Source organism: Carcharodon carcharias, chromosome 9 (genome assembly GCF_017639515.1).
Source record: "Carcharodon carcharias isolate sCarCar2 chromosome 9, sCarCar2.pri, whole genome shotgun sequence".
NCBI classification, from domain to species: Eukaryota; Metazoa; Chordata; class Chondrichthyes; order Lamniformes; family Lamnidae; genus Carcharodon; species Carcharodon carcharias.
In genome coordinates, this window is record NC_054475.1 from 14,336,933 (window position 1) to 14,590,673 (window position 253,741).

General features: G+C 42.8%; 2 protein-coding genes across 7 annotated transcripts; one reads left to right on the forward strand and one right to left on the reverse strand.

The window, feature by feature from the left end:
• Positions 1 to 3,616: 3,616 nt before the first annotated feature.
• Positions 3,617 to 156,479, reverse strand: LOC121282152 (suppressor of tumorigenicity 7 protein homolog). 5 transcript variants are annotated; one of them, XM_041195670.1, is made up of 15 exons: positions 156,320 to 156,479; positions 99,907 to 99,989; positions 87,622 to 87,784; positions 85,212 to 85,266; positions 83,042 to 83,157; positions 76,839 to 76,917; positions 74,163 to 74,317; positions 72,199 to 72,296; positions 69,384 to 69,498; positions 67,717 to 67,789; positions 56,866 to 56,968; positions 25,526 to 25,676; positions 19,967 to 20,059; positions 14,176 to 14,315; positions 3,617 to 4,008 (listed from the first exon to the last, which is right to left on the reverse strand). In XM_041195670.1, exons 1-15 carry the CDS (start codon positions 156,471 to 156,473, stop codon positions 3,913 to 3,915), a joined length of 1,674 nt encoding a protein of 557 aa, XP_041051604.1. In that variant the 5' UTR covers positions 156,474 to 156,479; the 3' UTR covers positions 3,617 to 3,912. The 5 variants fall into 5 exon arrangements, 4 of the variants coding, with proteins under 4 accessions (XP_041051604.1, XP_041051606.1, XP_041051605.1 ...); XM_041195672.1 differs by lacking the exon at positions 156,320 to 156,479 and adding an exon at positions 126,003 to 126,395; XM_041195671.1 differs by lacking the exon at positions 19,967 to 20,059.
• Positions 156,319 to 229,831, forward strand: capza1b (capping actin protein of muscle Z-line subunit alpha 1b). 2 transcript variants are annotated; one of them, XM_041195675.1, is made up of 10 exons: positions 156,319 to 156,404; positions 205,774 to 205,837; positions 212,514 to 212,565; positions 213,380 to 213,443; positions 217,270 to 217,476; positions 219,180 to 219,259; positions 222,016 to 222,094; positions 222,185 to 222,256; positions 224,864 to 224,926; positions 227,637 to 229,831. In XM_041195675.1, the coding sequence occupies exons 2-10, from the start codon at positions 205,798 to 205,800 to the stop codon at positions 227,775 to 227,777; spliced, it is 798 nt and encodes a 265-aa protein (XP_041051609.1). In that variant the 5' UTR covers positions 156,319 to 156,404; positions 205,774 to 205,797; the 3' UTR covers positions 227,778 to 229,831. The 2 variants fall into 2 exon arrangements, with proteins under 2 accessions (XP_041051609.1, XP_041051608.1); XM_041195674.1 differs by lacking the exon at positions 156,319 to 156,404 and adding an exon at positions 181,957 to 182,053.
• The last annotated feature ends 23,910 nt before the right edge of the window (positions 229,832 to 253,741 follow it).

The following is a 253,741-nucleotide window of genomic DNA, read 5'->3' on the forward strand; positions in this document are numbered from 1 at the left end:
TGGCTCAAGCCTGGCATCTGTAATACTTGGGACCTCCAGAGGAGGCCGAGATGGATCATCCACTCAACATTTCTGGCTGAAGATTGTAGCAAATACTTCAGTCTCATGTTTTGCACTGATGTGCTGGGCTACTCCATCATTGAGGATGTGGATATTTGTGGAACTGCCTCCTCCAGTGAGTTGTTTAATTGTCCACCACATTCGCGACTGAATGTGGCAGGACTGTAGAGCTTAGACCTGATCTGTTGGTTGTGGGATCTCTTAGGTCTTTCTATCACTTGCTGCTTATGCTGTTTGGCACACAAGTAGTCCTGTGTTATAGCTTCACCAGGTTGACACCTCATTTTTAGGTATGCTTAGTGCTGCTCCTGGCATGCCCTCCTGCACTCTTCATTCAACCAGGGTTAATCCCCTGGCTTCATGATAATAAGGGTGGGGGATATGCCATGCCATGAGGTTACAGATTGTGTTCGAGTACAATAATACTTCCTCTAATGACCCACAGTGCCTCATGGATGTCCAGTCTTGAATTGCTCGATCTGCTGGAAATGTATCCCATTTAGCACGATGGTAGTGCTGCACAACACAATGGAGGGTATCCTCAATGTGGAGGTGGGACTTCATCTCCTACTGGTCACTCCTACCAATACTGTCATAGATGGATCTGCGCCAGGCAGGTTGGTGAGGATGAGGTCAAGTATGTTTTTCCCTCTTGTTGGTTCCCTTACCGCCTGCCGCAGACCCAGTCTAGTAGCCACATTCCAAAGGGCTCGGCCAGCTCGGTCAGTAGTGGTGCTACCGAGCCACTCTTGGTGATGACATTGAAGTCCCCCACCAAAGTACATTCTGCACCCTTGCCATTCTCAGTGTTTCCTCCAAGTGGGTGTTCAACATGGATGAGCATTAATTCATCAGCTGAGGGAGGGTGGTACGTGATAATCAGCAGGAGGTTACCTTGGCCACATTTGACCTGATGCCTTGAGACTTCATGGGGGCTGGAGTCACTGTTGAGGGCTCCCAGGGCAACTCCCTCCCGACTGCATAACACTGTGCCGCCACCTGCAATGGGTCTGTCCTGCTGGTGGAACAGGACATACCCAGGGATGTTGATGCTGGTGTCTGGGACATTATCTGTAAGGCATGATTCCCTGAGGATGACTATTTCAGGCTGTTGCTTGACTAGACTGTGAGACAGCTCTCCCAATTTTTGCCCTAGCCCCCAGATGTTAGTAAGGAGGGCTTTGCAAGGTCGACAGGGCTGAGTTTGCTGTCGTCATTTCCGGTGCCTAGGTCAATATATGAATACGTTAATAGGATGAGCCTTAACACCACTGTCAGGCAATGTTGGACGTGAGCAGAACTTGGGGCAGCGCAAACTGTCTATTTTACAGAATACTGCATAAATTTCAACAGTCTCTACTAACTACAACAACCAGTCTATTTGAAGTCTCGTGATAAAAGCAGGATTAATTCTCCAGCAAAATCTGAGTTGTATAATACAAATTGTCGGTGCAAAGTCAATCCCAGTCACTTACAGCATCAGTTTAAACACAAATATTACTGACGAGAGAGACATGTTGATGAAGCTTTTCATTTTGTGCTCATCGGGACAAGTGCAAAGATGCCAAATTTCAAACGATCACATCAATTTATAATAAAGGAGAAAAGGACGTTGATTGGTTAGCAAATTCACTCTGATCGGCCAAGGCATTCCCCAAATGCCCAAGTAATTCAAAAAATGTGCCAAGCTTGAACATATCCCTTTTGTTTGCAGAGAATGTCTCTCTGTGTATGAATGTATGTTGTTTCCAGCAAGTGTAAATGAGCCACATTACAAGTTCCATTACATTAAATTGTTAGTGTAGCTATTAGTGCACTCAGAATTGTTCAGTGCTGCCCAGTCATGGAATCACATCTAAGAGTAGCTATTTCGTTTTGAAAACCTCTAGTAAACCTCCTCTTAATCATCTCCAATCTAAGGCCAACAATTCCAGCCTCTCCAGTCCCTTCAGATAACTGAAGACACTCCTTCCCTGGTACCATGTTTGCAACAAACACAAGGAAGGTAATTTTAATTGCCTCCACCACCCACCCCAAGACAGGTTGGGATGGGAGTTAAAATTAAAATATAGAAACACAACTACTTCCAGTTATAAAAGAAGCAGGTCAAGGGCGGGGAAATACCCACTCTCAGGTCAGTCACTGGGATCTTTTAATGAAACTGCATGCTTCCATTTTAACTCATGTTTTATTTTTAGTACCTGTAGTTGAAAGGTGACGAGATGGATCCATGAGCCAAGTGCCTTTATTACAACGCTTGTGGGGCAGGTGGAGCAGGAGTGCTTCCACCAACCCACAAAGCTTAAACACCCTATGACGTTCTGCCTCTCTCCACCACATACCATTCTCCCAACCCCCAATGTTGGGCTTAGCTGCTATTTGTATGCTGGCTGCTTTCCAGCCTGAAGGACAGCCAGCCAATCGCCCTGTCATCGGCCAGGAAATCAGCTGACAAAGTTTTCAACAACCCCTTATTACCGGAAAACCCCTTAATACCGGGTTTCCACGTCTGAAAATTCTCAACCCTCAATCTTTTCCTGAGTTATTTTTCAAGCCCCAGGAATCTTAAACTTAAGAAGACAAAACCCTGTTAACACAACGAATGCTGATCAGCCTCAAAGTGAGGGCTGGGTTATTTCCAATGTTTTCTAGGGATGTTCGAGTACTGTAGTATGCAACTCACAGGATGCCTTTGTTCAAATCATAGCCAGATAGTAACTGTCACAGGGTTCAACATTCATCACGGGCAACTGCAAATCTTTATCAGCAGAAAGAGTCAGGCTGATCCTTGTAAAATCTGGAAAAGCTTGGATTTTGAACAGTTGGTGTTTGAAAAGTGGTCTTATCATTAGAATCCAACAGCACAGGAGGACGATATTCAGCTATCTAAATTAGTCCCACTCCCCTCCTTTCTCCATAGCACTGCAATTTTTTTTCCCTTCAAGTATGTCTCCAATCTCCTTTTGGAAGTTACAATTGAATCAGCTTCCACTGTTAGAGAGGTATGTAATACTGTTAAAGGCATAGAGAACATTAAAAGAACAAGGGAAGGGTAACTTTAGGACTGGTGTCAGGAAATTCTTTGCACAATCAACGACTAAAATACAGAATAAGTTTCCAGATACAGTAGCGGAGCTGAAAATATTGAAATAATTTAAGAAACAATTGAGCAACAATAATGGTGGGACAGTTGGAATTTTCTGGATAGATAAATTAAGATGAGTCGCGTGGCCTTCTGCATTCCGTGATCCTCTGAGTGAGTGCAGTACAAGTTAGTGAACAGAAATAAAATGGGATTACCTGGAAAAACTCAGCAGGTCTGGCAGCATCGACGGAGAAGAAAAGAGTTGATGTTTCGAGTCCTCATGACCCTTCGACCGAACTTCGAGTTCGGTCGAAGGGTCATGAGGACTCGAAACGTCAACTCTTTTCTTCTCCGCCGATGCTGCCAGACCTGCTGAGTTTTTCCAGGTAATTCTGTTTTTGTTTTGGATTTCCAGCATCCGCAGTTTTTTTGCTTTTATCTTAGAAATAAAATGGGGTTCATCTACTCAAATAATGCACAAAATTTAACTTTATTTTTTCCCTTTTTGATTTTTTTGTCTGTTTCTCCATTTGGCCAAGAGAAACTGAAATAAACTCTCTTCAGTTCTTTGTTACAAAGTTAAAGCATCCAGACTTGGCAGAAGTGACAGTGTCTCCGACTTGCAGTAGTAGTGTTCTCCTCAGCCTTTCCCTCCTTCATCTCAATAGCCTGGGCAGTGTTTTGTTGTACACTGACAGATCCAGGAAAGGGGTGGGGGGTAGGGAAGGAAAAAGAGTGTTGGGTCTGTTTTCTGTGAACCATTTGTGTCAGATTCGGGTCAGCAGGTGCCAGAAGCTGGAGGGTAAGACACTCTCAATCTTCTCCATCACAAAGTTGAAGGGTGCAAAGAGCGTGCTGAAGAACTGCAAGACATTAAACAGTAAGGAAGTGAGAGTCAGAGACATGTCTTTTGATTGAGTGACATACAGGAGCAGCATTACCAATCCAAAGACACACCCACCAAACCATTAAGGGAAATGCATTGCTGTATTTGTAAAACTATTTGACTCCTGTTTTGTCAACTGACACTGCCTGTGCTGCTCTGGAATGAATTGATGAGAGACTTAGAATGTTATAAAAAAAAACCTGCAGCCTAGAAGTAATCATTTGTGCTACCAGCAGATAAATGTTAATAAAGCATTATTGTTCTGTTTATTTGCACAATAGTAAACAAAATCATTTAAAATATCATCCTGGGTTTTCTTCCAGATTATGAAAATCATGTTGCTCAAGAGCTGATAGCTACTCTGCTCAATATCACATTCTTTCTGTGGATGTTTTTGTGCAAAGGAGGAGGTTTAAATGATTCCAAGGTTGCTTAAGACAATTGGATTCTACAATAGGAGTAGGTGGAACTGTACATTTCTAAATGAATGTATTTACTGTATCTTGCGAGCTACAGATGAAAATAAAGTCAACCAACCTTTCTTAATGGCCCCCACTTTAGATTAGATGAGGCATGCAGCTTGGATTGGGCAGAGGGTCTTTTTCAGAACCCAGCTGTTTCGACATGAGGGAATTTATCTTCTTTGAAATACTTAAACATACTGCCCAGTTTACAGAATCATGCAAAAATACCCAAGATTAACAGATAATTCAAGGTTAGCTGTTGTCCATGGTGTCAGCAGTGGTTCAGTTGGTAGAAATTTCGTCCGAATCAGAAAGCCATGGATTCTAATCCTGTTCCTGCTCCAAAGACCTCAGGCACATAATCTACGCTGACGTTCCCTGTGCAGTGCTGAGGGAGTGCTAGAAGCACTGAATATTTACCTGGCAAAATAAATGTCCCCAAACTTTTACTCCAAGAAATAGTTCAGAATATTCCACTGCTCAAGGCTAACAACTAACAGCAACAAAGGCCACTCCTGATTCGAGTGCAGGATTCCAAGACATTAAACAGTAAGGAAGTGAGAGTCAGAGACATGTCTTTTGATTGAGTGACATACAGGAGCAGCATTACCAATCCAAAGACACATCCCCAAACCATCAAGGGAAATGCATTGCTGTATTTGTAAAACTATTTGACTCCTGTTTTGTCAACTGACTGCCTGTGCTGCTCTGGAATGAATTGATGAGAGACTTAGCATGTTAAATAAAAAAAACCTGCAGCCTAGAAGCAATCATTTGTTCTACCAGCAGATAAATGTTAATAAAGCATTATTGTTCTTTCCAATTTCCATGTGTTGACAGCTTCAGTGTCTTAACATTTAATGAAGATTCCTACATCCTTTATTATTTCAAACTGTCACTCATAACCTCGACTTTTAAAAAAAAATCTTGAGCAGGCTGATTGCATGCAATGTATAGCACAGAAGCAGGCTTTTCGATCCAACTCATCTGTGCTGGTGTTAATACTTCGCGTGAATCTCCTCCTATGCCATCTGCCTCATCTCAGCCTTTCAGTATATCTTTCTATTCCCTTTTCTCTCATATACTCGCCTAGTTTCCTTTTGAAAGCATCTAAGCTATTTCCTTCAACCATTTTCTGTGATAGCATGTTCTACGTCCTAAACATTCTCCGAGTAAAGACATTTCTTCCCATTTTCCTACTGCATTTATTAGCAACTATCTTTTATTGATAGAACACATCACTTGTAAACGTTGGCTGCGAAAGGATTCCATTCAAAATTGTCCAGGATCAGAATGCAGAACTAGGAAATTGTACAAAATGGTTTCACTGACAAAGACAAATACTAAAATAATTTACCAAAATAGTATAGAACTCCAACGGACACACATTGGAATTCACAAAACTTCAGTTAAAGGACTTAATTACTTGACCGGTTTTTTTAAACAAACATATCTGGCTCAAATGGGGAGGAAACTCCTGGCCCAGATATCTAGATGATCTGGACTTTGGCATAGGGAGCATGATCTTGAAATTTGTTTTCTTAAACAGCAAGCAGGCTGTTAAAGATTTCAGGAAGAGACATGACAGATTGGCAGAATGGGTGGACAGATGATAGGTACAATTTAATGTGACTACACAAGAAATAGGAGCGGGAGTAAACTACATGGCCCATTGTGTCTGCTCCACCATTCAGTACGATCATGGCTGATCTTGGGCTTCAACTCCATTTTCCTGCCCACTCCCCATATCTCTCAATTCCATGGGACCCCAAAAATATGTCTATCCCAGCTCTAAATGTATTCAACAGTTGAGCAGACACAACACTCTGGGGTAGAGAATTCCAAAGATTTACCACCCTGAAGTAATTTCTCCTCATCTCAGTCCTAAATGATCGGTCCCTTATCCTGAGACTGCATCCCTGTGTTTCAGACTCCCCAACCAGCAGAAGCAAGCTCTCAGCATCTCCCCAATCAAGCCCCTTCAGAATGTTGTAGGTTTCAGTGAAATCGCCTCTCATTCTTCTAAACTTCAGAGAATATAAACCCAATTTACTCAGCTTATCGCCAAAGGCCAATCCCCTCACCCCAGTGACCAATTTAGTGAATAAGTATGAAGTTACACACTTTAGGAGGAAAATTATGGAATGGGAATATACATTTAATGGGAAGATGCTGAAAGGGTGGACTGTAGATTAACAAAAGAAGCCTACGGACTCAAATACATAATCAAATGAAACAGCAAGCACAGATAGATGAAGGCAATAGCTATTTGGGCTGGAGCTGAAGTGTAAAGTAGCACTGGTGTAATTTATAAAACATTGGCTCGTTAGAAGTCAATAGGCATGGTATAAAAAGGGCTGCTAAACATTAGGAACCTATTTCATGTTACAAGCGCAGGCGAATATCACTGCCTAGGTGTCAGGAAGGTTTTAGATTTTAATGCATAAATGCTTTCCTATAGGGGGGGGTGGTTGAAGTACAGGTCAATGTATCTTTTAAGGAAAACGTGGATAAATATTTGAATCAGAGGGAAGTGGGGGGGGTGGGGGCAGGTGCGGTTAATTTTGTACAGCACTACTTTGTTTCTTCTAAAATATTTAAGTAGAAACAATGACAATTTAATTAATTCAGCCGAAACTAAGTAACAGTTTTATTTGAGGCCGTTATCTTCTGACCCTGATGCATTGTGAATCACAGAGAGATCTGCAATCGTCAGCTTAAGCTAAACTACTGCCTTGCCTGGTATTAACTCCTTGCCTGTTCTGACAACTTTATAGCTGAACATCAATGCCAAATAAATTCTAGTTACATGCCCACATAATCAAATTCAAGACACATCATAAAATAGTGAAAGTGAAAAGGTCACATCAAAGTTAATAGAATCGTACAGCATAGGAGACCTTTTGGCCCATTGCGTCTGTACTATTCTTTGAAAGAGCTATCCAATTAGTCCTTTCCCTTTGCTCTTTCCCCATGGCACTGCAAGTTTTTTTTCTGTTCTAAGTATTTACCTAATTCCCTTTTGAAAGCTTTTACTGAATCTGCTTCCACCACCCTTTCAGGTAGTCTACTCCACATCATCATAACTCTCTGTGTAAAATAAATTCTCATTCGCCCCTCCCCTGGACTTTTTGCAATCACCTCAAATCTGTGCCCTCTAGTTTCAGACCCTATTGTCAGTGGAAATAGTTTCTCTCTACTCCACCAAAAATGTTTAATGATTCTGAGCATATTAAATTTTCCCTTAACTGTCTCTATTCAAAGATCAATCCCATCTTCTCCAGTCTCTCTTCACATAACTGAAGTTCCTCATCCCTGGTATCATTCTGGTAGATCTCTTCTGCACCATGCCCTTGACATGCTTCCCAAGGTGTGGTCCCCAGAATTAGGCACAATGCTCCAGCTGGGGTCTAAACCAGTGATTTAGTAAGGCTCAGCATATCTCCCATTGCAGTTATTTATTCAAAAACCAAAATAAACATAATCATATTTAAAATCCTGAAGATTTCGATTACTAAATGGGATCTGCAGCAGGAATTTTTTTTTTTTTACTCGTTCAAGGGATATGGGCATTGCTGGTTAGGCCAACATTTATTGCCTGTCTCTAATTGCCCTTGTTCAGAGGGCATTTTAAGCTTCACCCACATTGCTGAGGGTCTAGAGTCACATGTAGGCCAGGCCAGGTAAAGATGGCAGATTTCCTTCCCTAAAGGATATTAGTGAATTAAATGAGTTTTCTTCAACCAAATTCAAATTCCACCATCATTGAGGTGGGGTTCGAACCAGGGTTCCCAGAGCATTACCCTGGGTCTAGCCAATGACAATACCACTATGCCATCGCCTCCCCTTGCTCCAATTTAAAAATAGCTTCAGGGTTTTAATAGTGAAACCTCATTGTGCTGTGTCTACATAATTAAATACTCAGCTGTGTTATTATAAACCAGGTATTATGAAAGGATTTAATAAAATAAGTGTAGAAAAGGTGTTTCCATTTGTGACAAGTTCCAAAACTAGGGGCCATAAATATAAGATAGTTACTAATAAATCCAATAGGGAATTCAGGAGAAACTTCTTTATCCAGAGAGTAATGAGATTGTGGAATTTGTTATCAAAGTATAATTGAGGTGCATAGTTTAGATGCATTTAAGGGGAAGCTGGATAAACACAAAGGAGAAAGGAACAGAAGGATAGGTTAATATGTTGAGATGAGGAGGCTCGTGTGGAGCATAGGCTGGTTGGGTCTGTTCCTGTGCTGAAAATTCCATAAATAAAAATTCAACACTAACCCTCACATTCTGCTCTGTTACCAAGGACACTTTCTTCTACATCTGTAACGTTTGCTGTTGCCACTCCTATCTCTTCTGCCACCAGCCAACAAAACTCGAGTCTATGTTGAGGCTCAATGTCCCCAACACAATTCTAGCTTCAACTAAGTTCAACTTATATGCAAAGCCATTGGTCAAGTCCTCATCTGTTTAAGTCCAGTACTGCCATCCTCTGGTCTCTTCAAGCTCTGCTGTATCACCTACACCACGCTGAACTGACTTCAAAATTCTCAGCTTCACTCTCAATTCCTCCTTACCTTCATGGCTTCCTCCTGCTTTATGTTCCAGTGTACATTCGCTGTTTCTCAGCTCCACTACTGGTAGTTGCTTGTCCACACCTGTCCTCTGAAGCTCCCTTCCTAGGCTCCTTTCGTCCTGCCATTCCTATATCTGCTTTCAACCACCCCCCCCACCCCATGAGCTTCGAGTGACTTCTATCCCAACCTTAACTCTCAATATATCCCCGTACCTGCAACTCCCCAGCCCCATTAACAAGACCATCTCAAGTATTCAAAAGCTCTTCTGCATTAAGGAGGAAAAGCAGCAACATATTTGTTTATGTTGGTGAATTATGTTCAAAGGGTGAGACTCTCTGCTTAATGACCCTGTGGTGTCATCGGTAGTCAAAGAGTGATACAACTGTTAATGGAACACTTTGATCTCATCCAAACAAAATATTAATTCTACTGCCTTCCCAATACAGCACTGAGTTGTTAGTTAGACTTGGTCTCAACCAGCCTTTGCCCAGAATATTACTTCCTGACACCTGCCCTGAACAAGCCCTTCTTTGAGGATGCGATGCTCTAACCCACGCGATTAATGATACAGCACAGGAGGCCATTCAACCCTTGTGCCTGTACTGACTTTCCAATTTGGTTCTTATAGCACTGCCCACTGAAAGTAGTGCCTACAGCTGACATTTATAACTCTTGAAGACTAGAAATAAAATTCATGATTGCCAGGTGGAATGTTTCACTCTTTTAAAATAAAAGACAATAAATAGACATAGGACTATTATAACTGGAACAATATTACTACCCATCATAGTAATTTTCCCAATGGGGTGGAATTCATATTTATAAAAAACAGATGGCCTTATTTAAACCAGTTCCTGTGTTCATCTGCTGACCTACCAGCCCTGACACCGTATTTTCATGCAGAGTATTTTTTCCACTGATACGCTCTCATTTTTAGCAAAACCTAATCTCTAATGGTAGAGTGCAAAAAAGGCCCCTGTGTTTTCCCATTAATCATACAAGGCTTCGACCCAAACTGTGCAGAGACACAGAAGCAACATGAGCAGCAATGCTTTTTTTCCACACAACAGACTGGCACAGGGGAAGGTTACATGGATCTGGTTCCTGCTCCCGAGGCTGCTCTGGTTAGTTTCACACTGGCCAACAAGTGGAGTCAGCACATTCAAGAGAGCTCGATTCCTCCCCCCAACCCGCTTTCTTCGGATTGTGGGACTCGACCATTAACTACCACTACCGCCCTAACCAATCCCCCTTGTGAAGAGAAGATTTATTACAGAATTACCAGCAGCCACACATGAACTGTCCCTCTGCTTTATTTCACCATCTGATGCACATTACAACCATGTGCTGAGCACTGCCAAAAATTGATTGCTATCACCCACACTATCAGCAAGCTGAATGATATCTTTCTGCTGTCTGACACTCCAAGATGCATGCTTTCGCTTGTAGGTGTGACAAGATTTGTTTCTATTTACAAAGTAAAGCTTCAGCTAAATTTTTCTTTGCCAATTTCACCCCCCCAACGACTCCTCTTCTTTCTCGGTAATCATCCACTCTCATCTTGCCCAAGCCTTCATGACTGAGGATCAAAAAAAAAGGCCAAGAGACTGGGCCAAGCGACTGTGCCCAGCACTGCAATCCTGACCCACTGCAAGGGCAGTTGCGAAGAGTTAGGGTGGGCACCTTGTCCTGGTCTGTTACATTCACCAAAGGAAAGGACTAGGCTGCTCCACAGACAGGTCCAGCAGCATAAACAAAGCCAAGTCTTGAGTGGCAGGAGAGGGGTCAAGTGGGTCACTGCAGCAGGAACTGTGGCTGATTTTCTCTCCTTTCTCTATCCCAGAGAATGAGGGTCAAAATGGTGCACCTGTCACTTATAACTGACTTAAAACAACATGCTACTTTAGCAGAGTCTATAATAGAGTCATTATATTTAGACTCTGGAAGGGTTAGACTGGATGGGGTGAATGGCCTTTTCTTGTGGCTTTTATTACTAGCTTCATGGAATCACATATTCCAGGAAAGAATAGGACAAAAGTCCTCTCCATTTGCAGGTCTCAATTTTTAACCACTCAGGCGGGAGCACTAGTGATCTCATAAGTGGATGAAGGCAGCTCACCACCACCTTCTCAAGGGCAACTAGGGATGGGCAATAAATGCTGGCCCAGCCAGCGAAGCCCACATCTTATGAATGAAGTTTTAAAAAATTCCTGTTGTGTTTACCTTTCGAAGATAACTAGCAGAGTGCCATGCAACATTTCACCACTTCCCTTAACTATTACATCAAAAGAAACAGTAGGATTCCACCCAGAAGAGATTTTGTCCATTCTCAGCCACTCCACTTGCAGGGGGACTTGGGCAATGCCAGGTGTCTTCATGCAGCACTTAGCTGAGATCAAATGCTCAGGGTAGGGACTGTAGGAATATTTGAAGGCCAGTTCGCCACTTCTTTGAAATAATGCCATGGAATCTTTCACATCCACTTCAGAGAGCAGACGGTACTTCTGTTAAATTTTTCATCCAACCTTTCCTTCAACAGTGCAGCGCTCCCTCAGTAACTGCACTGGAGTGTCGGCCTAGGTTATGTGCTCATGTCTCTGGAGTGGGACTTCAACCCACAACCTTCTGACGCAGAAGCAAGAGTGCTATCCTGAGCCACTTGAGAAGTGTATACTTGGGAAGTAAACAAAACATTCCATCATATGATCAAATAGAATATATGGTACAGAAAAGGGCCATTCAGCCCAAGCAGTACAATGTGGTATTTATGCTCCACACAAGCCTCCTCCCATCATTCTGCGTCTAAATCTACCATCATAACCGTTTATTCTCTTCTCCGTCATATGCTTAAACATCTCAATTGTCTCTGCGTGCAGGGCCTTATGTCTGAAGAAATTATTTCCTGAATTTGCTTTTAACTGGCTCTACTCTAGAATGAAGGTTCAGTCCCGTGTTGTAGATTTCCTTACTGTAGAACAGTCACTCCTTGTCTACTCTCTTTATCTCCTTCATTATTTTTATAGTGTGGGGGCTTGCACCCTTCTGCACCGTGGCACTGTTGCATCAACCTTCTGCACTGTCCCAATGCACTGCTGTTTCATTGTTAGAAGAACGTCATTTTGCTGATGAATTCAGGCTACTCATGTCTACATTGGCCCACCAGGGATCACTGGCTTCATGACTGCCAATCATGTGGGCAATGCTGGTCTTTTTCAAAGCTACTTGTGGGAATTTTATAAACAGTAAATCCTACATTGTAGCCATGACTAGACTTCGCAAAGTAGTTCCATGGCTGTTAAGTGCAGTGGAGTTCCCCTAGTGTTTCAACCAACATTTAACCCTTAAACAACATGAATAAAAAAAAAGTACAAAATGCTGCTTATGGGATCTTGCTGTACGCAAACTGGCTGCTATGTTCCTACAGTTAAATAATAACCACTGTCCAGGAATATTTCACTGGCTTTGGGACTTTCTGGGGCTGTGAAAGGGCCTATATAAATGCAAGTTCTCTTTCTTTACTCCAATCATACCAACAGATAACAACTCAGTTATTACTGCAAATACAGTTGTAGCTTAGTACAAGAGTCCTTTAATTCAGTCACAAGCTATAAGCAGTTTAAAAAAGAACTAACTGCAGTTGGAATTGTGTCCCAGGATTAACAACATAAATGCTACAAGGTTCATCAATTGTCTGCCAGCTTGGGAAAGAAGTCAAACTACTTTCGAATAAATATAGACTGTGTGATTTGTGCAACCATGTATATGACAAGAGAGTAATTTTCTAATCTGGCGGACAGTTTTCAAATCCAGGAAGTTACGTTAACTATTTTCGTGGGGATGGTTAAGGAGCTGTAGCTGTTAAAATTAGTCTGGAATATCCAAGAGATACAGTTCAGATTGGATTTATACAGCTACCCCAGTGGTTAAACATTCAAGAAAAGAAAGCTGTGTGTATGAACGTTATTTATAAAAGGACAGCTTAAACATTTAGACTTTAGCCTTTTGTTTTCTTTTCAAGGAGCTACTTAAAAAGGTTTTCACTACAATTATGGTCACGTATCAAACGCATGACTGTCAATTATTTCCCTGTTCACCTTTTAAAATCAATTCCCTTAAGTTTTAGGTTTAAACATGGTCTGATATTATGAAGCTCTATCATGTATAAGAATATAAGAAATAGATGCAAGGGTCAGCCATACTGCCCCTCAAGCCCACTGCACCATTCAATAGTATCATGGCTGATTTTCTACAACTCCACTTTCCCACCTGTTCCCCATATCCCTTCATTCCCTTAGTTGTCAAAAAAAATCTACTGATCTCAGCCTTAAACTTATTCAACGACTGAGCATTCACAGCCCTCTGGGGAAGAGCATTCCAAAGATTCAGGACCCTCCAAGTGAGGAAATTCCTCCCCATCTGAGTGCTAAATGGCTGACCCCTTATCCTGAGACTATGATTCTCTAGTACTTGACTCTCCAGCCAGGGAAACAGCCTCTCAGCATAAATTTGAAGCAAAAGAGAAATTCTATAGAAGCACAAGATAATTCCAGAAGCTAAAGAAAATAATGCAGTTATTCTGTTTATTATCCTGGACAATGTGGCTGACAAATTAAAAAGATAGTGAAGATACCCAATAAGGAATGGGCAGCTGGGACTACTCCAAGATCCAGGAGCTGAAAAATCTGAAGCAATGATGGGAACACATTTTTGATTTGAGATCGATAGATTTTTGCTAGACAAGAGCAGAAAAGGATACAGAGCCAAGGCAGATGGATGGAGTTAGCCAATCAGCCATGATCTCACCGAATGATGGAAATAGGCTTGATGGGCTGAGTGGCCTCCTCCTGATCCTACACTCCTAAGATCCAAAAATGTAAAAGCCCCCAGCCAAATTGTAAACCCCTCTCTTCCCTTTGAGGTGCAGATGGAGCAGCTATATGTTCCTTGATTCAGGCTTGTAGCATTCAGATTTAATCGAATTCTCGACCTTTTGCAGCCAAAATTTTCCAAGTTTTACTCACATTGGTTACAGAACAAAGTAGGTTCACAAGCAAGAGGTAAAATACAAGTGCCTGGAAATTTTACTGGCAATACTTACAGCCTTAGCAAAGACGCCCATGAGTTCTGGAAACTGATGCGTGAGGAGTGCCAGCATTGCAGTGAATGAACATAGTCCCGCTGTGAACAGAATGAAGAACGGAAGCTCCTTCTTAGGATAAACTGAAACTTCATGGAAAGCTAAAAGGGCAAATAACAAAGGATTCATTTTAAAAGTGCATTATAACCTGATGAATCATACAGACTCTCCTGTTCTTTTTATTTAAAAAAAAAATTGTTCACAGGACATGAGCAAAAGCAGCATCGTTGCATTTATTGTCCGTTCCTAGTTGCCCCGGCGAAGATGAGCTTTTTGGTCTCTTAGGGAATCAAGGGATAATGGGAAGGGGGTGGGAAAATGGAGTTGAAGCTCAAGATCAGCTGAGATCACACTGAATGGCAGAGCAGGCTTGACAGAATGCATGGTCTACTCCTGTTCTTATTTCCTATGTTCTTATATACCACAGTTCTTGTGCTGATGTTAGGTAGTGACATTGAAAAACATCAGTGTTTGGCCCACATGAACCAGAGTAGCCCATTAACCCCCTCAAACTTGTTCTGTCTTTCAATGAAACCTTGGCTGATCTGTGTCCTAACTCCAGAGGCCTGCCTCGGTTCTATATCTTTTTATACCCCTTGTCTAGCAAAAATCTAAGAATCTCAGGTTTAATATTATTAATTGAGCTAGCATCTGCTGCTTTTTGTAGCACGGAGCTCCGCATTTCTACCACCATTAGTACAAATGCTTCCCAACACCTCTCCTGAACGGCCTGGTTCTGATTTTATGGTTAAGTCCCATTGTCCTACTTGAAAAGAAAACTGTCCACCCTATTAATTTCTTTCAAAATCTCAGAAACCTCAAATCACATCACTCCTTACCTTCTATATTCTCAGAAATATAAAATGAGTTTGTGTAATCTCTCTGTATAATCCAACCCTTAGAGCCCAGGCAACATGGCAACATTCTGGTGAATCTGCACAATAGGCCAATATATCCTTTCTAAGCTGCAGTGCCCAGAACTGCACACGGTGCTCTAGATGCAGCCTAAACGAGGACTCTGAAGCCAAACTTCCTCCCTTTATATTCTAGCCCTCAAGATATAAAGGTTAACATTCCTTTAGGCTTTTTGATTATTTTCTGTGCCTGTTTATCATTAAGCATACAAGTAGTTCTGAGCCCTGTGCCTTTTGACCATGAGCTGGTTAGTTTAATCGCTAACTCTGTGCAAAGCTGTGTTTAAGCAGGGTACCTGGAGGCACTCAGTCCTAGCTCAGTGTTACTGATTTTCTGTCTCCTTCAGCTGGGAGACTGAAGAGGAATCCTCCTATTACTCCCACCTCCCCACAACACAACACAACACAGCACAGCACAACACAAATGATCAGGAATTTGAACCAACATCATTCTGCTTCATGTTGTTCATTACAAGTGCGCACTGGCTGTTACGATAAGAGCTGCGCTAATCTAAATTGCAACTGTGCTTCTCCGAATGTGCTGCTATTCTTATAAAAGCAAAATAGAGAAAACAGGTAAGTATACAGAATTCAGGACAAAAATCACTTCATTTAGGAGAAGCTTTGTACAACCTGGCAGACAAAATGCTGCCCTTACGACCTCTTAGATGAATGGCCAAACCAAGACAAGGAGGAAGAGATTTCCTCTCCAATTGCTGCTGTGGCTCATGAGCAAGATCAGAAAGTCTAAATCGAGACCCTGCTTCACTGTAGTCACAGCATCAAAATTCATGGAATAAGGCTTTTTTTTCCCCATTATTGGTCAAAGAAAGTGAATGCAAAGTGAATGCGTTCTAGTCTGGAGTACTACCATATCATGATCAGAATCTCACTGTAGAGAACACTCAGTCAGTAACAAATGGTTTTCATTCCTTTACCTTCTGTTCTAATAAATGGTTATGCACCTGAAACCTTAATCTGCTCGTTCTCTTTCAGACGCTGATGAACAGATTAATTATTTCCAGCGTTATTAGTTCTAGCTCTCATTTTTCTTGCCCGCTTGCAATCCTCCCTTAATAATCTCACATAAAATTACAAATTACTCTCAAATTGCTTTTCTTTCCCATTTTTCTTTTCTGACAACGTTAATGGGGAAGCTAGGAAATGCTGAATTTAACTGCAGGATCCGTTTTACATTTTTGGACTCTGGTTCCTGGCCTGCAGCCAGTCAGATAGAAACTACCAGGCAGGACCATCTACTACTCCAGGTCACAGACCAGGGAGGGAGGGAGAGCAGGTGGCTCATGAGGGTCTGACTGTGGGGTGTATGCAACAGATTTGCTTGGGGCGGTCGAAAAAGTGGACAGTGCCATGGCGAATGCTGCTGTTGGGTCTAGATATTCTTGGCCCACTCGGCTTATGGGTGTCCTGAACCCTGGGAAACCCACCTGCAGTCAATGAATTTAAAACAAAGCTACAATTTAAGACACATAGTTGCATTAAAATATTTCAATCAGAAACCTGTTTTTAAAAAGCAGGTGGTAGACTGCTTTCATATTTACGACTTTCTTCACTCACCGGTCAAAACATAGAACTCACTACCATATTGAATAGTCGAGGTGGGTCGCTTAGATGCATTTAAGGGGAAACTAGGCAAGTACATGAGGGAGAAAGGGATAGAACCTTATGCAGGCAGGGTGAGATGAAGTAGGGTGGGAGGAAAGAAACAAAAAATGCTGGAAAAACTCAGCAGGTCTGACAGCATCTGTGGAGAGAAAGACAAAGAGATAACGTTTCGAGCCTGTATGACTCTTCTTCAGAGCTAAAGTAGAAATGTGGTGAAATATATACTGTTTAAGGGAGGTGGAACAGGTGAAGCTTTACGGAAGGCCAGCGATAGGTGGAAGCAAAGGAGAGATTGCAAGAAATGTCATAAACAAAAGGTCAAAGGGTTGTTAATAGTGGCAACATTGGCTAAAGGAGGTGCTAATGGTGACATTAAGAGTGGGAAGCAGAATGTGATAAAGGCAGGACCAGGGTAGGGGGAGGGGATGGTGGTGGGAAAAAAGGTCAAAAAGGCTGAAAGCTGGGGATAAAACAATGAATAAAAATGGAAATAATTTTTAAAATTATAATAATGAAATTAAGTGGGGGGAATAAATAAATAAATAAAAATTAAAACAAAAAAATAAAAATGAATATAGAAAAAAGCAGGGGGATCAAAAAGGGGTGGGGGGAGTTCATGGTCTGAAGTTGTTGAACTCAATATTAAGTCCAGAAGGCTGTAAAGTGCCTAGCCGGAAGATGTGGTGCTGTTCCTCCAGTTTGAGTTGAACTTCACTGGATCATTGCAGCAGGCTAAGAATGGACATGTGGGTACAAGAGCAGAATGGGGTGTTGAAATGGCAAGCGACAGGAAGGTCTGGGTCATGCTTGCTGGCAGACCAAAGATGTTCCGCAAAGCAGTCAATCAGTCTGCATTTGGTCTCTCCAATGTAGAGGAGACTGCATTGGGAGCAGCGAATGCAGTAGACTAAATTGAGGGAAGTGCAAGTGAAGCACTGCTTCACTTGAAAGGAGTGTTTGGGACCTTGGACGGTGAGGAGGAGGGAAGTAAAGGGGCAGGTGTTACACCTTCTGTGCTTGCATGGGAAGGTGTCGTGGGAGGGTGTGAAGGTGTTGGGGGTGATGGAGGAGTGGACCAGGGTGTCCCGGAGAGAACAGTCCCTCCAGAATGCCGATGGGGGGGAATGAAGGGAAGATTTGTTTGGTGGTGGCATCAAGCTGGAGTTAGCGGAAATGACAGAGGATGATCCTTTGAATGAGGCGGCTGGTGGGGTGAGAACATATTAGGTTGGGAGGAGACTTGTGTGGAGCATAAACACCATTTGGCTCAACTGATCTGTGCTGGCCTGTTTATGTGCTATAAATCATATGCAATTCTACGTAACCTGACAAAAAGATGTGTTTGGCTGAATTGACAGGAGTTGAGAAGCACTGTTCCTTTACGGTGCTAATTAACTGTAAAGAGCAGGGGCTGCTCTTTTTCCATTCAGATGCAGAAATCAGTCCCTGGGGGTTTTCCTTCTGAGCAATGAGATCATCTTAACTAAGTGACCATTTGACCCAATATCTCAGGTAGGAATTTACTTCCTAGCAAAGCATCATCTGCTTAGAAACGGTAAACCACAACCCCATAATCCACTTTTGTAGATGCCTATGAAGGTCACCCTCAGACACTCCAAACCCCTTCAACAGAGATAGGCATACTCTTCCAACCACAACATACAAACAGCAAGAGCTGCACAACTGCTTGTCCTCTACCAGGATTACAGCACACAACAAGTAAAATCAAATAGAAATCTTGTATGCTGAGCTGGAGACTTTCGCAAATTCAGCACATTGTGAATACCAAGTGAGCCCCTGGTCTCTGTAGGAATCTGTACCTGTGCCCTGAAGCAATTCCTTTCCAAATTGAAGCAGAGTACCAAGTTCCCGTGCTGATAAGGCACAGATTTTAAGCTTCATAATAATACATTAAGCCATTAAAATAACTTAGGTATTATGAAGGGACCCTGAATCCTACCTTCCTCATTGAGTGATTAAAATTATCACTTAGCTGAACTGTGTAATTTTACATTTATTTACTCAACAGTAAAACTGTGAACCCTTTTACTCTGCAGTATGCCAGGAATTTTCAGTGAGAATTGTCTGCACATTTTTGACCTAATTATAGGAGAAAAGCTCAAAGCTAAACTTGCAAATGAAAACTGCTTTTCTTTTAGCCATTTTCTTCAGAACTTTATGAACTCACAATGCTAATTTTAACTTTTATCAAAACAATTTCACATTTCTATAATGTTTCTCATGTATGGCAGTGCAAAGTTGTCGAGTCGGGGGAACAGAAAGGTTAGGCTGAAGACCATGGCTGGAGAAGACTTTTAAAAACAGGGAGGAAGATCACAAGGCTGAGTGAATTAAGGATCAAGTTCCAGAGGACAGGGGTGTAATGTTTAATAGAGAGACTGCCAATGGTGTAGTGGGGGAGGCAAGGAGCTTGTCTACACAAATGAGGGTGAGCTCCCGGAGGAATCTAGGGTGGAACTCTTGAAGGGAGAAAGAGCTTTCATTTATATAGCACTGTTCACATCTGCAGGATGCCATAATGCTCTTTACAGCCAATTAAATATTGCTGAAGTGTAGTCATTAATGTTGGTAAGCAAACGTAGCAGTAAATTTGCAAAGCACAAGGTTCCACAAATAGCAATGAGATGAGTGACCAGTTAATCTGTATTTCATTTTTAGTGCTGGTTGAGGGTTAAATGTTGTATGGGACAATGCGGAACTACGCTGCTCTTTTTTGAATAGTGCCACTGGATCTTTCTTTTCATGTCCACCTTGAATGGCAGACAGAGACTCAGGTTAATGTCTCATTCAAAAGTTTGCACCTCCGACAGTGCAGCAGTCCCTCAGTACCACACAGTGTCAGTCTGGATTACATGCACATTCTGTGCAGATGGCCAATGGGGGTGGAGAATGATAGGACAGCGAGACATTGCAAAAATGAGAAGAGGTTGTAGCATCTGGATGAGTTGTAGCTTGCAGAGGGTGGATGTAGCTGCAGAACCTTTGATAAGTTAAGCCTTGACATCATAAAAGCATGGATCCGGTTTCAGCAGCATTGAGAGGTGGGGGCAGGTGGAGTAGGAATATAACACATTCTACTAATTTATTAAAACTTGAGTTACTTTTTCAAAGCTTTATTTAAAATCTCATTTAATGGAAGAGAAAAGTCACATTCTTTATCAAGGAATAAAAGGTTGGATCATGGAACATACATGGCAGTAACTCTCGGTCTGCTGTTTCAGTGCAGCTGGGATATGGATAGAAAAGATGACCTTTCTCCAAGGGATATGGGATCATTCGAAAAGCTGAAAGTAGAACAGTAACACAGATAAGATACACGGCATTCACTGTAATAAACCACAGATGTTCCAGCAATGCAGCAGTCTCTAGAGTGAGTGACTCTCTCCTTGCAAGATCCTGGGTATTAGCAATTATGGTAAAATAAATGGTTCTAGCTTCAAATGACTGACCCTCAGACAAGGTGAGCTTGGTATGTGCCACGTGTGTCTGAGAGTAGCTGAACATTAGAGTTAATATTACCTGAAATGTGGAGTTAATCACAACACCAAAATCAATTACTGTGTATGTTAATTCTCTTATCATTCCTCAAACTGCCTTGTACTATTGTGCAGCACCTGTGTTTTAACTTAATCCAATTTCCTGTGGTCTATATTGAGGGTGTCCAAACCTCAGCCTGCACTCTTCACTTCATGTTTTCTAACAGCCCACCAAATAGCTGGTTCAAGAAAAGCCTATTAGTGGAAACCAGTGATCTTTGAGCCCAGAATGAAAAGTAACAAATTGGATGGTGGTTCTTGCAGTAAGAACACAACGGGTCCACATGCATCTCTCCCTCCAGTCAGAGCCAGTCTCAGGCATTCATGGGACTTACAGAGTTCCAGAGGAGAGAGTGAAGTGAAGGAGAGAGAGAACCAGAGAAAGGCAACCAAAATTTAATATAAGGATGGAGGGAGAGTATGCAAGAGCGAGAGAGAGCAAAGAGGAGAGGGAGGAAGAGACATGGACATACAAAGACACAAAGGTACTGTGGTTTAACAGGCAAAAATTCAAAACAGTACAGCTGAGTGTGAAAGAATTGCATATTCAATTCCCAAATTTCATGATAATTGATCAGTCACAGCTCATTCCTAAATTGTGGCACATAGATTTGGTTCACTGCCTCAAAATTTTGCATGCAGATCAGAGAATCCAAACTCTACCTGTGTCTTCATGTTAAGAACATTGGGTTGAAGATGCAAATTCTCCCAATGTTGGCTTTTACACCCCAAGTATCACATATTGAAGTCATCAACACACTCTACCAGACAGCAAGATGAGGGTTCACTTCATCATTTTCCCCTTAGCCCTGGAAAACTGCTAGTCAACTTCACCCAGAATTTAAATGCATGTTTAGATGGAGCAAAGAATGGATCATTATGAGCCAGTACACTTACATACAGGGAGCCAGCGACTTCAGACAGGCCAAGATGGATAAGCAGGCAGGAGGAAGCCAGTGTGGTGGCAGTAACATCATTTGCAAACGCTCCCAAAGCCAGATTGCCACATCTCTCTCAAACATTTCAAAGTAATTCACATATAAAAAATTACACTGTCCACATAGCAATCACTGCACTTCTAATATAGCCTGTTATTTTTGCACACAGCAAGATCCCACAATTTGTTTTTTGGGTGACATTGATTGAGAGAAAGATAATAGCAAGAACAGGAGAAGTAACGCTCTTCTTCTTAAACAATGAGATGGTTCCTTCAACAGCCACCTAAATTACTAGGGCAATGTCATATCTAAAGAATAACAGCACCAACCAAACTGAATTCCATCAGGCAGATGTTAACCTGCGCTGTTCTTGCCTGATAATGCTTGAGGCACCATAAGTGGGAAGCATGCCATTCTCTAGGACTAATACTCTCATTTAATAAATAAAAAAGTTCATCAATTAATGGACACAAACTGTGAAAAATCTACATAAACTTCCGTTCTCATTGCCTCATGTATTAACTTAAGCAGTTCTACATCCAGACACAAATAACAACTTTCAAACCTGTGACCTCTATCACCTAAGGCAAGGACAACATATGTATGGGAACACCACAAGTTCCCAACCAAGTCCCAGCATCTTGACTTAGAATTTTATCGCCATTCCTAAATCCTGAAACTCCCTCCTCTACACCACTGTGGTGAGTACCTGTGGAGGTTCAGTATGTTCAAAGTAGAGGTCGATAGATTTCTAGATACCAATGACACCAGGGGATATGGGGATAGCGCAAGAAGATGGCACTGAGGCAGATTACCAGCCATGATCGAGTTGAGAGGCCAAATGGCCTACTCCTGCTCCTATGTTCCTACGTAGACTGTAGCAGTTCAAGGCGGCTGCTCATCACCACCTGTTCAAAGGCAATTTGGGATGGGCAATATAGACTGGCCTTGCCAGTAATGCTCATATCCCAAGAATGAATGTTCTTTAGCAAAGAAAAACATCCTGAGGTACTTTACAGCACACCCTACTAATGAAAATATTAAGAGTGGTGGATTTTCAGGAGGGTCTTAAAAGAGAAGAGGTGGGAAATGAGGAATTTAGGTAAGTGATTCCAGACTAATAATCCTAGCAGGCAGAAAGTACAGCTACCAGTGGTGGAGTGATGTGAAAAAGGAATGCATAACAGTTGGAGTGAGAGGACTAGAAAAGTTGTGAGAAGAGTTGTGGGGCTGGAGGAGGTTACAGAGAAAACGAGGGCAAAACCATAGAGGGATTTAAAAACAAGGATAAAATTTTAAAGGTGCTAGGGCAAAGGGAGTCAGTGTTGGACACACATCAAAATGAAAGGTCTCTTCAGCCAAAACGTTTCCTTTTTCTTTCAGATACTGACTGATCTGTTCAGTATTTTCAATAATCACTCTTTTCTCTGTACATCTATCTTTTAGAGTCTGGTTTACAACTGGTACTGACTGGACATATGAAGCTCAATGTGGGAATCAACTGAAGCATTTTGGGATACACTGTAAGGTAACTGAAGAAATGGTTTGATTTTCCAAATCTCAGTAGCCCAGTTAAAACCCAGCTAATGCATTGACTTGTACAATACATTCACCCAGACTTATGGAGACACATTTAATTAAATGAGAGTATTTGGTGGTTTCTTCTGATAGAGGGAAAATCTGGACTTAAATTTCGTAAATAGCCATGTTATAGACCAATCAGAATGTAAAAATACACCCTTCTAATTTTTCCACTGAACAGAAATATATTTCAATCAATTCACATGTATATATCGAAACGGCAGCTAATGTACATCAGACAGAATGCATCTGTTAGCACGTACTAAACACCTCCTAATAAACCTAATCCATTCCAAAGAAACCCCTCAAGCTTTTACAGCCCCTGATTACCAGTCATTAAGATTGAGAAGAAACGGCAATGAAATTTGCATTCTAAAAAAAAACTCACCATCTAAAACACAATTACCTACCCTCCCATCACCCTGCCAGCTGAACTTACCTTTAATCAAATTTCTGAGGCCCATGTTTATAGTGCCCTTGGGCTTTGTGTACAGGAAGGAAACAGAAGTGTGTTTATATGAAGAAGAGTGGTAGAAGAATGTTTAGGTGCTGATGGGACCAAACGAGCAACAGGGGTTTATGATGATTTATTTACAAAAAAAAAGGTGGAGAGGTGAGTGATTGGTGAGAGATCGTGAAAGCAGCTTTTAGGTATTGTATCGTCTCAGCTCTTCCCCCACCCCACAGAAGTCATTAGATTGTTTAAAATGGGATTCATTAAATATTGTGTTAAGTAGGATTTTGTTCAAATTTACTTCCTTCTGATGACATGTCATCATCACTGGCCGAGAAAACGCATAATGAGGTCCAATTTCACCCCCAGTATGATATGCTATTCAAAGAAAAGCAGGGGTGTTCTCTCCAGGGTCCTGGCCAATATTTATCCTTCAATCAACATCACTAAAACAGCTTATCTCCTCATTACTGTTAGCGGGACCTCGCGATGTGCAAATTAATGGGCGTGTTTCATTACATTACTACAGTTCAAAATTACTTCAGTTGCTATAAAGTGTATTGGGACCTCGTCAGGTCATTAAAGATATCTTAAAAATTCAAGCTCTTTCTTTTTGAACTCTAGCTCCTTGCATGTCTTCAGGTCTATGAAAAAGGATCCCGTGGCATTATTTATAACAGAGCAGAAAGTTCTCCCAGTGTCCGGGCTTAATATCATTCCCTCAAGCAAAAACACTAAATTGTTTCATTCCTGTTTGTGGGGTTTTACTGTTTGTAAAATGAACGTTAAGGTTGCCTACATAATAATGGCAAATGGACTTCAAAGCAATTAATGGTGATGCACTTTAAGGCATTTGAGACGTGCGATTAGTTGCTATATAAATGCATGTCTTTTGCTCATTGTTACGATTGGTAGGAAGATAACGATAATGTCCTTCCTTTAGTGGCTGAGGCAGCCTTTGGTTCAGTGGAGTGGTCTCTCTCGGAAGTACTCGCCAAGGTTATGCCGTCTGGAGGAAACTTGTTTTGGTGGATCTCCTTCCGCTATGTATATTTCTCACTGATTCATGTCCTTTGTGAGTTCAGCATTTATACACGGTGGGTCTTCTTGAATAATATGGCATTTCAGAGGACAATGAATCAACCACATTAAGGTGGGACTGGAATCATGTATAGGCAAGATTGGGTAAGGAAGACAAGTTTCTTCTCCTGTACAACATAATGGAAACTAGATGGGTTTTTATGACAATTGCAGTCACTTTTACATGTACCACATTTTTATTTCCGGATTTTGATAACAGAATTAAAATTCTCAGACTACCATAGCGAGATTTGAACTCAAGATCACTGGGTTATTAGTCCAGTCACTATTGCAGTAACATAACTACTACCCATACTTTCATCCTCATTACCAATAGGATTTATCACCAATAATGTGTTGAGGAGCATTGGACAGGGTTTGTAGATATTTCTCATCCAGCCAACCTCCCCTTCCTGCAATGCCTAGCAAATCCTTTTCTGGAAGTTATGTACTTCCCCAGATACCTGAGGAGCTAAAATGGCAGGCTGGGATCATCAAGTATCTCTTTATGCACATGATGTTCACCTGCACCTATTTGAATCAGCTTTCGTCCTTTAGTCTTCCCCAATGCATTCAGCAGTTTGGTCACTTCTCTGGCTAACAGTAACCTAGTGGTTATTCTACTGGACATGCAACCTAGAGGTCATGAGTAGAACATGGGAAGCAAGACTAATGTTGATAGCCTTCAACATGGAGCTATTGCTGGCATAAGCATAACGGGTCGAACATCCCTGCAGTACAGAAATTGTGATAACTCTATGTTGGTTTTATAAGTATTTTTGCTTCCTAATTCAAAGAAAACATATACAAATCCACAGATAAATTGCAACCTCATAAATATTTCCATTAAAATGCAAACAGCAAGGCTGGTATGAAAAGCAAGACACTGCTCACTACTTTTTGAAACCAAATAAAGGTCTCAAAAGCCTTGATCAAGCTATTCCCCTCAACAAATCTCCCAATAGAGAATCACATGCTAGAAAATAATCACATCAGACAGAAGTTTAGAACTCAGGGAAACCCTTCACATTCCAGTTAATCTTCATTACAAAAACAGCATGAGTCTTGGAGTGTTCAGACCATCCAATTAAACAAGATCACATGAAAATCGCTTTGAATTAGGTTAGTGAGCTTTGACACGAACAGCAAAAGGATACTTACTGCCTTCCCACGTACAGTGCAATAGGTTAAGGGCCCCCTCTACCCTCTTCCAGTGTTGAAGGTGAAAGAAAGCATATGCTATTGCTTCACTGTCTCCCCGCTTCAGAATGTGTTCTGGAGGCAAAATTAAACTTTTCATTTCTAGTAAATACTGAGGGGGAAAAAAATGGGAAAAGATAAAAAAAAACTTATTAGTTGTTTAAAAAAATCAAAATAGTAAACATCAAAGTGTAATCACCTTTAAATATATGGGGACAGGAGGGTTTTTTTTAAACTGATTGGTGGTATTAGGAAGCTTAGCTTCAAAAGACATGGAGCATTAGGATTAAAGTTTATTTTTGCTAATTTCTCATACCATGTGCAATTCCCTCACCAACCCACCCCACCCCACACCACCCCCCCCAAACACACAAATTAGACAATTAGTGTATTTTTGATATGATCTGAACTTTACTTCAGTAAGAAATTAATGTATTTAAATTGTGAAACATTCCCATTCTTCCTCCCCCCTCATCCCATTTGTGAACCTTTCACTCTTTCCCACTTTCCCTCATTCCCACCTCTCCCTTTAATGAACCATTCCCATTCCTCCCTCCTCTTCCATTCTTCAACCTTTCTCACTGATTCTCCTTTTCCTGTTCCAGAAGCTTTCACTCCTCCCTCCATAGAGGCTCTGGGTTGCCAACAAGGGCCACATTGTGCAGAGGAATTGATAATTCCTAACCCTGTCCTCATGAAACAACACAGCACAACATCAGTGACATGAAGAGATGCACAGCCCTGAAAATATGATTCTTGATGCACAATCATCCAGCAATAAGTTTAACCTGCACAGATTTTGTTGTCCATACTTGCAATTATAAGTTGTGGTACTTTACATTATAAAGTTAGACCTAAATTTGACAAATCCTATAACCTTTGAGTACAAGTCAAAAAACCTATGGCAACGTGGGCAATGATTCCAGAGCCCATCTGTCAGCTAAACTGATTCTTAGGAATAACCCTGAAAATCCAAGAGATGTAAATGTGTTACCAATTTCCATACTAAAGCAAAGACTTCGAGGCTCATGAGCTTTACAAATTATATGCATGTGGGAATGTAAAGTTTTAGTGGCCCAGAATGTTTAGACAATGGTACAATGTTTAAAAAACATTGCATTTATGTAGCACTTTTTACAACCACCAGACATCTCAGTGCTTTACAGTCAATGAACTACTTTTGAAGAAAGTCACCGCTGTAATGTAGGAAACATGACAGCCAATTTACGCACAACATGCTCCCACAAACAGATTTGTGATAATGACCAAATAATCTGTCTTTCTGATGTTAATTGAGGGATAAATATTGGCCAGGACAGCAGGGAATAACTCCCCTGCTCTTTGAAATAGTGCCATGGGATCTTTGACATCGCAGAAACAGGGCCTCAGTTTAAAGTTTCATCTAAACGACAGTACAGTGCTCCCACAGTACTGCACTGGGTGTCAGCCTTGATTGTTTGCACTTGAGTCCTGGAGAGGGGCTTGAACCCAGAAGCTTGTGACTCAGAGGCAAGGGTGCCATCAACCGAGCCACACCTGACACTAAGTGTATACTTATAAGTACAATGTTTTAAGTGACAGTAATACACTTCTAACTTTTTAATCTTTGCAGATAAAAGCTCTGACCCAGCCCCTCCCTCAACAAAGTTTGCATTTAAACACCATGCAGATTTCCCCCTTGCATCAGTCCCCCTCCAGCACATCCTGTGCCAGAGTTCCATATTTCAACAACAATCTGCATAAATGAAGTACTCCTAACTTAGCTCCACAATCCCTTGATGACAAATTTAATTCGATTCCCCCTGGTCATTACACTAACTCTCTTTGTGGAAATAACCTCATCTGATTGACTATCAAGTGTCATTAAAACTTTGATTGAAAACTCCACTGTCATTAAAATCATCCACACTGCGTCAAAACTGCTGTTACAATAATCTAAAAGGGAACAATAAAACTGACAATGCTGCAAATCTGTAACGAGAACAGAAAACACTGTCAATCAGCCAGCTTCTGTAAAGAGAAATTAAAGGTTAATAATTTGGGCACACAATCTACACCAAACTGATTTTCCTTTTTTAATCTGATGTTACAATCTCTCTTTCAGCATGCGGCAAGTTTTAGGGACAAGATTCTTCTAAATGATCGCTTTAAAGGAAGCAGAGGGAATGGCATAGGGGAAACAGGGAGGATTGAGAGAGCAAACATGCATTTACAGACGTGTATTTGCATACCCTCAAAATATCCCAATTAACAATTTTTGAACTCCAGCATCATTGCAATGTAGGAGACACCCAAGCCAACTTTCTCACATAAAAGCTTCGCCAACAGCAATGAAAATAATGTGTTTCAGTGAAGTTAGCTGAAACATAAATATTTTTGTCAGGGCACTGGGAGAACTCCCCTGCTCTTCTTCAAATAGTAGTGCCATGGGAGCATCCAAAAGAAGCACCTCTAAGTGTAGCACTCCCTCAGTACTGCACTAAAGTGTTAGTCTGGATTATGTCCTCAAGACTCTGTGGCAACCTTCTGACAACTGAGTAAAGGCTGACAACATTTTACTAGCATATTAGGTGCCATTCATCAGAGTGTAACCAAGGGTGCCTCTAAGAAGGACGGCCTTCACACCAATTCCACCTTAGAGGCTGCTGAGAGTACAAAGATTTAGATGTATGCTAGGGTCACAATGGGCAACACAAACTTGATACCAAATCCATGCTTCGGCATCTGTGGTTCATTAAAAGGTGTCTAACTTCTATGCAGAAGGCAAAGTGTTTCAAAAATGCTGTGGCATCCTTTGTTTGGAGACCAAAACTAAAGTTATAGGATATGTGCAGCACTGTCTGGTACAATACTTGTCCCAAAACCACTGACGAACCAGGGTGGGGAGGGTGTTATTGGCTGAGACTATTTTGCAGCCTGCATACAGCTTATTATTAGATTACATACACATAGAAAGTACAACACAGAAACAGGCCATTCAAATTAACTGGGCCATAATGATGTTTATACTCCATCTGAGCCTCCACCCATTTTGCCCCTGTATCCTCAAAAAATACATCAAGCCTCCTCTGAAATGCATCTGTTTCAACCACTCCAATTGACAATGAATTCCATATTCTCATCACTCACCTCCTGAATGATTTGATCTGCTAGGGACTAATTTTTATTTATGCACCGTCTCCTTTATCTGGATTCAACCACAAATGAAAAGTTTCTCAACCTAATTAAAATCTTTCATAATTTTGAAGACATCTTTCAAGTCTCCTCTTACATCCTCACCAGGCTCACAACCTCACTACTCTCTCAATCATCTCTGACCCACTTTGACTCGTGCAGATTTCACACAGCCCCTACCCTCAGTAGTTGTGCACAAGTTCAATCCTCAGCAATTACACACATTTCCAACTTAAAAGGAGCACAGGTACAAGGCCCAGGAGCAGATGCTGCCCAACCTTTCACTCAGAGCAGAAACTAGCAAAAGAGGTTCCAACTGAATTCTTCCGCTATACAAAGGACCTTCTTATCTTCAAAGAAATCAATTAGACACAAGTTTTGGCATTGTTAGAAACATGAATTAAGGCAGCTTGCTCACTACTCACAAGTTCCAAATCAGTTGGCACAGGTCATCAGCAGGTTTCCCCCCCACCCCGCCATTCATTCTCAAACTGTGGATATCATTGGCCAGGCTGGCATTTATCACCCATCCCTAAGTTGCCCTGAGAAGGTCTTCCCTGTGCCTGCTCCTTGAATCTTGTCATCTTGTTCTTCACAGCAGCGGTTTTAATACTGGACTGGAGTCAACTGGAGGTCAGGCCGGATAAGGACAGTAAAATTACTTCCTGTAAGGACATTAATGAACCAGTTGGGCTTTTGCAGCAATCCAACAGCTTCATGGTCACTTTTACTGAGACCAGCTTTTTATTTCTAGATTGATTTATTTATTTTATTCTTTTAAACTGAATCCAAATTCTCAGATTTCCATGGAGAGAACTGAACTAGTGTTCTCTGGATTAGCAGTATCAATGCTGTTTAGTCACATTTCTGTGAAGCTTCTTGGGATGTTTATCTACATTAAAGGTGTAATTTTAACTACATTAAAGGTCCTATATAAGGCACTGTCAACACTGAAGTGGAGTTGATGTCGAATTCAGTAATGACCTTGAGTGACACAGCAGGCTCTGTGGGCCAAATGGCCTACTCCTGCTCCGATTCCTTATGCTCTACATAGACGATATTAGGAGAGGTGTTCAAAGAAGTAGGTTTTAGAGGAGGAGAGTTTAGGGAGGGAATTCCACAGCTCAGAGGGAACTTCTGTCTATAATCACGCTCTAGTCTATCATTCATAGCATCCAAATAGCCAGTTAGTAACGATTCATTGTCGTGGTCTTCACAAAAAGACAGTAGCCGCACAAGACGGCTGAAAGAGGCACGAAATTTCAGGATCAGTTATTTCTAAAAATATACACACAATTCGGTGTTTCAATTTGCAATGTTTCTTGACACCATCTCTAAATGTTAGAGACTGGGTTGAGTTAAAGGGATGCTCACCTGAACACATTTCTGTCAAATATTGCTCTGGGGAATGGGGGAGGCAGGGGGAACAGACACGGCAGCTCCGAGCAATATGTCTTGTTTTGGGAAATGTCACAAACGATAGGATTATTTACTAATCCGTTTTTCACACTGAGAAGTTTTCAGATTCATTTTCTGAAGGAATGCACTCAAGGTTTCTTAGACCCCCTTTAGATAAAGTAGATTTACTGCCTCAGTAGGTTCCCTTGGAGCATTAAGACCTACACTCTGGTGGCTAATACTGACGCTAATCCTGGTTAATCCCCCTTCAGTCTGTTTTACAGAGCAAGGATCACTGGCGGACATTAAGTTGTTGTGGGAAAGCTTGCCTGAATGCCTGACCTCTGGTCTGACTCCTCACCTGCTCTCCAGTGCTTGTGGCTTTGACTGTATTATGCCATTTTCTTGAGAACGGAAGCCAAAGAAAACTCATACATTTGGTTAATTAGGTGCAATTGTGCAAAAAGAAAATAAAGCACCCGGGTGAGGTGATTCTGGGACATTTTTTTTTAAAAATGTATTAGTTCTCTCTCAAGAGTCCTATCATAGTAAAAAAAAATGTACTTCAATCCCTGAATTATTAACGCTACAAGAATGTCAATTTTACAGTGACTGATTTAATCAGGAGCAAAAACACATTCAGAGATCACATGACAAAAGGGGTTCCAACTGGAAACACTTAAAAGTCTCGCAACATTGCATGTATATATTTAAATGCAAGGATTTATCTTTCTCTTTCAAAACAAAATTTTAAACTTCTCTCTCATATAAGCTCTTTTTCCCCTAAAGGCGCAGGGAGGTGGGACACTGTCTGATCCTGTCTTTGGCTAAAGATGTGCAGCGCTTGATCAGTCATGCACACCGTGATTTCGCTCTGCAATTAGCTTTCTCTGCTTACAATGTAATTGAGAGAGATGAGCACACACAGTACAACACTGGGATAAACACAGACCCCTCAAGGTTACAGTCATTCATATCTACTTAATGAAACAGCTGTATTTGCTAAAGATTAGAGACACTCAAATCCACACTCTGACTCTCAAGGCTGATGCTTCCATTATTTTATACCTTATTACCACAGATGGCTAAAGCCACTATAAGGGGCTCCAAAAAGGCCACTGCTTCTGACCTCCTACATAGTGTTATTTTCACATCCTTGAAAAGTCAGTGATAAATAGACATATAGTTTAGGAGGAAGAGGAAAAACAACTCTGAGGGAAAACTGGGTGAGATATTGTGTCGGTGAGTTATGTTCTTCCACTGATGTGAACAGTAAGGTTTCTTATTACTTGTCCCTTCACAATTCAATTTTTTTCTCCCACAATTGTCACTGTACCCCTTTTAACGTGCAACAGATATAAGGAGGTGGGTCGTGAAACTGGTATTTTACCAGTAGTACAGAACAAACTCTAACCAAATCAGCGGCGTCCAAGTTTCCTATCCACTGAATATTGGCTTGAACCAATTTTATCAGCCATACAGTAGAAGTACCCATTACTGAAAACTGGAAGGGTTCACTACCACAGATTTATCACACTGAGTTGTGATAAGGAGCAAGAATGATAAGGAGAAAGACATCGACTGCCAGCTGAGGCACCATATTATGAAAAGGATATGCAGTCACTGCAGAGGATGGAAAAAATGATTCACAAGGATACCAGAACTGAAATGATACACCCATGAAGAAAAATTAAACAGGATGGTGCTCTTTTCTCTGGACAAGGGAAGGCTGAGGGGTGATCTGATAGAGAACTTTAAGATTATCAAAAGTTTTGATGGGGTAAATGTAGAGAAATGTTTCCACTTCTGGGGAAGACTAAAACTGGAGCTCATAAATAAATAATAGTCACTACTAAACCCAATAGAGAATTCAGGGTGGAAAGCATTACTACGAGGGGTAATAGTGACAAATAGCATGAATGCATCTAAAGGGTAGCTAATTAAGCACTTAAGGAAGAAAAGAAAGGAGAAATATACTGCTAGGGTTGGAAGAAGAGATGGGAAGAGGCACACGTGGAGCATAAACATCAGCATATACCAGATGGGCTGAATGGCCAGTTTCCGTGCTGTAGATTCTAACTAATCAGAGGACTGCTGATGCCCTGAAAATCCCCAACAGGCAAGAAGAGGAAAAAACACTTGAAAAAAAATGATGGAAGAAAGGGAAAAGAACAGAAGACATTGGGACAAAGTTCTAACAGATGTTAATTTAAAATTATTGTACTTCACCCACATGGAAGGGAATTAAGCAGTGCGCATTACTGCATGAAAGGAAAGCTTGCTTAGGACAGTAATAGTGGAATACATTTTCCCCAATTAGTAGCTACTTCATAAAGCCAATTACAACCCTGATCATAGCCTCTATGTTACAGTAGTTTACCACATTAGCTATAAGCATTATGGGGAACATAATATAAACTCTCTGTAGCCTCCTTCTGTGCTTTAATTTCTATGATTCTTCAAAATAAAATAACGCAGGTTAACTAGTAGAATAACGTATTCATGAATTCTTTCAGGAGGGATGCCAGAAAAATGTGAATGCCCTAAATCTGAAATAAAAACATTAAATGTCGTCAGGTCAGTTGATCAGGGTCCAAAAAAAGATAGGTTAACAATTCAGGATAGAACTATTCAATAGAACTTGAGCAATACAGACCAACTAACCATCTACTCCCTGCACTGTCCATGTTTATGCTGCTCTCCAAATACACCTGGACATGTCAAATCCCCTCAGCCAGCCGGATAAACTCTGCAAGGATCATCCCAACAGTACAGACTGATGAGTCCACTGTGAGGATTTCTCAAACAGGACAGACTGATGGGTATAATGGGAGGATTTCTCGAACAGAGCGTACCTATCAGTATATAGTTTAAGGATTTCTCTAACAGGATTCACTGATACACTCTGCAAGTGTTCGTACAACAATGCAGTGGTCTCTGTGCTTTGTAAAAGATTCCTTTTCCCCATCTGAGGTCAGCAGAAAATGATCTTGAACCTCAGGAATTCTGTGAAGAGATTGTTCAAAATTCAAGAGAACAACATTCCATTCAACAGATATCGTTTCATATTCCCAAAAACCAATGGCTCAGCAGGGAAGCACAGCTTATGGTGTGGTTCTGAGCTATAAAAAATTGGTGGGTTCAGCGTTTCCTTCGCAGCCCGTGCTGAGCTCAGTCTGGACAATAATTGGGGTGCTACAAATAGCCACTGCACCTCTGAGTTGGGAAATGGGAGGTGAAAAGTCAGCCAAAACCCCCATTCTTGATGACTACCCTGTGACCATCCAGGTGGTCACAGGATGAGGACAGGCTACTTACTGTAGTGTAGTGGTTATGTTACTAGACTAGTGATCCAGAGAAAATGAGTTCAGATCCCTTCATGGCAGTTTGAGAATTTGAATTCAGCTTAAAAAGCTGGTATTAGTTTTGAAAAAAGGGTGGCACACAAGAGTTGAAATAACACAACTGTTTCACTGCTGTCCTTTACTGGAGGAACTCTATTGTCCTTACCAGGACAGGCCTATACGTGACTCCAGTCCCACAACAACATGGCTGACCTTTAATTCCTCTCTGAATCGACACCAACTCAATGCAACTAGCGCTGGACAATAAATGCCAGCCTTGCATACCCACATTCTGGAAAATGAATAGAAAAAATATTAGGCCGTGCTGGCTTCCCTTACAATTGATCAGCATGCCAGTGCTTGCTCTTCCAGGCTCCTACAAGAGGTATAGTCACTTTCATAGACCCAAGCAGAAATCCAATTGTTCAGAAAGGGAAAGGGGTGAAAATGTGGGAACAAAAAAAAATATTCTTTTTACCTTCTCCCATAGCTGCAGAAAAAAATGGGAACACTTGAAACTCCTCGCATTTAGCTCCTCCTACGTGACCTTCTGATTACAATGTATTCAAATTTTATGCAATTGTTGAGGTTTTTGAAACTCAGGCCAGAGATCAAAGCACCCTCAACTATCATCTACAAAGCAATCAATACTTGTGCAATGCCCAGCGGTAAATTGACAGCCCAAAGAGAATTATTTGATCTTTATCCATCCAGTCACTAATAGCTTCCAGCTTTGGCTCGCTATAGAGGCACGGGCCTACGAACCATCAGCTTTTGAAGGTCCACTACGCAAAAGCCAGCAAACATACTCAGCGCACAGATCAAAACAATTTCAAATTGTGCAGAATTCTACACTCACAGATGTTCTCCCAAAGTGTAAAAAATGGTTTTAAAAATTAATATCCAAACACATTAGGAGAGGATTGAGTTTTACAAGCATGGACCTTGTGTTTTCTACTTGGCTTGCTGCTCTTACTAAGCCGCAGGAGCTTCTGGGAAAAGGGACCCTTTAAATCGCTGGATGTGAATTAGAATCAGGTGTGGTTCTAGTGCAGAAATTAGAGCCATAACACAATAATTGGGCTGGATTTTGTGCAATCTTTTGGCTTATGTTCGAAATCTAATGATGGTCAAAAGCTGTGGAAAACTCTACAGTGGATTTCAAACCAAATTTTTTTTGAAAAGATCAACCCTTGCTAGGATGTCACGGAGTAAGCAGAAAAGCTAGCTTTAACTGCTTACAGACTTTTCTTTCCTATTCCTCACAATGTGGCTGGCTTCCATTTCTTCTCCACCCCTGGCTCCCCCTACCACAAGTCATACCCATGACACCTTCCGGCGACCACACCCATGCCCCCAGCTAGATTGCTCTTAAACCAGCAGGCGAGAGGGGAATAATAGACACCCTGGGGAACTTTTCCCTCCCTTGGTCAGAGTTAAGCAGCATGATCATTTCCCGTTTTTACTTGCTGCCATTATGGTTAACACAAACAAAATGCATCATCCCTCACTCCATGGCCCTGAAGTGATGTTAGAATTACTGAATTTTATAGCTCAGCTGGAGGCCATTCGGCCCATTGCACCTGTGCTCCTTCATTGAAAGAATGATTCCACCCCATTCTTTAACAGTAGCCCTGTAAATTTTCTCCTCTTCAAGTGTTTATCCAATTTTCCTTTAAAATCTGTTTCACCACTTTTTCAGGGAGTGTGGTCCTGATCATAACAACTTGCTGCAAAAAAATTCTTCTCTTGTTCTTTTGTCAATCATGTTAATTGAGCATTGATGCCCATGTTGTTGTTTTGTTGGCTACACTGGCATCACCAGATTAGTGTCACTCTTAAATCAGCAGAGAAATGCATGACACAAGTTAAGCAATCTACATTATTATTCACTGTGCAGAATTTCAAGGCAAGTAGGTTGAAGTCACACATCAACTGTCGCATAAAATGCTCAGTTCACATTTTGAGCTGCAAACCCATTTTGATGCTCTGCAAATAATTCTACTTATTTTACTGCAGGGCATCTCACTTGCAAAACCAGAAAGCCAAAAAGAAAGCCAAAGCTTGTAAAATTAAATCTTTCCTGATGTGCTCAGACACTGCCCATATTTTACCTAATATTTGCATTGTACAAAAATGACCGAATGGAGTATTATACAAGGCGGAATAGTTTAATGAAAGCCATGAAGATTAATTGTGCTGACTTTTGCGTGGTGTAACTTTAAAGCTGATGGATTGTTAGGTGCTTGCCCGTTTAGAACAAACTAAACCTGGAAGCTATTAGTGGCTGGATGGATAAAGATCAAATAATTCTCTTCAGACTATCAATTTGCTGTTGGTCAGTGCGCTAGTTGAGGAGCAGCAGAGTCCAGCTTAATCTGAGGCGCAGGTGCTGGCAACCCTATTGATGTTGAGCCCCAGCTCCCGCTGTGACCACCACGCAGTGGATTACTCCACCCACTTCAAAAATAAGGCAAATCATGCAAAGGATTTGTGACTCACAACGAATACAAGGAAAACCATCACCACTGAAATGAATGCTTGCCTCCAGCAGTATCATGAAAGCAGCACTGCTTTCCCCAAACAGTTTCACAGCTGGATTAACTAAGCACCTTGTAACCACGTGGAGACAAAATCCTTTTCATCCAAAACAGTTGCAGCAATGGTATTTTGCTGTTAAGTTACTGAGCAACTCTCTGGAAATGTCTAGCTGCATTCATTCCTTTCTTTTCTACAGAAGCTATTCCAAAACCCAATTGGCGAGTCAGCTACAGGAGCAGTTGAATATACTGAAGTGAATGCAAATCTGCCTCACATTAGAGAGCTGAAGAAATTTTCAAACCTAAGAAAAGGGTTAAATAATTATGCCAATGTGATGAATAACATTCGATTACAACAAACCTTTGTAAATTATGGAAATTTATAGCACTGGAGGCCGTTCAGCTCACTCCACCTTGGCTGACTCTTAAAGAGATATCCACCTTGTTCCAGCCTCTTCTCTTACCACCATAATCATGATTAAATATTTACCCATTTCCCTTTCAAAAGCTAATGAGATTTTGTTGATGTCTGTGTGCAGTTTTGCCCTCCGTATTTAAGGAAGAATATACTTGTATTGGAGGTGGTACCACGAGGTTCACTAAATTGATCCCTGGGATAAGGGGGTTGTCCTATGATGAGAAGCTGAGTAAATTGGGCCTATATTCTCTGGGGTTTAGAAGAATGAGAGGCGATCCCATCAAAACATATAAGATTCTGAAGGGGCTTGATAGGGCAGATGCTGAAAGATCGTTTCCACAGGCTGGGGAATCTAAAATACGGGGGCACAGTCTCAGGATAAGAGGTTGATCATTTAGGACTGAGAAGAGAAATTACTTCACTCAGAGCTGTGAACCTTTGGAATTCTCCACCTTAGGGTGTTGAGGATGCTTCATTGTTGAATACATTTAAGATTGGGATAGATTGATTTTTGGTATCTCAGGGAATAATGGAATATAGGGAAAGGGCAGGAAAGTGGAGTTGAAACCCAAGATCAGCCATGATCTTATTGAATGGCAAAACAGGCTCTAAGGGCCATATGGTCTACCCCTGCTCCTATTTCTTGTGTTGTTGTGTATGTCCTAATAGCTCTCAGTAAGTAGATTTTTCTAGCCTCTCCCTTCATTTGGCATTTCCCAGTGAAAGAGTTTTCTCCAATTTTAAACACCTCAGAAATATGTCCTCTTTGCCTTCACTGTTCTAATGAAAGGTGAGCCAGTGTGTCTAGTTTCTCCTGATAACTAAAGCCTCCATCCCTGGTATTACTTTAGTGAACGTCTTCTGCACCATCTCCACAGCTTTGACATATTTCGCAATGGTAGTTACTCACAAATGGACATATTATTCTAATTGTGGCCTAGGATCCCATATGCTCTTTAAAAAAAACCTCTCTAACTTGCCCTGCACCTTTTAAAAATCTGCATACCTAAGCCTCTAAGTGTCTGAGTTATTAGGTGCCTAGTTCCACTCTAAAAGTTTCCTCCCCAAAACCCCGCCATATCTCCTTCTCCCTCTCTTTCTATAAGGCTCTCCTTGAGACCCACCTCTCCCCACCTACCCTCTTTTTTGCCTTGACATCTACTCTCCTCACACTTCTGTAAAGTGTCTTGGCATATTTGTAACATTAAATATAACATGTTATTGTTGGTATTAACCCATAATGGAGGAGAGTTTGTATAGTCAACAGAGCCTTTGGTAAAATGTTTATAAATTGGTAAACCAACTCAAATGTATTCGTGACAGCTCAGTGCAACCTGCTCCCGCCCTGCTACAACACTGTATTAACATAATAAAGAAACTTCACTGACAGTCAAACATATTGACAAGTTGATTATGACTCATTGTCAATCCCTCAAATCAGTAACCCAGCCTCCACACGGCATGATGACATACAAGCAAAACAATAAGAACCTAACAGATAATGAAAGAAACTCATTGAGACCAAAGCTCCCATCATCCCTGCTAACAATGAATCTTATTTCAGTTATTTCAAATATCCCAACCTGACAACTTACATTAAGGCTGGTAAATGAAAGAACTTTTTTTATTCCAATATTCGCCCTATATTTGCTTCACACATACAGTTTAGTCGTACAACAACGTATGTTTATACAGTGCCTTTAACATAGTAAAATATTCCAAGGCGTTTAGCAGAAGCATTTAAAACAAAATATGGCAGAGTCATATAAGAGATATTAGGTCACATAACCAAAGGCTTGGTCAAAGAGGCAGGTTTTAAGTAATATCTTAAAGGAGAAGGGCTAACAGAAGCAGAGGGATTTAGAAAGGATGTTCCAGAGCTTAGGTCCTGAGCAATGGAAGGCAGGGCTATCAATGAAGGAGCAATTAAAATCAGATATGCTCAAGAGGCCAGAATTAAATGAAGAGATTATCTTGAAGAGTTGTGGAGCTAAAGGAGATAACAGAGATAGGGAAAAGCGAGACCATGGAGGGATCCGAAAACATTGATGAAAATTTTAAAGTCAAGATGCTGTTTGACCGAGAGACAAATGTAGGTCAGCAGGCACAGACATGGGTGACAGGTGAAAGGGATTTGGTGCACATTAAGATACAGGCAGCAGAGTTTTGGATGATCTCAAGTTTATGAAGGGTAGAATGTGGGAGACCAGCCAGGAGTGTGTTGGAATAGCTATGTCTAGAGGAAACAAAGGCATGAGTGAGGGTTTCAGCAGCAGATGAGCTGAGACAAAGGTAAAGTCAAGCAATGTTACCAGGGATGGAAATACACAGTCTTAGGATGGCATGAATTAGGTCAAAGGCTCATCCTTGGGTCAAATATGACACCAAGTCTGTGAGTAGGTTGTTGCCAGGGAAAGGGATGGAGTCAGTAGCTGGGGAACAGAGTTTGGAGCAAAGAGCAAAATCAATGACTTCAGTCTTCCCAATATTTAATTAGGAGAAATTTCTGCTCATCCAGTACTAGGTGCCAGACAAGTAGTCTGATAATTTAGCAACAGTGGAGGAATCGAGAAAAGCCATAACCTGAAGTACTAGCCTGAGTTTACATTACCTATCTTGTTTAATACTTTTTGCACTATATCGATGATTGAAGTGATTGACCAAGCTACCAGTAACCACTGGAGCCCTATCATTTGACAATTATCAGGGCATATTTAGAAGGTAAACTAATAAAGAAAAAGCTGGGAAGCAGTTTGCTTTCTGTCAAATTCTAGATAAGCAAGCAGATTTATGTGGATTACATATTTCAGTGCTCATTGTTTCAGCTGTGACCCAGGGGGTAGAGTTCACGCCTCAGAGGTAGGTGACAGGTTCAAAATCCACCTGAGTCTCGAGCACAAAATCCAACCCAACCCTCACGTGCTGAGGGAGTGCTTCGCTATCAGAGGTGCCATTAATCCAAAGTTCCGCCTGCCCTCTCGACTGGATATCACAACATTATTTCAAAGAACAGCAGGTGTGTCTTCCCTGTTGTACATAATATTTAACCGTCAACCAACATCATTAAAACAGACGATCTGGTCATCATCATATTGTAGGATTTTGCTGTGCACAAATTGACTGCTGCATTTTCTCCACTGTAACTATACTTAAGCAGCACATAATTGTCTGTAAAACACTTTGAGACATCCTGAATTTGTGAAAGGTGTTGTGTAAATACAAGTCTTAAATTGTGGACCAAACAAAATGAGTGTGTGACCAAGTTAGGCCAGTTGTACATTATTGTTGCACTGCACTGTTTACATATTGCATCACCAATTTACATGCTTCTGATTCTGACAAGGATAACATACAAATAAAAGTAAAATCCCGTGGACACTGGAAATCTGAAATAAAAACAGAAAATGCTAGAAAAACTCAGGTCTGGCAGCATCTGTGGAGAGAGAGAGAAAGAGTTAACTTTGAGTCCAATATAATAAGTTCTGAAGAAGAGTTATTTTAGACTCGAAAAATGTTATTTTCGTTTCTCTCTCCACAAATGTTACCAGACCTGCTGAGTTTCTTCTGCATTTTATGTTTTTACTAAGGATAACATACAGGTTTCCTGCCTCTTACCAGGTACAACTGAAGGTAAATGTCGAAAGGACAAAGCATATAGCCTTCTACCTGTGAAAAGATCCTAACTTGTGGAACACCCAAACCCTTCATTCTTCACCAGGTTGAATCAACTGGAATTAATATCCAGGACTGAACAGAGCTATTAATACAAGCCTTTTCCTTGAACAAGCTGTGTACATTGTATAGCTGTGACTGCCGGTGTAGAAAACGGTTGAATTGATGGGGGAACATCCTGTAACAGCAGAAAACATTCCCAAAGAACAACTAAATCACAGAAGCTCCCAGGACAGAGGAAGGCCATTTGGTTCAAATTGATCCCGTGTCAGTTCTTGGCTAGAAGCGAGCCTAAACCAATCCTGTTGCCCTGCTCCCTCCCAAGTGGCCTGTATCTTTCTCTGTATCAAATACTTAGCACTTTTCCTGCAGAGTCAGAGAACATGATAACATTCAAGGCTATGGGCCAAGTGCTGGTAAATGGGATTAGGTAGGTAGGTCAGGTGTTTCTCACGTGTCGGTGCAGACTCGATGGGCCTCTTCTGCACTGTGTGATTCTGTGATGATAGTGTATTGCAGAGTCTCCCTTATAATGATTGGTAGAAACAAGTACAGAAAAAAATCACTTCAATTACTTAATTAAATGAACTTGAGTACTGCTGAAAAAAAGAGACATGCTATCAAAGCTTTTCATTTTCTACTCATCAGGATAGCTCAAGAAATTACCAACTGTAACAGGGGAAACAACAATCTCAATCTAGTTGATTTCAACTGGGAATCATGGAATCACACATAACATGAAATACTGACAGTTCAGTTAATGAATTGTCCAGCTAGGCTGCAACTACCAGGCTTGCGCCATTTAAAACAGTAGTGATGTTTTGTCTGAATAAACCGTCAGTAAAATGTTATATCGAGTTACAATTCTGACAAAGTGTTGCATCCATGTTACACAAAAAGAAAAATCCCACACTACACCAGCATATCTTTCTATTGCCCAAACTTTCTTTCACTGTAGTCTAAGTGAGATTGTTTCTTGAACTAATGCCAACAGTAAGACTGTGAGGCCATTCCATGCACTGACAGCTGGCGTCCACTCCAATGAGCCACTGTCGCCAAGAAAAAAGAATGTAAAATTAAAACAACACATAATTAAACAACAAAAGCTGTGACAGAACAACTTCAGGCCAATAATCCAGCGGAAGAGATCAAGTGGCCGTTCACAACAACATCGAAATAGATTATGCAGCAGTAATCATTCCCATGTACCCCGTTATTGTATACTTAATTTCCCGAAGGAATGCGCATCTTGAGCACTTTATACACAACTCCAATAATACTGCTACAAATAATTATCATTTCTATAAATTCCATTTTAGGAATGGATTCCTAACATACAGATGCAATTTTATGGAAAACAGGTTGAAGTTGTAATGGGAAGTTCACGAAGAGTTCACATTCCCATCCCTTTGTACATTGAGGATGTCCCAAATTCATGAACTAGGTACAACGGTAAAGGTAAATCCCTGTTCTACTGACCTGGTTTTAAACCTGATCCTGGATTCTGAAGTATGAAACCTGTGTGGTTCTGTGTCCACATCTTCCAAATAAAAACACCCATCGGACATGTGTGCATTAAGATATTTTTTAATAACTTCCAAGTCGTGCTCTTTCTTTTTGTCCCCAAATGAGCCCTTGACCCACCTTGCCCAGCCAGCTCAAAACCTGCCAGGGGAAACTCTGATATTAAGGAGTACCTACCCTTCCTGTGTGCCTCAAAGAAGTGTCCTGTAAAATGTAGCATAATCAAGAGTACATGGAATCTTTACTGAATTTGATGAAAATCTTAACATGAAAAAAAATAAAAACTAGCCTCACTCCATGGCCTCTGTATGCCCTGAAACTGGCCCCTGCAGAGTTCTGTCTGAAAAGACTTTTTTTTAAATCCCACACATACCGGTAGTTTATAAAGTTTTTTCTAAAAAAAAAGGAAAAAGTTCCAGAGTGCGTCACAATGGTTAAAAGCTTTCATAAATCTTGACCTGACTTTCCCCATTGACACTGTAAAGGTGCAAGTACTGCATGATATGTCAGCCTAGTTAATACCACGGTTTTAGTCCACTTGAATAGCTCAAGACTGACATCTGCTGGACTGTGAACAAACTTTCACCAATGCTGCTAATGAGAGATTTTGTATACATTTAGAAAACATTCCGTTAGGGACTTTGTCACTGCTTTCTAACAACATACTTATTCATACTTTTAACCATTGTAAATAGCTGTTTTTTTTTTAATGATCTTGAGAGCAAGTTAATGCCTGGGCCAAAAGAATTCAAGTATGAGGACAGGTTACACAGATTAGGTTTGCACTCCTTTGAGGAGTGAAGATTAAGGCATGATCTAATTCAGGTGCTTACGAATGATTAGAGGAATTGATAGAGTAGATAGAGATAAACTATGGTGGTGGAGTCCAGGGCAAGGGTGCACAACCTTAAAATTAGAGCTAGGCCAGCAAGGGTAATGTCAGGAGGCATTACTTCAAAGGCTGGTGAAAAACTGGAATACTCTCCCTTAAAAAGCTGTTGAGGCCGATGGTCAGAAATATTCAAAACTAAGGCTGATGGATTTTTGTGAGATTTGAACTCTTGATCTTGGGGTTACGGGGTTACAAGCCCAGTACCATAACCACTTGGCTATCTAGGCCCAGCCCTGATGACATGTAACTCTTTCGAGTACAAACATGTTTCCATCTGTTTCAGATGAAGTGACATTGTTTCATAGTTTGCCATTGTGAGATTTGAACTCTTGATCTTAGGGTTACAAACCCAGTACCATAACCACTTGGCTATTTAGGCCAAGCCCTGCTGATGGATTTTTGTTAGTCAAGGGTATTAAGATGGGTGAATGAAGCTGAGATACAGATCAGCTGTGATCTAACTGAATGGTGGAACAGGCTCCAAGTGGCTGAATGGCCTGCTGTTCCGAAACAATGGAAAGTAATGGAGGCATACAAGGACAACTTTTCCACACTCATTGTAGAAGATAGTGAACCCCACAGAGTTAAAAAGACCTAATAAAGGTGCAAGTTTACCAAATTTTGCTCTCAGGGAGTCTTGTCCATAGGCAGTGCTCATCAGCCACGCTTGCCGCAGTTTTTCAAAGGATACACAACCACAATTTTCCGCAAATCACCTGATGGGAGAGACTTCCCAATGGGACTGTACATTCCTAAAAACAGTCAGAAAGCCTCATAACTGAAGTTTAACTAGGTCCAGAAAATTATATAGAAATTTTAATCTGTAGACCAACAGAAATAGAAAACTCAGCAAATGTACAAATTAAAAGCTCTCATAAATAGCAATTAAACCAATTACCCATCAGGTCATATGTTTTAAGTGATGTTGGTTGAGGGATAAATACTCCCCTGCTCCTCTTTAAATAGTGCCATGGGATCTTTTATGTCCACCCAAAAGGGAAGAGAGAATCTTGTTGTATTGTTGCATCCAAATGACAGCAACTCTGTCAGAGTAGTGTCCTTCAGTACTGCACTGGGAGTGTCAATCTGGATTATGGACTCAAGTTTCTGGAAGGAGGCTGGAAGCCACAACATTCTGACACAAAGGCAAGCCAAGACTGATACAAAAAGGAATTAACAGCTTCCAATATGCTGCAGTATCATGCCTCCTCACACTTAAATCAGGAAGTGAGCTACAGGGATCAGAAAGATCCTAGATTCGATTCTCAAGCTACGCTGAGTGAGCTGATCTCGATCAGGATGATGATGAGGGTACTACAAGTGGTCTCAATACTCTTGGCTTAGGAGGAGTGGAGGAAAATAAGAATAAAAGTACAGCTAGAGGTAAGTTCTAAGAAAGATTTTGAAGGGTGGGAGCAATATAAGGTGTTTAGAGAGAAAATTCCTGACAGCAGGGGCTTAATGACTGAAAGATCAGCCTTCAATGGCACATTGTAGGAACGAGAGGAGAGGGCTGTAATCCAGAGTTGGAGCAGAAGTGGGTGCAGCCTAGATTATAAACCTGGAGAAGGTGGACGAAATCCACGGAGTGATTTGAAAACTCAAGTTTGTGAACCCTGAAGGGGAATGGGAAGAGTTTTTCACTTCATATTTTCAATTGTTGGAACTGATCAGTCGAGTCCTGGTGGACTTCATCCTAGGGTCTTAAAAGAAGTGTCTAGTGAGATAGTTTATGCATTGGTTTGAATTTTCCAAAATTCCCTAGATTTGGGGAAGGTTCCATTAGATTGGAAAATGGTGAACGTAACTCCTTTATTCAAATAAGGGGGAGAGACAGAAAGCAGGAAACTACAGGCTAGTTAGCTTAACATTTGTCATAGGGAAAATGTTAAAAGCTATTATTAAAGATGCTGTAGCAGGCCACTTGGAAAAATTCAAGGTAATCAGGCAGAGTCAACATGGTTTAGTGCAATGGAAATCATGTTTAACCAATTTATTGCCGTTCCTTGAAGAAGTAACATATGCTGTGGATAATAAAGGGGAACCGGTGAATGTACTGTACTTAGATTTCTAGAAGACTTTTGATAAAGTGCCACATCAAAGGTTATTGCAACAAAATAAAAGCTCATGGTGTAGGGGTAACATATTGGCATAGATGGAAGATTGGCTAGCTAACAGGAAACAGAGTAGACATAAATGGGTCATTTTCTGCTTAGGCTCAGTGCTAGGACCTCAACCTTTTACAATTTATATAAATGATTTGGATGAAGGGACCGAAGTTACGGTTGTTAAATTTGCTGATGACACAAAGATAAATAGGAAAGTAAGTTGTGAAGGGGGCATAACGACAAGAGGGCGAAGGGATATAAATAGGTTAAGTGTGTGGGCAAAGATTTGGCAAATGGAGTTTTATATGGGAAAATTTGGAATTGTCCCTGTTAACAGGAAAAAAAAGCATTTGATCTAAATGGTGAGAAATTGCAGAGCTCTGAGATGCAGATGGATTTAGGTATCCTAGTTCATGAATTGCAAAAGGTTGGTATGCAGGTACCGCAAGTAATTAGGAAAGCTAATAGAATTTTATTGTTTATTTAGAGGGGAATTAATTACAAAAATAGGGAGATTATGCTTCAGTTGTATAGGATATTAGTGAGGCCACGTCTGGAATACCATCCAGTATTGGTCACCTTATTTAAGGAAGGATGTAAATGCATTGGAAGCAGTTCAGAGAGGGCTTCCTGAACTAATACCCAGAAATGGGTGTGTTGTCTTATGAGGAAAGGTTAGATAGGCCAAGTTTGTATCCACTGGAGTTTAGAAGAGTAAGAGGTGACTTGATAGAAACACTTAAGATCCTGAGGGGTCTTGACAGGGTGGACGTGAAGAGGATGTTTCCTCTTCTGGAAGAATCCAGAACTAGGGGTCACTGTTTAAAAATGAGGGGTCGCCCATTTAAGACAGATTAGGAGAATTTTTTTCCTCTCAGGGTCGAAAGTCTTTGGAACTCTCTTCCTCAAAAGGAGAACTTGAGAGTCTGTAGCATTTTTAAGGCAGACACAGATAGATTCTTGATAAGCAAGGGGATGAAAGGTTATCAGGGGTAGGTGGGAATGTGGAGTTGAAGTTACAATCAGATCAGTCATAGGGCAGAATCTTTGGCTCAGCGAGCGGCGGTGGAGCCTGCTCATTGAGGCGTAAAATGATGCGTGGTGACGTTGGGCTTGTATCCCGGCGTCACCACACGTCATTCAGATTTTCAGTTCGGTGCACATGTAGCCGAGTTGGCTGCGCGCCCACCGAACTGTCAAAAGCCTATTAAGGCCAGTTAACTATCAATTAAATCAATAAACTAAGCTGCCCGTCCAACCTTAAGGCTGGCGGGGGGGCAGGCGAAGAGCCCAGGCGGCCTTCGCATTTTTCATGGAACCTCATCCATGGGTAGGATGAGGTCTCATGAAAGGTTTTTGAAAGTCTTGTAAAAATTTTTAATAAAATTAATAGACATGTCACAGCTCATGTGACAGTTTCACATGAGGGGACATGTCTTAAATTTTGTTTTTCCCCTTATTAAATTTTTCTGCACTTAAACTAATCTCCCTGAGGCAGCTCTGTGCCTCAGGAAGATTTTTGCACTCTTTCACGTGCAGCCAACTCCCCTGACGAGGAGAAAATTCTCCCCATAATCTTATTAAATGGCGGAGCAGGCTTGAGGGGCAGAGTGCCTTTCTCCTGCTCCCAATTTGTATGATCGTATACTTGATAATACCACAGCCAGCTTGACAAACAAAAAATGTAGGGTTAAATAATTTATCAAGTTAGTTTTCAAATTATACTTCATTTCAAAGTGGTATAATACTAAAAATCGTATTCCCACAATGGCCCAGTGTCACGAACCTTGCTCCTTCAGGCAATAGTTAGCAATAGTTTCAGGATTACAAGTGAAAACGGTGATGTTCCTCGGCAGAGAACATGGTTTTCTTGAGGTTAAATAAAGTCTGACTCTAAACGCTGCTTATTTGTTCTGCCAAGAGAACTTGGTTAAATCTATACTTTGACTAATTTTGCAAATCAATGTCTTTGAAATTGTCTAGCTTTGAAATGCTGATCAAGTATGAGATGCAGGTCCAAGTTCTCTAGCTTCACAAGGGACAAAGTGGAAAGAGGAGGTAGGCATTAAGTGTAGATCTCGCTTTCGTAACAGCACTATGGGTGTACCTACACCAGCTGTTTGAGAAGGTGGCTCACCAGCACCTTCTCAAGAGCAATTACGAATAAGCAACAATTGCTGGCCTTCCAATGATGTGCACATCCCATGAAAGAATAGAAAAAGGACATCCTTCTGTGTGGCAGTGATTCTTCCATCAGAAATAACATGGGAATTTTAACATCAAATCAAAATAAGTCTTATCGAAGGTACCAAACAGGGCTGCCCAGATAGCCCCAGTGACTCCTAGTTGCCGAAGGAAAATTATCCAGGGATACCAGCTCACGGCCCTTTAGGAAAGGGCCAATGTGTGGACATCAGAGGGTAACTCAGCATCATTTGGTTCCTTGACTCACATTGATATACAACAATTGCATTACCGAATTGAAGGGCATGTTAAGGCCAAGCTAATGAATAGCAACTTTCATTTACAAAGCACTGTTAACATGGGAAAATAACCCAAGGTGCTTCACAAAGGCATACTCTACAAAGTTTAATGCCAAATAAAGCATTATCAGGAAGGGTGACTGAAAGCTCGATTGAACAGAAAGAGAAGCTGGTATTAGTAAAAGTGAGCATGAAGCGGTCAGATTATCGTCAGAAACCCAACAGGTTCCCCAATGTCCTTTAAAAAAAGGAAATGTGCTGTCCTGACCTTGTCTGGGTCTATAATTGACTCAGTGTCTCATTCAGGTGGTTGACTTTTAATTGCTCTTTAAAATGGCCTAGCACACCACTCCATTGTGTCAGTCACACAGGCTGCAGCAGTTTAAGATGGCAGCCCACCATCACCTAATCAGTGCAATAGATACCAGGGGTTCCCAAAGAACAATTATTCAGATCCTCAATAAATCAGCTTTTCACTTGTGAGCCACAATGACCACCAAAGATCGGAAACTTGAAGTTCGCTAATAAAATATTTCCAGATGAATATATGGTGTACATATGTAAACAAGGTAACAAATATAAATATTTTTATTTATTCTTTCACGAGATGTGGGCGTCGCTAGTTAAGCAAGCACTTATTGCCCATCCCTGATTGCCCTCAAAGTTGGTGATGAGCCGCCTTCTTGAACTGCTGCAGTCCATGTAGCGTAGGTATACCTACAGTGACAGTGCTGTTAGAAAAGGAATATGAACAACGATATATAGGTGAAGATCCTCCATCCAGGCTATCACAAACAACTGTGATACCTTGTGTATCCAGAGAGGCAAAAATATTATAAGGACTCAACAGGCAAATGCATCAGCTGATGTGATTTTTAGTTTCGGTGACTGGACTATACTGTCAAGGTATAGGGCCAATGCTCCAACCTCCCCATTTTGGTATTACTACCCAACTGAGTATCAACCGTCCGCAGAAGAAAGCAGGAGACAAAATGGCACTTTGAAGGACAGATCCACTGTACCATTAGTAACAAGCAAACTTGACTGCAATAGTGAGCTGTAGAACTTGAAATCTCCGTGTACCAAAAGGTTCCACTGGACGTAAATGGAGCCAGATCACAAGCAGTTAGTTTCTGCTTCTGACTATGAAGCTCTACACAGAGTTTCCAAAGTTCATCTAGAACTTTACAACCATGGTCCAAAACAATAAAATGGTAACCTGCAAACTTCGTGAATGCAAACACTTAGGTTGAAAACTAATGTCAGTGAGCTGGGGACCAATGGCCAGGAAAGTGAAAGAGTCATATCAGATGTCATAGCTCACAGAACCTCCATGAGTGGAACCATGAAAGGGTTGCAGAATAGTTACAGCACAAGAGGCCATTTAGCCCACCGTGTCTACGTCAGCTCTCCAAATGAGCAACGCCATTCTGCCCAAACATCTTTTAAAATAGCCTACCTCAACAACAAGAGCATCCTTGGACTGCCAATCTTCTTCACAAAGTATATAAATATCAGTGTAAAACCAGGGAACAATTTTCTATTTTGTTTGAAACAAATTTTTGAAAGTTTTATTATACTTGCATTGTTAAATGTTTGCCAGCTTTCCAGTTTGAACTATAATCTATTTGCAATGCTTAGTTCTTTGAAATGTGGAACAAAAGCACATGGATTCCCATGTGACACTATATTTAAACCACAAGTGAACTGGACAACATAACATGCAATCAACAAGGCTACAAGTCTTTTATGTTCAGTTACACCAAATGGTCCAAATATGCTAGCACACCAGGAAACACATGCTGTCTAAAATTACTTATCAAATCAACAAAAACCTTTAAGTTTGAAAAATCTAGTCGAAGCCACAGCTTGCAATGATCAGGGAATGGGTTCAGCATTTGAGGCATTGGGGATTACTGTCTTCATTGTAACTTCAATGTAGGAGTTGGTCTTGATTTGTTTCTGTCAAATGAATGTTTTAGTTTACTTGAGCTTTTCTCTGTTGGCTTTTTTTATTTTAACCTGTTCCCAAAATTTGAATGCAGATGAGAGAGCAGCAGCAGCAAGTCATGCAGCGTTAATCCTTACAGCTACTGAGAATGGTCCCATCAGCCATGCTTCTTTACACTGCTTCAGGACAGCCTTCTGTGGGGCAGGGTTGATTTTGGCGAGGGGGAGTGGTGGTGGACAGGGGAATGCGGAGGAAAGATCAAGGGTGAACAAGAAAGGAACGAAGCAATAAAAGAGAGAGAAGGGAAAGGAGAGAAAGACGAGACATCGTGATAAGTGAAAGTGGAGAATAGAATATCCCTAAGCTGGCTCTTTGACGGAGCGATCCAATTAGTTCCACTCCTCCTACATTTTCCCAAAAGGCCTGTAAATTTTTTCCATTCAGGTATGTATCCAAATTCCTTTTGAAAGCTACTGGTCTCTCCACATAACTGAAGTCTGTCATCCTTGGTGCCGTTCCAGTAAATCTCTTTCCGCTCGCTCTCTAATACCATGACATCCTTCCTAATGTATGATGTCTAGAATTGTGCAAAAATACTCCAGCTGAGGCATAACCAGTGATTTATAAACAAAATTCACATGATTTCTTACTCTTATATTCTATGCCTCTATTATTCAAGCTAAGGATCCCATGTTTTTCTTTAAATAGCCTTCCCAACTTGTCCTGCTACCTTCAAAGATTTGTAGACATACACACCCAGGCCTCTCTGTACTGCAGCTCTTTAAAATTGCAGCGTTTAGTTTATATCGCTTCTCGTCATTCTATGACTCTTTTCTTTCATTTTTGCCTTCTGTATTTTATATCTTTAAAAAATGCCTTACTTCACTTATCTCTCAACGCAAGAGTGCATAAGAAATCCTGAGAATTCACAAGCTGGGGCTTGATTGAAAATTAAGCTTTCATTCTTCTGTTTCAACTTTCCCTTTTGGTTTCACAAAATTTGGACCACTGACTACTTTGTTTTAGTTCAAAAAATCATTGCCGTTCAAACCTGGTCTCTGTAAAATTAAAATGAGATTGAAATTCCAGTTTGAATTTAGCTGATGACAATTTTGATTAACAACTACTTAACTCTTCATTTTAGTCACCCCTCACAGAACGTATTGTTCCCATCTGAGGTGAAGGCCTCAGTTAAAATACACTCTGTTCTTTCCCTAAGGCATCATGTATTAAACTATGGAAAGGTGTAATTGAGAACTCAGTGAGATGCCTGCATGAACCATTGTCAGGAATTGACCGCGAGCTGCCCAGCTTATTCTGTTTCTTTGGGTACACATCTCACACTCGTATGTTATTGCTTAAATACTTTCACAATACATTTTCTGAGTGCGAGTGAGCTTTTAATTCAAAACAGCAGCAATGTTTAATTACTATCAACAGCGACTGTTAAAGGGGTAGCGCCATATTGGCTAATTACTTCTTGTCCTGCATTTTATGGATTTTCAAAGAATTGTGAAACTTAATTTGTCCATTATTGCATAGTAAAATCCAAACGGAATACGAAAAAGATAAAGCCAAGTGGTCTGTAAAGTATAGACTGTGACCATAAATGTCAGTTTAATTGAAATATATTGGTCAGAGCTTTTACAATAATTTTGAAAATGTGGAATGAGATATTGTGAACACTGACAAAAATGTTATTATGAGTATTCATGTTTATATAAAATAAAGTAATAAAATAGATCCTGACTACAACAGTCAATAAATGAATTTGAGGAGGATATTTCACCTTGTAAAGAAAGACAGACTTGCATTTCCAAAGCGCCTTTAACACCCTCAGGACATCCCAAAGTGCTTTACAGCCAATTAAGTACTTTAAGTGTAGGTCCTGTTGTAATGTAGGAAACACAGTAGCCAATTTGCACAAAGCAAGCTCCTATGAACAACTATATGTTATTGATCAGATATTGATCAAGGCAAAAAAAAAATTAGCCAGTACACCAGGATGAACTCCCTTGCTCTTGTTCAAAATAGTGAAGTATGGAATTTTTTACATTTACCCAAGAGGACAGGTGGGGCCTCGGTTTAATGTCTCATCCCAACAGGGTGCACTTCTGCTGCCCGGCATCACCTCAGCATTGTACTGGAATTTCAGCCTCAATTATGAGCTCAAGGAGGCAAGTCAGTGCACACCGTAGCTCCCACTGAATGTTATCTTGATCACCCACAATGTTGCACATCACACACCAAAACAACATGAAACTTGACACATTTGGAAAAGAATTACAACTTAAACTAGGCAATCAGCTGGCAGTGGGCATGGAGAGTCAAGACCAAGTGTAGTCCTCCGGTGAAGTGGGGTTTTACAGCAAGGGGGATAATTGGAAGAGTGCACAAGGAATTCATTCCCTCCTTACTGTTATATTTCTATAATACTGTGTCCACACATATAATAGAAACTGCATGTACAAACATGTAATGCTGTGACATTACTATGTCCTGGGAATTTAGAAATGAGAGTAGGTCATTCAACCCTCAAATCTGTTCCGCCATTCAACTAGATCATGATTGATCTGTATTGCACATCGACCCATGTTGGTTCCCTTAATACCCTTGCCTAACAGAAACCTATCAATCTCAGTTTTGAAATTTTCAACTGACCCCACCCCACCCCAGTCACCAAGTAGCTACATGGGTCAAAATAATACAATACACTCAGGAACCTGACAGCAATGAGCAACAAGCAATGAACGAAACACAGGGAGTCAATGCACTGAAGCATTTACTCCATACCATGGCTACCTGGTTACATTGTGCCAACAGGATACACATATCTAAAAATTCTTGCTTGCCCTGCTTTCTACCCTTAATTAGCACATTCCTCAAATAATATCACCACCTTCAGCACCTCTTTGTCCTTTTGTCTGTGACATCTTTTGGTTATCTCCACCTATCACTGGCCCCCTATCCAGCTGTAACCCCCCCGCCGCCCCCCCTTAAACCAGCTTATATTTCACCTCTTTTCTATTTTTACTTAGTTCTGTTGAAGGGTCATTCGGACTCAACTTTAACTGTGCTCCTCTGTGCAGATGCTGCCAGACCTGCTGAGTTTATCCAGGTATTTTTGTTTTTGTTTTGGATTTCCAGCATCTGCAGTTTTTGCTTTTATCTAAAAATCTGTCGATTTTACTTGTTGACTTATTGTATCTCCAGTTTGATTCGCATTTCAGGTTGTCCTCCAGCACAACAGGGCAAAGAGGACTGTTCCTCCCCCACTGACAATCTGAACACAAACCAGCATAAGCCACATGAAGAGGACAGCTGAATTCAAGTATCCATCTAAAATGGGATTGGAACTTAGGTCTGTCCGATGGAAAATGTAAAATTATCCCTTTCCCCCAGTGGGACTCCAGCTCTCTAATCTACCTGTCTTCCAAAACATACGGAGAGAACTATGGGCACATGCAAATGATTAAAGGCAGCTGTAATCTCATCTGGTTGCACAGTTCAATATATCAACTAATTTTGGAGATTAGATGACAACTGGATAATCACTTCTGGGTATACATCCCATTCTTGGTCTCAAGTTGGTTAAGTCAAATCATCTGATATTTGAAAATTGTAGCACCACATCCCCTTTGCTAAGTTATTTATATTTGGGGGGAGGCAGTGGCATAATGGTATTGTCACTAGACTAGTAATCCAGAGACCTAGCGTAAAACTTTGGTGACCTTGTTTCAAATCCTACAGCAGCAGATGGCGAAATTTGAATTCAATAAAAATCTGGAAGTAAAAGTTTAATGATGACCATGAAACCATTGTCAATTGTAGTAAAAACCCATCTGGTTCACGAATGTCCTTAAGGGAAGGAAATCTGCCAATTTTACCTGGTCTGGCCTCCATGTGACACATCCACAGAAAGGTGGTTGACTCTTAAATGCCCCCTGAAATGGCCTAGCAAGTTACTCAGTTGTATAAAACTGCTACGAAGCCTATAAGGAACAAAACCGAACGGATCACCCAGCATCAACCTAGGCACCGGGAATGACAATGGCCTTGTCAAACCTGCAAAGTCCTCCTTACCAACATCTGGGAGCTTGTGCCAAAATTGGGAGAGCTGTCTTACAGACTAATCAAGCAACAGCCTGAATAGTCATACTCACGGAATCATACCTTACAGATAATGTCTCAGACACCACCATCACCATCCCTGGGTATGTCCTGTCCCCGCAGACAGGACAGACCTAGCAGTACTTTACAGGCAGGAGGGAGTTGCCCTGGGAGTCCTCAGCATCGACTCCAGACCTCATGAAGTCTCATGGCATCAGGTCAAACATGGGCAAGGAAACCTCCTGCCAATTACCATGTACCTGAACCCCTCAGTACTCCTCAATCAGTGCTCCTCTATGTTGAACACCACTTGGAGGAAGCACTGAGGATGGCAAGGGTGCAGGAAGTACTCTGGGTGAGGGATTTCAATGTCCATCACTAAGAGTGGCTCGGTAGTACCACTACTGTCCGAGCTGGCCAAGTCCTAAAGGACATAGCTGCTAGACTGGGTCTGTGGCAGGTGGTGAGGGAACCAACAAGAGGGAAAACATACTTGACCTCATCCGCACCAACCTGCCGGCCGCAGATGCATCTGTCCATGACAGTATCGGGAGGAGTGACCACTGCACCGCCCTTGTGGAGGCAAAGTCCCATCTTCACATTGAGGATGCCCTTCATCATGTGTGGCACTACCACCATGCTAAATGGGATTGATTTGGAACAGTTCTAGGAACTTGAGACTTTGCAACCATGAGGCGCTGTGGGCCATCAGCAGCAGCAGAATTGTATTCAACCACAATCTATAACCTCACTATATCCCCCACTCTACCATTACCACCAAGCCAGGGGATCAACTCTTGTTCAATGAAGAGCGCAGGAGGGCATACCAGAACAGCACCAGGTACACCTCAAAATGAAGTGTCAATCCAGTGAAGCAACAACAAAGGATGATTTGAGTGCCAAACAGCATAAGCAGCAAGTGATAGAATTAGCTAAGTGATTCCAAAACCAACGGATCAGATCTAAGCTCTGAAGTCCTGCCACATCCAGTCGTGAATGGTGCTGGACAACTAAACAATTCACTGGAGGAGGCAGCTCCGCAAATATCCCCATCCTCAATGATGGAGGAGCCAGCACATCAATGCAAGAGATAAGACTGAAGCATTTCCAAGAAACTTCAGCCAGAAGTGCCGAGTGGATGATCCATCTCAGACCTCCTCTGGAGGTCCCCAGCATCACAGATGCCAGTCTTCAGCCAATTCGATTCACCCAACGTGGTATCAAGAAACGGCTGAAGACACAGGATACTGCAAAGGCTATGGGCACTGACAATGTTCCGGCAATAGGACTAAAGATTTGTGCTCCAGAACTTGCCACGCCCCTAGTCAACCTGTTCCAGTACGGCTACAACACTGACATCTACCCTGTAATGTGGAAAATTGCCCAGGTGTGTCCTGTACACATAAAGCATGACAAATCCAACTCAGCCAATTCCTGTCCCATCAGTCTACTCTGCATCATCAGTAAAGTGATGAAAGAAGTAATCGACCGTGCTATGAAGTGGCACTTGCTTAACAATAACCTGCTCACTGATGCTCAGTTTGGGTTCTGCCAGGGCCACTCAGTTCCTGATCTGATTTCAGCCTTGGTTCAAACATGAACAAAAGGGCTGAACTCCAGGGGTAGGCGAGTGTGACTGCCCTTGATTTCAAGGCAGCATTTGACCGAGTGTGGAGGAGTCCTAGTAAAACTGGAAACAATGGGAATCGGGGGAAAACTCTCCGCTGGTTGGAGTCATACCTAGCACAAAGGAAGATGGTTGTGGTTGTTGGAGGTCAGTCATCTCAGTCCCAGGACATCGTTACATTTGTTCCTCAGAGTAGTGTCCTAGGCCCAACCATCTTCAGCTGCTTCATTAATAACCATCCTTCCATCATAAGGCCAGTTGTGGAGATGTTCGCTGATGACTGCACAATGCTCAGCACCATTCGTGACTCCTCAGATACCAATCAGTCCATGTCCAAACGCAACAAGACCTGGACAATATCCAGGCTTGAGCTGACAAGGGGCAAATAGCATGCGCTACACAAGTGCCAGGCAATGACTATCTCCAACAAGAGAGAATCTAATCATCAATCCTTGACATTCAATGGTGTTACCATCGCTGAAACCCCCACCATCAACATCCTGGGGGTTACCATTGACTAGAAACTGAACTAGACTAGCCATATAAATACTGTGGCTATAAGGGCAGGTCAGAGGCCAGAAATTCTGCAGCAAGTAACTCTCCTGACTCCCCACAGCCTGTCCACAATCTACAAGACACAAGTCAGGAGTGCGATGGATTATTCCCCACTTGCCTCCAACAACACTCGAGAAGCTTGACAGCATCCAGGTCAAAGCAGCCCACTTGACTGGCACCCTATACACAAACATTCACTTCCTCCACCATTGATGCACAATTGCAGCAGCGTGTACCATCCACAAGATGCAGCACAGGGACTCACCAAGCCTCCTTAGACAGCACCTTCCATATCCATGACCACTACTATCTGGAAGAACAAGGGCAGCAGACACATGGGAACACCACCACCTGGAAGCTCCCCTCCAAGCCACTCACCTTCCTGAGTTGGAAATATATTGTCATTCTTTCACTGTCACTGGGTCAAAATCCTGGAACTCCCTTCCTAACAGTACTCTGGGTGTACCTACACCACATGGACTGCAGCGGTTCAAGAAGGCAGATCACCACCACCAGCTTCTCAAGGGCAATTAGGAGGGATTAACGATGCATGAATCCCATGAATGCATTAAAAAATTGTATAATTCAAATTATTTAATAATTCAATTTTTCTTTCGTAAGCCAATGTATCAGGAGAGGAGCCCATACACACTGTGGAATTTTTGTTTGACTTTGGTCTAGTTTTTCCAATGCTGGTGATGGATGGCAGTGGGAGGCAAGGCATCCCACCTATTATGTGTAATGATCTCCACACTGAAGGATTAATAACCATCCTATAATCACTGCAAACAAGAGTATTCTTCCTGCGCATTTAAGATAAAATGCACCTATAAATAAACATTTGCTACCGTAGATTCTGTCACCATACGGATCAGGGAGCCAAACATCACATTTTATGAAAATTCAAAGAATACAAGTAACAAGTAAGAGGTGGAGTGCTGTGTGAATTTGTCCTAAATTTAAATCTTGGCAAGCTTAACACAGTATATTTGTAAACTATCCTAGAATTACCATTCACACTTGATATATTCAGAGCCTTTTCCCACAATAGACCATAGCCAAACTAATGCAGGGTACCACATTCTCTTTATTAATGATGACCAATCATTGCATAATCTAAATCACTGTTGTACATTAAGAACTTTTGTTTATATGGTATCTTTTATATCAGGATATACATTACGTACAGTAAGGTCCCGTATACATGGCAATCAAATAAATTACTGATAATCTGTTGGTTAAGAGCAAATGTTGACCAGGAAACTGGGAGAACTCCTCTTGTTCTTTTCTGAGCAGTACTCCAGGATTTTTTTTAGCCAGGCACACAGGGCCTTGGTTTAATATTTCATCTGAAGAAACGGCACCTCTGACACTGCAGCACTCCCACTTAAGTCTAAACCATGTGCTCAAATCTCTGGAACAGAGCTTGAACCCACAACATTCTGACTTGGAAGCAATTAAATTAAATCATTTGAATTTGAACCAATGGTAGCTGAGACACTTACCTTTGGCACATGTGGATTAAACTCTACTGCCCTGTGTATTGCTTCCACAGCATTCATTTCTGCTGTGCTGAGCCCTCGCCGAGAAGCTGCCTCCGGAGAGAACCTACAGACAGGTAAAAACAAAGAAAAACTTTAACATAAAGCCCACTTACTCCAGATGATGACCAAGAATTTAAAATTCAAACTGCGTCCCTCCTGAGTAAACATGAATATGTACATTTATGTATTCTCCTTCACTTGTAAAAGACTGAAGAGGATGGGGCCTCTTTTCTTTAGAAAAGAGAAGGCTGAAGGGTGACCCAAAAGGTATCTTTGACGTTATGAAGGGGTTCACTTGGATAGATGTAGCGAAGATGTTTTCACTAAAACTAGGGGCCATAAATATAAGGCAGACATTAATAAATCTAATATAAAATGAAAGTCACCGTAGTCCCAGAGGACAATAGGATGCTCTCTCATTAGAGAGAGACAACTGGTAGTGATTTTAACCTGAGGCAAGGGGTGGGGTTGAGAAGGACGACCTCGGCCGGTACAGGAATTGAACCCGCGCTGTTGACATCACTCTGCATCACAAAGCAGCCATCCAGCCAACTGAGCTAAATGACCCCCTTAAATCTAATAAGGAATTTAGGAGAAACCTTTTTACCCAGAATAGTTAGAAATGTAAACAGGGTGCCATATTGATGTTGAGAGGAATAGCATTTATGGGGAAGCTAGATGAAGGAAAAAGGAATAGAGAATGTTGATAGGATCTGATGACGTAGGGGAGAAGGAGACTCATGTGAAGCACTAACACTGGCATGAACCTGTTGGGCCAAATTGCATATTTTCTGTATTGTAAACTTGATGCAAATCTACATGCCCCTTGTACAGATTGAGCAGTGAGGGCTAAGCCTTTAACCTAGGCCTCAAGTCACTAAGCTAGGATCTAAAAACACAACATCTCTCATTACAACAGCAGGAAGAATTTTGTATTAAAACCAGGTGCTATCTTTGAAAAATAAGGAAGCAGCAGATAACACTAGGAAACAGAATGGTGACCTACAAATAGCTTTTCTTGGAATCACCTATCAATGCAACTGATTCACCTCAATGTTACAAATCACAGCCTTGTTTTGTGCCACATAACACTTTTACTGTTACACACCCAGGTTTAATTGGATTATCTCTGCACTTGTGAAAAATCCTTGCGATAGATAATTGTTAAAATTGGGGATGAATTGAAATGTTTCAAATGCCATTTTATTTTAATATTTGTTCTTAGGATGTTAGTGATAATGGCAGGGCAATATTCATCAACCATCCCAGAGTTACCCTGAAGGACAAGCAGCAAATCCATTTGAGGTGGCATAGTTTTGTATGGTGCACTTTTGTTGCTGGCTGAAGAGACCAATCCATAACAGACAGATTCTGCCACAAGTGCCACATATGAGGTGGTTATCAGGTGTTGGTGTGATTTGTTGTTTTTGGCATTGGTGCCTGTTTACAAGCCGTTGTAGCCACTGATTGTCATGGTGGCGCACGCAGGTGCACAGGTTTTGCCGCTATTTCCCTCACATCCTAATTCACACTATTACCCTCTCTGGGATTCTCAAGGGGAGGAGGTGGTGTAGTGGTATTGTCACTGAACTGGTAATCCAGAGACCCAGGGTAACACTCTGAGGGCCTGGGTTCACATCCTACCATGGCAGATGGTGGAAATTAAATGTCTAAAGATGACTATGAAACCATTGTAAAAACCCACTAATGTCCCTTAGGGAAGGAAATCTGCCATCCTTACCTGGTCTGGCCTACATGTAACTCCAGACCCACAGCAATGTGGTTGACTCCTAAAATCCCCCTGAACAAGGGCAATTAGGGATGGGCAATAACTTCTGGCCTAGCCTGCGACACCCACATCCCATGAACAAATAACCCCCTCCCTTTAAAACAAGTCTCCTCTTTTTGATCATAATTTCAGTCCCATTACAGCTCAGCATCCAATCTTACTTTGTTCATCTTTTTGGTATGTAATAGTAAGTAACTGTGTGTAGAATAACAATTAAAGGATTGTATCTAATTGAGGGCTCAGGTGGGTTTATATGGACAGAATAATGGAAAGTGAACCGTTGAAGCAAATGTGTAAATAACCTTCCTTAATAAATGATCCTGCATGGCAACAGCCCTTCATGTGAAATATGGAATTGTGGATTCTGGACATGTCATGCAAAGGGTAACGGATGCCTGGCAGCAAGGGTTGGAGCAATATTTCAATTGAGGGCTTCAGAGGACATCATAACCGGCAGAGTTGACACCCAAATAATTTTTAACATTCTCCAAATCTTGAGAATCAATGACTTTCTGTTACAAACAATGACATCGTATGTTAAGACATCCAGTGGATGATAATCCCTGACTTCAGCAGTTCTTTCCTGTTCAATCATTTTTCCCCCCTTTACTCTGTATTGCTCGTTAAGCATTAGAAAGTGAAGTGCGAAAAGTACACAGTTGAGGGAGCAATGTGGATGGGAATGGTCGCTATATCAAAGGCACTACATCAATACATGTTATTGCTGTCACAACTTGACAGCATGCAGCATTGTCAACAGTGCTACAACGATACAGGAAAATATAGGTACCTTACAAGACTCTGAACTATCCAGGGAATTCAGATGAGGTCAGGAACTGCGAAAGTGAGCTCCAGTTATTTATAGCTAGCATCTGAAGGCCAGGAATGTGTAACGGCCTTGAACTGGCTCCAAGCCATTTACACTGCATAGACAATGCAGGCGTTCTGAAGCTTAGGAATGGTTTCTCTACTTTATATTCCTATGCTAATTCTTCCAGGATCCCTCTTAGATGACGCTCTCAATAGTAATCTGTATGAAACCAGTGGCACACATTACAATGAATGACAGGTAGAGAAAGGTTTACTGTCCCAATCTTTTAAAGCATGAATTAAAATACTGCAACAGGGGTAGGGACAATTCAGTCCCTCAAGCCTTTTCTACCATTCAATTAGATCATGGCTCCATTCACTGTCTCAGCCCATACCCCTTGATATCCTTACCAACCTAAAAGGCATCTCGCTCAGTTTTGAAAGCTCCAACTACACCCCCAAATCAGCATCAACAGCTTTTTCTGGGAGGGTTGGAGCAAGATTTCTACTTCTCATTGTGTGGAAAAAGTGCTTCCTGCTTTTACTCCTGAATTGCTCTAATTTTATTACATCCCCTCATTCTTGATTTCCCCAGAGGTAGCAGATTTTCTCTGCCTGTTGAATCCTTGTTAAATACTTCAATCAGAACACCCTTCAATGTTCTATACTCAAGGGAATACAAGCCAAATATGCGCAACTTGTCATCATAATTTAACCCTGTAAGCCAACTTGAAAACAAATGCATTGGTGCTACTGTCTATAACACTTCTCTAAGTCTTTACTTTTATTAATGAATCTCCCATGGTGCTTCTTCTGTAAAGTTAGAGGCTATGTTCCTTTGTACTGGCAAGTAATATTATACCGTGTAAAACACAATGTTTCATTCCACTATTAAATTGCAGGTGTATGTCCCTTTCAGTCTTTCTAGCCTTACTGATGACCAATACACTTTACCTGTGTTCAATGAAGATACTGCAGATATCACGAGCCAGATTTTCAAAGTGGGGTCAGGAACCCAACACCAGATGAATTTCGGATGCCAAGCCTGTGCCTCGACATTGTCGCTGAAAACCAAACATCCTTACTGGCCAAGGCTCAGCTTCCAATTAGAGGTGTCGAGCACCTCCAGGAGGTGAGAGCTGCCTGCCTGGCACCACAGCAAAGGCAGATGGCAGCCATGTTGGAGACTGCAGCTGTCTTGCCAATTAAGCAGACAGCTCCTCATAGGGCCAGCAGTGTTAATGGGGCTAGAAGGGGCCATGAAAGAAAATTTAAAGTCCAGCTCTTGCAGTGATGCAAGAACACAAGAAACAGGGGCAGTAAACCATGTGACCCGTCAAGCCTGCTCTGCCATTCAACACGATCATGACTAATCCCCTACGTCAACTCCAATTTCCTATTCAGTCCCCATATACCTTGATTCCCTGAGACACCAAATATCTGTCTAGTCCAACTTAAGGTACATACAACTTAAGGTAAATACGTTTAATATGTATTCAACGATGGAGCATCCACAACCCTCTGGGGTCGAGAATTCCAAAGATTCACAACCCTTTGAATGAAGTAACTTCTCTTCATCTCAGTCCTAAATTCAGCCCCTTATCCTAAGGCTGTGCCCCCATGTTTTAGATTCCCCGACCAGCGGAAACAATCTCTCAGCGTCTACCCTATTAAGCCCCTTCAGAATTTTGTAGGTTTCAAAGAGATCGCCTCTTATTCTTCTGAACTCCAGAGAATATAAGCCCAATTTACTCAATCTCACATCATCAGACAACTCCCTCATCCCAGGGACCAATTGAGTGAACCTTCATATTTTAAAAAATTCATTCACGGGATGTGGGCTTCACTGGCATGGCCAGCATTTATTGTCAATCCCTAGTGCCCTTGAGAAGGTGGTGGTGAGCTGCTTTCTTGAAACATTCATGTGGTATAGGTACACTCAGTGCTGTTAGAAAGGGAGTTCTAGGATTTTGACCCAGCGACAGTGAAGAAACAGCAATATATTTCCAAGTCAGGATGGTGAGTGACTTGGAGGGGAACTTCCAGGTGTTGGTGTTCCCATCTGTCTATGGCCCATGTCCTTCTAAATGATAGTGGTCATGGGTTTTGAGATCCTGTCAAAAGGAGTCTTGGTGAATTCCTGAAGTGCATTTTGTAGATGGTACACACTGCTGCTAGCCCCCAGGATGTTGATAGTGGAGGATTCAGTGATGGTAATGCCATTGAATGTCAAGTGGTGATGGTTAGACTTTCTCTTGTTGGAGATGGTCATTGCCTGGCACTTGTGTGACTCAAATGGTATTTGCCACTTGTCAGCCCAAGCCTGGATATTATGCAGGGGAAGCCGCATTTGGACATGGGCTACTTCGGTATCTGATGAGTCGCGAATGGTGCTGAACATTGTGCAATCATCAGCAAAGATCCCCACTTCTGACTTTACGATGGAAGGAAGGGCATTGATGAAACAGCTGAAGATGGTTGGGCCAAGGGCACTACCCTGAGGAACTCCTGGTGCTGAGATGACTGACCTCCAACAATCACAACCACCTTCTTTTCTGCTAGGTATGACTCCAACCAGTGGAAAGTTTTCCCCGGTTCCCACTGACTGCAGTTTTGCTAGGGCTCCTTGATACCACACTCAATCAAATGTGGCCTTGATGTCACCCTCTCCTCACCTCGGGAGTTCAGCTCTTTTGTCCATTTTTGAAGCGCCTCCAATGCAAGTACTCCCTTTCTTAAATGTGGAGACCAAAACTGCGCACAGCATTCCAGATGTGGTCTCACCAAAACCACGTACAATTGTAGCAAGATTTCTTTATTCCTGCACTCCATGGTCAACATGCCATTTGCCTTCCTAGCATGCATCCGCATGCTAACTTTGCATTCCTTGTAGGAGGACACCACATCTCTTTGAACATCAACGCTTTTGGGTTTCACACCTTTTAAAAAATATTCTGCTTTTCTATTCTTAATACCAAAACAAATAACTTCACACTTCCCTACATTATACTCCCTGCCATCTTGTTGCCTACTCATTTAAACTGTTGAAATCACTTTGCAGCTTCTCTGTGCCTTTCCCACCTAGCAGTTAAGGGTAGTTAAGAGTCAACCACATTGCTGTAAATCTGGAGTCACATGTAGGCCAAATCAGATAAGGATGGCAGATTTCCTTCCCTAAAAGATATTAGCGAACCAGACAGGTTTTACAACAATCGATGATAGTTTAATGGTCGCCGTTACATATCATGAGCTAAAGACTAGCTTTAAACTGCAGATTTATTAATTGAGTTAAATTCCACCAGCTACATGGTGGGATTTGAACCTGTGTCAGAGCATTAGTCTGGGCCTCTGGATTACTAGTCCAGTGACATGACCACTACATCACCGTCTCCCCGAAATTTCCAGGATCTAATCAAATATATTGTTTCTGGGCAGATATCTCAGAATTATTTCCAAATTCTTTCACTGTTAATGAGAACTACCCTCTCCCACAAAGCCACAGACAATCTTCCTATATTCCATGATACATCACGCTTTATTTGATGTAACGTTTCAGGTATACCTATATTGTTGCAACTGTCATACTCTTAAGCGTTTTCACCTCCAGTGAGTCTGCAGAGCATTTCAGCCTGTCTCATCACACTTAGATAGTTTTTATAGAGAGGAAATAATAACTGGTTCAGTTTTAATTAAGACAAACCACAAAACACTACTTCTAAGTGAACCGTGCTGATCAGATCAAATATCACTTCCATTTATTAAACGAGTACCAATCAGTAAACAGTACAAAATCAACCAAACACAGATGTTCATTTCTAGATGGAAGAATTAAAGAGCAAAGAAGTTATGTTAAATTTGGATAGAACCTTGGTTACATCACACTTAGAGTGCTGAGAACAGTTCTGGCCTTCACAAAGATAGACATAGAGGCACTGGAGAAGGGGCAAAGATGATCTACTAGAATGTACCAGGACTAAGAGATTATGTCTTTCAGGAAAGACTGGATAGTCTAGGGCTCTTTTTTCTAGAAAAGAGGTTGAAGGGGTGACCCAACAGATGTCTTGAAGATTATGAAAGGATTTTTAAAAATTCTTTCAAGGGATGTGGGCTTCACTGGCTAGGCTGACATTTACTGCCCATCCCTAACTGCCCTTGAGAAGGTGGTAGTGAGCTGCCTTCTTGAACCGCTGCAGTCCATGTGGTGTAGGCACACCCACAGTGCTGTTAGAAAGGGAGTTCCAGGATTTTGACCCAGCAACAGTGAAGGAATGGCAATAAAAGTCAGGATGGTGAATGGCTTGGATGGGAACTTCCAGGTGGTGGTGTTCCCATATATCTGTTGCCCTTGTCCTTCTAGATAGTAGTGGTCCTGGGTTTGGAAGGTACTGTCTAAGGAGCCTTGGTAAGTTCCTGATTTGATAGGGTAGACATGGAGCTGATGTTCCCAATTGCAGATCAGACCAGAATTAGGGGCAATAAATATCAGATAGTCACTAATAAATCAAATAAAGATTTCAGGAGAACTTCTTTACTCAAGAGTTGTGAGAATGTGGAATGTGCTACCACAGGGAGTAGTTGAGGTGAATAGTATAGGTACATTTAGGAGGAAGCAAGATAAACACCTGAGGGAGAAAGGAATAACATGATATACTGATAGGGTGCAACTCCAATTCCAAAATGCAGATTTTGAGTCGCCGCAACTGGGGACACTTCCGGCACATGTGGTTGCCGTGGGCACTGGAAGTATCCCTGACCTCCCACATTGCACAGGAGGTGCATTCCTCGTGGCCAAGCTGCCATGCCATACCCTTAAATTTTTCCCTTAACTTCTCCTTCCTCTAGTTTAGAGGATATTAGAAACAATAGAAATGCTCACCAGGTCCTACTTACCAAGACCACCGCTTTTCTTTCCAAGGAAAGGTAGAAAATGAAAGGATCACCTCCTTTCCTCTTCACTGAACTCCCTCACTCGCCAAACTCCAACTTAAGCACTCAAATGCAGCCCAAAGCAGCACTCCAGTGCAGACCAAGTAAAATTCCCCAGCTGCCATGGTGGGTTTTGAATTCTTATCTGTGGATCATTAGTCCAGGCCTCTGGCTTAGTAATCCAGTAACCACACATGTTACCATGGCCATTGTCACACTGTTGTTCCTGGAAGCTTATTGGGCAAAATTTTGCTGCAGTATACCCTATATTACAATATTAGACTGGATTTTATGTGCCCCCGCCAGGCGCATTTTCGGCAAGGGGGGCACATAAGATCGGGAGGGTGGCAATTCCACCACCTTCCTGCCCACCCCCGAGCTCACTCGCATAACACAGTAGGTGGTGGGTGCCGAAATCAGCAGCCCAACTGCCATATTTAAATAAATAATCATGGGTCAATTGAGCCCGAAACAAGCCAACTAATAACATGCTGCCCACGCCATAATAGGACTGGCATGGGCAGTCAGGCAAGAGTAGGTAGGCCGCTCTTGTTAAAACCTTTTAACAGGGTGCATCAGGGGGGCAATCACGTTCCCCCACTTTCTTCCTACCTGCCCAATCTCCCTACCCCACCACCACCACCCCTCCCCCCTCCTTAAGCTGCCCAAACCTTCCCCGACAAAACCCCGGACTTACCTTACTCCAGGATCCTTTGGCCTTCTTCTTGGGACTGCTTGCAGTCCCGAAGCGCCCATTAATAAGACCTTGGCGCGCCATGACTGTTGGAGTTGCCGGTCAATCGATTAGCCATGGGCAGGACTCACACTGTCAGGCAATTTATCCTGCCCGCAGTGCGTTATGGCTGCTCGATGGGCTGGCGTGAAGCGAATCTGCGTAACAGCAACTTTCTTTCCAGCGCACTCCCAATATGCAGACTAATTATTTCATTTCAGTAGTCCTAAATTGATTTCAAACCGCTTTGGGCATCCAGAGGTGTACAAATTGCGTTATACATTCAGGACTCTCTTTTTTCAAAAAAAAAACTTACACAGAGCCCACGTAACTGTCAAATCATTTACATTCCTCAGTTATCTCCTCGTCTTACAATCAATAATGTTAGCTCTAGGCTCAGTTGGTAGCATTAACACCACAATCAGAAGTGTATTCAAGTTTCACTCCAGATTCAAGCTTTTTTAAAATTAATTCTTGGGATGTGGGCATCACTGGCTATGCCAGCATTTATTGCCAATCCCTAATTGCCCTTCAGTTGGTGGTGAGCTGCCTCCTCGAACCTCTGCAGTCCACGGGGTGTAGGTACACCCAGAGTGCTGTTAGGGAGGGAGTTCCAGCGGTTTGACCAGCGACAGTGAAGGAACACGATATAGTTCCAAGTCAGGATGGTGAGTGGCATGGTGGTGGTGTTCCTATCTGTCTGCTGCTCTTGTCCTTCCAGATGGTAGTGTGTTTGGAAGATGCTGCCTAAGGAGGCTTGGTGCACTGCATCTTGTAGATAGTACATGCTGCTGCTACTATGCGTCAGTGGTGGAGGGAGTGAATGTTCATGGGTGGAGTGTCAATCAAGTGGGCTACTTTGTCCTGAATGGTGTCAAGCTTCCTGAGTGTTGTTGCAGACAAGCGGAGAGTATTCCATCACACTCCTGACTTGTGTCTTGTAGATGATGGACAGATGTTGGGGGGTCAGGAGGTGAAACACTTGCCGCAGGATTCCTAGCCTCTGGCCTGCTCTTGTAGTCACAGTATTTATATGGCTAGTCCTGTTCAGTTTCTGGTCAATGGCAGTTCCCAAAATGTTGTTAGTGGGGCATTCATTGATGGTAATGCCATTGAATATCAAGGGGCAATGGTTAGATTCTCTCTTGTTGGAGTTGGTCATTACCTGGCACTTGTGTGGCGTGAATGTAACTCGTCACTTGTCAGCCCAAACCTGGATATTGTCCAGGTCTTGCTGCATTTGGACATGGACTGCTTCAGTAGCTGAGGAGTTGCGAATGGTGCTGAACATTGTGCAATCATCAGCGAACATCCCCATTTCTGACCTTACAATGAAAAGGTCATTGATGAAGCAGCTGAAGATGGCTGGGCCTAGGACACTGCCCTGAGGAACTCCTGCAGTGATGTCGAGGCTGACACTTCAGTGAACAATGTACTGTCAGTTTCTGTTTTGGAGGAGATATTACACTGAGGCCCCAGTTTCCCTCTCAAATTGGTGTGCAAGATCCATGGCACAAGTTTGCCAATATTTATCCCTCAACCAACATCACTTTGAACAGATAAGCTGGTCATTATCTAATTGCTGTTGGGTCTTGTGCACAAATTGGCTGCTCTGTTTCCAACAATACAATAGTGACTACACTTCAAAAATAGTTCATGCAAGGTTCTGTATCATTTTTTAAAAATTTATTCTTGGGGCGTGGGCATCGCCGGTATTTATTGTCCATCCCTAATTGCCCTTGTTCAGAGGGCATTTAAGAGGCAACCACATTGCTGTGGGTCTGAAGTCAGAGGTGAGACCAGGTAAGGACAGACGATTTCCTTCCCTAAAGGACATTAGTGAATCAGATGGGTTTTTACAACAATTGACAATGGTTTCACAGTCATCATTAGACTTTTAATTCCAGATTTTTATTGAGTTCAAATTTCACCATCTGCCGTGGCGGGATTCAAACCCGGGTCCCGAGAGCATTATCCTGGATTACTAAGATAAAAGCAAAAAACTGTGGATGCTGGATTACTAGTCCAGCGACAATACCACTACTCCATCGTCTCCCTGCCATATATATGAAATCTCAGCAAACCTCATGGTCTCTCCTCTGTCCATCTTTGACGTTGTTCTGCTCTGCAAGCTTTACCTCATCATTTAAACTTTTCCAAAAACAGATTATTTTATTTTAAAAAGCTCTAGTCTCAAACAAGCGCAACATTGTACTCATACAGCTTTCAGGGCAGCAAACAGCACAGCAGAGTTATGAATGCAAATATGTAACCACGCCACGTAAGGAGTTATTAGGACAGAGGAGCAATTGCTCGGTCACAGATGTAGGTTTTAACGAGCATCTTAAACGATGAGAGACAGGTTGAATTGCAGAGAGGGTCTGGGAAGGCAATTCCAGAACTTCGAACCTAGACAGCTGGGGCAAGGTACTGATGGAGAAGTGATGGAAATGAGGGGGGTGCAAGAGGCCAGAATTGGAGGAGCGCAGAGATCCCAGCACAATCATTTAGGGCTGGAGCTGGTTGCAGCAAGAGGGAGGAACGTGGTACTTACTTGTCTGATACAGCTCGTGCTTTCAACAATGCAGCTGTGTAGCATATCGTTGCTGATTTTGGCAAGCTGATATCTACAAACAAAAGACAAGTAGATTAGGGTAAAAATCAAGGTGCCCAGACGTCTGGGTTTTGCTGGTACAGTCGCATTTTTCATTGAAAGGCCCGGTGCCCCGACAATTTCCTAAAAATGGTTCAAATATCCCAGTTTTCACCTTTTCCTTTTTTGGCACCAAAGGCTCCATTGCTGATGACACCTTCTAAACCATCTACATAATAGGGTTTCCAACTCTGGCTGCACATATTCAGGAGATATCATCACATGACCTCCCATCTTTAACTGCCCCTCCCTTAGACTCCTGCCACTGGTCACCCAACATGTCAATCATCACAGAGCCCCACCTTTCTAACGGCTTTTCAATGTTTTTCTGTTTGGGCTTTTGAAAATCTGTTCACCCTAGTAAAATTCCAAATGAATGCTCAGCACAAAAATTCTCAGCTTCATCGCAACCAAACCACCCCCAAGCAGATTTATGCTATAACTCACACTAAGGTATCCATTACTCGACAAATAAGCCATCTGAGCCCCCTAGCCAAGTAGGCTTCCACTTAAAAGTCACTTCCAGGTATCTATGTTTTGTAATTTTTTTCTCTGATATTTTGTTATACTGTACATTCCACAATTAAACCTTTTTTTAAAACAAGCGCAGTTTTGAAAGGTTTTTTTTAATGGTGCTCCTCAAATCCAAGGACAAATATCTTTATTTTTACTGCACTATATGAAGCTATTTTGTTCCTAGCAAAAAATATCTTGGAAATGCACGCAAAGGAATTAGCTTCATACAGTAATGTTCCAATCCACAGAATCAAATACCACAATGGCACTGTCAGTATCTGAAAAACAGGCCAACATAAACTAACAATACACAACAGCAACTATCTAGTTGGGGGGGGGGGGCTCAACTAAATAACACTTAAGAGATGTTAAAACAAGGCACAATTGTTGCAAAAATTATTGTATGCAACACAATGTGTTCCCTGAAATTCTAAGTGTAAATAAAATTAACATTTTGGAAAAGATGTTGTTAAAAATGAACTGAAACTTGCAACAGCCTTCAGGTTTGGAGGTAAGAGACAGAAAGTGGAGATTAAGAGAACGTTGATTGATTGGTAACAAGTGGTGCTCTCCAGAGATCTGAACTGGGACCTCAGCTTTTCACCATATGTATTAATAACTTGGATGAAGGAACAGAAAGTTATATATTCAAGTTTGTAGATGACACAAAGGTAGGAGGCACAGTAAGTTGCTTAGATGCAGGAGGTTATAAAGTGACATAGACTTAAGCGATTGTACAAAAACTATGGCAGACAGTTTAGCGTGAGAAAGTGTTAAAAGTATGGGCACAGGACATCTTTGCAAGTGATTGGGTCTCCAGCATATTGAGGGATTTGTAGTCAGAGGGGAAAAATCTGTTACAATTTTCTGTTATATCTGTAGGTTGGAGCTTCCAGAGCAAGTTCCAATAATCCAACACAAAAGAGAATATAATTACAGTAAAAATCACACCTTAAGGGATGAACAACCCATTCGATGGTAGAAACAGACACAACCCTTGTGGAAACAAAATGCAGTCTTGTAATTATAGTCTTACTATCCAGGACACTAACCATCATATTTGGCCAAGACCACCTGTACATCAGCATAAGCCTGTAACTCCAGAAGAGCTTCTAATAAATTTTCGTGTATATTCAGCATACTAAGCAGCGGAAACTCTTTCATCAACTGCAAAAGAAAGAAAAGACATTTTATTGATCATTATTTAACGCAAGGTCATGAAAATACGCAACCAAAACTTATGTTGTTTAACCCTTTTTCTACATTCACGTTATTTAATTCTGTATTGAGCAACAATCTTTAGAGTTCTAAAAATCTCAAAACCACTGAAAGTAAAATCTGACAGACAGGATCACAGGTCACTGACAAAACTTTCCCTCATTTTCCTTCCACGCAAGGGGTACATGAGATGAAAACAGAATCCAAGCAGTCTTAACCAAACCCGCACAAAAACTCCATAAACAGCCAGTGTGAAAAGAATTACCCAAAAGAATTACAATTATAAATTAACTGTTTTGTGCTCCTAGTATAATTATCATCAGGCAGCTTAACATCTGTCATTGGGAAAATGTTGGAGTCCATTATAAAGAATGTAATAGCAGAGCATTTAGAAATGCACTAACTAATCAAGCAGAGTCAGCATAGCTTCATGAAGGGAAAATCATGTCTGACAAATTTATTAGAATTCTATGAAGAGGTAACAAGCAGGATACATAAAGGGAAACCAGTAGATGTAATAGATTTGGATCTCCAGAAGGCATTCGATAAAGTGACACACATAAGGCTACTTAATAAGATAAGAGCCCATGGTGTTGGTGGTAGTATATTAGCATGGATAGAGGACTGGCTAACTAACAGACGACAGAGAGTTGGGATACAGGGGGCATTTTCAGGATGGCAACCTGTAACTAGTGGAGTGCCACAGGGATCAGTGCTGGAGCCACAATTATTTACAATATATATTAATGACTTGGATGAAGGAAATGAATGTACTATCACCAAGTTTGCAGATGACACAAAAATAGGTGGAAAGGCAAGTGGCGAGGATGACACAAAGAGTAAACAGAGGGATATAGACAGGTTAATTGCGTGGGCAAAAATGTGGCAGATGGAATATAATGTGGGAAAGTATGAGATTATGCACATTGGCAGGAAGAATAGAGGAGCTGAATATTATTTAAATGGAGCAAGACTGAAGAAAGTTGCAGCACAGAGGGATTTGGGGGGTCCTCGTGCACAAAAAGCTAGAATACAGGTTCAGCGGGTAATAGGGAAAGCAAATGGAATGTTGGCCTTAATTTCAAAGGGAATGGAGTATAAAAATAGGGAAGTCTTGCTAAAACTATACAAGGCACTAGTTAGACCACACCTTAAATACTGTGAGCAGTTTAGGTCCCCTTATCTAAGGAAAGATATACTGGCACTGGAGGCAGTCCAGAGAAGGTTCACTTGATTGATCCCGGGTATGGAGGGATTTTCTTATGAGGAGAGGTTGAGTAGGTTGGACCTGTGCTCCTTGGAGTTTAGAAGAATGAGAGGTGACCTTATTAAAACATATAAGATTCTGAGGGAGCTTGACAGGGTAGATGCTGAGAGGTTGTTTCCCCTTGTGGGAGAGTCTAGGACCAGAGGGCATAATTTCAGAGTAAGGGGTCACCCATTTAAGACAGAGATGAGGAGGCATTTCTTCTCTGAGGGTAGTCAATCTGTGGAATTCTTTACCACAGAGGGCTGTAGAGGCTGGGTCGTTAAATATATTCAAGGCTGAGATAGACAGATTTTTAATCAGTAAGGGAATCAAGGGTTATGGGGAAAAGGCAGGAAAGTGGAGTTGAGGATTATCAGATCAGCCATGCTCTCACTGAATGGCAGGGCAGACTCGATGGGCTGAATGGCCTGCTCCTGCTCCTACTCCTACATCTTATGGTAATTACTGTTTGTTTTAACTTGGAAAGATATTAAGGCAACACCAATTTACAGATAAATTCCAGAGTGCTAATTTCCAAACATATGATGTGATGTTGAAGTTATTGTAACATGTCGGACTGGTGAAATATTTATACAGTGCCTTTCACATCTTCAGGGCATTCCACAGTGCTTTACAGCCAATGAAAGACCATTAACTGTTACTGTTCACTGTTATAATGTAGGAACCTTGCTTGTCAATTTGTACATTGCCAAGCTCCCACAAACAATGATAGGATAATGACTAGACAACTCATTTTAGAGTTGGTGGTTGATCGATATGCATTGGCCCAGGACGCCTGGAGAACTCCTCTGTCCTTCTTTGAAACAGTGCCATTGGATCTTTTATGTGCACCTGAAGGAGCAGACAGATCTCCAGTTTAACATCCTATCCAAAAGGCAGCACCTCTGACAGTGCAGCATTCCCTCAGTAGTGCAGTGGGGATGTCAGCCTAAATTCTACGCTCAAGTCTCTGGATGCAGGCAAATTCAAAAACCAATGTGTACACACCAATTTCCACACACAACGAATGAGATAAATTGCTAATTAATCTCTTTTTATGGTGTTAGTTGAGGGATAAATGTCAGCTACGGCGTCAGAACAATTCCTGCTCTACTTCTAATAATGCCATGGGACCATTTAAGGGGCAAGCTGGAGCACAGGGCTTTTGACTCTACTGAAGGACAGCATGAATGCAGCACTTCCTCAGCCTGTGCAAGTCTTAAATCCATGACCTTCAACTCAGAAACAACAGTGTAACCAACTGAGATAAACTGACATTAGTTAAGTAGAATTTAGAGTATGGTTAATGGTTATAGGTGTTGGAAATAAGCCCAAGTATGAAGATGAAGCATTTTCCCCTGTTCCAGATGGGGAAGTTCACCTGTTGTCCTGTTACTCACGTCTCTCATTAGTTTTACTGCTTCTCGTATTCTTCCCAGTTTTCTTGCACACATTGCAAGCCTTCTTTTGATATAAACTAATACATTTGTATCTCGCCCTGCCAAAAGAAAACGGATTAAGCTGAAATTCAAACCATTCTCAGGAGGATAGGTGTTAGTGGATTAATGTCAGGTGCTCACATGAAAAATCAACTTCAGCATTCAGGATGTAATAACTGAACAACATTTAAAAATTCTCATCCTTGTTTTCAAATTCCTCCATGACCTTCCCCTACCTAGCTCTGCAACCTCCTCCAGCCCTCAGATCTCTGTGCTCGTCCAATTCTGGAATATTGCACACCCCAATTTCCATCATTCCACCACTGGCAGCCATGACTTCAGTTGGCTGGGCCCCTAGCTCTGGAATTCTCTCCCTAACCCTTCTTCACTTCTCTCTCTCCACTTTTAAGACAATACTTTGAAGTGCAGTCACTGCTGCTGTGTTGGCAAACTCAGCAGCCAAACTGCGTACAGCAAGCTCCCTCAAGTAGCAGTGAGATAAATGAACTTATAATCTGTTTTTTGGAGTCTAGATTGAGGGATAAACATTTGCCAGGGCACCTTCAAAACTGTGCAACAGGATATTTTACATAGCGAAAGAGCACATGGGGTCTTGGTTTAACATCTTATTCTGAAGACAATAACCTCAACAGTGTTGCACTGGAAGTGTCAGGTTGGATTATATGCTCTGTCTCTGGAGTGGAATTTAAAACCACAATCTTCTGACTCAGTCAAGCCTACTACCTCTGATCCAAGACTGAAACCACTGTATGGAAACAGACAAAGCAATGAAGTAGGTCAATTTGGTCTTGTATTTTGTTTGTTTAAGTCTGGCAAGGAACGACAGTTTATGCTCCATGGCTTTATACCTTCCCTCAGTCTTTAATGGATTCAAGGCAATATTTTAATGTTTGTAGATCACCTGTTCTTTTAAAATTTTAATATGTCTCTGACCAAATGTCACCTCTCCTCTCCTCTCAAACACAGCCTTCTGGTAACTTGCCCAAGTGATCATTTCTCATACACAAGCCCAGACGATGAATGGCTGTTGTTCAACATTGGAAGCATCACAGCCGAGGTCAATCATGTGCTCACCTGCCATAAGCAAGGGTCACTGAACAGCAACCAGAAGCAGGAACACTGGTGGACTTCCCGCCACCCACCACCATCCCTCCCCTTCCCAACATCAGGTGAAATAGCTCCAGGCAGCCACATGGCAGGACAAGGGATGCTTCTATCCAAGCCAAGCTGATAAAAGATCATTGTTAAAACTAAAAACAGAAGAGAAAGACTATATAGCACCCTTCACAAACTCAAAGTGATTTTCAACCAATGAAATTATTTTGAACTGCAGTCACTGTTGTGATGCAGGGAACATGGCAGCCAATTTGCCCCACAAACTGCAATGTCATGATGACCAGATAATTAAATTTTAAATGAGTCAGTTGAAGGATAAATATTGTCCAAGGCAGTGGACAGAATTTCCTGCTCTTTTTCCAAATAGTGCTGTGGGGATTACATGCAACACAATTGTATTGAAGCACCTGAGTGCAACATGACTTATGTAGAAAATTTGAATATCAGTGCCATTTTGAAATGTTTTGTAAAGTTCTTTTGGATATTTTATGAATAAAGTATACTTTTGCAAAAAAAAAAATCTCCACCCAAGAGAGCAGATAGGGCTTCGATTTAACATCTTGTCTGAAAACTGATGAAAGATATTCCCTAAAACTGTAACCTGACTTTCACATTCAGCTATATGTTTCCACCTTTTACCTCTTGTCCAATAAGACATATTGTATTTCTTTGATAAATGGTGACTCCCATAAGATGACTCCCACAAGCTTGTTATTAAAAGGCCGCAACACGCACAGTTTTTCCTTAATGCTTTAACACAATATTCATGTCACAGTTGGGAAACTTACTGTGTTGTGCTTCCTGCTGTGTGCTGTGGTGCTGAAGCTGCTGGCTTCTTCTGTAACATACCTCTCCTGCTTTCAGCGCCTGTTTAAATAGTTTCTCAGCTTCAAGAATTGTGGTGGTCTCCTCCTCAGCTAGAAGAACATATGCCGTAGCACACCTAAGGTTGCAAAGAAAGCCAGATGTTAGGGTTTACTGTGCACCAAAGTAGCATTTACTCCAGTTGGCAAGCTGTAGCAGGCATGTACCTCAGCTCGTGAGGTTAGTACACTGCTACTTTTTTCCGCTTTTAACTATTCTATCTTTGTAACTGACCTGTGCTGGAATTGGGTGAGAAAGAGGTGACTGCAGACACCACGCTGTCTCCTTGTGTTGTTCTGCAGAATGTCAGAGGAGGGATTTAAGGTGCAATCCAAAGTCAAACTCCTATTAATAGTCCCTCCGTCAGTTTGATCAGCTTTCCAAATCCCACCCCCTATCACTTAGGACCATAGCTGTTTTCCTGAAGAAACAAAGCAACCTTTCACTGGATTCATAACATGATACAGCTCAAGAGGCAGCTATTCGGCCCATCACGTCGAGGCTGGCTCTTTGAAAAATCTGTCCGACTAATTCCACTCCCCTCCATGGTCTTTTTCCACAGCCTTGCAAATTTTTCCCTTTCATGTCTTTATTGAATTCCATTTACAAAGTTATTACCGAATCTGCTTCCATTAACCCCAATTACTCCTCACCTGCTAAATCTCAGACCTCTAAAATAAAAATTAACCTAACATGATAGCCATTGCACAGTTCACCTCTTGTACACAGTTTTAGATAACTGAAAATAAGGAGCACAATACCGTGTCTTACAACATCGATTTTCTGGTCTGGAAATGCTAAGGCACTTAAATGCAATACTTCAATAGCAAGCTTCAGAAGAGAGACAAAAACACTGACATTCCCAAGGCCACTAAGCTTTTACTAAAAAAAAAATACTTTCATGGCCTGTGAGCTCCTTAAGGTGGTGGTGGTGAGCCATTTTCTTGAACCATGTGGTGAAGGTGCTGTTAGGGACACAGTTGCAGGATTTTTACCCAATAACAATGAAGGAATGGTGAATATATTTCTGAGTCAGGATGATTGTGACTTTAGAGAGGAAATTGCAGGTGGTGGTGCAAATGCGCTCCTGGTTCCTTTACATGCTAGAGGCCACAGGTTTGGTGCTTATGAAGCAGCCTTGGCAATTTGTGGCCATGCATCTTGTAGATTGTATACACTGCAGCCAGGTTATGCCAGAGAAAGAGGAAGTGTATGTTAAAGTTTATAGGGAGTTTGCCTTAAAGTCCCACAAATAACTAATGATAAGGCAAATGGCACTACTCATCATGAAACATTCCTTTAATCCAGATCTGATAGTAATCCCATGTCCTTAAACACAAGGAGAATTTTAGATTTTATCAATGAGTAGATCTCAGTATTGCATATGAAAGTTTTTCCAAATAAACACTGCAGATTGCTAGTAATTGCAATTTAAATACCAATGTCACCCCCACTGCTGACTCAAACCTGTCCTTTTCAGTTACGCACAATAAACCACACTCATTTCATTCTGAAAGAGACAAACCTTGGACACTGAATCAGTTCAAGCACTTGTTAATGACAAGCATGGGACCAGATGAGTTGCTCTTGCAGATAGCCAGCACAGACATGATGGGCCAAATGGCTTCCTTAGCTATTATAAACATTCCCTGTTTCCTTTTTAAACTTATTGAATTCATGATATTGTAGTCGTCAAGCCCTCACAAATCAAAGCAGGTTTTTTTTAACCTCCCCCTCGCTTGTCCTAAATCTCTCCCTTCCTCTCCTGAAGGCAAATTCTTGCTGAATTACATTGGACGGATGCTCCCAATCTTCTCTGCTCTTTCACCAAAATGCCTTCTTCCATGTGTCAGCATTGACAGTGAATGCTGGCGTTGATCTAGCTGAGTGGGACATTGGCCCACTTTCCAGCAGCAGGCACTGGTTAATGAGACGGAATAAAAAACTTAACTGATCCCTCCCACATTCATCCACCCATCCATCCTAAGAAGGAAACAAGACCAACTTTAACACCTCTGCTGAGATCATCTATCTCAATGGTGACCAAGGATAAAGGCCTGTGTAAGTTAGAACCCATGGGGTGTATTTAAATTTAAATTTCTACGCCATAAAGGGAAGGTATGGATTAAGCAGATACACTCAATAACCTTTATAGAGACATGGCACAGAAGGGGGATACTCAGCCCATCATGCCTGTGCTGGTTCTCTGAAAGAGCTACCTACGTATCCCATTCCCCTGCTCTCTCCCATAGCCCTGTAAATCTTTCCTTTGAATCATCTTAAAAACATCCAACTTGGAAACATGTCCCAGCAAAGCCAGTAATAAAGTAAGATAATGTAATCAAGAAATCAATACACTTTCATGCTCTAACACCGAGGAACTAAATATACTCTGCATTATTTTTAGCACCCCATTCAACACATTCGTGTTAAAACTCTTTTGTACAACAGATAAACACAGGAGATCAAGCATTAGAAAAGTCCAAAAGACACAAATGGTCAACCAATGAGCGTGTCAGAAACCTTCAGACTGATGTAGAGGACAGTGGAGCGAGTGCGAGATCGTTACACAGAATCTCAATCTGCAGTACAGAACATACTCATTGTTTAATTCTAAAGCTTGATATGCTGCCTTCATTCTAGCTTGAGCGTTCCTCTCCCGCCAGGCTTTCTGCATCACTGTTAAGAGAACAAAACAGAAATAAAAGTGTAAGTGACAGCAGGTGTTTATATCTGACATACACCAGTACAGCAGCAGAAATGTTGCTCAGAAAAAAAGTCACTTTATTGAAGCCCACATTTAGCTAGGAGCCCATTAAACTTCTCCAGCTATAAAGAACGGCAGATGTGTTATAACATGAACATGTGCTGTCCAACACACTTGAGTGTAATGTGAACGTTAAATGCAGCAATAAAAATCTGTGCTGTTATGCCAAAGCCTTCTGCGTTCCAACAAACATGGTGCTAGGTCAAGGTTTAAGTCCACAATTCTGCAGGTGGTACTGTCAAAATCTCAACTGAAATGACATAGGTCAGATGCCAGTCTGATGCTTCCTCATGTGGAAGCAAGGCAAAGGTAGAAACATAATCAAAATGTGCCAGCTCTCTGGTCAGCCCTATTGGCTCTTTCAGTTGCTAAAAGCACTGCCTAATGCAGTAATAAGCCTTTTGTACCAGGATGCTCCCAAATTCAATTCCTAGTTTGTGCTGAATCTGTTGTTAACCTCAGTGAGACAGCAGGACAGCTACTACACATTGGTTTAGTATCCCATGGACTTCAGAGAGGACAAACAGAATCTGGTTGGGCTGTTGCTTGATTTTGAATTCTTTATGGTGCTGCACATTGAAGCATCAAGACCATGTTCAGTCTTCAGGTGAAACTGGTTAGAAGGTGGGTGAAAATTTGGCCACGATGTTCAGACATAATTGAGCAACTATTTTAATGTCAAACATTGATTATTTACTTTTTCTATTTTCATTTGTATTCCTGTGTCCTGTGATGATACATAGTGCCTCAATATATTAGCCATGCTGGAATTACACATTCCTTGTCAATGGTGGCCCTGCTAGTGGCTCCACTGGCAGGAAGGTATAATTACATCGTGACACATTTACAAACAGTTTCCATTATAAGTGCAGACATAGGAATTTATAATAAAGTTAACAGGATGTGCATGCAAATACAAGCTTTTAAATACATGTAAACAACTCGTTAATTTTAGTTCTGTTTTCATTCTTCAATGACTTGGGTGATTACCCCTACAACCCTCCCAAAACTCTGCTCTCCTCCATTTCTGGCCTCTTGAGAGCTCTCTAGTTCCTTCATCCCACCACTATTGGCTGTATCTTTAGCATTCTAGGCCCTAAGCTCCAGAATTCCCTTCTTAAACCTCTCCTCCTCACTCTCCTCCTTTAAAACACTGTTTAAACCTAACTTCTTTGACCAAGCCAGTGGTCACCTGTCCTAATGTTTCCCTTTTTGGCTTGGTGTCAATTTCTGTCCATTTATGCTCCTGCTAAGCACCCTGGGACATTTTATGATGTTATAAGGTGTTATATAAATGCAAGGTCTTATTGCTGTGTCTTTCCAATCTTTGTTCATAATTCAGACCCATGACGCCTTGGATCTTTCTTATGCCTCCAGGGCCTGAATCTCTCTCATTTCTTGGCAGCACAAAGTGGATGCGGTATTCAATATGTAATATGAGTGCAGCGTGGAGTTTGATTGGTACCTCCTCAGAATTATTTCCAACTGTTTTGTCTATCTATTCAATATTCTGCAGCCATGTTGATTGCAGCTCTGGTTGGACATGTTCAGTCTTAAGTTCATGAAGATTCCTAGCTCTAATTCAGTTTCATTCTTATTTCTTTCAACACCATTCATAGAATGAATGGGAGCCTATTTTTCTTTCCTATGTGTAGTACTTAATATTTGTCTGTATTGAATTTAAGTTATCATTATTCCTCCCACTTGCATATTTTGTCCAACTCACTCTAATTTCTGAGCTGCCTCTTCCAATTCCACTGCCCTATCTAGTTTTGTACCATCTGCAAGTTGACTACTTACACTGAGTTTCTGAATGCAGGTTGCTTATCAAAATCAGAAACAGAGATCACACTCAGATTTTAAGCCCTGAGGCAGCCCCCTCGCTCTGGCATAACTCCTTTGACAAAGACGCCATATTAATACTCTTTCCTTTGAGTCAGATTATCATGGATTCAAGTGCATGGACCACATACTTCAGCGCAAAATCTGGCTCATGCTTCCTGTATTGAGGGTACTGCAATGTTGGATGTGACATTAAACCAAGGTCCCGTCAATAAGGTATGGTTAGGTAAATGTAAAAAAAGAATTCCATGGCACTATTCAAAAAGAGAAGCAGGGGAGTTTCCCATTGTCCTGGGAATATTAATCTCTCAAACAACATCACTAAAATGGACTCTCTGATGATATATCACATTGCTGTTTTTGGAGCCTTGCTGTGTGACAATTGGCAATTGCGTTTCCCAACATTACAACAGTAACTATGTTTCAAAAGTACTTCATTAGTTGTAAATCGCTTTCAGGTATTCTGAAAGATGTTATATCAATGCAAATTCTTTCTTTGCTCTTTACTGATGCATATAATGATCAAAATATGCCCATATACATGTTGACTGCAGCTCTGGTTGGACATGTTTAGTGTTATCCAGTCATGAATGGCGGCGGACAATTCAACAACTCACTGGAGGAGCAGACTCCACAAATATTGCTATCCTCAATGATGGATGAGCCCAGCACATCAGTTCAAAAGATAAGGCTGAAGCATTCACAACAATCTTCAGCCAGAAGTTCCAAGTGGATGATCCATCTCGTCCTCCTCCGGAATGCCCTAGCATCACAGATGTCAGTCTTCAGCCAATTCAATTCATTCTACGTGATATCAAGAAACGGCTGAAGGCACTGGATACGGCAAAGGCTATGAGCCCTGACGATATTCCGGCTATAGCACTGAAGAATTGTACTCCAGAACTTGCCACGTCCCTAGCCAAGCTGTTCCAATACAGCTACAACACTGGCTTCTATCCAGCAATGTAGAAAATTGACCAAGTACTTCCAGTACACAAAAAGCAGGACAAACCCAACCTAGCCAATTACCGCCCCTTCATTCTAGTCTCGATCATCAGTAAAGAGGTGGTAGGGGTCATCAACAGTGCTATCAAACAGCACTTGCTTAGCAATAATCCGCTCACTGATGCTCAGTTTGAGTTCCACCGGGATCAGTGAGCTTCTGACCTCATTACAGCCTTGGTCCAAACGTGGACAAAAGAGCTGAAATCCAGAGATGAGGCGAGTGACTGCCTTTAACATCAAGGCAGCATTTGACCAAGTGTGGAATCAAGGAGCCCTAGCAAAGCTGGAGTCAATGGGAATCAGGGGTAAACTCTCCACTGGTTGGAGTCATACCTAGCAGAAAGGAAGATGGTTGTGGCTGTTAGAGGTCAATCATCTCAGTTCCAGGACATCACTGCAGGAGTTCCTCAGGGTAATGTCTTTGGCCCAACCGTCTTCAGCTGTTTCATCAATGACCTTCCTTCCAGCATAGGGTCAGAAATGGAGATGTTTGCTGATGATTGCACAATGTTCAGCACTATTCACAACTCCTCAGATACTGAAGCAGTCCATGCCCAACTGCAGCAAGACCTGGACAATACCCAGGCTTGGCCCAAGAAGTGGCAAGTAACATTCATGCCACACAAGTGCCAGGCAATGACCATCTTCAACAAGAGAGAAACTAACCATCGCCACTTGATCTTCAATGGAATTACCATTGCTGAATCCACCACTATCAACATTCTGGGGGTTACCATTGACCAGAAACTGGACTAGCCATATAAAGACCGGTTACAAGAGCAGGTCAGCAGCTAGGAATCCTGCAGTGAGTAACTCACCTTTTGATTCCCCAAAGCCTGTCCACCATCTACAGGGCACAAGTCAGGAGTGTGATGGAACACTCTTTCCACTTGCCTGGATATGAGTGAAGCTACAACAACACTCAAGAAGCTTGACAACATCCAGAACAAAGCAATTGATTGACACATCCATAAACATTCACGCCCTCCATCATTGACGAACTGCGGCAGCAGTATGTACCATCCACAAGATGTACTGCAGAGACTACCAAGGCTCCTTAGGCAGCACCTCCCAAACCTACAACCACTCCAATCTAGAAGGACAAGGGCAGCAGAGACATGGGAACACCACCACCTGGAAGTATCTCTCCAAGCCACTCACCATCCTGACTTGGAAATATATCGCCTTTCTTTCACTATCACTGGGTCAAAATCCTCGAACTCCCTCTCTAATAGCACTGTGGGTGTACCTACGCCACAAGGACTGCAGCGGTTTAACAAGGCAGCTCACCACCACATTCTCAAGGGCAATTAGGGATGGGCAATAAATGCCAGCTTAGCCAATGATGCCCGCACCCCGTAAACAAATAATAAACAAAATACATATAATACCTGAAATCACATGCAATGTAATAGAATTAGTGCACACTAGTCATTTTAGCTGCTCTACTGGGTAGGACAAAGGGCTTAAACTGCAATACACCTTCATATAATAAAAACACACTGGGCCTGAGAACTCAGGTTAATTTAATAACTTCCACATAGCAAGGTTTGATTTCAAATGGGCAATTATGAGACCCCCATGACAAATCCAGTTGTGGTGAAGGGTAATATCCCAAGACATTCTCCTTTCTTTACAGATGCTGCCCAACTTTGAGTATTTCCTGTATTTTCTGTTTTCCAACATGGCAAGGCTGAGTGTCCCCTCAGGTCCCGCATACAGATGTGAAATGAGAGATGATAAAAAAATAAGTCTACCATGAACACAAACAGTATGAAAACAAGAAGAGAAAATTCAGACAAATAACTACAAATTGAAGTGCAGGTGTACTCCAGTCACAAATATAGCCCATGTGATATCTAGATCACCTCTAGCGGAATAGCTATTTTCAAGAAAACACAAATTTTGTTTCTTTCTAGTCTTCTTCCCATCGCCCCTGAATTAACTCACTGCAAATGGTGCGTTGTTTCGTGAGGCCAGGGATGCCTTCTTCACGTGAGCACACAGGCAATGAGCATCAGCAGGCTCTTGTACAAGGAAGGCATCACTGCCAAACTCAACTCTGCCCTCTCCGCTACAGTTCACACATTCGAGTTTACAAGCAGGAATCACTGGAAAGTGATCAGAAGCAGTAATAAATCTTGGTTCATTCTCAACTCCCTGACCCAGGGGTCACGGAGGCCTCATGCAGCACACAGTCACTAATGCAACAGACATCAGGACCTAAATAACTTCTTGCACGGTTTATGTTGTACAAGGTGAAATGACAATTTTCTCAGCTGACAGGTCAGTTGATGGTCTAATCTACTATTTAATAAAGTGGCGTCTTCACTGTATAATGGAAAAAGACTCAGTGAACACAATTCCAGAAGACAGACAGGCTGAAGTGTACTGTGCAGAAAACAGGGATTAAAAGCTAAAGATGTAAATGATATGAATGTCAAATAAACAGTCAAAAAAGGGGTGTAAATTTCACTCCACCTCGTAAAGTGGATGAACTAAACTTCAAGTTAAACTGGAAAAAGAGCAGCATAAAGCCCACATATTTCCCTCAGGGTGAACAAGTGATCTGGTTTGACACATTATCTCCCAAATAGTGATAACTAACACCATGCTCCTGGTTAGAACATGGGATGAAAAACAATACTTAAGTAATAAAGAACTGGGCCAAACCCTTCAAATTTTCATCTGGCAGTTTCAGTAAAACTTAAACACACTCAGTCATAAGGCTTCAGTGAACTGAGTGTAATTGCAATGGGGACGTTAACAAAAGAATGCAATAACAAGTTAATCCAACAGGAACCAAGTCTGGTAATTACATACCTGAAAGCCTCGGTTACCTCCATAAAAGTGCCTGTTCATTGTAATACCCTAAGAGTACTTTTATACTGTAGCTATCTGAGATCAGCAGTCATAGAATCTGACTCTCAATCAAGTTCTCATGCGACAAGCATGCCTGCACAGGTGTGCAGAGCTAGTCTTGCATCCATTAAGCTTTCAGAGACTTTAAAATACCCAAGCTCAAAATTCTGGTATAATTGCCTCTTCAAAGACACGCCCCAGCTAATTGTTTCTTTCTTTAAAAAAATACGCTTTGTTAAACCACATAGAAAAAATGTTTCACCATGGCAGTATAAATGCATCCAAAATTCCCAACAGGTTTCCCTACCACTCAACCTGTGGACTCACCAGCATCTGCGGGTCTGGAATGATCAGTGTCGCATGTGAAAAACGTTTGATGATCCTGTGCTGACAGGTTCATGTCGTAATATGTCAGGGGCTCTCTCCCTGTGACCCATGTGTACCTTCAGAAAAAGCAAAACGCAGAATTATTAAACAACCTCTGACACTGAGTGAGCTATAGTCAGAAAAGTTATGCCCTGGTTGTCACTTATGAATCTGAGTGAAGCCCAGTGATGTTAGAATACTCCTTTTGTTCAGAAGAAACAATACAAGTGCACAAAAAAACTGTCCTGCTTTCTGTGGGCACACCCCAAATTTTACCAAGCTGTTAGTAACAGAAAATTGGAGTGACTCTTTTCAGTGAGCTACAGGTCTACATAATAATTAATGTTTTCTGTACATCCAAGTATTGATGCGTGATCCATATTTATGTAAGAGAGTTGTCAAAGTAGTACGGTTACCCCCCACCCTCCCACCCTCAATCACTCATGAAATAGGCTTGGGGGTATGGGTTGGTGCGATGAGAACTGAAGCAAGACCTGAGCCATAGTGGCGCCCGAACATGGGTGCCCGCTGAGGGGAGGGCTGAGAGCTGGGGTACGGGGAGTGGGGGACCGGGGGAAAGCAGCTGGGCCAGACCACCGGAGGCTGAAGGAAAGTTTGAGGGGGGGGCAGGTGGCGGAGCAGCAACCAGAGGAGAGCACAGTGAACATGAGCTCCAAAGTCTGTCTCTCTCTATCTTCAAATACTCGCAGTTACCAGTATAAGTTATACGCTGCTTCTCTCCCATGTTTGATGCTGATAGGCTATCAGCAGCAAATGCAGGAGAGAAACAGGCTGCGTTTGGAGGAGCAGACCCCTGAAGAAGTCTTCAAACACACTAAGCTGTCTTACCGGTATTTTCAACAATCATTCCAGGGGCCACATGGAGGAGCTTTGTGGGTTGGACAAGCCTGATTTACCCAGTCCCTACCAAAAAGTCCCAGGGCAGGAACAGCATGGGTTAAATATGGAGTAAAGCATCATCTGCCCCATCGAACACTCCCAGGGCAGGCATAGCACCAGTTAGTTACAGGGTAAAGCTCCCTCTACACTGTCCTATCAAACACTCCTAGTGCAGATGACATCTTTCATGTTTTGGGATTAGTTACAGAAGCATTGAGCAATTTTTAATTCATGGTTTGACTGGTTTTGCAGATGTGTAGGCTGCCAGTTGATCTGGTCAAAGCTCTTTACAGTGCAACGTATGGAATTTGGACCAACAGTAGAAGGCTCACCTTCAAGTCTTTATCGAGAGGGCAGAATTTAATACCCTCTCCTGTGGCAAGTTTAATAGCAAAGGAGCATTTAATCATTTGGGAGGGTGGCAGGTTGGGACCCCATCACCTTCTCTCCTCAGTCTCAATTAAGTCCCTGGTGGGAAGGCTCATGGCCTGCCTTCCTGCCCCTCACCTGACGAACCCCCTCCATCATCCACCTGTGACCCAGGTCCCTCAGCAATAGCCTGGAACTCAGCTGCCATCGCTTCCGCAGTGGCATTGTCAAGCAATGAAGAACTGCCAGCCAGACTCGGCAGGGGGTGGGACTTCCACCCCCTGGGTCCTTGATTTAGGGGAAGGTGCACGGCTGTCCAGGTAAGTGCCTGAGTGGCGTTTAATGTGACTGGCCTTCCCAGAAAGAACTCCAGCCAGACCCCCATTGCCTACATTAAATCCCACCCATATACCCTTGTAGTATTTGCATCAGGCTTGATGCTCTGTGGGAATTTACATTTATGTCACCTTTACTGTTGAATTACTAAACTACAGAAACTCCCTCCTCATGCACAAACGCTTCCCTCAAGTAGTAGTGCAACTATTCTTTCATGGGATGCGGGCATCGCTGGCTAGGCCAGGATTTGTTGTCCTTAACTGACCTTGAACTGAGTGGTTTGCTCGGCCAGTTAAGAGTCAATCATGCCCCTCCACAATAGCCTGAGTCCCTGGATTACTAATTCAGTGATATTACCACTATGCCGTCATCTCCCCTGAAGGTTTGATCAGCTTGAGGCTATAGAGATCGATGCCTTGTCTTTTTCCCTACCTTCCCACAACAATCCATCCTCCTACCCCTCCACTCCCATACAGCCTTAATAAACTCTGCCTTAATCACCACACAATCACCAACACAGGCATACCTGCTGTACTCCGCTCCCCTGAAGAGATTCAGCGGGTTTCGCCACACCTTACATTCTGTCAATACAAATTTAAAGATGTTAAATTAGGGAAGGTAAAATGCTGGATGAAAAATTGGTCTAAGATACAAGTCATTGCAGCTCTTAAAAATTTGTCAGAAATGACTGGTCAGAGCATTGGGTTAGTCATTGACCTTTCACCTTTTGAATTTGGGTTAAAATCCAGCTCAGATGATTAGATGAAAGCCTCCTTTTTCTGCTGGCTTTGAGGTCCAATGTGAATAGAATTTGGTCAATCACAGCCAATGTCTAGTGGTCAGATGTGCCTTAACTACAACAATTTTAATTTACAAAGCACCTTTAACATAGCAAAACATTCACAGGAGCATGGCAAAAAATGACAACGAATACATAACGAACTTTTAGCATGCTAAAGAGACACATGCAGGGTTCACCCTATTTTGGTTAGTCAACTGCGCATCACAAATCATAAAGTATGTATGCTAGAGGTGATTCAAATAATGGGTGAATGAATATAAAAGCAAATTACTGTGGATGCTGGAAATCTAAAATACAAACAGAAAATGCTGGAAAAACTCAAACAGATCTGGCAGTATCTTTGGAGAGAGAAACAAAGTTAACTTTCTGAGTCCATATGACTCTCCTTCATAGCTAGGTGAATGGATTTTGGACCAACAATACAACCTCAGCTCTTAATTGGGTGTGGGCAGTGGGTGGAAAATCCTAAGGATTTTTGCTCCAGCAACTCTTACAAAAAAAAAATGCAGCCATTGCCTTGAAGATGACAGCAGCCACGGGCTGAGCTTCTGATCTCAACTCTATCAGTTGAGACCAATTTCTCACTTTATTTTGAACAGGGGCAGGAAGTTAGAAGCAATAGCATTGACCAAGAGCTGGGAGCAGATTTGCCTGACTGCCTCTCTGCAATTCCATGGAGAGGCTTAACAAATGAGTGGGGGAAATGTACAGAAGGTCATAACTGAGCACAGGCAGACTGAAGAGCTTAAAATCTATAGCCTGGCCATTCAATCAAGGTGCCATTCTCCAACTAGTCTACTTTATGGCAGCAGATCCATTAGTTCTTTTCAATCATATCTTCAGGAGGTTTGATACTTTGATTGTTGGGTGTCCTTGTTCAACAAATCTCAATTGAGTATTTAAACTAACGCTTGCGAAGGTCGTTTCATGCATTGATGCCAAAGACTGAAAGGTAATGTGACACCAGCAAGTGTTTTAGGCACAACATGTCTTCTCTGCTACTAATGTTCTGGACCTACAATCTGTACCAAATCAAGTGCAAGTTAGCTCCTTATGCAGGTCTTATTCACAGTAATAAACAGTTTACATAACAGAAACTTAACGTTATTTCTAAGGCAAAATTCACAGTACAGAGTATGTGACTGAAAGGATTCCCAACATACAGGTGTGATTTTATACAATTTATAGAATTATTTGATTTGAACTGGGGGGTGGGGTGGGGAGAAGTTAAAAGCAACAGCATCAACCAAGAGATGGAAACCTGTTTGCCTGTTTCTCTGCACTTCCATGCAGAGGCTTAACAAATAGTTTTCTGTCCTACAAAAGAGAAAAATAACATTCAGCCCATCAAGTCTGCATTGCTGTGCTTCTCAACAAACAACTTTAGCAAATCCCTTTCTCCTGCTTGCTCGTCGTACAATTTAGTATCCATTTCAAACAACTTTTGAAAGAATTTCTGTGAACTCTGTTTCAATAATGGTTTGCAGCAGAAAATTCTACATTCAAAACACTAACCTCACCTCACCCCCACCGGCACCCGCTGTCCTTGTCCTCCTAGGCAGAGGTGGCTGTGGATTTGCAAAGAACTTCTAAAGAAGCCTTGGCAGGTTGCTGCAGTGCAACTTCTAAACAGTACACATTGCAGCCAACACTGTTATATTTACATAGGATATGCAGCAGAGAAACATGTAATTTCACCTTTCCAGCCCACTTCACCTCCTAATTTGAACAAGTGTGTACAAGAGAATTCATCTTATGAGGGAAGTTGAGAAAGCTGATACGGCAAGGAGCAGGAGTAGGCCATTTGGCCCGATACAGGTGAAGGGTTCAAATCACCAGGGATACCAGCTGACAGTGAATAGGTGAAGGGCCAGGCAGGGCGGAGTGCCAGAAGTTTACATTATTTCATCTCCAGTAATTTGTAATATGCAGTTACATATCATTCAAAGTTCACGAATGCTAAGTTTTACTCATTGTAGTGGACAACAGAAGACGACCCTTTAGGAATCCGAAATGGAGAAAGCAGAAATCGTTTGGCATTTAAATCGGACGGTAATGTGTAGTACACGCTCCTTGAAACTTAAGTCGATTTTATTAAACAAAAATGGTCAAGAGTACAAATGGAAGTGATTACCTGACACATTTTGCCTGTTCGATTCAGCCTCTCCATTGCTGGCGGTAAAATGAACCGAAGGAGAGTTGTTATCCACTGCGCCAAGCAGCGGCCGCAAGTGGCTCACGGAGACCTGCTCAATGAAAGACGTGCCGTACTTCCGAAAATACCACCACTCAAATATCTGAAACAGGAAAACAAACATACACCGACTGAATCATTACCAATCTTTCCTCCGTCAACAACTAAGTCACAAGACAAGCTTATTCTGCATAATAAATGCTAAGGTATCAGTTGTGGATCAACGGGCAGCTCAATCACCTCAGAGTCAGAAGAACATAGGTTCTATTCGCACACCAGACACTTGAGCACTTAATCCAGATTGACACTCCCAGCACAATACTGAGGGATTACTGCACTGCTGGAGGTGCCCGTCTTTCAGTTATAGATGTTAAACTGAAGCCACATTTGCCTTCTCGGGTGAACGCAAAAGATCCTATGTCACTGTCTCAAGCAACAGCAGGGCAATTCTCCCTGTGCCCTGGCTAATATTTATGCCTAAGGTAACATCACTATTACACATAATCTGGTCATCATCACGCTGCGATTCATGAGAGCTTGCTGTACATAAACTGGCTGCCAGGATTCCTACATTATAACAATGCAAACACTTCAAAAGTTCATCACTGGCTGTAAATCATTTTGGGACACCCCTAGGTTGGGAAATTCCTATTGCAAAACATAGCTTTTTTTGTGTTTTTTTTTCTAAACAGATATTAAGTTCAGTCAGTTTGTATCAATCGCATGGTCAGAAAAAGTAAGCATTATATTTCCATTAATTTCTTTTCAATACCAGATGAAGTAAGCAATGGCTTGTACATAACCTTTTTTTAAATTCATTCACGGGACGTGGGCTTCACCGGCTGGGCCAGCATTTATTGCCCATCCCTAACAGCCCTCGAGAAGGTGGTGGTGAGCTGTCTTCTTGAACTGCTGCAGTGCATGTGGTGTAGGTACACCCACTGTGCTGTTAGGGAGGGAATTCAGGATTTTGACCCACCGTCAGTGAGGGAACAGCGATATATTTCCAAGTCAAGATGGCAAATGACTTGGAGGGGAACTTCCAAGTGGTGGTTTTCCCATCTATCTGCTGCCCTTGTCGTTCTAGATGGGTTTGGACGGTGCTGTTGAAGGAGCCTTAGTGAACTCCTCCTCTCAACAATTCACAAGACCTAACAAAACTTTTTTGCCTATGCTCCCCTCTTCTTTCACTGACCTTCAACCAACAGAATCAAGAACCACCTATCTATCTCGGTCTTAAATACACTCAATGACCTGGCCTCCACAGCCTTCTGTGGCAATGAATTCCATAGATTCACCACTCTCTGGTTAAAGAAGTTTCTCCTCATTTCTGTTCTAAAAGGTATTCCCTTTACTCCGAGGCTGTGCCCTCGGGTCCTGGTCTCTCCTACTAATGGAAGCATCTTCCTCACGTCCACTCTATCCAGGCCTTTCAGTATTCTGTAAGTTTCAGTCAGATTCCCCCACATCCTTCTAAACTCCATTGAGCATAGACTCCATTGAGTCCTCAAACGTTCCTCATAAGTTAAGCCTTTCATTCCTGGGATCATTCAAGTGAACCTCCTCTGAACCCTCTCCAGGGCCAGCACATCCTTCCTGAGATTCGGGGCCCAAAATTGCTCACAATATTCTAAATGTGGTCTAACCCAAACCTTATAAAGCCTCAGCAGCACATCCCTGCTTTTATATTCTAGTCCTCTTGAAATAAATGCCAACATTGCATTTGCCTTCCTAATGACCGACTCAACCTGCAAGTTAACCTTAAGAGAATCCTGGACTAGGACTCCCAAGTCCCTTTACACTCCAGATTTCTGAATTCTCTCCCCATTTAGAAAATAGTCTATGCCTCTCTTCTTCCTACCAAAGTGCATGACCTCACACTTCCCCACGTTATATTCCAGTTGCCACTTCTTTACCCATTCTCCTAACCTGTCCAAATCCTCCTGCAGCCTCCCCACCTCCTCGATACTACCTGTCCCTCCACCTATCTTTGTATCATCTGCAAACTTAGCCAGGATGCCCTCAGTTTCTTCATCTAGATCATTAATATTTAGAGTGAAAAGTTGTGGTCCCAACACTGACCCTTGCGGAACTCCACTAGTCACCGGCCACCATCCTGAGAAGGACCCCCTTATCCCCACTCTCTGCCTCCTGCCAGACAGCCAATCTTCTATCCATGCTAGTTCATTGCCTCTAACACCATGGGCTCTTATCTTACTGAGCAGCCTCCTGTGCGGCACCTTGTCAAAGGCCTTCTGGACGTCCAAGTAGGTAACATCCATTGGCTCTCCTTTGTCAAACCTGCTTGTTACCTCCTCAAAGAATTCTAACAGATTTGTCAGGCATGACCTCCCCTTGATGAAACCATGCTGACTTTGCCCTATTTTACTATGCACTTCCAAGTATTCTGAAATCTTATCCTTAATAATGAACTATAAAATCTTACCAACGACCGAGGTCAGGCTAATCGGCCTGTAATTTCCCGTCTTTTGCCTCACTCCCTTCTTAAACAGGGAGTTACATTAGCGATCTTCTAGTCCTCTGGGACCCTCCCTAACTCCAGTGATTCCTGAAAGATCACCACTAACGCCTCCACTATCTCTTCAGCTATCTCCTTCAGAACTCTGGGGTGTAATCCATCTGGTCCAGGTGATTTATCCACCTTCAGACCTTTCAGTTTTCCTCGCACCTTCTCCTTGGTAATGGCCACCATACTCACCTCTGCCCCCCGACTCTCTTGAACTTTGGGGATGTTACTCGTGTCTTCCACCGTTAAGAGTGACGCAAAGTACCTATTCAGTTCCTCCGCCATTTCTTTGTTCCCCACTACTACTTCTCCAGAGTCATTTTCCAGCAGCCCAATGTCTACTTTTGCCTCTCTCTTACCCTTTTTTATCGAAAAAAACTCTTGCAATCTTCTTTTATATTACTGTCTAGTTTACCCTCATATTTAATCTTCTCCCTCCTTATTTCTTTTTTAGTTGTCCTCTGTTGGTCTTTGTAGGTTTCCCAATCCCCTGGCTTCCCACTACTCTTCGCCGCATTGTATGCTTTCTCTTTAGCTTTTATGCTGTCCCTGACTTCCCTTGTCAGCCATGGTTGCCTCGTCCTCCCTTTAGTATGCTTGTTCTTCCTAGGGATTAATTTTTGCTGTGTCTCCCAAATTACTCCCAGAAACTCCTGCTATTGCTGTTCCACTGTCTTTCCTGCTAGGCTCATCTCCCAGTCAATTCTGGCCAGCTCCTCCCTCACGCCTCCGTAGTTGCCTTTATTCAACTGTCATACCGTTACATCTGATTCCAGAAGTGCTAAACTGTGGGCTCCCCAGCATCCAAACACCCTCCCCTACATCGTCCAAAAGGCTTTTTAAATACATGTGCCTGGACACACACAAAAAGCCTTTAAAAGGCTTTAAGGGTGGGGGGTGTCACAGCCGAGTCCAGTACAGTTGCATCTGATATTCACTAATTTTTGAGCAGAGGTTGCCAATCATGCCTTCAATTGTCTCAGCCCCAAGCTCTGGTATTCCTTTCCCAAGCCTCTCCACTCCTTTGTCTCTCTCCCTCCTCCTTTAGGATGCTCCTTAATTCTAAAGTATCCAGAAAAACAGAGCAGCACAATTGGCTACATGTTACCCCTCAATATGTGGGAGGTCAGCTATCACCTGACTGAGAGTCATCACCAGGAGTTGCTCAGTGCCTTTAGAAAGCACCTGGTTGGAAAGAAGGACCGGCAAAAGCCTCAGGGGAAGATGGCCAGTGGACAGGATACAACTCGGGTCAAACAGAAGAAGAAAAGCCACACATTTTTAGAAAAAGACACACAATAAGAGAAATCAAAAGTTCATAACAATTTAACTTTGAAATTGGTAGTTCCCCATAACCTTGGCTGCCTGCATTTTAATGCTTCACATCCTGGGCTACCAGTACTTTTACTACCCCAAGGACTGGTCACCAACCAGCAGTTCCCACTATCCCACAAACAGGGCCACCAGCAGCTCCCACTGCCCTAGGCAACAAAATGGCATCTCTGCTGGTGAATTGACCTTGTTTTGTGTAGTTCAGGCCTTACGATCTATGGCAGAGAACTAGATTTAATTACTGCAAATGCCACATTATGTGTTGTGACACATTTCCTTACTGCACCATCCAAAGAACCCATAGGGGAATAAACTTAGTGCAGAAGCAACAGAAAAGATCCGTTTGTCCATGTCAAATGTTGATGCTGAACATCCATCCCGGTGCTAGTTTCAGTGTACGCCATGAAGAGCCCTTTGCAAAGCTTTTTTTTGGAAAAATATACTTTATTCATAAAATATCTGAAAGAACATTAAACATTTCAAAATGGTCACCACAAAAAGTGCAAGCACTTCACATTCTTCAGCCTCAGTTCCCATTGCACAGGCTTAAACCTTTAACTTCTCATGACCTTTCGAGTGAATCTGTACATCATCACAGTTGAAATAAAATGCATCTGGCATTCTTAAAAAAGTGCACTTTTTAAAAATACTTGTGAAAGAGCACATTAGTTATGAGATAATGTGTTCGAGGGTAACGTTCATGGGAGTGAATAGCGCCTCCATGCTTTCAAAAGAACTTATGCAAATGATTTGAAAAGACGGCTCCAATGAATTTGTACAAGCACTCAGTACGCTGCTTGGTGGGAAAGGGTATAGGCAGTGTGACTGAAGAGCTGTTTTCTCAGACAACAGGCGCCTCTTGCTGGTTGGTTTGAAATTTGCAAAGATCACTCTTCCTGACCAGGAGAACCAGGATCATGTTTAAACTTTACTGGCAACATATTCCCCGAGTATCCAACACCTGTAAACAAAGAGGCCACTACATCTGCCTGAATCTAACCTCCCACTGGTGATGACACTGCAGAGAACTGTCTGCCTTCAAATAATTTCAACACAAATGGAAACAGGCTGCTGCAATAGCCTTTACATCATATTTAATTTAGAGACGGGATAATTTGGCAGTTCAGTAGAATTGTCACCTCACCAGCTCCATGCCACTGTCTTTGGAGAAACATTAGAAATAAGAGTAATGCTCAATGATTGATTTTGGATTAACTATCTTCCAATCTTTGAACATGTCATAGAGACCAACAACAAATTACAGACCAGGGATATAATAATAACCAAGGACGTAAAAATAACCACTGTCATTGCAGTAGTGCCTTTAATGCAGCAAAATTTCCAAGGTACTTCACAGGAATGGCGTCACAAAATTTGTCAGAGTCACATAAAGAGGTAGAATGACAGATGACCAAGGGCTTGGTCAAAGGGATAGGTTTTCATCAATGACTTACAGGAGGAGACAAAAGTAAAGAGGGAATTCCAGAGTTTAGGGCCTCAGCAGCTGAAGGCACAGCTGCCAATGGTGGAGCAATGAAAATCAGGGATACACAAAGGACCACAACTGGAGGAGCACTGGGGTCTTGGAAGGTTGCAGGATGGAAGGAGTTACAGAAATATTGAGGGGTGAGGTCATGGAGCATCTAAACACAAGGATAAGAATTTAAAATAAAACAGAGCATTGTGAGAGCAAGAACACTCTCCACTTGCCTGGATAAGTGCAGGTCCAACAATCCTCTTGGAAGCTCAACACTAACCAGGACAAAGCAGTTCGCTTGATCGGCACCCCATCCATTACTTTAAATATTCACTCCCTCCACCACTGGGGCACAGTGGTAGCAGTGTGTGCCATACGCTAGATGAAACACAGCAAATCACCAAGGCTCCTTCGACAGATGCTTCCAAATTCCCAACCTCTATCATACAGAAAGACAAGGGCATCAGACGCATGGGAACACTACCACCTGCAAGTTCCCCTCTAAGCCACTTGCCATTCTGACTTGGAACTATAATCGCTGTTCCTTCACTGTGGCTGGGTCAAAATCCTGGAACTCCCTCCCTAATAGGAATGTGGGTTCCCCTACACCAGATGGACTGTAGCTATTGAAGAAGGCAGCTCACCACCACCTTCTCAAGAGCAATTTGGGATGAGCAATAAACACTGGATTTGCCAGCCACACTCCCATCCCTCGAATTAATAAAACAAATGGAAGGTGGATAGGTTTAAAAGGTGGGCTGATAAGTTGGAAGGAAAATAATTGGAGGGAACATAAACAAGGTGGTCCTAGGCTATGAAACACAGGACAATGATGGAAGGAAAGGGTGGAGAACTTAATGAAGATAATAATAGTGTGCAATAAGGAAAACTAGCAGGATCTTGGCATGTAGTCAGCAACACAGCAGAAATCCCAAGAGTTGACAAATAAATCTGTGCAAGGCATTAGTACAATCACATCTGTAGTAAAGTGTCCAATATGGCCACAAAACTGTAACAACGATATCCAGGCATGGGAAGCAGTGCAGAAAAAGGACAACCAAACTGCTACCCAGCTTAATTCTACTGTGCAGAAGGCACTACCACAGTACTATTAGATAGGGAGTTCCATGATTTTGACCAAGCATTGACAAGGGTGCAAGACAGTGAGCTGCATTGGAATGAAGAAGTTTGGAAAGTATGGTTGGTGCTTTTGTGGGGGTGGACAATGTTGCTCATGTGGAAAAGAGTAGTCTCTTACTCTCAACCTCATTCTTTCAGGCTGCCTTTGACCAGACTGACATCAGGCTGGTTGTTACAGTCAGTGGCAAACCAACAGTGCTTGCCATTGACCTCAAAGATAGCTGCCCACCAAGTTCTTGCGAACTCAGTGCCATACCTTTCCTGATGTCAGTTTGAATCTGATGCTAAGTCAAGGGATCTCCAGGTGCCCTGCAAGCAGTTAAGCAACCAACCACATACAACTACCCTCACAGTGAACCAGGAAGTAAAAACCACAGAAGCCCTTCACTTATAATTTTACATTTTACTGCCAGCGAAATAAATGATTGGAACATATACATGGAGTTAAGGTAGAAGCTCAAATATCAAAAACTTTAAAAAATTAACATGTAGAATTTCTTACTGTAATGACAGACAAATTTTAAAAGTTACACTTTCAGGGTCATTGAAACTGTTTAGCAGTAATTATAAAAACACCTCGACTAATCAGAGTTGACTTGCCAACCAATCAGCACCCTTTACTCCTGCAGTATAAACTGTTGCTCCCTTTGATATTTGGCGCTCTTACATCTGTCCTAATGACCGCAAGATGAAAAACTCTGAAAGCACGTCTCTTTTTTCAGCAATGTTCAAGTTCTGTACTACCAATCGACTAATAGTAATTATAAACTTAGCAATCTGTTAAAAACCCAGTTACACCTCATTCAACAAGGTGTAATTTTCAAGAGCCTTTACGTCAATACTTAGAGGACAAGAAGTTCTCATCAGTTCAATAATTTCTAATTGACTGAATTCTGAGCGGAGCTTAACAATGCACGCTGTGCAAAAGCTTAGGATCACTGATAGCAATCTCTGGATTTCCACGATTAACCATGCACGTGCAGACTCCAGATGTTGCTGTCAGATTCAGAGAAGTAATGACAGCGAGCACTGATATTTCTGCTGTCATCACTACCACAAAATCTGGCCATCAAGTCACAACTACCTCGAACAACATTTTCCCCACAACCCTCCAAGATCACTTATGTATCCCCAAGTACAATCGCTCAATTATTAGTGGAGCACCCTTCATTTGCCTAGGCCCTATGCTCTGGAATTCCCTCCCTAAACCTGCACGCTCTATCTTTCTCACCCCTTTAAGACGCTCCTTAATTCCTACCTCTTTGACCAAGCTTTTGGTCATCTGTCCTAATATATAGTTTGGAGCAAAGTTTTGTTCGATAATGCTCTTGTGAAGTGCCTCGGGCTGCTTTACACTGTTAAGGGTGATATATAAATGCAATCTGTCAATATTTTCTTGGCGAAGGACAGGACACAGAATTGAAAGCTCAGCTCAGGATTGAACAGGACACCAAGGTGTTGCGTGAGTGAACGGTCAGAGACAGTGGGATTGAGGTGGTGATGGCAAGGGGCCAAAATTCATGACCATTGTCTTACTGATGTTATGAAGTTGTGGTTGATCGAGAGACAGAGTCCATTTGGGAGTCGGTTGTGAGGTTGACAGTTAGAGCCAGGCATCATCAGCTGACTCGGTACATAAAGCTGATGGGATTGTGGGGAAGTATAGGCGAAGAGGAGGGGGAAAATCCTTAGCAGACTCCAGAAGTGGCACTGAAAGCCATATCTATATACACACACACGTCAAAACTATATATCAAACATCACATATAAATGTTTATGTGTGGATCTATGATGTTTACATTAGCTTGGATGATAAAATTAATTTACACTATCATACAACATAACTCACAATCTACTATGGCGCTTAAATTGCCTTATCTCCTTGAAGTCATAAAATCTAATTACCTAAATAAACACAACAGGAGATTCAACGTTTAACTGAAGTTTGGTAAGTAAAGATACCAGGAGGTTACTGTAAATAAGGCCTCAAGACGTAGAAGCAGAAGTAGGCCATTCAGCCCATCGAGTCTGCTCCACCATCCAATGAGATCATTGCTGATCTGGTAATCCTCAACTCCACTTTCCTGCCTTTTCCCCATAACCCTTGATTCCCTTACTGATTTAAAATCTGTCTACCTCAGCCTTGATACTTAATGACCCAGCTTCTACAGCCCTCTGCTGTAAAGAATTCCACAGATTAACTCCCCTCTGAGGGAAGAAATTCCTCATCTCTGTCTTAAATAGGTGACCCCTTACTCTGAGATTATGCCCTCTGGTCCTAGACTCTCCTACAATGGGAAACAACCTCTCAGCATCTACCCTGTCAAGCTCCCTAGGAATTTTATATGTTTCAATAAGGTCGCTTCTCATTCTTCTAAACTCCAATGAGTGCAGGCCCAACCTACTCAACCTCACCTCATAAGAAAATCCCTCCATACCCGGGATCAACCTATTGAACCTTCTCTGGACTGCCTCCAATGCCAGTATATCTTTCCTTAGATAAGGGGACCAAAATTGTTCACCATATTTAAGGTGTGGTCTAACTAGTGCCTTGTATATAACAAGACTTCCCTATTTTTATACTCCATTCCAATTCCAAATTTCCAACTCCACCTGCATGTAGCCGGTTAAAATAAAACTTAAAAAAAAAATACTTTCTGCATAAGTGTGACAACTCTGAAAACTTCCAGTAAGTTTAAGGCCCCATTGTTAATTTATTTCTCCCCAGTTCTCTCCAGAAAATGCTGACCTGTTGGATATATTTCCATGTTTGCAGTGCTCAGTTCTATTCGCAATTCTTTAGATATGGAAGCAGTCCTTCCCAAATGCAGCAACACCTGGACAACATTCTTTGAGCTAATAAGTAGCAAGTAATATTTGTGCCCTCTAGGTGCCAGGCAATGATTATCTCCAACGAGAGAGAGAGAGGGCAAGCACCTTGAATGGTAATCTGATGAGATCACACCTAGACGACTGTGTACAGTTCATGTCTCATTATTTAAAGGGGAATATAATTACATTGGAGGCAGCTCAGAGAAGATTCACTAGGTTGATTCCTGGGATGAAGGGGCTCTCTTACGGGGGAAAAGTTCAGCAGGTTGGGCCGGTGCTCCTTGGAGTTTAGAAGTATGAGAGGTGCTCTTATTTAAATATAAGATGCTGGGCAGAGGTGGAGGAGAGCTTGCTGATAAGGTGGATGCTGAGAGGATGATTCCCCTCATGGGGGAATCTAGAAATAAGGAGCTCATTTCAAAATAAGGGCTACTCCCATTTACGACAAAGAGGAGGAGGAATTTCTTCCCTCAGAGGGTCATTTGTCTTTGGAATTCTCTACCCCAGCAAACAGTGAAGGCTGGGTCATTGAATATATTCAAGGCTGAGTTAGACAGGTTTTTAATTGACAAGGGAATCAAGAGTTATGGGGGCAGGCAGGAAATTGGAGTTCAGGTCCCAAACAGATCAGCTAAGGTCTTATTGAATGGACCAGCAGGCTCAAAGGGTTGAATGGCCTACTTATGCTCCTATTTGTGATGTCCTTATCTTCTATGGTGAGCGGTTCAGCTAAAGACTCCCAAACTTCTCCACAAGGACAAGGCAGGAGCAAGATGGAGTGCTCTCCACGGGCAGCTCCAAGAAACTCAGAAGTTAGCAACCGGGATAAAGCAGTCTGCTTAACAGACACTTCAGCCACTAACTAAAGACCCACTTCCCCTGTACCAGTGCACCATTGTTGCAATGGGTACTGGTTACGGGATGCAGAGCAGCAACTCGCCAAGGATTTTTACACAGCACCTCCATAATCTGTAACCTCTGCAGGAATTCTCACTTGGTAATGGTCAGAGTCAGAATGAGAGCAGGGCACTTCCTGCACAGGCTTATAAAGACAAGAAAGAAAGGTCGGAATTTCACAGAACTAACCAGTCACACCCATTACTGAGCTTCAGGAGTCTCCATTACTTACTCTCAATTCACATGAATGTACAGCTCATTTTGTACACACTGTCACCATGATGCTTTATGTAGACTGAACACGAACACAGGAGTTCCCACAGAAAAAAAAACTCACCTCTCAAAACAAAAATCATTCTAACTCCTCGATCAACTTCCACATAAAACAGTTACTGATGAACACACCAGTTTTTTCAATGTTATGAGCAGATGGTTTGGGGTAGACAGAAGCAGGCTGTTTCCAGTAGGTGATGGGTGAAAAACAAGGTGCCATAGATAGAAGATTAAATGAGACACTCCGAACAGGGGGTAGGAGACTCTTCACACTAACAGTTAATGATTAAGGTTGTCAAGGTTGAAGATTAGATTCGAGAGGTGGATGAAGGAAAAGGGATCGAAGGGACAAAGGAACAGGGTGGATTAATGTGATTGGAACGAGAGTAAAATTTGTTATTCGACACTCGAGCAACCAGAATTCTGAGGTAGGGTCTGTTTTTTACATTGGACATGTCAAACTCACCAGTAATAGTTATTGGCAGCCTGTCCTCGCTCCAGTCTCAGCCTCCCACTGCCCTGCAGCACCATCTCCCCTCACACCACTCACTAGATTTGTGTGCTCCCACACTTCAAGGCCTCAACCACCCTGTGATCATCTTGGGCTTTCTTACGGGATGAATACACTGAATGCACCTTATATCTCAGTTAACTAGCACATCCAATTAACTGGCACCTCCCATTCCCAGAGCACAGCAGACAGATTTTCCTGTATTTGCTTGCACAGAGGGTAATTGGCGACATGGACAGGTTGGGCCAAATGGGCTCCTGGTTTCCATGTTGTAACTGCCAAGTATTTCTGTCAGTCCTGTAGAATTATAGCATGTCACAGCTCATAAACAAGCCATTCAACCCACCATGTCTCAATGTATTTCTCCACATGAGCCAACCTAGGCTATCCCTGCTCGTCTGCTTTAACATTCTTCTTTTTCAAACAAACCATCCCATTTGCTCTTAAATGACTTATGCACTCTGCTTCAACAATGCCTGTACATGTGGTTGCAGGGTTCCACTGTCTAATCCATCAGCTTACCTTCGCAATCAGACCTTCACACAGGGCTGCCTAATCCTGTCCTTATGGGGGAAGGCGAGGGAGAGGGCAGACGATTTTCCTCTGGTTGCTATTACGAACAGAAGGCCATTCAGCCCCTCGATCCTACTCCACCATTCAACTATACCATGGCTGATCTGCAATTCAACTCCATTTACCTGACTTAGCCTCATATAGCCTTATCGAATGGCAATCTACTGATCTCAGTCTTGAAAACTCCAATTGACGCTCAGCATCCACAACCTACTGGAGTGTGTTCCAGATTTTGATATGCTTTGGGTGAGAAAGTGCTTCCTGATTTCATTCCTCTGTGTGCTAAACCTAATTTTATTGTAGTTCTTCCTTCTCAATTCCCTTAGTAGATGAAATATTTTCTCCCTATCAACACTACCCAATCCTTTTAGGATTCTACACACCTCTATCCATTCATCTCGCAATCTTCTGTGTTCTAGGGGATACAAGCCAATGAGTTAGCGGCATTGGAAACAAAGCAAGATCATATCTTATGCTCACCACTTTTGAACAAAATGTCAAATATGTTCTAAAACAACAAGGTTTCTCAAAGAAACTGCGAGAAGAAATGTTCCTCACTGGGGACCAAGTCCAATGGGGGCCAGTGAAGGGTGACCAGGTGTAGAGTTCCTGGTCGATGGAAGAAAATAATTTATTTTTTAAAATAACAGATATAATACTTACTAATATGAGTCCTGATATGAGAGAGGACGTCCCTGTTAATGCCACATAGAACTTCGGAGTCAATGTGTTCAGAAATGCAGTTACTAAAAGGAAGAGAAATTATTCACAGGTAAACAAGGAAAACAGACTGCCATAGCACACAAGCACAAGAAAAAAACAAAGGAAACAGGCTTGAAGCTATTTTGGTCACTAAACTGGATGAGGTCAAAATCCAGTCCAAGCAGATGAGATGAAATCACTTTCTCATTCATTCTACCTGCCAATTATTAAGTTTTTCTTCAGTACTCTGTGGAGTATACTTTGCGAGTGCTCATTGGGTAGCATACTTGCCTCAGAGTCAGTAAGTTGTGTGTTCACAGACCCACTCCAGCGGTTTGAGCACATGATGCAGGCTAACCCTTAGTGTTACGTTGGGGAAGTGCTGCATTGTCAGAGGTGGCATCTCTCAGATGAAATGTTAATCCAATGGTTTGTCTAACTGTTCAGATTGATGTTGAAAGATCCCACAGCACTATTCACAAATCAGTAGGCAATATCTCTGTACTCTAGCCAACATTTGTCCCTCAAACATAGCAGAAACAGATCAACTGATCGTTTATCATATTGCTGTTTACAGAGCCTTGCTATGCACATTTTAGGACATAGCAACAATATCTACGCTCCAGGAGTAATAAATTGGCTGTGAAGCACTTTGCGAAGTCCAGGGGGTGTCAAAGGCATAAGTTGTTTCATAATTGTCATACAACACGTAAATAAAAATGTAACTGTGAACCTCGGAAAGGCTCATTAACACTGGAGCACCAGAAGGTGGCAGCAGAGGGCCTTCAACAAGCTTCTACTGTTCTTGCAGAATATAAAACTCTGCTTAATAATTGCAGCAATCTGGGATTCTTTGTGAACATCTGTGATCAACTGAGGGATGTCAATATATGAAATATGGAATCAGTACACATACAATTAATTGAGGTTTGGTAAACACTTCAAACAAGATACTCAACTCAAACCTCAGCCCAAGTAGGCTCTGGATCTCACACTCGCTGGGTAGGATATGGGGAGGAAGAAAAGAAAGATTTGCATTACTATAGCGCTTTTCACAACCTCAGGACTTCCCAACTGCTTCGCAGCCAATGAAGTACTTTTGGCCACTGTTGTAATATAGGAAACACAGCAGCCAATTTGTGCACAGCAAGCTCCCACAAACAAGCAGTGATCTAATGACCAGGTAATCTGTTTTTCCTGATGTTGGCTGAGGGATGATTACTGGGCAGGAAAGCAGTGAGAACTTACGCCTACTCTTTTTCAAAATAGTGCCGTGGATCTTTTGCATCCACCTGGGTGAGCCAGATGGGGCTTGATCCACACGACAACACTTCTAACAGCGGAGCACTCTCTCAATACTGCACTAGGAGTGTTAGTCCAGGCTTTGTGATCAAGTCTCTGAAGTAGGACTTGAACCCACCATCTAACTCCGAGAGGTCAGCGCTAGCTACTGAACCACAGCAGTACGCTGGTACAGCTACTTTAGCTTTATAAATTTTGATGAGAAGTCTGCTGACAGTGCTAATGGTCCTGAGGGGCTCGGACCATATCACTGCGTGAAGTGGAATGTCCTGTGGAGGTGGCGGCCTGGGCCAGAGAGCCATAGCTTTACTTAACCTCCACCTACTGAGATCAGAGAACGTTTATGCTTTCCTGCAATGTGTGTACAGTGAAATATTAGTTTGAATATTCTGCAATTTTGTAAGTAAGTACATTTAAAGTGTCTAATCTTAAATCACCACAATGCTGACATCTTCACAATCGATGTCTGCAGTTTACAACTCTGATCATCACACATAAGTGTACAGTGCGTTCTAAGAGTCACATTTAAATTACTGCACTTTAATGTTGAGAGACAGTATAAATTTGTCCTCTTAAATTGCTCATACCACTTTCAGCACCAAAGACAGAGCTGCACCCCAACTGTACCCAGGTATTATAAACTCTGCAACATATTAAATGGGTACCTGTGCACACCAATGTTGCATCCCAAAGTTACAGACAGATCTGTACTCACCAGCACTGTATTCCCGAGTTACACAGTGACAGGCCTGTACCAACAGTACTTTTTTTTTTATTCATTCATGGGATGTGGGTGTCACTGGCTAGGTCAGCATTTATTGCCCCCCTAATTACCCTTGAGATGGTGGTGGTGAGCTGTCTTCTTGAACCTCTGCAGTCCACGTGATTTAGGTACACCCACAGTGCTGTGAGGGAGGGAGTTCCAGAATTTTGGCCAGCGGCCGTGAAGGAATGGCGATATATTTCCAGGTCGGGATGGTAAGTGACTTGGAGGGGAACTTCCAGCTGGTGGTGTTCCCATATGTCTACTGCCCTGATCCTTCTAGATGGTAGCGGTCGTGGGTTTGGAAGGTGCTGTCGAAGGAGCCTTGGTGCGTTCCTGCAGTGCATCTTGTAGATGGTACACAATGGTGCCACTGCATCGGTGGTGGAGGGAGTGAGTGTCCGTGGATAGTGTGCCAATCAAGCGGGCTGCTTTGTCCTGGACGGTGTCAAGCTTCTTGAGTGTTGTGGGAGCTGCACTCATCTAGGCAAGTGGGGTGTATTCCATCACACTCCTGACTTATGCCTTGTAGATTGTAGGAAAGGCTTTGGGGAGTCAGGAGGTGAGTTACTTGATTCAGGATTCCTGGTCTCTATCCTGTTCTTGTAGCCACAGTGTTTACATGGCAAGTCCAGTCAGTTTCTGGTCAATGGAAACCCCCAGGATGTAGATAATGGGGGATTCAGTGATGATAATGCCATTGAATGCCAAGGGGTGATGGTTAGATTCTCTCTTGTTGGAGATAGTCATTGCCTGGCCTTTCTGTGAAGTGAATGTTACTAGTCACTTGTCAGCCCAAGCCTGGATATTGTTCAGGTGTTGCTGCATTTGGGCATAGACTGCTTAAATATCTGAGGAGTCACAAATGCTGCTGAACATTCATCAGCAAATATCCCCACTTCTGACCTTATGATGGAAGGAAGGTCATTGATGAAGCAGCTGAAGATGGTCGAGCCTAGGACACAGTGACAGACCTGTACCCATAAGTACTGTGCCCTAGTGTTTTGCAGTGACAGGCCTGTACCAATGAGAAGGCATATGGGATACTTGCCTTTATTAGCCCGAGCATAGAATATAAGAGTAGGGAGGTTATGCTGGAACTGTATAAAACGCTGGTTAGGCCATAGCTAGAGTATTGCGTGCGGTTCTGGAATCCACATTATAGGAAGGATGTGACTGCATCAGAGAGAGTGCAGAGGGGATTTACCAGGATGATGCCTAAGCTACAGAGTTTTAGTTATGAGGAGAGATTGGATAGACTGGGGTTATTTTCCCTGGAGCAGAGAAGATTGAGGGGGGACCTGATTGAGGTGTATAAAATTATGAGGGACAGGAAGGAATTTTTCCCCTTGGTGGAGGGATCAATAACCAGGGGGGCATACATAAGGTAAAGGGCAGGAGGTTTAGAGGGGATGTGAGGAAGAATTTTTTCACCCAGAGGGTGCTGGGAACCTGGAACTCACTGCCTGAAAGAGTGGTAGAGGCAGAAACCCTCATAACATTTAGGAAGTATTTAGATGTGCACTTGTAATGCCATGGCATATAGGCTATGGGCCTAGGGAAATGGGATTAGAATAGTTAGGTAATTGTTTGACCGGTGCAGGCTCAATGGGCCAAAGGGCTTTTATCTGTGCTGTTGACCTCTATGACTCTACTACACCCCAGTGTTACACACTGACAGACTTGTATCCACCAGTACCATAGCCTGGTGTTTTACAGTGGCAGACCTGTACCCACTAATACTGTACCCCAAGACATCCAAAAATCATTGACAGGCAATGAAATGTAGTTACACTGTAATACAGGAACATGTGGTAGGCATATTATGCACCTCGAAACCCCATGAAGAGCAGCTTGATAGTCAAATGTCCTATCTTTTATTTTTAAAAGGTGACAGTGGATGAGGGATAAAAATTGACCAGGACAACAGGGAGAACTCCCCTGCTCATCCTTGAAGTAGTGGCCACAGGACTTTTCTGTCGACCCAAGAGGGCAGACAGGGCTGGGGTCTAATGTCTCATCCAAAAGACAGGACCAACAGTGCAGCACTGCCTCAGAACTGCACTGGAGTATCAGCCTATATTATATGCTGTTCTCCGGAGTCGAGTTCAAACTCACGACCTTCTGGCAATGTTGCTACCCGCTGAGCCAATGTAATATGGTGTGTACAAACCTGTCACTGCTGCTTGGAGTGATGGGATTACATTGTAGGTGAATTGAGTGTTTCAGAATAGAATTGGTTAATAGAATGTTGAAACATATTGTTGTGATATTTTTCCTTTAATGGCAGTGGTACAAAAGAGTCAATAAGCTGAGTGACATCATCGTACAGTAAGAGTCCAACATAGAACAAATCCAATGACACATCCCTTTAAATTAAATAGATTAGAAGTCTTTCATCCTAATGCACTTTATCTATTTCTCAGTGTACCCTTATCATGGGAATTGCCTATGTAAACATGTCATGATCCTGCCAATGGTGACGCTGTAATATCTGATTCGCATCTCCCAGTTCCTCAGCCTATACTGCAGAGAAGCTCCCCATGCTTCAACCAAATCTAGGTCTCAGCTTTCTGAACGCTGTCTAACTGTTTAACAATAAACAATTTTTTAACGATCAATGAATACACAAAAATGTGTGCAGATTGTATGGCTTTAAAACTGCCAATGCAACCTCGACCAACAATCCTCCACACTCCAAGGCAGCTTCACTTGAAGCACACACAGCCTCAAATCCATGAATGCAGCACCATGAGAGTACTAGTCAGAGAACAGAAGTAAGTTTTAAGTATGGGAGAAGAGATTAAAATACTAAATTCAGAGTGGAACTATAAACAAGAAATTCAGATCAGGAACTACTAATAAATGGAACCTGTAGTGTCTCGTTTTCTCTAAATAACATTCGCCTATCGATGGACTGCTCACGCTCTTTGAGTTGCTGGCTGACTGTCAAACAGTCTGGAGTATTTGAAGAATGTCAACACTTCCCTAATGCAAGTGAATCTATTCAGTTCAGGTTATGTAATGTGGAAATGTTGATGAAAACCAGGGAAAGAGGCCCTTATTTATGTGCTCATCTTAAAGTTTTATTTTGTGCCAAAGCAGAAACTGGTAGAAGGAGAAAACATGGAGAACAGTGCAAGACTATCAGAAATGGGCACACTGGACAACCAATTGTTTCATAGTCTTGAATAAATTTTACACCAGCTGGACGACCACCCTTGGGTCCCAAGAAAGGCCCAATGACACCTCAAAAAACATTTTACGTCCAGAAGAACATTAGAAATAGGAGCAGGAGTAGGTCACATGGCCCCCTGAGCCTGTACAACCATTCAACAAGATGATGGCTGAACCTCTACTCCAACTGAACTTTGAAGTCCAATCCCCTTGATTCTCTTCAAATTGAAAAATCTAGCAAACCCTGCCACTAACATACCCAATGATTAAGCATCTATAGCCCGCTGAGATGAAGAATTCCAACTGAAAGGTTTCAGCCCAGACCATCAGGTATAAGGCACAAACAAATTACTTCCCATTAAGGAATGAGGAAGGAAGGAAAAGCATTAACAGGTTGCCCAATGTCAACAGCCTGTGCAGGTTCCTTTTTCTGTCAGACCTCAGCCCAATGGCCATGCTGTACATACACCTACTTCCAGAAAAAGATTCTGAACGAAAGGCCCAATAATAGTGTGAAATGTAAACTGTTTATTTAAAAAGTGAGTGTGAAACGGCTGTGGTTTAGGAATGCAGTAATGACAACAACAATAAGAGCAAAAGAAATAGAAGCAGCAATGGGACAAGCAGCCCTTGAACCTGCTCCGTCAATCAACAGGATCACGGATGAACATCAATATCAATTTCACTTTCCCACCCTTTTTTAAAAATTCATTCACAGGATGTGGGCGTCGCTGGCTGGGCCAGCATTTGTTACCTATCCCTAGTTGCCCTTGAGAAAGTGTCGGTGAGCTGCCTTCTTGAACCGCTGCAGTCCATGTGGTGTAGGTACACCCACAGTGCTGTTAGGAAGGGAGTTCCAGGATTTTGACCAGCAACAGTGAAGGAACGGTGATATATTTCCAAGTCAGGATGGTGAGTGACTTGGAGGGGAACTTCCAGGTGGTGGTGCTCTCATCTATCTGCTGCCCTTGTCCTTCTAGATGGTAGTAGTCGTGGGTTTGGAAGGTGCTGTCTAAGGAGCCTTGGTGAATTCCTGCAGTGCATCTTACAGATGGTACACACTGCTGCTACTGTGCTTCAGTGGTGGAGGGAGTGAATGTTTGTGGATGTGGTGCCAATCAAACGGGCTGCTTTGTCCTAAGTGGTGTCAAGCTTCTTGAGTGTTGAGGGAGTTGCACTCATCCAGGCAAGTGGGAAGTATTTCATCACACTCCCAGCTTGTACCTTGCAGATGGTGGACAGGCTTTAGGGAGTCAGAAGGTGAGTTACTAGTCACCGGATTCCTAGCCACTGACCTGCTCATGTGGCCACAGTATTTATATGGTTAGTCCAGTTCCTGATCATGAAATTCTATATTACGATCACTCTTCCCTAGAGGTCCTTCAACTATGAAGACTACTAATTAACCAGGTCTCATTACACACCAATAGATCTAAAATAGCCTGTTCTCTAGTTGGTTCCCAACATACAGTCCTAGAAAACTGTCTCAACTGCATTCCACGAACACATCCTCCAAAGCTATCTTGGTTTGCCCAGTCTAATTCAAGATTAATGAATCTTGCGATTATTGCAATATCCTTGTTATGTGTTCCCTTAATTTCCTAATTTATGTGCTATCAAAACTATGATTATCATTAGGGGACCTATAAACTACTCCCACAGTGTTTTCAGGGCTTTGTTATTTCTTAGCTTCACCTATCCTGATTCTACACCCTGATTAACTTCCTTTCTCACTGTTGCCTTTATCTCATCCTTTATTATCAGAGCTACCCCACCCTCTTTCCCATTTTGCCAACTTTTCTAAAAGACAACTACCCTGGAATATTTATTTCCCAACCTTGGTCGCCCTGTAACCACATCTCAGTAATGGTTACTCGATCAAATCATTTTATCTTTACTTGTACCATTAACTCATCTATCTTGTTATGAATGTTTGTGTTTAATATGTTGACTGATCAGTCAAAATTTATCAGCTAGTATGATGTCATGCAAGTCTCTTGGCAAGGATTGCTCTTCCAATGGTTCACCCACTGCAGAACTTGCCATACCAACCAAGGCAGTCCTGGATTTCATTCACTGCTTTACTTTTGAAAGACAACTGGTGTCAGCATCCCTCATTAAGAGTGGGGGAGTGGGGTTGGGGTGGGGGAGTAAATAGATAGGGCTCCTGGTCTTAATAAACATTTAGGTGTTAGCCATGGCTCACTGGACAGTAACTCCCAAATCATAAGATTACTAGTTCAAGTTACAATCCAGGGACTTGAGCACAAAAATCAAGGCTGACATTCCAAGCAGTACTGAAAGAGTGCTACACTGTCAGAAGCACTATCTTTCAGATGAGACGTTGAGCTGAGGCCCTGTCTGCTTTCTAAGTTGGACACTATTTTGAAGAACAACACTGACAGTATCCTGGCCAATATTTATCCCTGAACCATCACTGCAAAACAGATTATCTGGTCATTATCAAACTACTGTTGTTGGACGTTGCCACACACAAATCTTCTATCATGTTTCCTACAACAGTGAATATACTTCAAAAGTACTTCATTAGCTATAAAGTGCTCTGAGATGTCTTGAGGTCTCAGAACATCTCCCCTTACACCCTTTCTAGGGCCTTAACATCCTTGCTAATGTAAGGCAGCCAAATCTGGACAGAATATTCTAATTGTGACCTAAACAGTTTATTACTGATTTGCTTTTGCCTCCTGTATCCCTTTTTAATAAACTTAAGATCCCATAAGCTTTATAAACGTGGCTTCCTACTTCTAAAGACTGGTGTGAAAATTCGTTTTCAAAATTAGTACATATAATGTAGTGTATAGTATTCTGTTTTAACTTTCTTATCTTTTAGTCCAGTCCATTTTTGGCCTGACCCTACCTAAATGTCAACCTAACCCAGTCAGAACTGGATTCAATTTATGCTATCACCAAGACATTCCAAGTCTTGATATACATCTCTGCATAATTATGCATCATTTTAACATACCTTCTCTGAAGCACATTGCTGACACAACTTCCAATAGAAATTCTTAATGACTAAGTTAATTATGATATCTGTATACATAATAGTGGCCTGCTGGATTACCACTGGGGGAGGCGGTGGTGTAGTGGTATTGTCACTGGACCAGTAATCCGGAGACCCAGGGTAACGCTCTGGGGGGACCCGGGTTCAAATCCCACCATGGCAGATGGTGGAATTTGACTTATTAAAAAAAAGATCTGGAATTAAAAGTCTGATGATGACCATTAAACATTATCAATTGTCATAAAAACTCATCTGGTTCACTAATGCCCTTTAGGGAAGGAAATCTGCTGTCCACAGGAATGTGGTTGACTCTGAGCAAAGGGATGGGCCTAGCCAGCGATGCCCAACGAATAATTTTCAAATACCATGGCGTGTCCACAGTCTGCAGTTATTGCTATAATATAATTCTGCATGGTATTGCTACAACAGAACACAGTACTTTGAGGTATTGTTACATATCACAGCAGACCAGAAAGAAAAGAACGTAGCCCAAGAAAAGAACAAAGTCCCAAAGCAGCACGTAGCCAATGAGGTACTTTTCACCTGTCGTCACTAATAATACTGTGAGGGAAGATAATACATTCCAATGCTTGAAGGTATTGCAAAATCCTCCATAAATTAATTAGAAATTTACAGCACAGACACAAGCCATCCAATTCCACAGGTTTATGCCATGTTTATGACCCACACAAGCTTTCACCCAGCTTATCAAGTCTATGTATAGAAATGATCAACCTCTACTGTTACCTACACAAACATGCTTACTGCACAAAAGCCTGCTCCAAAAAAGGAACTGCTTGTTCACTAGGCGGAATCAAACGGATTTATATTACTGCAGTGGTTATAACATTTTTCTGTCTCCTACAAATATTGACACATTCCCAGGGATCCTCTGTCCTAGTGTGCAAAAGATAGTGTAAGCTAGTCAAAGAGAAACTATCTTTACACTGCAGAAAACATTTTGTCAGCAAGGAGCAACAGAATTAACATGCTGCTAAGTCACCAAAGATAGAACAAGTGCAGAATATGGAAGTCTCAAGGTTAGGGGGAAGATGGGTGGTGTGGTGATAGTATCACTGAATTCGCAATCCAGAGGCCCAGGCTAATCCTCTGGGGATACAGGTTCAAATACCACCACAGCAGCTGGTGGAATTTAAATTCAATTAACAAAATCTGGAATATAAACTAGTGTCATAATGGTGACCATGAAACTATCAATTGTCGTAAAAACCTATCTGGTTTTGTCCTGCAGGGAAGGAAATCTACCATCCTCACCTGGTCTGGCCTATACGTGAATCAGGCTCACCAGCAATGTGGCTGACTCTTAACTGCCCTCCAAAATGGCCTTGTAAGCCACTCTGTTCAAGGTCAATTAGGGATGGGCAATAAGTGCGGGTCTTGCCAGTGACACCCACACGCCATGAAAGAATAAATTTCAAAAACTGTGCTCCTAGCGTGAGGCATGGTCTAATCCCCAACAGACATCTAATGATTTCAAGGACCCTCTGGGCACCATGACAAAAAGAGCACCTCTCACAACCTCAGGGCATCCCAAATGTTCTACAGTTAATCAAGTATTTCTGAAGTGTAGTCACTATTGCAAGGTAGGAAACGCGGCAGCCAATTTTACACACCGCAAGCTCCCACAACACAACGGAATAACGGTCAAATGTCATTGGTTGAGGGATGAATGGTATCCAGCACACACGGGAGAAGCTCCTGCTCTCTGAAACAATCAGCCAGACAGGGCAGAAGAGACTTTGGTTTAGTGTCGCAAGTAAAAAACAGCACTTCCAACAACGCCGCACTGGAGTGTCCTCTGCATTGGGACTTGAAACCACAACCTTCTGACTCAAAGCATAGAATGCTACTGCTGAGCCATAGCTGGTACTTGAGATGAAATGAAAGTATCCTGGTACTGGTTTGTAAAGCTCTTAAAAGGCAGTCCAGATCCAGTTTACAATGCACACTTTTCACAAGCAAATGTACTGTCCGTAAATAACAGGCAAATATGCAAGGCTACTCACGACAGATTCAACTCATTGTGCCTCTGGGGTGCTGATCTCCAGCGCGCTGCTGTGCGGAGGGACAACGAAGAGGCAAAGCTCTCCCTGCATAGTGCTATGCACTCTGCAATAGCAGAGTTGAAGGAACAGAGACTTTTGCTGGGCTGTATTTCCAAGGATCAGACTCCAGCAGCAGACCCAAGTCTAAGGCAAGATGGTGAGTGTAAGGCAGGTTATTTTGCCATGAGGGGCTTCTCAACTGAGCACCGCCCTGTTTTACTGATACCTGTACGCTCAACACCAATACTTGCAGATTTTCCCTGCTGCAAATTCCTGGCACACCAGATTCTTGGGATAGTTAACTTCCTCTGCCACACTATATTTGAGAAGTCCCAACTGGAGGAAATCACAAATGCAAATGCAAAGCCCATGCAACACGCCTCGTCAGTTAAACCGTTAAAAAAAATGTTCTTCTCTGGCTCCTAGTCCAATCTTTCTTTCCCTTTATTTACTTCTCGTCCAGTAACTGGTTTGATCCTTTCAGCGACTCTCACTCACCCTATTTTTCCATCATTCTGCTCGTTTCTCTATCAACCCTTAAATCTAATCAGTTAAGGAGATAAGACAATTGGAGCCATCTTCCCAGATGACTTGTTCCCCACTCAAATTTCCAGCAAACTACCACACCAATTATATTCAAGTTGAATGAAGGGTGTAGGAAACCTCACATTCTCCACCAACTTCTGGTCAGTTTTATTTTAAATTAAATTGAGAGGGTAACATAAGGGAGCATCACTTTAAACTAGCAAATACTAGACTGATGTGAGGAAGTTGTTCTTCCTACAGAGGGATCAATACTCAGAATGAACTGCCAGATAGAGCATTGCAGGGGAGAATAGTGGAACCATTTTAAAAACACATTTCAATGCTACAATTGAATTTTAGGCTCTTTCTGGATGGTTGAATTCATGGACCAAATGATCTTCCTCATCTGCAATTGTCTTGCGACTTAGACACCACTGAAATAGCTAGACTAGTTTGCCTTCTACATCTGTTGGTTGCATGACACAACGATAAAAGAATTGTTGACTGATCATGAACAATCTACTCCTTTATGCTGATACTAGGCTTGTGTGAGGCAAAAAAATTTAATTTTTTTTTTCCTGTCCGACAAACACTCCTTTAACGCTCAAATATAAATGCAAGTCTGTTCCTCTGCCACACTTCTTGTATGATAGTTGAACATTGTCTCACTGCCAGCCTCTAACAGCTCTCTTTCTCTAATCACAAACTTTCTCTCTCACTCACTCTCTCTCATTTTATAGATTGAGCTGTGATCAATTCTCTTATGAGCTTTTTCCTCAAAGAATCTTACAGCATCGGGTGACCATTTGACCCATCGTGCCTGTGCCAGCTCTGTGAAAGAGCTATCCATTACTCCTTTCCCAGTGCCCTGCATATTTTTCCTATTCAAGTATTTATCCAACCCCCTTTTGTAAATTACCATTCAATCTGCCTCTGCCACTGTTTCCAGATCATAAAACCATGTCAAAAAAATCTTTATCTCTTGTTCCTCATGAAATGCACTGTCCAATCACTGTGTGTGTCAGCTGTGGCTTAGTTGGTAACATTCCCACTTCTGAGTGAGAAGGTTCTAGTTCAAGTCCCACTGTAGTGTTTGAGCAAAAAAAAAATCAATGTTGACACTCTAGTGCAATACTATGGGAGTGCTGCACTGTCAAAGCTGTCATCTTCAGATGAGAAGATAAATCAAAATCCTGTCTGCTCACTCAGGTGGATGTAAAAGATCCTGTGGTCCTATTTCATAGAAGGACAAGGGAGCTGTCCATGATCCTGGCCAATATTTATCCCTCAATCAACATCACTAAAACAGAATATCTGGTCATTATCAAATTGCTCTTTGTCAGAGTTTGCTGTACACAGGTTAGCTGCCGCATTTCCAACATTGCAGAAGTGACGATGTTTTCAAGTATTTAATTGGCTGAAAAGCACAGATGTCTGGAAGTCATGAAACGTGCTCCATAAACGCAAGGTATTCTTTTTTGTTCCTCATGTTTGTCCGTTTACTCTGCACACACTTTGTTTGAAGTCAAGACCATTGAATTGTCGCTACCAAAAACCAGAAGATTGGATTATTCAACTCTGCAGTTTGTAGAATATCGGTGATGGATATTGGCTGCCACTTTTGTCTACTCAACAGTCACACAATCAAGACATTCTTCAGTCTTGTAAAGCACTTTAAGACATTTTGATTACAAAGAAAGACTAGCATTTATATAGGTCCTTTGATGACATCAGGACATCCAAAAGCACTTTACAACCAATTAAGAACTTTTGAAATGTAATCACTGTTTATAATGTAGGAAAGGCAGTCATCAATTCGCACACAGCAAGCTCCCAAAACTTGCAACACAATGATGACCAAATAATCTATATTATGATTTTAATTGAAGGATAAGGCAACAAGGAGAACTCCACTGCTCTTCTGTGAAATAGTGCAATGGGACCTCTTATATCCACCTGAGAGAGCAGGCAGAGCCTCAGTTTAAGGTCTCATCAGAAAAACAGCATGTCCGTGTTTCGACAGTGCAGCACTCTCTCAGTCACTGCAGGGTCAGCCTAGATTTTGTGCTAAAGTCTTTGGAGTGGGTCTTGGATCTACAACCTTTTAAGTCAAGACTGGAGTGCTACCCATTGAGCCATGGCTGACACAAACTCATCCTTTCCTTGGACTTCAAAACTATTACTTTTCCAGTAATCAATACAGATCATCACTCAATAAATTGGAAAGGTTATTACCTCCATGTTCTTGCACTTTCATACACACCATGGAATTAGTCAAGCAGTTTAATCTGCTTTAAAACATCAATGACTCACAAAGCCATTGTGTGTGGTGACAGTGACAATATAAGTATATACATAAATAATTGCTCATGCAAGAACTGGCAGCAGCAGTAAACTAATCTTAAAGAGTGCAGGTGGTTATCAACAATTTGGGATTTCCTGGCCCAGAATATGTTGTTATCTGATCTCTACAATGAGATTTCTGGTCAATAACAGTTACGGGGTATTTTTTATTACATTGCAGGGCTAGTATAAAATTCAAGCTCAAGGTCAAACTGACTCTTCAATCAAGTGTCAAACACTCTTTGTTAAAAATGAATCTGAGGTGTAGAGGTCACTGATGCTCAAGAACTTATTTCATTTACTTGGCAGAGTGCAGTACATGAGCAACATCGGATCACTGCACACATACAGCTAAGGTTCTGATCATTATTTTAAATTTTTCCTGTGCTGGACAAAGGTTTTACAGGCAGCAATGCAAACTTTGTGAGAGCGAGCCAAGGGCAAGGAGTAGTAGGGTGGGTGGAGGTGAGTGCCCAGTGGCAAGAACAATCATGACCTGTAAACACTAATGTCACTGGGCACAGTAATCCATGTTTGCCCCCTGCATTGCGGTCTCTTCAACAGTGTTTGAAGAACCATCTCTTCGGGTGATACACCAGTTAGTGCCATCTGACTTATATTAATACAATGCTGATGTCCATCATAAGCTTCCCATTTCCTGACCAAAATGCTCAATTTTAATGAGTGCGAATGAGTTTCAGAAACTAAAACTTTAGCCCAATCCTGGCAAATGGTCAGGGTCATTTTTTTAATATTAAATGCTGTGGGATATGGGCCCAAGCACTCACACTTGAATACATGACAAAAGGAAAACCTAGCAGTCTTGCCGAGCAGACCTAGCAGTATGTCCCTCTACCCAATTATTACAGAGACACCTGAAGAGGCAGTTTTATGACACGAGAGAGTTATTGTGACATTTCGGTAGTTACTGCAACATCTGCACAAAATTGGGAAAATGCCATGGGCAGCTACAAAACCCGAAACTTCACAAACCAAAATGCCTGGATACATTCAGGAGTGTGAAAAATGCAAGTGACTTGTGATCTGCTAGCAGTGGAGACATCTGACAGAGTCCTCCAACAGTGACAGTTTTAATCAATGTTTAAACTACCCTCAGGCAAACTTTCTGTGCAGCTGTTTTTATAGAATCATAAAATGATACATCATAAAAGGACAATATCTGACTCATCACACTTGTGCTGGCTCTTTGAAATAGCTTTCCAATTAGTTCCACTGCCCTTTCCCAAAGCTGCAAAATTTTCCCACTTGACTATTTATCCAATTCCCAAAGAAGTTTATTGCTGAATCAGCTTCCACCAGCCTTTCAGACAGTGTTTCCAGATCAAAAATCACTGTGTAAACATTTTCATCAAGTTTCCTCTGGTTCCATGGCCACTTATCTTAAATTTGTGCTCTCTGGTTACTGACTCTTTTGGCACCAGAGACACCTGCTCTATCAAAATTCTTCACAATTTTGAAACCTTTAGTAAATCTCATCTTAACCTTCTCTGCAATCCCAGATTCTCCAGTCTTTCTACAAACTGAAGGCTTGTAATCCTGGTACAACAGTCCAAGGATAGCAAGCGCACAGCTGCATCCGTGAATATAAACAGCCTCTTCCAGAAGCAGCAGAATCCCACTTTTCTATACCTACCAAGGCAAAGCTTCCCCAGGATCCACACCCTACCCTCGAGTCCCTGTTTCCCTCTAGTTTCTCCCCCAATTCCCACTCCAAGCTCATCTTATCCAGGAGGCTCATTTCCTGCTTCCTCAACAGCATTCCCACTAAACAAAAAACATCCCTTCCTGGCACTCATGATAGTTGACTTAGCAAGTGGTTCCCTATCCATTGGAAACCACCATTTTTGCCACCTCCTCAAAAACCCACCCTTGGGCCCCTCTGTCCTTCTGAAGTATCAACTCAGCTTCAATCTCCTGTGACAATGGGTGTTATTTCTTTTAATATTTTGGGGAATGTTGTGTTATTCGGTAAAGAAGACTGTGTGTGTGTGTGTGTGTGTGTGTGTGTGTGTGTCTGTGTCTGTGTGGGAGAGAGAGAGAGAGATTTAATTAAGCTAGGCAAAGTTTGATAGGAGTCAAAAACAAAAAACGCTGGAAAAACTCAGCAGGTCTGACAGCATCTGTGGAGAGAAAGACAAAGAATTAGCGTTTCAAGTCTGTATGACTCTTCTTTAGAGCTCTGAAGAAGAGTTGTACGGATTCGAAATGTTAACTCTGTCTTTCTCTCCATAGATGCTGTCAGATCTGCTCAGTTTTTCCAGCGTTTTTTGTTTTTGTTTCAGATTTCCAGCATCTGCAGTATTTTGCCTTTATATTATATTGATAGGAGTCAAGTTGTCTGAGGGTTTGAAGAGGTTAAAGGTGTTAAGTTTGATGTAAAGTAATTAGGTTAGATCTAACATTTGCATTTTCAGATAAGTTGAGTTTTTTTTAACATCAAAGGGGAGTCAGAGGTAAAAAGAAACATGCTTGCATCTTTCAAGAGTTCCATAGGTAAACAGGAATGGGGATATAATATTTTATTGACCTAAAAGCAAAGGCAAGACGGAAATATGAAAGATCTTAAATTTGGAATGGTTTGAATTTCAAAAGGTGTGAGAACAATGGAACTGAGATGAAAGGGAAAAAAGGGATTTTAGAGTTAATGTGGAGCAGTGAGATTTAAGTGGAGCTGTTGAGCAATAGGTAGAGCTCTGGGCTAGGAGAGGATGCAGTTTGAGTCACCCATCCAGTCAAGCCAGAAAGGTCTTGGGCTACAGCAAGCAGTTTTATTCTGAAGTGGATTTCACTGCAGAGTGGAAAAAGATAAAAGTCATGTAGTACAAAATTATTGGAGCTACAGCAGTTTGCCTTGTGTAATATTACTGGATTTCATAGTAGACATCTATAAGGGAGTGTCACCTGGAATGTGTTTACTTGTTGGCTTGGCCAAGTGGAGAGTTTGGGGGAATGTTTTGTAAGATTAACCTTAATTGTGTAACTGTAATCTTGTGTGCCTAAGTTTTCTTTTATTTTTGTTAATAAAACTTTTATGTTTACTTTTTAAAATCCCAAACGTGTTACTGGACCTCTTACTGCTGAGATCGGTATGTCTTCTTCTCAGTTTCAGAATACAAAAAAATGGGTATGGCCGTAAGCCATGTTGCCCTCTGGGATTTGGGTTGTACAGCAATTAACACCAGCTGTGGTCATAATACTCCAAAGACTTGCCACTGCCCAGATCTGTGTTTTACCTGTCCTCTGACTACCTATTTCAGTTTCTCAGGTTACCTGTTAAAGGCATCATATAAACATGCTGCTTTTAAAGTTAACAAGCATTCAAAAAAGAAAATTAGCTTAAACGTTTCAAGTCCTAATGAAGGATACTCCCAAAAATATTGCTTTTTCCCTTTCAGATGGTGTCAGCTGGCTACCTATGCACTTCCAGTTTTCTCTAGTTTTTTTTTTGCATCTGTTAGTGTTTGATGAGGAATTCTAGAATTTCCAATTTAGTAGCTAATCAGTAATGAATCTCAAAATCAAATGAAAACCCTCACACAGCTTAACTGAACAGCAGTTATCTTCTGTCTACAGAAGAACCAAAAGCCAAAAATACAGATCTGACAAATCTACAACATACTCACTGGCACTAGGTGCAGTTTCTCAGGATCTTTTGTGCTCCCAGCAAACAGCGGGAACATTATTGGGCTGTAGTCCGTCCTATATCAAGCAGCACCCTTTTATTGTCTTCACCCAATATATGGAACAGAAAAACCACAAAGGTAGAATGGAAACATTTTAAATTACACACTTTTGTTGAAATGCAGCAAGTGAACCAAGCTATCCAAGCACCCGGCGTTAATATTAAAACTGGTGATGGTACAGGGTAAACCTCCATTTCCCTCAATGTATCTCACCTCCCAAGCTCAAAACAGCGGTGTCTACTTTACTGCTATAATATTTCCAAATTCTTAACTGAGTGCTAAGATAGTAACAAGCTGGGGGTAATTTTGCCCTTAGGTCATGTTATGAAAGTCAAGCTTGCCTTAACGTTGATTGGCGGTCGGGAATTTCAACTCCTGATCGGCCTTGAACATTTTGCACATGCGCAGACCAAGAACAGAGCACCATGGAAGACTGTCCCAGACAGGGGACAGGGAGAGATCCCAAAGGGGAGAGAGGACAGAGACAGGAAAAGGACCCGTTACAGTTAAAAAAAAATTGAAGAGCAAAGAAACAGGCTCCAAACAGGAAAAGGACTGTGGGGAGCAGACTTTAAGAGAAGGTGGCAGCCAAAGGTTGGTGACTCCGTACTACAGGCCTCTGGGCAAAGATACCCCTTTGGAGGAGTAGTGTTCTGCTTGGTGTGGCCGAAAAGCTGAAGTTGTGCTTCTGAGTTGGTGCTTAAGTACATACTTAGGAATCCAGAGGAACAAAAACTCAGGAGACAAGATTGAAACCCTGCAAAGTGAGCCATTGTTGATGCCATCCTAGTTGGAGTGGCTTTTGAAGAGAATTTCCAGGTTAGATCTTTGAAGGTGAAGACTAGAATTCCTCATGAAATAGACAGAGTTTCACTGAGATTGGTTGACTCATTGCATTACTGATGTCTGGATGGATTGCTGAAAAATCCACAGATTCAGTTTTGGTCGCATCTACCATTTATTGTGTAGTGTGGCATGTTTGACCACAGTTAGCTTGTTAATTCACATATACTCTAACATTCAGAGTAAGGGTGAGGTACAAGGTAGCTATTATAAATTGTTTTATCTTTCTGACCTTGTAAAGTTTATTTCTGTTTTTGTTCAAAACCCATGGAGTCATGTGGCTTTATTCATCTAGCAGGTGTCTTAAATCTCAAACTTGGTCTTTTAATAAACCTTTAATGGTCCCTAAATGAATCTTAACAAAAACTTGGGGGTCTGGTCTAGGATCATATCAGACACATGTGAACTGTGTTCAGATTGTCCAAACTAATTTCACTAAGAACCCTTTCAGTCACCTGAAAGGGGGATTTTTCATTCCATCCCTCTGCCCTGGTTTCAAATCCTATGGAGTAAAGGCAATATTCCCCTCATTATCCAGATCAACATATTAAAAATTTCATGTCTCCATGCACATTGACATTCTCATAAGTTATGCCCACATTTATAATGGGCACTTCCCATGTAAACTTGTCACACTACAACCACACATGCTCTTCTTCCCCTGGAAGAGGTGTTGCAATGCCACTGCTTGTGTTAAGGTGTAATTACACAATGCTGCGTTTACACAGGGCATTCCCATTACAAATGTAGACCCAAGAATTTATTATGGAAATAATATAATAAGGACAGAACCTATGACTTTAAAATAGGGACATAAATGCATCTGCATGCAGGTCTAATTACTCCCACCCTCCAACCCTGCTTCACCTAAATCCCTTGATCTTATACAACAGATCTCCTATAATGGGAGTTCTATCACATAAGAGATGAGCACACAGAGCTTGGTTCAGCTGATGAAGTCTTCTCTATATTACATCTAGTATGGATACCTTTCATCAAAAACCTTTTGGCCTGTTTGCACCTGCAGCTGCCTGGTCCTAAAACTCTAGAATTCCCAGTTTAAATCTCTCATATCCTTTAAGTGCATCTTAAGCCCACATTCTGGCCAAGATTTTGGTCATCTGTCCAAATAGCTGCTTAAGTGGCTCAGCATCAAATTTTGTTTGATAATGTTCCTGTGAATCACAGAATCGTTACCATGTAGAAGGAGGCCATTCAGCCTAACATGTCTGCACTGGCTCTCTGAGCATTTTAACTTGGTGCCATTCTCCTGCCTTTTCCACATAACCCTGCACATTGTTTCTATTTAAATAAACATCCAATGCCCTCTTGAATGCCTCAATTGAACAAGCCTCCACCACACTTTCAGGCAGTGTATTCCAAACTCTAACTACTCGCTGTGTGAAAAAGTTTTTTTCTCATCTCACATTTGCTTCTTTTGCAAAACACTTTAAAACTATGGCCTCTGGTTCTCGATCCATTTACGAGCAGGAACAGTTTCTCCCTATCTACTCTGTACGAACCTCTCACGATTTTGAAAACTTCTATCAAGTCTCCTCTTAGCCTTCTCCTCTCCAAAGAAGGCAGTCCCAACTTCTTCAATTTTTCTTCATAACTGAAGTGTCTCATCCCTGGAACCATTCTCATAAACCTATTCTGCACTCTCTCCAATGCGTTCACATCCTTCCTATAGTGTGGCACCCAGAACTGTACACAATACTCCAGCTGAGGTCTAACCAGTATCTGATACAAGTTCATCATAACCCCCCTGCTCTTGTACTCTGTGCCCCTATTAATGAAGCCTAGAATACTGTATGCTTTAGAAACAACTCTCTCTACTTTAATGGCTTATGTACATATACACTCAGGTCTCTCTGCTCCTGCAAACCCCTTAGAATAGTATCCTTTATTTCATACTGTCTCTCCATGTTCTTTGTACCAAGTGTATCACCTCACACTTCTCCACATTGAACTTCATCTGCCACCTAACTGCCCACTCCACCAATATGACAATGTCCTTTTGAAGTTCTACACTGTCCTCCTCACAGTTTACAATTCTCCCAAGTTTTCCGTCGAACCCAAATTTGAAATTGTCCCTTGCACACCAAGATCTAGATAATGTATATTTTTCAGGGAAAGCAAGGGTTCCGACCCCTGGGGAACTCCACTACAAACTTTCGTGCAGCCCGAAAAATACCCATTACTCTCTGTTGCCTATCCCTCAGCCAATTTTGTATCCAAGTTGCTACTGTCCCTTTTATTCCATGACCTATAACTTTCCTCACAAGTCTGTTGTGTGGCACTGCATCAAATGTCTTTTGGAAGTCCATGTACACCACACCAACAGCCTTGCCCTCATCAACCGTCTCGGTTGCCTCTTCAAAAGACTCCAGCAAGTTAGTTAGACATGATTTTCCTTTAACAAATCCATGCTGACTCTTCCGAATCAATCCACATTTTTCCATGCGACTATTAATTCTATCCCAAATAATTATTTCTAGAAATTTCCCCACCACCGAAGTTAACCTGACTGGTCTGCAATTGCAGGGCAGATCTTTACAACCTATTTTGAACAAGGGCACAAAGTTTGCAATTCTCCAGTCCTCTGGTACCTCCCCCGAATCCAGAGTTCATTGAAAGATTATTGCTAGTGCCTCTGTAATTTCCACTCTCACTTCCTTCAATATTCCTGGATGCATCTCATCCGGTCCCAATGCCTTATCAACTTTAAGTACCAACAGCTTATCCAATACCTCCTCCTTATCAATTTTAAACCCTTCTAGTGACTGAGTTTCCTCCTCTGTCACCATGGCCTGGGCAGCAACTATTTTGTAGATAAAGACAGATGCAAAATATTCATTTAACACCTTATCCATGCCTCTTGCCTCTATGTGTAAATCCCCTTTTTGGTCCCTAATAGGCCCTATCCCTCCTTTTATCACCGTTTTACTATTGATGTGCTTTTGAATGCTTTGGGAATTCCTTTTATGTTAGCTGCCAATCTTTTTTCATAATCCCTCTTTGCTTCTCGTATTTGCTTTCTCATATGCCTTCTGAACCTTCTGTATTCAGCTTGGTTCTCAATTGTGTTTACTACCCGGCACCTGTCGCAGCACACTTTTTCTTCTTTAACTTAATTTCAATCTCCTTAGTCATCCAGGGAGCTCTGGGTTTGCTTGTCCTACTTTTCCCTTTTGAGGGAACAAACCTTGGCTGTGCCCAAACCATCTCCTCTTTGAAGGTAGCCCATTGTGCAGCTATCATTTTTCCTGCCAACCTTTGGTTCCAGTCTAACCGGCCCAGCTCCGTTCTTACCCCATTGAAGTCCACTCACTGCCAGTTGATTATTCTTACTATGGATTAACCAATGTCATTTTCCACTGTCATCCTAAACCTTATGAGGTAATGGTCACTGTCCCCTCAATGTTCTCCTGCTGTCACTTGATTGACTTGGCCCATCTTATTCCCAAGGACCAGGTCTAGCAGTGCCTCCTTTCATGTTGGACTGGAAACATACTGCTGTAGGAAATTCTCCTGAACACAATCTAGGAACACTTGTCCCTCACCCCTTACACCACTACTATCCCAGTCTATATACGGGTAATTAAAGTCCCCCATTATAACAACTCTGTGATGTTTACACCTCTCTGTAATTTCCTTGCAGGGAAGGGGCTGTACAAGGTGTGATATAAATGCAAGTTGTTGCAGCAGCATACTTATTCAGATGCAATATGCTATCTGCAGATCCAATGTCCGCACTCAGACCTTTTAACCTATTTATTCATTTAGAACAATTCCCTTCAACCTCATTCTGTGTCACAGCACGTCAAGAGGCTGTACATTCCGATCGAATTCAACCTAAATCCTGCTCCAGTTTGACCTTTTTAAGTCTTGTCACACTCTGAGGCTCAATGTAGAACATTTCTTCCAGCTTCTGTTCTGAAACCACAGAATTCCACTGCTCAAATTTAGTGAAATGTTTCACATTCTAGTCATTTACAAAATCTGCTGGCACTCTCCTAATGCCGAAAAATGCATACGATTCTGCTCAGAGATGGCCCTCCACTGTTCAGCAGAGAGTGGTCGTGCTCACTCTTTTGCAGCCTGTCGGTGACAGAACTAATTTCTGACAAGCATCTGGTAGGCAGGGTCATGAGAAAGAACAGTGTAACCACAGCCAATTAGCAACGCTCAGGACGGTGGAGTGGGGTCATCCATCCTACTAGTAGAGGAACATGAAATACCTGAACCAGAGGCTGGTGTGTTGGTGAATTCTGGGGGTGATAGCAGCTTGTATCAGGTTTATAACCCACCATATACTATATTCCTTATGTCATTGTGAGGAAGAGGTAGCAAGCAGGGGGAAGAAGGTGTCTCACAAAAAGAGCAGGGATGGGCAAGTGGGGGTGGAGATAGAACAAATAATGGTCACACTTGAACTATCCCATCAGCTTTCAGAACTTTCAGGTCTATCCACAAGCATGACCCAGACCTTCCTGTTGCTTGCCACTTCAACACACCACCCTGCTCTCATGCCCACATGTCCGTCCTTGGCCTGCTGCAATGTTCCAGTGAAGCCCAACACAAACTGAAGGGACTGCACCTCATCTTCAGATTAGGTACTTTACAGCCTTCCGGACTTAACATTGAGTTCAACGACTTCGGACCGTGAACAGCCTCCTCTATCCTCATCCCTGTTTTACCCCCTTTTTTCAATATTCATTTTTATTTTTTTATTTTTATTTTTCATTTTATTCATTGTTTTATCCCCACCTTTTATCCCATTTTCGATTTTTTTTCCCACCACCGTCCCCCCACCCCACCTCCACAAGGGCCATCTGTCGTGTTGTTCTTTCCAGAGTGCTTACCCTTGTCTGGCTATTATCACCTTCTGCTTTCTATCCTTAATGCCACCATCAGCACCTCTTTTAGCCAGTGCCACCACCCTTTGTCCTTTTGTTCATGACATCTTTGTCAATCTCTCCTTTACCTCCATCTATCACTGACTTCCTATCCAGCTTCACCTGCTCCACCCACCTTAAACAGTATAAATTTCATCACATTTTCACTTCTCTTCAGCTCTGAAACGTTAACTTTGTCTTTCTCTCCACAGATGCTGTTAGACCTGCTGAGTTTTTCCAGCATTTTCTGTTTTTGTTTCAGATTTCCAGCATCTGCAGTATTTTGCTTTTAGCTTTCAGGACTCATTCTGCAGCCTATCCACACATACTGATTCTGTGCGTGGTACTAGCTGCCCTAAGAATGGGAAGGGAACACCTTTCACAATAAAACAACGGAGCTATCTGATGACAAACACAAGCAATGAAAAAGCTGGCCCTCACAATGTACTATGAGCCCCAGCAAGAGCAAGCATCTTGCGAAATAAAATCATCTTGTAGTTGCCATTATCAATTGCATTGGGTCATTTAGTAACAACATACTTCTCATTTCCACTTTCTTAACTCGGTGCAGGCCAGATACAATCTTGCAATAATCTGTTAGGTTTATAATTAACCGAAATAGTGGAAACCAGCAGTGCCTTCAGTCAATCTTAGAAAAAAGTGCTGAGCTGCAAAAACTGCATTAATAATCTGCTAATATTTAGTAATACTCTAAGCGTTCTGTATTTTCAGTGATTGAGTAATACTGCCATATAGTATTCTGTGACACTGTCAAACCATAACACTATATGCTGTTAACTGTAACATAGAGTCATATTGTAAGTTACGTGCAGCACTGTCATAATGTAACTGAACAGAAGAACTGTACACTATTGTTATAATGTAAGCAGTTGCAAAATTCACAAGCCTCTAATACATCCCGTGGGAAAGCAAAATAGAAAACAATTCGCTACCTGTGTAAAACACAGAATTCTAATAAAATCCCACACATACACTTCATGTCCCAGGTGTGCCTCTAATAAGCGTGGGGCAGAAAGTCACTAATGAGCAAACTGGGAGAAATGTTTAATTTCAAAACAATCCAGACAAGTGACTCGAAGGTAAAGGCAAAATTCTGCGGATGCCGGAAATCTGAAAACAGAAAATGCTGGAAAAAACTCAGCAATTCCGACAGAGACCTGTGGAGAGAGAAAGACAGAGTTAACGTTTCAAGTCCACATGGCTCTTCTTCAGAGTTTGTTTTATCCCCAGCTTTTAGCCTTTTCAATTTTTTTTCCCCATCACCGTCCCTTCCCCCCATCCCACCCCCACTCGGGCCACCTGTCACTTTCCAGAGTGCTTACCCTGGTCCTGCCATTTTCACTTTCGGCTTTCCACTCTTAATGTCACTATTAGCACCTCCTTTAGCCAGCACCACCACTATTAACACCCTTTGACCTTTTGTTTATGACATCTTTCGCAATCTCTCCTTTACCTCCACCTACCACTTGCCTTCTATCCAGCTTCACCTATTCCACCCTCCTAAACAGTATATATTTCACCACATTTCTACTTCCCTCTAGCTCTGAAGAAGAGTCATACGGACACGAAATGTTAACTGCCTTTCTCTCCACAGGTGCCGTCAGACCTGCTGAGTTTTTCCAGCATTTTTTGTTTTTGTTTCAGACAAGTGACTCTTACAAAACAGTCACTGTTTATTCAAGTCCCCTTCAAAAAAATTAGACATCTGATGCATTATTGCAAACATCAGGAACAATTTTACTGGCCAATCATTGGTATCGCGGGGATATTAATCTCTGGATTTATTTTACCCAACCAACATTCTAAGCCTGTCCTTCTGATATTAACTCATCGCTGACATATAATCAACACTAGTGGAATTGTATGTAGCCCCCTGCCCAAGAAGTCATAAGACAAGGAGTATCAGCATGTTAATCAAACCAAACCCACATAAACACCAGCAGAGCACATACAGATAAAGGAAGCCATCTATTTAAAATCCTTGCAAGCAACAACTCACAGCATCACATCAACAGCTGCTAATTAAACAGCTGTAACATCTGTCAGAGCACACTTGCTAAAATCTTGGGGTATAATTACTCACAAATTAACTGAAATGTCGTCAAAAAATGTAAGAGGATGGTGAGCAAAGCAGCAGTAAATTGAGAGAATAGTGTATTGTGATCCAATACTGCTAGCCACGTGATTGACTAGGAATCCAGAAAATTGTGCATCTGATAAGTAAAAATATGAGATAGACTGTTCTTTGGGTCACATGGTCTCAGAGTACTAATATTCACACAGTGCATTCAAGCGAACGTTATGTTTATTGTGCATTGGTTACTTAAATGATGAGCTGAAAAACAAATGTGCAAGTGTTTTGTGATCATTGAGAGTTGCTTGGTTACTGAATGGTGGTAAATATTTGTTAAGTAACTATACACACCTGAAATACGATCATCTATCCATATTGTATACATTTAAGTATGGCAGTTTCTACTAAAAATGTGTGCATGTGGCTCAAATGTTGTCGCCCTAGCTACGTTTTTGGATAGTCAGCCATTTCTCCTGGACAACTTTTGCCTTTAACATAGGAAAACATCTCAGGGATGCTTCACAGAAGTATAAAAATAATTGGAGGACAGGAGACTGGTTTTTGTGGTACGCAAGAGCACAGGAACTTCCATTTATATAGTGCCTTTCATGACCGCAAGATGTCCCAAAGCACTTTACAGCCAATTAAGTATTTTTGAAGTGCAGTCACTGTTGTAATGCAAGGGCAACACTGGAATAGCAGACAGCAATAAAATCACATACAATAACACACAGCAGTAAAATTAGAGGGAATGCCCAATCAGGCAACCTCGTGTCTTGTATTTAACCCAGTTACAAGGATTTCCCAAAACTAAATTTCCTTCTCTCTATTCTTTTCCCTGATATTTTCAAGAAGTAAATCTGTTCTCCCCCTACGAGAGTAAACACAGCTCCTTTTCCCTACACTATTTTTCCAGTCATTTCTGGCAGCTTTTTGAAGGAGGCGTGTCAGAGGAACAAAGATCGGCTACATAAACAGGGAACTGCCAAATCTGACCGGGAATTAATCCAGTCTTGATGGCTTGCCACAAAATGGAAGTGTTTCAGTCAGGGATGGGCACAGTTCTAATCCAAGACCCCCTAGTCCCGAGCACTGCAAGAGATAAGCACATGGCTTGCACATTTCCCGGCTCCACCATGCAGAACTCTTAGTGAAACCATTTTGAACAGACACGCCATTCTGTATAAATTAATGGGTTACAAAAATGCAGTCCTTCCAATCGATGGTATGGCTTTAAAAAAAAATATATATATATATATAAAATACAATGGGTATATAGGAAACGCTCCGTACACCGCGGGGACAATACCTACAGGAAGAGTCGGCGTTGAACATGTCTGGCGCAGTTGCAAGAACCAAATACCAACAAGTCGGAAGATCCAGGCAAAGAGGGGAAAAAATAGACCTTAGAAGATGCCTTCTTTCTGAGCTACAGAAGCCTCCAGGTCTCTCGCGCAGATAGAACTGGCCCGTTTCTCTTCTGAATGACGATAAAAGTGAAACGGAGCGAGATTGGATAGAGAGGGAGGGAAAGAACAGGGGCGTTGTTGTTACTTTGCTCTCCCACTTTACAGAAGAGACAGAGTCACAAACACATAAGGGATAAGAGAGTCCGTCTAGCACCGATGCTGGAGGAAGAGGAGTGTCTGGCAGGGCAGGCCGAGGCAATGACACGTAGGGAGAGCCAAATATCTGGAACTGATAGGAAACACAAACAGTATGTGTAGTGCGTGACGCAAAACGCACAAGTGTGAGGAAGGGAGGCTGAAGCCACGTTTGCTGGATGCTTGTTGGCAAATCATTCTTCCACCGTGATATCCGTTTGGAAAAACGAACCCCGATTCACAGAATTGTTATGGTGTCGTGTTGAAGATGGTCATTCGGCCCATCATGTCTGCACCAGCTCTCTGAACACTGCCTTTTCTCCCTAACCCTGCACATTGTTTCTATTTAAATAATCATCCAATGCCATCTTGAATGCCTCAATTGAACCTGCCTCCTCCACACTGAAAGGCAGTGCATTCCAAACCCTAACTACTCGCTGTGTGAAAAAGTTTTTTCTCACCTCACATTAGCTTCTTTTGCAAAACATTTTAAAACTGTGCCTTCTGGTTCTCGATCCATTTAGGAGCAGGAACAGTTTCTCTCTGTCTAAGGTCCAGACTCCTCATGATTTTGAAAACTTCTATTAAAAGGGCTCCCTCTCCAGTGCGAGCCCCGAGGGGTCAAATGACTGATGAAATGTGTGGTGTGATAGTGACCCACCCACAGCATGGTCCTACGGTTGTTTGCTCCACAGTCTGTTCTCACCTGGCAGTGGCAATACTTTGTATGCCAAGAATATTCTTCAGAATCTGATATTTCAGATCGGTTCTGAGGTTACTGATTTGAATCAAAGATTCTTACAGAAAAGGAGGTCAGTTGGCCCTTGGTACCTGTGCCAGCTCTCTAAAATAACTATCCAATTAGGCTCCCATCCCCAGAGCCCTGCATTTTTTTTATTTTTCAACTATTTATCCAATTCCCTTTTGAAAGTTACTATTGAATATGCGTTCACCACCTGTGTATCTCAGATTTTAACAATCGGCTACATTGAAAAACAATCTCAATTCCTGCCTGGTTCGGCATCAATTCGCTTCAATCTGTGCCCTCTAGTTACCGACCCTTCTGCAAGTGGAAATAGTTTCTCCTTACTTACTGTATCAAGCCCCCTTATAATTTTGAAAATCTCTGTTAAATCTCCCTGTAATCTTCCCTGCTCTAAGAAGAAAAATCCCAGTTTCTCGACATAACTGAAGTCTCTCATCCAATCTGGCAAAACATCTCTGCATCCTCTCCAAGGTTTTTGTTTGATGGTGTTAACTACAGTTTTGGCTGTTTAAATGGCACCAAGGCCAGATTATGTAAATTATCAGCCAAGATTCCCAAGCCAATCAGTATAATGTGACCCCATGGGAAGTGCATGTGTGAATATTGGCTGATGGGTGGTCCCAGCTATGTTGTGATGCCTGCACAGAGGAATAGCCAGCCAATATGCCCTGCCAATGCTCATTCATGGAATGACCACTTAGGCAACGTCTGCAGCACCAGAAGCCAACATGACTCACCATCTTCAGGAAAGAAAGGGGAAAATTGAAGAGGGAAATTAATCAACTTGATGTCTTGTTTGAATGATGTATATACTGTACAGATGGTAGGCCAAGTTACATTTTCCATTAAAACACTTTTGTTGCTGGCTGGTTTCATGGCAGACATTTGCCAGCTAGGAGCACACCATCTGATTAATGTGTGACTGAACACACTGATAGATTAGCAATTGTGACATGGATGCTGATAATTTATCAATAAATAATCTGTGTAGCTGATTACCAAGAACTAACAGTCAGTAGATCTTAGGCCACAGATTGCGACATGGATAAGAACTGCAATATGCAAATTGCAACTTTTGCAATTCATGTCATCACTCCTCCTTAGAAAACAAAATAAATTTGATTTAGAATTAATGATAATTGTTAGTTTCACCAGTAGTGCAAATCATAGAACTACAAATTGTTTACAGCATAGGTGACCATTTGCCTGTGCCAGCTCTTTGCTCGAGCAAGTCAATACTAACCTCTACTGCTTTCTCTCTCTCCCCTCCAAAGCACTGTATCTTCATCTGCTTCAAAAAGTTATCCAATTTTCTTTAATTGTCTTTGAATTAATCATTCCTTATTGCAAAGCATTTCATGCTTAAGCTATCCCTCTTTCCCCATTCATTCTATCAAAACCCTTTTTTAAAAATGAGAAAGAAACAACATTAAAAATGAAATGCAGAGCAGGTACAACATGGTACTGTGAATAGTTGACACCAGATGTAGTTATTTGAAGCTGAAGAAGATTCAGGGCCAAAGAAATACTAAAGGGCACCGGGTTAGTTGTTGTTAAGAGCTAGCATAAACACAAAGGGCTGAAAAGTGTCCTTCTGTCCTATAAATTTTTATGGTGATTTTGAAGAACTTTTCAAATTCACACAAATCTAATAGAAAGCATAGAACATAGAAAATATAGAAAAATAGAGGCAGGAGTAGGTCATCCAGCCCTTTGAGCCTGCTCCACCTTTCAATATGATCATGGCTGATCCTCTATCTCAATGCCGTACTCCCGCTCTCTCCCCATACCCTTTGACACCTTTAGAGTCTAGAAATCTATCTATTTATTTCTTAAATATATTCAGTGACTTGGCCTCCACAGCCCTCTGTGGTAGAGAATTCCACAGGTTCACCACCCTCTGAGTGAAGAAGTTTCTCCTTATCTCAGTCCTAAATGGTCTACCCCGTATCCTGAGATTGTGACCCCTTGTTCTAGTCCCCCCAGCCAGAGGAAACATCATCCCTGCATCCAGTCTGACCAGCCCTGTCAGAATTTTATGCATTTCAATGAAATTCCCTCTCCAAAACTCCAGTGAATACAGGCCTAGTCAGTCCAATCTCTCCTCATACAACAATTCTGCCACCCCAGGAATCAGTCTGGTAAAGCTTCACTGCACTCCCTCTATGGCAAGTATATCCTTTCTTAGGTAAGGAGACCAAAACTGCACACAATACTCCAGGGGTGGACTCACCAAGACCCTGTATGGCTGCAGTAAGACATCCTTGCTCCTATACTCAAGTCCTCTCACAATGAAGGCCAGCAAACCATTTGCCTTCTTAACTGCTTGCCACACCTGTATGCTTGCTTTCAGTGAATGGTGTACAAGGTCACCCAGGTCCCTTTGCACAACAACATTTCCCAATCTATCACCATTTAACTAATACTCTGCCATTCTGTTTTTCCTACCGAAGTGGATAACTTCACACTTCTTCACGTTATACTGCATCTGCCATGTATTTTCCCACTCACTCAACTTGTTTAAATCACCTTGAAGCCTTTTAACATCCTCCTCACCATTCACATTCCTACTTAGTTTTGAGTCATCAGCAAACTTGGAAATATTACATTTGGTTCCCTCATCCAAATCATTGATATATATTGTGAACAGCTGGGGCCCAGGCACTGATCCCTGCGGTACGCCACGAGTCACCTCCTGCCACTCCGAAAAAGACCCATTTATTCCTACTCTCTATTTCCTGTCTGCTAACCAACTCTCAACCCTTGCCAATATATTACCGCCAATCCCATGTGCTTTAATTTTGCACACTAACCTCTTCTGTGGGACTTTATCAAAAGCTTTCTGAAAATCCAAATACACCACATCACTGGTTCTCCCTTATCTATTCTGCTAATTACAACCACAAAAATCTCCAGTAGGTCTGTCAAACATGATTTCTATTTCAGACATCCATGCTGACTTTATCTAATCTCATTGATATTTTCTAGGTGTCCTCTTAGCACATCCTTTATAACAGACTCTAGCATTTTCCCTACCACTGATGTTAGGCTAACCGGTGTTAATTCCCCATTTACTCCCTCCCTCCTTTTTAAAAATAGTGGGGTTACATTTGCCACTCTCCAATCTGCCAGGACTGCTCCAGAATCTACAGAATTCTGGAAGATGACAACCAATGCATCCACTATTTCCATGGCCACTTTCTTTAGTATCTTGGGATATAAATTATCAGGCCCTGGTGATTTATCAGCTTTCAGTCTCATTAATTTTTTCAGCACTGCTTTTTTAGTAATACTAATTTCCTTCAATTCCTTCTTCTCACTAGACCTTTGGTATTTTTGGGAAGTTATTTGTGTCTTCCTCCGTGAAGACAGAACTAATGTAATTGTTTAATTGCTCTGCCATATCCTTGTTCTCTACTACAAATTCTCCTGTTTTGGATTGTAAGGGTCCTACATTTGTCTTCACTAATATTTTTCTCTTTACATTCTTATAGAAGCTTTTACTGTCCTCTTTTGTGTTCCTTGCAAGTTTACTCTCATACTCTATTTTTCCCCTCTTAATCAATCTCTTGGTCTTCCTTTGCTGTATTCTAAACTGCTCCTAATCCTCAGGCTTGCTACTTTTTCTAGAAACTTTATATGACTCCTCTTTGGATCTAATCTTAATTTCTTTAGTTAGCCATGGTTGGGCCACTTTTCCTGTTGTGCTTTAGCGCCAGAAAGGAATATATGACCGTTACAATGCATACATTCGTTCCTTAAATGTTAGCCATTGCCTATCCACCATCGTGCCTTTTAATGAAGTTCCCCAATCTATCTTAGCCAACTCATGCCTCATACATTCACAGTTTCCTTTATTAAGATTTAGGACCCTAGTTTCTGATTGGACTACTTTGCTTTCCAACCTAAGGAAGAATTCTATCATGTTATGGTCACAGTTCCCTAAAGGACCCCATACAAGATTATTAATTAACCCCTTCTCATTGCACAAAACCAAATCTAGGATAGCCTGTTCTTGAGTTTGTTCGTCAACGTACTGGTCTAAAAAACTATTTCGTACACAGTCCGGGAATTCATCCACCACAGTAATATTGCTAATTTGGTTTGCCCAGTCTATATGTAGATTAAAGTCACCCATGATTACCATAGCACACTTGTTACATGCATCTCTAATTTCCTGTTTAATACAGTCCCCTACATTACAACTACTGTTTGAAGGCCTATATACGACTCCCACTGATGTTTTCTGCCGCTTCTTAGCTCCACCCAGACTGATTCTACATCTAGATTTCCTGAGCCAATATCCTCTCTCACTACTGCGTTGATTTCATCCTTAACCAACAATGCCAAGCCGCCTCCTTTTCCTTTTTGCCTGTCCTTCCTAAATATCAAATACCTTTTGATATTCAGTTCCCAGCCTTGGTCACCCTGTAGCCATGTCTCTGTAATCACAATCATATCGTACCTGTTTACATCTATTTGCACTGTTAATTCATTTACCTTATTACGAATGGTCCATACATTCAGATACAATACCTTTAGACTTGTCTTTTTACATATTTATTTTTGTATAATGGCCCTATTTCCTGCGAGCCTGTTTCCTCTGTCTTCCACTTTTGCTTTTTATTTTCCTATCTTTCATTTCTATCTTTGTTTCCCTCTCTTCTGTCTCCCCACTCAGGTTCCCATCCCCTGCCATTCTAGTTTAAACCCTCCCCCACAGTATTAGTGAATAACCCTGCGAGGATATTGGTCCTGGTCCTGGTCCTGCTGGGGTGCAACTCGTCCAGCTTGTACAGGTTCCATCTTCCCCAGAATTAGTCACAATGCCTCAGGAATCTAAATCCCTCCCTCCTACAGCATCCCTCCAGCCATGCATTCATTCGGCCTACTCTCCTATTCCTGATCTCACTAGCATGTGGCACTGAGAGTAATCATTAGATTACTACCTTTGAGGTCCTGCTTTTTAATTTATTTCCTAGCTCCCTATATTCTGCTTGCAGGACTTTATCCCTCTTTTTACCTATGTCGTTGGTACTGTTATGGCTCTGGCTGTTCACCCTCCCCCTTCAGAATGTCTTGCAGCCGCTCACTGACATCCTTGTTCCCTGGCACCAGGGAGGCAACACACCATCCTGGTGACACGTCTGTAGCCGCAGCCACAGAAACGTCTATCTGTTCCCCTTACGATAGAATCCCCTATGACTATTGCTCTCCCACTCCTTTTTCTTCCCTCTCTGAAGCTGAGTCCTTTGTGGTGCCACAGATTTGGCTCTCATTGCATTCCCCTGAGAAAGCTTCTCCCCCACCAGTATCCAAAATGGAAAATCTGTTAGAGAGGAAAATGGACCCAGGGGACTCCTGCACCACCTGCCTAGTGCCTTTAGTCTGTCTGGCGGTCATCCATTCCCTTTCTGCCTGTGCACCCCTTACCTACAGTGTGACCACCTCACAGTACATGCCATCTATAAAGATCTCAGCCCTACGGATGCTCCTCAGTGACATCAGCCACTGCTCCAGATCCGAAACATGGACTTCAAGTAGCTGCAGCAGGAGACACTTACTGCACACGTGGTCACCATGGACACTGGAAGCGCCCCTAACTTCCCACATCGCACAGGAGGAGCATTCCACGTGATCAAGCTGCCCTGTCATGACTTACCTTTAAATTACTTCATTTACTTTTACTTCCTCTAGTTTAGAGAATATTAAGGAGAATAGAAATACTCACCAAGCCCTACTTACCAAGGCCGGTGCTCTTCTTTCTGAGGAAAGGTAGAAAATGAAAGGATCAACTCGTTCCCTCTTCAGCAAACTCCCTCACTCACCAAACCCCAATCGAAGCATTCAAATGCAGCCCAAAGCAGCAGTCCAGTGCAAACAAAAGCAGCCTTGTAGATAGCTTGCATTAACGCTGTCTGAACATAGCTTCTGAAAACCTGTTTAAGCCAGTTAACTAATTAACTAGCTGCAAGAGCCTGAATGAGCCCTGTTTTAAAGCTGGACTAAAACTCACCTTCTCTCAACCCAAAGAGCAACTTCTGGTTAATTGCTTAATTGAAGAAATTCTAGACTATAGATAGAAATTAACCCTTACATTAAATTAGCCCTTAAAACTCCCTCACTCACCAAACTCCAACTGAAGCACTCAAATGCAGCCCAAAGCAGCACTCCAGTGCAGACAAAAGGTGTTTTGAAGTTCTGAAGTTATTGGAGTCAGAGATTGTGGATGGAGACTACCACACAGATAGCCTTACTTCAGTGAGAAAGAGAATAAATACTGTATGATTTTCAGGAGAGAAACTAAGAAAGGCTAACAATAATGGAATGTGGAGGATAAAATACTTCCAAAGTCTGATGTTCATTGCGGTAGATTTTATACATTATCAGCTGAGATGTCCAAGTAGTTTAATGCGCAATTCTCTGTGCAAATATTTCATTAGGAGCTCCACTTCCTACATTACAGCATTAAACACTTTGACAGTCATCTAGTTGTTGTGAAAAGTGCTCCATAAGCACAAGTATTTTTTCTGCTCTAATATTTGGTAGATTTACAGAATCTAATAATGACAATGTTGAACAGACTTACTTTGTCAAGTCACTATAAGGTTCACAGTAACTTGTTTCAGATTAACAGGTCCCTAAAACAAGATAGACAATGGAACCACACCAGTAACTTTGCTCCTGTCGGTGAAGGGCATCACAGCTGAACCCAATCCAAACCTCAGGGCCAAAACTCATACGGGATTTACAGCACAGGAACAGACCATTTAGCCCAACTGATCTATGCTGATGTTTATGCTCCACATGTCCCTCCTCCCACCACATCCCCCTCCCCTCCCTTCATCTAACCCAATCAGCATATAGGTTCCTAGAATGAGAGGGTTTTTCTATGAGGAGAGACTGAGTAGATTGAGCTTATACTCTCTGGAATTTAGAAAAGTGAGAGGTGATCTCAAAGAAATATACAAGATTCTGAAGGGACTTTTAAGGGTGGACACTAAGGTTAATTCCCCTGGCTGGGAAACTTTTGTTACCGAACTGAAACGATTACTCTGTATTTCACTTCATAGATGCCATTTGACCTGCTGAGTATTTCCAGCAGTATCTGTTTTTATTAATTTAGCTTTCTATTCCTTTCACCACCAAGTACTTATCTAGTTAAATGCATCTATGCTACATAACTCAACCTCTTCATGTAGTAGCGAATTCCACATTCTCACACTTTCTGAGTAAAGAAGTTTCCCCTGCATTATTATCAGATTTATTCGTGACTGTCTTATAACTATGATCTCTAATTTTGGACTTTCCCACAAGTTAAACATCTACCCTACATTTACTTTATCGAACCCCTTCATAATTTTAATAACTTCATTAGGTCAGCCCTCAGCATTCTTAGTTCTGGTATTATCCCTGTAAATCTTTTTTGAATTTTTAAAATATGTCGATATCCTTTTTGTAATATGGAGGCCAGAACTATTCACAATCCCAATCCACAATATTCTAAGTGTGGTCTAACCAAAGTTCTCTGAGTTTGAGAAAACTTCTCTGCTTTTCAATTCTATTCCTCTAGAAATGAACCCCAGTGCTTTTTATCATCAGTTCTGATGAAGGGTCATTGACCTGAAACCTTAACTGCATTTCTCCCCACAGATGCTGCCTGTGCTGCCGAGTATTTGCAACATTTTATTGCCTTGTTAACTTGTGTCGCTACTTTGGTTTGTGAACCTGTTCTCTATTCATCTGCTCTTCAACCCTACGTAGTCCTTTATTTTCTGAGAAGAATGTTGGCTACTTATTCATGTCAAAATACCTTCCCGTATCATATATTGATATTGACATCTGGTTGAAATTCTCTGCTCACCTGTGCGTGATTCTCCAGTCTATTAAAATGAAGGGAGGATACAGGAAATAGCAGGCCAAGCGTGCCAACCCGGACAAGTGAAAACTATCCCCCAGCAGGGGAGCTGAGGACAAAAGAAAATGGGCTTCCCAAGAGAGGAATGAGGAAAGTGGGGAAAACAGACACACAGTGCTTACAGTTACACTTCCCATCAGAAATGGAAATTTGATGTTGTTATTTACAAGTCTTTTAGAATTATCAGACCTGATTTGATAATGTTTTTAGTTTTGGGTATCTGCCTTAGGAAAAGTATACAGGCCTTGGAGGGAGTCCAGCAACAATTCAGCAGCTGGTATTTGGAATGAAGATATTTAGCTAATGTGAGGAAATGGGCAAACATGGAAGATCAGGCGTAACTTGGTTTAAAATAGTGAAGTGAATTGATATAGAATGACTCCTCCCTGTGGTGGGAAATCCAGGACAATGAGGGAGAATCATAGAATTTTTGCTAAGTCAGTTAAAAGGGAATCCAAGAAAACTTTTACACAGGGTTATGAGATTGGGAACACAGTGCCACAGAAGGCAATAAACACAGTGACAATTAAAGTGTTTAAAAGAAGATACATACTTAATCGAGAAGTAGTGTGAAGAAGGGACAAGGGGTTGGCATTGAAAAGGTGGAACTCCCATGATGGGCCAAACGATCAGCCACTGTTCATGTATTTTCCTCTCATCAATTGTAAAGGAACTGTGACTGGTGAAATCATATTTTAAAATCAGACCTGAGCATGAGTCAGTGTCCTCTGGGGTGATGAGAATTGGAATTAGATGAATAAAAAACTCTTTAGCACAAGTGTCATCATATTGAACATGACCAACCTCCTTCACGTTTCAGCTTTCCTAACCAAAAGATTCAGAATAAAAGTGCTGGTATCATGCAACCAAAGTACAAGAATCGACAAAAACATATGCACACAGCACAGACTTAGGGGAAAATGAAAGTGTAGTTATTGAATAACTACTGCACCATACTCAGTGTTGATCAAGTAGCTTTGATGGTGAACCTTTCACTGGTAAATAACATGTGTTTCTGAATTTAAGTGACTGATGAAAGAACAGAAGATTATTTGAAAAAGCTGCCCTGTTTTAAAATCCTGGACACTTCATTTATTTCGAAATCAGAGAGGGTTGCATTTATATAGTATCTTTCATTTCCTAATATTCTGAAAGTGTTTCACAACCAACAAATTACTCTTGAAGTACAGTCACTATTGTTATGTAGCAAACGCACCAGCAATTTATGCACAGCATCAAACAAACAATAAGATGATTGAGCAGTTCATTCGTTTCAACAGCCAGGACACTGGGAGAACTTCCCTACTCTTCCTCAAATAGTGCCACTGAATCTTTAATATCACCCGAACAGGAACTTGGTTCAATGCTTCATGAAAAAGACAGCACTTCCTACTATGTAGCGCTTCCTCGGTACTGCATTGAAATGTTAGTCTAGATTAAGTCCTGGAGTGAAAACTGTCTTATTCAGAGGTAAAGAGCTTTGTGAATGCAGAAGCTCCCGATGTCAACACAACCCCACAATGTTTATTGTTGTATTCACTCCAAAACACTGATGAAATCATCATTATGGTACTACAGTTCCATGACAGCAGGTTTGTTCATGTCCTGGATGGTGGAGATCTTCTGACACATTCCCAGTCACAAATGGAATGGAACAGAGATGCGTGTTGGCTCCTGTCCCCTTCAGCATGATGTTCTCTGCCATGCTTTCTGAAGCATTCTGTGTTAGCAAAAGTGGCATCTACATTAGAAATCACAGAGATAATAAAATCTTCAATTTGAGGAGACTACAAGCCAAGACTGAAGTACATGAAGCTGTGTTTCATGTCTTTCTTTTCACATGACTGTGCCCTAAATGCCTACTCAGAACATGAAATGCAACAGAGAGTGACCTCTTCTCATCTGCATGTGATAACATTGGTCTCATCATCAGTACAAAAAGACTGAAATCATGTACCAACCTACCCAACAAAAGCTGTATGTGAAGCCAACTATTACAATCAATGGTCAAATGCTTGGAGCAGTTGACAAATTTACCTACCTAGGGAGCACACACTCCACAGCAGTTCATATTGACAAGTAAGTCAACGCCAGAATAACTAAAGCCAAGGCTACATTCAGCAAGCTATGAAAAGGGGAGGATTTAATCTCTCAACAAAAGTGAAGATATACAGAGCAGTTTTCCTTCCCATTCTCTTGTGTGCTTGTGATACATGGGCCCAGAACTTCCATGGAGTGGCAATCACCATCAGATGGCCAGCCACTCTGCTACTTTTTACTAACACTGGAATGGAACTGCGCATGTCTCATCCAGACTTCCAACGTGGGCTGCTCAGAAACGTGCAGTGCGGCTGCTCCTGAAATCCCTTCTGTGCTGTGCAACAGCATCGGAGAAAGTGAAGCCATGCCCCCTTTTTATGAAACTAGCTGAAATAAACCGGGTAAGTTTATAGGTCCCAGCCACTTTAATAGGAGATAAGATAGGTGTGTAAGGTAGGTGGGTGAGGGGAAAGGAGGGTTGGGTTGGGTAGTCAGGGAGGGGTCAGGCTGTCAGGGTGGGTAATCAGGGAATGGGGGGCAGTTAGGGGATGAGGTAGTAGTCGGGTGACTGGGGCTAGTTTGGGGTTGGCGAGTAGCTGGGAGGGGTGTAGTCAAGGGGTAGAGAGGAAGGGGAATAGTCAGGGAGGAATGGGGGGGTAGTCAGGATGGGGGAGAATTTGGTGTGTGGTCAGGGGTGGGGGTTGGGGTTAGTCAGGTGGTTGGGGGGTAGTCAGGAGCGAGTCGAGGGGTCTGGAATGTAGTCGGGGGAACCAGTTGAAGAGGGGTGGGGTGGTCAGTACCGTAGCTACCCAGGAGTTAGAAGCGGTTTTAATCCTTCTAACTTTTCCTGGGTAACTACTATGCTAAGAGAGTAAGAACCATCCACGGTCTACGAGTTAAATTGGAGTTTCAGCAGGTTCAAGGCGCAGGGTAATTGCCCAACAGAATTTTAAACTTTCCAGGCAACTCCCATGTAGTCCTTGCATGGGGATTTCCATGGGGTCCCCCAGCGCATCATTTGTGGTACCTCCCTCCAGGGAACGGAACGTTCTGGGCCATGGACAGTTTACTCCAGACATGCAAACAAGCTACACCACTTTCACATGCTTGAGGAAGCTACTCAAGATTGGATGGCAAGACAAGGTCCTGATACTGAGATTCTCTCCTTGACCAATATGCCGAGCATCCAGGCACTGTTGAAGAGAGCTCAGATAAGATAGGCAGCAAATGTTGCCAAAATGCCTGATGAGCAGTAGCCTAAAAAGCTCTCCAATGGGGATCTAATTGAAAGGAAATATTCACATGGAGACCAGAATAAGGACACCCCAAAGGTGTCACTGAAGAATTTCAACATCGCCGCTGAGACATGGGAGAATCTCACACAGGATTGCTCAGTATGGTGCAGTCTCATCAGCAAAGGCATCACCTCCTATGAACAGAACAATATGGTATTGCTAACAGGAAACGTGATATTCACAAGTCCAAAGCCACAAGCACCTCTTCTGCACCAACAATACACATGTATCCAACATGCAATAGATATTCTCATGCTCAAATTGGACCACTTAGTCATCTTCAAACACATCGCAACTGATACTTAATGAATTCCAGTTGATGTTATGGTCATCTTCGAGTATGAAGGACAAACACAGTGCATTCACTCCCCAATCACAACAGTCAATAGATGTTCCTAGCAACCAGATTTTCAGATGACATTTCCCTTCCCTCACTTTCTTGCCTCTAAAAATATGCAAAGCACAATAGTTTTTATTTCAGAAAAAAATGGATCCCAAATCATCTATCTTGTTCCTGTCTGAGAACCAGAGTGTTGGCCCCACTCTTGCTGGCCACAAGGTGCCTCTTGATGGCTAAGTTAACCCAGCTAATTTATTGTATCTGTGGCCATCAATTCAGGCTTGTTTAGTTAGTGCAAGTGTAGACTCTTAACTTCATGACCCAGCTTTCTCTCCACACTGTCACAAAACTTCATAGTATAATTGTGGTTTATTGCAAAGTAGGTTTATGGGTGTGAATGTACGTTTAGGGTGTCTGTGTTATTTAATTAAATTAGAGTCAGATAGACTGCAACCTTGAAATTATCAAAAGACGTTAGGGGGTAAAAGGCATTTGAAATGCTAATCAGTAAACATGGATGAGGTCTTAGCATGTGGGGTGTGAAGGAAATTTGCAGTTTTAGAAAAGTGAAGTTGTTTGGGTTTCAAAAGGATGGTTGGATGTTTACAACTAACAAAATAAATAGGGTAAGGTCATTATGTTTATTTTTCTCAAAAGGTACTGATCATATTGGCAAAATGGAAGATTTTTATATAATGGGAAAAGTACATTTCCAAAGACATATAGAGCAATGGAATTTACAAATTAAAGAGAGAGAAACATAGGTAAAGAAGGAAGGAAGGAAGGTGATATTGGGAGCCATATAAGAACTAAAAGCAGTATGTAAAACAACCTGGGGAAGCCTCCAGCCATGTTTGCAAAAGTCTGCTGTGTCCAGTAACTAAAATTGAAGAAAAGTCTTTGGAATTCCACTGTCAAGTGGGTGCTGTGGTAAATTTGCTGACTTGCTACTTAAATTTAAAATCTACTTTGGACTGTTGCCTTAAAGGGAGTATGTAGTTGGGAGTCTGTTTAATTAGGAATTTTGGGATTTGTCATAATATTAAGTAACTATAATCTGACGTATATGTTTGAAATTTTTTTTTGTTAATAAATGTTTTAATTTAGTTTTTAAAACCTCTAAAGATGTTAGTGGACTCATTACTTCTGAGTTCAGTGCACAAATCTTCTCATAATAAATACAAATTGCAAAACCGTTGTGATAGCATGGCCAAGGTTTCCTTGTGGATTTGGTCACCTGGCATACATCACCTGCCTCGTCATAACAACACTAATCCCTCATCACAGCCCTCAGCTTCTTTATTTGCTTCTCTTCATAGACACTGCCTTCACTGACTCCTAAATAAGAGAAAGGAACAAAGATCCTACTCCAGTAAGTTGTGAGATGGAGTTTATGTCTAGAATAAATGAGTGCAAGATCTACAGTGTGGTAATATCTGGGTTACTCATATTTCCCACAGACTGTAGAAGTAAGGGTGAAGCAGATAAACACACCAATGAGTAGTTAGAAAGATACTGAAGAATGGAGTTTCAGATCCCTAATGCTTTGAAATAGTTTCTGGGGTAAGGGAGATTGTAGAGGCAGAATGGGATTTACCCAAACCAGAACTGACCAACAGAAATGTCCCTGCAAGGAGGACAAATAAAGCAGTGAGAGGATTTGAATTAATAAACCAGGGGAGAGAAAAAGATAGCAGACCTAAAAAAGGGAAAAATAAAGCTGACTCAACCTCATCACAAGCTTCCAAAAAAGCAACCCTCAGTGCATGTCTGTGATCGTTTTCTATTTCTCACAAAATCAGGGATGCGCAAGAAGCCAGAATTGGAGAACAGATATCTAAGGATTGGAGAAGATTACAGACATAGGAAGGGATGAAGTCATGGAGGGCTTTGAAAGCAAGAATGAGAATTTTAAAATTGAGGTATGGCTGGAACAGGAACCAAGATAGCTCAGTGATGGTGGTGATGGGTGAACAGAGCTTACATCAACTTAGGATGGTACAGCCACATTTTGAATAAGCTCAAGGTTATGGAGAGTGTGTGGTGGAAGGCTGGCCTGGAGAGCAGTGGAATACCCAAGTCTAGAAGTAAAAAAGGCATGGATTAGGTTTCAGCAGATGAGTGAAGGCAGAGACAAGGTAGAGACAGGCAACGTTATGGAGACATAAGTAGGTGGCCTTGGTGATAGAGGAACTGCGTTGATGAACATGTATTCAATATTTCTAATGTGATCTCACCAAAGCCAGATGCATATTCAGAATCACCTCCTCTAATGTAGTCATACTCGCAAATATGCATCCCAGTGTTTTATCTGCTTTTTCACTAAGCAAACATTGACCCAAGGGCTTTAATGACGCATCCACCAAAGATCCTATTGCTGCCACTTACTTCAATGATATTATGACTTAATAAGCATTTAATAATTATACCCTCCCAATTTTTCTGCACTCATCCCTGTTGCACTTCCTATCACCTTAAAAATCCCTCCTTAGTCATTTGTAAAAACTATAAGCAACATCAGCCTCAACTCCAAATCCTCCAGAGCTCCACTGGTAACTGGTTTTCACTCTTGATAACTCCACACATCAGGCTTTGTTCTCTACCTTCCACCTACACACCAATCCATCCTAATCACTTTGCCATCTATCGCATGGGTATGTACCTGATGAATTAGTATGTTATCTGAGACATAAGTGAATCTAGTGAGTTGGTTAAACACAAGTTGTCCCTTCTGAACCCATGTTGGCTATCTCTGATTAACCCTGTTCTTCCAAATGATTAGGAATACCTTATCAGACCAGAAATACCATACCAAACACAACTGAGGTAAGACTCACATGTCTGCAACTTGAGTGTCCATCCTTATAGTATTTCTCATCACTTATTGCTCTGATGGAACATTAATCTCTCTTTTGTGTACTTCCAATTTTACTTCAAATTTCACCTTCAATAAAGGGTTAAAATTATCTCTTGTATAGTGACTGTATGAGGATAGGATCCATTCTACATCATCTGTGTGATGTACAGGTCTTAAAGATAGGTGGTGATGGTAAACCAACATCTGGAAATCCACTGTCAATTCCAGGTCTTTACGCATCAAGTGCAATGACAAAACAATTGAACACCGACAGACATAGGAACAGGGGTAGTTCATTCAGCCTGTTCCGCCATTCAGGGAGTTCATGGCTGATCTGTGACGTAGCTCCACATGCCCACCTTTGCCCCATATCCTTTAATACATTTGATAGATATTTGTTTACCAATCTCAGATTTAAAATTAACAAGTTACTAAGCATTGACTGTCATAAGACTAAGAGTTCCAAACTTCTACCACACTTTGTGTGTAGAAGTGCTTCTTACCTTCACCTCCTAAAAGGGTCTTCTCTATCTTTTAGGCCAAGCCCCACCTCAGATTCCAAACAGTAGAAATAGTTTCTCTCTATGCCCACCATTGGAATGCAGCACTCATCTGTGACATGCACAATGATGACTGGAACAGCTAATAGATGGACCCCAATGCTCAAGACAGCTTCACCTTACTAAATCATTGTCAATGGGGTGGGGGGAGAAGGGGAGGAAGTGGCATAGTGGTATTATTGCTGGACTAGTAATCCAGAGACCTAGGGTAATGCTCTGGGAAGCTGGGTTCAAATCTCGCCATGACAGATGGAGGAATTTGAATTCAATTTTAAAAATCTGGAATTGAAAGTCTAATGATGACCATGAAGCCATTGTCAATTGTTGTAAAAACCCATCTGGTTCACTAATGTCCTTTAGGGAAGGAAATCTGCTGACCTCACCTGGTCTGGCCTACATGTGACTCCAGACCCACAGCAATGACTCTTAAAAAAAAATGCCCTCTGAACAAGGGCAATTCGGGATGGGCATTAAATGCTGGCCTAGCCAACGACACCCACATCATATGATCGAATTTTTAAAAATGACCTCAGTGATGGAGGTGCTCAGGTGCTGGTTAGTACACAGAAACGCTATTTTTTTCTTTTCGAAACAATATATCCCAAAACAATGGAAGGTGTAAAAGATGAAGATGATTGTTCCAAACTCTACCTTTGGCAACTGAGGAAATAATTTGCTCAGGCAATGTAAAAAATTCACAAATATTAGCAGAAGTGAAACACTGTTTCTTCTGTCAGTGAGACTTGTTCTTAAATGCTATTGTCAACTAGAATGTTTAGCACTTGCACACAAATTTGTTATGACACAACAGATGGTAAACGCTGTGCCATTCAAATCCCAGAGGGAAACTTGAAACAACTGTTATACCTAATTTTCAATTTGTATAAATGCATGCCTTGAATTCAGTAGTAATAAGACCACCAAGTCTTATAGGTTTTTACAAAACTAGATTAAACATTTATTAATAAGAGAAATGATTTTAAATACATACATAGATCTACAAACGACTCTGATAACTTCCAAATCCCCTAATCAATCTAACGCCCGGTTATACTTCTGTTAAGGCAACAGTAAGACATAGATTTCAAAAAATCCAGGCAAAGAAACATGATACCCTGAACAAGTCGAATTCAAAGTAAGTTTTCTTAACTTCAGTCCTTTGAAAACAGCAGCTTGAGGCATAGATGCTAAAGCCTTTTTCACACTTGTAAGATCTTAAAAAGCCTTCCCTTATACACAGTCTTTGCTCCTTTATACATATTTTCCCCTTTGAATGTAAACATCCATTGTTTCACTATGTCTTTGGACTTTATCTTCCTGATAATAAAAACCTCTCACAGCACTAAATTTTACCTGTAATATTTAGGAAAAATAAACACACTGTTTCTAAACTTCACCCGGCTAGGTGACACATTTCACCTCTCCTTTGAAAATAATCCAGCCTGGTTTATTTAAAAACGCAAATGTTCCCTTGATACCTATGTTTCCAAACTTCCCCTAATTACCTAATTAACACTTAAACCTAACTTCTCTTCTTACATCAAAGCATCCAGACTAGCTGCCTCTGATTCAATTAAGTCTAACACACACACATAGACACATCCCACTATTGCTCTATTTTACAATAAATTCCAATAATATTATGAGAATTATTATATCTTCCTGACAAATTTCATCAGATGGAGATCACACTAGGGTATAGGAAATTCAGTAACTTTTCCCAAGACTTTCTGTACTCACAATAACAATCTAGGTTCATCCGTGGGGAAGATTACACATATTACAGTTGCCTCCAGTTCCACTCTGTTCTTACATCACCTGAAAACTACTTCATGTAATTGGTGGGGAATTAAAAATTAAAGAGCAATTTAGCCACAATGCCAGAGGTGAAACAAGTGTAGAGCAATGTACCACATAGAATGAAATGAGCCATGCATTTATCTGATGAATATTTTACAAGTGCCAGGAGGTGTAAAATGATCAGATCCCTTAGGTCCAATTTGTATAAAGAAATATCCAGCACAAAAACAGGCAGAGAAATGAGAAAACCAAGACAGCAATGTGTAACCTCCATGCTATCCTCCAAAAGTATCCCTACTTCATGCCACATCTGTGGTCACAGGCATAGCTGGATATCACAAGATAACCTATCACCTCATTATTCCAAACCACAAACAATTTTTCAGCATCAGCTCAATACTGCTGCCTCAGCCAACATTCAATATCACCTGATCACAGTACGTTATGAGTCAGTGACTAGATCGCAGTGACCGTGTGCCAGTACCCAAGTGACTGGATCTATATCCAAGTGACTGTATCTATATCCGAGTGACTGTGTAGACCAGTGACTATATCTCAGTGATAGTGCGTTTGTGTCAGTGTCTATATCCCCATGACTATATATATCTGGTAGGTGTGTGTGTATCCCAGGGTCTGAGAGACACTGTCTGTGTACCAGTACTGCTGTCCCCACTGTCTGTGTCCCAGTGCCAGTGTGTGAGACACACTGACAGTATCCAAGTGCCTTTATCCCAGTGTTCGTGCTGCTGCACCAGTAACCGAACTGCAGTGCCTGTGTGTGACACCGATTGTCAGGCATTGACTATCCCATTGACAATACTGAAGTCTTCCAGTGCTTGTATCCCTGTGATGCTGTCTCCCACTGAAAATCTGCTAATGGGTGTATCCCAATGCCAGTGCTGCTGTCTGCCAGGGCCATTGTCACTGTATCCCACTGACTGTATTCTAATGCATGTGTGTGTGACTACATCTCAATCCATGTTCTGTATCCCACTGTCTCCCAGTGCCACATTCTCCCAGTGCATGTATCCCATTGCTTGTGTGTGACAGTGACTACATCTAAATCTTTTATCCCAGTTACTGTATCCCAGTCCCTTGTCTCATAGTGACTGTACCCCAGCATGTGAGAGATTGATTACATCCCAGTCCTTGTCTCTCAGTGACTGTATATCAGTGGTGTGCATGAGAAACAGTGATTACATCCCAGTCCTTGTCCCCAGTGCATGTCGGTGGGAAGGAGTTACTACATCACAGTTCTCATCTCCTAGTGACCGTATATCAGTGCATGTGAGACAGCGATTACATCGCAGTGCTTGACCCCCAGTGACTGTATCCCAGTGTATGTGAGAGAGTGATTACATCCCAGTCCTTGTCTCTCAGTGACTGTATATCAATGGTGTGCATGAGAAACAGTGATTACATCCCAGTCCTTGTCCCCAGTGCATGTCGGTGGGAAGGAGTTACTACATCACAGTTCTCACCTCCTAGTGACCGTATATCAGTCCATGTGAGACAGCGATTACATCCCAGTGCTTGGCCCCCAGTGACTGTATCCCAGTGTATGTGAGAGAGTGATTACATCCCAGTCCTGGTCTCCCAATGACTGTATCCCAGTGATTGTACCCAGTGCAAGTGTGTAACAGACAGTGATTATATCCCAGTGACTGTGTGTGAGACACAGTGATTATATCCTAGTCCTTGTCTCCCTGTGACTGTATCCAATTTTGTCCAAGTGTGATTACATCCTAGTTATCGTCTCCCAGTGACTGTATCCCAGTGTGTGTGGGTGATTACACCCGAGTTCTTGTCTTCCAGTGACTGTATCCCAGTGCATGTGTGTGACACTCAGTGATTATATCCCAGTGACTGTATGAGAGAGATAGTGATTATACCCCAGTGACTGTGTGAGAGAGACAGTGATTACATCCCTGTCCTCGTCTCCCAGTGACTGTATCACAGTGTGTAAGAAATAGTGATTACATCCAAGTCTTAGTCTCACAGTAACTGTGACCCAATCCATGTCTCCCAGTGACTGTATCCCAGTGCATGTGTGCGAGAGACAGGGATTATATCCCACTCCTTGTATCCCAGTGCATGTGTGAGATACAGTGATTATATCTCAGTCTCAGTGTGTGGCAGGCAGTGATTACATCGCAGCCCTTGTATCCTAGTGACTGTATCCCAGTGACTGCATGAGAGACAGTGATTATATCCCAGTCCTTGCCTTCCAAGTGCACGTTTTTTAAAATTCATTAACGGGAAGTGGGCATCGCTGGCTAGGCCAACAATTGTTATCCATCCCTAATTGCCCTTGAGATGGTGGTGATGAGCTGCCTTCTTGAACCGCTGCAGTCCATGTGGTGTAGGTACGCCCACAGAGCTGTTAGGGAGGGATTTCCAGGATTTTGACCCAGCGGCAGTGAAGGAACAGCCGATATATTTCCAAATCAGGATGGTGAGTGGCTTGGAGGGGAACTTCCAGATGGTAGTGTTCCCATGTATCTGCTGCCCTTGTCCTTCTAGACAGTAAGGTTGTGGGATTAGAAGGTGCTGTTTAAGAAGCCTTGATGAGTTTCTGCAGTACATCTTGTAGATGGTACACATGGCTGCCCCTGTTTGTTGGTGTTGGAGGGATTGAATGTTTGTGGAAGGGGTGCCAATCAAGCAGGTTGCTTTGTCCTGGAGGGTGTCAAGCTTCTTGAGTGTTGTTGGAGCTGCACTCATCCAGGCAAGCGGAGAGTATTCCATCACATTCCTCATTTGTGCATTGTAGACAATGGACAGGCTTTGGGGAGTCAGCAGGTGAGTTCCTCGTTGCAGGATTCCTACCCCCTGACCTGCTCTTGTAATCATAGTTATATGGCTAGTCCAGTTCAGTTTCTGGTCAATGGTAGCCCCCAGGATGTTGATAGTGGGAGATTCAGTGATAGTAATGCCATTGAATGTCAAGGGGTGATGGTTAGATTCTCTCTTGTTAGCAATGGTCAATGCTTGGCACTTGTTTGATACAAATGTTACTTGCCACTTGTCAGCTCAAGCCTGGATATTATACAGGTCTTGCTGCATTTGGACATGGACTGCTTCAGTATCTGAGGAGTCGTGAAGGGTGCTGAATACTGAGAAATTATCAGCGAACATCTCCACATATGACCTTATGATGGAAGGAAAGTCCTTGATGAAGTTGCTGAAGATGGTTGGGCCTAGGACAATACCCTGAGGAACTCCTGTAGTGGTGTGGGTTGTCTTACGAGTAAAGGTTGGACAGACTGGGCTTGTTTCCACAGAATTTTGAAGAGTGAGGGGTGATTTGATTGAAGTATACAGAATCCTGAATGGTCTTGACAAGGTGGATGTCAAAAGAATGCTCCCCACTGTGGGTGAGTCCAGAACTAGGGGGCACTGTTTCATACTGAGGAGTCACCCTTTTAGGACGAAGATGAGGAGGTGTTTTTTCTCTCATAGGGTTGTGCGAGTTTGGAACTCTCTGCCTCAGATGGCGGTGGAGGGGGGGGTCATTAAATGTTTTTAAGGCAGAGGTAGCTGGATCCTTGTTAAGCAAGGGAATCAAAGGTTATCAGGGTTAGACGTATCCTAGTGACTGTATGAGAGGCAGTGATCATATCCCAGCCCTTGTATCCAGTGACTGTGAGAGACAGTGTTCATATCCCAGTCCTTGCGTCCTAGTGATTGTGTGAGAAAGATGGTGATTATTTCCCAGCCCTTGTATGTGGTGACTGTGTGAGAGACAGTGATTATATCCCAGTCCTTGTGTCCTAGTGACTGTATGAGAGACAGTGATTGTATCTCAGTCATTGTGTCCTAGTGACTGTGTGAGAGACAGTGATCATATCCCAGACCTTGTATCGTAGTGAATGTGTGAGAGAAAGTGATCATATCCCAGCCCTTGTATCTTAGTGACTGTGAGAGAGACAGTGATCATATCCCAATCCTTGTATCCTAGTGACTGTGTGAGAGGCAGTGATCATATCCCAGTCCTTGTATCTTAGTGACTGTGTGAGAGAGACAGCGATTATATCCCAGTCCTTGTATCCAGTGACTGTGTGTGAGTCAGTGAGCATATCCCAGCCCTTGTGTCCAGTGACTGTGTGAGAGGGACAGTGATTATAGACCAGTCTTTATATCTAGTGACTGTGTGAGAGACAGTGATCATATCCCAGTCCTTGTATCTTAATGATTGTGTGAGAGGCAGTGATCATATCCCAGTCCTTGTATCCTAGTGACTACATGTGAGACAGTGATCATATCCCAGCCCTTGTATCTTAGTGACAGTGTGACAGTGATTATATCCCAGTCCTTGTATCTAGTGACTGTGTGACAGTGATTATATCCCAGTCCTTCTATCTAGTGACTGTGTAGGAAACAGAGATTATATCCCAGTCCTAGTATCTTAGTGACTGTGTGAGAGGCAGTGATCATATCCCAGTCCTTGTATCCAAGTGACTGCGTGAGAGAAGCGATCACATCCCAGCCCTTGAATCTTATTGACTGTGTGTGAGAGAGACAGTGATTAAATCCCAGTCCTTGTATCTAGTGATGTGTAAGAGACAGTGATAATATCCCAGTCCTTGTATCTAGTGACTGTGAGAGGGATAGTGATTATATCCCAGTCCCTGTATCTAGTGACTGTGTGAGAGACAGTGATTATAGCCCAGTCCTAGTATCTTAGTAACTGTGTGAGAGGCAGTGATCATATCCCAGTCCTTGTATCCTAGTGAATGCGTAAGAGAAGCAATCACATCCCAGCCCTTGAATCTTAGTGACTGTGTGTGAGAGAGACAGTGATTAAATCCCAGTCCTTGTATCTAGTGATGTGTAAGAGACAGTGATAATATCCCAGTCCTTGTATCTAGTGACTGTGAGAGGGATAGTGATTATATACCAGTCCCTGTATCTAGTGACTGTGAGAGAGACAGTGATTATAACCCAGTCCTTGTATCTAGTGACTGTGTGAGAGACAGTGATTATATCCCAGTCCTTGTGTCCTAGTGACTGTGTGCGAGAGTAATCATATCCCAGCCCTTGTATCTTAGTGACGGTGTGAGAGACAGTGATCATATCCCAGTCCTTGTATCCTAGTGACTGCGTGAGAGAAGCGATCACATCCCAGCCCTTGAATCTTAGTGACTGTGTGTGAGAGAGACAGTGATTATATCCCAGTCCTTGTATATAGTGATGTGTAGGAGACAGTGATTATATTCCAGTCCTTGTATCTAGTGACTGTGAGCGGGATAGTGATTATAAACCAGTCCCTGTATCTAGTGACTGTGTGAGAGACAGTGATTATATCCCAGTCCTTGTATCTAATAACTGTGAGAGAGACAGCGATTGTATCCCAGTCCAACCCAGTACTTGTATCTAGTGACTGTGTGAGAGGCAGCGATCATATCCCAGTCCTTGTATCCTATTGACTGTGTGAGAGGCAGTGATCACATCCCAGTCCTTGTATCCTATTGACTGTGAGAGGCAGTGATCACATCCCAGTCCTTGTATCTAGTGAATATGTGACAGACAGTGATCATATCCCACTCCTTGTATTTATTGACTGTGTGAGAGAGACAGTGATTATAGACCAGTCCTTGTATCCAGTGACTGTGTGAGAGACAGAGATCACTTCCCAGTCCTTGTATCTATTGACTGTGTGAGAGAGATAGTGATTATAGACCAGTCCTTGTATCCAGTGACTGTGTGAGAGACAGAGATCATTTCCCAGTCCTTGTACCTATTGACTGTGTGAGAGAGACTGTGATTATAGACCAGTCCTTGTATTTAGTGACTGTGTGAGAGACAGTGATTATATCCCAGTCCTTATATCAATGGACTGTGGGGGAGACAGTGATTATATCCCAGTCCTTGTACCAAGTGACTGTGAGAGAGAGTAATCATATCCCAGTCCTTGACCCAAATGACTGTGTGAAAGAGACAGTGATTATATCTCAGTCCTGGTAGCTTAGTGACTGTGTGAGAGACAGTGATCATATCTCAATCCTTGTATCCTAATGACTGTGTGAGAGGCAGTGATCATATCCCAGTCCTTGTATCTAGTGACTGTGTGTGTCAATGATTATATCCCAGTCCTTATATGTGGCGACTGTGTGAGACACAGTGATTATATCCCAGTCCTTGTGTCCTAGTGACTGTGTGAGAGAAGCGATCACATCCCAGCCATTGTATCTTAGTGACTGTGTGTGAGAGACAGTGATCATAACCCAGTCCTTGTATCTAGTGACTGTGTGAGAGACAGTGATTATAGACCAGTCCTTGTATCTAGTGACTATGTGAGAGACAGAGATCATTTCCCAGACCTTGTATCCTAGTGACTGTGTGAGAGACAGTGATCATATCCCAGCCCTTGTATCTAGTGACAGTGAGAGACAGTGATCATATCCCAGTCCTTGTATCTAGTGACTGTGTGAGAGACAGTGATCATAACCCAGTCCTTGTATCTAGTGACTGTGTGAGAGACAGTGATTATAGACCAGTCCTTGTATCTAGTGACTATGTGAGAGACAGAGATCATTTCCCAGACCTTGTATCCTAGTGACTGTGTGAGAGACAGTGATCATATCCCAGCCCTTGTATCCTAGTGACTGTGTGAGACACAGTGATCATATCCCAGCCCATGTATCCTAGTGACTGTGCGAGAGACAGTGATCATACCTCATGCCCTTGTATCTTAGTGACTGTGTGTGAGAGACAGTGATTATATCCCAGTCCTTGTATCTAGTGATGTGCGAGAGACAGTGATTATATCCCAGTCCATGTATCTAGTGACAGCGTGAGAGGGATAGTGATTATATCCCAGTCTCTGTATCTAGTGACTGTGTGAAAGACAGTGATTATATCCCAGTCCCTGTATCTAGTGACTGTGTGAGAGACAGTGATCATATCCCAGTCCCTGTATCTAGTGACTGTGTGAGAGACAGTGATCATATCCCAGCCCTTGTATCTTAGTGACTGTGTGAGAGAGACAGTGATTATATCCCAGTCCTTATATCTATTGACTGTGTGGCAGTGATTATATCCCAGTCCTTGTATCTTAGAGACTGTGTGAGAGACAGTGATCATATCTCAATCCTTGTATCCTAGTGACTGTGTGAGAGGCAGTAATCATATCCCAGTCCTTGTATCCTAGTGACTGTGTGAGAGACAGTGATCATATCCCAGCCCATGTATCCTAGTGACTGTGCGAGAGACAGTGATCATATCCCAGCCCTTGTATCTTAGTGACTGTGTGAGACAGTGATTATAGACCAGTCCTTGTATCTAGTGACTGTGTGAGAGACAGTGATCATATCCCAGCCCTTGTATCCTAGTGACTGTGTGAGACACAGTGATCATATCCCAGCCCTTGTATCCTAGTGACTGTGTGAGAGACAGTGATTATATCCCAGTCCCTGTATCTAGTGACTGTGTGAGAGACAGTGATCATATCCCAGTCCTTGTATCTAGTGACTGTGTGAGAGAGACAGTGATTATATCCCAGTCCTTATATCTATTGACTGTGTGGCAGTGATTATATCCCAGTCCTTGTATCTTAGAGACTGTGTGAGAGACAGTGATCATATCTCAATCCTTGTATCCTAGTGACTGTGTGAGAGGCAGTAATCATATCCCAGTCCTTGTATCTAGTGACTGTGTGTGAGACAGTGATTATACCCCAGTCCCTGTATGTGGTGACTGTTTGAGAGACAGTGGTTATATCCCAGTCCTTGTATCTAGTGATATGTGAGAGACAGTGATTATATCCCAGTCCTTGTATCTAGTGACTGTGTGAGGGGGATAGTGATTATATCCCAGTCCGTGTATCTAGTGAGTGTGTGAGACACAGTGATTATATCCCAGTCCCTGTATCTAGTGATCTGTGAGACACAGTGATCACATCCCAATTCTTGTATCTAGTGACAGTGGGAGACAGTGATCATATCCCAGTCCTTGTATATAGTGACAGTGAGAGACAGTGATCATTTCCTAGTCCTTCTATCTAGTGACAGTGAGAGACAATGATCATGTCCCAGTCCTTGTATCTCGTGACTGTGTGAGAGAGACAGTGATTATATCCCAGTCCTCGTAACTAGTCACTGTGTGAGAGACAGTGATCATATCTCAATCCTTGTATCCTAGTGACTGTGTGAGAGGCAGTGATCATATCTTAGTTTTTGTATCTAGTGACTGTGTGGGAGACAGTGATCATTTCCCAGTCCTTGTATCTAGTGACTGTGAGAGACAGTGATCATATCCCAGTCCTTATCCCAACTGACTGTGTGAAAGAGACAGTGATTATATCCCAGTCCTTATCCCAAGTGACTGTGTGAAAGAGACAGTGATTATATCCCAATCCTTATATCATGTGACTGTGTGACAGTGATTATATCCCAGGGCATGTATCTAGTGACTGTGTGAGAGACAGTGATCATATCCCAGTCCTTGTATCTAGTGACTGTGAGAGAGAGGGTGATCATATCGCAGTCCTTGTATCTAGTGACTGTGTGAGAGAGTGATCACATCCCAGTCCTTGTATCTAGTGACAGTGAGAGACAGTGATCATATCCCAGTCCTTGTATCTAGTGACTGTGTGAGAGACAGTGATCATATCCCAGTCCTTGTATCTAATGACCGTGAGAGGCAGTGATCATATCCCAGTCCTTGTATTTAGTGACAGTGAGAGACAGTGATCATATCCCAGTCCTTGTATCTAGTGACAGGGAGGGACAGTGATCATTTCCCAGTCTTTGTATCTAGTGACTGTGTCAGTCAGTGATTATATCCCAGTCCTTGTACCTAGTGACTGTGAGAGACAGTGATCATATCCCAGTCCTTGACCCAAAGGACTGTGTGAAAGAGACAGTGATTATATCCCAGTCCTTATATCTATCGACTGTGTGGCAGTGATTATATGCCAGTCCTTGAATCTTAGTGATTGTGTGAGAGACAGTGATCATATCTCAATCCTTGTATCCCAGTGACTGTATGAGAGGCAGTGATCATATCCCAGTCCTTGTATCTAGTGACTGTGTGTGAGACAGTGATTATACCCCAGTCCTTGTATGTGGTGACTGTGTGAGAGACAGTGATTATATCCCAGTCCTTGTATGTGGTGACTGTGTGAGAGACAGTGATTATATCCCAGTCCTTGTGTCCTAATGACTGTGTGAGAGAAGCGATCACATCCCAGCCCTTGTATCTTAGTGACTGTGTGAGAGAGACAGCGATTATATCCCAGTCCTCGTAATTAGTCACTGTGTGAGAGACAGTGATCACATCTCAATCCTTGTATCCTAGTGACTGTGTGAGAGGCAGTGATCATATCTTAGTTTTTGTATCTAGTGACTGTGTGGGAGACAGTGATCATATCCCAGTCCTTGTATCTTAGTGACTGTGTGTGACAGACAGTGATTATATCCCAGTCCTTGTATCCTAGTGACTGTGTGAGAGGCAGTGATCATATCCCAGTCCTTGTATCTAGTGACTGCGTGAGAGGGATAGCGATTATATCCCAGTCTCTGTATCTAGTGACTGTGTGAGAGAGACAGTGATCATATCCCAGCCCTTGTATCCTAGTGACTGTGTGAGACACAGTGATCATATCCCAGCCCTTGTATCCTAGTGACTGTGTGAGAGACAGTGATCATATCCCAGTCCATGCATCTTAGTGACTGTGTGAGGGCAGTGATCATATCACAGTCCTTGTATCCTAGTGACTGCATGTGAGACGGTGATCATATCCCAGCCCTTGTATCTTAGTGACAGTGTGACAGTGATTATATCCCAGTCCTTGTATCTAGTGACTGTGTGACAGTGATTATATCCCAGTCCTTGTATCTAGTGACTGTGTGGGAAACAGAGATTATATCCCAGTCCTAGTATCTTAGTGACTGTGTGAGAGGCAGTGATCATATCCCAGTCCTTGTATCCAAGTGACTGTGTGAGAGAAGCGATCACATCCCAGCCCTTGAATCTTATTGACTGTGTGTGAGAGAGACAGTGATTAAATCCCAGTCCTTGTATCTAGTGATGTGTAAGAGACAGTGATTATATCCCAGTCCTTGTACCTAGTGACTGTGTCAGAGACACAGTGATTATAGACCAGTCCTTGTATCTAGTGGCTGTGTGAGAGACAGTGATCATATCCCAGTCCTTGTATCTAGTGACTGTGTGAGAGAGACAGTGATTATATCCCAGTCCCTGTATCTAGTGACTGTGTGAGAGAGACAGTGATTATAGACCAGTGCTTGTATCTAGTGACTGTGTGAGAGACAGTGATCATATCCCAGTCCTTGTATCTAGTGACTGTGTGAGAGACAGTGATCATATTCCAGTCCTTGTATCTAGTGACTGTGAGAGACAGTGATTATATTCCAGTCCTTATCCCAAGTGACTGTGTGAAAGAGACAGTGATTATATCCCAATCCTTGTATCTAGTGACTTTGTGAGAGGGATAGTGATTATATCCCAGTCCCTGTATCTAGTGACTGTGTGAGAGAGACAGTGATTATAGACCAGTGCTTGTATGTAGTGACTGTGTGAGAGACAGTGATCATATCCCAGTCCTTGTATCTAGTGACTGTGTGAGAGACAGTGATCATATTCCAGTCCTTGTACCTAGTGACTGTGTCAGAGACACAGTGATTATAGACCAGTCCTTGTATCTAGTGACTGTGTGAGAGACAGTGATCATATCCCAGTCCTTGTATCTAGTGACTGTGTGAGAGAGACAGTGATTATAGACCAGTCCTTGTATCTAGTGACTATGTGAGAGACAGAGATCATTTCCCAGACCTTGTATCCTAGTGACTGTGTGAGAGACAGTGATTATATCCCAGTCCTTGTACCTAGTGACTGTGAGAGACAGTGATCACATCCCAGTCCTTGTATCTAGTGACAGTGGGCGACAGCGATCGTATCCCAGTCCTTCTATCTAGTGACAGTGAGAGGCAGTGATCATATCCCAGTCCTTCTATCAAGTGACAGTGAGAGACAATGATCATATCCCAGTCCTTGTATCTCGTGACTGTGTGAGAGAGACAGCTATTATATCCCAGTCCTCGTACCTAGTCACTGTGTGAGAGACAGTGATCATATCTCAAGCCTTGTATCCTAGTGACTGTGTGAGAGGCAGTGATCATATCCCAGTCCTTGTATCTAGTGACTGTGAGAGACAGTGATTATATTCCAGTCCTTATCCCAAGTGACTGTGTGAAAGAGACAGTGATTATATCCCAATCCTTATACCTATTGACTGTGTGACAGTGATTATATCCCAGTTTTTGTATCTAGTGACTGTGTGGGAGACAGTGATCATATCCCAGTCCTTGTATCTAGTGACTGTGAGAGAGTGATTATATTCCAGTCCTTATCCCAAGTGACTGTGTGAAAGAGACAGTGATTATATCCCAATCCTTAAACCTATTGACTGTGTGACAGTGATTATATCCCAGTCCATGTATCTAGTGACTGTGTGAGAGACAGTGAGCATATCCCAGTCCTTGTATCTAGTGACTGTGTGAGAGAGCGTGATCATATCGCAGTCCTTGTATCTAGTGACTGTGTGAGAGATAGTGATCATATCCCAGTCCTTGTATCTAGTGAAGTGAGGGACAGTGATCATATCCCAGTCCTTGTGTCCTACTGACTGTGTGAGAGACAGTGATCTAGTGACAGTGAGAGATAGTGATCATATGCCCGTCATTGTATCTAGTGACAGTGGGAAACAGTGATCATATCCCAGTCCTTGTATCTAGTGACCGTGAGACAGTGATCATATCCCAGTCCTTGTATCTAGTGACAGTGAGACAGTGATCATAACCCAGTCCTTGTGTCCTAGTGACTGTGAGACAGACAGTGATCTAGTGACAGTGAGAGACAGTGATCATATCCCAGTCCTTGTATCTAGTCACTGTGAGACAGTGATCATATCCCAGTCCTTGTGTCCTAGTGACTGTGTGTGAGAGACAGTGATCTAGTGACAGTGAGAGACAGTGATCATATCCCAGTCTTTGTATCTAGTGACAGTGAGACAGTGGTTATATCCAGTCCTTGTGTCCTAGTGACTGTGTGAGAGACAGTGATCTAGTGACAGTGAGAGACAGTGATCATATCCCCGTCCTTGTATCCCAGTGGTTGAGGGGTCTTGCTGACGTCACTGGAACCGGGTAAGATGGCGGCCGGTGTGGGTTCCCCCGCCCCCTCGGGTCGGCGTTAAATCCGGCGCTTGCCTCGCCCCTCGCCTCATAGGGGTGAAACACCGGCGAAAGCCGAAGGGTGAAGCAGAGCGGGGGGGGGGGGGGGTGGAAAGTCGCGGGAAGTCCTGCCTGTGAGCCACAGCCGGGGGCTGGGGGGGGGAGGGATGCGGCCGGGGTTTTGACGGGGGCGGCGAGGTGAGGTGAGGCCCCGGCCGGGGATTTTCCGCCGCCGCCGCCTACCTGCGCTTACCTGCGCTGAGGTTCTCGTGGAGTTTAAGCGGCGCCCGCAGGATGTAGAGGAGGCCGAGCACCAGGACGAACCATAGCGCCCACAGGTAGGTCCACGACCAACTGACACACCGCTTCAGCCGCTCGGCAAATCCCGCCGAGCCGCCGTCCGCCATGTTTATCCGGCGCCGGCCTGAGGTATTGTGGGATACTGGAGGAATTGTCCGCCCGGCAGCGGGATCATGCGCCATGTGCAGCCTGACCCTGTCTGCCTGGCCTCCTCCCCAACCCTGGCTACACACATCCTTCACTCTCCTATCAGGGAAAAAAAAATACTTTTTTTATTTATATATGTATATGTTTTTTTAAAAAAGGATAAACTTTAAGCTGCAATTCCCCGGGGCGAGGAGGGGTGGTGGAGCGAAGACGGTCGGTCAGCATCTGGGGCCACAACTTTGTCTTATTTGGCAATCGGAAAGCACCGACGCTGGACTGGAGATCTGAAATAAACGCGGGAATTGCGGGGGTTTGTTCCCCCCCCCCCCACCCCCAACATATACCCTTATGCATGAAATGTGTGAAGGTGCGTCGCAGTCCAAACTTGCCGAGGTAAAGCGCAGCACCACAACAACGTATGTTTATTTAGCGCCTGAAACATCCCAAGGCGCTCTTCACTGGAACTTTTACGTAAAATAGAGGACCCGTGGAAAGCGAGCCACGCTTCGGGGTGCCAGTTTAGATTGAACGGCAAAGCCCACTCCTGACTCTTGAGGCTGGTCCCTGAACTTGCCAGTCTAATAAAATGTTTATCGCTTCTGCCTCCCCCCTTCTCCGCAAGCCCTGTTCCACTTAGAGTGGCAATGTACCTGCCCAGTACTCTGAATATGAGGGTTCTTCTACTCTCTGGTCTTATGTTATTGCCTAGAAGTGTTCTGACGTTCCATGAGCCCAGTGTCATCTGGCCGTTAACTATCCTTTGAGTTTTCTTTACGTTTTCGATCACAGTGATTAGTGACCAGCCAGGAGGTGGTGGTGGCCTCCCAAGTGTGGGGAGCGCAGTTTGGGGTTAGGGTTCCTTTTCTTCGGAATGGGGAGAGTGGCTCTGTCATCTTAAGAGGATACAAGGTCTGCCTTGATCTGTGGAGAATGACAGGGTTAAGACCGCCAGTAATTTCCTCAACCTGTCTCCGTTGCTACTTCCCCATTGGCACTGGGCTTGGTGGTCTGATATGTTGGTTGATGTTTGCAGACCAACTTGCACGTTGAGTATATTTAAATGGATAAAAACAAAAAAACTGCGGATGCTGGAAATCCAAAACAAAAACAGAATTACCTGGAAAAACTCAGCAGGTCTGGCAGCATCGGCGGAGAAGAAAAGAGTTGACGTTTCGAGTCCTCATGACCCTTCGACAGAACTTGCGTTCGAGTCCAAGAAAGAGTTGAAATATAAGCTGGTTTAAGGTGTGTGTGTGGGGGGCGGAAAGATAGAGAGACAAAGAGGTGGAGAGGGGGGGGGGGGTGTGGTTGTAGGGACAAACAAGCAGTGATAGAAGCAGATCATCAAAAGATGTCAACGACAATAGAACACATAGGTGTTAAAATTAAAGTTGGTGATATTATCTAAACGAATGTGCTAATTAAGAATGGATGGTAGGGCACTCAAGGTATAGCTCTAGTGGGGTTTTTTTTATTTTTTTATATAATGGAAATAGGTGGGAAAAGGAAAATCTTTATAATTTATTGGAAAAAAAAAGGGAAGGGGGAAACAGAAAGGGGTTGGGGATGGGGGAGGGAGCTTACGACCTAAAGTTGTTGAATTCAATATTCAGTCCGGAAGGCTGTAAAGTCCCTAGTCGGAAGATGAGGTGTTGTTCCTCCAGTTTGCGTTGGGCTTCACTGGAACAATGCAGCAAGCCAAGGACAGACATGTGGGCAAGAGAGCAGGGTGGAGTGTTGAAATGGCAAGCGACAGGGAGGTTTGGGTCATTCTTGCGGACAGACCGCAGGTGTTCTGCAAAGCGGTCGCCCAGTTTACGTTTGGTCTCTCCAATGTAGAGGAGACCACATTGGGAGCAACGAATGCAGTAGACTAAGTTGGGGGAAATGCAAGTGAAATGCTGCTTCACTTGAAAGGAGTGTTTGGGTCCTTGGACGGTGAGGAGAGAGGAAGTGAAGGGGCAGGTGTTGCATCTTTTGCGTGGGCATGGGGTGGTGCCATAGGAGGGGGTTGAGGAGTAGGGGGTGATGGAGGAGTGGACCAGGGTGTCCCGGAGGGAGCGATCCCTACGGAATGCCGATAAGGGGGGTGAAGGGAAGATGTGTTTGGTGGTGGCATCATGCTGGAGTTGGCGGAAATGGCGGAGGATGAGCCTTTGAATGCGGAGGCTGGTGGGGTGATAAGTGAGGACAAGGGGGACCCTATCATGTTTCTGGGAGGGAGGAGAAGGCGTGAGGGCGGATGCGTGGGAGATGGGCCGGACACGGTTGAGGGCCCTGTCAACGACCGTGGGTGGAAAACCTCGGTTAAGGAAGAAGGAGGACATGTCAGAGGAACTGTTTTTGAATGTAGCATCATCGGAACAGATGCGACGGAGGCGAAGGAACTGAAAGAATGGGATGGAGTCCTTACAGGAAGCGGGGTGTGAGGAGCTGTAGTCGAGATAGCTGTGGGAGTCAGCGGGTTTGTAATGGATATTGGTGGACAGTCTATCACCAGAGATTGAGACAGAGAGGTCAAGGAAGGGAAGGGAAGTGTCAGAGATGGACCACGTGAAAATGATGGAAGGGTGGAGATTGGAAGCAAAATTAATAAATTTTTCCAAGTCCTGACGAGAGCATGAAGCGGCACCGAAGTAATCATCGATGTACCGGAGAAAGAGTTGTGGAAGGGGGCCGGAGTAGGACTGCAACAAGGAATGTTCCACATACCCCATAAAGAGACAGGCATAGCTGGGGCCCATGCGGGTACCCATAGCCACACCTTTTATTTGGAGGAAGTGAGAGGAGTTGAAGGAGAAATTGTTCAGCGTGAGAACAAGTTCAGCCAGACTGAGGAGAGTAGTGGTGGATGGGGATTGTTCGGGCCTCTGTTCGAGGAAGAAGCTAAGGGCCCTCAGACCATCCTGGTGGGGGATGGAGGTGTAGAGGGATTGGACGTCCATGATGAAGAGGAAGCGGTTGGGGCCAGGGAATTGGAAATTGTTGATGTGACGTAAGGTGTCAGAGGAATCACGGATGTAGGTGGGAAGGGACTGGACAAGGGGAGAGAGAAGGGAGTCAAGATAACGAGAAATGAGTTCTGTGGGGCAGGAACAAGCTGAGACGATCGGTCTACCGGGGCAGTTCTGTTTGTGGATTTTGGGTAGGAGATAGAAGCGGGCCGTCCGAGGTTGGGAGACTATCAGGTTGGAAGCTGTGGGATCCCTCCCAAAATCCACAAACAGAACTGCCCCGGTAGACCGATCGTCTCAGCTTGTTCCTGCCCCACAGAACTCATTTCTCGTTATCTTGACTCCCTTCTCTCTCCCCTTGTCCAGTCCCTTCCCACCTACATCCGTGATTCCTCTGACACCTTACGTCACATCAACAATTTCCAGTTCCCTGGCCCCAACCGCTTCCTCTTCACCATGGACGTCCAATCCCTCTACACCTCCATCCCCCACCAGGATGGTCTGAGGGCCCTTAGCTTCTTCCTCGAACAGAGGCCCGAACAATCCCCATCCACCACTACTCTCCTCCGTCTGGCTGAACTTGTTCTCACGCTGAACAATTTCTCCTTCAACTCCTCTCACTTCCTCCAAATAAAAGGTGTGGCTATGGGTACCCGCATGGGCCCCAGCTATGCCTGTCTCTTTATGGGGTATGTGGAACATTCCTTGTTGCAGTCCTACTCCGGCCCCCTTCCACAACTCTTTCTCCGGTACATCGATGATTACTTCGGTGCCGCTTCATGCTCTCGTCAGGACTTGGAAAAATTTATTAATTTTGCTTCCAATCTCCACCCTTCCATCATTTTCACGTGGTCCATCTCTGACACTTCCCTTCCCTTCCTTGACCTCTCTGTCTCAATCTCTGGTGATAGACTGTCCACCAATATCCATTACAAACCCGCCGACTCCCACAGCTATCTCGACTACAGCTCCTCACACCCCGCTTCCTGTAAGGACTCCATCCCATTCTCTCAGTTCCTTCGCCTCCGTCGCATCTGTTCCGATGATGCTACATTCAAAAACAGTTCCTCTGACATGTCCTCCTTCTTCCTTAACCGAGGTTTTCCACCCACGGTCGTTGACAGGGCCCTCAACCGTGTCCGGCCCATCTCCCACGCATCCGCCCTCACACCTTCTCCTCCCTCCCAGAAACATGATAGGGTCCCCCTTGTCCTCACTTATCACCCCACCAGCCTCCGCATTCAAAGGCTCATCCTCCGCCATTTCCGCCAACTCCAGCATGATGCCACCACCAAACACATCTTCCCTTCACCCCCCTTATCGGCATTCCGTAGGGATCGCTCCCTCCGGGACACCCTGGTCCACTCCTCCATCACCCCCTACTCCTCAACCCCCTCCTATGGCACCACCCCATGCCCACGCAAAAGATGCAACACCTGCCCCTTCACTTCCTCTCTCCTCACCGTCCAAGGACCCAAACACTCCTTTCAAGTGAAGCAGCATTTCACTTGCATTTCCCCCAACTTAGTCTACTGCATTCGTTGCTCCCAATGTGGTCTCCTCTACATTGGAGAGACCAAACGTAAACTGGGCGACCGCTTTGCAGAACACCTGCAGTCTGTCCGCAAGAATGACCCAAACCTCCCTGTCGCTTGCCATTTCAACACTCCACCCTGCTCTCTTGCCCACATGTCTGTCCTTGGCTTGCTGCATTGTTCCAGTGAAGCCCAACGCAAACTGGAGGAACAACACCTCATCTTCCGACTAGGGACTTTACAGCCTTCCGGACTGAATATTGAATTCAACAACTTTAGGTCGTAAGCTCCCTCCCCCATCCCCACCCCCTTTCTGTTTCCCCCTTCCCTTTTTTTTTCCAATAATTTATAAAGATTTTCCTTTTCCCACCTATTTCCATTATATAAAAAAAATAAAAAAAAATATATAAAAAAAAAACCCCACTAGAGCTATATCTTGAGTGCCCTACCATCCATTCTTAATTAGCACATTCGTTTAGATAATATCACCAACTTTAATTTTAACACCTATGTGTTCTATTGTACTATTGTTGTTGACATCTTTTGATGATCTGCTTCTATCACTGCTTGTTTGTCCCTACAACCACACCGCCCCCCCGCCCCCCTCCACCTCTTTGTCTCTCTATCTCTCCGCCTCCCACACACACACCTTAAACCAGCTTATATTTCAACTCTTTCTTGGACTCGAACGCAAGTTCTGTCGAAGGGTCATGAGGACTCGAAACGTCAACTCTTTTCTTCTCTGCCGATGCTGCCAGACCTGCTGAGTTTTTCCAGGTAATTATATTTAAATGGATGATGTTTATGATGAGCTGCTCCCACTTTCGTCCGAGGCAGCTAATGCTGGACTGGCGCAAGGTGCGCTACAAGATCAGCAGCTGACTGGATGCAGGTTTTAACCTTGGAGTTGTCCTTCTGCTGGATCGCGATCCAGCCAGTTGGCACTGTATATTCTTCCACACTATCAGCCGACGAAGACTTTACTATTTGCCTCATAGCTGGCGGTTTAAAATAAGAATTTTCTTCTAGTTAGGCGGCCAACCAAGGCTGACTAGCCCCACATGCCCAGAGCCTCTGTTTTGAGGCGCCAAACTCTCGCCTTCACACTTCTGCTCGCAATTCTAAACGGAGATCGGCACGTAAAGCCAGGCGCTAGGAGTTCGATTAGGAAAGTCTATTTGACAATTTGGGATATTTTGTGGGTGACTAGCATCTCAACTCTTCACCATACGGTTACTTCCTGGTCCTTTGACCCCACTGTACATATAATTACAGGTTATATTTACAATATACAAAATGCTAGAAATACTCAGGCAGCATCTTTTCAGTTCGAAGACCCTTTTGTCTTAATGTTGGAGGCTCTGTACTGTTACAGATTAAAAATCTGCCTCTCTCTGAAATTTAAGTCAAAATTGTTCAAAATCATGAATATATTTGACAGCAAATAAAGGGAAACTCGACGCTGGCAAAAGGGTTGTTAATCAGAGGATACAGATTTGAGTGGCAAAAAAAAACAAAGGTGAGGATTTTTTTTTAAATACAGCAAGTTATTGTGATCCATGACATGGGCTGAATGGTGGTCTCCTATGCTGTATCATTTCTATGATTCTAAGGTTCTTGCTGAAAAGGATAGCTTTTCCGGTTGTCAAGATCAGCACTTCTCCATTCACCACAGGTTATTTTCTGTTTATTCCAGGTTGGGGTGTGGATTTAGAGAGATATAAATAGTGTTGCTTGATTTATTTTTTCAGGGGTGGTTTGGGAACAAAATGAATGCTCCCCAAAATAAGGGATGAAGTGGAGTCCATGACAGAATATTGAGACATTGGTTCTAGGATTATGAGGTAGTGGGATAGTTCAAGTTGTTACGATCTTGGTAGAGACCAGTAACCTATTTTAAAAGAAATTTGAAATCCTAGTTATTTGCTAAAAGAATTAAACCTCAAGATTCCATGGTTTGGAACAGCAGAATTTTTACTATGCAAAAGTCAAACAAAGCAAACACTAAATACTATCTTAGATAACTTCCTAAACTCTAAAACCCAGAATCAAAATAAGTTAAATATGAATTGATAGGCAAATTGTGGTCAATTGTAAACTATAAATTACACAGTAAAAGATAGATGCAACTAAGACAGATCTTCTGATTGGCTCAGCAATCCACTCCACATATACATCATCAATCTCAATCACAAAGTCCCTCAAAACTCTGTCTTCCTCACAAAGAATTTCAGCCCTTCTCCTTCTAGGATTTAACCTGATCCCCAGGCAACAATGGCGCACAACCAACCCGAGTTCCATGGGCACAGTCGACACCAAAAAAATGGCACAGGTCTGCAGAAACTCCTCAACTTGGTCTGGATGGTTTTGATCCACCCATGTTATCTTCAAGTAACAGAAACAGCTGCGGAAACTATCTTTGCTTATTCTGGATCCAGTCTCTGTCTTCAGAATGCCTCTATTGCCCACTGAAATCATCATCTACTGCAGAGCTTGATGGGCTATATGTCCTTTCTATATGTTTCAATTTCCCCAGAAGTTTTGGTTTCAGCTTTCGTTTTCTTAGAAACTGAACAGGTCAGCTTCCTCTCTTAGCTTCCCTTTTCAATTTTTGGTTTTGATCTTTCCCAAAAAATTTGAAACTGTGGATTCCATCACAGAGTAGTACAATCAGACATGGAGCAGAATTGACTGGAAGTGAGTCTTTTGAGGCAGCAAGTCCCAGATTGCCACAACTCTTTGTATGAATAAGTGCTTTCTGACTTTACTCCTGAATGGGTTAAGATTGTGTCCTCTTGTTCTGGTTTTCTCCATCAGCAGAAATGCCCCTATCCCAACTGAGTTCTTTTAACTTTTAAATATCTCAATTAGATCATCCCTCAACCTTCTAAATGGAAGGAGACACAACTCCAGTTTACTCAGTGTCCTCATAATTTAAACGTTTCAATCTTTTAAATTATTCTGGTGAACCTGTGCTGTACCCTCTCCAAGGCCAATTTATCCTTGAGGTGCAATACCCAGAACTGAACCCAGTACTCTGATGTAGTCTGACTGAGGATCTGTAAAACCAGAGCATAACTTCCTTTTTGTGTTCCAAATCGGGTTAGAAAATTGGCAGAATCCCATCAGTTTTCTGGACCTCTGCCCTTGGTTTTAGTGATTTCTGTGCTTGGATACCCAAATCTCTTTGCTCTTCCATGGTTCCTAACCTCTGACGTTTTGAACATTTTTTGGTTTGTCTTTTTTGAATCCAGACCTCACATTTCCCCACATTGAGCTCTGTCTGCCAAAGCATTGCTAACTCGCGTAATCTATCCGTGTCTCTGTAACTTCTTGCTTCCATGTACACGATTTGCTCTGCCTCCTAACTTAGCCTTCACACTCGGAGTGCTACCAACTCTGAATGATTTTATTTGAAATAAGAGAACACAGTCACTGACCTGTGCAATGTATTGCATTGCAACCTTTCACAAAGCTCATGAGCAGCCCTGAACCATATGATGTGAGCCTTGGCAGATGTGGATATTCAATGCATAAGTGGAAAATGAAAACTCTCAGTTGTGCAACAGTGGTCACCCAGAACAAAACATGGAACATGCAACAACTCAATGCCCAATTCACAAATATGAAGGAGGCATCATAGCGATACACTCCATTGTTCCTGATGCAATTATCAAGCTGAACCACCTGAGCATAAAACTATACTTGTTGCTCTGCATCTGCATTAGCAACGAAAAAGGGAGAGAGAGTGCTACAAAAATGGAGTTATGGATTTTCTCTCCCCACAGATTTTTTTAAAACTCTGAATCAGAGCTAGGATCTGCTCACAGGCTCTGTCATTAAAGCTCAGCTACCAGGAGATGGAAAAGGATTATCTGACAAGTTCAGCCTCCAATGATATTTACTACTTCGTGCTGAATGGAAATCTCCACTTAGTGCACCCTCGGCATACACTGGATCACCCAGCCACCAGAGGTCACACTGTACACACTTGCAATCTACATTTATATACCTTGACATTCTATATGTTAAAAATATTCAGTTTGAGAATCCATGATAACTCTGGTTGAAGAGCTATCGCTGGCATAGATGTGATGGGCCGAATGACTTCTTTCTGTGTTGTAATTTTTCTGATAAAGGAATGCAGAGCCAGCATAATCTTGATGCTTCAGTTGACCTGATCTGATGATTTTCCCTTGTTCCTGGATTTAATGGGCCAAATGAAAAAAGACTTGCATTAGCTTCCTTCTGTGCTGTAATGACTCTCTGACTCATTCAGAATCACCTTCTCCATTTTTATTTAGGTTTAATTTTGAAAGAGGAGGCAGGATTGGGGATGTGACAGATCAGCGAGAAAACCATAACATCCAATCATGAGTTACCAGGAGGGCACTGTGCACCTCCCAGCCACCAGGGGGCACTCTACTGCCTCATACCCTAACGATACATTGCACCACCTAGATACTGAGGGCATACTGCACCAATCAGCCACTGGGGGCACACTGCATCACGTGACCACTTTCAACACTTCCCTCTTCCCTGACATCTTCAGATCATGTTTCTTGGCTAAGCCTTCCAGGAAACCTATGTGCTGTTGTCTGTGTAGCTGAGATTTAAATACCCGTTTTGCAGCTTTGAGTGGAGTTTATTATATTTCAGTTGTAGCCATCTGATGTCAACTCTGCTAATGAAACTTCGACACAATGGAACTGTTGTAAGGTCTGAACAGTTAGTGAAGTCCTCATTCAGGGACACACACCACATAGTTGTCTGTGTGACGCAAATATTTTCCATTTCACACGGATAAGCAAAGAAAAAGATCCAAGACTGGCAGGATAGCTCTATTTGTTTGAAGCACTAACATCACAAACCTCTGCCACAGATCCATGGCCTGCCTGCTTCCCAATCTTTTTGCCTTGTCAAGAGTGAAGTTGCTAGAATAATATATTCATAGAAACATACAGCACAGAAGGAGACTATTCAGCCTGTCATGTCTTTGCTGGCTCTTTGCAAGAGCAGCAGTGTGTCACATCCCTGCTTTTTGGTCCATAATCCTCATCTTCAAGTATTGTCCAACTCCTTAAATTATTTATGGAATTAGCTTCCACCACCTTTTCAAGTCATGTGTTCCAAATCGTGACAACTCTTGAATGAAAAAAATGCCCCTCATCTGTCCTCTAGATCTTTGCTAATCATTTTAAATCTATAATCTCTGGTTAATGACCCACTTGCCAGAGACAATTTTTCTCTAGCTGCTCTATCGATTCCTCTCATCTTGAAAGATTCTATGAAGTCACCTCTTAACCCTTTCTGTTCCAGGGAGAACAGTCCTGACTTTTACAAGCTTTCCTCACAACAGTAGTCCCTCATCTCTGGTAATATCCTAGTAAACCTCCTCTGCAACCTTTCCAAAGTCTTTATAACTGCTGCACCAAAGATTTACCCATACACTGGTACAAAGTTGCAGGGGAGATTCACCCTGACATCTTACCACTGAAATGAAGCAACGGGATTAATAATATAGAAATAAGGAGAAAATATCCAAATTTGTTCCCCGTTCCATGATCTAATCTTATATTTCTCTGAAATATCTCATTATTTCCTCCTTTTTTACACCACATCTGCCATTTAATTGTCTTCTGTCCTTCCATCTAATCATAGACCCTTTACTGGCCCTTTATTGTGGTTCTGTTCCTCTTTATAACCTGTTTGTCTGCAACATCCCCCTGTTCTGACAAATGGCCATCAGTCTGAAATGGCTAATCCTACCTCCTTCTCTCGACACATGCTGTGAGTCCATGCTGAGTGTTTGCAGTGTTCCCAGTTTTCAGTGCAGCTGCTGCAGTAGCTGTTACCGCCTGGATTCCCCAGCAGAGGGCATTGAATGTAAAACAAAAACAGAATTACCTGGAAAAACTCAGCAGGTCTGGCAGCATCGGCGGAGGAGAAAAGAGTTGGCGTTTCGAGTCCTCGTGACCCTTCAACAGTGAATCTAAGTTCATTCTGCGACTTCCCCCTTCCCTGCAGCAACCCCCTTGAGCACTTTCTAAATGACAATGCTGTTACCATTCAGTAAAATACACCTTGATATCGTGTACTCAAAATGTAGAACATCCCAAGGTACTTCTCAGGAAGGTAATCGGGCAGCAAGCTAAAGAAGGGGCTATCAGGGCAGAGTGACTAAAAACTTACTCAAGTGGGTTTTGAGGACGGTTTTAAGAGGGAGAGAGAGTGTTAGGGATGGCATTTCAAAATTTAAAGCTCTCTTCCTTGTCATCCTTTAAGACATTTGTTAAAATGCACCACTTTGACCAAGCATTTGATCACCTCTCCGAATTTGACTTGGCAGCCATTTTTCTTCAAGTCTTTCTTTTATTCATTCATGGGATGTAGTTGTTGTCGGCTAAGTCAGTATTTATTGTTCATTCCTAACTACCCTTGAGAAGGTGGTGAGCCATCTTCTTGAACCATTGCATTCCACATGGTGTAGTACATCGACAGTGCTGTTAAGAATGGATTCCAGGATTTTGATCCTGCGACAGAGAAGGAACAGTGAATTAGTTCCAAGTCAGGATGGTGTGTGGCTTGGATTGGAACTTGCAGGCGGTGGGGTTTCCATGCATCTGCTACCCTCGCCCTTCTAGGTGGTAGAGGTTGCGAGTTTGGAAGGTGCTGTCAGAGGAGCCTTGGTGAGTTGCTGCAGTGCATCTTGGAGATGCCATACACTGCTGCCACTGTGCGTCAGTGGTGGTTGAGGGAGTGAACATTGAAGGTAGTGCGATGGGGTGCCAATCAAGCAGGCTGCTTTGTCCTGGCTGGAGTTAAGCTTCTTGAGCGTTGTTGAAGCTGCACTCATCCAGGCTTGTGGAGAATATTCAAGAATTGCTCTTTGTAAATGGTGGGCAGCCTTTGGGGAGTCCAGAGGTGTTTTATATGCTGCAGAATTTCCAGCCTCTGATCTTGTAGCTGCAGCATTTATATGGCTGGTCAAGTTCAATTTATGGTCACTGGTGACCCCAGGATGTTGATAGTGGGGGATTCAGTAATGTTAATGCCATTGATATAATGCAGACTCGGTTAGATTCTTTTTGGTTGGAGATGGCCATTGCCTGGACCTTGTGCGGCACAAATGTTACTTGTCAGTTGTCAGCCCAAGCCTGAGTGTTGTCCAGTTCTTGCTGCGTATGGACATGGACTGCTTCAGTATCTGAGAAGTTGCGAATGGTACTGAACACTAAAGCATCATGGGATTTTTCCTATGTTAATAGCAGTTTATAAGTCAACACAAGTTGTGTGATATATCTAGAGGAACAAACAGCTTTTGATTCAGGGTAGTACATCTACTGGTGAAAACCTCGCGATTGACATCATGGGCACACATTCCATTGTCATGATCCATGACTACAAAAACTACTTTAAATGACTGGTTATTAAGGATATTCCAGTGTCTGATTATGTTTCTTAGTTTCAGATTTAATGATAGCAGATATATCATCTGTTACAATCTGTAGGGACAGATACTATCGAAGGATGGAGTAGGAGTGACTGTTGTACAAGGTGACCTTGTACTCCAGTCTCCTGTGATATTTTGGAGATTACGTCTGCACCAATAACATGTAGTTTCAAACACGAATCCATACAACAGGGGAACAGTTTGGAGAAACTCCCCTCTCAATTTCGCAAAAGGCAATCTCCTTTTGTTAATGAGTAAATATTGAGCCATTTAAATCCTGGTATTTTATTGAATAAAACAAACAAGTAGGCTCCAGGTTCCACGCCCAGTCTGAGATCCTGCAGTGCTTTTAGTCCCCGTCACAAACTATGTGTCTGCTCCACCTGTTCCATTTCCCTCTCTGATCTCTACCTCTGACCAGACAGTTTGCAACCTTGGCATTCTAGTTGACACTGAGGTGAGCTTCCAGCCCCATGTCCATCAAAGGCTGACCACTTCCACCTCCGTAACATCACCCACCTCCGTTTCTGTCTCAGTTATCTGTTGCCAAAACCACCATCTATGCTTTGTCATCTCCAGACTTGATGAGTCCAATGTTCTCCTGTTAAACCTTACATCCCCCAGTCCCCATAAACTGCAACTTCTGCATCTTAATGTGCCCCAAGATCCATACACTCACCACTTCTGACCTTGCTGGCACCAGCCTCCCCCAACACCTCAAATTTAAAATTCTCATCCTCATAAAGCCAGTCTTGGCCCTGTTTATCCATTTCTATCTAACCTTCTCTAGCCTTAATTGCCTCCTGAAATGGCCTAGCAAATAACTCACTTTTATCAAACTGTTAAAAAGTTAATAAAGAATGAAACCGGACAGACCACCCAACATCGACCTAGGCACTGGAAATGACAACAGCAATCTCAGCCCTGTCAATCCTGCAAAGTCCTCCTTACTAACAGCTGGGGCTTGTGCCAAAATTGGGAGAGCTGTCTCACAGACTAGTCAAGCAACAGCCTGGCATAGTCATACTCATGGAATCATACCTTAGACACCATGTCCCAGACACCACCATCACCATCCCTGGATATATTTTGTCCCACTGACAGTACAGACCCAGCAGATGTGACAGCACAGTGGTATGCAGTCGGGAGGGAGTTGCCCTGGGAGTCCTCAACATCAACTCTGGACCCCATGAAGTCTCACAGTATCAGGTCAAACATAGGCAAGGAAACCTCCTGTTGATTACCACTTATCATGAATCAATGGGGGGAGTCGTGCCTAGCACAAACATTGTGGTTGTAGGAGATCAGTAATCTCCGTTCCAGGACATCACTGCAAGAGTTCCTCAGGGTAGTGTTCAAGGCCCAACCATTTTCAGCTACTTCAATAATGACCTTCCTTCTATCATAAGGTCAGATGTGGGGATGTTTGCTGATGATTGCACAATATTCAGCACCATTCTTGACCCCTCAGATACTGAAGCAGCCCAAGTCCAAATGCAGCAAGACCCGGACAATATCCAGGCTTGGGCTGACAAGTGGCAAGTAACGTTTGTGCCACACAAGTGCCAGGCAATGACCATCTCCAACAAGAGACAATCTAATCATCGTCCTATGACATTCAATGGCATTACCATCATTGATTCCCCAACTATCAACATCCTGGGGGCTACCATTGACCAGAAACTGAACTGGATTAACCATATAAATATTATGGCTACAAGAGCAGATCAGAGGCTAGGAATCCTGCAGCGAGTGTCTCACCTCTTAACTCCTCAAAGCCTGTCCACCATCAACAACGCACAAGTCAGGAGTGTGATGGAATACTCTCCACTTGGCTGGATGAGTGCAGCTCCAACAACACTCAATCTTGACACCATCCAGGACAAAGCAGCCTGCTTGTTTGGCAGCCCACCTACAGGCATTCACTCCCTCCACCTCCAACGCACAGTGACAGTAGTGTGTACCATCTACAAGATGCACTGCAGGAACTCACCAAGGCTCCTTGGGCAGCACCTTCCAAACCCACATCGCTACTATCTGCAAGGACAAGGGCGGTAGACACCAGGGAACACCACCACCTGGAAGTTCTCCTCCAAGCCACACACCATCCTGACTTGAAAATATATCGCTGTTCCTTCACTGTCGCTGGGTCAAAACCCTGGAACTGCCTCCCTAACAGCACTATGGGCGTACCTACACCACATGCACTGTCGCAGTTCAAGAAGGCAGGTCACCACCAGCTTCTCGAGGGCAATTAGGGATGGGCAATAAATGCTGGCCTAGCCAGTGACACCAACTTCCCACAAATGAATTTTTATTTAAAAAACCTTACAACCCAATGCTCTAAGTCTTCATTCCACTAATTCTGGACTCATGTATCCCCTTTGTCCCAACACTGGTAGCTGTGCCAACAGCTGACTAGGCCCCTTCACTCAATACTCTGAACGCCTTCGTCTCTCCAACTCCCTCTCTTCCTTTATGATGTTCATTCGAACCCACTTCTTCAGCTTTTGATTGCTGCTCCGCATATCCCCTTTGGAATCAGTATTCATTTTTATCTGGTAGTGCTCCCGTGAAGCATCTTGTGGTGGTTTTTGCCATTAACGGTGCTATATAAACGCAACATATTGTCATTTTCTTTTCGTACCTTTGTTACTCCACTGCTTTGCATTAGCATTGTTGAAAAATGGCTGTAATCTTCATTTCTTCCACTTTTCCCCTCCTCAATGCTCATGCAAGTCGAACCTACATACATGACTTTGACACAATTTGTATTGATAAAGAAAGACAGGAAAATTTGTATTTATAAAGCATGTCTCGCAATCTCAGAACACTCCCATGTACTTTACAGCCAATTAAGTACTTTTGCAGTAGTCACTGTTATAATGTAGGAAACACAGCAGCCAATTTGAGCACAGCAAGCTCCCATAAACAGCAATGCGCTAATGACTTGAAAGTCTGTTTCTTTTTAGGTGATGTTGTGCGGGGGATAAATATTGGACAGGATGCCAGGAATAACTCCCCTGCTCTTCTTTGAAAAAGTGCCACGAGATCATTTATGTCCACCTAAGAGGACAGACAGAGACTCAGTTTAACATCTCATCTAAAAGACTGCATCCCCAACAGTGCAGGATTCCTGTAGTACTGCACTTGAGTGTCAGTCTAAATGTTATGCTCAGGTCTCTGGAGTGGAATTTGAACCCACAATCCTCTGATATAGAGGTGGGCCAGAGCTGACACCTAAAAATAAATGTATTTTGGGCATTGAGTAAACAGAAAAGAAACAAAGCTTTCTTACTTAGCTTAAAATTTCCATGCATTACCTCATGTACTGTTTGGGAACTTCCTTTCTGTGTCATGCTTGAACAAGCCAAGGAATCTCATTCTGTTTGTTATCTGGACCTCGCCCATTACCTAGTCTCCCAATAAAATAAAAGCAGGTATTGTGGACTATGCTTCTCAGGTAACCCCAGTTGTACACGGACATAATGTTGTAATTTGTTTGAAAGCTCCTTTCTTACAGCCAGTTTGTGAGCTGGGATTTCATGAATGTGTTGAACATCCAACTTGCATGAACAGGGCTTCAGTATAAAAGAGCTTTCTCAGCCTGTGTAAATAACTTGTACAAATAAATTATTTAAGTGGCTGAAGTCTCCTTTCTCTGAGTGCTATTTATGCCTCTTCCATACTGACAGGCTTGGGTAAAGGGAAATGCTTTAACTTTGAATGTTTGGTCAGACCTGAATCACACAACGTTACTGCACAGAAACAGATCACTTGGCCCATCATGTCCATGCCTGCTCTTTGAAAGAGTTATCCAATCATTCCCAATACCCTGCCCTTTCCCCATAGCCCTACAAAGGCTTCCCCTTTAAATATTGATCCAGTTCTCTTTTGAAAGTTACCATTGAATCTGCTTCCAATACCCTTCCAGGCAGTGCATCTCAGATCTCAACGATTTGCTACGTAAAGAAAAAAAATCCTCTCAATCTTTTGCCAATGACTTTTTCAGATACATGTTCAACCTGACCGAGAATGCTTGAACCTTGAACTGAGTGCATCGTAGAAACTTGTTTTTTTTTTCTCTGCTGTCCCCTCTTAGCCCGACGGGTGCAGGAACCTCCAGGGGGGAAAAAATAATAATTACATGAAGCTGAAGTCAGAGTGCTTTCTCATTATATACCAACACAGAAAAAACAAGGGCAAAGAAAGAAGTGTAAGCAAAACAATTCCATGAAGTGTATATGTTTGGTGTCAGACTAGGGATTTCCAACCATCCAGGATTGGTCTGGAGTCTCCAGGGGTTAAAGATTAATTTCCAGGTCACAGGTGCAGGCAAAAAAAAACCCAGACAGGAGCCTGGAGAGAATTATCTGGGATTTTTTTTTTTTCATTTTCTTTAGAAAAATACTGGAGATGGGGAAAATAGCCCTTCATACAATGGTGAAGAATCAGATAATGGAGTCTGTTAACTTTCCAATTGGCTGTGGGCAGATGGGGTACTGCCATACTAAGACGATTTGGGCAATCAATGGCGAGAGTGTGGTGGATGAGATTGTTCAGATCAGGATATCATGTAATGAAACCTCCAGGAATTTGTCTAACCAGAGTTGGCAATCCCAGAATGGAAAGGGGTAAATCAGGAGGAGAGTAACTTAACCCTGTTGTGACATGGCAGGTGGCTGCCAGGCTGACCAAATCCCAAAGAGAAACCTGGCCACGCTATCACAACAATTTTGCAATTCGTATTTGTTAAGAGGTTTGTGCACTGAAGTCAGAAGTAATGAGTCCATGACCACCTTTAAGAGATTTTAAATACCAAATTAAAACATTTATTACAAAAGAAAAGAAAACTTAAATACACAAAACTACAGTTACACAGTTACATTTGGTTTTATAACAGTTCCCACAAGATTTATACTTAACTAAACTCCCAGCTTCACACCCCCTTCAGGCAATACTCCGAATAGATTCTTAATCTATAAACCATCCAGCAACATTATCACAAGCACCCACTGTTGCGGTAAGGGAGGTATTTCACCGTTTCTTTCTCCCTCTCACTTGAAAATGGAACTCCTCCAATGGCTTTTAACAAAACCTTGGTTACTGGAACAGCAAACTTCTCCAGGGTGAGTTGAGACTTTTCCTATAAATCTGTTGCACACAATGTACTTTTCAATATCTCTCACGGCTACACCCCACACAGCTTTCCATCGTTCTTTAAAAATATTTTCTCCCCGTTTATCTGTAAATCCCATTGTTTCAACTTATTTTTCCCAGAATATAAAACTCTTTCATGTCATTATGGCCAGCACTTTAAGGCAAATTTATTAAGTTTATCTTTCCCAATTTATCTTGCCAGTTGTAAACATCATGTCCCTTTGAAAATCAAACAACCTCTCAACTTATCTAAAAATGCAAATTCCATTCACACTGTATCTGTTGAGACTTAGCTTACCCTTCGCCATTTCAAATGCTTGTTTTACACCCAATCCCTTTTTGATGATTCAAACCTTGGAGTCTGACTGTCAGCAGTTTAATTAAACTAGACACACAAACATACACACATACGGTCCCCATAAGCCTGCTTTAAAGTATCCCACCTTCTCAAGGGCAACTAGGGATGGGCAATAAATGCTGGCCCAGCCAGTGAAGCCCACATCCCATGAATGAATAAAGAAAAATTACGGGAAAAAGAGGATATTTCCTTTACAACTCTGTCTGGTGAAACTGCCTCCTCTTCATCTGGAAAGTGTCAGAATAATGCAATAAAATATTCATTTTCAAGTGCTTCCATGCGTGTGAATGTGATATTTTCTCATTTCCTTACTCGCTTCATTGAAGCATAATTTCAGTACACCCGAGTTCATCATGACAAAGCATAGATACTCAGTATCAGCAGAATATTCAACAAGAGTAAAAAAAGCACCATTAACATAGCAAATGTACCAAGGAGATGGGCACAAGGAATGATGAGGAGAAAAGTAGTAGAAGAATTGGAGGAATAAAGGAAAAAGACTTCCATTCATATTGCACCTCAGAATATCCAAAGTGCTTTACAGCCAATGAAGTACTTTTGAAGTGTAGCTACTATTATGTAAGAAACACAGCAACCAATTTATGCACAGCAAACTCCCCTAAACAGTAAGATCCTCTGTCTTTGTGATCTTGATTGAGGGATAAATATTGGCCCTGGATATCAGGGGATAACACCCCTTTTCTTCTTCAAAATAGTGCTGTGGGATATTTTAGAAAGTGGAAGGGGCCTCTGTCTCATCCTCTGCATCTTTAGCAGTACAGCATTCCCTCGGTACTGCACTGGAATGTCAGCCTAAATTTTTGTGCTCAGGTATCTGGAGCAGAATTGTAACCCACAACCTTCTGAGTCAGAGGTGAGAGTACAACCAACTGAGCCAGAGCTGATACCTGATGACTTAAGACAGGTGAATGAGAAAGGTTTCCAGAGGATTATGAAGATGGTGTTCAGGTAGGGAATTTAGGGAGAGAGGTGAACCATAGCTGAAGTTTGTGCTGCTGATGGAGCAGAACGAGGGGGATGAACAGGGGCCTGAGTGTGAAAAGTCAATAGCATAGGCTGGAGTGCAGGGCCGGAGGAGGTTAGCAAAGGCAGAGTGAGGAGAGGCCTTGGAGGGATTTGTAAATGAGAAAGAGGACTTTGAATTTAGTACATTGAGGATGGAGAGGCATTGGTGAGGATTCAGTGATGGGTGATTGAGACTTAAGGCCCAATTTTAACTCTTAAGTGTTTTAAATAGGTGGATGTAACAGAGGGACACTTATTGCATTTACTAAACACACAGACACACCCACACACACATATGCATTCATGCACACACATGCTCCCACTCCGAAATTACAACAATAACTACACTTCAAAAGTACTTAAAAATTGCCTATAAAGCACTTTGAAACTTGTGGTGGTGAAAAGAGCAATAAATGCAAGACTTATTTTCTTCCAAACACTCACACTTTAGGGAACCATGGCCTTGTGCCTGAGAGCCCAACTGGGTGTTGGGTCAGGCACTAGAGCTGGGCTGGGCCCTGAGTTATTGGGATCTCTTTAAATGAGCTGAACTGTTTGCCTTGTGTTGATCTAAATTGATTCATGTTGGATTGTATGGCTGAACTGGAGTTTTACCGTTTCAGTTTAGGTTGTTTTGCTGACTGAATTAGTGCCTTCATAAATAACAATAACCTTTGTATCACTGTTGAATAAAGCTGGTTTGGGACGTCTTTTTATTATTCGTTCATGGGATGTGGGTGTCACTAACTGGGCCAGCATTTGTTGCCCATCCCTAATTGCCCTTGCGAAGGTAGTGGTGAGCTGCCTTCTTGAACTGCTGCAGTCCACATGTTGTAGGTACACCCATAGTGCTGTTAGGAAGGGAGTTTAAAGATTTTGACCCAGCGACAGTGAAGGAATGGCAAAATATTTTCAAGGCAGGATGGTAAGCGGCTTGAAGGGGAACTTGCAGGCAGTGGTGTTCCCATGCATCTGCTGCCCTTGTCCTTCTCGATGGTTGAGGTACCATGTTTGGAAGATGCTGTTGAAAGAACCTTGGTGAGTTGCTTGGCCAGCATTATGTTGTGTAGTTGTACTGTGTGGTTTGGATAGGATTGGGTTGTCCAGTTAAATGACAATGTATGTCTTGGAGTTGAGATAGGATGGTTTTGGGCTATGCTGAGCTCTGTCATTGGGTTGTGCTGTGTAGCTGGGATTATTAGGGTTTGTGTGGGTCTGGTGTAGTTTAACTCTGCTGAGCTGTGTGGTTCAGATACAGTACATTGGGCTTGATTGATCAATCTATCCCAGAATCATAGAATGATACAGTATCAGAAGAAGGCCATTCAACCCATCATTCCTGTCCCAGCTCTTGGGTAGAGTTACCTAATTAATTCCACCATCCTGCTCTTTCCCCATACACCTGTAATTATTTTCCATTCAAATATTTATCCAATTCTCTTTTGAAAGTTAATACTTTCAGGCAGTGCATTCCAGATCATAACAACTGACCATGTAAAAAATGGTCATAGTATTGCCTCTAGTTCTTTTGCCAATCATCTTAAATCTGTATCTCTGGTTACCAACCCATCTGCCAGTATAAACAGTTTCTCCTTATTTACCCCACATGATATTGAATACCTTACTTAATCTCCTATTAACCTTTTCTGCTCTAAGAACAACCCCAACCTTTCCAGTCTTTTTACATAACTGAAGTGCCTCAACCCTGGTACCATTCCAGTAAATTTCCTCCACACCCCCTCAAGCCCTTGACATCCTTCCTAAAGTGTTGCGCCCAGAAATATATACAATACACCAGCTGAAGCTGAACAATTTTTTTTAAGGTTTATCATAACTTCCTTGCTTTTGTATTCTATTCCTTCATCAATAAAACAAAGGATCCTTTTTGCCTTTTTTTAAAAACAGCCTTCTCACTGTCCTGTCACTTTCAAAGATTCAAGTACGTATACCCTCAGGTCTCTGTGTTCCTGCACCCCATTTAAAATAGTGCCATTTAGTTCATTTGCCACTCCTCATTCTTCTAACCAAAATGCATCACTTCACACTTCTTCTGTATATTAAGATTTCATTAACCAAGTGTCTGGCCATTTTACCCGTTGTCTGTGTTCTCCTGTACTAAATAACTGGCTGGGGTAGCAATGTAATTGTAGGGTCATTCTGTAGTACCCATTTTATTCTTTCATGGGATGTGAGCCTTGCCAGCAAGGGCAGCATTTGTTGCCCATCCCTAAGTATCCTTGAGAAAAATTGGGTGTTGTAGCATATTGCCATGTAGTTAGGTTGGTAGTACAGTACTATAGAGTTCAGCAAATGAATATTGGACTATAATGTTGGATTTGATGCTTCTGTACTGTGTGCATGGGTATGTTGCTGCAGTATTCATTGTGTTGGGGGATGCAATATTCCATTGCTCAGCAGGTTGCTGTAATATCCTGTTTGAATCAGATGCTGTTATATTCAGTGTGGTGCTTCTGTATTCTGTAGTACTCATTGGGATGTCCTGCCTTTTGTCCTGATCAATATTTATCCCTCAATCAATATCACAAAAACAGATTGCCTGGGCATGATCACATTGCTGTTTATGGGATCTTGCTGTGCATAAATTGGCTGACACATTTCCTATCTTGGAGTAGTGACTACTGTTATGATACAGCTGATGGTAAATGCTGAGTTGTTCAAATCCCAGAGGGAAACTTGAAACAACTGCCACAAGCTGTTTTGGTATTTGTATAAATTTTGAGATGTGTGCCTTGAATTTAGTAGTAATAAGACCACCAAGTCTTACAAGTTTTTATAAAACTAGATTAAACATTTATTAATAGAAGAAATGACTTTAAATACATATATAGATCTACAAATTACTACTATGATAACTTCTAAATCCCCTACTTAGTCTGACTCCCAGTTAAACTTTCGTTAAGACAACAGTAAGATACACATTTTAAAATGACCCAGTCAAAGTAAACGATAACCTAAACAGTCGAATTCAAAGTGAGTTCTCTTAACCCTGAAGCCAGCAGTTTGATACATACAGGCTGAAAGCGTTTCACAATTGTTGAATCTTAGACTGCCTTCCTTTACTCACAGCCTTTGCTCCTCTGTACATATTTTCCCCTTTGAATGCAAATACCCATTGTTTCACTATATCTTTGGACTTCACCTTCCTGATAATAAAAATCTCTCATAGCACTAAGTCTTACCAGTAATCTTTGGGAAAAATAAATAAACCACACTTTCTTACTACTTCTGCTGGCTAGGTATACATTCCACCCCCACTTTTGAACTCAAGCCACACTAGTTTGTTTAAAATTGCAAATTGCCCTTTTACACTTCACATTCTAAAACTTCCCCTTATTAACCTAATTAACATTTCAAACCTAACTTCTCTTGCATCAAAGTACCCAAACTAGCTGCCTCTAATTCAATTAAGTCACACACACACACACACAGACAAACATAGATACAGACTCTATTTTACAATAAATTCAATAACAATGATTATTATATCTTCCTGACACTAATCTTCAGAAAAGTACTTCATTGCAAGTCCTTCTTTTCTTTTACGTAGTAGAGTGTTGCTGTACTCAGTGGAGTTCTATGGTAGTTAGCGGCTGCTGCTGAATGGTAAGTTGCCCTCTGTCCTGCAGTATTTGGTAGTGTACTATACAAACAGGAAATACTAGAAATAGTTAACAAGTCTAGTAGCACTTGTGGGGAGAGAAATAAAGTTAACGTTTCAATCCATATGACTCTTCATTCTGTTTCTGTCTCTACAGATGCTGCCAGACCTGCTGAATTTTCCAGCGTTTTCCGTTTTTATTTCAGATTTCCAGCATCCGCTGAGTTTTGCTTTTATTTTGGTAGTGCACTGCTGTACTCAGTGAGGAGTGGCAGTAATCAGTGGTTGTTGCAGTGCATTGAGGAGTGCCATTGCTAACTGGAGAGTGTTGGGTGCCATATGGGATCTTGCAGTACTCACTGGAGTTTGTTGCAGTGCTTATCGGGGAGTGTTGCAGTGCTCACTGGACAGGCAGTACTCACTGGGTTCTGAAGAAGAGTCATATGGACTTGAAATGTTAATTCTGTCTTTCTCTCCACAGATGCTGTCAAACCTGCTGAGTTTTTCCAGCAATTTTTGTTTTTGTTTCAGTACTCACTGCAGTTTATTGCAGTGCTCACTGGACAGGCTGTGTCCCAGTGTTCTCTGGGCTTCTTTGGTAGCTAGTGGGTGCTGCAGTACTAAATGGTAAGTTGCAGTCAGTGTTAGTTGATGCCCTGCAGTATTGGTAGTGTACTGCTGTACTTAGTGAGGCATGGTGGTAGACAGCGAGTGTTGCAGTGCAGTGGGGAGTGGCAGTGCTCAGTGGGAATTGCCAGTTCTCACTGTGTGTTGCAGTGCTCATTGAGGAGTGTTGCTGCTCACTGGGCAGGCTGTGTTGCAGTGCTCACTGGATGATGCAATGTTCACTTGGCAGGTACTGTGGAGCAGCTGAGTGTCAACTCACAGACACTTCCTCCTACCTCTCCCTGGACCAATGACCCCACCACCGAACATCAAGCCATTGTTTCCAGGACTGTCACTGACCTCATCTCCTCTGAAGATCTTCATCCCACAGCTTCCAACCTAACAGTCGCCCAACCTTGGACAGTCCACTTCTACCTCCTACCCAAAATCCACAAACAGAACTGTCCTGGTAGACCGATCGTGTCAGTCTGTTCCTGCCCCACGGAACTCATTTCTCGTTATCTTGACTCCCTTCTCTCTCCCCTTGTCCAGTCCCTACCCACCTACATCCGTGATTCCTCTGACACCTTACGTCACATCAACAATCTCCAGTTCCCTGGCCCCAACCGCTTCCTCTTCACCATGGACGTCCAATCCCTCTACACCTCCATTCCCCACCAGGATGGTCTGAGGGCCCTTAGCTTCTTCCTCGAATAGAGACCCGAACAATCCCCGTCCACCTCTTTCCTCCGTCTGGCTGAACTTGTTCTCACACTGAACAATTTCTCCTTCAACTCCTCTCACTTCCTCCAAATAAAAGGTGTGGCTATGGGTACCCGCATGGGCCCCAGCTATGCCTGTCTCTTTATGGGGTATGTGGAACATTCCTTGTTCCAGTCCTACTCCGGCTCTCTCCCACAACTCTTTCTCCGGTACATCGATAATTACTTCGGTGCTGCTTCATGCTCTCATCGGGACTTGGAAAAATTTATTAATTTTGCTTCCAGTCTCCACCCCTCCATTATTTTCACATGGTCCATCTCTGACACTTCCCTTCCCTTACTTGACCTCTCTGTCTCAATTTCTGGTGATAGACTATCCACCAATATCCATTACGAGCCTACCGACTCCCACAGCTAACTCGACTACAGCTCCTCACACCCCGCTTCCTGTAAGGACTCCATCCCATTCTCTCAGTTCCTTCACCTCCGTCGCATCTGTTCTAATGATGCTACCTTCAAAAACAGTTCCTCTGCCATGTCCTCCTTCTTCCTTAACCGAGGTTTTCCACCCACGGTTGTTGACAAGGCCCTCAACCGTGTCCTGCCCATCTCCCGCGCATCCGCCCTCACGCCTTCTCCTCCCTCCCAGAAACATGATAAGGTCCCCCTTGTCCTCACTTATCACCCCACCAGCCTCCGCATTCAAAGGATCATCCTCCGCCATCTCCAGCATGATGCCACTACCAAACACATCGTCCCCTCACCCCCCCGGCGGCATTCCGTAGGGATCGTTCCCTCCGGGACACCCTGGTCCACTCCTCCATCACCCCCTACTCCTCAACCCCTACCTTTGGCACCTCCCCATGCCCACGCAAAAGATGCAACACCTGCCCCTTCACTTCCTCTCTCCTCACCGTCCAATGGCCCAAACACTCCTTTCAAGTGAAGCAGCATTTCACTTGCATTTCCCCCAAATTAGTCTACTGCATTCGTTGCTCCCAATGTGGTCTCCTCTACATTGGAGAGACCAAACGTAAACTGGGCGACCACTTTGCAGAACACCTGCGGTCTGTCCGCAAGAATGACCCAAACTTCTCTGTCGCTTGCCATTTTAATACTCCACCCTGCTCTCTTGCCCACATGTCTGTCATTGGCTTGCTGCATTGTTCCAGTGGAACCCAATGCAAACTGGAGGAACAGCACCTCATCTTCCGACTAGGCACTTTACAGCCTTCCGGACTGAATATTGAATTCAACAACTTTAGATCTTGAACTCCCTCCTCCATCCCCACCCCCTTTCCGTTTCTTCCCCTTCCTTTTGTTTTTTCCAATAATTTATATAGATTTTTCTTTTCCCACCTATTTCCATTATTTTAAAATCTTTTATGCTTTGCTAGCCTTTCCACCCCACCCCCACTAGAGCTGTACCTTAAGTGCCCTGCCATCCATTCTTAATTAGCACGTTCATTTAGATAATATCACCACCTTCAACACCTCTTTGTTCTTTTGTCTGTGACATCTTTTGATTATCTGCTCCTATCACTGCTTGCTTGTCCCTACAACCACACCACCCCCCCCCACTTCTCTCCCCCCAACCACCCCGCCCCCCAACACCTTAAATCAGCTTATATTTCACCCCTCTCCTAACATCCAATCAGTTCTGTTGAAGGGTCATGAGGACTTGAAACGTCAACTCTTTTCTTCTCCGCCGATGCTGCCAGACCTGCTGAGTTTTTCCAGGTAATTCTGTTTATGTTTTGGATTTCCAGCATCCGCAGTTTTTTGTTTTTATCACTGTGGAGCGCTCACTGGGCAGGCAGTATTCACTGGGGTTTGTTTCAGTGCTCCTTGGGCAGGCAGTGTGGCTGTGCTCACTGGATAATGATGTAGTGCTCACTGTGAAGGCAGTGCTTGAGCTCTCACTAAACAGTGTGGAAATACTGTGTTGCCTAACGCCTGCAGTACCGCTGCTGAGCTGTAGGGCGGCGCGGGTGAGCCGGGCGGAGACCCCGCCCGCCCCAGTGGACGGTCCCATGATGCCGTGCGGCGGGACAGCGCTGGATTCAAGATGGCGGAGGCGGAGGCGCAGCTGACGGAACGCGAGAAGGTGAGGCGGGGACCGCGGGAAGACACGGGGAGGGGTGTTCGCTCAGTCCAGGGGCCTGCCTCGGGTGGTGTGGTCTTCCTCCCGGCGGTCAGTCCGTCCGCCCGCCCGCCCTTCAGCTGCCCCTGTCCTAAACTCCAGGCTCTTCCCGTCCCGTCAGAAGCATCTCGCGGGAGAGGAGGGCAACCTGGTTTACCCCTCAAACAGCGTCCCGCCCCCGGGGAGCTGGGCTCAGCCCCCACCCTCCATCCCCTCAGCCCCCGGGAACTGGGCTCAGCCCCCACCCTCCATCCCCTCAGCCCCCGGGAACTGGGCTCAGCCCCCACCCTCCATCCCCTCAGCCCCCGGGAACTGGGCTCAACCCCCACCCTCCATCCCCTCAGCCCCCACCCTCCATCCCCTCAGCCCCCGGGGACTGGGCTCAGCCCCCACCCTCCATCCCCTCAGCCCCCGGGAACTGGGCTCAGCCCCCACCCTCCATCCCCTCAGCCCCCACCCTCCATCCCCTCAGCCCCCGGGAACTGGGCTCAGCCCCCACCCTCCATCCCCTCAGCCCCCGGGAACTGGGCTCAGCCCCCACCCTCCATCCCCTCAGCCCCCGGGAACTGGGCTCAGCCCCCACCCTCCATCCCCTCAGCCCCCGGGAACTGGGCTCAGCCCCCACCCTCCATCCCCTCAGCCCCCGGGGAGCTGGGCTCAACCCCCACCCTCCATCCCCTCAGCCCCCGGGAACTGGGCTCAGCCCCCACCCTCCATCCCCTCAGCCCCCGGGAACTGGGCTCAACCCCCACCCTCCATCCCCTCAGCCCCCACCCTCCATCCCCTCAGCCCCCGGGGACTGGGCTCAGCCCCCACCCTCCATCCCCTCAGCCCCCGGGAACTGGGCTCAGCCCCCACCCTCCATCCCCTCAGCCCCCGGGAACTGGGCTCAGCCCCCACCCTCCATCCCCTCCGCCCCCGGGAACTGGGCTCAGCCCCCACCCTCCATCCCCTCAGCCCCCGGGAACTGGGCTCAGCCCCCACCCTCCATCCCCTCAGCCCCCACCCTCCATCCCCTCAGCCCCCGGGGAGCTGGGCTCAGCCCCCACCCTCCATCCCCTCAGCCCCCACCCTCCATCCCCTCAGCCCCCGGGGAGCTGGGCTCAGCCCCCACCCTCCATCCCCTCAGCCCCCGGGAACTGGGCTCAGCCCCCACCCTCCATCCCCTCAGCCCCCCGGGAGCTGGGTCAACCCCCACCCTCCATCCCCTCAGCCCCCGGGAACTGGGCTCAACCCCCACCCTCCATCCCCTCAGCCCCCGGGAACTGGGCTCAGCCCCCACCCTCCATCCCCTCAGCCCCCGGGGAGCTGGGCTCACTCCCCACCCCTCAGCCCCTGCGGAACTGAGCTAAGTTCCCCCCCCCCCCCATCTCCTCAGCCCCAGGGAACTGAGCTCACTCCGCATCCCCACCCCTCAGACCCGGGGACCTGGGCTCACCCCTCGGCCCCCAGGGAACTGGGCTCACTCCCCACTCTTCAGCCCCCGGGGAACTGGGCTCACTCCCCATCCCCTCAGCCCTGGGGAACTGGGCTCATTACCCACCCTCCATCCCCTCAACCCCCGGGGAGCTGGGCTCACTCCCCACCCCCTCAGCCCCCAGGGAACTGGGCTCACTCCCCACCCCCTCAGCCCCCAGGGAACTGGGCTCACTCCCCACCCCCTCAGCCCCCGGGGAACTGGGCTCACTCCCCACCCCCTCAGCCCCCAGGGAACTGGGCTCACTCCCCACCCCCTCAGCCCCCGGGGAACTGGGCTCACTCCCCACCCCCTCAGCCCCTGGGGAACTGGGCTCACTCCCCACCCCCTCAGCCCCCACCCTCCATCCCCTCAGCCCCCGGGAACTGGGCTCAACCCCCACCCTCCATCCCCTCAGCCCCCGGGGAGCTGGGCTCAACCCCCACCCTCCATCCCCTCAGCCCCCGGGGAGCTGGGCTCAACCCCCACCCTCCATCCCCTCAGCCCCCGGGAGCTGGGCTCACTCCCCACCCCTCAGCCCCTGCGGAACTGAGCTAAGTTCCCCCCCCCCCCCATCTCCTCAGCCCCAGGGAACTGAGCTCACTCCGCATCCCCACCCCTCAGACCCGGGGACCTGGGCTCACCCCTCGGCCCCCAGGGAGCTGGGCTCACTCCCCACTCTTCAGCCCCCGGGGAACTGGGCTCACTCCCCATCCCCTCAGCCCTGGGGAACTGGGCTCATTACCCACCCTCCATCCCCTCAACCCCCGGGGAGCTGGGCTCACTCCCCACCCCCTCAGCCCGCGGGGAACTGGGCTCACTCCCCACCCCCTCAGCCCCCGGGGAACTGGGCTCATTACCCACCCTCCATCCCCTCAACCCCCGGGGAGCTGGGCTCACTCCCCACCCCCTCAGCCCCCGGGGAACTGGGCTCATTACCCACCCTCCATCCCCTCAACCCCCGGGAACTGGGCTCACTCCCCACCCCCTCAGCCCCAGGGAACTGGGCTCACTCCCCACCCCTCAGCCCCAGGGAACTGGGCTCACTCCCCACCCCTCAGCCCCCGGGGAACTGGGCTCACTCCCCACCCCTCAGCCCCCGGGGAACTGGGCTCACTCCCCACCCCCTCAGCCCCAGGGAACTGGGCTCACTCCCCACCCCCTCAGCCCCAGGGAACTGGGCTCACTCCCCACCCCCTCAGCCCCAGGGAACTGGGCTCACTCCCCACCCCCTCAGCCCCAGGGAACTGGGCTCACTCCCCACCCCCTCAGCCCCAGGGAACTGGGCTCACTCCCCACCCATCAGCCCCCGGGGAACTGGGCTCACTCCCCACCCCCTCAGCCCCAGGGAACTGGGCTCACTCCCCACCCCTCAGCCCCCGGGGAGCTGGGCTCACTCCCCACCCCCTCAGCCCCAGGGGAGCTGGGCTCACTCCCCACCCCCTCAGGCCCCGGGGAGCTGGGCTCACTCCCCACCCCCTCAGGCCCCGGGGAGCTGGGCTCACTCCCCACCCCCTCAGGCCCCGGGGAGCTGGGCTCACTCCCCACCCCCTCAGGCCCCGGGGAGCTGGGCTCACTCCCCACCCCCTCAGCCCCCGGGGAGCTGGGCTCACTCCCCACCCCCTCAGCCCCCGGGGAACTGGGCTCACTCCCCACCCCCTCAGCCCCAGGGAACTGGGCTCACTCCCCACCCCCTCAGCCCCCGGGGAACTGGGCACTCTCCCCCCTCCCCAATCCCATGAAATTAAAACTAATTTATCAGCTGAATTGAAAGCATTTGCTGGGTTAGGGGCAGGGAGCTTGAAAATGATATTGGATTTTTTATTTGGATCACATTTGTCCTCTCCAATCTTACAAACCTGTTAAACCTGTAGACCTCAACATGGCTGAAGCAATTATGTTCCTGTTAAATTGATCTTCAGAAAAGCTGGCTTTTATGGGAGTATAGATTTTTCTTGGTTAACCTTTTCCTTGTTGCACGTAAACTGTTAAGTAACCAACTCTGCCTGTACCTTTCAGAAATGTTTTACAGCGGTGTCAGGAAGTATGTCAATATTCTGTGACATTTGCCATCGTGCTGCAACCAAGCAAAGTATTTTTTTCATCACTCTTTCGTGAGTTGCCGGCAAGGGCCAGCATTTGTTGCTCATCTCTAATTGCCCTTGAACTGAATGGCTTGCTGAGCCATTTCAGAGGTGACCACATTGCTGTGGGGCTGGAGTCACACGTCAGCCAAACCAAATAAGGATGGCACATTCCCTTCTCTAAAGGCATTAGTGAATCAGATGGGTTTTTTTTTACAACAATTGATTATCGTTTCATCGCCACCATTACTGAGACTAACTTTATATTCCAGATTTATTAATTGAATTTAAATTCCACCAACTCCCCTGATGGGATTTGAACCAATGTACCCAGATCTTTAGCCTGGACTTCTGAATTATTAGCCAGTGACATTACGGGGAGCTGGTGGCATAGTGGTACAGTATGCACCAAAAGGCATGGTTTAGTATATCTGGTATATGCTTGTTCACTGCCCTTGGAGGCTGGCTCTTGTCAGCGCTGGTAGTGCTTGTTTGCATTAATGTGCTCACCTGCTGTGCCAGTTTCTAGTGATTTTTGATTGCAGCCTCATTTTAAAAAGTGATTCAAATTTGACTTTTTAGTTTTGGTGAGTGAAGTGAAGGGTTAGAATTCCCAAGCTTATTTTAGTGAGCTGTGATAGCTCTTGTATCTATCAGTCACTGCCTCAACCACTTGAGATGAGGAAAATCTTGAATCGCTTGTCATGCGTCCCTCTGGGTGTAATTCCAATGCTACAACAAATCATTCCACTCAATCTCATGTATTCCACATATTTTATTTACATGTGAACTATTTTCATCTTGCTTTCAAGCTCAGATTTGTAGATGCCAAGTTTGACTGATTTTGTTACTTGGAAGCTTTCTTAGCTATAAAATGCTACCCAAATAATTACTATGTGAAGTGCTGTACGTTAAAGGCGTAGTTTAAATGTAACTTATTCAATAAAAAGTAGTGTGTAATGGAAAGGTTCAGGCAGCAAAGCTTTTCATTTAGATTTGCTTGTAATTTTTTTCCCTCAATATTGTTTAATTTTTTTGATAATGGAGTACATTTCCAGAGGTTAAAGCTGCCCTAGCTGAATACAGTGAACTCTGTACAACAAAGTTTTTCCTGATCTGCAGGCTCAGAGCCTGGCTGGGTGGTGGCCTTTCAATTTCTTTTTTTGGATTTTCAAATTCTTCCAACTTAACACTTAGTTACTTCCTTGTATTGTAAAATAGAACCTAGAACCATGATACTGAAAACTACAAACGGGCGGGCGGGTGGAATGGAATGGAATGAAGGAGGCAAGAGGACAGAAAGCTTTCAAAGTTCACTTTGATTCCTTCAATTTTCGAAGTGTAAATGAAAACTCCCAGTTCAAGGACCATGAATGTCTGCTTACTTGCCAACTGTTGTTCACTCAATACTGGGATAAATGTGTCCTCACTGATGCACCTTGAGAAAACTGCTGAATAATGAATTATTGGCAATTGTAGTAGAAACTATATGTAGAAAAATCTTTGAGCAGCAGTTGTACAATCTATTGATGTGAGATGCTTCACATCATTGTTGGATTTTTTTTTACTGTGACTGACGTTACTGGCATTTAGAGGAAGTGGTTTCAATTGAAAAATACCCTCGTTCCAGATCCTTTGTGTTGACGAAAATTTGAGTTACTAATTGATCATTGACTCCTTCAGTGCACCCCTGGCTTCCCTCCCACCTGCTACTCCCTTATCATCTTGTGCTTATCCGAAACTCCGCTGCCTGTATCCTAACTTGCCATCTCTCATCCCTTTGCTTGCTTACCTGCATTGGCTTCCAGTCCAGCAACATCTTTTAAAAACACTCACCCTTGTTTTCAAATCCCTCCATTGTCTTGCCCTGCCTATCTCTCTAACCACCTCCAACTCTACATTCCACATATAAGTCTGCGCTCCTCCAGGTCTGGCCTTGTGTATCTCCAATTTCATTTCTCCTCACCCCCAAGTCCCTCCATAAGTAACTTTCACATACCCTTATGAAGTGCCTTGGAATTTTTTGCTATATTAAAGACACTATGTAAATGCAAGTTGTTGAGATAATTGATCTCTTCTAGCCAAGGCTCTCTGCTATATTGACAAAGCGGATGAAAGGTATCATTGCTGACTGTGATCCACTAAAGGCATCGCCATTGACTCCACCTGTTAGCCTCCTTGAGTATTGTACAATCAGTGTACACTCATAGCATAAGCACCTTTTATTGCAGCACAAATACTTTTTATGGAAATGTTTTTACCCACTTTTTACTGTCCATATATTTGGGAAGTCACGAACATATTAAGCCAACCACATTACAGGCTTGGCCCCCGGGAGCTGCCGTATTCAACAGTTTTGTCATAAGATTAGATTGTATGAACAGTAAGTGTAGACAACAGTATATAAATCCCATTTGTTATGATTCCAGACCAGACCCCCAAGTTTTTGGTAAGACCTGGTGAGGCACCAATAACGTTTTGTTTGAAATAGATGAAGTTTGAGATTCAAGGCACTTGCTAAGAGAATAAAGCCAAAAGATTCCACAGGTGTTGAACAAACAAGAATAAACTTTACAAGGTCAGAAAGATAAAACAATTTACAATATCTATTTTATATTCTAATATTCAGGGTTAATATGAGGTACATATGAATTAAAGGGCAAACTATAGTCAAACACACTACATGCACAATAAATGGCAGAAATGACCAAGACAGATTCCATGGATTTCTCAACCACCACCCAGATATCAGTAAACACTGAGAATCAACCAAGCTCTTTGAAACTCTTTCTCTCTCTCTCTCTCTCAAAAGGGAGTCAGACCTTCACCTTCCATGATCTAACCTTCAAAGGTCTGACCTTGGAATTCCTGCCAAACGTTGTTCCAAATGGCATAATGACAGCCCACCTCTCAGGGTTTCATCTGTCCTCCCAAGATTCCGTTCCCCTGGATTCCCAAGTCTGCACTCCACCAACTCAGCACAGCTTCAGCTCTTTGGCCATGCCAAGCAGAATACTACTGCTCCAAGGGGGCACCTTCGTCCCAATGGCCCGTAGCACGGAGTAACCAACGTTATGTCCTTTTCAATTGCCACGACTTTTCCTGAGCCCTCGCGTGAAGTCTGCCAACCGCAGCCCTTTCTCTGATTGGAGCTTCTTTCTCTACTTTTTTTCCCTATAGCTGGGACCTATCTCTGTCCCCTGGTTGGGACACTTGTCTGCAATGGCGTGTCGTTCCTGGCCATGTGATCCATGTTTTTGCACAGTTTCCCTTTTATGTGCAGGAATGCTAGACCTGTCCAAAGAACTTAAAATGCTGAATTGCATATGCACAACCCACTCCTCGTTCGCACATGCGCCGAAACTCCAGGGTCTGTCAGGACTTGGAGTTCCACACCTTTGATCTTGACTTTAAGGCATGTTGGATTTCATAACAATTTCAGCAAACTAGTTGGGAATTTTCTTCCCAGTTTTTCCAGCCCTCTGTTCCCTTCTAAGGCCCTTCATAAAACTTACCCCTTGAACTCCAGTTTTTAGTCATCCATCTTCCTATTTCCTCAGTCAGTTTTTGTCCATGATGCCCTGAAGTGTCCTGCGAGGTTTTTAATATGTTGAATATGTAATATGACTGTCAGTTGGAAATGGAGCAGTTCTATGTGTATCATTCTGTGATGCACACTGCTGCTTGGAGTTCAGAAGGGTTCAGTTCCTCATTTTCTGTTTCTAGCTAATAGAAGCTCTTCAAGCTCCCATTATCTTTCACCTGTTACTTTGAATTTTACAAAGGCCTACATCTCAGATGTGCAAATATTTTTAATTTTTAAAAGTATTATAAGTGACTATTTTTCTTCTCTTTGTTGAAGGTGTTAACTTACTGCTGGCTTCAATGCGACAGTCATCTGCTGTCCTCTTGCCCAAGTAGCTGTTGTTCATGCATGAACTTCAACAGCAATGCAACCAAATCAACTGTAAGAGTATCACAGCCAGCCACCTGTCATCTCCTTGCTAAGTGTATGCCTGTCTATCTCAATATCAATTCTGGCCAGCCAGAGATTGAGTGCAGGACCTTCCTAGTCAACATGGCTCAGTTACTCGCTAAGCAATGTCCATTATCAACCTTGGTTCAATGGGTAGCACACACTCCTCTGCTCCAGAGATTTGAGAATAAAATGTACTGAGGGAATTCTGCACTGTTGAGGTGCTATCTTTTGGATGAAAGATTAAGCTGAGGAACTGTATGCCGCCTCAAATGGAGGTAAAAGATTTGAAGAGCATGGAAGTTTTTGTGCATAAATACGACACCACAATCATCATTCTTAAAATAGTTTATTGCCATTATGGAATTACTGTTTGTGGGATCTTGCTGCGTGCAAATTGCTGCTGCATTTCCTACATTACATGGTGATGGCACTTCAAAAGTAAAGGTTTTTGAGATGTCCTGAGGTGGTGAAAGGTAATATCTAAATGCAAGCCTTTATTTTAATTAGGGAATTGACCCTTTCACCTCTGTTTTTCAACGTCTATCCGAAAGTGATAGGCTATTGAAGTGCTGCCTTCGCATGATGCATTGCATGTCTGGGGAACTAAGTGGAGGTGGTGGGAATATTCTGAGAATTCTGGTTGCTTTCATGGGAACCTTGCCCTCCAGCAATCTCCAGTGTATTTTTAATTTAAATAATAAACAATTTGGAATGGGAAATTTCTTTTTAAAAAAGAAATCTTGGCTGCAGAATTGCTTGTTGCATTTCTCAAGTTAGAGAAATATTTAAAAATGCAGAGTAGTTGGAGACTGAGGCAGGGTGTGGATTTATTTTTACACATTTGTCAATTGCACATTCTTGCTCGAGGTTTACACTTTAATAAGTACATTTGGAGCTGTATTGATAGTGACCACCTCATGACAGTCAGGAGCCAAAGAGTGCACTGATAAAGGTTGTACTAGACTTCGCCTATATTTTCAGCTAAGGAAATGGCCATGTGCCAGGTCCTGTGTCTTCCTGCAGTGAAATTAAATCCCAAATTATCTGGCACAGTTGTGAATTCTGGTGGAGTTTGGGTCACAATACCTGCTGCCAGCAAAAAATGGTTTGCCAAAATCTATATGGAGCCTCAAGGTCGTGACCTAGGTTCTGATGATTATTTGATTGAACCATGTTTCTGTAGTACTTAAACCAAAGTCATCAAGGGTTTTGATAGGGTAACTCAGAAGAAGTTTTTTTCAAAATAATTTGTGGAGCCATGAAGAAAGGGAAATGAACTAATTAAACACTCATTCATAGAGCCAGCACAGGCGTGATGGGTCAAATGGACTCCTCCTATGCTGCATTATTTTATTCATTGAGAGTATTGCAGGATGTGAGGGTGTTTTTTTTTGTAGTGGTGGTTGTGTGCTGTGAATTGCAGTCAAGTAATGCAGATCTTTTGCTGGTAACTTATTGCACCAGTGAGCAAGAGGAAGTTGGGTTCTGCTAAGTGCAGTGTTTTTACCTGAAATGGTAATATTCAAATGCTTCGCTGAAGATAGCAGGAAGTTCAGTACAGCCAAAAGCGTTTAAGATTTTGAGAAGCGTTTAGTGAGAAAAGCTTACAAAATGTGCATATTCCGTTTAACGAAAAAAAAAGTCAAAGTTGTAGTTTTCAGCTTTTCTCATTTAATATCATCCATTCTTTTCTCCATGGCCTCTTACCCCTCAGTGCCACTCTGAGCTTGCTGGTCAGAGGTCTGTCACTGCTGCCTTAATCGCTGCCAGTTTGTCCACAAAAATGAGCAATTAACGTAGCTATACAATTGAATATAGAAGAGTAAGGATGATCTAATTGCATTATTTAGCATAATAGAATTGCGAGAGTAAATAGAAACTATTTCTTCTGGTGGATAATCCAGAACAACATGGCAACAGCACATTACCAACAACAGCAATAATTACCACAAAGAAGTTCCCCTCAGTCACTTACCATCCTGACTTGGAAATATGGCCATTCCTTTACTGTCATTAGGTCAAAATCCTGGAACCCCCTTAACAGCACTGTGGGTGTACCTACACCACATGGACTGCAGCGGTTCAAGGAAGCAGTTCACCATCACCTTCTCAAGAGCAACTAGGGATGGGCAATAAATGCTGGCGTAGCCAGCGACACCCACATCCATTGAATGAATTTTTTAAAATTTAGAACCTTTACTGTAGTAAGATGTCGCAAGGCACCTCAAGAGCAATTAACAAATAAAATTTGACACAGATCCACATGAGCTATTGATCAAAGCAGGAGGTTTTAAGTGTCTTTAAAGAAGGATAAGGTGGAGAGGTTTTAGGGAAAGTGTTCCAGAGCTTAGACCTTAGCTGCTGAAGGCATGACCACCAGTGCTGGAGCGATTTAAAAATCGGTGATGGACAAGAGGCCAAAATTGGATGAGAGCAGATATCACAGATCATTGTAGAGGCTGGACAGAGCTAACATCATGGAGGGATTTAAAAACTAGAATTTTAAAATTATGGGTTTGGGAGTGCAAACCTGAAGCACTCTCCCCTACTGACTTGGGGGTCAAATGAGAGTTTAAAATGGAGATAGATCAATTTTTGAATTACCTGGAAAAACTCAGCAGGTCTGGCAGCATCGGCGGAGAAGAAAAGAGTTGACGTTTCGAGTCCTCATGACCCTTCGACAGAACTCGCGTTCAAGTCCAAGAAAGTCTTTCTTGGACTCGAACGCGAGTTCTGTCGAAGGGTCATGCGGACTCGAAACGTCAACTCTTTTCTTCGCCGCCGATGCTGCCAGACCTGCTGAGTTTTTCCAGGTAATTCTGTTTTTGTTTTGGATTTCCAGCATCCGCAGTTTTTTTTGTTTTTGTAGATCAATTTTTATTGGGCAAGGCAATTTACAGTTACGAAATTGAAAAGGTTGAGAGTTGGGATACAGATTTGTCATGATCTAACATAGCAGAACAGGCTGAAGTGGGTGAGTGGCTTCCTCTTGTTCCTCTGTTCCTAAAACTTCCCATAGTGCTCTTTAAAGAGGCTGGCTAACATTTGCCCAGCCCAGACACCTCATCAATGGGAACACTGGATGATGAGTGATATTTCTCATTTGTCACATCAAGGATGGGTTATTTTCTTCCCAGCCATGCCACAGTATAGTACCTTGTGTCTCTTAGCATTTTATCCACATGGCCATTCATTCTATATGAGCACAGACAGCATGTGTTGGTGAGCAGCAGAATCAAGGCAGCCCATAACTTCAACTAGTGACCACACACAATGGTCTCATAAGAACTAGGAGTAAGCAATTCAGCCCCTCAAGCCTGCCCCACCATTTAATACGATCATGGCTGATCTCATTTCGGCCTCAACTCCAATTTCTCACCCTCTCCCCATAACCTTTCAACTCGTTACTAACTAAAAATCTGTCTATCTCCTCAAATTTATTCAGCGTCCCGGCATCCACTGCACTCTGAGGTAGTGAATTCCACAGATTCACGACCCTTTGAGAAAAGTAATTTTTCCTCATCTCTGATTTAAATCTACCACCCCTTAGCCTAAAACTATGGCCTCTTGTTCTAGAATGCCCCACAAGGGGAAACATCCGCTCCACGTCTACTTTGTCTATCCTCTTTAGCATCTTATATACCCCAACTATATCTCCCCTCATCCTTCTAAACTCTAGCGAGTATAGGCCTAAACTGTTCAATCTCTCCTCATAAGACAAGTCCCGCATCTCTGGAATCAATCTAGTGAACCATCTCTGAACCGCTTCCAATGCAGCTACATCCTTCCTCAAGTAAGGGGACCAAAACTGTACACAGTACTCCAGGTGCGGTCTCACCAATGCCTTGTACAGTTACAACAACACGTCCCTATTTTTATACTCTATTCCTTTAGCAATAAATGCCAAAATTCCATTTACCTTCTGTGGTGGCCTAGACAACTATAGGGAGCCCACTTACTATTGAAAGGGTTAATGGAGGAATTGAATTAAATGCTTAGGCCTAAGAGAAGAATGCTGCAACCTTGAAGAACAATAGCATCTTGTCTGACCACTATTGTAGGATGAGCCCTGAGAAATTCCATGTTTCTCTCTCTCAGGCTGAATGTAGTCAAAGTTGTGATAACAGGTGCGGTGCCTACGCACTTGGTTATGGTGGGAATGGAAATTAACTAAAACATGGATTGGTCAGTTAACGTATGCAAATAAGTGGATTGAGATGTGCAAAATTTACTGATTGGTTGTAAAATGCTTTTAAGCTAGTGTTTGTGTATTCTGTTTTGAGACGGTACAATAGCTCTCATTGTATTGTTCTCCCTTGTGCACAAGTAATAAATGGGGTTTCTACGAACGAAATGATGCCTCGGTGTGATTAATCTCCAACGCTTCCTTATTACCCTGAGTTTCTGCTATTTAGTGTTGGTTTCACCAGTGCAAAAAACTGCGAATTGTGGTTAACAGTTCTCAAAGTTATGAAATATTTCTGAGCTAAACCAGGCACTTTTCAGGACCGAAAGTGTCACGGCCTTAGGCCTGTTCGTGAGTTTGCGTGATATACAGCTCAAAATGATCTGATCAGGGTAGCCATTATCCCTGCAGAATGCCTTTGATGCACCCTATTTCAGCATCAAGTTTGCGCGGTGAGCAAATGTGCTTTGGCTCAGCTTATGAGTTTGCTGATAAGACCAATCTTATAGCGCGTGGAACTGTAGAAGTCCTAATGCATATATTGACCAGTGAAGGTAGGCTTGTGGTAGATGGTGGTAGAGAACTTCCCTGGCAGATTTCTCAACTACTACATCAAAGGAGGAGTTCATTTGACTGCTCCATTTCAAAGGTGAATTTGAGCAAAGGATGGAGCCCATTGAGACAAGTAAGGAAATTATTACACGGAGCTGTGAATTTAAATATCGCAATCTATCATCCACGTATCGGAAATGTGTGATGGGTAGGACGTTAGATGTCGTTCCATCGAAGACACGTTTCTCATGGAATCCAACAAATATTTGGGAGACAAAAATAAAAATTGTTGGAAAAACTCAGGCCTGACCACATCTGTGGAGAGAGAGTTAACATTTCAAGCCCTCGACTCAAACAGTCTTCAGAACAGTCATTGGACTCAAAATGTTAACTCTCTTTCCACAGATACTGTCAGACTTGCTGAGTTTTTCCAGCAATTTTTGTTTGTGTTTCAGATTTCTAGCATCCGCATTATTTTGCTCAAATATTTGCGAGAGCTGGGCCTAGAGGAGATCCCATGGCAACACCATTTATTTGGGCATACATGTTGTCATTAAAACTGAACTCAACTGCGTGAGTGCTGAGTTCGTAAGTTCTGTGAATACTGATTCAAGCAATGGTGGCAGGTCTAGATTGCCATGATATAGTGCTGCAGCACAAATATCTATGGCTTCCTGAGGTGGAACATTGGTGAATAAGTTAGCAATGTCAAGTGAGCACATGGGCATAGCGTTGCTATCAATTTGCAAGACCTCGCAAATGTGAAAGAATCCTTCAACTATGTGGAAAACTTGCTCAAAACTGGTTGTAACAGTTCACCCAACCATTTGGCAAATCATGTTATGCAGAACCGGTCATAGATGAGATCGAACATAAAAGGTCTTGTATCTTAGGCAGCCCATACATACGTGGACGCAGTGAGCCGTGAGGATGAACCCTGTCATATATATCACACGGCAGCTCATCGCTCTTACACAAGTCCAGCAAGTGTTTCAGCTAAACAAAATAAGTGACAGCCATTCTCTGACCCATTCCTCAGGGCAGTGCCTTGACCAATCAGGGTCAAGCTGCCTGGTTTAAATTTCAAACAGTTGGCAGTTAACTGTCAGTCACCCATCAATTTGTGCATTCTCCATGGCAGCGCCTCTACCAATCAGAGTCCACTGCCAACCAATCATTACTCTCTTCTCATGTAGTATAAATTGTTGTCTTCGCCTTATGTTGCTATTTTTATGAAGTGTCCTGATGAGTGCGCGACAAAAAGCTTCGATGTGTCTCGTTTTTTTTTTTTACAACAGCTATCAAGTTCTGTGCTACCATCACAGAATGATTAAACTTGGCTTCTGTTGTGCAGTAACAAATGCCCAGGGTAACTGCCGTATTGTGCACTGCAAATGAAAATATTACCTAGCAAAAATGCTGCAAGGTACTTTCAACATTTCTGAATTGCACATTTTGCAATTACACTGCAATTACTAACATACACTGATTATAAAGCCCTGTTCCATTTTTAAAATGACGAGTACAGCAGTTGAATGACAACGTTCCAGCTTTGTACATGGAGTTGTGTTGCTCTAACGTCTATTTTAATACAAACTACACAACTTAGACATAGTGGAATGATGTCACCTATAGTTACTCTGTGCTTTGGAGTGGGGTTGTTGCTGTATACTGTCATTACTCTGCAGTGAATGGGGTTGTTGCTGCCTGCGATTGTGTTACTCTGCCATACAGCGGGGTTGCTGCTGCATACAGTTGTTACGCATTTAAATCCCCAAATTTCTTCCCTACTGTGCAAAAAGATATTAAACTGAGAGCTCACTGCCTGAAAGGGTGGTAGAGACAGAAACCCTCATAACATTTAAGAAGTATTTGGATGTGCACATGCGATGCCATGGCATACAAAGCCTTGGACCTAGTGATGGAAAATGGGATTAGAATAGTTAGGTACTTATTTGACGGACGCAGGCTCGATAGGCCAAAGGGCCTTTTTCTGTGCTGTAGACCTCTATGACTCTATAACCTCGGAGGAAGGAGAAACTTGTTGAGACATGATCGTGAAGGATGAAGCAATAACCACAGCCTAGGATGCAGCCACCTTACATTGAGAAGACTGGATCAGAGAGAAAAACACAGCAACTAGATTTCACAGAGCACAGTTTTTGCATGCTGGCTGAAAACTGAGTTGCTGATTTTCTGTTAGATTTGATTAGATTAGTAAAGGTGCTATTGACAATTTAATTAGATTGGTTTCCACTTTCCCAGTCTCTCTTGGCACAGGGGCCTATTCTGCTCAGGAACTGGTTGCTTTGGCAAGAATTGAGATGCAGTTTGAAATGTCACCATTTGTGTTGAAAGACATACAGGATTCTGTTGCTCGTATTCACTTTGTTTTATTCTGCGCCGTATTTCTCTCTCAATCTCCTCCAGGTGCTAGCTCTTGAAGGGCACCTGATGTGTTTACTGGTAATAGCTTTTACTGAAGGAATCATTTTCATGTGTTGGACAGTGTTGAGAGGATATTTAACACTCGAGGCATCACTGATGAGCCCATTCCAATTTTGCCAAAAGTCCACGCGCGGCTTCCTAGCATTGGGTGGAAATCAGGAGTAGGAATCAGAGTTGTTCCCTTTGATCATATCACTTACCTGCCGAATCTGCTAACTCTGTCAGCCATGGCTCAGTGTTGATGCTCTTGACTGAGTCAGAAGGTTGAAACCCTACTCTGAACATGCAAACACAATCTTGGCTGACATTTCCAGTGTTGTTTTGTTGGAGGTGGAACTGTTTAACCAAGGCCCTATCTGGCTTCTCATGGATGTAAAAGATCCAACAGCAATTTTTCAAAGATGAGCAAGAAAGTTCTGCTGTTCTGGTCAATGTTTATCCCTCAACTGCTAATCTTAAAATAGATTCTGACCTAAATCACATTGCTGTTTGTGGGATCTTTCTGTGCACAAATTGGCCTTTCCAGCATCACAACAGCCACAATGCTTCAAAAGTACTTTAGCTGCATAGTCCTGAGAGCATGAAAGGGTCTGTATAAATGTAAGTCTTTTCATCAACTAGGCCACCTAGGAGTGAGTGCACAATTGAGAGGTTTGTGATTGCATAGTGAGACTACAACCGCCTGAGTAAGTTTCAGCCTAGAAGTTTAAGCCTACGAGAGACCATGCCCAAACAGGATCAGAAACTGTTGAGCACAAAGTTCTGTGAATGTTCTGCTGGCAGTTTATAATAAGCTTGTGAGTGAAACTTCCTGTGTGAGAGACAAGTGCAGGGTGTGTGCAGCAGGAGTGGAATGTAGCATTGTTGCTGATTTACATTGGGCTGTTCGTATCACTCAACATGAGTCTAAGCTGCTTCACCACCCCCACAGCATATGCACATGTGATTCAAACAAAACATCACCTTTGCACCATGTTTTAATCCGAAGATGTGGCCTTCGGGTGAGATTGCTTTACACACAGTACCTCACCATTATGAAACTTGCCATTGGGGGAAGTAAAAGTGCAGCTGTCAGTGGAATCTCTCCTTGCAATCTAGTTCAGCATTTTAAGTATTAACGTGCAAAATGTGGGTAGTGTACTGTAGTGGTTAAATTAATGGATCAGTAATCTAGAGGCCTGGACTAATCACCCAAAAACCATGAGTTTAAGACCCACCGTGGCAGTTTAGGAATTTGAATTACATCTTTAATTAAAAAATAAAAAATCAGTTGATTAATAATAGCCAAAACTGGTCTCAATAAAAGTGACCATGTAGCTGTTAGTTTGACATTAAAAAAAATGATTCACTTATGTCCTCCAGGGAAGGAAACCCGTACCTGCTCTGGCCTGTCTCCAGTCCCATATCAGCATGACTGACTCTTAACTGCTCCTCTGAAGTGGCTAAGTCACTCAATTATATCAAACTACTGCCAGCAGTTGGCCTACCACCTTGGGGATGGCAATAAATGCCAAAAACGGCCACATCCTGAGAATGCATTTTTTTTTTAAAGGCATACTTAAAATTTTCCCAAAGTTCCTTGTCACTGATCTGAAAGTGCACCGACAACACAAGTTGAGTTTATCTTCCGAGTAGCAGAGTCATGCGCTATGAAATTGGGTGACATGAATTCACATGGTTGGATGCATTCAGTTCACCTCTTGCACCATCTTGGCCTTGCTGTCTGAGGTGTTCAGCAAAATGTGGTTGACTCTTAAATGCCCTCTGAAATGGCCTAGCAAGCCATTCAGTTCTCAAGGGCAGTTAGAGATGGATAATAAATGCTGGCCTAGCCAGTGACGCTCCCATCCGTGAACAAATAAAAAACACAATTACAGCACCTTCCACTCCATGTTGTAACACTTCCAAATCAACATCCCTTCCAAGAATTCCATATGATTTGAACGATCTGGCATTCTATCACCAAATTTGAAGTATTGGCCATGTTTTGCAATGATAGCTGTTCCCGTGCTGGTTGTTTAGTAAATCACGATGCTACAGAGCTTAAGAAGAAAGAGAAAACTTGCGTAGAATGCCTGCTATTTCCTTGGTACATGCGAGAGTACTTTACACCCAATTTGTACACATCAAGGTCCTATGAAGAACAATGAGATAATGAAATGTTCATGCAATATCGATTGAAAGAGAAATGTCTGCACAAGCACATCTGCTTTGTTCCTCTCCAAAATGTGCGACAGTTCATCCATCCAAACAGTGGATGGGGCCTCGCTTCAACATTTCAATCGACAAATGGCACCTCTGACAGTGCAGGACTGAGAGTACTATTTTGAAATGGCAACCTAGATTATGTACTTGAGCACTTTTGACTTTGAATCAATTGAAAAAAAATATATATTTCAGGGATTATCAGATTGTTGCTCAAATCTCTCACAAAATGGTCTGTATGTACTAAACTAAGCATTTGAATTTTCATGGGAAGTGTCTGCAGGAGATTTGGCTGAGATTAAGTGGCTGTGAAGAAATCTCCCCATCTCTTCTCCCCCACCCACACTACCACCCATTTCCTAACTTCCTGGAACTGAGTTTAGCCTGTTTCCCCACAGGCTTCAGCCAGTCTAGCTCTGAATTTGATCATTTTTCCAAAGTGGCCGTCAGCAACTGAGCACTGTACTGGGTTCACAATTACAGTCCTGTGTCCAGTTGTATCCTATATATTGCTGTTGAATTAATTTTCACAATATTTCCTGTGATTTTTTTTATCATTCATAGGATGGGGCATTGCTGGCTATGGCCCATCCCTAATTGCCTTTGAGAATTAAATGGCTTGCTATGTATAGTTAATAAGGAGTCAATAAGCAGTTATTAGTTTTAAATTAATTTATTAAATAGTTCTAGAAATGGCAGTTGCTGCGGTGAAGTGCTTCACCTGTGGGATGTGGGAAATCTGTGACGCTTCACGTGTTCCGGACAACTACATCTGCAGGAAGTGTACCCAATGCAGCTCCTCACAGACTGCTTGGATCGGTTGGAGCAGCAGTTGGATGCACTTAGGAGCATTCAGGTGGCGGAAAGCGTCATAGACAGGAGTTTTGCAGATGTGCTCACACCCAAGGTATAGACAGATAGATGGGTGACTGCTAGAAGGAGCAGGCAGTCAGTGCAGAATTCTCCTGTGGCTGTCCCCCTTTCTAACAGATATACATTTTGGATACTGTTGGGGGGGATGGCCTATCAGAGGAAATCAACAGTAGTAGCCAGAGCAGTGGCACCACGGCTGGCTCTGTTGTTCAGCCGGGGGGGATCAAAGCACAAAAGAGCAATTGTCATAGGGGACTTTATAGTCAGGGGCTCAGATAGGCGCTTCTGTGGTCGTGAAAGAGACACCAGCATGGTATGTTGCCTCCCTGGTGCCAGGGTCCAGGACATTCTGAAGGGGGAAGGAGAACTGCCAGAGGTCATGGTGCACATTGGTACTAACGACAGGCAGGAAGAGTGACGTCCTGCAGCAGGAGTTAAGGAATTAGACAGAAAGTTTTTTAAAAAAAGGACCTCTAGGGTTGTAATCTCAGGATTACTCCCTGTGCCACGTGCCAATGAGGCTAGAAATAGGAAGATAATGCAGCTAAACACGTGGCTGAACAGATGGTGTAGGAGGGAGAGTTTCCGATATCTGGATCATTGGGATCTCTTCCGGGGCAGGTGGGACCTGTACAAGAAGGACGGGTTGCATCTAAACTGGAGGGGCACCAATATTCTGGCTGCGAGGTTTGCTAGTGTCACTTGGGAGGGTTTGAACTAGTATGGCGGGGGGGTTGGGAACCAGAGCAATAGGTCAGCAGGTGAAATAAATGACTGGGAACTAGTGAATATGGCCCATAGGACTAAGAGGAAGAGCAGGCAGGGAGAAATTACAGAACACAGTGGGACTGGGGGTCTGAAATGCATTTGTTTCAATGCGAGAAGTATAACAGGCAAGGCAGATGAGCTTCGAGCTTGGATTAGTACTTGGGACTATGGTATTGCTATTACAGAGACTTGGTTGAAGGATGGACAGGATTGGCAGATAAACGTTCCAGGATTTAGATGTTTCAGGCAGGATAGAGAGGGATGTAGAAGAGGTGGGGGAGTTGCACTGCTGGTTAAGGAGAATATCGCAGCTGTACGACAGGAGGACACCTCGATGGGTTCATGCAGTGAGGCAATATGGGTAGAGCTCCAGAATAGGAAGGGTGCAGTCACAATGTTGGGGGTTTACTATAGGCCTCCCAATTGCCGGCGGGAGGTTGAGGAACAGTTATGTAGGCAGATTTTGGAAAGATTTAAAAGCAGTAGGGTTGTTGTGGTGGGTGATTTTAACTTTCCCTATATTGACTGAGAAGCACTTAGTGCTAGGGGCTTGGATGGTGCAGAATTTGTAAGGTGCATCCAGGAGGGCTTCCTGAGACAATATGTAGGTAGTCAAACTCGGGAAGGGGCAATACTGGACCTGGTATTACGGAATGAACCCAGCCAGGTGGTCGAAGTTTCAGTAGGGGAGCATTTCGGGAAAAGTGACCATAATTCAGTAAGTTTCAAGGTACTGGTGGATAAGGATAACAGGAGTCCTCGGGTTAAGGTGCTTAATTGGGGGAAGGCTAATTTTCACAACATTAGGCAGGAACTGAGGAATCTAGACTGGAGGTGGATGTTTGAGAGCAAATCAACAACTGACGTGGGGGGCTTTCAAACATCTGTTGATAAGAATTCAGGACTGGCATGTTCCTGCTAGGATGAAGGATAAGCATGGCAAGTTTCAGGAACTTTGGATAACGAAGGATATTGCGAGATTAGTCAGAAAGAAAAGGGAAACATTCGTAAGAGCTAGAAGGCTGGGAACAGATGAAGCCCGTGGAGAGTATGAAAGTAGGAAGAAACTTAAGCGAGGAGTCAGGAGGGCTAAAAGAGGTCATGAAAAGTCATTGGCAACCGGGATTAAGGAAAATCCCACGGCCTTTTATACATGTGTAAAAAGCAAGAGGGTAGCCAGGGAAAGGGTAGGCCCACTCGGACAGAGGTGGGAAGCCAGAAGAAATGGGAGAGATACTAAATGAGTACTTCTCATCAGTATTCACCAAAGCGAAGGACTTAGCGGTCGATTTGTCTAGGGAAGTGGGCGTAGATAGTATGGATCATGCTGAGATCAAAAAAGAGGTGTTAGGCGTCTTGAAGAATATTAAGGTGGATAAGTCCCCAGGGCCAGATGGGATCTACCCCAGAGTACTGAGGGAGGCAAGGGAGGAGATTGCTGGGGCCTTGACAGAAATCTTTGTATCCTCACTGACTACGGGTGAGGTCCCAGAGAACTGGAGAATGGCCAATGTTGTTCCATTATTTAAGAAGGGTAGCAGGGATAATCCTGGAAATTACAGGCTGGTGAGCCTTACGTCAGTGGTAGGGAAATTATTGGAGAAGATTCTTCGTGACAGGATTTACCACCATTTGGAAGCAAATGGGCGTATTAGTGAGAGGCAGCATGGTTTTGTGAAGGGGAGGTCGTGTCTCACTAACTTGATCAAGTTTTTCAAGGAAGTGACAAAGATGATCGACAATGGAAGGGCAGTGGATGTTATATACATGGATTTCAGTAAGGCCTTTGACAAGGACCCTCATGGCAGACTGGTACAGAAGGTAAAGTCGCACAGGATCAGAGGTGAGCTGGCAGGATGGATACAGAATTGGCTTGGTCATAGACAGAGGGTAGCAGTGGGAGGGTGCTTTTCTGAATGGAGAGCTGTGACTAGTGGAGTTCCGCAGGGATCAGTGCTGGGACCTTTGCTGTTTGTAGTATACATAAATGTTTTGGAGGAAAATGTAACTGGGCTAATTAGTAAGTTTGCAGACAACACTAAGGTTGGAGGAGTTGCAGATAGTGAAGTGGATTGTCAAAGGATACAACGGGATATAAATCGGTTGGAGACTTGGGCGCAGAAATGGCAGATGGAGTTTAATCCGGACAAATGCGAGCTAATGCATTTTGGAAGGTCTAAAACAGGCAGGAATTATACAATAAATGGCAGAACCCTTAAGTGCATTGATGGGCAGAGGGATCTGGGTGTACAGGTCCACAGGTCACTGAAAGTGGCAACACAGGTGGATAAGGTAGTCAGGAAGGCATATGGCATGTTTGCCTTCATTGGCAGGGGTATTGAGTATAAAAGCTGAGAAGTCATGCTGCAGCAGTATGGAACCTTGGTTAGGCCACACTTGGAATATTGTGTGCAATTCTGGTTACCACATTACCAGAAGGACATGGAGGCGTTGGAGAGGGTGCAGAGGAGGTTAACCAGGATGCTGCCTGGTCTGGAGGTTATTAGCTATGAGGAGAGGTTGGAGAAACTCGGATTGATCTCACTAGAGCGACGGAGATTGGGGGACGACTTGATAGAAGTTTACAAAATTGAGTGGCGTGTACAGAGTAGATAGAAGCTTTTTCCCAGGGTGGAAGAGTTTACTAGGGGACATAGATTTAAGGTGAGAGGAGAAAATTTTAGGAGACATGCGGGGTACGTTTTTTACACAGAGGGTAGTGAGTGTCTGGAATTCACTGCCATGGGAGGTGGTGGAAGCAGGTACGATAGTGGTGTTTAAGAGGCAGCTTGACAAAATACATGAATAGGATGGGAATAGAGGGATACAGACCCTGGAAGTGCAAAATGTTCTATTTTGACAGGCAATATGATCAGTGCAGGCTTGGAGGGCCGAAGGGCCTGTTCCTGTGTTGTACTTTTCTTTGTTCTAGGCCATTTCAGGGGGCATTTAAGGGTCAACCACATTGCTGTGGGCCAGGACTCTCAGGTAGGCCAAACCAAATAAGGATGGTGGGTTTCCTTCTCTAAAGGACTTCAGTGAACCAGATGGGTTTTTGCAACAATTAACAATGGTCATCATTAGATTTACAATTCCAGATTTTTTTATTGGATTCAAATTTCATCATTTGCCTTGGGGGGATTCGAACCCGGGTCCCCAGAGCATTACCCTGGGTCTCTGGATTACTAGTTCAGTGAAAACACTACTATGCCCAGCCAAACTAGTCAAAATTAGGTCAGTGACGAGGTTATCATTGAGCCAGGAAACTGCAGAGCCTGTGACCAGTGATCAGTGTGCTAGTTTTGCACAGCTGAAGAAACCTGACACTACACTTGAGTACTTTGTCATTCTAAATGCAGAAAGCTGCTGTATCACCCCTTCAATTATAGCTTTCTAACTTCCTGAATTTTTGTCAGTGTGTGGTTGGAATTTTCAATTTTAATTAGGCAGCAAGGTGGTCTGGATACTTCACTGTGAAAATAAACAGTTTTCTATTTATTCCGCCTTTTGATTATGTTCCTTTTCTATTGGTTCCACCCCTGCTTCAGATTCCTCAGTGTACATTTTGTGTGGGAATGAGGAGTTTAATTGGGACTCCACTATGATGCCACCTTCAATAATGGAATGGCATGTTTTGGTTTTTGCTTACTCAGGTAAAGTATTACCTGTTCCCAAGTGAGTTGAGCCCTGCAGGAGATTCAAGGTGAAAGCTTGGGAATGCGGAATGTAAAATGAGATTTTAACACTGATCCTGACACAAATGTACATCCTAAGCTTCTTGCACCTGAACATCACATAATGGCTGAAGTTTTATACTTCTGAGCTTGCCAACCCATGATTATTGTTTGCTCCCTATTCATTTACTTCAATGGGTAGAAAGCCCCAACAATAGCTTTGTGTTTAGTTGACCCCTGTAACTGCCAAATTGAATATGATAGAATGTTGAGCCTCTAAATATTCCATTTTGTTCAGCTTCAATTATTTTAATAAGTTGTTGTTGGGAGTTCAGGAGTGTTTATATTGAGGCATGTGGTTTAAAAGCTCATAAATTGGCTGACAGAAGTCTGTCCTATAACTGATGACATTCCCTGCAATCGGGCCTCTTGCTTTCTACTCCATTGATTGGAAACGTACATTAGTTTTCTTTGGAAATCCAATACTTGTGACTGGTCCACACAGAATATTGACTGCTGCCTAAAGCTGAGCTTTCTCTGTTTGTTACCAGGTTGTTCAATTGATGGAAAACCTTTTTTTGAGTAGGGGAGAAAATGCAACCTATTGGTCGGTACACAAAGCAGTGAGTCCGTTGCCTAGACTGCATTATGTTATTAAGCTGGATTACCTCCTTATGCCTTAGTTCAAATTAACTGACTCAATCCTGGAGTTTTAGTCCTGTTTGCAATATGTGACAGCGTATGCATTCTCTAGCTAGTTGAGATGAGTGGAAATGACCTAGAACATTGCTGCTTGATCCAGTTTGAAACCCTGCATCCTCTAATTGTACTTCCTGTAATGGAGTGTCACAGACCTTTTTTGCCATAGTTTTCAGATTGAGATCTGCAAGGTCATCAGAGTTTTGTCTGGTGTTGGGTGGTGTCTTGAATTCTGTACATTTTTCTGTACTTGTTATTTTACGAGTACATTTGGAAATGTGCTCTTGCTTTGTAGGCAATGTAATGAATTGATTGTGATGTGCTTTGGGCTGTTGTAAGGTTATAAAAGGTACTGTATAAATGCTTCTGGCTATCAGCAATGACTAGGAAGTGCTGCTGTCGTCAACTTGCCCCTGATGCCGTTCATAATGCTACTTACTGTCTAGGCTCCTTCAGGGAAGAATAATCACATGGTGGGCTTGGTGCTTTGGGTTTGGAATTGTATCCTAATGAACCAATTCAGTACCTGTGTATGAGAGAGAGAGCCTGAGTGTGATAGGAAAGTAGCACAAGCAAAGTTAAATTGCATGTTACGTGATTGTACTCTGGAACTTCTACCCAGTGGTAATTTGGTTGATGAACTTGGTGGAAGGATACTGATGCAGAAGGTCCTAAAGTGATTTATGAGCTGCCTGCCATCTTACTTATTATGAGAAAAGCACAGCATTGCTAAATGTGTGAATTTCTGATTTTATTTTAGGTGCAAATAGCCACCAACTTCATCATGCATGCACCGCCAGGAGAATTCAATGAAGTATTTAATGGTAAGTGCATGAAAGATGGTCGGTCTTCTCTTGGGCGTTGTTACCTCCAACCTGCTGATTATGATCATGAAGCCATTGTTTATGTTTTTATATCTGTTTGTATGTTCCAGTATTGCAATGCAGGTTATAATAATTGTTCTTCTATTGCCCTAGTGCTGGATGACCAAGTTTTTTGACTTCAAATATTGTTTAGGTATCTATCGTGAAATTTATGTTCCCATTAATACTTACAGATTTCAGTCTCCAGATACTAACATATTTATGTTGCAATTTAGGCTATATAACTATCAATCAGTTAACAGTACTAAGAGCCCTCTTTAACTGTTAACAGAGACAAAGCAGTGAATGAGATATAGATCTGAGATACTTGAATTACTTGGGCTCAGGCTGTATGTAGCTCACAGGTTATGGTTTGGAGCACCCTAAATGCACCAGTAATTATCATAACCACCTACAGGTCCTGAGATTAACCTGTGGTTGCACTGAGTTATTGGACCTTGCTCAGGGTAGCAGTAAGGGCCTGGACTAGAATATTGATACACGAGAATAGTGGAGCACAGTCAAATATTTGTATTAGATATTAAATTTTATTAGGTTGATTCAGATATCAAGCAGACTACTGAGTTATTGCTCCATTATGGACCACTTAGCACTAACAATAAAATGTTCAAGATATGGTGCAAGAGCAATACAATATTCAAAGCAGCAATAAAATGCTTAAATATGCAATCACCCCAAAGTGTGCAGTTTCTGTTGATTTTAGATTCTATTCCTGAGGGCCAGTCAGGCTTTTCTTTGCATCACTTCTATAATGAGGTTTCCTTAGTAGTCTCTTTTATACCCTTTATTCTAATGTTATGACCACATCCGGTGTTAAACCAAATCCCAGAAGGAAGCTTGGCTTACAGGCCATATGCTTTAATTTTTGTATTCTGAAAATGAGAAGAAAGCATACTGATCTCAGCAGCAAGAAGTCCAATAACACTTTTGGGATTTTAAAAATTAAAAGTTTTATTAACAACGGTAAAAGAAAACTTAAGCACACATCATGTCTGACCAATTTGATTGAATTTTTCGAAGAGGTAACCAAGTGTGTAGATGAGGGCAAAGCGTTTGGCATACTTCAGCAAGGCTTTTGATAAGGCCCCGCGTGGAAGACATAACAAAGGTAAGAGCCCATGGGACAACAAGGCAGTTTGGCAAATTGGATCCAGAATTGGCTGAGTGGCAGGAAGCAGAGGGTGTCGGTTGAGGGGTGTTTTTGTGACTGGATGCCTGTGTCCAGTGGGGTTCCACAGGGACCGCTGTTGGGCCGCTTGCTGTTTGTGGTATATATAAACAATTTAGACTTGAATGTAAAAGGGTCGATCAATAAGTTCGCGGATTACATGAAAATTGGGGTGGTAAATAGTGAGGAGGATAGCCTTAGATTACAGGAGGATATAGATGGGCTGATCAGTGGTAAATGGAATTTAATCTGGATAAGTTTGAGGTGATACACTTAGGCAGGACAAACAAGGCACGGGAATACACGATGAATGGTAGGACCCTGGGAAGTACCGAGGATCAGAAGGACCTTGGTGTGCATGTCTACCAGTCCCTTAAGGTAGCGGGACAGGTAGATAAGGTGGTTAAGAAGGCATTTGGAATACTTGCCTTTATTCGCTGAGCCATAGAATATAAGAGCAGGGAGGTTATGCTGGAACAGTATAAAATGCTGGTTAGGCCATCGCTAAAGCATTGCTTGCAGTTCTCTAATGCGCATTATAGGAAGGATGTGATTGCACTAGAGAGAATGCAGAGGAGATTTACCAGGATGTTGCCAGAGAGTTTGTTATGGGGAGAGATTGGCTAGACTGGGGTTATTTTCCCTGGAGCAGAGGAGATTGAGGGGGGACATGATTTGAGTTGTATAAAATTATGAGGGGCATAGATAGGGTAGACAGGAAGGAACTTTTCATTTTTCACCCAGAGGGTGGTGGGAATCTGGAACTCGCTGCCTGAAAGGGTGGTAGAGGCAGAATCCTCATAACATTTAAGTATTTGGATATACACTTGCAATGCCATGGTGTTATAGGCTATGGGCCTAGTGCTAGAAAATGGGATTAGAATAATTAGGTACTTGTTTGACCGAAGCAGACCCGATGGGCCGAAGAGCCTTTTTCTGTGCTGTAGACTTCTATGATTCTGACTGACTCAAGATTACAGTTACACAGTTAAAATTAGGCTTACAAACATTCCCCAAAAAAACTCCCTATTTGGTCTGATCCACAAGAAAACACCTTTCAGGCAACAGTCCTTTTATAGATGTTTACATAAAAATCCAATAATGTTACCCAAGGCAAACTGCTGTAGCTTTAATGGAGGTATACCACATGACCTCTTAAACTCACTCCCGCTCCGCTGTGCAAATCCAAAACTTTAGAACACGACTGCTTTTTGCAACCTAAGACTTTTCTGGCTTGACTGGATGGTTGATTCTTCTAGCCTAGAGCTGTTTCCAGGAGATCTTCCTCACACAGCTAACAGCCTACAGCTACAGCCAATGGCTCAACCGCTTCCGGCTCTCCATGGTAACTCTAAAATACTTTTTTCCCCCTTTCATCTCAGGTTCCATTGTTTTCACACCTCTGAAACTCAAATCCTTCCAAATATAAAGTCTTTTATGTTTTCATGTTTCTATTTTGTCTCTGCTTTCAGTTCAATAAAATGTAATTTACCCTCTTCTGTTTACCTGTGGAACTCCTGCAAGATGCAAACATGTTTCTTGTCACCTCTGACTTCTCTTTGAACTTCAAACTCTCAAACTTATTTAAAAATGCAAATGTTAGATCCAACCTATTCACTTGTACCTCAGACCTAACGCCTCTATCCTTTCATATTTTACACCCCCCAGACGATGTCTTCCAGTAATTTTGCCCCAGCTTAATTACATCATTTGCGCACACAGACACAAAGCCTTCTTCACAGAGTAACATAATATTCCCCAAAAATATTTTAAAAACTAACATCCATTTTCACACTAAGGAGAGACAAGATATCGTATTGATGGTGTCTTATGGTCCATTTGATATTGTTTTGGGCCCAAATGCCCTCTTACAAGCTGAGTTCTTTGAGGAAGCTAGTTCTGACAGTGTCCGTCCTCCTTGGATCTACTTCAGTAAAATTTGCCAACTTGCAGAGAAAGATGTTTGCGTAAGAGGTCAACAGACCTCTGAGTTCTGTTTATCTGCAGAATTTTTCAAGGTCCTGTTTTGCCATAACTCAGCAACTTTAATTTTAAAAGCCTGAGACACAAATATTTCTACCATAGCACGGTTTTCAGCTTCCTAAGGCATGCTGCTTAAATCTTGAGCTTAAAAATTTGTCAAAAGGCTCCTTTCCCTTATAGCACCCCAACCCCCTTGGCTGCCATATTTGTTCCATTAAGTCCAAGGGCCTTCAATGTATATGGCTCACAGTTAGTTCAGACATTCATTGGCAGATCTGGCTGGACTACATCATTCACATCATCTCCTGTGCCAAAACGGCTTACAACTCCTTGGTCATCCTGGAATGCAAAGCTTATGTTCTCTACTACCAGCCATCTCCTTACACATTTCTTCCCTGTTCGCTTATTCATCACCTCGAATAACATATGCCTCGAGGTCATGGACTACTTTGTCACTAAAATTGAGACCATCTGGACAGCTGCCTCTGCTGTGCCCCTCCTGAGCTAGCCCTGAACTCCTATTTTTTGCTAGTCTCTCTTACCTTGTTTCACGCCCTCTACAATGTCAGCTTGGTCATGAGACCTCCATGCTACCTGATATTGTAAATTGTTCCCTCCTATTGGGTACTGTTCCCCTCACTCTCACCTGCCATCATCGCCCCACTTATCAAGAAAAATACACTTGACTCCTCTGTCCTTTTGAACTGCAGCTCCATTTCCAACCTTCCTTTTCTCTCAAGTCCTTGAATGTGTTGCCTCCCAGATCTGTGCCCAATTTTCTAGCAAATATATTTGAAATTCTGATTGGGATTCCGCTACCACAACAGCAGGCAAGTGGTTCTCATTAAAGTCATAAATGGCATCTCCTTTTGATCGTGGCTGCCTTTCTGCAGCTTTTGGTACAACAGGCCACATCATCTTCCCCCACAGCCTCCATTGTCACGAAGAGTGGGACTGCCATTGCCTGGTTCCACTCTTCGCTATCTGGCCTAAGCCAGAGTCTCCTGCAATGGTTTTTCTTCCCCCAAGGATCTATACTACTTCTCATCCACATGCTATCCATCAGCAGCATCAACCAAAGACACGATGTCAGGTTTAATATGAGCTGACGACACCAAGTTCTACCTTGCCAGCATTTCTCTTGACCCCTCTACAACCTCTGTTGTCAGTATTCTTTTCTAACATCCAGTTCTTGATGAGCCGCAATTTCCTCCAATTAAAAGTTAAGACAGCTGGAGCTATTATTTTGGGACCCCACCAGAAACTCTGTTCCTTTGCCTTTGATTCCATCCCCTTCCTTTACCATTTTCTCAGGCTGAACCACACTGTAATCAGCCTCCATGTCTTATTTGATCCTGAGCTTCTGACCTGATGTTTCAATCATCATCTCCACAATACTGCCCATCTCTGCCTGCCTTGGCTTATCTGTTGCTGGAATCCTCAACCTGCTTTTATTACTTTCAGACTTGACAATTGCAGCGCTCTCCTGGCCAGCCTCCTATCTTTCGTCCTCCTTAAACTTGAGCTTGTCCAAGCTCTATTGCACATATTCTAACCGGCACCCAAATCATGTTCACCATCACCCTGTGCTTGCTGACATGATCCACCTATGCCCCCAGCTTGAAATTCCTGTCTACATATTAAAAACCTCTCCTTGGACTTACCTGTCCCTATTCTGCAACCTCTTCCACCTCTAACTCTCTGCATTCCTCCAATTCTGGCCACTTGTGAAACTCCACTCCCTTTGCCTCGCTACAAGTATCCGAACCTTCTGCTATGTAGGTTCAAAGCTCTGGAATTTCTACCCTAAACCTTGCTCTTTTTTCTTCTAAGACCCTCCTAAAAAAATTTACTGCCTTGACCAAGCTTTTAGTTACCTGTACTAAAGTCTCCTTTTTTTCACTCCTGTCAAGTGCCTTTGCACATTTTTGTACCTAAAGGTATGTTTTGTTGACTCCCAAGCAACAGGCTTGTTTGACCTACTTAGGTCCACTGAAAACTGAATTGCAGCATAAATGATGTGAGGTAGCTCATAAACGTCAGGCTCTCAAAATAGAAGCCTTTTTAAGATTTATATACAAGCTGCATCTTCTAAAGCGCATACTGCTTTGAGTTTGCATCCTAGTTTAATATCTGGTTGTAAGCTGTATTTATTTGCTGTGACAGTGTGGCACTAGTAGGCTTAAATCCAGTAGAAAACTGAGTAATTAACTACTCAGCTGGAACGCTGTGCTATCCAATGCATTTACCCTCCACCAAGTTGCCTTGAGGGCAATTGAATTTGCCAACCAGAGCTAATTGATGCTAAAGTCATGGTTAAGTCCAAGTAAAAAAGGTTGTCGAATCTAAACCGTACAATATTTAATATAATACTCAGGTGAAATTAAAAACAAATGTAGGAAATGCACAACCTGTCAGCATTCTGGAATGGTTTGAAGTTGTGCAAGTTCAGCTTGGCTCGGAGTTGTGGATTCAAGTGCCACCCTAGGACTTTTGCTGCAGCACTAAGGGAAGGCTGCATTGCTGGTGATGCTGAGGCCCTGATCTGCCATCTCAAGCTAATGTAAAGATCTCATGGCACTGTCCGCGCAGAGCAAGAACTGTGACTGGTGTTTTCTTCTCGACTAACGCCAGCAAAAGCAGCTTATTCGATCACATTTTGTTGGAGAGGCCTTACTCTGGGCATGTTGGCTGGTGAGTTTGCCAGCCTAAACAACGACACTTGTCAAGTAATCTATTGGCCTTGACATGCTTTGGGGAATTTCCTGAGGACATGAGATGCTACAGTCTACTGTAAGCTGTCAAGTGACTTTAAGTTGAGTAATTACAATTTGAACTAAACTTAGAGCCATCTGTACAATTTTATTACAAATAGTTTTTAATTTCTATATAATAATTATTTTGGACAGAAATAGCTTATTAGGAGTAAATTGTATTTAAATACTTTTTCTTTGTAAACTTAGAACTTACTTTTGTAATCTGAACTTGTGATTTACCAGTGATATAATACCCATTGAAAAGTTGTGCCAGAATAATTGATTATTTTAACTTGGCAGATTTCTTTTATAGCAATGCTGCCAAGAGTCTTTATGCAGCAACTTTGCTGCTCGTTTGACAATGTTCAAATGGTAGATCCTCTATTCAAATGATGTGTTGTTTGGGTGGTAGTGTTTAGCAATGATAGAAAGCAATTCACCTGTGCCAATTTTTCCTGCAGTTTTCAAGCAAGTTATGAGCCCAGGAGTCCTAAGGTGGTGTCATCAGAATCTGCTCCTGTTCATTTTGGGGCTAAAAAAATCTAATAAATTAAACAATTTTGAAGTAACAGCTATTAATCGCACTCTGTGATTTGTAAATTAATTTAATCTTAACTTGCAATATATTTTTATTTTTGAGCTTAATTTAAACCTGTAATTTCAGAAAATAATCAGATGTTCTGGTTTTTTAAATGTTCTTAATTTCCAGATGTGCGTGTACTAATGAATAATGACAGTCTTCTCAAGGAAGCGACCGTGCAGTAAGTTTCCTTCAAAGTTCAAAAGTGACTTTATTAAAAGTTTTTTCCATGAAATACGTGTCATGGTGTGAGGTAATATTAGTTGCCTTGTTATTCACTGTCCTCACCTCTTGCAAAGGAACTGAAGGATACTGAAATGAAAGCAGAATACTACGGATGATGGAAACCTGAAATAAAAGCAAAAATGCTGGAAAAGTTCAGATCTAGCAGCACCTGTGGGGAGAGTAACAAAGTTAACTCTCTTTCAACACTCTCATCTCTCTCTCTTGCCCCCTCTCGCCCTCCCTTGCTCAACACTCTTCGCTCGGCGCGCTTCACTCTCGCCCTCGCTCGGCGCTCTTCACTCGCCCTCGCTCGGCGCGCTTCTGAAGAAGAGTCATACAGACTCAAAATGTTAACTTGGTTTCTCTCTCCACATTAACTAGAGGGGACTGTTTAGCCTCTCGAACCTGTTTTGCAATTCAGTGAGATCATTCCTGACCTGTGACTTAACACCTTATTACCCCATAACCTATGAATATCAGATTTAAAATTAACAATTGATTTGAATACTTCTCTACCTTTGAATTAGGAAAATATACCCACACGGGAGTTTCGGGAGCAAACTATTTAGTGACTGTGAATATGGTAGATTGTATTTGAAACAGACAATGAGCTTGCTCAGAGAAGATTAATTAGAATTCTGCTTAACAGTATTGGGCTATCACGCACCAGATTTAATGGCATTATCTATGCGAAAGATAGGTGATGAAAAGCAGAGTGCAGTAATTAATGTGGGTACGTCATACACTGACCAACCTTCTTCTTCCCACAGTGCTTTTGCGCAGTATAATATGGACCAGTTCACTCCTGTGAAGATAGAGGGCTACGAAGAACAGGTAAAGAGGAAACTTGGGAACTATTGTGTGGATTGGGGTGCAGAGAAGATAAAAAAATGCTGCAGTTGTGCATTGGCAGCCAGTTTGTGTGGACAGAGTAGGAGAGTGTGTTACTGGTGTCAGTGAAACTAACCTGACACCATTGAGAGAGATGGGGTCAAAAATGGAGACAACACATTCTATTCAACAAGGTACAGTGTGTGTGCATGCCTTATGGTCAGGAGGACGGCATCAATAAACTCTTATTCTCACCTTGCCACTTGTACCTAGTATCCACCTAACACTCAAGTGTGCTGTGTCAGTTGTCTGACTACAATTCACCAATTCCCATCACTTGTAGAAGACAGTTCCAAGGTGATACTACTGACAATGGAAACTTGGAACCAGCTCAAACCAGAATGTAGTTTCGGTAATCCAATACCTGAGGGCCACAGTGCACTTGTGCAGTGATAATGGTTGACCAGCTAGCCTAAATCATGAATGGAATCCTAGAGGGGTAGATGTGTCGGCAGTCCTGGGATTCTTCCACTTGTCTTCAGATAGCTCTGCAAGCCAGTGCTCTTATGGATAATGTTCTACCCAAACAAACAGCCCTGGGAACATCTGCAGTTGTAGCTGCTTAAACTTCAAAGGTACATTTGAGCCTGCGTCTTTGGTAAGTGGAATGCCACCCTTTAAGGAGTGTTTCCACTCCATACAGGGTAAGCAGAAATCATACGAGCAGGTATATATTTTTCAGTTGAGTGATTTCAGAGCCCGTTAAACATGATGATGGGTTTCCGTGTGTGTCATCTACCTGGTCTGCTTCCAAAAAAAATTGAGCTAAAGCAAATATTAACTGAAAAGAGTTAATGATTCTTGAACTTCTTTGCCCAATTCTCCGAAGTAACTTTCAACAAAGGTTTTGTGGAAAGGAATCCTGCTTTTAAACTTTACAAAGTTTACGCTTAACTTGGTGAATGTTTTTGGTGGTAATATAAAGTTGCCTTTGTGTGCATACAAATTGTTTCTCTGTCTTCTGCATGTTTCCTTCTGAATAGTGAAGGGAACGACCAACAGTTTGTGGGTCACGGGGAATGTAGCCCTCATACTTCTATTGCATCCCTTTACCATAGCCGTTATGTATTCATGTACCTCCTACATATCACAATACCTACTGATTTCCCCTTTGTACTACCTGCTGAATCCCTGTAGTCTTGTCTCCCCTTCCTCTGATGTCACCCAGCTCACTTTTAACACCCATTCCCACACTTTCTACAGTCTTCATTGGGGGGGGTGTTTTTTTATTCATTTGCAGAATGTGGGCATCACTGGCTGTGCCAGCATTTCTTGCCCATCCCCAATTACCTGTGAGAAGGTGGTGGTGAGCTGCCACCTTGAACCGCTGCAGTCACTGTGGTGTAGGTATACTCTCAGTGCTGTTAGGGAGGGAATTTCCGGATTTTGACCCAGCGACAGTGAAGGAACAGCGATATATTTCCAATCAGGATGGTGAGCGACTTGGAGGAGAACTTCCAGGTGGTGGTGTTCCCATCTATCTGCTACCCTTGTCCTTCTAGATGGTAGCAGTCGTGGATTTGGTAGGAGCTGTCTAAGGAGCCTTGGTGAATTTCTGCAGTGCATCTTGTGGAAAGAGTGGATGTGGTGCCGATCAAGCGGGCTGCTTTGTCCTGGACAAATGCTGCCTTGATATTGAGGGCAGGCAGTCTCACCTCGCATCTTGAGTTCAGCTCTTCTGTCCATGTTTGAACCAAGGCTGTAATAAGGTCAGAAGTGCAGTGACCCTGGTGGAACCCAAACTGAGCATCAGTGAGCAGGTTATTAAGCAGATGCCAATTGATGGCACTGTTGATGACCCCTTCCAGCACTTGACTGATGATCAAGAATGGACTGATGGGGCGGTGATCAGCTGCCCTGGATTTGTCCTTTTTGTGTATAGGACATTACTGCCCAATTTTCTACATTACCAGATTGATGCCACTGTTGTAGCTGTACTGGAACAGCTTGGCTAGGAGCTTGGCAAGTTCAGGAGCACAACTCTTCAGTACTATTGCTAGAATATTGTCAGGACCCAGAGCCTTTGCAGTATCCAGTGCCTTCAGCCATTTCTTGATATCACATGGAGTGAATCGAGTTGGCTGAAGCCAGGCATCTGTGACGCTGGGGACTTCCAGAGGAGGAGGCCGAGATGGATCATCCACTCGGCACTTCTGGCTGAAGATTGTTGTGAATGCTTCAGCCTTATCTTTTGCACTGATATGCTGGACTCTTCTAACATTGAGGATGGAGATATTTGTGGAGCTGTTGCCTCCAGTAAGTTACTTCATTGTCCACCACCATTCTCGACTGGATGTGGTAGGACTGCAGAGCTTAGATTTGATCTGTAGGTTGTGGAATCACTTGGCTCATTCTGTCACTTGCTGCTTATGCTGTTTGGCATGCAAGTAGTACTGTGCTGTAGCTGCACCAGGTTACCACCTCATTTTTAGGTATGCCTGGTGCTGCTTCTGGCATGCCCTCCTGTACTCTTCATTGAACCAGGGTTGATCCTCTGGCTTAAACAGAAAATGCTGGAAAAACTCAGCAGGTCTAACAGTATCTGTGGAGAGAAAAACAGAGTTAATGTTATGACTTCTTCAGAGCTTTGATCCCCTGGCTTGGCACTCATGATAGAATGGAGGATATGCTGGCCCATGAGGCTACAGATTGTGTTTGAGTACAGTTCTGCTGCTGCTGATGGCCCACAGTACCTCATGCATGTCTAGTATTGGGTTGTTAGATCTGTTCAAAATCTATCCCATTTAGCACGGTAGTGCCACACAATATGAAAATGGGACTTGGTCTCCACTGTATGGTGGTCACTCCTACCGATACTGTCACAGACAGATGCATCTGCGGCAGGCAGGTTGGTGAGGATAAATATGTTTTTGCCTCTTGGTTCCCTCACAGCCTGCCACAGACCCAGTCTAGCAGCTACGTCCTTTGGAACTTGGCCAGCTCAGTCTGTGTTGGTGCTACTGAGCCATTCTTGCTGATGGACAATGAAGGATATTCTGTACCCTCAGTGCTTCCTCCAAGTATTGTTCAACATGGAGGAACTTATGATTCATCAACTGAAGGGGGTTGGTTGTATGTGGTAATTAGCAGGAAGCTTCCTTGCCCATGTTTGACCTGATGCCATGAGACTGATGCCACTGATACCATGCCATGGAGTATGACTTTGTCAAGCTGTTGCTTGACTAATCTGTGAGACAGCTCTCCCAATTTCGGCACAGGGCGGCACCCCCCCCCCCCCCATGTTAGTAAGGTGGATTTTGCAGGGCTTGCTTTGCTGTGCCTAGTTTGATGCTGGGTGGTCTGTTCAGTTTTATTCCTTTTTATTGACTTTTTAGAGGTTTGGTACAGGCTTGCTAGGCCATTTCAGGGCATTCCGCCACATTGCTGTGGACATGGAGTCACATTCAGGCCAGACCAGGTGAGGATGGCAGATTTCCTTTCCTTAAGGGTATTAGTAAACCAAATGGGTTTTTACGACAGTTGACAATGGTTTCATGGTCATCATTAGACTTTTAATTCCAGATTTTTATTGAATTCAAGTTTCACCACCTGCCATGGTGGAATTTGAACCCGGGCCCCCGGAGCATTACCCTGGGTTTCTGGATTACCAGTCCGGTGTCAATACCAGTACACCAGTGCCTTCTCCATTGCATGGAAAAAGTTGGCAGGCAGTGAATGCAGCATTGCCATTTTTAATGTATAGATGTGTGTACACATGTTTTTTATTGCTGAAAAGTTGAAAGAGTTAAGCTATGACATTTTTGCACAGGTCCTGGTTACAGAGCATGGAAGCCTGGGAAACGGGAGATTTGCGGATCCAAAAAATAAACTTTCCTTCAAATTTGATCATGTGAAGAAAGAAAGCAGTGATGTCCACCCTCAGGAGGGTGAGCCTGCGATAGAGTCATGGAGGAGTGCCTGTGATAATGCATTGCGAGCGTACATGAAAAACCACTATCCCTACGGCATCTGCACTGTTAAGTATTGTGGAAAATCTATTGTGACCGTGCTGTATTTCATGTGGTTCAAATTTTGTTGGCGGTTTTTTAAAACCATTAGCAATAACTCATTGGGTTAGATGTATGATAGAGGGATGATAATTGACCAGGTTGATGCTGATGGTTATTGTATGAGCATTCAGTGAGGTCAGGAATTAGCTTAGTTGTAATTGGGTCAAGTGAAAGCTTCCTGACTTGCACAGTTCAAGCTTATGCATAATGTGTTACTGAGGCCATGGAGAACAAGGATAACTGAAGTTCAGCTTTCGCAGTCATGGTGATGTTGTTACTTTGACCAGAGTGTAAAATGCCAGCCAGACAGGATTTACCCTCGAGAATTGGAGCTAAGTGGGCAAAAACTAAATTGAGAACACAAAAGCAAAATACTGCAGATGCTGGAAATCTGAAGTGAAACACAAAATGCTGGAAATACTCAAGTCTGACAACACCTGTGGAGAGAGAAACAGCTCTAGGTCAATTGCCTTTCGTTGAACTAGTTCTAACAAAGGGCCGTTGTCCTGAAACGTTATCTGTTTCTATCTCCACAGATGCTGCTAGACCTGCTGATTGTTCGAGAGCTTTGGAGCAGCATGGAGGTTACAAATTGGACCCCCAATTCGAGGATAGTTCCATTCAGCGTTTTATTTGATGTTACTAATCACAACATTTCTGAAAGAAACTGTCAAAAATCATAGAATGACACAGCACAGGACGAGCCTTTTTGACACATCATCCTGTGCTAGCTCTTTGCAAGAGCTGTCCAATTAGTCCCAGTCCTCTGCTCTTTCCTACTAGCCTAGCAAACCTTTTCAATTATTTATCCAATTCCCCGTTGAAAGCTGCTGTTGAATCTGCTCTTGCCACCATTTCAGGCAGTTCGATTTTTAAAGAAGGGGAGCAGTTGACGATATCCACAAACATTGGGTGAGGAAGGAGAGTTGAGTTTTCTCGAGAGAATCAAACAGAAAGCAGGTTCTGAGTGCTATGGAATGTGTTCTGCCAAGGGCGAGATGGAGAAATTTTTTTTCCGAGGCCAGGGACAATCCGATTGTTTCAGTAGCTAAGCCTGTTAATGGCTTTTGGTTTAGGTACATTTGCCAAAACTCCCGGTTAGTTTACAGCAGGCTATCTATAATTTAAAGCTTTGTGCCCTACCCTCTCCATATCTAATTCAAGTGGTCTTCAGTTCCCTTTCTCCACTTTAATTCCACCTCTCTGAACTTATTTAAATTCACTCCATCTCTTCTGTTCCTACTTGGCATAGCTCCAAGCCAACATGTTTTCCAGCACCATGTGGGAGAACCTCAGCCCTCATCTTCATAATCCATTCCTGCATTAGAATAAAAAAAGAGCTGCAAAGATACAACAAAAGCTCAAGTTTGGCATCTGTAAAGGGAACCAGTTCTAATGATTGGCAATTACCCCAAACACAAAACTCTACAAATACTGATGTGACTTGCTCTTTATTTTAAGATTGTTTCCTCTTATTCTTGCAGTACCACTGCTAAGTTTTTTTATGTTGCTTAAAAGATATACAAATTGTTCATTCTGCCAGGCTGCTAACAGCTAATTCATTGTGCTGTACGATTATCAACACAAATAAAAGATCAAAAGGCAGTCGTAGTTATTGTAACCAAAACTTGCTTTTATTTGTAATATTGTGGACATTTCTGTTTTGTAGACCTATGGTAAGACCATCAATGGCCAGCAAACTATTATAGCTTGTATTGAAAATCATCAGTTTCAGCCGCACAATTTCTGGTAGGTGTTTATTTTAATGTGAATACTTACTGGTGATTAAAATGCAATCCTGACTACCAGAACAGAATGTCTAGAGTCTGAGGTGGAGCTTTGGCCAATCAGTCAGGTTGAAAATTCGTTGCAATATTGAGCTTTTCTGCTGACACCCTTTCAGTTGTCTTTTGTGTTAGAAACCCAGTTGAGCAAAAGAAATAGAAGCAGGAGTAGATTATTCAGCCCCTGGAGTTCATTCCACCATTCAATACAAACATGGCTGATGATCTGCCTGAACTCCCCTTTTTTGCTCGCTCCCCAAATTCCTTGATTCCCCTGAAATCTCAAAATCTCTCTATCTCAGTCTTGAATATACTCAACGATGAAGCATCCACTACCCTCTGGGATAGGCAATTCCAAAGAGAGACAACCCCCTGAGTGATGAAACCTCTCCTCAGTCCTAAATGATTCATTCCTCATCCTGAGCCTGTGCCCTGATGTTATAGATTTCACAGCTAGGGAGAATAATCTTTTGGTATCTATCCTGTCAGGCCCCTTCAGGATCTTGTATATTTCAATGAAATCACCTCTGAGCTCCAGAAAGCAGAGACCTAATTCAAGAGACAAGCCCCTCATTCCAGGAACCAATCTCATTAACCTTTACTGTATCACCTCCAAAGTAAAGTATTCTTCATTAGGTATGGAGACCAAAATTGCATGCAGTACCCCAGGTGTGGTTTTGCTAACTACCTATACAATTGTAGCACAACTTCCTTATTCTTGTATTCCAACCCCCTTGCAATAAAGCCCAACATGTAATTTCCCTTCCTAATTGCTTGCTGTACCTGCATGCTAACATTGTGTTCCTCATACAAGTACACCCAAGTCTCTTTGAACGTCAATATGTTGAAGTTGCACACTTTTTAAATATATTTTGTTTTTCTATTGCTAGCAAAGTGAGTAACCTCATCCTTCCCACATTATGCTCCATCTGCTTCCTTATTGCCCACTATATCTCTTTGCAGCCACTTTGGTGTCCTCACACATTGCATTCCTACCTTTGTAGCATCAGCAAACTTAGATATATTTTTCTTGATCTCTTCATTTAAGTCATTAATATAGATTGTAAATAATCGAGGCCCCAGCACTAAACCTTGTGACACTCTACTAATTACGACCTGCAACTTGAAAAAGCCCCTTTATCCCTACTGTCTGCTTCCTGTCCGTTAACCAGTTCTCTGCCCATGCTAATTTATTACTCCCAACTCCATGGACCCATATTTGCACATTAACCTTTTGTGTGGCACCTTATCCAATGCCTTTAGGAAATCCAAGTATATCACATTTTCTGGTTCCTGCTTAACTATCCCACTACTTACAGCCTTAAAGAACTCTAATAAATTTGTCAGGTATGGTTTTCCTTTTTTGTAAAACTATGTTGATAGTACTACGATTTTCTAAGTGCACTGTTGGGACTTCCTCAATAATGGATTCCAGCACTTTACTGATGACTGGCATTAGACTAACTAGTTTGTAGATCCCTGAAGACTCTTCTGAAGAAGAGACATACGGACTCAAAACGTTAATTCTGTCTTTCTCTGCACAGATGCTGTCAGACCTGAGTTTTTCCTGCATTTTTTGTTATTGTTGTAGATCCCTGTTCTCTCACTCCCTCTTCTTGAATAAGTGTTACATTTGCTAAATTTGAATCTACTAGAACCGTTCTAGAACCTAGGAAACTTCTTTGACCAGTCTGCCATGAGGGACCTTATCAGAAGTCTTGCTAAAGTCCACATAGACCACATCAAATGCATTGCCCTCATCAACACTCCTGGTTACCTCATCAACACTCCTGGTTACCTCCTCAAAATTTGATCAAATTTGTCAAACATGACCTTCCCTTAAATCCATGCTGACTATCTCTAAATAATCCATGTCTCTCCAAGTGCAGATAAACTTTTTCCTCAGAATTCTTTCTAGTAACTTCCCCACCACCGAGGTTAGACTGACTGGCCTGTAATTTCCTGGTCTATCCCTTCACCCCTTTTTTTAATAATGGGACAGCGTTAGCAGTCCTCTAGCACCTCACCTCTGGCCAGAGAGGATTTGTAAATTACTGCCAGGGCCCATGATATCTCTTCTTCTCTTGCCTCCCTCAACAGCCTAGGTACATCTCATCCAGGCCCCTCGCTCGCTTGCTCTCTCTCTAATATTTCACATTTATGTCTATACCTGCATCGCCCTTTTCCATTGTGAAGACCGACGCAAAGTATTCATTGACGACTGTACCCACATCTTCCGGGTCCAGACAGATTACCTCTATGGTCCCTCATTGGCCCTACTCTTTCCCTAGTTATTCTCTTGCTCTTTTAAAACTGCCTATTAATGCCTTGAGACTATTATCTTTTAGGATTTTTTGCATGGTTTAGTGCCCGCAAATGTAATCTCAGCAGCAAGAAAGATTGAATTACATTTCTGTAGTGCTTTTCACAACCTCAGGATATCCAAAGTGCATTACAGCCAGTGAAATACTATTGAAATGTATTCGTTGTTGTAATACCCCATTTCAACACATACATTTGGGGAAAGAGGTCAGAAGGGGAGGGGAATTGCCTCAGGAGCCATGCTGGAAGAAAAATGCACGGAGCAACTAGAGAAATATAACTGTTGAGTAGCATTTCAAATTTATGGTTTGAAGGGTATGTGAGTGCTTAATCCAAGTATTTTTTGTTATAAATACAAGTAATGTATTTGCCATTTTTTAAATTACTACCCTTCTGAAGGAATGGGCGTTGGAGATCGGAGTGGAAATTCACCGTTACCCCACCTTCAGCTCAGCTCACTGGAGTTCTGAAGATTCAGGTTTGCCATGCTTTCTTGTGTCACTGTGAATTCCATTGTACAGTGTACTAAGGCACGAGCCACATTAAATGTGTTGTAATGTCTTTCAAGGTCCATTATTATGAAGACGGTAATGTTCAGTTGATGAGTCAGAAGGACATCCAGGAATCCTTGCCGATTACAGTAAGTCAGAATTGATTTAAAAATTATCAACTGCCCACTAGGAGAGTCTTCGGATTATTCTCAGGAACTGATGTGGTAATGCGAAGGAGTCACTGGTTTTAAATGCAAGTAAGTCATGGGGTAGGGTGGTGGTGGTATTCAGTTCATCCTTCACCCGCTACACCAGGAACTAAGAACAATGAGGTCTTTGGGAAATGAATGGGTGTCACAGACCCGTGAAAATAAAGGTGGAAGAATCTGATGTTTGCCTAAAAATTCCCATTTTCCAGCTTGAAATGGCCTTGATGAAAAAAAAGCAAATGATGCTGCCAGACTTCGAGAAGGTAAATTAAAATTAAATAGTGGCTTGGTATCCTCTGGTTTCATAAATCAGGTTTCCACAAACCCCCAGTTCAGCTTTTGCACCACCTTAAAAAGCATCTCAAAACCCATCCTTTCCACCAAGCTTTCAGTTATCCCTCAATCACTCATTGTCTCTCCCTTTCCTGGCTCTGTTAATTTATTCCCCTTTATCAAATGAGTTGGAAAGCTACATAATGCAAGTTACTACCTGCATATTAATAAGCATGATAGTAAATGTCTGGATTCATCCTCTAACCACCAAAAAGAGTTTTCACAGCTTATAGGAACAAGAGGTCATTTAGCCCCTTAAGTCTATTCTGTCATTCAAAGAGGAAGGAGAAGCGGAGGGAAATGAGGGGAGTTCCAGTTTTTGGGGTGCTAGAATTAATGAACTGCAGGAAGGAATAGTTAGCTGAATTTTGACCGTAACACACTGAAGGGGAAGGTCATGTAAGGCGCAAGATATTTGGAGACTAAAAAGTGCAAGAAGAGCATCAGGTAGCTTTGATCAGTGAAAGGGCAAAGTTGAAGGAAGGCTAGTAGTTAGAAACTAGTTGATTTTTACCAGTTGACAAGCTTTATTTTGTATCCAGTCCAGGAGTAGTTACTAACGTACCTATGAATGGAAAATTGGCTATTTCACAGAAAAGGCTTTTTCTGAGAGCTTCTTATTTGAAGTGTATTTCCACACAAAAAGAGGAACAGTTGAAAATATGGCCATGAAACAGCGTAATGTTAGAAGACGGCCTGTTACATTCCTATTTTGTGGTATGAAGTGAGTATTCAGCTGTCATGTCAGATGCATTGCTGAGTTTGTTTGTGCTTTCTACCTATCTGGGCTCTGCTTATAACATTCGTGAACCTAGATACAGTAGGAGACTGAAACAACTTGTAAAACAAAGATTCACAATCCTCTGAAGGAAGAAATTCCTCCTCATCTCTGTCTTAAATGAACGATCCTGTATTCTAAAACTGCACCCTAGTTCTAGATTCCCCATGAGGGGAAATATCCTCTCAGCATCTACTCCATCAAGCCCCTCCAGAACCTTAAGATAAAAGCAAAAAGCTGCGGATGCTGGAAATCCAAAATAAAAATAAAAATACCTGTAAAAACTCAGCAGGTCTGGCAGCATCTGCAGAGAGGAACACAGTTAACGTTTCGAGTCTGTATGACTCTTCAACAGAACTAAGTAAAAATAGATTCACCTCTCTCCAACCCCCTTGCAATAAAGGCTAACGTGCCATTTGCCTTCTTAATTACTTGCATGTTAACCTTTTGTCTTTGTATGAGGAAGCCCAAATCCTTCTGTGACACACCATTCTGTAGTTTTTTAATTTAAATAATATATTGCTTTTCTATTCTTCCTGGTAAAGTCGATAACCTAATTTTCCCCCATTATACTCCAAATACCAAATTTTTACCCACTCAACCTATCAGTATTCCTTTGTAAACTCTCTCTATCCTCATCACAACTTGTTTTCCCTCCCATCTCTGCATTGCCAGCAAACTTGGCTACAATATACATTGTTCCCCTTCATTCAGGTCATTAATGTAGATTATTCTTCCAAGTCAGAGACTTATTGAAAGTGATGCAGCTGCTTCCATGTCTTTTGTTAAAAATTAATTTCTCTGGCTATTGGTTTCACTGGCAAGGCAGACCTTCATCGCTCCTTGAGATGGTTTTTTTTTTAATATAACAGTGTGGTTGCTTCAGAAAGCAGTTAGGAGTCACACAGATTGCAGGATTCCTTCACTGAAGAGTATTAATGAACCAGTTGAGTTTTATGAAAATCTGCTTCACAGCCACTTTACTGAGGCCAGTTTTTTTTATTTTGAGTGTTTATAAAAACTGAACTCAGATTCTCACTGCCATGATGGGATTTGAACTCCCGTCTCTCTGGATTATTAGTCTAGTAATCGCTGAACTATTGTGCCCGATTTTAATGTTTTATCCCTGTAGTTATGGTCTACTATTTACTAGTGAGCCTCCAGATATCCTTCTGCAACCCCTTCCCCTACCCCCAAATCTCAATTTTTCTAAACCCAGCAAAGATATGATAATTTAGCACAGATCAGCGATGTAACCTGGGGTCATTCTGGTCTTCCTGGCTCACTGCTATGTAAACTAAACTATCAGAACCTTTGTAACCATCTGACTGACAGTATGATATTGGATCTGTATGCATGCTGATGTTGCTGTGGAACTTGGAATTAGCCTGCTTGTAGTAATTAAATCCTCCTAATTCTTCTCTCTTTATCCTCAGAATGAAACCCAGACTGCAAAGGAATTTGTGAAAATGATTGAAGCAGCAGAGTGTAGTTACCAGGTAGGACACTGGCCTTTGCGTGGGATGCCAAATAGTCATATGAATTAGGAACAGGAGAAGGCCATTTGGCCCCTCAAGCCTGCTCTGCCATTCCAAAAGATCATGGCTGATCTGATTGTGGCTTCAACTCCACTTTCCTTCCTATCCCCCCCACCCACCGTACCCTTTGACTTCCTTGTCAGTCAAGAATCTATCTAACTCCGCCTTAAAAAATGCAATGGCCCTGCCTGCACTGCGATCTGGGGAAGAGAGTTCCATTCACTCACGACTGTCAGAGAAAAAAAAATTCTGCCCATGTTTGTCTTAAATGGGCAACCATTTTAAAACTGTCCCCAAGTTCTGGTCTCTCCCACAAAAGGAAAGACATTTCATACAGTGCCACACAACTGACTTGTGAGAAAAGTTCTAGCTCATGGAATAAAGGGGGCAGTAGCAAGGTGGATACAAAATTGGCTGATAGGAAACAGATTAACGGCCAATGGATATTTTTCGGGCTGGAGGAAGGTTTGTGCTGGCATTTCCCAGGGTTCGGTATTGAGACCCTTGCTTTGCCTGATATATATTTGATAGAGGTGCTCAAAGTCACGAGGGGGCTGGATAGAGTAGATAGAAACTGTTCCCACTTGTAAAAGGATCGAGAATTAGAGGGCACAGATTTAGTGATTTGTAAAAGAAGCAGATGTGATGTGAGAAAGATTTTTTCAAGCAGCAAATGGCTCGGGTCTGGAATGCACTGTCTGAAAGCGTCATGGAGGCATGTTCAATCGAGATATTCAAGAGGGCATTAGATGAGTATTTGAATAGAAACAATGTGCAAGGGTTCAGGGAAATGGCAGGAGAATGGCATTAAATCATAATGCTCATTTGGAGAGCTGGTGCAGACAGGATGCATCGAATGGTCTCCTTCTGTACTGTAACAATTCTGTGATCCTTTCAGCATCCACCCTTTCAAGTCCCCTCAGGATCTTTTATGTTTCAATAAGATCACACCTCATTATTCTAACTCCAGTGGATACAGACTCAACTTGTCCAACCTTTCCTCATAGGATAGCACCTTTCACCCCAGGAATCAGTCAAGTTAACCTTCTCTGAACTGCTAATGCAATTACGTCCTTCCTTAAGTAAGGAGGCCAAAACCACATAGTACTCCAGATGTAATCTCACCAATACCCTATACAACTATCAAAACATTTTTACTTTTATATTTAATTCCCCTTGCAATAAATGACAGCGTCCTTTTTGCCTTCCTAATCACTTGCTGTACCTGCATTCTAACTTTGTGTGGTTCATGTACACCGTGACTCCTCTGTACCTCAGAGTTCTGCAATCTCTCCCCATTTAAATAATATGCTGCTTTTCTATTCTTTCTGCCAAAATGGACAAGTTCACATTTTCCCACATTATATTCCACCTGCCAAATTTTTGCTCATTCACTTAACCTATCTATATCCATTTGCAGATTCTTTATGGCCTCTTGATAAACTACTTTCCTACCTATGTTTGTGTCATCAGCAATTTTAGCAACCATACATTTGGTCCTGCCATCCAAGTCATTAAGTTATATTGTAAATAGTTGAGCTCCCAGCACTGATCCCTGTGGCACTCCACTTGTTACATCTTGCCAACCTGAAAACGACCAAGTTATGTCTACTGTCTGTATCCTGTTAGCTAACCAATCTTCTATCCATGCTAATATGTTACCACCTATACTATGAGCTCTATTTTGTGTAGTAACCTTTGATGTGGCACCTTGTCACATGCTTTCTGGAAATCTAAGTACACCACATCCACTGGTTCCCCTTCTCTCATTGCTTGTTGCTTCCTCAAAGAACTCTAAAATTGGTTCCTGCAGATAACGTAAAGAAAACTCCAGCACTATGCCCAGAAATTGGAGCATGTGCATGCCACATCACCCCTTGAGTCCACTCCACCATTCAGTAAGATCATGGCTGATCTAATCCAGCTCCTTTCATGCCCTGCCCTCCTATCCCTTGACTTCCTTAGTGTTCAAAAATCTGTGGACCTCTGTCTTGGATATACCCCAACTAACCATCAGCTCCAAGTGGTGGAGAATTCCAAAGATTCACAACGCCATGAGTGAAAGAGATTTTTCTGTCAGCTCTAAGTAGCTGACACTTCATCCTGAGACTAATACCCCCTAATTCTAGATTCTGTAGCCAGGGAAAATAGCTTTAAAGTGTACAGAGGAAGGAAACTAAACTGATACTGCAGAATAAACGCATGAGCTATGAAATTAAAAACAGAGAGAAAGTTTGCATTGGATGAACGGCAGCCCAACGAGTACCTTTCTATTTTAGGTTTTTGTAGTTCTAAGAGGTTGAGATGAATGAACCTGATTGGATTATGTGCCATACCCACAAGCCTTGTAATCAGGAGGCGTGGACTGGAGCTACCACCAGAGAAGGTGAAAAATACAGTTTAGATTTAACTTGCACGGGAGACAATGGAAATGTGGAACAGACTGTCTGGGACATGACAGCAGCTTCAAGAAGTAGAATAGTTATTTTTTGGCCAAAGCAAGTAATTTCAAGATTATATGAATGTAATGAATTTTGTTGAGCTTTTCAAAATGGCCAGAATAGGCACAATGAGTTTTCACAGACCTTCCTTTAAGTTTTCCTTGTTTGAGTCTATTTTTGAATTGGGAATATTCTTGCAAGCTCTGACGGTTTCTTTCTTGTTGTTTCAGACTGCCATCTGTGAGAATTACAATGCCATGTCTGACAGCACCTTCAAAGCCTTGCGTAGGAGCCTGCCAGTTACTCGCACAAAGGTCGATTGGAACAAGATCATGAGCTACAGAATTGGCCAAGAAATGCAGAGTGCTTAAAGCAAATGTGTGCAAAGAGGCTTAATGTCAGTGTGCAAAAAAAAACAAAAAGGTGTGGTCTCACAATGTCAGGATTGACCCTCCAATCAATCTCTCTTTCTCCCTCTCTCCCCCTTTCCTCAGGCTCCCTGAAACCTTGATCATATTATCCAATAGTCCAGTCTGATGACTGTTTTACAAGATGTCATTGAAGTAATGTTTGTGAGGGGGCAGGAGGAAAGCTATTAGAAAGAGATTAGCTTCTTGGCTGAGTGTTAAACTGGTGATATGCAGCCTTGCTGTTGTCTTCATTGCTGAAGTATTGAGGATGTTTTGATATGTTGGGTCAAATTCTAATTTTTTTTTTGTTTGAGGATTTGCAGTACTTTTAAGTCTTAAGTGCAGTTCCTTCCTAAGATCGCAGCCAACACAGTGGGTAATAGCTTGAGAGATATAATAACCTTGCTTAGCAGCTGACTCAGAATTAGAATTAATTTTATGGTTACAGAAGCTTTTTAAATGATAACTGATGTTATCAAAGTGTTACAGCTTTAGAATTTTATTGTGAACGCGCTCTTCCCTTTGACTTTTTTTGCCCTCTTCATTTTCTCCTATTTGTGAGACCACACCTTGTCCCATCGCTGTTGGCAAGGCAGGATGGTTTGGTGTTTAAACACCTTTTTTAAAATTCCAGAAACCAGGCAAGATGGCTCTGCTTTAAAGTACTGCTTGACTGAAGAAAGCTTGAAGCAACAACATTTGATGTCTTCACACCCCCCTTCTCTCCTCCCTCATCCAATGGCTCCGAATGATCTGAATCATGTGTATCTTTGCTGAAAATATTGTGCGTTCTTCCAACTGATTGAGGGTTCCTGCGTGTAAATTTTTACAGCGGGTAGTACATTGTGAGTTGGGTCAAACTCGATGCTTTTTCTGTGTAGTGGCTAACTGCAGTTGTACGCAGCAAGGAACTGGAAGGTCCAACTGGAAAACTACATGTGGTGAGGGGTTTGGGGGTGGGGAGGGAGTGGAAACAAATGTGGACAATTCAACATATTGTTCTTCCTCCCAAACCTGTTTTACCTCATTTTTTGATATACAATAACTGTAATCAATGGCAAAAATAGTGCACCAGCAGAGAGGGATGGCCACTTGCTCATTTAGGCTGGAATGGTTCAGAGGTGGTAACAGATGGAGCCCGAAACACACTGATCAGTTGAAGAAGGAAGAAACAAGCAAAAAAAGGATGAGAGCAGAGTCAAAGATCTTGATGCGGCCATCACCTTGAGCAGCCCTCTCTCGTCCCATTATAACCCTTTCTCAAAGGGCCCTGTATGACGTGTACATCATATGCTATATGATGAAGCTAGTTCCGTTCCATTCTTGAAGCTACCAATGAGAAACATTACATGACTGACTGGTACATGGGGCAGAGAGTGGGTTTTGCTTATTTTGGAAAGGCTGGTGAAATTCAGTTGTTTGGGTCCAACGTCCACTGGTCAGTTGCTGTAACCTTTTCCAATCAGTAAATGGATACCTGGATGGAAATGTAGGAAAAGAACTGAAGGAAGGTGGCCTTAAGTTAAATTGTGGTTAATGGTGTTCTTTTTTTTTACTGTATTAACTTGCACAGGACAAATGTAAAGCAAAGTCAATGAAACAAGTGGCAGCCTAGTATTATCCATACCAATATTTTTACAAAACTCTGAACTGGTAACATTAAAAAAGGCAAGTTGTAATATAACTCCCTAACTAAATCTCTGAAAGGCTTTGCTTTTTTCTTAAAATGGATTGTTTTGTACTGTATTTTGCTTTTATTAAATTTGAAATGCTATTTTTTAGTTCACTGCCAGTGGAATTCCAAAACCAGCAGAGACTTATTGCTTCAATCTGTAAGGGGTGTAGCATGCTTCAGATAAAACGGTGGTGGTGGCGAGCTTGAAGATTTATATAATCAATCTCAGAAGTTAAACTGTAATCAGCGCAGACACCTACTTGCGGGTGACTGCGCAGTCGCAAAAAAGTGGACCAATTTTTTTTATTGATTTTTGAATCCAGTAAAATTACTTACATTAGCAGTATTCTTAAGACATTTTATTTCTCTCCATCTCAAGCGTCTCACGGTTGCTGTACAGAAGGCTGCATGTTTTATTCCTACTCTTGGCTATGTTGTGATAATCTGTGACCTAAAGCATTGCTGATGCACAGCCCTTTACCCGCTGGGCTGTTGGGGAGTTTGCACTAAAGTTTGAGGATTTATCGTAAACTCCCCTCCCCAACTCTAACCTCCTCTACCCCTACAAATGTTTAATCTCTGTGCCCTTCCAATTCTGACATCCTGTGCATTTTTGATTTTAATTGTTCCACTGTTGGCAGCTGAGCTTTCAGTTACCCTGGCCCTAATACTCTGCAATTCCTCCCTGAGCCCCGTTGTCCCCTTTTCAAGATGCTCCTTAGAATCATCTTCTTGACCAAGTGACTTAATATCGCCATCTTGAACTCAGTGTCAGATTTTGATATCATTCCCATAAAGTGCCTTGGGATAGTTTTCTGTGTTTAAAAACCCTATATAAAATGAAAATTGTTGTGCCAGGCAGACCAGAAACTCCTACAATTCTCTACTGACCTCCACTGAGGCACCAATTCAAGCCGTGCACGTTGTACTTAGTCTTGGCCTTCTGAGTTGTGAGATTGGTTGGGAGGAGCAAACAGGAGCTCTTGAGTGCTCTGTCCTCTCTCCCCCCTTCTTCCCAGTCTTTCTCCATCCTGTTGGGGAAGATGCACAAATGGACATAAGATACAAACTGGATGGCTCACTGCTATAATAGCCTCTGAAACCCATTACCTTGAAGAATGGACAAGTGGAGATAACTTGCACCTGTTGTACACCAGAAGTATTTGACACTGATGGGGAAGGAACTTCATCCAACTGTTTCGACTTGAGAAAGGAAAGGAATAACCTGCATGTTTATCACTTGCGCTAAAGCCTTGATGTCTGGTTTATTCTATTTTCTCTGAATCTCCCACTTGAAGTCGGTGGGGCTGGATTGATGGCTTCTGGATAAAACACACAAACTATTTTGTAGATAGACGTTGCCACATGTGGCTTCCCTCTACATCGTATCAACTCTCAATTCTCCATCATTATTCTTGTTTACTTTTCTTGGCTCAAAAAAACTTGCATTTACTGTAGTAGCCGAGGTGTTTCATGAATGTTGTCAAACAAAATTTGGCACCAAGCAACATACAATATTAGGATAGGTGGTCAAAGGCTTGGATTTTAAGCTGCACCTTGGAGGTGGAGAGGTTTAGAGGGGAAATTCCAGAGCTTGGATCGTTGCCAACTGAAGGCATGGCTGTCAGTGATGGAGTAATTCAAATCAGGAATGGGCAAGAGGTCAACATTGGAGAAGTGCAGAGATCTTGGAAGGATGTAGGGCTGCAGGAGGTTACAGAGATGGGCCTCTAGCGACTTCAGACAAATCTGCAGAGGTTCTATATACTCTATGGGAGCCAGTTAATTGGGTGGTGTGTCGATTATTAATCTCTCTTTTCTCTCATTTGCAGAGGGGAAAACAACTCAATGCCCTACTGACTTATGGTTGGAGGTGGGGAGGAGGAATGTTGAAAAAATTGTGGAATTTTATCCCTAAATGTATTTTCCCAGATCTCATAAAAAGGGAATTCAGCTTCTGTCACCATGCATGAATGCGCAAAGAACAAGAACCTTAGATTTGTATCGCATAGTCAAACAAGCTGAAAGCGAAGCAGAATTGTGTTCCCTGAATAATGAAGAGTTCCCTGTCTGTCTGTATCCCAGACCCTTCCCTTTCCCCCTTTCAAACAAGACTGTCAGATGGAATCAGTGATAACTTTGAGTCCCACAGGTCTGGGGAAAGAGCATGGACCAAATAGCCAAGGATGCACTTTGATAAAATCCCCAGTTTACATTTATGCCACAGGACTGGTTTCAGAATTCTGACCCTAATGTGGGAAGTGGGTAGAATCTGAGATTTTACACACTACAAAAGATTTTGAGGATAAATAGTGAAAGATTTTTGAGAAGGAAGAATAGAGGTTTGAGCAGTTCTAGTTGAAGAACTGACAGCAATTAGGTCTAATAGAGATTTATTCACAACTGCTTTTTTAAAAATTTATTTCATGGATTTGGATGTGGCTGACAAGACCAACATTTGTTGCCCATGCCTAATTTCCCTGAACTGAATGGGCCATTTTTTTTTGAGCAGATAAGAATGAACTGCATGGCTGTGGGCCTAGAGTCACATATAGGCCAGACCAGCTAAGGATGGCAGATTTCCTTCCCTAAAGGACATTAGTAAGCCAGATGGGTTTTTACAACAATCGATAGTTTCATAGTCAATTAGCTTTCAATTCAATGTTTTATTAATTGCATTTAAATTCCACCAGCTGCCTTGGTGGAATTTGAACCTGTGGATTTTAAAGATTGGGGAGAGACTCTGGAGAGGGGCCAGGGAGGGGTCTCGGAAGAGGACCAGGGAAAGGGTTTCAGGAGAGGGCTCGGGAGTGCGGGAGGGTTATAGAACTTAGGAGAGAGCTCGGGTTGAGGGTGCATGAAAAGGCTGGAGGGTCATAGAGTGGGCTCGGAAGAGGGCCAGGGGAATTTGGATGAGGACCAGTGAGCTCGGAGTCAGCCTAGGCCTCTGGATAACTAGTCCAATGACATTACCACTATGCCATCATCATCCCCTATGCAGCTTCAGTTAGCTGCTGAAACACAGGAAATGACAACCATCTGCAGGAAGCAGCAAGCTCTATGGCTTTCACTATTATCGATCTGGCTGCGTGGTATTGATTTCATGGGAGTTAAGGATACAGTCCTTAAAAACTGCATGTTGACGGGCAAAAGTATGGGGATGGTGCAGAGGTAGCTTGCGAGCCACTTGTGGGAAGCTGTAGCAAGGCTCAGGTGGAGCACTCCTGCCCCTCACTCAAGGAGGATGCCCTATCTTCACATAATCAAGATTGACACTTCATTGCAGTGCTGAGGGAAAGTTGCATTGTCACTAGCACTGACTTTTAGCTGACACATTAAACTAGAGTCTGGTCTGTCTGTTCAGGTAGACATTTGAGAAAAGATCACAATCATCAAAGAAAATGCTGTGTGGAGTGTCTTGACCAACATTCCTCTCAATTATCACAGCTCGTCATATCTGTTCAAATTGCCTCCACGACTTGCCTGCAAATCAAGTGACTGTCCTTGCTGGTTGTGAAAGATGCTTTGTGACACCGTGCTATTTTTCGTATGAGCATTCTTGATGTGTGCTTTCTTCACACATTCAATCCCGCCATCAATTTGAATAAAATGATTGGACCAATTAAATAGAACCCTTTGATGACAACAGCATTGACTGATAAGATGGACGAAGTAGCGGCACCAGGAAAGGACAGACACTCGAGGATTTTGTGGTTCCCAAACTACCATATATTGATCCTCCAGAATCAGAGGTCTAAGGTGGTCCATTGCCAGATTCTCCAAGTTCTACATCTAGTGCTATGTTGTCTACTGCATTTGCTACTAGTCGCATATGGCAAATTGGAAATCCAGAGGTGGCTGATTGCATTTGAGTAACAAAAAATGACAAATAGACACTACCTCTGGGCACATGTTCTCGATATTCATGTGGTGCAAATATGTGAACTTTTAACCTTTTTTTGTGTTTGTTGGTAAAATACAGAGAAAAACAGCAGAAAAGTACTCTGCTTCCTTATTTACTGACTGGTAGAAGATGTTAACTAAAAATGCGCTTATACAATACAGGAAGATGTACTGCATACGCGTGTGGAGCTAAAATGGTGCACCCTTAGCCACACCTGTGGTTTAGTCAGCAATTTCTAATGGCCAACACTGGCATGTTAATTGATTTAAGGAATTCATGAGGCACTTGGCTTAGTGTATGACTTTATTAGTTCTAAAGTCCACCCAAACTTAACCAAGCATTACATTCATAAATGGATCTTAATTCTATGATGCATATTCCTGGGCTTTCCCAGTCATTTCATGCTCACAATTTGGGACAAATTTTTGCGGTCAGCACAAGTGGAGGATAAGGCATTGAACCTGGGAAATCATTCATTTGGAAGTTAAGGCAGTCAGACATCCACTGAAACACTTCTGGGTGACAACACAGTATCTGTGTTAACTAATGGAAAGGCATATGGGGAGGGAGTGCAGTCACACTCCTGCACCTTTGTTAAAATTCAGCTTTATCAATGCGCTGCCTTCTGGGTCATGAGACTACACCGTGGCATTTAACCTGTATGGACTACATAATGCCTTTTGACTGTTCGCTCCCTCAAGTACATGGAGGTCATTTCAGTCGTGAAAAGTGATTGGAGATATGTTATTCCCTCAATATGGCTATCGGCTCCTAGGTTCTGAAAAGGACAGTGGCTGTAGCAGCCTGGAAGAGACGGCTGTTGTTCCCAATGGCCACACATTTTGTGTGGTTCTTCTCTGTTTCCTCTGATCGCAGGGGTACATTAAAAGACGCAAGAAGACAAAGTGAAACTTATAGGGTGCCCCTTTATTGGATATACAAACCAAAGTTCTTTGAATGAGTGAGGTGGATTCCCAATGCCTTGTAGAAAGCTTTTACACAAATAGTTAAGCACATAAGGAATAGGAGCAGGACTAGACCATATAGCCCCCCCCCCACCCCCGAGCCTACTCCGTCAATACGATCATAGCTGATCATCTATCTCATCACCACTTTCCTGTCCATCCTATGTTCCTTCGCTGTCATTGGGTCAAAATTCTAGAACTCTCTCCCTAACAGCACTGTGAGTGTACCTCCACCACATGCACTGCAGCGGTTCAGGAAGGTAGCTCACCACCACCTTCTCAAGGGCAATTAGGGGTAGGCAATAAATGCTGGCCTTGCCAGCGGTGCCCACATCCCATAAATTTAAAAAAATTAGACATCAAAGTCTGTGTATCAGCCTTAAGTATACTCAACAATGGAACCCCCACAACCCTCTAAATAAATAATTCCAAAGATTCACAACCCTCTAGCATAAATTGTTCCAAAGATTCACAACCCTCTAGCATAAATTGTTCCAAAGATTCACAACCCTCTAGCATAAATAGTTCCAAAGATTCACAACCCTCTAACATAAATAGTTCCAAAGATTCACAACCCTCTAGCATAAATTGTTCCAAAGATTCACAACCCTCTAGCATAAATAGTTCCAAAGATTCACAACCCTCTAGCATAAATAATTCCAAAGATTCACAACCCTCTAAATAAAGAAATTTGTCATCATCTCAGTCTTAAATGATCAACCTCTTATCCTGATCGACTGACTCCAGGTTCTGGATTACCTTACAGTGTCTATCCTGTCAGGCTCCTTCAGAATGTTGAATGTTTCAATGAGACCATTTCTCAAATTTTAAATTTCATAGAGTATAGGCCTCATCATAGGAACACCGTCTCATCCCAGGAACTAATCCAGTAAATCTTTGCTATGTTAACTCTGAGCCAAGTATATCCTTCCTTTGATATGAGGATCATATATTGCATCTTGAGATTCAGAATGATACCATAGTGTAGGAAACGCAGCAGCCAATTTGCACACATCAATCTCCTACAAACTGCAATGTGATATTGACTGGATAATATGTTTTAAGAATGTTGGTTAGGGGATAAATATTAGCCAATACATCAGGGTGAATGAACTCCCCAGTTCTTCGAAATAGTAACATGGGATGGTTTAGCATCTCATCTGAGAGACAGCGCTCACTCAGTACCGTCCTGGAAACATCAGCTGAGATTATGTGCTCAAGTCTCTGGAGTGGGCTTTGATCTCATAACCTTCTGAATCAGAATTGAGAGTGATGCTCATGTACAAAAGCAAGTATCTGGCACCCTCTGGCAATGACAAAATATAAGGTAGCCATCCACACAAACTACAAGGACCATTTGTTTCCAGATAACATGTTAACAATTTTTTTTATTATTTCACTGGACGTGGGCGTCACTAGTTAAGCCAGCATTATTCTTATTCTTCCCGAGGACAGTCACATAATGGAACAAGCTGTCGAAGGACATAGTCACAGCCTCATCACTTGAAATCTTCAAGACCCAACTTTATATTATTTCTATTTAAATGTTTTCATTATCAGGACTAGCATCTCAGCAGGTCATGCCTGGTTTAGCTATCTCTACCCATATAATTGTTGGCAAAATATAAATAGTCTGTGAAACTGACACAACTTTTTTTAAATGCAGTTATGGGATGTGGGCATTGCTGGCTAGGCCAGCATTTATTGCCCATCCCTAAGTGCCCTTGAGAAGGCAATGGTGAGCTGCTGCCTTCAACTGCTGCAGTCCATGCGGTGTAGGTACATAGTGCTGTTAGGGAGGGCATTCAGAAGAAGCCAAGGCTGATGAGATGAACACACTGATGCACATTTATGTAACAATCTAGGCAACAACTGGCTGCAATCTACTAGAAACAGGGAAGGTGAAGAACTTTCATCTGAATCGCCACGTGTAACATACTCAATAAAAGTTCCAAAGCTTTCTATATATTTACTTGGATCCATCTCTTTTTTCCTGTATTCTATATTTCCTGTATGCTGGTCCATAATTATCTGAAAGCACAGTGTTCTCCTCCAATGATGTGAATTTTATGGTGACCCTGGAGATGTAGTTTTACAAAACATCTGCTCCCAACTGGTCAACAATTCCTCCTGGATGAGACATTGGAACAAAGCAGAAGTGTGAGACACCACAGGTTTTCTTACGCTGTTAAGTCTGAGCAATCACCTAACCAATGTTTATTTGTTCCTTGCTCCTGCCGTGCCAAATCTCCAGTTCCATGAGCACTGACACTCTAATATTTTTTCATGCATGACTAGGTGTCAACATGGTAGTAGTCTATTTAACCATGGAATGCATCACAGCCAAGCTCAAAACTGCGTCCACCCCAAATCCATACACTTTCATTGCCCAGCAGTGAATTGATAGCGATCAGGAGTGGGAACCCTGGCTGATTTTGTTTCTCTGTTGCCCTTGTCTAGGCCACTGAAGGCAATAGTGAAGTGAAAATCTCTGTCTGTCTTCTGATCGGCATAGACAAGAGACCACACCTGGGCGGCTTTTTTGTTTGACTCAGGATGACAGAAAATTGGTGCTTTTATTTACTCATTGGGTAATCCAACCATAGGCATGTACAGGTTATTACAATATTAGTATAGAACGAAGATCTACAATGTTCTGCAATAACGCAATGCCCATCAGTATTTCAGAGGCTGTCGGTATTGAGTATCATCTGGCTATTGAACCAGCAAGGTAATTACAGCCAAATCCAATCCTATCTACACAACAGGATGTGGGCAGGAGATTCTCATGATGTCTGTGCCTATCTATCCTGAAGGAAACATTGCTTAATGTGTTCTGCCCTCTTGTTCTGGTGGGTTGAGGTGGATGTTAAAGATCCCACAACATTTTTCAAAGAAGAACAAGGGTGTTCTCCCCGGTGTCCTGGTCAACATTTATCCCTCAGCCAACATTACTAAAAATATATTAGCAAATCAGTTATCTTATTGCAGTTTGCAATCTTATCGCCTTTGCTGCACGAATTGACTGCATCATTACCTAAATTACAACAGTGACTGCACTTCACAAGTATTTATCTGTAAAGTGGCCTGGGACATTCTGAGCTCAGGAAAGACACTACATGTAAACACACATTTTTCTCTCATTAAAACCCAGCTTTTTAACATGTCACCAAGCTAGTATCTTCTTCCTTGGCATAGCGCCCATTTCATTTTCTGATTATATTTGAAAAACTTTAGAATCTTTTTGTACTTTAAAGCTGTTGTGTAATTGTACTTTGCTGCTCTGAGTTTTGCTGAGATGCTGACTGTGCTGATCCTGTTTCTGCCACTAGTTAAGCCATTGCCATTTGTGTGTCTTTACAACCCGACCATCATTAATAAAATGAAAGAGGCAGTATGTGCCAAAACTTGGTTCAAATATCATTCACCAGAGTTGAGTGACAATAGCGTCTGAGCACAGTACTGTCAATCAATGCTCGAAACTTATGAATCACATCAACAAAGAACATCTGATAAAAAAACTCTGCCAATTTGCAGAGAATGATGTGTTCTCTCTATATTTTGTCTGAATAATTTAGTTGGTATCACCAACTAGATGTGATACGTTTGAGGACACTACCCTGATGATAAACTGGGACAATTCCAAGTGTTCTACGTAAGAAGCAACAGCCTTGCTCAAGAACTTCTCTCAGATTGTACACTGCCAGTATCTGCATCATCCTGAAATGTGAATGTTTGTCCACTGCTTGGTGTGTCAGGCGCAGAGGCTCCAGACAACCCAGGGCTGACTGATGTTGTGCATTCCTCCTGCTCCATCTATATAACCTGTCCTCAAATCATCCAGCCTAACACTCCCAGTGCCATACTGAGGGAGAGCTGCACTTTTGGAAGGTGGCATCTTTCAGGTGAGACATTAAATGAAGGTCCCATTCGCCCTCAGGTGGATGTGAAAGATTCCAAAGCACTATTTCAAAGACCAGGGGAGCTCTCCCCACTGTCCCTTGCCAATATTTATCCCCCAGCAAAGATCATTAAAAAATATTGGTTATTCTCTGATTGCTGTTTATGGGAGTTTGCTGTGCACAAATTGGCTGCCACATTCACTACATTACTACATGTTAAAAAGTGTCTCATTGGTTGTGAGAGTCTTGGAGATGTCCTGCAGTTATGAAAATTGTTATATATATGCAAGCTTTTCATTCTTTATGATATCCAGTCTGCAACTTGGTGAGACAGTTACAGATTAGGAGCCTACTAACTACCCAGAACTGAATGCTAGGATCAACTTCCATGCTATGTCTGCTTGACCTGCCTGAGCATCACCGAGGGATATGTTAGATCCAGTGCCCTGGTTTATTGGGACTAAATGATCCAGGTTGCAAATTTGTTTCAGGGTGACCAAGACAGAGGTGATCAGTAGACCATTCTTAGAAGAAACGTCTTCTGTTTATTTACAAAAGGAACTCAGCAGCCACACTTATGTGCTTACAACTCAAAACTCTGTCTTTACTCTTCAGACTCTAGCTCAAGACTACTGACCAGAGGTAGCCCGCGCTATTCTGCTTTGGGTATCAAGATTGCGTGATCTTACATTACAACATTTGTCTTAAAGATATATTACACATCAGATTACTACATCCCTCCCCCTTTACTCAGAAATAAATTTTACAATTTTTTTCAAAATATCAAATTATTCACCCAGATCAATAATTTACAAAGTCAGTCTTTCTGAGGGTTTCCTTACACATGTAGAACATCTCGGCTCTACAACTTCTGATGTTTGATCTGGAACCTCCCTCACTGTGGTCATCTGAATATCAGGTTCTTCAGTAGGTACCTGCACATCTGGTTCTTCAACTCTTGCAGGTACAGTTGGCCCTTCAGACACGTGTACTCAGTTGAGTTCTTTCAGCAGGAGGCGTTGATTCAGTCACGAACATTAGTGGAATCATTTCTGGGTATTTTGTTGCTCTTATTATATGATACACATCTCTCTGTATGACTCAATTTTCCATTTTCACGTGGTAGGAGAGATCCAGTTACTGCACTTATTTCACCAAACAACCGTGTTGGTCCTTCTTTAAAATTCTTCACATATACCTTCTCTCCTACATTAAATGTCCTGTTACGACTCTGCCAGTCATGTCCAATTTTCTGACTTGCCTGACTCCTTTCCACCTTCCCTCACCCAAGTTTGGTATAATTAGACTCAATCTTGATCGGAGAAGGTGCTTCATCAACAATTCCGCAGATGTAACACCTGTTGCCATATGAGGAGTGGTTCTATATGGAAAAGAAAATGTGCTAATTTAATTGCTATAAAATATTCAGACAATTTCTACATACCAGATTTGAACATCTGAACTGCTCTCTTGGCCAGTCCATTTGAAGAAGGATGGTGTGGTGAAGTTCTCACATGAGTAATACCATTGAAGCTGATAAATCAGTGACATTCAGCACTCATGAATACTGAATTACCTGGAAAAACTCAACAGGTCTGGCAGCATCGGCGGAGAAGAAAAGAGTTGACGTTTCGAGTCCTCATGACCCTTCAACAGAACTGGTTCTGTTGAAGGGTCATTAGGACTCGAAAAGTCAACTCTTTTCTTCTCCGCCGATGCTGCCAGACCTGCTGAGTTTTTCCAGGTAATTCTGTTTTTGTTTTGGATTTCCAGCATCCGCAGTTTTTTGATTTTTAACTCGTGAATACTATCCCATTGTCTGATACAACCACTTCAGGTAGTCCGTTGATTGTAAAACTTTGTCATAACTTGTCTATTGTAGCAGAAGATGTTGGCGACCTCACTTCATACACATCCGTCCATTTTGAATGTGCATCAACGATAAGTAGAAACATTGTTCCCAATGTGTATTCACACCCATGGCCTTCCTGGCCACTCCCAGGGGTGTAAAGGAGCTGCTGCAGGTAATTTTTTCGCTTGCTGACACTGCTTACGACTTCTCACTAAGTTTTCTATTTCTCCATGCATCGCAAGCCACCATAAATAGCTGCATGCTATTGCCTTCATTTTGGAAATTCCAGGATGTGCGCTGTGAAGTTCAAATAACAATGGCTTTCGTTCTTTTGGAGGAACGATCACTCATGCTCCCCACAATGAGATACCTTCCTGGCTGGTTATTTTGTATCTTCTCTGGAAATACGGTTTCATTTCATCAGATTCTTGTTTTTGTGACCAACCCTGAAGAACTTGATCTCGCACTTTGGATAAGACTGGGGGCTCGATTTGTCCAATCTTTAATCTGTCTAGCACATATCGGTGATGCGTCCAGGAAGTTCAATAATAAAATGAATTCTTGAGGAATTGGAACATCCTCATCTTTTACTCATGTGGACAAACAAATGAGTGCATCTACGTTTGCAATTTGACTTCCAGGTCTATGAATGAAAGTATACTCATACGCTGCCAAGGTCAGTGCCCATCTTTGTACTCTTGCTGAAGCTATAGGGGGTATAACCTTGTCTTTGCTGAATAATCCCAAAAATGGCTTGTGGTTCAATATGATAGTAAAATGGCGGCTGTGTACATATTGGTGAAACTTCTTAAAACCAAAGATAATTGACAGGTCTTTTTCTATTTGAGGGTACCCTTTCTCTGCTGTATTGAGTGTTCTCAATACATATCCTATAGTTTGTTCTGATCTATCATCCATTCAATGGGAAAGTTCCGTTCCCACTCCATAGGGGGCTGTGTCACAAGTTAACACCAACTCTTTTTTTGGGTCTAAATGTACTAGAAATGTAGATGATTGTAACAACTGTTTCACTTTTGTGAAACCCTCTTCCTGTGGTGTTGCCAAGACCATCGCTGGTTTTTCATGAGTAAGTAATACAGGGGTGCCAGTTCTGTTGATAAATTAGGCAAGAAGTGTCCATAGTAATTGATTATTCCCAAGAATGAGTTCAATTTGGATGTATTCTTTGGCACTGGTGCTTCTCTAATGGCTTCCACTTTTTCTTCAACTGGGTGTAGGCCTTGTGAAACAAAAACAGAATTACCTGGAAAAACTCAGCAGGTCTGGCAGCATCAGCGGAGAAGAAAAGAGTTGACGTTTTGAGTCCTCATGACCCTTCGACAGAACTTGAGTTCAAGTCCAAGAAAGAGTTGAAATATAAGCTGGTTTAAGCGCCCCCCCACACACACACACACACACCCCGCCCCCCCCCAACACCTTAAACCAGCTTATATTTCAACTCTTTCTTGGACTCGAACTCAAGTTCTGTCGAAGGGTCATGAGGACTCGAAACGTCAACTCTTTTCTTCTCCGCCGATGCTGCCAGACTTGCTGAGTTTTTCCAGGTAATTCTGTTTTTGTTTTGGATTTCCAGCATCCGCAGTTTTTTTGTTTTTATATTTATATAGGCCTTGTGAATCTACCTTGTGACCTAGGTATGTTACCCCTTTCGCTTGGAATGTGCACTTTTCTTAACTGCACTCCAACCTGTGAAAAATGTTTCAAAACTTCTTCCAAGTTCACCAAATGTTCCTTTTCAGTCAGTCCAGTCACTAGAATGTCATCCAAATAAACGACAACTTGGGCCAGTCCCTGTAGTAAACTTTCCATGGTTCTTTGGAATATGATACAAGCTGAAGATATGCCAAAAGGTAAATGGGTGTATTGATACAACCCTTTGTGTGTATTAATAGTGACAAACTTCCGGGAGGCCTTCTCTAATTCCAATTGTTGATAAGCATGACTCATATCAATTTCGTGTAGGCAGTTCCACCTGCTAGTTTAGTGTACAAGTCTTCAATGTTCGTATGGGGTGTCTGTCCAACTCAATCACTTTATTGACTGTTAATTTATAGTCCCCACAAATTCAAATGCTTTGGTCAGGTTTGAGAACAGATATAAGTGGTGCTGCCCATTCTGAAAACTGCACTGATTGTATCACTCCCAGTTTTTCTCATCTGTCCAGTTCGACGTCTGCCTTTTCCCACATTGCATAAGGTATTGGTCCTGCCTTCATGAATCTTGGTGTTGCCTCGGGATCTACACGAATTTTTGCTTCTAGCCCCTCAATCTTTCCAAGTTCATCCTTGAAAACTGAGGCATACTTTTGTGGTAGCTCTGATAGCCCATTAGCTCTCAGTTGGAAGATTTCAGTCCATTCCAATTTAATTTCTTTTAACCAGTTTCATCCGAGGAGACTAGGCCCCTCGTCTGCTACTACCATCAAGGGTAATTTCATTGTTTGACCTCTGTAGTGTACTGTGACTTTACATATGCCCTTGACTTGTATGTCTTCTCCCGTGTAAGTTTTCAATTTAGCATCAGTTTCTTCCAAATTTAGTTTACGTTCCCCATGATTCAGGTATTTAAAAATATGCTCACCAGTCACCACGGTGACTACATCAGTATCCTCCTCCATTCTGATAGGCCACTCATTCACTTTCATGGTTACATGGATAGCTTCTGTTCTTCCTACCTTTTAATTATATAATGAATAAATATCTGAATCTATCACATCAGGCTTTTCAATCTGTTTATCTCATTGGGTCTTTGCTTTTGTCTGAAAATCTGCCTGATTCTATCTTTACAATGTCTCATGAGGTGTCCATTTCGATGACAGAAAAACATTCTATCTTTTTAAGCTGTGATTCATTACAAGATTGTCAGCTTCCACCTCTGTTACCAAGGTGCCATGTTTTTGCTGCTAAGTTATCTCTTTAAAATAGTCTGATCGCGGTAGCTGCTTCCCGCTTCTGAGTAAAGCTTTGCACTTTCGCGCTCTTTTTGGCTGAGACTCCCTGCCCAACCTGGAGGACGGTGCCCTTTTGCAATCCCTGTATGGATTTCGAGTCTCGCACGGCACCTTCTATTGCCAGAGCGATTTCCAATGCCTTCTGAAAATCTAAATTTGTTTCATACAGTAATCTCTTCTGAATCGCATCTTCATTTATATTACACACCAAACGATTTCTAAGCATATCATTGATAGATGTACTAAATTTGCAATATTCAGTTAATTGTTTCAGACTTGTCACGTAACAAGCTACTGTCTCCCCCACGGTTCTATTCCTTGAGTTAAATTTGAACCATTGCATCGTCACCGACAGCTTGGGCTGGTAATGATTCTTTATGAGGTTCACTAGGACATCAAAACTTTGCACGTCGAGCACCAGGTGCCAACAAATTTCAAATTCATCCATACGTCTTACTCCCACATGTGGATAAGAGGTTCGCATGCTTCTTCTCCTCCCCCAACAATTTTTCTTTAATTATTATTACCGTGTGTGGTACAGCCCAATTTCGGATCTTCTGGTCGCCTTTGTTCTTTCTTGCTTTTTCTCGTCCTTTCGTGTCTTTTCTTGCTTTTTACTCTCGTTGCCAGTTGGTTGGCTCCAGTGCCTCTGGTTTGTTGGGTCTAAAGGACCCGGGTTGCACGCTTGCTCGGGGTGACCGAGTTGGTACCAAGACAGAGAAGATCAGTAGACCATTGGAAGAAACACCTTATGTTTATGTACAAAAGGAACTCAGCAGCCACACTTGTGTGCTTACAACTCAAAACTCTGTCTTTACCCTTCAGACTCTTAACTCAAGACTACTGACTGCAGAAGTAGCCCGCGCTACTCTGCTATTGGGTATCAGGATCATGTGATCTTACATAACAACATTTGTCTTAAACGTATGTTGCACAACAGATTACTACAGGATAGGAAGATCGGTTATTGACAATCTGATGCAGTTGACAGAGTAACCTGTTATTGTCATACATCGCTGGTGGAGTAACTAGGACAGAGTCCACACTGATGCATAGGAAACACTGCACTGTCTGGGAGGCTGCAGTAGGTGGCAGAAATTGCCAACAGTCAGTCACGGACAGGCTTGCTTTACTATTCCCTCCAGCTGTTTGACCCTGTTTCTCTCTGCCAATTTTTCTTATTTCTGACCCAGACCCACCTTGCCCACCAGCTCAGCTAGTTACACATCTCCATTCCCTTAACTGTGTTTCTTCCTATTGTCCTGTGTTAAATCACTTCAATCATTTAATCATTTCCTGTTTTCCACAGGGTTGCCAACTGTGGTTGTTCATATTTCTGGGGGTTTCATCACATGAGGCTGTTTCTAGCTTGTCAAACAGCCCTTGTCCCATTTGCAACATTTATATGATGAATAAATTGATAAATAAACACCCAATTTTATTTAAGTTCAATGATTTTTCAACAGCTTGCTAGCAATGACCGGGAAAATAATCTTGAGTTCCTGGAGACTCCAGGGCAATCTTAGAGGGTTGGCGATCCAGAATTTTTATTGGAGGACTTCACAGTTCAAAACAACCTCACAGCACATTTAAATTGGTAAACCTCCCAAAACACGTCATGATTATGAAACAAAATTTGACATCAAGCCACATAAGTAAATATTAAGGCAGATGACCAAAAGCTTGCCCGGAAGGAAAAAAACATTTCGGACCAGTTCTCTTATTTCCCAGATTTTACTGTTTTTTTGTTCTGGGTTGTCAAAATGGCGGGCCATAAGGACCACCATAATGATGCTTAATTTTTATGTCCAAGCTTTGGGCTGAGGTTTGAACCCACCACCTTATTACTCAGCTAGTGAGGAGACTACCCTTTGAGCCACAGTTGACATCTAGTAGGATGTCACAAATTCTACTGATGAGAACAGGATTATATAAAGGATATTTGCATTAAAGGAGGTGAGGTGAGTGACTACCCTTGACATCAAGGCAGCATTTGACAGAGTGTGTCATCAAGGAGGCAGAGAGGTTTAGAGAATGAAGGGGTGACGAGGGACCAGGACTTAATTGCTGCAAGTCAGAATAGGGCTGGCAGAGTTTTGGTTGATCTGAAATTCATGTAGGGTGGAAGTTGGGAGGCCAGCCAGGCAAGCATTGGAATAGTCCAGCCTGCTAGTAACAAATATACATTTCCTGTGCAGTTTGTTGATCCCTTCTGTTCTCTTCCATTTTAATTATTTCTTTACAGTTGGAGAAAGGTTCCACACCAGAAATGCCAATGCATCTGTTTTCTCAACAAGACACTGAGTGTTTCCAGAATTCCTTCTCTTTCTTTGCAGATTTCCAGTGTTTGCTGTGTTTTTAATTTCTGCTTTTTGTTCAGTCACACAGAAGCAATGGCATCAACATCCACACACATCAGAAGAAAAGGGAAAGGCTTGCATTTCTACCACATCTTTCGCAGCTCCAGGATATCCCAATGTGCTTTACAGCCAATGAAGTACATTTGCAGTAGCCATTGTAGTCATTGACATAATGTAGGAAACACATAACCAATTTACGCACAGCAAGCTCCCACATACCCCACAGTGATAATGACCACATCATCGGATTTTTAGTAATTGAGGGATTAATAGTGGCCAGGACACCAGCGAGATCTCCCCTGCTCTTTTTCAAATAGCATCGGGTCTTATCAGGAAGACAGCACCTCCAACAGGGCAGCACTCCTTCAGTACGATGCTTAATTTTTATGTCCAAGCTTTGGGCTGAGGTTTGAACCCACCACCTTATTACTCAGCTAGTGAGGAGACTACCCTTTGAGCCACAGTTGACACCTAGTAGGATGTCACAAATTCTACTGATGAGAACAGGATTATATAAAGGATATTTGCATTAAAGGAGGTGAGGTGAGTGACTACCCTTGACATCAAGGCAGCATTTGACAGAGTGTGTCATCAAGGAGCTGAGTAAAACTGGAATCAATGGGAATCAGAGGAAAAACTCTCCACTGCTTGGGCTTGGGCTGACAAGTGGCAAGTAACATTCATGCCAGGCAATGACCATCTCCAACAAGAGAGAATCCAACCATCATCCCTTGAGGTTTAATGACCTTACCATCATTGAATCCTCCACTATCAACATCCTGGGGTTACCATTGACCAGAAACTGAACTGGTCTAGCCATATAAATACTGTGGCTACAAGAGCAGGTCAGAGGCTAGGAATCATGTGACGAGTAACTCACCTCCTGACTCCCAAAACCTGTCCACCATCTACAAGGCACAAGTCAGGAGTATGATGGAATACTCCACTTGCGTGGATGAGTGCAGCTCCCAAAACATTCAAGAAGCTTGACACTATCCAGGACAAAGCAGGCCGCTTGATTGGCACCACATCCACAACATTCACTCCCTCCACCACCGACGCACAGTAGCAGCAGTGTGTACCATCTACAAGATGCACTGCAGAAACTCACCAAGGCTCCTTAGACAGAATCTTCCAAACTGACAACCACTACCATCTAGATGGACCAGGGCAGCAGACACATGGGAACACCACCATCTGGAAGTTCCCCTTGAAGCCACTCACCATCCTGATTTGGAAATATATCTCTGTTCCTTCATTGTCGTTGGGTCAAAATCCTGGAACTCCCTCCCAAACAGCACTGTGGGTGTACCTACACAACATAAACTGCAGCGGTTCAAGAAGGCAGCTCACCACCGCCTTCTCAAGGGCAATTAGGGATGGTCAATAAATGCTGGCATAGCCAGCAATGCCAAAATGCCATGAATGAATGAAAAAAAAACTTTTGGTCAACCTTAGCCAGCGCCGATCAATTTAGTTGTCATTCACGCTATCAGCTCTGAAACAGTAAAAATGTGGATTCAGACCCCAATCTTGGACTCCAGGCAGTACTGAGGGAATGCTGCATGGTCAGGTGTGCAGTGCTCCAAGAAATTTTCAACATTCCTGCCTATTCTTCTGGTTCTGGTGGATTGAAAAGATCACAGGGCACTATTTCACAGAACCATACAACATCAAAAGAAGGCATTTGGTCCATTGTACCTGTGCGAGCTCTTTGGAAGCACTATCCAATTAGTTCTACGCCCCCCTGCTCTTTCCACAAAGCCTGCACATTTTTCTTTTTCAAATATTTACCCAAATTATTTTTGAAAGTTATGATTGAGCTGCCTCCATCACCATTTCAGGCAGCGTATTCTAGATCATAACAGCTCCTTGTAAACCCTCTGGTTCCCTAACCAATTATCTTTAATCCATGTCCTCTGGTTATTGACCTACCTATTACAGACAGGATGAGAGAGAACTGCTGATATCCTTGTCCCCTATCCCTGCTGTCTGTAATCAGTGTATTTCTGAGAGGAAGATGTGTGTGTGTGTATTTTAACCTCTCAGTATGTGGACAATTTGAATAACCAGCAACAAGGTTTAATGGGTTTAAGTTAAGAAGAGGATTGTTTATTTAAGCACTCACCCCTAAATCTAATGCACCCACCCCACACAAGTACACTCACAAACACACTCAAGGAAAGTACAGTTAAAGAGGATAGTACACTTTTGCAAGTGATTCACTTGTTCTGGAAATTATGCATTGATGGTCTTATGAAAAGATATCTTCACTCCTTAAGGGTAGTTTGAATGAATTTGACAGCCCAAGTCATATCTCGATGTGAAGTAGTTTATAACCTTAACGTCTTGTAGGGCTATTCCAGATCAGGAGCATTTCTCTGATAATTACTCTCATTTAAGTTTAAGTTAGCCAGATCTCACAGACACTTGTTTGGGTCTGAAGAACTGATCTATCTCTCCCTTAAGGAAAGGATTCAGCAAGGAATATTAACTTCTTCCAGATAGCCAGCTTTAATAAGCATCAGCTAGGTCATAAGTGTCCCAGAAATTATAAGGGTCTGGAGGTCTCTCTTCAGTAATATATCTCCCGACCTGAGAGGGGTTCTTGGAGTTGTGTACAGAATACTATGTCAGACTATATATACTAACTTATTTAAAAATGCATTAAAGAACAGAATATACAATACACTTTTAAGTGGCTAAGTATATCACAACATTCAAGATTATTAAAAAGATGGAAAACATAATCTTAGAATATCCATCAAAATCTAAAATAAAGTGTTACCTTACATTCCCCAAGTGGTACTCTGCCTGCTCAGAAAGATATCTCTTCTCAATTAACAGTAGAAGTATCTGACTTATGCATTTGGCACCTTTATCTTGAGAAGCATTGGTGAGCATATTTCTGAACTTTCAGTGGTGAAGTTCCTAATCTTATACTGTTTCTAACCTGATTAGATCATCTGTTGCAAATGCAGGTGTTTCCTCCCTGTGTTGGTTCATCCCCTTTTTATTATCCTTATAAGGCCATATCATTCACAATTATTAGTAAGAGTCTAAATTATTTAATTGTTGAGAATTCTCTTATCATGAAGTTCTAAGCTTTTATCTGGTCAAAACTATTTGTAATGTCTTACAATAATTACTATAACTTCTGTTCGTTTGTTTCTTATTCTTAAAAAGTTCTTTGTAAAGAACAATGAGCTTAATTTTTTGAACTATGTCAACCAGAGGCTACATTCCCACCTGTGTTTTCCTGAAGATTATGTGTAATGTTCCACTTCTGTGATTGATCAATTTTAGTGAATTCATAATAGTTCACAAGGTTTCTGCGATATCTGGTTCTACCTTGTACCAGCTTTTAACAAATTTGTTTCTCAACTTTACACAATTAAAGTCTCCAGGTTATGGACGAACTGGATGTGGTTTATATCACAAAGAGATGTTAATATCTGTTAATATCCTTTTTTAAGATTCCTTTTGCTAAAAGCTATATTCTTAGGATTACAAAATAGAACCTGTAATGTCGTATTAGTGTGACCACCTGACACCGATCTAGGCACCAGAAATGACAATGGCAAACCCGGCCCTGTTGACCCTGCAAAGTCCCCCTTAATAATATCTGGGTGCTAGTGCCAAAATTGGGAGAGTTGTCTCACAGACTAGTCAAGCAACAGCCTGAATAGTCATACTCAGGTCATCATACCTTACAGATCAAGTCCCATCACCATCACTGGGTATGTCCTATGCCACCGACAGGACAGACCCAGCAGAGGTGGTGGCACAGCAGTATACAGTTGGGAGGGAGTTGCCCTGGGAGTCCTCAACATCAACCCCAGCCCCCATGAAGTCTCATGGCATCAAGTCAAACGTGGGCAAGGAAATCTCCTGCTGATTACCATGCACCGCGCCTCCCTCAGCTGATGAATCAGTGCTTCTCCATGTTAAACAACACTTGGAGGAAGCACTGAGGATGGCAAAGTTGCAGAATGTACTCTGGGTGGAGAACTTCAATGTCCATCATCAAGAGTGGCTTGTTAGCACAACCACAGACCGAGCTGGTCGAGTCCTAAATGACATGGTTGCTAGATTGGGTCAGTGGCATGTAGTGAGGAAACCAACAAGAGGGATAAACATACTTGACCTCATCCTCACCAACCTGCCTGCCACAGATGCATCTGTCCAAGTTGGTATCAGTAGAAGTGACCACTGCACAGTTCTTGTGGAGATGAAGTCCTGCCTTCACATTGAGGATACCCTCCATCATGTTGTGTGGCACAACAACCGTAATAAATGGGATAGATTTTGAACAGATCTAGCAACTCAAGACTGGGCATCCATGAGGCATTGTGGGCCATCAGCAGCAGCAGAATTGTACTCGAACACAATCTGTAACCTCATGGCCCGGCATATCCCCCACTCTACCATAACCATCAAGCCAGGGGATCAATCCTGATTCAATGAAGAGTGCAGAAGGGCAGCAGCAGGTATACCTAAAAATGAGCTGTCAACCTGGTGAAGCTGTAACATAGGAATACTCGGGTGCCAAACAGTATAAGCAACAAGTGTTAAGAACATATGAAATAGGAGCAGGAGTAGGCCATTTGGTGCCTCAAACCTGCCTTACCATTAAATAAGATCAGGGATGATCTGCCCAGACCTTAACTCCTCTTTCATGCCAGCTCCTCATAGCCCTCAACTCCCCGATATTTCAAATATCTATCTACCTCTTCTTTAGACAGAACTAAGCGACCCCACAACGAACAGATCAGATCTACACTCTGCAGTCCTTCCATATCCAGTCATGAATGGTGATGGACTATTAAACAACACGCTGCAGGAGGAGGCTCCACAAATGTCCCCATCCTCAATGATGGAGGAGCCCAGCACATCAGTGCAAAAGATAAGGCTGAAGGATTTGCTACAATCCTCAGCCAGACATGCCGGGTAGATGATCCATCTCAGCCTCCTCCAGAAGTTCCCATCATTACAGATGTCGGTCTTCAGCCAATTCAATTCACTCCATGTGATATCAAGAAATGCCTGAAGGCAACGGATACTGCAAAAAGCTATGGGCCCTGACAATATTCCAGCAATCGCACTGAAGACTTGTGCTCCAGATCTTGCCGCGCTCCTAGCCAAGCTGTTCCAGTACAGCTACAATACAGGCATCAACCTGGCTATGCGGAAAATTGCCCAGGTACGTCCTATACACAAAAAACAGGACAAATCCAAGCCGGCCAATCAGTCTGCTCTCGATCATCAGTAAAGTAATGGAAGGAGTCATGAACAGTGCTTTCAAGCGGCACTTGTTTAGCAATAGCCTGCTCACTGGCACCAAGTTTGGGTTCTGCCAGGGCCACTGAGCTCTTGACCACGTTACAGTCTTGGTTCAAACATGGACAAAAGAGCTGAATTCCCAAGGTGAGGTGGTAGTGACAGCTCTTGACATCAAGGCTGCATTTGAGCGAGTGTAGCGTCAAGGAGCCCTAGCAAAACTAGAGTCAATGGGAATCAGGTGTAAACTCCCCACTGGTTGGAGTCATACCTAGCACAAAGGAAGATGGCTGTGGTTGTTGGGTGTCAGTCATCTCAGCTCCAGGACATTACCGCAAGAGTTCCTCAGGGTAGTGTCCTAGGCCCAACCATCTTCAGCTGCTTCATCAATGACCTTCCTTCCATCATAGGATCAGAAGTGGGGATGTTTGCTGACGATTGCACAATGTTCAGCACCATTTGTGACTCCTCAGTTACTGAAGCAGTCCATGTCCAAATGCAGCAAGACCTGGACAATATCCAGGCTTGGGCTGACAAGTGGCAAGAGAGAATCTAACCATTGCCGCTTGACATTCAATGGCATTACCATCGCTGAATCCCCCACTATCAACATCCAGAGGGTTATCATTGACCAGAAACTGAACTGGACTAGTCATATAAATAATGTGGCTACAACAGCAGGTCAGAGGCTAGGAATCCTGTGGCAGGTAACTCAACTCCTGAATCCCCAAAGCCTGTCCACCATCTATGAAGCACAAGTCAAGAGTGTGATGGAATACTCCCCACTTGCATGGATGAGTGCAGCTCCAACCACACTCAAGAAACTTGACACCACCCAGGACAAAGCAGCCCGCTTAATTGGTATGTCGCCAACAAATGTTCAATCCCTCCATCACCGACGCACAGTAGCAGCAGTGTGTATCATCTACAAGATGCATTGCAGAAGCTCATCAAGGCTTCTTAGGCAGCACTTTCCAAACCCATGACCGCTACCATCTAGAAGGGCAAGGGCAGCAGATAGATGGGAACACCACCACGTGGAAGTTCCCCTACAAACCACTCACCATCCTGACTTGGAAATATATCGCTGTTCCTTCACTGTCATTGGGTCAAAATCTTGGAACTCCCTCCCTAACAGCACTATGGGTGTACCTACCCCACATGGTCTGCAGCGGTTCAAGAAGGCAGCTCAGCACCACCTTCTCAAGGACAATTAGGCAATAAATGCTGGCGTAGCTAGTGATGCCCACATCCCGTAAATGAATAATAAAAACGTACCTTGTATTCAAAGAGCTTTTAAAAGCATTCCAATAGGTTGATTCTCGGCACCATTAGGTAATGGGCATATGTTTTAAGTCAATTTTAGGTCAGTACTATGTGTAGCAGAAATTTCTCTTCGATGAAAACTTTAACCTTGCTTTGCTTTTCGAACGAGTGACAATTTATATGTATTAGGGAAATCTTTATTCCTGAAATGTAATGTCCTGTTTATATCTGAAATCTACCTAATTAACTATATTCCCTAATTATATCTATATTCCTTCACAAAAATCATTCAGGATTATCTCAAGGGGATGGATTTTCTGCAGTTCTTGAGCCAGTTGCTTGTAGGCTCGTTACCAGGAGCTCAGTTTGCTGAAGGAGCGGTGGGTGTGAAAAGAAACAGGCTTCGAGACCTTACAATGTTACCCAATCTGGTTCTTAAAGCACATATGTTACTGCCCTTTCTGCTCCCTCTCTCTGCAGACAGCACTTAAAGATTACAAGGGGACAAACGTGGCTGCCTCATCATGTGATTCCTCACACTATGGTCCCTTTACCAAATTTGGTGTTCTTAGGTTGATGAGTCATATCCTGGTTCATTGTTTTAAGACATTCATCCTGAGGGTGTTAAAATCACCTTCTTTGTTTCAAAAAAGACCAATTCAGGAATGTCTTCTGATGGCCTCAGGATATGTGCAATTGACAGCTTTTCATCTGGGATGTACACTTTTGTCTCTGCTAGACTGAGTCAGTTTTTGAATGCACGAGCTGGGTCAGCTGACCTTTGGCAGCCATCTTTGCAGCAACACATTGTTGAAAAAAATTGTTTAAAAAGAAAAGGTTAATTTCAGAAACAAAAACAAAAGTACCTGGAAAAACTCAGCAGGTCTGCCAGCATCTGCGGAGAGGAATATAGTTGACGTTTTGAGTCCGTATGACTCTTCATCAGAACTAATAGAGAAGTGAGGTGAAATATAAGCTGGTTGGGGGGGGCGGGGGGGGTGGTTGCGGTGGGACAGGTAGAACTGGATAAAGGGCCAGTGATAGATGGAGGCAAAGAAGAGATTGCCAAAGATGTCATAGACAATGGGATAAAGGGATGTTGACAGTGGTGATATTATCTAAGGAATGTGCTACTGGGGTAATTAAGGGTAGCAAGCAGGACAAGCTAATGGCAGATGGCCCTAGTGGGGGTAGGGTGGGGGGGGAAGGGATCGAAATGGGCTAAAAGGTGGAGGTAAAACAATAGATCGAAATAAATTTAGAAACAGGTAGGAAAAGGTATATATATTTTTTAGGTTTTTTTCAGGTATGTTTGTTTTTGTTTCAGATTTCCAGCATCTGCAGTATTTTGCTTTTATCTTAAGGTTAATTTCAGAGTCCATGTTGAATAAAGTCCATATCTTAAAAGTTAGGAATATGACATGTCTTTACAGGGCATGACACCACTGACAGTGAGAACACTTTCTCCTTATTTACTGGCTAAAGAGAATGGAATTCAGGGGAATGTAGCAATCTGGATACAAAATTGGCTCAGTGGCAGGAAACAAAGGGCTAATTTTGGATGTATCTCTGAAGAAGTCATATGGACTCGAAACGTTAACCCTGTCTTTCTCTCCACAGATGCTGTCAGACCTGGAGGGTTGTGGGGATCTGGAACTCTCTGCCTGAAAGGGAAGTAGAAGCAGAAACCCTCAGTTCATTTAGAAGATGCCTGGATATGCACCTCAAATGCTGTAACCTGCTGGGCTAT

What these genes read in the sequence shown, in the direction of transcription:
- LOC121282152 (XM_041195670.1), bottom strand. Translation starts at nt 156,473, where the DNA reads ATGGCGGACGGCGGCTCGGCGGGATTTGCCGAGCGGCTGAAGCGGTGT. An exon ending in TCATATCAGGACTCATATTA is followed by an intron (nt 87,785 to 99,906) that starts GTAAGTATTATA and finishes TTCCTGTTTCAG; the next exon opens with ATATTTGAGTGGTGGTATTT. An exon ending in GCACTGTACGTGGGAAGGCA is followed by an intron (nt 20,060 to 25,525) that starts GTAAGTATCCTT and finishes TTCTACTTTCAG; the next exon opens with CTTTTCGAATGATCCCATAT.
- capza1b (XM_041195674.1), top strand. Translation starts at nt 182,015, where the DNA reads ATGGCGGAGGCGGAGGCGCAGCTGACGGAACGCGAGAAG. An exon ending in ATCCCTACGGCATCTGCACT is followed by an intron (nt 217,477 to 219,179) that starts GTTAAGTATTGT and finishes TCTGTTTTGTAG; the next exon opens with ACCTATGGTAAGACCATCAA. An exon ending in CTGGAGTTCTGAAGATTCAG is followed by an intron (nt 222,095 to 222,184) that starts GTTTGCCATGCT and finishes ATGTCTTTCAAG; the next exon opens with GTCCATTATTATGAAGACGG.